The following is a 281,174-nucleotide window of genomic DNA, read 5'->3' on the forward strand; positions in this document are numbered from 1 at the left end:
GTTTACACTTCACTTATATCTTCTTTGGAGAATAAAAAATAAATATATTTTGTGATATTTAGACATGGTTTTATTATTTTTATTTTATTCCGAATTTTATTCCATTTTTCCGATTTTCTCAACAATTTGCACCAAGTGTATTTTTTTCTTTAGCAAATTTGATGAACATGACTTGCACCTGCTTCTGTTGCTGGTCGGACTTTTCGATGACAAATATCTCTGCGATGATCACATGGTTTCATGTCATTTCACAAGGTTTTGCTTTGTTTACGTGTAAGTACATTAAATATGCTTATTGGTCGTGAATGAAACCAAGAGTCATGAATCAGTTCTATTACTTGAATGGGCCCTGGGTCCATTTGTTCTGGGAAAGATGGGCCCCGAGATCAGAAAAGTGAAGAAGCCCTGCACTAGATCGCACGACTGGTCCAGTCCTGCTGAGGGTGGAGGTGGAGCTGGAGAATGCTGAAGGCCTCTGACTCTGCTGTGCCACACAGCCACCGCAGGCGAGGCATTAAAATGATGCTGCTTCAGAGTGAAAGTCTCCAGTCTCACCTGTTCCCTGTGGCTGTGATCCTGAGTCACCTCAGGTGAATCAGGACCTTCATCCACTGCATCCCTCCAAATCCCGTCCCTCCTTTCATTCTGTTTTTTTGTTTCCAGACTGCTTTTTCCTTGAGAGCTAAATCTACTTTAGGTTTTATTGTTTCTTATTATTTCTGGTCATTGGAAATCATAATCCCCTCACCTAATCCCCCCCCTCGCCCTCCCTCTCTTTCAGATCATATTCATGAAGATCATCCCTTCTGACAAGGCAAGAACCCGGCGCAGCGGCGAGGTCTAAAGGGATCCGCTCCCGGACAAGGGGTTTCTTCCAAATCAAATCAGGTTCCTGTGATGTAATCAAGACGAGACGCCAAAGACGATGACGATAATCCCGGGGAACACGCGCGCCTTGGCCTCGCGTTATTAAAAAACCCAGGAGGAACAAATCTTTAGATTGAAAGACTGGAAAATGGAATTATAATAAATCGGGGTAAACTGGGGCAAGGTTGGATCAAAGCCTTCAGACTGTGATGAGGGACAAATCTTCGCCACGGTTCGTGCGCGTGTTCTCGTGGGGGCGGGGCTACCTGCAAGTCACGCTGTTTGGCGGGCTGCAGTTTCTGACCTCACCTACCTGAACTGCGCCCACGTGGCAGCGTTCCCTCAGCGTCACCCAAACACCATCAATTTCCTTATTCGATTCGCCTCAACTTAACATGATATTGAAAATGAATGAGTACAAATATGCGGGGAGATCGATAGCAACGATGCATTTTCAAAAACTGATCACGAGAGGGCGCCATGGATCTAGTATTAACTGGTCAAAGACCAGAGCTTGTTTCCCTTTGACTTGCTTCATGGATATTTAGAATTTAATAGTGTTTGTCTCAATCTAGATGAAATCTTCATCAAAATTCTGACATTTATATTTTATTCTTAAAGGACATTGATTGAGATATTTCATTTTCGCCCCAGAAACCAGTGTTTGTCTAATAATATCAATAATCAGTTGGAGCCAGACGCCTTTTTTTTAATCCTATTTTACTCTTCCTTACATTACAAATCGTTTTTTTTTAAACCTAAGTTTGTGATGTTCTTCACTCCGCTCCTTTTCAATCTCTGTATCATTTAAGAAGCAGTATTGACAGACTTGTATCCGGTGTATCGATCAAGAAGCTCAGTGACGTTTTAAATCTCTGTAATTTATCTGTAATGTATGGGAGAATTGAAATAAACTTTCATTTTTTACGTCTTTATCTTGCGCTGACTTACAAACGTTTTCGTAAAACACTGCAAGGCCTTTTTAAAATACTGCGTTGTTGTAATTTTTGACATTTCTTTCCGATTGAAGAAATAAAATGGCAGAATCCTGTCTTGTTTTATTTCATCAGAGCTTGAATAATGTGCTATTTTGTTTTTTGCAGAGACAGCTATTATCTACTTTAACCACTAGAGGGAGCATTGTTGTAAAATATGGTCGTTGGCTGAGTTCACAGATTCACCGCTAGATGGGGCTATTTTTTACAAATTCGACATATATTTCATTATAAATAAATGAAAATAATTCGACATTTTGGAGTTTGAGTATATATATATATATATATATATATATATATATATATATATATATATATATATATATATATATATATATATATATAATTTAGGATTGGAAATCGATTTTAAAATGAATGATGATTACATTTTTGGAGTTGGAGTGCGAGTGCATTCACATAGTTTTATATTTCCGATGGAATCCCCGCAGAGCGAAGCTGAACGTCGCCATGGTTGTCAACGAAGTCTCCAGGAAGTGACCTGCAGGAACGAGGAAAGAGAGACCCAGTCGGGGGAGAGAGGGTGGGGGGGTTCGCACACCCCCCACCACCCATGTGTCCCGAATTATCACTTCGGAGTCGGGTCTTTTTGCGAGGAGGACACGATGACAGGCGGCATCGAGGGGATTGAGAGGTTCGACAGTCCGGGGAAAGGACGCGGTCTCCGGGTGACTCGCGGGTTTAAGGTGGGCGACCTGCTCTTCTCAAGTCCCGCGTACGCGTGCGTGCTGTCCGTCAAGGAGAGGGGCTACTTCTGCGACTTCTGCTTCGTCAGGTGAGCGGCCTTCCTCCGTCACAGAAGCCCCAACAAACTCCTATGAATCTTAGTGGGATGGAGACTGAATGAGGAGCGAAACGGTTCACGGGTCACTGTAAAGTGCTCGGGGTCATCCGTCAAGTCACTTTTCTCCAGTAAACTGAGGGCTTCAGAAGTCACCCTCGGCCACTTTCAGAGTGGCCAGATTGCGTGTGGGTTCCTTCTGATGCTGGAGGTCTGTGTGTGCTGCAGACAGCTGGTCCATCAGAAGGTCAGCTCTATTAATACCTCGGTTGCTATCAGTTACCGGAGGCCGCCAGCAACTGCTGCGGCTGGGGCGTGTTGATGTGTGGGGAAACAAGCTGATCCGCATCAGAAACGTCTCATCCTGCTGCTGGTTTCCTTGTGAAAAAGTGATTTTTGTTGTCAGGAAAAAGGGTTTGGCAAGATGTGGGAAGTGCAAGAAGGCCTTCTACTGCAACGCCACATGTCAGGTATGAAGCAGATGGTCCTGTTGAGAGAGTGTCTGGAGGTCATTTCTGAGTGTCTCTCTTGGTCCTAGAAAGGAGACTGGGCCATGCACAAACTGGAGTGTTCCGCCATGACGGCCTTCGGAGAGAAGTGGTGTCCGTCTGAGATGTCCAGACTGGTGGCCCGGATCATGGCCAGAAAGGTGGGAGGAGTCAGATCACAGCGTCCCTGATGCGGTTTCTAAATGTGTGTCTCTGTAGAAAACACAGAAGGGCCCATGTTTATCGGAGAGGATTCTTCGGGTAGATGAGATGCAGTCTCGTGAGTACGACACACCCTCGGGAGGCTTCGATGTTGGCCACTCGGTCACGTCCGGGTCGCTTCTCTCTTCACCTATCTGTGACATGACGCCACTGTTTTCCTCTCTAGTCGCACAACACATTTCAATAAATAGACAAAAACCAGTGAGAAACCTTTTCACCCGCATCTTGATGTCGATAAATTTCCATAAAAACCAACATCATTTTTGCCTTTCTGCAGATTTCATGTCTTGAACTGTTGTTTTGAGGAAAATGTATTATTATTTAAAATCGATATTTTTGCCCTCAATTCTGATGACTTTATTGCCTTATCAATGACTATTTTTTTATCATTTATTTTGGCTTATTTTTGCGCTCAAAAGTGCCGATCGGTTTCATGATTTCTACCTTATAAATATGTCAGTAATTATTTATTTATTTTTATTTCCCTTAATTTTTTTTTTTGGCCTTTGATATGAGATTCATCTGGGCGATTGATGTTTTCTTCTTCTACTTCTGACTTCAGTGTTTGATACATTTCCCACCTACAGACATGGTCACAGGAGCCTGAAACTTCATTTAACCTATGGTGTGTTTCTGGCTTGTGGGAGGAAACCAGAGTGCCTTAGAAACTGACTGAAGCACAGGGAGAACATGCAAACCTCATAAGGAAATGACAGTCTAATAACATTTTGTCATGGTCAAAGCCAATGACATTTTCCCACAGTGGTGTGCTGCAGGGCTCTGTCCTGGATCCCCTGCAATTCACCCATAAAATTAAAATAAGAAATGTCAACTGTTGCAGCTTTATTTGCTCCATGAAACCTTGATCTAAACTGTTGAATTATAAGTGTCCCCTTGCCTCTGGCCCCGGGTAGCTAGGACAGGCTCCACCCCTCTGTGAGGAATCAAGCCACTGAGGTTGGCTGAGTGCAGATGACGCTGAAGACAAACTTCAGTTTCATTTGGGCAAAGGCCTCTTCACATTAAAATCTGACACTGTCCAAACTTAGAGTGTGTTTCCGTCGCCATGGTTACACTGCCTCAAGGGTGTTCCTTCCCGGGACAGATGTGGAGGACGTGGACAATGAGAGGAGAGAGATGAGCGAGGCCAACATCGCTGGACTCTGCCAGTTCTACTCCAAAAACCTGGACCTTCCCGACCACAAGGACCTGCTCACTCTCTTCTCACAGGTGAGTCACTCCCTGTGGGGCGCCACCATCTGGTGACCAAACTCCCTGACGGCTGTATCTCCTGACAGGTCGCCTGTAACGGCTTCACAGTGGAGGACGAAGAGCTGTCCCACATAGGTACAGCTGTCTATCCAGAGTAAGAAGGAGGAGACACACACCACCATCATGCTAATGTTACATCCATGGAAGTGATTTAAAGTCATAGACGGAGACGCATGTCTCATGTAGCATGAATAGCCACCTGGGTGAGGGCTGTAAACACAAGCTCCCACTTTACATCTGTTGCGAGTATCTATAGCGCGCAGCGGTATGTCACCCCAGGAAGCGCTGCGTCAGCAGATTTAACTCCTCCTCTGTGTGTGTTCCGTCACAGCGTGGCACTGATCAACCACAGCTGCCTCCCCAGCGTCATCATCACGTACAAGGGCACGTGTGCCGAGGTGCGGGCCGTAAAAGACATGGAGCCTGGAGACGAGGTGAGCAGAGGGGACAGCTGTTGCCGGTGTCGGGGGCGCGGGACCTTTGAGTCTCCCGAACATTTGGTTCTAGCCTGAGGGGGGCCAACAGTGCAGACCCCCACCAAGCAGCTCATTTATTGTTATGAGAATGACATTTATTTTAGCTTTTTAAATAGATTTTTTTAGCATTTGAAATATCATTGATAGCAAAAAAAAAAACTCCATGGATACAGATGGTTATTATACCTCTCCACTCATTGATTCCACTGGAATCTGTCCATCAGTTTTTGAGCTACTTCACTGCCAGTGAAACACTAGTAACGGGAGCCCCTGCCTGCGTGTGCCTCAGGTTCTGATCAGCTACATCGACCTGCTGTACCCAACAGACGACCGCAACAACCGCCTGCGCGAGTCCTACTACTTCAGCTGCGACTGTCCCGAGTGTCACACCAAGTCCCAAGTGGGTGATCAGAAAAGCGTTTTCTGGGGGACACTGTCTGGAGTTTGACTGTTGGTCTGCAGGATAAAGTGAAGCTGAAGGAGCGCAAGCGGAGCGAAGCCTTCGAGTCAGATGTCGTCTCCAACATGATCCGCTACGCGCGCAAAACCATCCGAGAGTTCCGAGCCTCAAAAGATGTTAAAGATATCCTCCAACACTCCTAAAGCTGGTGTAGACTTCCAGTCTGTGAAGCGCTTCCTTGACTCGACAGCACCCCCTAGTGAGCTGCTGGAGATGTGCGAGCACAGTCTGGAGAAGATGGGGGCGGTGTTCGACGACGCCAATATTTACATGCTGCACATGATGTACCAGGCCATGGGGGTGTGTCTCTACCTGGACGACGACGATGGCGCCATCAGATACGGAGAGAAGATCATCAAACCCTACTGGTGAGCGTGTCTCTTTTCTGATCCGCCGTTTCATTATGACCGTTCTCGCGTTGAGTTTTTCCACCGACTCGCAGCCGTCTGTATCCCCCCTTCTCCCTCAACGTCTCGTCCATGTACCTGAAGCTTGGGAAGCTGTACATGAGAATGGAGAGACCCTCAGCAGCGGTCAGTGCTCTGAAGAAGGTAAGCAGCTGAGAGAGTGGAGAAGGCTGGTAACGCTACCACATCTGAAGAAGTGACTGGATTACTACATTACAAATTTCAAATTCGTATATAAACCAGAGTGTACATATTCCATTTCAGTGTCTTTAAATGGCTGTTACTTTTTATTTATTTATTTATTTTTATCATGAATATTTGCAGATTTTTTTTAAATTTGTGTGGCATATTTCTTTTTTTTTTTTTTACATGTATTTGACAGAACTACTTGGCTTGTTAAAAGTATGTAATTTAATTTAAAATAAAGATAAAGAATGAAGATAAAAAAAGAAAAAAACATTTATTTATATAATTATTTCTTTATTTATGCTTAATTATATACTTCTATCAAGTCATGTAGGTATGTGATGTATATTTATTCTATATATATTGTTTGGTAGTATGTGGTAATCTTGGTTTTTATATATATATATTTTTTTACATTTTAACATTTTGACTTTATTGTCAAATATATAAAACCCAATAGACTTTGAATAAACTTCCATTCATAAAATAATAAAATGAAAATAAAATGCTCACAGTTGGGACTTTTTTCTCATCACTTTCAGGCCCTGGCCATCATGGAGGTGGCTCACGGGAGAGACCACCAATATGTGAAAGAGCTGCGTCAGCACATCGCCGGAATATGAATGAAAACATCTCTGCGTATTTGTCGTTGACTGACATGAAAGCATCATCGTTGTTTTAGTATTTGTCTTCCCTTTTTTTGCTCTGATGTCCAGAGACAAGCGAGGTTTTGTTTAAGTTGAGGCAATAAAGTCAAAATGTTAAAGAAAATAAGGCTTTTATTGCATAATAAGCAAGTATGACAGTCTCATACACGTCCAGGGGAGAAGACAAAAAGAAGCATATACAAAAAGGTATGTACAAATATTCTGAAAGATATTTGGGAATTTTGTTCCGAAAAAGGTAAAAATTAAATATGAACAAATGGTGGAATGCTGTGATACAATACTGTCACAAAGTGGTTACATGATGGCAACACTGTTCATACACTGAGAGCGTACAGCTTATCTGAGCATATACTTATATACAGTGAAGTAAAACATGCATGCATAGTTTATTATGTTGCGGTATTTTGGGGTACCAAGTCAAAAACTATTGAAAAAAAACTATTAGTGTATGTACAACGTGACTTTGGACACGGCTGCTTTGCATCGAGGGTGAAATATAAACATGTTAAAGGATGAAATTTAGATCATCACTGTCTTAAAAATGGATCAGTTAAAGATCAAATATTAGAACCCAAAACAATACATGAGCTTCTCTTGTTACACATAAGGCACGATGATACAGTATTTACAGTTGGTAAAGATCCCAGCTTCGTTCAAGCTACAGCTCAAGTTGTTTCCTCCACATTGGATGTACAGGTAGTTTTTTTGGCAACTATTTCTGCGGAATTCAACGCAAGGACTGAGTTTTTATGTCTTCTGTGAGGCCCTTAAATACCTATTTCTGAGCTCAAACATTCAGAGAAAACACCACAGACGCATGTTCATTTTAGAAGTTTGAGATGTTGAGGACAAACCCTTTGAAGTTGGTGGAGCTGAAATGAGCACGGAAGCGACTTTAAGTTAAGACAATTGAAGAGGTCGACAAAACAAAGTTGCCGAGTCAGTCCTTGCAAAGCTGATGTGGAGATAAATAAATTAAAATCTAGAACGTTGAAGTAAATTTCTGTTTCGAAACAGGAGGAGTGATTTGAACACATTTCCTCTTGGCACACTGCCGCCCCCTACAGGGCTGGGGTCGAGTGTCAACGTTATAGGCTTCAAAACAGATCAGGAGGTGCCTGGTCGTGGATCCCAACATAAGCACCAGTCCAGACCAGGAAGGTCCCGGGAAACATTTGGACACTTTTGTGGCTGGTTTGACTTGTCGTTGCAGCTTCCTGTTTCACCACCTGATGCTGTGTCAGGCTCAGATGAGGCGCGAGTTCTTGAGGAACTGGATCAGGACCTGGTAGACAAACTTGTACTGGGAGATGGTCTGGACCATCAGCATCCTCTGCTGTCGCAGCGCCGACAACATGGCGGAGACTTCCACCGGCTGTGGAAGAGGAGAACGGTGTCAACCTTCCCACCGGGACACGACGGAATCACGATCACGACTGACCTGGTTGTGCTCCAGGCAGCTGATCATCAGCTCAGTGAGGATGACCACGCCCGTGCGCCCTACACCGGCGCTGCAGTGGACCACCACGGGGGGGTTGAGGCTCTTGGAGGTGTCCAGCATGGAGTTGGTGTGTCTCCTCACGGACTGGATCTCCTCCAGGTAGGCTGTCAGACACAAGCATGGAGAGTGAGACGGAGCAGACCCAGCTGGCAGGTCCCCTTCACTCACAGAGGAAACCCTGGACGTATTCAGGGCAGCCCTGCTCCGGCCAGTCCGTGTACTGCAGGTGCCACACGGTCCGCTCCTGACCCGACAGCAAGTGCTTGACCTTCAGTCCCGTGGTGGCGTACCACCCCGAGTCGGTGCGGAACTTGGTGGTGACCTTGAACTTTCCGTGAGTGGCCGAGTTGTGTTTGGAGCCCAGTTTGGGCCAGTAGCGGTGGCTCTTGGGTCGGCCGCCCTCCTGCAGGACAAAGAAGACGCCGTGTCACGCACGGAAGCCAGCGGCCGGGAAACGGGTCCACAGCTGCTTCAGTGTACCTCCTCGGCTGTCACCATGGCGATGACATTGACCCCCTGCTCCCAGACCATCTGCCAGAAGTCTGCGCAGGTGTTAGCTAACGGCCCCTGGGTGGCGATGTAGTGCCACTCCTCCCCCCGGATCATCACCTGGGAAAACGATGTTATGATTTTCAATGTTCACCCTGCAGATTGTACTCATTGTAGATGTTCTTTTCAAATGTATTCTCGATCTGAAGTCAGGCTTTCTATGATTTAAATGGAAAAATAGATATATGGAAAAATGTAGTTAACTTCTTCTGCCACTGGGAGGCAGTAGAAACACCATTAACGTTCTACTGCGTTTATTCCCGTTTCATGTCCTTCACCCCGAGTTTAGAATCTATTTCGCACATACTGTGACCTGGCTTTAGTGGGGTTTTTTTTTAGTGGTGGAGCATGTGGCACACGATTTCCAGCCTCCTCCTGGACCAGTCCTGCACCGCAGTGCAAACTAACTCTAAAAACTCATGCCTGAAGAGAAGCAAAAGTGTGTGAGAGCTGTTCAGGTTTTCTTAAGAGGTTTTAGAGTTTGGAACACATTCTTAGTGAATTCCTGCAGCTTAAATGCCCCAAGTGGCTTCAATAGCAGCCTTTCATCCTCTCCTCCGAGCAGCTTAGGACCGGCCCACAACAAAGACGAGCTGGAGCTGTTTTTAAGTTTTCAGCTCTGTGATGTGGCTGTTTGACTTTTTCATTAAACTCACATGAACACTTGGAGAGACACTCTGCTCAGGGTTTGAAACCTAAATGAGCAGTGAAAAGTGGAGCGTTGATGGACAGATTGAGATCAACAACATTGAGTCTCCACAACACAACATAAACAAAATCTTGTTAAATGAACCCTCAAAACACCTGCTTTGCCTTGATAATGTGCATTCAGGTGCCTTACTCCGCTTCCCCAGGTATCAATTATTATTATTTTAGTTTAAATGTTTAAGTACAATTACATGTCGTTTTAAAAATATTTCTGAAATGACAATATTTTTTCAAAACAATTATTTACATGTAATTTTAAAACAGTTACACTTACATTACATTTTTCTTCATAGTTTTTTTTTCAACAGAAAGTCTGAATATACAAATGTACCTCACGACAGGAAGAATTTCAATATTAAATTAAGAAATTAATTTTCTAATGGAAAAAAAATTATGAATGTTTTATTAATATATTGATTGATTAAGGATCCTAAATGAGGTGTTTCTGCAACACAATAACTATATTTCAAAATAAACATATTTATAACATTTAAGTTTCTGTGTCATATCATATTATCGTTATTTATCAATGTTTATTTTTCATTTTCCACAACAATAATGCTCATTTTCTCTGTCCATTCTGTCTTTCTACAAATAATGATCCACATAAACAACTTCTCTAAACTTCATCTATTGCCTTGATCATTAACCAATGGTTTATTTTAGCAGTGACTAGTAGTAATAGTTTAGTTTTCACCCTAGACAGTAAACGCCACTATGACAGTGTGTCCTGGCGACTTCAGCACACATTATATCTGTTGTACTATCCCATATTACGTCGGCAAAATTGTTTTGTTTTGTTATTTTTGCTTCAGTTAGATGTAACTTTTATTTCATTTTAATAAATGGTGTGATGTCGCGTCATGACTTCAGACCTTGATGTGCGAGGCATTGATGTATCCAGTGTTGTTCTCTTTGTTCGGCACCAGCTCGACCCGATTCTCCTCATACGGGACCACGTCACGGAAGCGGTTGCGCTCGGTGTTCTCGGGCAGTGTGGCCGTGGTGGGAACACAGTCGGGTCGCTTTTTGGGAACCTGCTCGTACTCTGTGAAAACCCGCTCCTCTTCCAGCTTCAGCTCCAGAGTCTTGCACTGGAGGAGACAGTGGGTCAGTGTGAGTCATCACCTCCTCCTGACAAAGTGGTTTCAGGCCACAGACGCTATTTACATTCCATCACATACGAATCCCATGATCATGTACGTCTGCATTTCTCAACCTTCGTCATCACTCGCAGCTGAACTTCTGCTTCTCTAAACATGGCAGTGTGTTTCCTGACTCCAGCCTTATAGGTCAGCCATGAATCCCTCCACTCTTTCTTCCTCCCTCCTTCCATCAATCACTTGGGCTCACTCTCTCTGCTCACATTCTTGACATAGCAGTGGGCCCACAGACGATAAGCACCATCATGCCACGCGTTCCAGAGCCCACTTAGCACTCGCTTCCTTAGCTTAGCAACGGCCAGGACAAAGGCTTGGCTTCACATTTACACACTTGATAGGCAATCCCGAGAGATTGAGAAATATTAGGGTTCACAAAAACATTTTGAAAACACAGAAGAAGCTTAAGGATAAGCAGATCACTAATAAGTTCTATATTGTGTTTTGTGATGCAGAGGCATTCAAAAATCTTTCAAAAGGAAATAAATATATGCAATAATTAAAGTCAAAATGTAAAATAATTTGAATAAATAACTAAAAATAAAAACAACTAATATATTGAAATTCAAATTGAAAAAAATAAAATAAAAAAGATGAGACACATTATATATCATAAAAACTTAGAAGTTTAGAAAGACATTGTTAGTAGTATTTTATTTTTTAAAAGTCAGGAAGCTAAATGTATGTTTAATACATTTGCATTCCACATTGACCTCATTAAATAATGCAGATTTTAATGTTTTTACATGACATTTACATGACAAACATCAAGCATTGCGTGTCCAAGTTTCTTCAACATCCAATGAGACTGGAACCATCTTACCCGCTCGTCAGTGGCAGCTTTGGCGCCGTCCTCTGCTGGACACTCTGGGACGGGCATCCGGGCCACGTAGAGCCCGTTGAGCGCTGCCATCATCAGGGGCCTCTTCATGGAGTCCACAGACATTTTCTGTCTTTCCAGCGTCTTCAAAAGAGAAGAAAATCCCGGCGTCATGATCGCGGCGAGCTGCGGTGTAAGAAGGCCACCTGACCTGCCATGAGCTCAGCGCCGGCTACAGAGGTGGGAGGAGGCACTGTGAGGTAAACACACGTGGGTGACGGTGCCCTGACTACAAGGCCTGGCTATCCCAGCCCAAGTATTGGGACAATAGTAGTAGATCCTTCCTACCTCAGCAGAGAACCTTCTGTCTGTCCGCCAGCATGGCCGCCCAACACTGACCCACATTTCAAGTTTCCTCCCTCATCCCTGGATTATTCCTGCTAATCTCTGATGCTATTAGAACCTCCAGGACAACCCCACCCTTCCCCTCTCCACCTCTTTGGTACAGTCACAACAACAGCATGGGGGTGACAGGGGGAACCCCGGGGGGATAATGAACCAGCACTGACGTTAAGCATTAAGTATTCAAGGACACAATCGTGACAAATTGTGGGGTTCACTCCACCGTCCCCTCCGAGGTTTACAGCTATGGCAGAAAATAAAAATGAATTTGTACCTGCTGCTGTGTGAAAAGCCGCGACACAGAACACACTGAATAATCTGGAGGATTTAAGGAGGTTTAGCAGGCCGGGGAGACCTGTGCTACCCTCTCAGGTGCTGAACCCCGGATTACCGTTAATCAGCAGTTAAGAAAACCAACCAGTAAACAAAGTGGTGCAAGCTGGTTTGTTTTGTTGTTCCTCGTGTTGTGGTGGCTCAGTCATCACCGAAGACTGGTGTTTATCTACTGACTACATTTCAACAAAAAGTTCACATACTTCAAGTATTAATTAAGTGATGTAACAGAAGGTCATGAATCTTAAGTTTCAAGAGGTTGCGCTTCTCATGTTGGATCAGAAACAGACATTTTGGGAAATAGCATTCAGCTGAGCTGTGACTCCAGCTGTGACTCACCCTCTGCGCGATCTCCCGCTCCACAATGCTGTCCTCCAGGGAGAACATCTCCGACACCGGCCTCTCTTTGACCGGCTCCTTCCTCACCCTCTCCTTCACGCTGGTCAGGTCTGGCTCAGAAATGGACGGTCCCAAAACCGCCCCGTTGACCTGGTCCGCTCGGGTTAACGTACCGCCAGAACCGCCAGCGCTCCCGGGTCCGACACTGCCCTGGCTCTGTCCGTGAGTGAGAGCGTGGTTCTGTTCTGGGGTCTGGTCTACGGGTCCCTGGTTGGATCCTGGTCCTTGATTGTGGTTGTGAGTGTGGTTGTGACCGTGACTGCGGATCTTCGTGTTGCTGGGAGGTCTCGGAGGACCGGGGTACTCCGGAGGAGGCTTGTTCGGCAGTTTGGCCAATGCTGCTTGGAGTTGAGCGCTAATGCTAATGTCCTCATTAAGGCTCGGGATTTGAACGTCGAGCTCGGGTCGCTCCTCCTCTTCCTCCTCTTCTTCGCTCTCGCTACTGTGGATCAGCATGGTGGCGTTGGAGAGGGTCTTCTGGTGCTGATAGCCCACCGGACCAGTCGTGGCAGGCTCCTGTACTTTTTGGACAGTCATCTGAACGGGCAGCTCTTTCGGCTGCTGAGGTGAAGGTTGAGAAGGCTGAGGTGGAGGTGGGGGGTGAGCGGGTGGCTGAGGGGTCTGGGCTTGAGGTGCACAAATGGCCTGAGGGGGAGGGGGCTTCACATGCTCTCTCAGAGTGTTCCGACGATGTAGTGGAGCGTTGATGCTCTTCATCACAAGCCCCTCCATTCCTCCTCCTCCGCCTCTCATGCTGCTGATCACCTCCATGCTGTGTCTCTTCCCGAGCGTCGAGCGGTGCTTGGCCGCAGTAGTCAGTGGCTCACTGACCTCCTGCAGGGACTGATGCACCACAGCTGAACTGTCTGGCTGGAAGGTCTTGACCGAGAGCTGTACCATGCGAGTCACCAGCTCCGGACTGCTGCCCCCGATGCAGCGATGACGGTGGCTGGCCAAGTCTGGCGTGCTGGTGGCGGGGCGGAAGGAGCTTGTGGGGTAAGGCGGCGGTGGACGTGACATGTGGTTACGCAGCATGTTGGCGGTAGCGGCGTAGTTTCCTGTGTTCGTCCCTTGTTGTTTGGTGTTCGCCAGCTCGGGCGTGCTGACAGTGTGAGAGATGGAGCTGCCGACACCTCCGCCTCCACTGCTGCCGCCGACTCCATTGACGAAGGGCGAGTGGCAGGGTCCGTGGCTGCTGGCTGGTCCTCCTTGGTGGGGGCCGTGGGACACTGGTTTACTGTAGCTGATCTGGAATGACAACAATAGAGGACAGTGAATGCAAAAGCATCAACATTGACACAGATCTAATTCATGTCTCAAGCATTCAAAACGTTATTTGCAGCATTGCTTCAATAAGAATAAAACATAGATGGCGCCATAAACATGACAAACTCAAGTCCCCCATTTCTATCTCTATCTTCCATCTCTTGCAGGCCACATTAAATGACACGGCAGGCCAGATTTGGCCCAGAGGCCTTGAGTTTGACACATATTCTAGACAGACTACACATCATCTTCCCATACCTGTGGAGTGTAAGGTCCAGGACTTTGACCCAGACCATGATACGGGCCCCTCTCCCTCATCTCAGGCTGGCTGTAGACCAGAGCTTCAGGTTGCCGGTATGCACAGGCGTTACTTATGTTGAGGCTGCGCAGCGATTGGCTGTGCAGGTCATGGTGAGCAGGGAGCATTCGCCGCTTCTGCCTCATCACAGCATCATACTCCGGCGTGGGCCGGTAGGACGGAGCGATAATGGCACTGTGGCGGTGGCTCGGGATGTAGTCTGGGCGCATAAGCTCACTGCCGGGGATGCTGAGGTTGGAGGACATGGGGGAAGGTGGGACAAACGTCTGGGAGTGATTGAGCGAGCTGAGGCTGGGGCTGCTGTACATGCTCCCATTGGGAACCGTCCCATTACGGTAGGGAAAGTCCAATTGGCAGCGATCCAGACTGGTCTGCGACTTGAAGTACGGGTCGTCGTGGAAGATGCTGTCTGCAGAGCAGAACAGGGAAAGAAAGACAAACACATTTACCCTTCTGCGAGAACCACATGTGCTCATTAAAGCTTCTGTTTGAGAAGCCCACAAACTTCCCCAAATTAAATTGTAGCGACCACAAAAGAAGCTTGAAATCACCCTCCGCATGGATCCCACACCCACATGGAAGCACACCCAGTGTTTTCGCTGCATGCCCTTAAACAGTTAAGCTGTTGTGACTCAAGTTTGTGTGAACGAGTCAAAGAAGGATGAAGTCACTCCTTAGTGCCCAAACTGTTCTTTCTTAATTGGCTGGGAGTTTGTAGAAATACAAAGCCCAGCTCTGAGTCACGCGCTGGAGGAGAACCGACCCAGTTCTCCTGTTAGTAGACTTTCTAAAATGTACCTACCTTGAGAGCTTTGTGTGTCTTGATAGTGGTCGCCATACTGGAAGTTACAGGACTGGGGGCGTGGCTAAGCAGAGAACAAACGTTAGGACGCATTGCTATCTTCATTGATCATTTTTACATCATCAGATCACAGACCCAAGACCAGATTGAAGGGCCACACCTCCACCTCTCAAAAGTTACTCACACAAAGGCCATAATAAATCAATTCATTTTCCTCACTAAACACCATAGAGTTAACCAAACTTCATGCCCCAGTGCAGCAGCACTGACCACTTTGCACATCCTATTAGTGGCGAAATGAATCTTCAATTCAGCAAAAGCACTTTAAAAGGCCTTCTAGCTTGCCAGGGGTCCTCCAAGCGGACATCTGAACATCTCACTGGACAGACAGGACGACCATTGTGCCGCTTTTAGCAGAGCCATTGTCTGGCCAGCAGCGTTGGGAGACGCACAAATCACTGCCTTCATTGTCGCACAGGAAATCAAACCAAGCAACACCCTTGTGAACTTTCCAGCAACACCCACGATAAAACCGAGACTTCGTGGCACAATTAAGAGCAGGAGAGTGGGAAAGTTGGGGAAAGACTCCAACCACAGCTGTTTCTGCGCTCCCTCGCGGTCATCTCAACTTCTGTATTTAGAAAAGTCAAAACTAAACAAACACATTTGGGCTATTTCAATAACAAGTACCAAGGAGAGCCGGTGGGTCCAGGTGGTCCGTCTTGGGATTGGTGCAGGTGAGTGGGTCGGCCTGCTAAAACAGAGACATATGATGGACTTAAACTTCAGAGCGAGATGAACGTCATTAAACGTTGAAAAGTGTGGAGATAAACGCTCCCTCACTCTGCACAGATCTTGTTTTGCTTGTAGAACTTGTGTCTGGCCGTGAAAAGACGGGCAATGTACTTGGCCATCTCCATGTCTTCCTGCACACCGGACACAAATGGATTTAATTTGTAGAGGATTCTCTGTTTGTGTCCTTCATCAGATGATACTTACCAAGTGAAAAATGATGGTGTCGTCCCTGCTCATGATCTCAACGGTGATGGCAGACTTGTTATGTGCAACGGTGCCAATGTCCTTCCACCTGCAAGAAAAACATGATCAATCTGAGAAAATAACAACATAAAACGGCTGGCTCCGGACTTGCCTGTGGAGCATGATAGATCTGCCATTTCTGTGTTTGACAAACACTCCGATGAAGGACACGCCGATGAAAATGTCATTGGTGTAGTTGTCCTGGACAAGAGGGGAACTTGTTAGATGCCGATTCTGGTTTGAACAAGAGGTGGGTTCATTCAATACCTTAGCAGGAAAACTCTCCTGCCCAAAACCGTCCAGTTTCTCAATCTCCTTGATGTACAAAAGCTCCGCCTCTGCAGCCTGCATTCGACTGAGAAGAGCCAGAGCCAGTTACTCATGAATAACGTTACTCAATGAATAACGTAGCAGACTTCATTTTCAGTACCAGTGACTCTTGTGCTCCTCTGCCACTTTCTGCGTCCACTCCTCCAGCACCTCATCTCCATTGGGCCAGTTCTGAAGAGTTAAATCGACAAAATTGAGCGAGCTGTGGGACTCAATACCGGGTTAAGGACTTGACACTCACCACGGGAAACAGAACGTATTCCCTGAGGAAGTCCTGAGACGTGAACTGAGTGAAGTCCCCAAAATCAGCTGTGAGACAGAATCACATTGGTTAGCTTATCCAACAAGAGTGGATTGATGTCTTGACAAAACCATATCGAGCGCAATGTAGCTGCCGATTTGTCTTGTTTGTGTTAATATGGTCCTAATGTGAGTCAGATAAAAAGAGGATCCTCACCTCCCGTCTGATAAGCTTCATCCTGATGCTGCCAAGGCCGACCTTGGAGCCGGAGATAAGCTAACTGTTTACATTTGCGGCAAGACAAAAACAGGACCCGGGAGGAGAAGGTGAGTGTGTGTGCAACGACTGATACCAGTGAAGTGTGCAGGACTCTCCCAGTGGTATGCAGCCATATTTGGTAGTGGAGTCAAGATGACCCGAGAAAGCGTGACTTTGTGTTCTCTCCTTCGCTCTTGTGCCGTCTGTCTCGCGCCGGTAGATTACTCGCATCAGTTGTTTGTTCAGCATGTGTTTTCCTGTCTCCTCACCTTGTACTGCTAGACCAGCTAGTCTGATTCCCTGCTCCACCGTGCAGTGCAGCCTCCCGTCCAATAATTCCTTCTTCACCTGCAGGTAATACTGATACCTGGGGAAAACAAGAGAACAGTTGTTAAACCAGTGCAGCTAGAGGGCAAAGACAAGAGAGTCATGAAATAATCAGTAAAGAACAGGAGAAAGGGTCATCATGTTGTTTTTAAAACGCTTATTATTATTATATTATACACACACACGATAATGTGTGTATAACTACACATATTATTATTATTAATATGGTGAATGAAAATTGAAGATTGAAAGAGATGAGGAAATGTCTGACATAAATAAGCAAAATAAAAAGCAATATTGAACACCAAATGTTCATGAGAAGCATTTTGCCCAGGTCGGATGTCAACCAAACATGGTTAAAAAAATGAGAAGCATTGCAATGGGAAACAGCTAAAGGATTTTTATAGGATTATTGTTGAGACCTATGATGTCGCATAACTACACACAAGTCTTGCACAACATCAGCTGAGACAGCGCAGAGTTTCTCACTCCAATTCTTGCAACAGCGAACTGGCTGAAATACCAGAGAACTCTACTGCAAGAAGTTTGGAATAAGTGAATCACCTCTCCTTAAAATTCCAGTGACTCATTTGAACTCAAGAAGGGGATTTTATATAGAATTTTCAGCAGACTGCAAAGCATTTTTATAGGAAACAACACTTTAAGTTGATGTGAATTAGACTGTATTCTATCTTTTTAAGAGGGAAAAGAAGAAGCAGAGCTGTACCCGGCCACAAAACAGGGCTGTGTTGTGGCTGTGGTCAGAGGTGGTTTTTGCCAACAGTAAGCTGATATGATGACACGCAGCTCAGATTGTAAAGGCTGACACAGACTTCACACAATGTGGTTAAAAGACTTGCAGCCGTGAGGCTGAAATACACACAGCTTGGTAACTTCTGATTTTCCACTTCGTATCATGGTCCAACTCTGTGTTTGTCTTCTGAAGAATGAAGTGGCCACACAGGAGGAGCAAGAGGAGCTGTCACAGTGACCAGGCTCAGCTGCAGCACCGTTTCCTGTTTGTTACCGTGGTTACCACAGGCTGATTATTTCCAATGCCGGCCGAAGACACCTTTCCAAAAAAAGTGGACGCACACGTGGCCGTGTTTCCTAATTGCTGTGTTCTCTTTGGAATACGAGCAATGTACTTTGGAGTCTTTTGGAATCTGGAAAGCTTGCTGACCCAGTTTGACAACACAACATGCAAATGCTTCATGGAAAACTTAATCCAGGTGGTGAAAGGATGATGTCAGTGGAGCATGTTGCTCCCTGATTAGATTCTTTTTTAACCAATTCCCTTTGGGCTTGACCTCAGTGATCTCATGTGACTACTCCACTTAGGTAAAGTCAGACAAACTACTCCATCAGATATACTGGACTTGTGTCAGTACGTGTTCGTAACACAGTGTTATGTACTATTAGATATTGGGCTTCACTCCAATGCCAAGTCATTCATTCACATTGCATTCTCCTTTGCTAAACTGTGTTCACTACACACCATTCTATTCTTCTTTTAAATCTTGCTTTTTTTCATATTCTCACCCATGCCTCTTCTTATTTCCTCTCAACTCACTGTCAGGTCTATAATCTATCCCTGCCCTACTCCCTCACTCTGTCATTACACCCCTTGGCTTAGCTGCCATTCCGTTCCCGTGGCAACCCTCTAATTAGCCAACCACTGCGGATACAGCAGGGGGCGGAGCTTGATGCGGTCCAGAGGGGAGGAGCCATGTGGGCCCACAAACTCTGAGTGATTGTAGACTTTGTTTTTACAATTGCAGCATGTTTTCCCAACATTCACGAATGGGTCATGGGGAAGCGCGGAGGTCAACAGAGGCTGGTTCTCATGCTGAGGTTCTCTGATAACAACCACCAGTGAACTGCTTAAAAGCAGGACACAGTGATGGCAGTAAGTTGGGCTCCCAAAAGCAGAAGAATCACGGCCACCTCTGACAAGGAGAAGGGGCTTTGCAACACTTTGACACACTACTTTTCAAAGTCCAGAAATTAGGCAAAGCTAACTGAAACTGTATCAAAAATATCAAACACACTTGGCTGAACAAATAAAGTAGTAAATAATTGATCAGATCCACATTTTCATTTTTACATAGAAAGGCTCCACTGTTGAGCTAAGTGCCCCATATTTGGGAGCAGATTTGTGTGCGTGCATATGGTTTGTTGTATGTTTATATTGAGGTTCAAATTATACTTTCAAGATGCTGCAGCTTCTTTAATGCTGTCTCACTCAAACCACTGATTTACATGGCCAGCACTTTCCTCAGTCATGATACATGACTGTATCATGACAATTAAACACTTAAAGATATGCTGACATTTTCTTTGTCAGCATCAAATACACAGAAATATCAGTGCAAGTTATGCTCCTCTTATCCTTGTTGTTATGCTTAAAAATGCATGTGGAGATAGACGTGAGTTTGGGCTTCACTTTATTTGCAGCTATTTGTGACTTGCACCATGGCAGGGCGCTCCACTGGTACTTTAAGCAGCCACACAAGCACAAAGGGCTCTTTATACAAGCGAGCATGTTCCAAGCTCGCTCGAGACTGCCAGATGTCCAGCCGACAACAATCCTGCGAGCATTTGTGCAGGCAGGCATGAATGTGTGTTTGTATGTACATATGCCCCTTCCACACCCAGCTTGGCCGCCACGGTCTGAACCTGACCACCCTCCTCAAGACTGACCCCGGAGCAGGCGGCCTGTGTGGGAGGCCGGAGGATTTCACTTTGAAATGTGTTGAATCAGCAAGGGGCAGAACAGAGTACAGCTGTGTGTGAGTGTGCGAGCGTGTGTGTCTGTTAGGGATAACTAGCCGAACAAAGCTAGGATTTCAAGGCTGTTGTTGCCGTTAGCCTGGGGGGCTAGTGAGGCCAGCTGGCATGACTCCTGTCAACAGGCTTTCTGTTTAGGTTTTTCACTTTCTCTCAGTGGGACACTTCAGCACGCTGTTCCATCAGCTCATCCATGAAGTTTGCAATATGCTGAGGTTTAGCGTAGCTGAGTATAGAATTACAGCCCTGTAATATATAACAGGTACTTTGGGATTAGAGAGGGGGAGAAGGTGAGGGGTCAAGTGCTCTGCTCTGAGTGGCACAAGGACTGAAATACCTTCACCCTACTTTACCCACACACAAAATCATTTAAGTCTGGTGATGGCTTTGTTGAGTTGACTGATCTGGAATGAATGAAGTTGTGCTTCAGGGTTGAAATCACAGCAGAGTCGATCCAAACTCTAGTCTAGGGGCTCCTGCCACCCAACTGTGCTGGCAGTAATCGAGACACAGTTTCTTGAGACGCATTGAAGAAAAGTCGGTAAACGCCGTGTAAACGTTACGAACTACCATGATCACTTCTGGAAAACATTGTCTTGCTATATTTCATGTTTTAAATGTGGACAAAAAGAAAAAGACACAAGTGGACGAGGTGGCCGAGTGGTTAAGGCGATGGACTGCTAATCCATTGTGCTCTGCACGCGTGGGTTCGAATCCCATCCTCGTCGTAATGAGCTTTTATTCTTAGAAGGAAAAGTGATATCATAAAAACGCTCGAAAGGATGGCGTTCCACTGCAATACACTGTGTGCCAGTGGGTACACTCCAATCTGTGTTTACTACACCGTCGTCATCACTGTTTCTCCGTTTAACTTTGAAGATAGTTATGATCACTTCTGGAAAACATTGCCTTGCTATATTTCCCGTTTTAAATGTGGACAAAAAAACCCAAAAATGGACGAGGTGGCCGAGTGGTTAAGGCGATGGACTGCTAATCCATTGTGCTCTGCACGCATGGGTTCGAATCCCATCCTCGTCGTACTGTGCTTTTGTATTGTATGAGGAAACAAAAGTGATATGATATAAGGCTCAAAAGGACCACGTTCCATTGCAATGCACTGTGGACTCATGGGTAAACTTCAATCAGTGTTTACGACTCCATCGTCGCCTCGGTGAACGTTGTGTAAACGTGCCGTGTTATTAACTGCCATGCTCACTTCTGGAAAACATTGCCTTGCTATATTTCCCGTTTTAAATGTGGACAAAAAAAGTACAATAACGGACGAGGTGGCCGAGTGGTTAAGGCGATGGACTGCTAATCCATTGTGCTCTGCACGCGTGGGTTCGAATCCCATCCTTGTCGTACTGTGCTTTTACATTGTATGAGGAAACAAAAGTGATATGATATAAGGCTCAAAAGGACCACGTTCCATTGCAATGCACTGTGGACTCGTGGGTAAACTTCAATCAGTGTTTACGACTCCATCGTCGCCTCGGTGAACGTTGTGTAAACGTGCCGTGTTATTAACTGCCATGCTCACTTCTGGCAAACATTGCCTTGCTATATTTCCCGTTTTAAATGTGGACAAAAAACATACAAAAACGGACGAGGTGGCCGAGTGGTTAAGGCGATGGACTGCTAATCCATTGTGCTCTGCACGCGTGGGTTCAAATCCCATCCTCGTCGTACTGTGCTTTTGTATTGTATGAGGAAACAAAAGTGATATGATATAAGGCTTGAAAGTATCCAGTTCCACCCTCGTCGTACTGTGCTTTTAAATTGTAAGAGTGAACAAAAGTGATACGATAAAAGGCTTGAAAGTATCCAGTTCCATCCTCGTCTTACTGTGCTCTTAAATTGTATGAGGAAACAAAAGTGATATGATATAAGCCTCGAAAGGACCGCGTTCCATTGCAATGCACTGTGGACTCGTGGGTAAACTTCAATCAGTGTTTACTACTCCATCATCGCCTCTGTGAACGTTGTGTAAACGTGCCGTGTTATTAACTGCCATGATCACTTCTGGAAAACATCGCCTTGCTATATTTCCTGTTTTAAATGTGGACAAATAAAAAGGCGAAAACGGACGAGGTGGCCGAGTGGTTAAGGCGATGGACTGCTAATCCATTGTGCTCTGCACGCGTGGGTTCGAATCCCATCCTCGTCGTAACGAGCTTTTATTCTTAGAAGGAAAAGTGATATCATGAAAACGCTCGAAAGGATGGCGTTCCACTGCAATACACTGTGTGCCAGTGGGTACACTCCAATCTGTGTTTACTACACCGTCGTCATCACTGTTTCTCCGTTTAACTTTGAAGATAGTTATGATCACTTCTGGAAAACATTGCCTTGCTATATTTCCCGTTTTAAATGTGGACAAAAAAAACCCAAAAACGGACGAGGTGGCCGAGTGGTTAAGGCGATGGACTGCTAATCCATTGTGCTCTGCACGCATGGGTTCGAATCCCATCCTCGTCGTACTGTGCTTTTGAATTGTATGAGGAAACAAAAGTGATATGATATAAGGCTCAAAAGGACCACGTTCCATTGCAATGCACTGTGGACTCATGGGTAAACTTCAATTAGTGTTTACGACTCCATCGTCGCCTCGGTGAACGTTGTGTAAACGTGCCGTGTTATTAACTGCCATGCTCACTTCTGGAAAACATTGCCTTGCTATATTTCCCGTTTTAAATGCGGACAAAAAAAGTACAACAACGGACGAGGTGGCCGAGTGGTTAAGGCGATGGACTGCTAATCCATTGTGCTCTGCACGCGTGGGTTCGAATCCCATCCTCGTCGTAACAAGCGTTTATTCTTAGAAGGAAAAGTGATATCATGAATACGCTCGAAAGGATGGCGTTCCACTGCAATACACTGTGTGCCAGTGGGTACACTCCGATCTGTGTTTACTACACCGTCGTCATCACTGTTTCTCCGTTTAACTTTGAAGATAGTTATGATCACTTCTGAAAAACATTGCCTTGCTATATTTCCCGTTTTAAATGTGGACAAAAAAAACCCAAAAACGGACGAGGTGGCCGAGTGGTTAAGGCGATGGACTGCTAATCCATTGTGCTCTGCACGCATGGGTTCGAATCCCATCCTCGTCGTACTGTGCTTTTGAATTGTATGAGGAAACAAAAGTGATATGATATAAGGCTCAAAAGGACCACGTTCCACTGCAATACACTGTGTGCCAGTGGGTACACTCCGATCTGTGTTTACTACACCGTCGTCATCACTGTTTCTCCGTTTAACTTTGAAGATAGTTTTATTAACTGCTATGATCACTTCTGGAAAACATTGCCTTGCTATATTTCCCATTTTAAATGTGGACAAAAAGAAGACAAAAATGGAAGAGGTGGCCAAGTGGTTAAGGCGATGGTCTGCTAATCCATTGTGCTCTGCACGCATGGATTCGAATCCCATCCTCGTCGTATTGTGCTTTTAAATTGTAAGAGTGAACAAAAGTGATATGATAAAAGGCTTGAAAATATCCAGTTCCATCCTCGTCTTACTGTGCTTTTAAATTGTATGAGGAAACAAAAGTGATATGATATAAGGCTCGAAAGGACTGCGTTCCATCGCAATGCACTGTGGACTCGTGGGTAAACTTCAATCAGTGTTTACGACTCCATTGTCGCCTCTGTGAACATTGTGTAAACGTGCCGTGTTATTAACTGCCATGCTCACTTCTGGAAAACATTGCCTTGCTATATTTCCCTTTTTAAATGTGGACAAACTTTTATTCTTAGAGAAGGAAAAGTGATATGATGAAAAGGCTTGTGCTTTTAAGGATGATGGTCCACTGCAATGCTCTGTGGACTAGTGAGTAAACTCAGATCTGTGTTTACCACCCTGTCGTCACCTCTGTTCGTCCGTTTGACTTTGAACGTTGTGTCAACTTTATTAACTGCCACAACCACTTCTGGGAAAAAAATCGACTTGCTATATTTCCTGTTTAAAATGTCTGCTCTGCACACATGGGTCTGAATCCCATCCTCGTCGTAGCAAGCTTTTAATTCTAAGAGAAGGAAAAGTGATATGCTGATAAGTACGAGCAAACACTGACTCCTTGGGTTAATGTTCTCAGCTGCATGAGGGGAAGAAGAAAAAGGAAGGACAGAGGGAGAATAAGAATATCAGGTGACACATCCATTGAAAAGTTAACTTCAAAGGCATTTGTTAGCTCTTCAGTTCAAACTAAATCTTCCTCTTTCTGTTATTATGATCAGTGGAACACATTTTTTAAGATTAATGGTTGAAATCCTTTGAACTAACTAAGTGAAAAGAAAAGACAAACGGTTGTATATTCCTGTGTGAACCAGTTAAAAAATGGTGCTACTAAATATTCTGATACTGATGACTTATGACTAATGAAACTACATGCTCAAATGAGAGAAGTCAAACTCACAGAAAGAGGGCTACTTTTGGCTACGGATTTCATTTTATTTGGCCTTTGAAGTCTTCAAAATCTCTCCCACCACTAATGCATAATGTGCAGCAGCTGATGTTCATATAACAGGAATGGCAACAACAGTATTGGTCATCAATTGACATACAGGTATCTTCTTGATGCTCGTAACTTTCAAAGACAAACCTCTATTTGGCCCCTTGAGTGTTTTTGTCTCACCCTGAAATCACTCCAAGGTTTTGCTGACAAACCTCTCCTCAGGTGCTGAGTGTGTATTCTACAGTAACAAGTATTGTGACTAACCCTTGCGCAGCTGGCTTCTGAGAGGATTCCTGTGAGAGTCAGAGAGGTGTGTGTGAGGTGAGTGTGTGCACATGTGTGCGTTGTAAACCAGACATCCCCCACGCACCCTTCTACCCCCAGCACTTCTGTTTGGAGGAATGTGTGGCCGGCCTCCTACGCAGGACGGCTGTGCCAACATTCCTAGCTAACACAGAAGGAGAGGGAGGTAGAGGGCGAATGAAAGAAGGCCGACGATACGCAGAGACAGCAAGTTAAATGTGAGTGATGTGAAGATTTGACCAAAGAGAAAAGGGATGGGTGACACTTGTATGCTGGGATCAAATAAAAAGGGAAGGGGCTTGAGAAAAAGAGGCATCGATTGTTCCCTAAATTGCCCCTAAGGCCCCATCATAACCTCATAACAAGACACACACACACACACACACGAGCACACCATAAAAGTCCAGATTCCTAGAATACCGTCCCTTTGCCAGAGCGGATCCTGCCTTAAATCTGCACACACACACAGTTTCGCCAACACTACAATGCTTACAGATGCATGGTAATGAAACAGGTTTATTTAAAGGTATAAAGTGCTTCTCAACTTCAGATAAACTGTGACCGAAAACAAGCAACATTTGTTTGGCTGAAAATTCACCACAAGTGCTACTGATGCGTGTGAGAATGCTGTGGTTTATAATCATCTTGTGTTCTTCAGCGAAACGTACAGAAATGTGGGGGAACATTTACACCGAGGCACGTTTGTCACACTGGCAGTTTATGTAAGCATAGTGGTAGAAACACATCATTTGTGAGCCACGGTGCATGGGTTCGAAAGCCTACATTCACACTCTGTTGGTTTAATTTCTAAACACCAAGTATTCAGGGTGTATACAAGAAAATGTGGAACCACATGGTCGCCCACGGACACTGGGCTTGTCTCAACAGGAAGTGGATCATGATCTAAAGCAGCTGACGGGAGGGTGATGCAGACAAGAACACTCTCCAACTGACAAGGTGGCCAAGTGGTTAATACGGCAAGATTGTGGAAATACTAAATAAAAAAGATGAAATAGCATTGACATTGACTTCCTACATTTCCCTTTTAGATGTGGACAAAAAAAACAATAGACACAGACGAGGTGGCCGAGTGGTTAAGGCGATGGATTGCTAATCCATTGTGCTCTGCACGCGTGGGTTCGAATCCCATCCTCGTCGTAGCAAGCTTTTAATTCTAAGTGAAGGAAAAGCGATCTGATGATACTGGTCGAAAGGATGACGTTCCTCTGAAATGCACTGTGGGCCAGTGGCTTAGCTCCAATCTTTGTTTACTACACCATTGTCATCTCTGTTCGTCCATTTAACTTTGAAGATAGTGTAAACATGCCATGTTATTAACTGCCATGACCACTTCCAGAAAACATTGACTTCCTACATTTACCTTTTAGATGTGGACAAAAAAATAACTAAAAACAGACGAGGTGGCCGAGTGGTTAAGGCGATGGACTGCTAATCCATTGTGCTCTGCACGCATGGGTTCGAATCCCATCCTCGTCGTACTGTGCTTTTACATTGTATGAGGGGAAACAAAAGTGGCTTGATAGGATCACCTTCCACCACAATGTACTGTGGGCTAGTGGGTAAACTTCAATCTGTGTTTACTACATCTTCGTCAGTTTAATGTTGAAGATAGTGTAAACGGGTCGTGTTATTAACTGCCATGATCACTTCCGGAAAACATTGATTTACTATATTTCCCTTTTAAATGTGACAAAAAAAGACAAAAACAGACGAGGTGGCCGAGTGGTTAAGGCAATGCACTGCAGGTTTAAATCCCATTCTCATCAAATTAGAAACAGCATGAAAGAAAATGGCATATTGTTACCACAGAAATTTAAAAGTTGCTGACAAATAATTAAAATTATCAAATGGAGAAATGAATTTCATCTAATTCTGTGATGGCCCCAATGGAAGTTTAAATAAATGTAAACTTATTAAATGCTGCCCCTCACGGAAGAGTTTCTTTAAATTCTATTGGTGAGGAACTAATAAAGGAATTAAAAAAGGCAAAGAATACTGAGGACTGGCAATTTTGGTGTTATTATGACATTAACAGCACCTGCTGTACTGTCCCTTATTCACTTAATGGCATCATAGAAAAATCAGTGATTTTCAGGAATGCGTTGTTGGGGAGTGCTACAAGTATGTTGCTTTAACTAACTAACTTTACCTTGTAGCTTCTTGCTCCAGACGAGACACACTTGGCACGTAGAACATCACCCCAAAGAAGAGCAGTGGTTCATTGCCAAACTTGTCCAACTGCTTCTTCAGTGGTTTCTCCAGCTCCACCCAGCGCTGGGCCGGGGTCTGGGTCTTCCCTTGGAACCACAGGCCAAAGTAATGAGTCTAGAGTGACAGCAGAGATGAAGGAAGGGTCAGACAGGCACACAAAATCAGGGGGTCACAGTCATGGCAGTGGAGCAAGAAGCCCATGAAAGAGTGACAATATATTTCGGTCGAACAAGGAAAACATTCAGGATATCATTAAGTAAATGAAGTACAACAAGCGTATATGTCCCCTTAATCTGTTAATAGCATCTGACATCTGAGGCACGATCTAAGTTAAACATGTTAACGTACATGTTTAACTTAGATCTTGGAGATGTCTCCAAGATCTAAGTTAAACATGTTAATGTAGATGTTTAACTTAGATCATGGAGATGTCTCCAAGAGGAAAGACCTGGAAAAGGAGCGCTTAGGTGAGACTGTTGACCCACTCAGCATGCTGCGTTACTAACTGGCACGTTATAAAAGGGGACAAACTCTACAGTAACAGACAAGGTGGCTGAGTGGTTAAGGCGATATCCATTGTGCTCTACACGCATGGGTTCGAGTCCCATCCTTGTCGTAGTGTCCTTTTAAATTCTAAAACAAGGTAAAGTGACAATCAGTCAATTAGGCTCAAAAGGGTGACATACCAACGCATTGTGGGCTGGTGTGTTCAATGCAATGTGTGTTTAGTACATCGATGTCTGTTTAGGCGTCAACATGCTGTGTTATTAACGGCCACTTTTGGAACAGTGGCGGAATATTTTTATCGTTTTAAAAGTAGATAGACAGTAGACAGTAATAGACGACGTGGCCTAGTGGTTAAGGCAATGGACTGCTAATCCATTGTGCTCTGCACGCGTGGGTTCGAATACCATCCTTGTCGAATGGTTGTTTTAACAATGCGTAACACAAAACAATAATTGAGGCGCTCATACCGCATTCAGTAAAACAAGGTAAGGAGGTGGCATACGAGACAGGGAGGGAGAAGGTGCAGTAGTGAATGGATTCAGGACACACAGACAGCAGAAAAAATAAAAAAAGAAAGACGCATGAATTTCATGTTCAGATGTTAAGTTTGCACTCTTGTTGTGAGGCAACATTGTTGACAACCAGACAAGGTGATGGATTCAGATAAACAAGAGTCCTCAGACTTCATGGTGAGCACAGAACAGACGGCACTAAAGTCGAGGCATCTTTTTATAACCTCTCTGACACCTGACAAATACCACAACATTGTGTGAGTGCGCACAACGACACCTCCCTCCATCCCCACCATGCACACAAATAAGAGAATGTCCGTCCAACGGCCCATTCAATTCTCAGGATGTGCTGTACAAAACAAACACCAATGTCATTAATAAGAAAAATGTTTTGACCCAGTTTTAACGTCCTTCATATGTCTAATTTTGGGATACTTAATTTATGTTGTGAAGTTAAAGTGTGTTTCCTCTACACCTTTCTTGAAGCGAGCAACCACAAATGTCAAACAAAAGATTCAAACACAAAACCAGCATTAAAACTCTGCACTGAAACTCAAATAAAACACAGATGAAAGAGAAAAGTCCAGACAGATGTCCCTGAAGCCATTTGGTTCCAAAAGAAGTTCTCAACAAATTGACAAATGGTTGTTCCTCACCTCCCGGAGCTCCAGCCTCTGGGCCACCGCCTCCAGACATTCCTGCCCTGTACTCTCCACCGACAGAGTGCACTCAATCACATTGTCGTCCAGCAGGCGAATCCGGGTCACAAAGTAGTTCTTGCTCAGGACATTGTAGCGCCGTGTGCGCCTCAGCTTCAGCCGGAAAGGCATAGCTGGCGGCTTGTCGTGGGTCACGGCTGAGTCAGAGGTCAAAAGTCACTTGGGAGCAAGCAAGCGAAAAGAGAGCGAGACAGGCGTGTGGGCCGGCTCTATGACCTGGCCGCTGCCCTCCTCACTCTCGCGCGACGCCAGCCACACCACTGGGTGGAGAGATGCACCCTGGCGAGGCGCAGGCCCATTCCCGAAGATGTTCGAAGAGGAAAACAGCGATCAACACGTGCTGTGGAGAGACACAAAAAACATTCATGAAGGATCGTAAAAAGCAAAGCAGAAGAAGATCAATAGGTATTTTGCTAGAATCACCAGAGCTAGGACGATGTAGTTGCTGTATCTGCACAAACAGGAATGGCCCGGTATCCAACAGTACTATCCTACAGTTGTGGCAGCTGTGCTACTTCTAGCCCCATGAGGCCGAGGCTGAGAGACACAGGAGATGTGAGGGCTACGGATGAACGAACATCAAACAGCACAGCGCAGACATCCATCTGAACCCAGCAGCTGGCTTTGAGGAACTGATGGAGCTTCTAAGACTTCTATCTGCCTGCGTGGGAGGCCTTTTCTTTTCAACCCCCACTTCCAACTCTTTGGTCGCTGACGTTATAGCGCACAGTTTAGCGCGGAACGGGACAGATACTTTTGAGCAGCTATTGCCAAAGTCAATAAGAAGTAAGTTCAAACAAAATAGAAATACTTGGGGAAGTCTTTGGGGACGATTTAACACATCACTGGGTAACTCTTCAAGCCTAAGCTTTTATGTCAATAATGAGGAGAGGGTTGTAAGTGGAGCGTGACACCTGCCGGCAGGTACATTCACACCTGTTTTCTGAATGAACACATTCCCAAAAGAGGTTTCATCTGCTTTTAAACCACACACCTGAGTAGCAAATGGAGCCCCCCGCAGCTGAAGTTACATACACACTGTTGACAACGATTCTTCTCATTGGGCTTCACAACTTTATAATCCAAGATGTCATCATTAGCTTCCACTGCTACTCAAATCAAAAGATTATGCTGAGCTGTTAGGTTGACGCCTTATTCAGGTGAAATGGTGATGACACAATATCATACACCTCCAGGTGTGCACCAGTCAAACCCCAAAGCAGGTGATGATATATCACGCAGCAACAGAAGAAACAACAATTTTGAAATGATAAGGCAGCAGGGGCGAGAAGGAGGAGCGGAGGAGATGGAGCGAATGTGTTGCTTCTTGTCCTGCTCTCCGGCAGTATGCTGTTGATAGTCAGCTTGGACTACGGCCCAGATTCCTCTCTCCTCAGACTGGAAAAACAGAGCACACCTGACTCAAGTATGCAATGCAAGGAAGGAGAGTGTGTGCATGTGTGTGCATGTGCAATAGACAGACCAGGCTAACAACCAAGACAGAGATCATTTAAAGTTGAATGAGAGACGCAGCACATTCTCACACTCATATTTGCTTGAGCAAACTATTTAAGACAGTTTTTTCTTAACAAATCAGCTTCTCCATGGACATGTGGCCACGGTGACCCCGGGCCTTTGCCCGACATGAACTGTGACCTCTCGGACCCCCATTTTTTGGCTTAAAATGTGTGTCAAACTCAGGCCTAGGGGCCAAATCTGGCCCACAATGTAGTTTTTTGCAGCCTGCCAGGCATATGATGCATAAAAAGTTTAGTACAATATCAGAGTGAAAAAAAGTGGTCCTTGTGTGTCTGCCGTCACTAAAATAACTGATCCATAAGTCAAAGGTTATACTCTATGTTATGATGACATCATGAAAGATATATGCAGATACAAACTCTTATTTTGTCCCGCAATTATTTGTAATCACTTTGATGTATATCCTATTCTTTAGACGTTGTTTTGCATCATTGTTCGTGCCAAAAAAGTAATTAAACTTCCATATGTTCATCTTCCTCCAGAATTGTTAATAGTAATATAATTGTCTTTAGCATTTCTCAGAAATACTTTTATATGCATTTCTTGTAGTGTAGTATAGACACATTGTTTTAATAATGGGCTTTTTCATCATCAACAATAAATAAATAAATGTTATTTCCATGACTGCCCCCTCAGGCACACATTTGTTTTTACACATGTATTGATTCATGTCTTTAAACACTTTGCATACACAGTGTGATCATGAAACAAACGAACAATCCTCCATTTCAGACTATATTTCTCGTGTTGTATGTTTTTGGGCTTTTTTCACCTGTTGACATATAACAAATAAAACAAACATTATGGTCTATTTTATACAGAAAGTAAATATAGAACTATATGCAACTAAAAATGTTAACATGAAATGGAAAATACAAGTTCTAACATGGACAATACAAGCACTTGATAATTATAAACAGGAATTAAATAAGGACTTGAGTGACATCACCACACACGAACCAGTAAAACAGCAACGGCCTGCAAAATCCCCCTCAACAAGTTTACGGCCGGAGACAAACAGCCAAATAAAGACGCATACTTTCACTGTGTCGTATACAAACATAGACATGCATGAACAGGTCACACCGCAAACACACACTGGAGCACAACACACCCACCAGCTTCTCCTGAGGTTGGTCAGAGGACCAGACAGCAGTCAGTGCGACTTTAAACTAGCAATCAGGGGAACAGTTGGGATTGTGTGGTTGAGACAAACACACAATACAATACAAACCCGAAGAAGAAAAAGAAAAACTACCACTCCGCAGTGACACTCTCTCCCAAGTTTATTTCCAGCCCGAAAAAGCAGTGTATGTTTATGACTTTGCACATTGTAATTTTGTGGTGCAGGAAAAAAGTGCGAGGGAACACTAAAGATAGAGTTGTTTTTCTGTCGACCTTTCTAAATATGTATAAATATATGAATACCGTTTGCGGCTGTTTCTTCAGCATTGAGGGGAAAAGGCGACAAAAATAAAGATATTCTGAGGTTTGACGATGACGTGAGTGACAGCTACAATCAAGTGGAGGTGGAGAGGTTCAATTTCCACTCCTACCAGGGGAATGTCTTAATTACACAGTCAGAACTAAGCAGAGGCAGGAACATTTTACAATGATGTAAAGCAAAAAGGTAAGAGCCTGAAAATGATGCAGTCAAACATTGTGTTAAAACCATTTCTATGTGTCTAATGTAACAATATAATGTACATTTAGAAACTTGTGTAATCACCCTCAGCACTCAGCTAGTGGTGTAACAGTTTTTGAGTGTGTCACATTTGTCATGTTTTTAACATGAAAACCCAGCGAAAACATACGTGTACGTCACTGCGTAGCGCTTGTGTTGGCAACTTTAAGTGAAGTTAACTTGAAAAGAAGTGTAAGTGACAGCTAAATTTTGTCATTGCACACATTTCAGCACATTTGAAACGCAAACGTTGACACTTATAGACAGCATGTGATTGAGTATATGTTAATGCTAGTTTCATTAACCAGCTGTTGGAACAGATGGCGGTCAAGTTAAAAATCAAATCGGAGATCAAATTCCTGCTTCCCCCGCTCAAGTTTGAAAACGAAAACAGCAGTGTTATTGTTGTAAACCGGATGTGAGCTGTGCGGGAACAGACGGCTCATCAGGTGAGACAACATAAACGCATGTGTTAACAGCTGCTGCAAGATATAAAACCTGCAACAAACTCAATGTTGACACAGGTTTCCCCCCTCAGGGTGCGATGTTTCGCATCATCAGGTGCCACCTGAGAATGAAGAGGACGTGCTGCGACACACTCCACAGGGCAAGTGAGAACACAATCGGACTACCTCAGTGAAACAAAAACAGTAAATCAATCAGTTATTATCCACTAACTTTGCTTGAAGTTGGAGACTAATCATCCAGTATGGTGACATCACAGCTGATCTCGAGACCGTTCCCTCTCTCTCTCTGAGCAGTCGGTCTGTCGCTCTGCTCCATTCACGTCCACACAATAGTGGGAACAAAACAGCACTTTGTCGCCCACTGCTAAGACCATTAGACACAGGCTGCCGAGGGCTGAGGACACAAGTGTAGCATGTGTAACTCAATCAATCTGATCTGTGTAGCTTGTCTCCGTCTCAAATACCAACACCCTCCCTTCCCTCCACCATCCCCTGCTGTTACACATGAGCGCTGGAGCAAAACAAACCCGTTAAGTGCTACAGAGTCTGGAACTGCTCTTCCACCAGCATCCTCCAAGACCCAAACCAAAAGCTTTGCAACTCCAGCCTAAATCTAACCTATGATCGCCTCACAATAATGTCTCATAATGAAGGTCAAGGACAGGCTTTTCATTATCTCACCTCAAGAAAACTGATGGCGGGCTCGAGACAGGCATTGCTAAGATCCCATTTCTAAAAATTGCATTTATGACAGAGTTTTCTAACATGGTAGGGTAAAAGAGTTATCATAAACAGAGTCTTATGTTCAGACAAAGAAGCCACACACGCTCGTACAGTCCAACTGTCAATCATCAGCAGCTGCAAACAGACGGTGGCGGCAGAAGGCCGGTCACAAGTGCATCTGCTCTTTCTCTCTGCGGCTCGCCATCCATCTCTTCTTACACAATCTCTCTACTGTGTGAGAACATGAGGACAGTGGCAAACTCACGGAGCTAAGTGCTCACATGGAGGTGACATCCAGACAGCTGAGGAGCACTGTCTATAGGGTGCACACACACACACACACACACACACACACACACACACACACACACACACACACACACACACACACACACACATCACAGCAGGGTGAAATGAACAGACGTTTTTTGTTATGTTAAGACAGAAGGAATCACAGACGGGGCAAATCTAGCATCAGCACAACACCTAAGCCATTTCTACTACCAGGCGTTCATCATGACACCAAAAATGTCAGCAAAATAAAAGATTGCTGGAGTCATCAGAACACGAAGGGAGGAATTGTGCATCTCCCCACATCATGTGCAATCATCATACACTATTACACAACAGTTAGCAATGATAAAAGAGATATAGATGTTTTTGGTCACAGGCTCTGGACATGATCTACGACTTTGATGAGTCAGTGATTGGATTGGTGCGCAAGTTGCCATGTTTTGTTCATCATTCCCAGAACCCGAGTGTGGAGACAGATAAGCCAGGATGAGGTGGGTGGAGGACAAAGCCAAGAAGAGACGTGTGACATCTGACTTTCTCAGGCTCTTATCATGTTGGTACAGTTGGTCAGGAGAGGGGGGAGCCAGGGAGAGAATGAGGGGAGGATGTGGGGAAAGAGTGGGCAAACATGGACAGTTGTACTGATAGTGAGAGCATTCCACGTCAACAACACACACGCGGGACAGTCAGCTACAAAGTCTGTTGCAACAAAAACCGCATCAGCGTTCACATTTTCCATGCCTTCCCACCCCCCTCTCCCTCCATCCTTATCCTGGGAACCAAATCACACAAGAATACAACACACACATGCTCCATCACTATAAAGCCACCGAGTGTTTTCTCACAACTCAACCCTGAGGCACAAACACACACTTCAGTAGCCCTCCGATTTACAAGCCCATGAAAGCAGCAACACATTGCTCTTCCTACTGTTTACATCCGGCAGCGTCTAACAACAGCCAGAGAGGATGAATTCACGTGTTTATACTTGACATCAATTAGAAAGTGTCTTGATCTGCTGTGGAAAAAAGGATCACAGACGTATATCCTTCCTCGCAAAATACCCTAAAATGAGTTTCTGGTGTGCGTTAGTCCCAGATGTGGGCCAGACAAGAACTCAGGATTTCAAAACATGGAGCCTAAACGGCATTAAAGAGGTTGTTTGCTTTGAAAAGTGATGCCAGGAGGCAATCATCTCCCTTTGGTGTTGACTTCTGATCACTCCTCTGTTTCTACGTATACTAAACATGCAACCTGTTTGTTTCAGAGTAGCGCAGCAGGGACGCAACAATTTCACAAGTGGAACCGGGGTTTTCCCAAATAACAGTTTACACAGTGTGGATGGTTGAGGATGTGTGTCATCCATCTATTTGACACAATGATTGGCTCATCATTTTTTAGGTTTGGGAAGATTTTCAGTTTGGTGACCTGAGTAATCACGGTTAAGGGTAGGGTTAGCGCCTCAAACCGGTGCAGAACGTCTAAGAATAGGATGCTGACTAGGAAAAGGGATGAGATTGTTTCCCCACCAACCCTTGTGTTACTACTTCTACAACCTCTAACTATAAATGCTACAAGGATGATCCTGTTGTAGCAACAGGTTTTATCATTAGCAGCTGCTAACAGACGGTGGCAGCAGAAGGCTGGTCACAAGTGCATCTGCTCTTTCTCTCTCCAGTTCACCATCCATGTGTTCTTACACAATCTCTCTACTGTGTGAGAACATGAGGACAGTGGCAAACTCACGGACTACTACCACAACCTCTGACCATAAATGCTACACGTATCACCCGGTTCCAGAAAACACATCCTAAATAGACACCTCTGAAGAGTCTATCCTTCCTTTGCTCACTGAGAGGAAGCATCTCTGCTCTGAAGACTGACTGAGATGCTGCAAATCAAATCATCAGCCACCCACCATCGGAAAATGACTCATTACTTTGCATCCATCGAATTACAGAGACCGGGCGTTAACGGCCAGAACGAATGAAAATGAATCGGAAAGTAACGTGATATCACCACAGCACATTATCACAGCAGCACTTTTATACGAGGGGCTGTCGAGTTAGTCATTGCAACCTACTACAATGAACTCATGGAATATTCTGACAAATCACATGAACACAAAAGTTTTTGCTCGTGAATTAATATTCAACCTTATTTCTTTGTAGTATCTGGCCAGAACAGCACTACCTGACAGCTCAGATGGAAGGTGGCTTGTGGGAAAACTGGGCAGGTTGTAGCATGATTCAGATTTGTTATTGTCTGCTGCTGCCAGAGAGCACGTCACAAATGAGGATCTAACCATGTCTAGTAGAGGAAAAACATCCTCAACAAAGAAATCATTTTCTGTGAAGGTTGAGTGAGGAAGCTGAAGTCAAAATCTCAAAATCCAAGAAGAATATTCCACAGCGGTCATGGAATTATGGATGAACTTTCTACCTCTGCTAATATCTCAGAGGAGGCGCATTTTGGATTAGCTGTACACCAGGGTTATGAAGGAAAAGTGATGGACATGAAGGCCAGGCAATAAAATTCCTTGAAAATCTGTGTTTAATTCAAGTACAGAAATCTTCATGACAGCTGTGCTGATCTTAATTTCGAACTTTATCTCCGACTGAGCTGAGGATGAGAAGTCAAATGTTTCTTCACTAACTTACTGTGCTACGACTAGAATCATTTATCTGCCGCAAAACCAAAATTTCCAGCCTACTTTATTCTCATCCTACAAATCAATTTAAACGTGAATTAATTGGCTCCTTGGTGGGTGAATGAAGTAAAACACAAGAATACATTCTGCACATAACTCTGCTATCTCTTTTAAGGGCAATTTAAAAAAGCTTGGCTAGATTTTTCGCTCTGTATGTCGCGACAAGCCTTCACGACCAAAATTACAGGCGTGGGTGAGCAACATAGCAATCTTAAGGCCTTTAGACTGAAATGACCAGTGGCAACACAAACAATAGATACTTATTTTCCATTTAAACGGAGACTATTATTATGCTGTAAACACCTATTATAGTCTAACCATGGTGACCTTTAGCTCAACTCAGTTGTTCTTCATTCTGGGGATGTTTTTTCTTGAAGCAGTAGATAAATGCTCCTCTGACCAGAAGATGCAGCACAGGACCTCCTACCGCTGACTTTTACATCTTCCACCAAAGCGTACTTCCAAGCCACTTGCTTTGCTAACATGTAATTTACACAGCATGCCATAAGCTTATAAGAACAGCCAGATGTGTGTGCGTGTGTTTGGCCCACGCCTCCTGTAACTATGCTATATTTGCCTTTCACAACTCTCCCTGCTTCTTTTTTACGGTTTTGGTGCATGCCCAAACACATCTTTTGGCACTGACACAAACATGTACGCAGAATGTCCCGGCAGGACAAACAGTTCTGCAGCACAGAGATGGTGGTGATTCAACCCAGGCCATGTAATCAAACAGACCCTCTGCTATCTGACCAGTGCATGACAAGACAGTCAGGGAAATGATATTTTGCCTGAGACTTGTTTGTCCTCCATTAAACGGACTTCGACATGTTACATTGCATTCCATAGCAAGGTTGGTCAGTAATTATTGAATCAGCAATAAGCACACGTACCATTCAGGTGGCTGACAAGAGGACTGCAGGAACTGGTCGAGCAGTCCGGAAATATAGAAGCATCCGAACCCACAAAAACAAGATGATTCAGCGGTTCGATATTCAGTTGTCAACCACACTCCAGTACTACAGGCTTAAAATAAATTAAAAAACAAACACATATTGTTGAGAACAAATATGAAATATAGAAAATACGGAAAATTGAATTTAATTGTTTCAATGAACAAATACATTAAGATCATTTAAATAATTCATTCAATTTAAAAAAAACATCTCTACATGCTAACTGACCTCATGAGGACCTCATAAATGCAAACAGCAGCAGCACCTTCTGCTTATTTAGTTATCATATACAGGCATCATAATGAAACCACGTCACGGGCCGTACACCAATACATTATGGCCAACATCCTGCCAGCAGACCTTCAGTTTCACATGTCCACTGTGAATAAGAGATTCATCAAACAAGTCAAAAAGCTGAAAATTCGTGTTTTAAATGCAAGATGCTTTTGATGACATTTTAATTGACAAAGTAATCAGACCAATTAATGATGCAATTACTCATTGTATATAACATCAAACAGTAATTACTTCAGTTTTTAATATTTGACATTGCGGTCATAAAAATGGTAAAACTGAAAAGTGAAATCTTGTGTACACCCTAGTAAACATGATGTATTGTTGTTGCGTTTCGGAGTAGGAGTTAATAAATATATCTCTATAAATTGAACTAAACTCATGTTGGGGTTCCTTTTTTGTGTAACACGCCGGCGTTCCAGGCGATGACCCCTGTGGAATTCCCTAACTGCACGGTCCTACCGGGGGTTACTTTGCGAGAAAGACGTTGAAACGTTCCCAACTATTCTTTTCACTGGCGAGTACAGTCGCCCAGCCTCACATTCTTTGCTAATGTTAGTCATTTCGGAGTTGGATTCGGGTGAACGCATGAGTTGGTGGGGGCTGTGCTTAAAAATATTTGGGATGCAGCCCAACATGTCTCAATTAATTCAAGACGGCTCCTGTGAATTCGGCATCTACGTTGTGTTGTGTGGTTGGCTTCGCTCTTCAGTTGGCGAATTCTTCAGAACAGACCCAAATCACGCTCGTGCAGCGACAGAGAGAAAACTTACCTCGGATTTTGCGCTACATGCCGAAGTCTTCGGGTTTCTGGCGAAAACTTTTGCCTGGCTCTCACCCAGGGACTTTTAGAGAAGAAACATAATCCACAAGGAGGTTTTGAACTCAGAAAATCCACAATATGATTCTGGAAAAAAAGACAAATCACATGAGCTGCGAAACTTTCGGGCGAAAAAGAACTTGGTGGAGTTTGGAAACTGCAGCCTCAAGAGCTCCTCTAGGTTCGTAGACACGCACAAACGCGTTCAAACTGGTTTTAAATAATTATCGAGTAGTTGGTGGGTAATAAGGACGTGGTCTTCTCTCTCTCTCTCTGGGGGGATCGGTATGTTGATAGTAGCGGTCCTTCTTGTCCGGAGGAGGCGTTCAGGACTGGGAAGGAGGAGGGGGTGCTGCCTTCACTGACAGCACAGAGCGTAGGAGATGGGACAACTCCATATCAGGATCAGATTTCACCATCTCAAAACCAAAACATAAGGTTTAACGTATAACGTCGCATTTGCCCATAAACACACACACATTTGTTAAATCTTAAAAGTTCAACACCCAGCTTTGTTCATTTCTATTCTAACGTATAGCAATACGTCGACGACCATATGCTATCATGGGAATGAAAATCCCTCTGAACAACAACTGTTTTAAGGGTTGGTGAATACAATCTAATGAACGATAATGCAATACATTTCAGAAAATAATATATTTTCAACACACAGATTACAAAATAACGCGCAGTAATACATAGCAATAGTGTCATTATTTTGCAAATGTTTTCCTAAACTTTCATTTGTATAATAATACAAATATAAAAGAGCTTAAGACCAGAATTTGTTTTATTTTTTAATCTTCATTTAAATTAATAAATTGCTGATTGTGAAAAAAATGTAAAATAACTAAGTAAATAAAAAATAACAACTTACATTTAGAGTATGTTGGGCAAAGTGCTGAGAAATATTATTCATATTATTATTGTCAACATTTTAACTGTTGTGTCTTTATCATTATCACACCCTCAAATCTATAGTGTCGGCCCGATGTACATGACCGTGAATGCATCAGTGGGTCCAGATGCCTGAGTATCCCCGCCCCCTCTCTGTGACATCAGAGGTAAGGAATGGGAGGAATGTTGGGCTCCTGGGAGCAGACCACCACCACCTCCTCCTCCTCGTTTAATGGTTTTCCAGGGGCCACAGAGGTGACTAAACGCCGAACAAAGAAGGTCCCCCCACATATTTATGTCCCCTTTTTATTTGCCTTTTGCTAGCTCTTGAGTTACAACGTCGGGGGCGGGTGGGGCATTTATTTGCATAACCTACATTTTTACAACATCACAGCGACACAGGGGCATGTGTAAGCAGTTTTCGTGTTTGCTTTATACTAAAAGCTGCTATAGAACCTGCAGTTTCACTTTATTTGTGTTTAATTTCCATAATTAAATATAAAAAAGTGAATTATATTCATATTATAACTCGGTATTTTATAATTAGTCTGTTCTTTATGCAGGAGAAGATGTGTTTTAAAACTAGAAATGCTCTATTACACTAACATTTTTGAGGCAACATTGGAAACAAGTAGTTTAAATATTTTTCTCCACATATTTTTAATAAGGTTCAGCTATTATTATTATATCGACGCATTAATGCGTTATTATTATTCATTTCTATATTAAATATATTAATTCGTTTTTATACTAAAAAAGTTTAAAATTACAGAAGGGCAAAGTTAAATAAATGCTAAGAGAACTATTTGGTGTACATTGTGATGGAAAATTATACATATATGTGTATATATATTTTTTTTTTATAATTTGGCAACGACGTAGGAGCATAAAGACAGATAAAACATTGTGGAAGCGATCATAAGCGTTATCAGGAAGTGAAGTTATAAAACATGGCATTATGTACATTTTACATTGTATTACCTAAACTATGCGCTAGATGGTGATGCCGGCATTAAAACGCGCTCAGCGATTTCTTTTTCAAAAACAGAAAAAACACTTGGCGAAGATTTCTTTGTACTCCCTTTCCTCCTGGATCCTCAGATTGTTGGGTTCGGGATGATAAAATATTACTGAAATACTGGATTACCATTAAAATCGATCAATGAAAACATCAGTCTGATATCGCAATTTGTGTGAACTACAGACCAACACCAAATGAGCCGACAAAAATGTAAACACCAGCCACAGCACAATACAGATGTGTTTACACCCTGGTTCCCCAGTTCCACTAGTTTATGGTCTGTTTCCTGTTTTATTGTCTCCAGATGATGCAGGAGGCCACATCCATCAGGAGTAAGTTCATTTGTACTAACACAGTACAGAAAAAAACAGAGTTTTGGTCGCTTGCCAGGCCAGTTGGTTTATTATTCAGCTGCGTATTATTCCAGCACGATGAGTCTTGACTTTATTTATGTTCTTTATTCACACATCAAGCAAGTACTTCTTTCACTACTTTATTGCCACTACTAAGATCTAATGCTACGCACTTCCTCCGACTGCAGAACCATAATCATCACTTATATCATGTCTAATTCAACATCTTAGCTTCGCTTCGCTGCTAACACAAGGACTACAACTACCAACCTGATCACTTCAACCATGTCATCTACCACAACCCCAACAAATACTAATACATAAACTATTTCTACAACGACTAGAAATATTTCGACCACTAATTCTAATAGTTCTTCCTCCTCCTCATACTACTACAACGATCACTACTACTACCACATGACTGTTGCTTCTTCATCTTCCTGCAAAATACAGCTTCTACCACCAGTACTCTGACAATCCACCACTTCTGCCGTGATTCTAATTCTTGATAGTGATGCAAGTATTTCTGCAACAACTGATATTTCTACCACAAATTCCCATGACCAAAACTATTACCCAAAAACATATTACACAAAAAACACATATAACTCCAACTCCAACTCCTGCTATTATGCAAATCAAATCACCTTGACTGTTATTACTACTTCAACTTCTACTATGACAGCAACTATATCAGTATACCAACAAAAGATATGAACATTTCTACTATTATTACCTCTACGCCTATTACTTCTATGACCACGATGAGTAATACTACTTCTACTATTTCCACAACCACCACCATAATTATAAGTACTACTGCTGCTAATACCTGACCAAAAACAATTGCATGTACTATCACCTCACTTGCTAGAACTATTTTTATTTCCAAGAGTAATGCTTCTACTACAACTTATTCACCTGGAATCATTACAAATATCTATGCTGCCACAACTACTAGTACTTCTCCTACCCAAAATATTTGCCATTACGACTGCTTTGGCACTACAGTTATTTCTACTATAACACTTCCATAAGCGCTACCAAGACCCCTATTACAAATATTGGACTACTTGCACGATGACGACGTAGTAACAGATGTACTCCAAACATCTGGATTTTTTGGTTGGCGTGAATTTCAAGCAACACCTTTTGCTACCTGCATTGAGTTGAGACTGTAAAAAAACAAGATCAGGAATGGAAAGGAAAAATGCCTTTCCTTTGCTGCTTGGTTTGCTCCCTCCGCCGATTACTTTTTAAAGAAAATAAAGAAAAAAGCCATTTTAATTGATATTATTAACACGTAAATCTTGTTATAGATCCTTGATTAAGTCACTGTTCTCAAACCTCACAATGAAGGTTCTTTGCACTGTACTGTTTCTGGACTGTCAAGATCTCTTTTTAATGAGAGGTGTGTCACAGATTACACAGACGGACGCTCACCCAGGAATCAAGAGCAGAAGTTTGGGCTCCCTCAGGGATCACTTTTACCTCCTCACTCTTCACTACTCAGGAATGTGACCAAGTGACAAATCATAATTTAACAGACACATCGTTTTTCGTTCCCCATATCTGACTTTAAAATTTTTCATCGTGAACAGACACAAGCACAGAGGGTTCAAATGAACTTGCCCAAGTAAACAAGTAAGAATCTGGGAGTCATTTTGACGCAGCTACGTATTTGAACTGAAGACACATTATTTTACCAAAGAAAAACATGTTTCATCACTTAAAGATCATAGCAGAAGGCAGTCCATTTGTCATTCTCACCGGCACTCAGAATCACTGCATGAATTCTTTTTTGCAGGACATCCTTCCTGCTGATTTACAAAAAATACAATTTATTTCAAATGTCACATCATTTTTCACCTTTGGACAATATGTCATGATCATACAGTGTATGGCATACATTTAAACTGCATTTATCACAGCACTGACTTGAAATGACTTAAATAAGTTCTACTGAATATCCACAAAGATCTTTTGTTTTGCAGAAAAAGCGGCTTACAACTCAAATCTTAGTTATTTTAAGTTATTTTTTTCAGTAGGAAAATAATAATTCTACATAACTTTATTCCATTAAAGGTTCTGGTAAACCATTGAACGTCATGCTGCATTTAAGATTCTGTGTAAGCCGATTTATTTTCAGGGAACGTCTATGGTAAGTTTGGTGGAAACGTATCCAGTACTTGTTGAACGTGTTCTGTAGGATCTGACTGAAAGTCAGTCATAACACTTTCAGTCTACAAGTTGTGGTCGAGTGGTCCATGGTGGCTCCAGGGGGGTAACTGCAACTGGCTTTTGCATTTACGTATAGTGAAATAGATAAACAATAATCCAGACCGAATTATTACAGGGGAATGACAATAAGGAAAGAAACCATTTTTTTAACGGAAAAACTAGTTCATGAATGTTAAATATTATGTGTTGCGAAACAAATTCTATGTAACAAATTTGTAAGGAAAGTACTTCAAACAGAACACAAATCAAAACTGGTGAACATTCAAAACAGAAGTGCAGATATTTAGAGAACAGACATAAAAACTAATGAAAAAGCAACATGGTGTCCATTAAGAAAAGAAAGAAAAAGGAAAGCAAACAAACAAAAACCATTTCAGTGGTTGAGAGATCATAATCAGATTTGTACTATCGGACTCAGTTATTCGTTTTCAATCACGACACCCATCTGCAATGATAAAGAAAGCTCACACAGAAAGTCAGAGAATAAATACGCAATAAAACGGCTGTGATTAAAAAAAAAAAATTAATCATTTGCTGCATTCATCGGACAAAAAGACATAAAAAAATATATTCCGACCTTGATAACTCAATTCTTGTTTTATTTTTATTAATATTATTATTATTTTAATAATTCGTGCACCAATAGAATAACATGTAAAAATGTAAATGGAGCAAAAGACATTACATTTTGTGTACATTTAAAGGAACCCATTCAAACAACATAATCTATGTCCCACAGTGATTTGACATCACAGACACACATGCGGCCTTGAGGTGGAACAGCAGCCTGAACAACCATATAAGGTGCGGAAGAGAGCACAAGGCCGGATGTGGAAGAAGCTTTTGATTTACAAGAATATTAACTCGATACGAAAAACAAAGCCATGTTTTTGTGGTTATGAAAGGATATAAAAACGAAAAATAAAATAAAATAGGTGTCCAAAAATGCAACAGGAGTAGTAAAGTGTGAACTCTCATTGTGAGATTTTTTATAACCTGCCTTGTGAAAGTGTGAAAGTTTGTGTGAAAGTTTGTTTCGATTCAAGTACTGAACGTGTCATCAGACTCGATGTCTATAAACCTAACCCAAAGAACATAAGATAGAAAGGATCTGGAAATGGTTATCCATTTGGGTTACTGCCACACAGTTCAGGAAGGCAGTGGGATTCATTTTCCACTTTTTAGATGATGTTTTCAGTTGCCCATGACTCAGAACGGCTTCTGGCACCATCATATAGCCGCCGCAACACACGTCCAACATTTGTGGCAAGAGAAATGCAGCCTGGAGTGCTGCTGGGTGTTGAAATAGACTCTCTTTCATATGAACATTTATTTTAAAAACATGTTATCCTGAACAGATGACAATCATGATCTTAAAGGATCGCAGGTGGCTGGCTTCTATCTGAACTACCCGCACACTGTCGGAGTGTCAGACAATAATTAATTAACCTCTTTATGCTTTTGGATTGTGGGAGGAAACCCCACGGAGTTCATGCTAGATTTGAGCCCAGAGCTTTCGTGCAGTGAAGCCGCAGAATTAAAAAGTATTTCTCCATGATAAAAACAAGTATAAAAAACTAAACAATGAAGATTGAAGTAGGGAGGACAGTCCACAAAGCGTACAAACAAGACGCATCCTCACTAGCTATTTCAAAAGGTGCTCCCCACATCTTCACACTATAAAAGCCCTTTAGATAACACCAACCCCACGAAACCCCCTACGAGCCTATGTACAGTACACAATGTAATGAGTCTGGGCTGCCACCTACTGATGATGTTGCTGTGCAGTTTCCCCTTGTAGTCTCACTATTTAAAGAACTTCAGTTTCATATTTTAAAAACAATGTGTCTGACACAGTGAACATTTATATATATCAAAAAAGAGTGAACAAATCCAGCCAGGAAAACATGTCGTCTGTGGATGACATCACATTACGCACGATGAAACATCTGTTCCATCGAATCAATGCAAAGTGTAAAATATGCTCACTTGAGTCTTTAATAAGAGCAACTTAATCCCTGCTCATTCCAGGTTCACAATTATATGTCAAACATGCCGACAGCGGTGGCGAGACTTGGTTGAATCAGGTCAACGCAGTACATCACAGGAGGATTTTGAAATCTGCAAATAATGAGGCTGTACTGACTTCACAAACGTATTCAAGCACTTGGACCATACTTTTCTCTCTCACTGAATTGTGATTTCATTCTGACCAAACGTGTACTTGAATAAACCTTAATTTCCCGTGAGATTCTTCATTGTCTTATATAACAGCCGTTCATGTTAAGAGTGCGTTGTTGTCACGTACAGATCAAAATGCTTGCCCTGCATTCCTCTTCTTCGTCTGCAGTGTAATGTGGGGCGGATGTAAAGCACAGTGAATCATGTGCACAAGAACCTTAGATGTTCAGTCAAGATGGGAACAAGCACAGAAGAGAGGCTTAATGACTGCAAGAAGAGATTTTTCCATGTCAACCAGCACATGTAACGGAATACTTTTAATAACCAGAAAAGTGCAAACAAAAAGGAGGGTCAACAACATAAATGTGATTTTCTCAGTCAGCAGGAACACGAAACTCAGAGAGTTAAAGGAAACTATTTTCAACAGGCGTCTGAGAACACAACTATTCAAACATGATGCAAACCATTTAAGTCTTAATGGTAGACAATAGTTCGGCCAGGCACTCGGCATGTGTTTTTGGATTTGAACATTCACCTCTCAGGAAATCCTGGGGAGAGACCACAGGGGCTTAGAAAAGCCTTCCTAATAGGAACCACATCTGACTGCAAGAGTCCACTCTGAGTTGCAGGTGACGCAAGGTATAGTCTGTAGGAATCAGCGTGGACTGGACTCTACATTTCCCTGTTGGCTTTATTAAGATGTCAGCTCTTGCCAGACCAAGAAGGCAGGGAGTGCGACATCCTAGTGCTCAAAAAGCAAATGCCCAGGTGTGGTTTTATTTCTCTGGGCAATGAATCATGAAGACAAAAATAAATCCCTTATTGGTGATGGACAACTGAACCAGTCACCATCGGTAAAGAATGTGCCTAAACCCTATGGTTCGCACTTCTGCCACTGAGACAAAAACAAATTGAAGAAGGAAATGAGTTACCGCCATCAAACATTCATACTACTCCTCATTAATCTCTTGAACATAGCTAAAGAACAGGTGACCCTCTACAGTGTTATGGTCGAACACGGTTTCATATCTTCATCTGCAACTCTGACGCTGACTGTCAGAGGGACTTTGGACACCACATTTCTGAAAGCTACTGAGGCTTTACAGAGCTTAACTCCAGCGGCTGTTACTTATCAGATAAACGAGATGAACTGTGCTTCCCATGATGTCACACATTCTCCTAATTTCATTCATGATTAATTTGAAACTTCAGTTTTAAAGAGAAATCCTCAATAATCCAAGCAGATGCAACATATTTATAATGACACAGAGCTCATCCAAGTAAAATAAAACTGTCAAGTTTTGAAGTTTATGCCAGCCCTGGAAATAACCACATAGATCCTGACCCGAGCTTAACAGTTGCCCTATCACGCATATAATCGCAGCGCATGACAAATAAGAACGTGACTGCAGATTCTAAGCAGATGACAAGACACATCATTTCTATATAACACAAACCAGACTCATTCATTGACCGCATGGTTGTATAGAGATACTATTTAACAAAACGGCATCCAGAATTAAAAGAGAAACGGCCTTGTCGGTGAGGATGATTTAGCATGTTCATGATGAAATGAACAGTGCTGGGTCACTGGCTGACCCTCATTTAGTTGATATGACAGGAAGTGCATGCCAAAAATTCTCCCCAGGGGCCAGTGTTCGTCCAGGGAAGGGCCCCACAAAGGTATCAATTCTTCAAAAAAGATTTTTTACCCGAGAAAAAAAATCATAAATCAAAGGAAACAAGAGGCGCAACAGTGAAGGTGTTGGTATATGACTGTCACTGCCAGGGACACAGCATGTTTTGGACATGTTTGGAGAAATGAGGCAGAGCGAGGAGAACAGCCTTTACTGATTCAAGATCTTGATCTAAATTTCTGGCCTAAATCATAATTACTTTACCAAGAAAAGCCAACATCTGAGAAATATCAGTGCATCTTTGTCAGGACGCAGACAGCGATGGATGTCTGTGGAGCGTTAGGGCAGATTAAATCAAATGTTGGATATTAAAGACTGGCCACAAAGCACATCAAAATGTCAAGACATTTACAGCTGGTCAAAATTTAAAAAGGTCGAAAACATGAAGATGATATCAAAATAATGATATAACTTATGTGCGTTGTAAACCTATCTCGACTTGGTAACGCAAATCAAGCAACCCTGAAAGACAGTCTCAGTAGTCAGGAATATATTTACTCCATAAGAGTCATGAATTAGAAACTGAAATCTCTTTGTTGCTTTGTATCGATACAGTGGCCCCTTTCATCTCCAGGCTGAGGCGCTGTATGGCCGCTGCCACGTTCTTCCACAATTATCACAATTATACATTTTGAAAAAATTTAACTTGAAACAAATGTAACTGCTCAGTGGCTCTGTGACCCCTACAACGCTGCGGAGGGATCATTTTCCTCTCCACAAAGGGGCAGTTTATCCCAGAATGTTATCACCTGTGGTTCAATTGTGATAAGTCGTGTGGGGGCGCCGAGGCATTCTCCATCAGGAGAAATTAATATATATGAAATCAAGTGTGATATTTAACAACAATTTGCCCAAATGTGCTAATTTTCAGAAAAAAAGTTACTCCTCGGTTTTACAGACACACTGTGAAGGCAGAGTCAAGTGAGATCGACCACAAAAGTACACGCCGAAACTGGACACATTACAAGCAACCACATGAAAACAAGAACAAAGCAACCTTGTTTCTGATTAAGGTTTGTCCATGGTTTGTCCAAGCATGGTTTGATAAGCTTCATTTTGGGACGACTCTTCTCTCGACCTCATCTTCTCATCACTTAAGTGAGTTTGGCATTCTGGGCCGGGCACATCCCCCTCAATATTCACCCATGCCACCGAGCCTGCCGACTGTGACTAAGACCGCTTTCATATTTTGTTTTGGAGATTGAAAAGTGTGCTCACACGAAGAAATATATCTGGTGATTAAAGAACAAGTGTCAGAGGGGAGTCTTAACGTCTTAGATGCAGCCTACTCAGCATTTCTTTGTTAACTAGATGACACTTTGGATCGGATTAAGGAACAAATTGGGGCATTCCTCAGTCAGCTGACTAATAATGAATCATTAGGGCAGACAGTTGGACTCTTATATGTGAAACACATGTATTGTAAACAAGGCTAGTGCACACTCAGACATTTACTTGGGCCCACCTGAGATGGAAGTCTCTGGCAGCCCAGTAATCCTGGAGGGTTTCGCCATCTCGCAGGTCTTTGGCAGCCGCTGCACTCCTGTGTGAATTCATTTCTGTTTCTAATACTAAGCATGACCAAACCACAACACAAAGCCGCTTCTATCTCTTTTCACAGGTCAATGCCAAAAAATGAATTCAAACAGTTACATGTCAGTGTTGGGTTTGGGAATTCACACAGCGCATGACGACCATGGCAACTTCAAAAACAACCACGTCGCCTTGTCTGGTGGGTCAAGATTCTGAGGCTTGAGGCGTGGTCCTCGCGCTATCTAAAAAGCTCTGACCCTTTGTGCGTCGCTGTTTGCAAGAACACAAAACGTCAAGACATTCAGACATCATCAAACAATTCCAACATCCCAGCTTGAAAACGTTTTTTTGACGGTTTTTGACAGATTGCCGTGGATCCAGGCAAGAATAAATATTTCCTTTTGCCTGTTGTTGACTGCGTGTTTTGACGTGTTTCATCCTCCATTTTTGTCTTAAGTGTTGTCAAGTCTTTAAGCTGAAATTCTTGACCTAGACCTCACAGTTATATAAGTGTTCCACGACGGAGACGTGTATTACGGTAATCCTGTTGTTTTGCTTTTGTAACTTTGTCTTGGAGCTCGTTGATTTCTTTAATCTCTTGTTCTGATTTTGCCTCCACTTTGTATTGTTTATCAATGAAGTGAATCAATCTATCCATCCATCCAAAATAATTCTTTGTAATGATGCATGATTAGCCAGCCAGAGTGTCTTAGCGGACTGAAGAACATTATTGAAACTCTACGTTCTTAGTCACGTATTTTAGGGGTCACACAGGGTCATAAACAGCTTTCATGATGACATCCTTTACATCCTTGCAGAAAGCTGAAGACAGATGGAAAGTGAAATGAAGACTTGACATTGTGCAATATTTCCTTTGGGCCATAAGACTTTGTAACGCCTTAATATTTCATCACTGAACAGTCACGGATTTCTTACTTCAATACAACTTGCGGCTCTTCGCTGTTGCTCGCATTCACATCTGGCCTTGGCAAAGTGTGACTAGAATGCATGTAATCGGAATGTTACTACCACCAGCTATCCCATCAATTCAAGCTGTCTATAATATTTAAAATGGGTGGTTTAATTGAGTGAAACTATCTTAAGATTTTCTAATATGATTCATTACCATTTATACCATTTATTTTAAAGTGGTCGCCTTGAGGTTGTTATCAATATCTGAAAACGATTGACGCCCTTGTTATCCAATAGATGTGATTTGGTCCACCTTGACATGACAATGAAATACAGATAATGAATAAGGAAATGCTTAAATGCGGTCCAAACTTCTGGCAATTATATCAACTCAAATCAGGCTCTGCAATATCGTATATAACATGCAATGACATGTTTCAGAAACCTGCAGTTCTGTCAAGCAGAGGCCAACATCTCAGCCTTTTCTTGTTCTTTCTTAAATAACAATGGACATTGTTAATTCATTAATTTCAAGACTTTATTTCATCAACTATCTGAAATGAGATGATGCAAAACAATTAAACATCCAGTCAAAGTCAAAGAAACCACTGATTTCGCCATACTTGGCAAACTGAAAGTAGTTAGTTTCCCACCGATCTTGAATGATTTGGCCCTTGTTCTGACTTGCTGAGTGGACATGTCTCCACTTCAAAGCTGTCAAAGCCATGTCATCCCACTGACAAAACAATTTCTGTCCCTGCGGTCAAGAATAACAGCCAGTGAACACAGTCATAATCACCTAAAATAACCCCCATGTGCATTCAGAAGCAGGGTCTTCAATTGGTACGAACTCCTCACACTGATAAGGAATCAGTGGCCTGCATCCTTCTCAGTAACAGAGTCAAGGTGACAGGTGAGCATAGCAACGGAAACATACTGACATTCAGAGACTCCATTTGACGTTTGTTTGTGGCCAAATATTTGCTTGATATTAATATGAAATTATGCTTGATATTAAGAAGAACCAAATGACAATTGGGCTCTTCTTAATATCAAGCAAAAGATGTGACACACAATGGTGCTATGGTCTTATTAGACCCACAATAATCCTGACTAAAGTCCTTAAAAAAAACTCCTTAAAATGAATTTATTCTACACCATATTAAAAACATTAACCACAATAACCACTAGAGGAACATGTGCAATGTTGGACACACTTTTTGTCACGCCAGTCACCAAGGTTGTGACAGGATGACAAATGCATGATACAAATAATAGCTGTGGCAAATGTAACAAAACAAAGAGAAGGATATCGTCAGATCAAATTGTAAGTGATTCTACAGTCAGTGATCATACTGCCTGTTCTGTTTCAAGTGACTTCTCTCATGTGGTTCTCCAACTGTGCCATTTCCGTTCCAGTTTTTCAAATCAGTAGTAGTCATGATTCCTTAAATTCCCCTGTCGGACCTGTCTTCAGTTTGTTGATGTTCATATCCCCTCCTCCTGGTTCTTTAACTCAGTCCATGTGTGGGTCGTTGCTTTCATGGTCACGCGCTGGTGTATATTCGAAATTAGAAGAATTTTCTGCATCTGTCCGACCCAACTGCTTCATTTTCTTAAGCGTGAGCCCAAGTGAAGTAAGTTCCAATGTCTGCATACTGTGGCCAACGTGCTGATTGTTAGCTTAAAGAATGCAAAGATTGAAGGCATCTATTTGAATTAATATAATTGGTTTTAAGATGCAGATTTTTCCTTCCAGACCATTAATGAGTCATAATGTCTTTAGAGTCAAAAAATAGGTTTTAACACTTCACATTCACATCCTCCTTAATAGCTCTTTCCTGTCTAGAAAGGTTGACCTAAATTAACTCTAAACAAGTCCTTGATAGTCTCAGTTTAAAAGAGAAAAGCACAGTTGTGTTTGCTGTAGACAGTAATGTCGCCAGTCCAAATCTGTTCATGCTGCTCTGGCTTGCTGTCATGGCCGATTACATTAGGCATATAAGACATCCAGACACTTATGGGGGACCAAAAGAACACGTGAGATGCCATGTGATGCTGGGTGGATTAGTTCAAGTCAATAGGACACAGTATCTAAAAGGGAGTTCAATGAGTACAGGTACTCGACAGAAAGCAATGTTTTGAAAAGCACTGAATGCTGATATGACCAGTAACCACACGTGAATATGCAGTTTGCTTTATCAGCAGATGTTCTGGATGATCAGCACACAAGTGCTGTTCGCTAACCAACACGATGCCATGTTGATTTAGCTTTTAAAGCACAAACCAACGAAGTGGCAGAATATTTGTTTTACTTACATGACAGATTTCTGGAACAACATAAATGAATAGGAGCACTCAATGTAGAGAGTCAAGAATCTGTCAACACCAACTTCCATCCCAGGCGAGTGAGTTTAGACAGCTGAGGTGTGAGCTTGCGTGTCACTCACTCGTGACAAATGAGTGTTATTACCTGCTTGTTATTACAATGTCCACCGGGACAGTTGCCAAGCCGTGGTGGTCCTTCACAAGCCGACCACAATGTACTCCATTTTTAGGAGCTTATCAGTCCAGTCACAGCTGTTTCTTATTTTTACTGAAACCATCACACCTTCACATTCAAAAGAAGCGTTAAACTCAAAAAGACACATGAAAGAGGAAATTCAAACAGCCTTCTGAGAAATATCAGGCAATAAAATCAACCAGTTTTACAAAAATCTACTAATACACATCTTCAACCTCACATTGCGGCTGCACGTGTCTTAGTAAGGTCAACGCTCCTCAGCCTCCTGGCCGTTGCTTTGACTGATATACTATATACTTAGCTCGCTGGGATACTTGCATAGACGGAGAATGGTTTAGTGTTCACGGATTCAGGTGATGGTTTTTCACAACAAAAAACGAAATTGGTCATTAGAGATTTAAAAATCAACAAATAAATAAGAAGCTGCGATCATGACAAAAACAAAAAATAAAAGCAGTCGATCCTGAGACAAGATCGAGACCTTTAAAACATGGTTTTGAGTTCGGTCTATAGATCAAGACCAGCCTCAAGTACTATACCAATAGGCTGGTTGTCAAGTGTGGTCTGAAAAAAACATGTTTTAAAGAAGTGCTGTGCAGTATCGATTTCCTTGATGATACGGTAGGTACACAAAACTTCTCTTTATCATCTTAAAACATGAAACTGAAGTGACATCTAATAATGCACCAAACCCCATGGTAAAGTCACGGTCACACTGTCACACCTAGCTACATACAATTTATTGCTCAAGCTCAAATGCTTCACTTACATCGCACAAAGTACAATGCTCATTTAAGTGGACTGTGAATTAATAACATACTGTTTGAAAAATGTATACAAACAAGTGTTAAAGAATAATAATATACTGAAATCGGCTGAATAATGAAGAATGTCGCAAAGGATGAAAATGAATGTGAAACCTATGTCAATAACTGTATTATTGCAGGTCCCTTTTTAAACAGATCCATCCATATCCAGGTCGACGAGTGTCAAGACTGAGCAACTTGGAGATTAAAACCAGGAGGAGAAGTAGTGGGTTCGAGGGTGTTGAAAAAAGTCTGGAAAATTTGAAGACCAAAAAATGGCCTGTAGACTATGGCAGTCAGGATCATACTTGTTGTTGATGTTGTTCCTTAGGGAATAAAAATGACCTGTAATAAGGATGTTTTAATAAAAATGCCAAAAATTAGTCTAATAAAATTTCTCTGTAAGAAATATCCAGTTTGTGGCTTGGAGGCATATTTATTTTAAATGAAACACCTGCCATGGATTAAATAAATAATGCACCTAAACCTCAGGAAATGCTCTTTGGCACATCACTCCTTGCATTCCATTCCAGCTCGGGTTTTCAATCAAAGTAGGAATTCTGACTCAAAAGGATTTCAGCAGTGACTCCGACAAGTCGAACTCAGAAAACAAAATGCATTATAGACGGAACATTTTACGTCAATAAACTAATAAAGTCTACAAAATCAGCGCACCAGATGACTACTATCGGAATAAAACGATTGGAAAGACACAGTCATCATTATTAAACACTGACTTCCATTTTTTTAAAGGGGTTAACTTCGCTGAATACATCAGCATTAGCTGGTTGATTGACATTTCACCTCCGAGTTTTGCCTGAGTTGCCTGAAGACCTGATGTCTGAGCAAGTAAAGTAATAAATGTAGTTGTGGTATTGACTGTGTCTCCATGAGAAGTCAAGGCCATCATAAATTTTCTCCAAAACAAGCACCCGCAGGCACATGCACACTTCTTCATGCCGAATCCGTGCCTGAGACGACAAAAATGTCAGATCTATTTAAAACTTGAAGCCTTTTTAGAGGGAGGGAAGTCTGGCAAGGACACTGCTTGAATCACCGGTCATATGAGAGTCAGTAATACAAGGGTAAACCTGGACAAGTTGCCAGGCCAACCAAGAACAAACAGTTACACTCAAATGCCAAGGAAAGATAAGTACGCATCAATTTTGATTTCCTCCTTGCTTTTGGCAGATCACAAGGAGACAGAAATGATCATGTTTTATGAGAGACAACAGGAACAGGAATCGTGTTTTCCATTGACACACACAAAGACTTTTTGGTTTAAACTCTTTCTTATTCCTTACAAGATGATTGTCAAAACGTCATTTATAATTTTTTTTGCCTAATTTGATTCCTTTTGTGTGAAAATATATGTCTTAATTTGTGTTTTTTTGACGCACGTTTCTTGTCCTAAAGGTGATTTTATGTTTCCATGCGTATTCCATACGTACTGCATAATGAAACAAAAACCTGATAAATATCGCTTCTTTGATCAGTATTTGTTGCATTTACATGTGAGAAATGTTTACTATGAATGTTTTATGTTTCAGCTTTGAGTAATGCCACAGAAATGTGGGAATTCCAGCTTTAATCGGTCATAAATTTGGAACAACGTTAGCATTATACGTGACTTAAATGAAGCCTCAGATAAGACAGTGATAGGTATCTCTTGACTGAATTTTTTATATTATGATGAACAAAGGTATCTTCTTTCAGATGGAGAGAAGGGAATCAAGCAGGAAGAGGCAGCTTCATGGTTCACATGATGGCAAATAAAACCACATTTTTATAATGTCTTTCAATAAAGATGCTTTGAAAGGGAGCAATTGAGCGCCACAGGCGCGGGTGAACAAGTAGGTTTTTACTTTTGAAAGAGTCTACACATGTCGTGTTATCTGCTTGGGGGAGTTCCAGTTGGTCTGCCCTGCGACACTGAATGCTCTGTCCACACAAGATCACAAGTTTGTGTGTTGATTGAAGACCGCAGTAATATCTGAGGACCACATAGTTCTGGGTGAAGGGTACGGAGGAGAGGTTAGCCTTGGTGTGCACAGAAGGATTTGGAGGGAGGGAATAAATCACTAGTTTAGCTGCGTGTTTAAGATGATGCTACTCATCACTCCTCCTTAGTGACTCATCTATTCTCAGACAGGGCAATGAAATAAGAGATCTTTAGGTCCAGCTTTTACTATTCTCTATAGCATTAAATGTATAGAACTGTCCAGACAGGTTTTACAGCATGATAAAATTGCATATATATATATATATATATATATATATATATATATATATATATATATATACATATACATATATATATATATATATGACAGTCCAGTCAAAGTGACATTAAAGATCATGTGTTGATCATCAGGCTGATCCAAATTTTATGCCTTTCCGGCCTTTATGTCTTCTGACCGTTGCCAACCAAGCAGTGCATCAAAGTCTCATCAACTACTAATAAAATTACTGAGAGATGCCTTGCCAGACATTTTCTGCAAACTGACCTCCGTCATCTGTGGTTTCTGTGGTTAGATTTGATTGGTCGTCAGGTGCATGTGGTTTCATATCAGACGCAAAGTAACTGACCATGTGTTGAGGGGTACAATCTGCCTTTTCTTTTTCCTGCTGCGGCCTTTGCACCAAATAAGGGCAGAGAAGAACAGAAACAGTTGGCACATAACTGTATATGACAAGCTAGACCTACCAACTAATGTATCTCTGAGATGCTGTTTGAAGCAAGGCCAACTTCCAGGCAGAGTAAGAAATGTTATTTCATTTATGGTGTTTTGGCACAAAAAGCCATATGAAAATGCCAAATGTTCGCACTATGTTGTACTTTCAAAAACCAACATTTTAGTATTATATACTAATACAATCATTCTTTTCTCAGATTAAATAAAAAAAACTACTCTTCATGTGAACTGGCACATGAAGGATGGCCGGAGAAACATCTCTTGTTGTGTAACGTAAGGTCATGGAAAGATCCTGGCGCTGTAACCTTCCAAGGTGTTTGAATTCAAAAGAGACTGTGTTCTCTTTGTTAAAAACTTCCGACTGTCTTTTCAGTAGAGTTAATTGCTTCTTTGTTGATTTGTTCGAACAAAAATGGACGACATGATGATGTCACAGACCTCCAGAACCGTCTTCTATACTGATCAGCCTTCGACCATACTGCTGTGTGTCCTTGGACACCTACACTTCGAAAAAAATCAATCAGTGACTACATGGCCAGATGTCTTCATAACCTGCATTGAATAGCTTCAATGAAAGAAATGTTCTTTTACGATCCATGTTTTGGCGCTGAACAAAAGCCATGGAAAAGTTATGGCTTGATGGCGACATTGTCACGCTTGATGTTTGAGACTCGGAGCAGATGACGTGCAACCGGTGAGTCAAGCCTGTGTTATTAGCTTTCCACCCCGGAAAGCAGCCGTATTGTCTGAAACCAATTTTCACAAACGGATTTCCACACTTGAGATTGCCTTTTGTTGAGGACACAAGTAATTAGGGCTGGCCTTCAGTAGGATTTAGAGCAGCCAACAATGCGGATGAGCCCATCCAGGTTGCTGGGGGGCTTTAGGATGAGACGGAGGCATCAGGAGGAGGGAGGCAAGCTAGCGTCATGTTCCCTCCTGACTGACTGAGTGGCTGATGACGTGTGACATTGGATTTAACATTAAAAAAAAAGTGAGTAGTTTGGAACATACGCCCCCATTAAGACAACCCAGTAGAATCTGTACTTTGATCACACCCAAAAGACCTTGAGACTCCAAACTCAGCACCTCACTCAACTATAAAAAGAGCTTTGCTCCTGGAGGACGCAACAGAAGACTGTTTCATCACAGAGAGAAAGCAGCAGAGGAGGAGGCGGATCATAATTGAGCGTCTGCAGGGACTGCAGCCATAAGGACGAGGGGAAAACAGGAAAAAAAAATCTTTTTGATCAGGTAAAACTTTTACATTTGACCAAAGATCTTCTATTTTCTTTCCTTTAACAAGATTGATCTGTCTTCATTCAGACACTGCAATATGTTTTCTGATTTCAGCTAGCATGGTTTTCCAAACAGTACTCTGTCTGTAGACAGCAGCTATCGATACTAAAGAGAAGAATCGTTGTAAAACACTGCTCAGAGAAGGCACTGCTAACGTACACATAGAACTCAGAACTGCTTTTAAAGTAATAAACTTACAGGGTAAAGAAGTTTGTAAATGTGTGGCAAGATATAAGTAAACTCATCATGACAAAATGGATAAATTATTAAATTCAAAAATACACTGAAAGCTGATTAAGCCTTGAGAGCTATAAATAAATTATGGTTTGCCAGTCATTAAAACACGATCTAAACAGGTACTAAAACATAGCATTTCAGTGTTTGATACATGGATACGTCTTATTAAAATGTATAACTTTTCCAATCAAATATTTATGGTTTTGTTCTTGTGTCATGTTCTTTACAACACACGTCTAGTTTTAGATTTGTGTATTTCATTAAAAGCTCAGACAGCAGACAAAACTACTATCAGCATCTTTATTTCTCCATAGCAATCGCATCAACACCGATTTCAAACCATGCTTGTAAATAGACACACAAATTAAGGTCACTTGACTAACAAAGGCACCTCTGTTGTCACCTGGTCTTCTTCTCAATCAGCCGACCTTTCGCTGGAAAAAAACTCACTTTGCAGTCATTTCATGACTCATTTTGAAGCTGATATACATAACAAACTGGAAGTCATAAACGTCCAAGCACATTAAGACCTCCGCTGATTTCTTTTATGTTTTCTGCTCACCATGATCCTCATTCATTCTTGTGCCGCACTTATTTATACTTCACAACACGCTTTAACTTGTTATGAACTGAGCGATCTCTGAGCCCAGTCAGCTAAATGACCAAATCTCCACACCATGTCAATCCATTCATTCTGCCTATTTTACAATGGATGTCAAAAGTTATATGTTTTACATTTAGCTCTTTTATGCTCGTGCCTAGAGTCTTTTTGTTTTATTGAGTTAGACATACTGCTGCCAACAGATGCAATGGAAAGATTTGGCGCTTGACTTCACTGATCACTTCTGCAGTAAGACTGTTGAATAATAAGAGCAATCTTTTGAACTCCAGAAAGCATGAAAGGGGTCACTTACAAACTGTAGGAACATTAAACCATGAATCTATAAAACTATCCTGGCTAAAATTGACTAACAGAACCATCCAAAGTAGCAAATAGAAAACTTGGCAGCTTAAAACTGGAATATCTTTGGGAAATATTCGTCTATATTGAGACAAGATGGAAATGAATTGAGCAGACCTCAACAGTGCAATATCTAACATCCCATAAAAACATCTATTGAGCGTTGAGTGAGTCTGCCAATATTTATTTTGGCTAAGTTTGGGCGGAATCAAAGCTATCTGAAGAGCGCTGCTTTGATTCTTTGTATTGGTGTTTCCAAATTTAATAACCAACAATCACCAAAATGTTAATGGCACACAAATCTGAATAATTAAGAAGGCAAATTTCCTGAATTTGGCAAATATTTTGGCACAAACATTTATACAGTAAATCTAATCTATAGATTAGATTTTTAAAGATAGTGATAGATATACCCATCTCACTTGTTCATCCCAATGGTTAATGTCATAATAATGTTTGTGAGAGAGCAAATCCATCTGAGTAAGAAGGTTAACAAATGAACCTCATATTTCCATGAGACAAAAAAAAACCAAAAAAAAATGTGTCCAATGCAACTACCGTCCAGGATACATGGAGTTTATCAAATGTTCACCATGAACCACAGCTGTCCAGGCACCTATCAGACAGGAGCGCCGTTTCCCTTCTAGCTTAAAAAAAAAAAAAAAGCAGCAGCAGTCAGAGATCCTTCCTTACCTTGGCCAGGCACTGAACGCCTTGTCCTTTTGGGAACTGGACATGATGCTAGAACTGCAGAACAGCAGGTTCCTAGTAGCTTCACACTTGATTCTTTCACCTTGTTTGGCACAATGTTCATCTTCATATATTTTTTCATCATCATCATCACTGTACAAATATCTTCAACCTTTCAAGTCCAAGCACATTTCTTCTGAGTTGATATTCAACTCGCTATGTTTTTTTTTTTTCATAACAGCGAGATAGAGAGAAGAGAAGGTAACGGTCCACGCAGTTCAGTTTGATAGAATTGTTTTTCTTGGACAAAGTTCTGACTACATTACTGTGAGATCAAAGGTCTGAGACATGTGTGTTATTATAGCGTTAATATAAAAATGATGTCCTTCTCAGACACATTTCAACAATGATAAGCGTATAACATTTACGTGGGAAGTTTTCAGATGATAAATACTATTTTCAGTGGGAGTGAATGCAGAAACTCTCACAGACACACACCAGCACACAACTACTGTACATTTATAAAAGAAGAGCCGGCATTAGTGTTCCCAAAAGCGCTGTGAAAGTTCTCTTCAAAATCATCTTGGCTGCTTTGAGGGCACATCAGACTAAAGCTTCTGCCCTGGAGGACTTCGAATATTTAGCTGTGTGGTTGGCAAAGGTGCTTCACACAAAGGGCATATACATGGATGGAGTTTTACTTTAGCATGAAGTCATTAAATACTGTGTAATGCTGTCAGCATTCTGTCCAGTGTCGATGTGATCACATAGATCACTTCAGCTAAACTGCTCCCACCACTTCATCTCCCAAATTCAAGACTTGAATCATTCTGCTCGATTTTGTATGTCATTGTTGACGTTAACTGTTCAAGCACACACAGTTTAGCCAAACAGATGTCAGCTGAAACACGTGAGACTGGCGATTGAACTCCTGAGATTGGTGGAAAGGTGTCCTCATGATCAGTTGGAACAAAAACCCTGCACCTACTGCAGCCCGTTCTGGAAGGCCCAAACCTGCGTTAGAACCAGTGCTAAAACCAGCGACAACTTTAACTCTGGAGGCCCGATCAATTGAACCATGGAAGTAGCAACCACTGGGATCCCAGAAAACCCAATCAAAGCGCTTTCTGAGGTGACTGTAGCCAAAATTCTCGCCTATGATCCTGATAGGATCTTAATAATTAAAGTACTTTCGAGAATAAAAAATGAGCTGATGATAGATGTTCTTGTCACTGACCCTGGCGTCTGGAGGTTCATATTTTCACAGACTCTTGCTCACACATTCAATGAAAAGAAAAAGACAAAACCACACATCCCACTGATGCGCTGCAGTAAAGTGTCTCGCTATACACTATGAAGCTGTTCCGGATTACGAAAAAGTGTGTGTTACACAAGACTTGAAAGCAGATTAGTTACCATTTTGTTTCAGTGCTGTGTTATGATGCAATTCAAAAACACACGTTTACAAATCATGTCCAAGTGAAATATGTTTTACTTACATAATGGCTGTGATAACAATCACAGCCTGTTCCATCTTGTTATGAAACCGCTCTCCTTCTTCTCTGCAGCTCTCCAATAAGCCAACGATGGTTTGCCGGTGTTGGCTGTGGGTGGTCGTGGTTGTGGCGTGTGGGTCTGTTCCGGGTTTGGGGTCCTCGTGTAGTGACAGCCCAGCCTGCAGTGACCTGAGCAGCAGACAGAGCATTGAAGTGAGTGTCTCTCTTGTGTTATTTATTTTCAAACAAATTTAGGACTGTTGTTACTAATGTTCAATGTTCCTAAATTTGCTTCGCGGTTTTCAAGCAGATGTTTAAATCTAAACGTTTGCACTCACACTAGTTCTCCTGACGCTTGGCATGAGTCCCAGATCAGTCTGTTAACTTTTCGAATGAAAACAATGCATGCATTTAAATGCTGATCAAGTTGGACAGGCGAATAATCTAAAATGACCATCGCCACGTCAGATAGTAAGTACGTTAGGAACATACAGCGGTGCCTTACTTTATATTCTGGCATGTCATCATGAGATAGATTGGATCTTCAAAACACAAATATTAACACAATTTTTCCAAAATGGCCACTTGGGCAATCATCTCAAATCTAGGGGCACGGACAGAATTCTAGTGGCCGAACGGTTGTCACAGAGAAGCAGTGTACTTCAAAGTTGAAAATAAAATTAAGAACGGATATTGCTACACAAAGCATCACAATGGCAGATGAGGAGCAGTTCCTTACACATATTCCCTTTAAGTCTGCAGAAAACAATCCCAGCTCAATCCCAGAATAGTGCTAAATAAATGCACGGAACCAAAAAAAAAAACCTAACCTGCTTAACCTTATTTTTTAATCCACCCAGGAATGTGTCCGCTCCTGTACATCTGGGAATCCAACTGACATCCCAGAAGTTAGCGAACCGCCCACGAAGACTGCTGACAACAGTGGTGATGACGATAACAGCAATAATGAAGATGAACTCTTGCTCAGCATCCTCATGAACATTCTGGCCTCGGAGGAGCAGATGCCAGACTCTGACCTGAGAGCCCACATCGACAGGCAGCGCTCATTCACCACGGAGAATTTCCGTTGGGGTAAACCCTCAGGGAGGATGGGCTCTAAAGGTGACAGGAGACGCTCCTATTCGATGGAGCATTTCCGTTGGGGCAAACCCCCAGGACGCAAGCGTAGGCCCGTGAAAATATCTGCCCCAAATTTAGATGGTGGCGAATCTACAGAGGGCAGTTTCCTCTCACAGTTCCGCAGACACCTGAGCAGCAAAGATGAAGGATCCAAAGAAATCAAGAATCAAGCCTCGAACAGAGGCAAATCACAGCGAAGAAAGGATGGGACCTATCGGATGAATCACTTCAGGTGGGGGAGCCCACACGTCTCTAAGCGGAATCGCAACTTTATGAGGGCGTGGGAGGAGAGACCTCGAGGACCGTTGACAAACCTCTTCAGGAACATTTTAATCAAGGAGGGGATAAGGGAATGAATAGCTTTTGGAAGAATGTGAGTCAAATTGCATGTTACATACATAAAGTGTGGTGTTCTCTGAAGCATGATGTTGAATGTATTTTCAAAGCCAAAGAAATATTAATAAACACAACTGCAACTTATAGCAATCTACTTATCATGTGACCTAAAGGAAGCTGCTTTGTTGAAAATATAAAGTATTCGTACAGTCAGTGTTCAAGTAAGAAAATACTATTCAAAAAATGTATGCACTATATTGTTCTTTTATATATATATATATATATATATATATATATATATATATATATATATATGTCAGTCTCATATTAAAGAATACTGTGTTCATGGCAGAGAGTTGCAATGTTGGTGTTCTTTAAGATCAAAAGGAATTCAGTAAAGTGTTATAATAATAAGAAGAAGAAATACTAAATTAAGAAACCAAAACTATGTCAAATAATTTAATTCATGAATATAAACCAATGCTCAGCTAAAATGAGAAGAACCACACGGGGAAAATGAAATGCCGCCCAGAGGGAGAAGTGTGAGCTTCACATGTATGAAGTCCTGGGTGTGATATCCAGCTTATACATGGGCTTATATATGAGACATTATCTGTATGTATAAGCAGTATGAATCATTTAGCTCATTTAGCTTAAAAGAAAGGCAGCAAAACATGATAGACCATTTACATGCAGTCACTCAAAGCCAGCTTGTTTTGGTAAAATTATTAAAACACTTTCAGTCAGGCTTTTATCACGCGCCTCATTGGCCTTTTCGGTTTCTTTAAAGAATTAGTAACTTTCATCTGTTTATTGGGGACAAAAAAAGTATCAAGCAGGAACATACAGTATATTTTGGCTCAAACCATTAAAGCTAAGTGGAGTTTCATTTCTAGTGCCTGTGCTGAATATTAATAATAGTCGAATTCTGATAAATTTCAAGAGGTGAATGAAGTTAAACTGTTGGTTAAACTGAGGTTAAATGTAAACTTTACTTTACATATAGACGGTATCACACTAAATACCACAACCTAATGATAGTCTGACCTTTTTTTTTTTACTGTAGAACATCATTTAAAAGCGCAATATCTTCATAATTTTCGTTCCAGACTGTAAAAATCTGACCCAATCTTGGCGCACCGAGCTGCATGCTAAGAGTTAGGCTAACATCGAGAAACCTAACCGCAGCCACTTGCTTGTTCTTGTATTAGAATTACGACATTTCATTTATATATTTTTACAATCAATCATTTCTTAAAGTACTTAACACTCGATACTGACCTTATAGTCATGCACTGGAAAATGGAAGTGAAGAATTCGAAGAGAAATATCAATTAGGCAGTTCATTCGTGACGTCATGTACTGGTTGACATTTGTAGCTCATTCATCTTCATAAGCAGACAAAACTAACGTACTGTATGAAATAATTCAAGATTCAACATTTTTATTGTCAATTTCAAGTAGGGTGATACTATAAATTGAAATTACGTTTCCCGCTCTCTTTACAGTGAAAGAATAAAATAAAAATAAATCTACGTATAGTAAAATATCAACATGAATATTGATAGTTATTATATTGACAATATATTAATATGCAATGTATTAATATAATATGTGTAATATAATATATGTGTAATATATGTTAATATATTGAGATGTCAGGAAAAAATGACTCATTTGATGTTACAGACAGATTTTATTGTACAACACAGCAACATCACGAGCATGCAAAGTCAGTTGGACACTCATAAGGCATGTTCTCTGAGTAAAAGCTGCCTTTCTCACTCATCATCCAAATTTAAAGTGCAAAGTTCACAGAGAGAGCAGATTTGACACAGCACTACACTGTAAACAGATTTATTAACCCGACATGTAATGAGAAAAGGAACATTTAGTCTGTTAAAAACACTACGCACAAAAAACTAGCAGACCAATTATACAAAAATGTATTTTTCAACTGGCAAAAAAAATATCATGGACCTAGAGTTCAGCTCTATTTGTCTTTTTTGTTGTCATCAGGTGGTGGGGGGGAAACAATACAAAACGTGTACGAAAAGTTTGGTCTTGAAAGAAGACGGCAATGACAGATAACAGACTACACAACAGGAAGGAGAGAACACAAAGATGAAATCTCACACGACACCCAGAGAAATGAAACGACACGACACAGGCACCACCGTCATCTTTGACACAACATGGCAGCAGCACACGCATCAACGGACGTGCAGGAGCAAAAGACGGTCTCTCACAGGGGGCACCAAACTGAACCAAGACAGCATCACAAGTAGCACTTCAAAACACCACACACCGGTTCGGCTACCTACAGATGTTGGCCAGGCTAGAGCCAGATTATTGCCATTATACATTTGTTTTTAAACTTCAATGGCTTGTTTTCTGCTGCTGTAAAAACAGCAGGATGCACCGCTGGCAGGCAGCAGAGAGAGGAGAGGAGTGCAAACTCATTGCAGCGTGACTCGGGATGGCATCAATACAGGAGTTAAAAAGTGAAATCATTACTTCGCTAAACAGATTGTTTCGGATGGACAATTGAACAGGGTGATTCTAAGTTCTCATGTTCTGCTGGTTACTCATGATTAAACACCTAAAATCATTAAAATCATCTGAGTTATAAATTAATATAAAACACATACACACACACACAGCCATATACTCTGTCCAATTAAAGATAAATATTTCTTTGTATATACAGGCAAAGAATAAAAATAAACATCCCTCTGCGAGTTTGATCTGATGAGCATCATGGTAAACACTTGAGAATGGTCGCGACATGGGTTCGTCTCTTCACTTGAGTCACCTGTAAGGCACACTCCGCTCAGAAGGACATTGATCCGTCTCTTTTGAAAATGCAGAGAAAATAACAACATCGATAAAACTGGAAAGGTAATCATGTCCAGGCTACTAATGCTTGTCACATAAAAGCACTTTTGGTTAACACTAAGAAGGCAGAACACCACAGAAAAGATGGACAGAAATGAGCTGAAGGAGTATCACTACAGCAGAGCAGCCACTAGTTTTACACATAGATAATGTTCTGAAATGAAGTATAATCATAAGAAATGATGTCTAATCAAGGCAGGTATTGCTGCGTGTAGTGGGACAAATATATAAAATTAACCGCCCTTTGTCAGGGACCTTCAGTGCTTTAGTAGTGTTGAGTAAATATAAGTCCAGCTAGGAAGTCTATCTAGAGGATTTCCTACCATTTTAATAAGACTAAAAGCTAAAATGCATTCTAGATACTGCTGTGTTGGTCATGTCAAGCTTGTTGTGGCAATGTTGTCAGTACATTTGGCTTCCTCTGGCTGCAGCGTGTCTGTTGTAACAGGAGGGTTCTGGTGACACTAGTAGACGCAGAGGTCGGGGAACTTCATCTCGTAGATGGGCACAGATCGACTCTGGGTCTGGCCGTAACCGGAGGAGATGGTTCCGGATGGGCTGGGTGGAGGTCTGGAGCGGACAAAACTTGATCAATTTCAGTTCCAGGTGAATCCACAACATCTAACCAAGACACGCACCTGATTGTAATCTCAAATATCTGATTCAGTTTGCTCTGCAGAAGTGACGCCTGAAAGGGACAAACAAGCGCATTAGATTGTGTAATGGCAAACCCAAATATATTTGAGGCAACTGCTTGTTTACCCTGGCACCGCAGTGGGCTGCAATCTCCTCGAAAGGGGCTTTCTGGAACTTCTCCACCACTTGCCGTCTCCTCTCTCTCTCCTGCTCTTCCATGCCCTCGCTGTCGACTGAAGGGAGACATAAAAGTGTTGAGGGTTTCAAGTTCATGGTGAGTTCCTCAACTAGCATGTCTCCTCAAAACATTAACATTATTTAGGAACAGGGAGACCATGTGGAGCAAACATTCACCGTTTACGGCTTGATTTATACATGGTCCTACAGCAGCACATTTAAACTGCCTGACTGAAAACAACTCTAGTAACATGGAGTCCTCTGTGAACTGTGAAGATACGCTGTAAATTACGTCATCATCACTGTAACTGAGGTTAAAAAAATGGGCTGAGCAGCAGCTTCACACGCCACAGATTAAAGATAGGTCAGACAGGTTCAAACGTGCTTGATTTTCACGCAAGGAACACATTAACAACAATAAGCTCCTTCAACATTTGGAGATGACAAACTTTTTATCGCTTGTCTTTCAGAGCACACGCACTAAAAAGCTCAGGGGCGATTCCTGGTGATGGTCTGGCGGCCACATGTGCCCCTTTGACATTTTCATTTTACAGTTTCTTTCTCACAACACCTTTTGCCCATCGTCTTCCCGTGATGTCTCAGTTTTATTTGTGTATTATATTTAATTCATACTGAAAAACTTTTATGGCTCTGTACTGCATGTCCATTTCCATTTCGGAAATGTATTGAGCAGGAAATGACTTGGAAAAAAAGAAAACTTTTTGATATTTCAAAGGACACTCATCAGAGGAATTAAATTTTAAAGAAAAAAAGAGATCAATAATACATAAATTATTAATCACATATTAAATACATACAAATTCTCAAGGTCAGTTTACGCTAGTCAAGTTCGCCATCTTCAAAGTTTAAATGTACAACTGGAAAAAACCAAAACAGATCTAAAACAATCACTACAAACACTAAAATATTACGGCTTCATATGATGCGCTGCATTTGTGCTGAGAAATAATGAGCTGACCAGCTACAAAACAATTGCACTTGCACAATGTTAAAAAAATTCCCTGTCTCTGCCTCTCCCCAAAGACAAGACCATAGCAGTGAATTAATGTATATACCAATGGCATTTTTCAGGGTCTCAAACGTGATCTCCTCAGCTGGGGTTCTCTGCATGACAGAAAAATATCATTAGCAGACATCCATGACTAAGAGAATAGCTCTCCGGTTTGATTTTACCTCCTCCTTCTCTGGACTGTTTCGAGACTCGACCTCCACCTGCAGTGAGATTGTCTCCCCAATGCTCTTCCTCTTCGACAAGCGGTCCTCGTCTAGTAAATGAAAAAAGGTCATCTAATGAGTACAAGCAGTGCTCACTAACCTGAACAACAGATATTTTGAGATACTGTATCTGCCTGGTGGATCAATAACCATTAAGCTAACACTATGAGGAACACATTACTAAAGGAAGGCCAAGTATCATTATGTTTTGAATCCTTTCAAAACATAATGGTTCTCAATGAGCGGATGCTTCAATCTTATAATAAATCCTTTGCACATCTTCATATTTTGTGTGTCAAAATAAATAAAACTTCACAGACATTGGCTCCATTCTATCCGGTGATGCACATTAGCAGAACACTGCCGTCATTTCTCCTCTTAGCTGTGCACTCTTACCGGTGAACTGAGGGATGTATGGTGTCGCTAGCCTCTCTGTGTTGTAGCCACTTCCACCAAGGACTTCAGTAATCTTTGACTGGAGGAACAACATGTCACCCTCGACCTTCTCGAGTGAAGACGGGAGCCTGAGAACAAAAGTGCTTTATTATACAGTCAGTTACTGCTTAGCAATAACTTCCAACAGAGCTCGGACATACTTGGGTCGATCAATGAAAATGTCCTCTGGCAAGAGATAGGGACTCTCCTTCTGCCTCACTTCAATGACCTGAGCAGGCCAGAGGTTAGGACAGGACAGGGGTCTCATGATCATCATCGTGTTACATAGCTAGCATACATACCTCGAGTATGTGCTGGCAGAAGGCGGGGACAGTGGTCAGTTGGCAAATGAGGTTGAGGTAGGCAGCAGCAAGAGCATGAACAGCACAACGGTTATAGATTGTTAGACCCTCATCTGTGGACAGAGCCAGGTCCTGTATGGGCAAAACATGAAAAACATGATCACGATTCAGGTAAAAGTTGTTACTCAAGCAACATTTTCACACTGAACTGTTCAGTTCAGTTGTAAAAGTCACTGATTCTTCTCACCCTAAAATTGAAGAAATTAAACATTGAAATATGCAAGGAACATTTTAAAAAGTACAACATAATTGTATAATAATTCAAAGAAAAAAATCCCTATGAGGAACAACAAACATGGGGAAGGAAAAGCATACCTGCAAGGCCAGAGCCAGGCGGATGAGGTCCACCACTACTTCTTCGTTGGCCAGCTCCACACTAAGAAGGCCCAACAAGGCGAAAAGATTCTCGTAGTGCGGCTGACCACTGCTCTGCTCTTTACAACCCAGGTAAATGTGACGATAGAGCTGCTGCCCATGCTGGAATACAGGTAAACACAGACAGAGTTTTATATATTACGACCACCACCACCTAAGCTTCATTTCAAACCACCATGAATTTACCTTTTTCATAAACAGGTTATCCTGCCTGGAACATTTGTCCACCTTGAGCTTGAGCAGAGAGATGTCTGTGATGATGCTGCAAAGAAAGTCGAGTTGGGATTCAAATTCAGCTGTATAAAAAAAAGGTTTTACATTGATGTCTACAGGCACCTTATGGTAGAGAATTTGGGTCTGTTTTCATGTCTGTCGATGAGACTGAGAAGGATTTGTAGCACCAGCAAGCGAACCTCCGGATCTTCAGTTAGAGAGAGGGACAACAGCGGCTCCAGGAAAGAGCTGGGCAGTGCAGTCAGCATGTTGGTTGTCTGGAAACCAGCCGTCACCTAAAGGAATAGAATAAGTTATTCGACTGATGTTTCTGAATAAAGGAGACAATTTTGCTGATGTTCATGAAGCACAAAGGTACCAGAAATAGAGAGCACAATGTTTTTTAGAACTAGCACATCCTAAAACCTTACCTGAACTAAAGACTTGAGGAGCATAACCTGGATCATTCTGGTTCCTTCAGGCCTGAAGACAAAAATTTAATTAATATTTAAATACTAACTCCACTGACGGTTATATTTAAATGTATATTCACCCAGAGCCAGAAGAGGGAAGAGCAAGATGAACGCCAGGAACCGGAATCTTTCCCATGATGAAAAGCATGACCTCTGACCTCTGGTAGGTTGGTAAAGTGTTGGCAAAGGAACCTGATAGAGATAGACAGATTACTCAGATGAATAGAGCAAGGGTGGTTTGAACACTAATGGACTGGGGAAGCACTAACAACACAAGCTACCCACCAATGGTCCTGATGACAGCCTCCTGCAGCTGTCTTTCCTCATGTGCCTTGATGATCTTGGTCCCGATGTTTGTGCTGCCATCATAAGTCCCGGTCAACTCGTAGTCCACACTCAGACGGAGCTGCCGCAGCAGAGTGTTGAACACCTCCAGCACGGTCGGTCCTGCACTCAATGGCCAAAATTCCTTAACAAAATCGTCCTCCTAACCGCAAGAGACAATATGGAGATGATCTCACCCACCTACAGAACCGCTGGCTGCAATAGCAGCTGCCTCCAGCAGAACCTCCACGATCCCAGCTCGCACCGTGGCTGAATTTTTACTGTTGGCATCAAGATGCCCTAGTAGCTGCTGGATGACTAGATGAGAGTGCTGGGACTGAAAGAGATTAACAAACCAGGCTTCACTTTCACTTTTAAATTCAGCAGAAATAAAGATCACATTCAGAGAGAATCATCCTCAGTCATCAGTCTAATAATATCAAACTATTTATATCTATCACTGGGTCACAAAGTCAACAGCTTCAAGTGACTCCTTGAAATCGGTTTCATCTCATGTGCATGACGGTGCACAGCGATGGGTGTGGACTATTTCTTTGCAGTGTAAGTGACTTAAACTGTATACAAGGGCTTATTCATCACTTCAGAGAAAAAAGTGAGAAAAATGGCCAGTAGATGGTGCTGTTGAGCTTTACTGAAGAGCAGCTGAGGGTACTTCAGATAAAACAGCGGAAAAGGTAACCTGCCAGGAGTAACACCACTTTTTCCTCATATTTCATATAATTTCAGGTTTCAAGATTAAGTCTATTAACAAGTTGTACCATGACTTATTGACAAAAGGAAAGGATAAGTGACACCACTTTACTCACCTGGATGGAGTACATGATGATTTTGAAGCAGCGCACTGCAAAGGTCTTTCCCTGCCATAGAGAGTGGTTATCTAAGTGCCTGCCGGAAAACAGCACCACGGAGAGTGTCAGAACACGTAATTACACAGGACAAGTGCTGAGTGAGCAGAAAAAGGAAACACTTGAGTGAAGGTAGAGTCTTGGCTCAGACTAAAAGGTTTTGACACGCTGAAGTCAAAAGATAGGGTCAGGGTGTCAGTGTGAAGTTGAAGAGTAACTCTTCCATTCAGTATTGTATCTGCAATATTTAAATTATTTTATTCCAGTGGTAGAATCAGCAACATATTTTTGCATTCTGAATCATTTGCTGAGTTTTGGGGAAAGCAGAGCAGACGGGTTACTTGATAACCACGGCAACGCCATCCGACTAATCCACTTAATAGAACAATAATTCATATTCTTGAACACATTAATCTTACTTAATACAAACAGGTAGTCAATATTAAGGTCTGCCAAATACCAGTGCCCACCAATCAATATTTGAACTTGATAATTACTATTGAACGGTTGTAGTAGCCTATGTGGAAGGAACAAATGGAGATAAATGACTGGTGCGTATAAGGGTTCCCAAAATATGGATGCGAATGCAGCTGCTCTCCAACGGAATTATTATGGGGAAACTGGTTAAGGTTGGTTTATAACTGATTTAAATGTTGAAGACATTTTACTAAGGGACAGTATTTTGACAGCAGCTTTGAAGGGTATTGTTTAAGTCAAATTCTGTCAACGGACATGGAGATACAAACTTGATTTCACTTTAAATTAATGAAATTACTTAAATCAGTGACGTGCAGACACTGACCGAAGCCTTGTCACTATAGAGCTGCTAGTATATTTTCTAGTGACCTTGTAAGGTTGCATCATGACATTCGAATGCTCGCATATGATCAATGAACAAGCATTGTTGGGATCACGTAAAGAGAATAACCAATCATGGACAGAGATGAGTCCCACACATGGAAAAGCTTTCGAGAAAATGTGAACAAGTGCATCAAATGACAATGAAATATATTAGAAGGCTTTCTCACATGAGTACAGGTGTGACAGCATTCTTGATGTTTCCGTAGGCAGCTCGTCCCAGCAGCTCCCTGAAACAGCGCTCCGTCAGTTCAATGGGGCTTTCTTTCTCCTTCTCCGACGCCTGCAGCGGTGACGGGGAGCGGCTGGAGGGGAAGCAATGCAGGTGAGGAGAGGCAGAAAAGTACGGGAGAGGAGGGAGGAGGTGACAGCAGAGAGAGGGAGTAGAGGGCACATGGGGAGGGTGGAGGAAGGGTGAGAACAGAGTCAATTTCATTGGCACAAATATTCCTACAAAAGGTCCATTTCAGGCACAAAAACGCTGCTGTGTCACTGCAGTCGTTCTCTAGAGACATTCTTGCTGCAGTTCCAGTGTTCTGCGTTTATCTCACATCTGCCCATAAGAAGGTTCCCAGGGGTCCAACAGCACACAGACCGGGTCTCCCTTTGTTCTCATGTATGTTTTAAACTAACTGCGCAACTCTATCCTGTGCACGAGTGGCCTTGGGTGGTCCGCCACTGATTTCATTATTTATTAAACGTGTGTTTCATCTTGACTGCTGTCGCAGCACAGAAGGATAAAGAGTGAATGTGACTTTTGGAAAGGACCTCTCAGTGAGCCTGCTGTAAGAAAGCTCCTAATGTATGGGCTGTGGGAAAAACAGTGAATGTAATACTCTCATTTCATCCACCAGACAGCAGACAAACATGAGCCGTCAGCAAATGCTTTGTGGTAATGGATAGTACTCAATTTCTATGAAAGCATATCTGGACCAGGCGAACGGGTTATGGGTTATTTCAATATTTCAAGTCACCATTCAATTCAACTCACTGCCTTACTGGGTCTGCACTAACCACTGCAGGCCAGAATCAGAGGATGAAGATGCTCTCACTGAGTCATCTACACCAAATGCAGGGAAGAGACACCATCTGTGACTTTAATTAGTCCCTACTAACTGCTGTGGATTTTATTGCAGCCAATGTGGGGAGTCCAGGCACTCACAGCAGGGAAGGTCTCGCGGTCCAGAAGGATGCTCTGTGCGTCTGCTCATCTTACCCGTCTAATGACTTAACCTTCACATCAGCCAAAGTCCATTTCAGTGCAGAATAACATGCATTTTGTCAATCACCCAAAAACCCATCCTGCATTCACAAAGAGCCAAAATCATGTATACGGACATCAGGAACCGTAAAACTTGCATCAACATTTAATTTGAGGATGGGCTGCAACAACTTGTCGACACTGTCATTAATAATGAACGACTAAATTGCAGGCAGTTGTTGTTCAAGTCCTAATGTCAGTGGACTGTTTTCCACCAACATGCAATTTAACTTTGGGAATCGGAACCCAATCGGAACGACTAAAGTATGGCAACATTTCACAACAGGCTGATCGAAGACTTAAGTGAAGTGCAACCATTCCCAAATGTACCTTTTGAAACACATTTTGAGCAATTAAAATGTGAAGTTTAAATACAAACTATTGCAATTTACAACACTACAACGAGACAATGAGCCATATTTGTCGACCCATAAGCATGTCTTATGGTGACAAGTTGACTAATTGTTAAGCTACTCTGTGATGACTATAAAAATCTGAATGAATGCATGCTAGTGCCTAGCAACACACAAGCAGAGAAGGACAAAAGGTAAATTAAAGAAGCCGATATGTTGAGGAAGTGACATTTGATATTGTGATTATATCATCTAGAAATAATCCAGGCAGCATCTAGTCTGTTAATGATATCTAATGACTGGTAAGTACACATCGGAGAACCTTAAGTGCAGCTCAATGCATTTACTACTTAAGATTGTGTGTTGAATGTCCAGAGAAATAGCATTACAAGGCAAATTACACCTACCTCTCTGTGCGCTCTCCACTTTGCAGGTTGAAGAGCAGCGAGGGCACGATCTTGTCCATGTGCTGAGGGTCCCAAATATTGGCCTGAAGCTCATCATTCACTGTCTTCCTCACTACCCCTTGGAGACCCTTGATACCTGCCATCCTGATCCTAGAGCAACAGACACAATTACATAACCGAATCTATAAATAGATGATTAAAGGCCGTCTGACTCTCTTCATCGTCTGCATCACCAACTGTCTGGATTATTTTTAAACAAGCCATTTTGTCTATTTTCAGCTGTTGATAAATGCAGGGAGGTTTAAGTTTTGATCAAGAGGATGAAAAGGTCAGTGGTGATCTTAAAATAAACAGAAGAAGCTGAGAATGAATATTCAGACATTCAACATTTGCCTCTATCCACTCACTTGGTGCGGACGTCTGGGTCTTCGTAGCCAGAGTGGCACATCTCACTGAAGCGTGACACAAAGAAGTCGTAGCTACGGTGGTACGAGGGCGTATCCTCCTCAATGTTGGCAAACTTCACAAACTGCAGGAGAAACAGACAGGGCAATGAATCTTATCAGGAGGACAGAAGTCTGTCCTCGAATGAAATCAGGCATCACACCGCAGGAAAAATGAACACTGCACTAATGCTGCTGCTCTTTACAGTTCTAGCACCTGCACCCTTTCACATCGGTCACATATTTTATTATGTTATATTCTACATTACTGTTATCCAACACAAAAAAAGAAATCCCTTTTCATTTTACAATAGAGGCAATAAACCTTTTTCGGACTCTGCAACATCCTTTATACAAAAACTAAAGGATTGATATAACTGGTGGTGCAATGGCACAGTGCATCTGAATAACTAATGTAAAATGTGTATCATTAATAGTCATTTAAAGTACTTTCAAAGTTCGAACACATTAATGAGAATTACACAAACACAGACCTTGTGGTGTTTTGCGAATTCATTTGGGCTAATTCTATTAAAAATCAAATTCTATGGTGCGTATCCTTTGATTAATGTCAAACTGCACTGTACAACTCATTAGGAGTGAAAGGCATAGAGCAGTCGGGGTGCCCTCCTACTGAGCCAGAAATGTCACCACTTAAACATCCTGACAGCTTGTTTCACCAACTGCCCAATTAATGCATTATAAATGGTTTTGTTTGGCAAGCCAGATTGAACCTGATGTAGTACCATGCTCTGCAGGTTTCCATACCAAAAGACAGAAGTAACTGATAATCAAAAAGGAGTGAAAAGTCGTGAAAAAATGCAATAAATGTAAGTGAAGTGCTCCATCAGCAAGTTAATTAAATGAATCCAGAACAGGGCCGGTGTGAAGGACGGTTAAGATTTCCTGGACAAGTGCCAGAGGGAGCAGCTCCAGGCCACAGCAGAGAACGAATAATCTTGTCCAAGTCATTAGGATCTACCTAGACTGATGCGGGACATCGATATTATGGAGTCTAAGAGGTACTTTAGTTCTTCTAGTCAATGTGTCTGGACTTCACAATGTTCTGTGAGAAAAAGTGAAATGTGACTTTCTCATCTGGAGTCATGAGGGCAGATTTTTGACTCTGTGGTGACAACAGCTATCTTCATTGGTGCAGCAGCCTCACAATCTCTGACAGGGTGTGACTGAAAAGACTGATTAAAAAGTTGTACTCTCGCTTAGCCCTGCAGGCGAGAACCAGAGAGGTGATACTGGAAATTTCATCGCAACTACTTCTTGAGACTTCCACACTGGAGGGCGGGTCGTGCACTTCAGCAGCAGAAACTCATTCCTTCTACACTCAAGTGTGGGTTCAATTTGCAGAAGTGCTATGCAGCTGTGCCCCAAACCTTTAGACCATAAACGCATCCAGAGAAGTAGTGGCATGTTGAGAGAAATACTTGTCTGTACAGTTGAGCTTAGAGGATGGCAGTGACAGTCTTGCAGTGATAAACTGTCTAATCCTCACCTTTCACCTCTCACTGTCACAGGTCAGCTTCAAAGTGGACCCACACTGAGCACATTAACAGGACAGACTCAAGAAAGAAAGTATACCTGAGGTGACGCTTGGACCAAGTGTTTCTCAAATAAGTGAACAATAAGAACAGCACTAATCAATTCCTCCAAATATTCCCAACAACATGCATTATCAACAGATTAGCAGCTACATCTGTTCAACATACACACCCATGTGCTTGAGAGACTGACAGCAGAAAGATTATGAGCAAGATGCGTGTCTTGACAATCTGTGTGGACGACAGCTGAGCTTTGCCAACGTGCTCTGCAGCTAATCTGATTCCCTTTATGCATCCCCTGCTGACCCTGCCGGCAGCACTGATAGCTGCTTTCCACATCAGTCACTCACTCTACTCCGACTAAGATTTTGGGCCTGTTTATTCTCTAAATATCTGCCTTCCTGGAGAAACTTAATTGAGCCATCAGTTTCGGGAATGCAAGAGAAGAATGGAAAAAGAAGATGGTAGTAGTCACCTTTGAAGACCCTAATGAACCTGTGTTTTAGAAAGCTCTCTTCTATTAGTACCCAAGTACACAATGGATGAAGTCTGAGGACCCAGAAAGACACCCATTGAATACAGAGCAGGTTACTTCTTTGCCTTTCACTAAGTTTCACCTTAGAATTTGTAGACATTGGTGCTATAAAAAGGAGTCTTTAATGACTACTCGAGATAGAAAACTCAAACTAATTATGCGAATAGAAAAGATTCAGACAGAAGTCTTTTGTTGAAGCTTCAGATACCCTGCCTCCAAATGAAAATGAAAATTAAATGTCAAAGGGCATGTTAACTCTTGTCTCTATTTTTGCCCAAATACTTCAAAAAAGGTTCAGGAGTAGTTGGGAGATAATGACTACTAATTCCAATTTTCAGTCAAATAATATTTCGGAGGCAAGAAATAGAAAATAAAACACTGCTACTTACCGAGTTGGTTCCAAGGATCTGCAAACTGGGTTTGTCCGACTCAAGCAACTTCCGCACCATCTTCAAAAAACTCTCCACAAAAAGGTTGATACTCTGACAGTGACAGGCCATCAGCAGCTGGTCCAGAGCTTCCATGGCGATGCACACATATCTGAGTGATGGGGAGAAGACAGAACAAAATCTGTCAATGTCACAAGACTAAACTGGTCTGTTTGTTAAATGCAGAATGCGTGAAGCAGCAGGAATCATATATCTGAATTAGGCAGACAGTTGTAGGGTAGAATATTAATTAGGATGTCTGTGGTTACCAAAGCGTCATGATATATTTATGAGAAAAATTTTAAGACACTTTTTTTGGCAAAAGCGAGACAGTCTATCATCACAGTTCAAAGAAGACGCACATATTGTTTTATAAATGGCAACCTGTGGGTCGTGCCTACCCATATCTGTGCCGAGCAACATCCCTTGACAACCTCTCAGACAGGTACGCTCCGATCCGGTCCAGTTTCTCTGGAGCTGACAGAGCGTAGAATGTCAGCTTCTCCATGTTGGCCTTCACCAGTCCATCCTGGCAGGTGACAGAGAGAGAAAAACATTGGACTGGTCAAATGACTAGAATTTAAATTCTGGATCCCTCAACCACTTTTTAGTGTGGAAGATACTCAGTAAATGAATGTTCATTTCAGTGTTCTTATACATTGCAAACTTACTTTAACTAAACTTAAATTAGAACGATAACCCACATTGGTAAAGCAAAATTAGATCAAAGACTACTCCTCCGCTTTTCCCCTTCCCGTGACCTGCTTCTCACATGTGTAGATTAGGTCTCACTCTTGACATTTATTGACAGAAAGGTTCTACATAAGGAAAAAGCAGAGAGATGCCTTTGTCATCTTGTTTTCTCATACATATATATGTTGAAGTTTAAATACTGTGAAACACCACATTAATTATGAAGTAACAGTTACACGATTCCCAAGACTCCACACCAATGTTAGTTACACTTCCAATGACAGTCGTTCAAGCAGAGAAATTCTTATTTTGGGAATTCAAAGTCAAAAAGAAGTACTTCAGATTTGGCAGAAGATCTGACGGCTAAAGTGGGTTACTGCAGTTGAACAGAAGCACAGATGAAAAGCTTCCGCAGCCAACTCTGTTCATGAGTCATCGGCATCAAATTCTAAAACATGAGAGCTCCAATATAACCTGCAGTTGGACATGAAGAGTGTGAAGGCAGATGACACGGAGGAGGTTCGAAATTCAACACACTACAAGTCAATTTCACTCATGTGTTTGAGGAAATTAAGCGTCAAAGCGTCGTAGACTCAGTGTGTTAGTGAAACTAATCTTTGATGCCCCATGTTTCGAAATTATCCAACAAGTTCCAGTGTTTACCAAACAATCTTCTGAGTATTGTGTCTTACCTCGGGATCTTCTGGGAAGATGTTGTCCACCAGCCTCTTATACCGAGGCCGGAGCGCCCCACAGCAGCCACAGACCCCTAAGGAATACAAAAGCAGTTGTCAGGAATAACTGTAAACTGAAAATATCAAATTCAACTTTTGTGTGTTAACCAGAAAATTCAATATAGATTCTCAGTTATGCTGTACAGAAAGAGAAGTCTCACAAATCGCTCCATTATTATGGTCTCCGAACAACTTCCCGACAACTACACTGTGATAATTCTGCTGAGAATAACAAAAAAATGTACCCATCTACCTCATGTCTTCACCAGACAAATTAATTCCTTACAAAAGGATTTGTTAAGCTTTAACTTTTCTCCTTTTAGGAATCAAGCCACAAATGAAAGCGGGAGAATGATTCTTCACTGTGCCTCCTGTCAAAACCAGCATAATGTGACAAAGCATATTCTGACAGTGATACTATTGTGTCTAGTCTGCGTTATAAACAGAAATGTTTGAGACGCAGAGAAATATTTGAGCACTCACAAATGTGTTTTCAGAGTCAATAAGAGTTGCAAGTAACTACAAATGCCAAACATATCACTTGGTTATGGAACAGTAGTTGCTTTATGCATCAAACATTAGCCACACAGCATGATTTGAGAGCCAACAAAGATTATTAAGAAAGTGAGCAAAACAAAAACATAGTTGACACAACAGAGTCCCACTGTGTTGTATAACATCAGCTCTGTCACATGACCTAACAGGAGCTATTGTGCAGAAGGCTGTTTGAAGTTGGAAAGATTACAGGAGGAATGTGGTCACAAGGAAAACAGGCCAAAACAATACCACCACACAAACACACACACGGATTGTCTCGGTTTCCATCAATGCACTCAAGAGAAGCCTTGAAGAGTTGTGAGGCAATAGCTGATTGCTTGGTTTTGATTGGCTGAGGACATTCAGCAGTGGTGAGTCATAAAGGGTCCCGGAGAGGATAAGGAAAAGAGGGTCACTATAAAATACCCAGAAATAGCTGCCTTTACATAAAGTCTTGTTGGAGCAGGAATTTGGGAGAACATAATACAAGAAAATTGAAACGCGGTCTGTTTGTTGAGACAGCAGGCTTTATGAACAACTCCAGAGGATGGTAAACAAAAATAGCCTTTGCTTCCCTTTTCTCCTCACATGAAGAAGCTTGGTATTTAAATCCAAACAAGTTACTGGGAGTAACCCACATGATTGTAAAGATGGCAAAAAGAAAACAGTCTCAGCTCGTCACAGAAAAACACTTATGTTTGAAGAGATAAAGACAAATTAAATGCATAAAAAACCTGTGACCTTATGGCTTCTGATGACAGAAAAAGGTCTTCACAGAGGAGGGAGGAATTTCTTAGTGATTGCTGTGTTTTAAGGGTGTATGATCTATCACTGAAAGCTATGGGTCTATTTATAGATCACCTATTCTTCACTCCATCACTTCAAACACTAATGAAGACTCTGCACTCATCCCTGCTATGCTGGCCTGGGGCCAGTGAGCTGGAGTCAAAGATGAAAATGAAAAAGCTTGTCCTTACGTGTGGACACCAGGAGAAATGGCCCCTTGAGCAAAAGGAAGGGATGTAAGTGTGATGGGGGAGGTTGTGAGTCACAAAGCTGAGAGGTTCTTCAGTATGGCCATCAATTCATCAGTCAAAATCCAATGGAAGATGACGATGCAAATATCATTTGAGTTAGATTAGAAAAGATTAGTTATCTGGCAATACATTTTTAATAACACGTTTTGTGTGTCACTAGGAATGTATGTTTTGAATCTGATTATTTTTAAGACATCATCATCTTCCTTAGAATGAGAGCCACCAATACTGGGACACAAAAAAATACAGGCCGGAAAATAGAGACCACAATTGTGGGTGTTGATGTAAGAAGTGACAAGGATAGGTAGGAGGATAAGTATTATGTTTGTGATGGAAAACACCTAACAAGGGGTCTCACGACATCCGCCCACACTGTGCTGCGAGCTGCCAGCATATTTAGGGGCTGCACACTGAAACTCAAGCACCGTTTTAATCACAAACCCACACACAAACACGGTGCCGCTGCATGCAAATGATAAACTAATACAGAACTAAATCATTCAATGGTGGATAATTTAATGGTAATAACTCTATGACTATTATCACCCAAGAAGCCATGAAGAATTTTCGAGTTTCCCAACTGTCAAAATCCATATGCCATTAAGCATCTTTGATATTGTCTATTCATATATAAATGCAACTGTTCCTGTTTTTAAGAGCGCCTGCAATATTATATATCTATATATTAATATATATATATAATGAAGTCACAAGGCAGTGATAAGAATATTGCTGCATAATGGTATCATGTCCTTAAGCCAACATCCAAGTCCCAAGGCTGGCAGGGGAGAGTAAATATAGTTTGGAAAGCCAGTCAAGTGAATATTTAACACATCCAGGATCTGTGTTTGCAGAGGCTTCTTCCTCAGTGAGGGACAACTGCTATGATGTGACCTCATGCAAAAAACAAAAAAAAACACATTAACTCACTCACTCATATAATTAGCGTAAACAAGATACCACCTGAGCAAAGTGCACTTCTCATGAAGCAAGTCAGGGGCTACATTACATAAGAGGAAGAGGGGGAACACCAACCAAAGTCTGCTATTTTTATATCTGCGCACAAAGCGGAGGGGAGACACAGATCGTGACGAATGATAATTGGAAAATTGATAGAGAATGCGGACAAGGTGTGAAATATGAATAACAAGCTGCTGTTTCAACAGCGCATGTAAACATGTTCATTTGTTTTGCAAAACACACATCCATAGAGGAGATGGTCGTATAATAGTGAGAGAGGTCCGAGGTGATCAGACTTAAATAAATACATGTTTGCTTCAACAGTATGGTGGGAGAATCAAAGCCATAACATTTGAGAGATTTATACCATAAATTATATTAAAAAGGAGTCATACTTATTATTCGTGCTATTCGAGCTCAAGATCAGATTCCATGATTGTCTTGGCTATATATGAAACCTCTGAATTGAAACACCTCAGTCGAGTTGACTGTTCTTCAAGCTCTAAATGTAGAAATCTGAAGCCATGGAGCCTTGGGCATCAGGCATAAATCTAATGTTACAGTCTGCAACATATCAATTCAGCACTATATGTAACAAAGTAGCTGTTCTCATCCATACACATCTGCACGTCTATCATCATTTAATCCTTGCACTTAAAAGTCAGCTTAGCAGCACATATTCAATGCTGTAAAGTGGCATACGACATGGCAGGAGTAACGTGACCGCCACGCTAATGTGCAGACAAAACAGCCACCAAATCCCTGTGCCATGAGCGATGCACCATGCTATGAATCACTATCAGATTGGAGCTTTGTTGTCAAGGGAAACAACAATTCATTACCTAACAACCTCGAATGTTTGCCCATCAATAGTCTCTAAACTCAGAGCCAAGCTTAGTGCATTTTTAATTAGAGTAAATCGACGTGCCATCAATCAATGTCCCAGTAAAACCATTGGCACTGTTAACGGCAGAATATTCCCCAGGGAATTCTCGACAGGGCAGGGAACCTGGCACTGCACTTTTGCACAATGAAGACGGCAATCATTTAGTCACCTACTGCCGTTTGTTTTCCGGTGGATAAGGGGAATTGGACGGTTTTAACATGCTCCTGCGTCAATACAAATCCCAGGTTGAGCCCTCCCCCTCTTGCTTAAAGAAGGCACCTGAAGCGACCATTGACACTGGTTTATCAGGAAAACTTGGCCTGGAGTAAAACATTATGTAAAGACAATTATTCTGTCGGTTGCTAGTAAACAAATGAAGCTGATGGATTGAAAACGTTGAAAACTACTTAACAATGCAAATTTGTTTAGAAATTCTGAGTGGCAATACCCCCAACAGTCCATCACAGAGCATATTGAGGCAACTTATATTGACAGCTTTGGGTATTTGAGAGACAACAATTGAATTGAAGGTTTTGGTTTATAGTAAGAATGCAAAAATATTTTGTCCATATTAATAAAAACAACTGTAAAAACATTATACATGATATTTAGCTATATTTTTAACCCTGACTGAAATATTTTTAACTGAATAGTGGAACTGTTGACAGGATTGGAATGCACACATAATGTCACATGGTTTTGTGTACAATTCACACAGTGGATGGCGCTATGATTTCAACACATTTAATAAAACAACAAAATGAAGTTGAAGCCATCAGGTCTCTGTATCTCATATAAGTAAATGGGAGTATCTAAGACATTTCTGGCAAGTGGCTATATTAACCTACTAGTCCAGAACACAACAAGCCTATTTACAAGAATCCTTTAAGAGCAGAGGAATTAATTCCCAAGATCGAGGAAAAGAAATATAAGAATGAGGCCTGAAAGACAAAAATTGCTCACTTTACCGAAAATAAACATTTCCAAATGGCTGTTCCGTTCCAAAATAGTGCTGAAGCCTCACCAGAGACAACACAGTCCTCTCACTAATGTGCTTCTACGGGAAGTGACCGCCTCTTTCTGAGGAAGCATGGTTGTAGAATGTAGCAAAACTGGCTCGGTACTGGATGCCTTAAACCACTCACATTCTTAAATTAGCCCAGAAAAAAATGTACACACAGACATGCTTAAAATCTGAAGACTGATTGTTGTCCTTACCGTACATCGATCGTGATGTTGGAGGCTCTCACTACAGATGCTTATGTTTCCCCTAAAGGCTCAGCCACTCATAGAGACATGCTGCTGTGCCAATAAGCACCGCAAACACACACTCTGCTCACACTGGAATAAATGCCTGCACGTGTGCTCGGAGCTGAAGGCAGATGAATGCGCACCGTGATTGGTGCAGAGGCTAGCTTGATGCAATGAATTACACACACACACACACACATACACTCTCACTCTCTCGCTCCCCCCACTGCGCAGACACACACACACACAGCAACATACACGCAAAGCGCAGCTGACAGGCAACGTCAGAGCGAGCGTGCCGTGATGACCTTGGATTTTGCCGTTTGTCTTGGTTTGTCCTCAAAGATGTAGTGAAGGTTTCACATGTAGCTGTGGTTACTGCACACGTTTTAATCACATTTCACAGTTGCAAGGAATCGAATGCTGAGAAAACGAGGATAGAGGAGGAAAGACCTTCGATCCAACCTTCTCTCTCTCAACCTTTACTTCACCATGAGCATCATCGAGACTTCTGCAGTGCATTTATGATACATCAGAAACACTTTCAGGGAGATTTGAAATAAATTATATACATGGCAATAAAGATAGTAGCTAAAAATTGCTTTCTTTTGTTTTTATTTTAAGATTAAAATATATTAATTGATGGAACATTTTAATAAAGTGAGATGGATTATGTACAACAACTTCTCAGAATAATTTCTCGTATCAAATGATTTCTAACCGAATATCTTCTGCAATAATAGTTAAATTATTTTCCAACGCTAACATTGATAATAAAAATGGTTTAAATGGTGATGACGCGTGTCCCAGGTATATGGGACAACAAAAGCACAATACACCAACACACAGCTCAATCCCGATTTAATAGGAATACATAATGCTGTTCCGAGTATTAAGAGAAAACTAAAGCAAATCTAACTTTACTGCATTTACAAATCACGCTGCAAAAACATTACTAAAACTGTGTCTCTTATTAGCACAACAATTAAGCTCATTGACAAGTGCCACAGGCTGAACAGAGGTTGTATTGTCACTTACCCTTGCCAACACGATGGTCCAACAGGGTGCGACAATCCAGTGCCAACCTCTGAGAGGCCGGGACATCGGGTGCAGGCAAGGGCATGACAAACACACTAAAAGCAACAACTACCAATCTTTAAAGCAACAAGCTACAGAACCACATAAATAAAAACCTACAGCAATTATCAGATACGTTGAAATAGAATCTAAACAAGCTCACATGAATATGTTTCAAACTGTTCCAACCTGCTCTACTTCACCATAGATGAGTCCCCAAAACAAAAAAAAACAGAATAAATAAAAAAAAACGTATGTCCCTTAAGTGCTGCTCCTCTGGAAAGTCAAAACCAGCGAATAATCCTTGCAGAGCAGTTGCACTTGAGGTTAGTAATTCATATTAGTACATAAGACAGGTTGACCGTATTATGTGGAGATTAGCGATGTGTCCTTCAATAGCTGAACTGGTCTCAGTGCGCGAACCTCTCACTCTCATTAATATCCATCCGACAACACAATGCATCCCTCTATCCACTCTGGGTCAAGAGGACACACAAAGAGGAGGGCAGAAGGAAGCAGGGAACAAGAGAATCACACGATAACCTTTCAGTTTGTGGGCTTGATATTCAAGGAATTTGGTGCAATAAAAAACCATGTTAGGATTTTTCCAGAACTGGTCGTGCATAACATTTTCAGGCAAAAATGTCTCCTTTTTCAGTTTAGAACAACACACAAATCGATTACTGCCTTAATATCCGACATTTCACTCCAGGGCGGAGAAAAAACGAACCAAACAAACATTATTAGGGCCACTCTCAGGCTCTTACGACCACAACGGAAATTGGATGTCTGCGAACTTTTTCACACCTACCCGTCATGTTGGATATCAGCCACTAGAGGGTGTAGTTTCATTCAGGTCCACAGAGTTTTAAGGCAGGGTGACGCGCGACCCTGAAACCTACACTCGTCAATCAGGAAAACCCCAGGATCATCTGCGGCCTGCGGAAGTCGAAACACAAATCAGCGTGTATCCCTCAGAATTTTGCTTATGAACGTCCCTACCACATCGATATCGTTCCAGTTTAATTGTACATGAGTAATTATTCCTTTAACATGATCAAAAGTTGAATATTTTAGCGTATGTTCCATCACTGTCAGCTTGTCAGAAGTCCGTGAACAAAACATGTGTTCACGGCGAATTATTAATTATCACCAACACAAAACAATGTTCATTCTCTATCATAACAGTACAGGCCGTGTTATTTCACGTAAAATTAAAGCAACACCATCCAGGCGACTAGCGGCTAAGCTAACAACATAGCAGCAGCACTTGGGGAAACCCTTCAGCTCCACTGCTTTAAAAGCGTTACTCACCATATAACGAAGAACACCCAGCCTCCCGACTGTCGAGCATGTACGTAGTTATTAATAACCATTAGGCACTCATAGAGATGAATTCATATCAACACGTTTGCGACAAAGCCACCGTTTCTTATTCTCAAGTCACCGGCTGTTTAAGTCCGACTCTATGAATCAGCCGCCAGGGATGCTTCACCATACGAGACTTGTCAGTGTCACAAGTTTTGGGAGGAACAGTAAATACGGAAATTATTATTATTATTATTATTATTATTATTATTATCGTCATTGCTGCTGTTGTTTTTATTTATTACATTAGTTAACATGATAATAATAATATCCAGACTTGTCTTTGACAAGATAATGTTTTTAATTTATCTTTCTTTTTTGTGGCGGTAATATTAGGAAGTGCTTGATATCATATTAAAAATCTCAAATGATGAGAAAACATAAACGGTAAATTACGTAGCTTCGGTAAAGTATATGATGTGTCTCATGTTCTCTTCACGCATTATAATTCTATAACCAACCTTATCCTGTTCTGTGTCTTTCCAGTTAATTCAATGGGACTATAATAGATTTCATACCAAAATACTAATAATAGATTATGTATACAAAATTAGCCCTCTGAATTTCAGTCAGGGAAGGACATATACAACATCAAATTGAAACAATTGAAGTGACAAGGGTGGGATTCGAACCCATCCATGGATGAGCGGTCCGGCACCTTAACCACTCACAAACTATTAAAAATGAAATAACTTTTTGTTGTTTGTTTTACCAAGATGAATGATGTCCACCTGCATCAGTATATATTAAAATTAGTTTATGGACCATTAAGCTTACATATGCATTCATATGTATGTATGTATGTATGCATTCAAGAAGGATGGGATTCAAACCCATGCATGCAGAGCCCAATGGATTAGCAGTCCATCGCCTTAACCACTCAGCCACCTTGTCTTTTTACACCGTGTTTCCAGTGTGATCCTGTGAATTCATATTATGGCTTGTAGCTTACAGTTCAACTAAAATTTTGTGATACACTCCTAGTGAATCTCTTTCTTAACAGAAACTTTCATGTGAAATGTTTCAACAGTTCATCGCCTTAACCGCTCGGACACCTTGTCTTTTTACACTGTGTTTCCAGTGTGATCCTGTGAATTCATATTATGGCTTGTAGCTTACAGTTCAACTAAACAAATTTTGTGATACACTCCTGGTGAATCTCTTTGTTAACAGAAACTTTCATGTGAAATGTTTTAGCAGTCCATCGCCTTAACCGCTCGGCCACCTTGTCATCTCATATCACAGTTTCAAATGTGATCCTTAGGAATTCACATTATAGTTGGTGGTATTTGTGATACATCAAAGCCCATGAAATTGGAATTGAATCATAGCAAAGATCGCTATAGATGAGTACTTGACTTGACTTTCTATTTATTCACCAGAATTCTTATTTTCAAAACTGTCCATATCATTAGCTCATATGATTTTGAACTGCGAAACGACATGACATGTTTTGGGGAAAATATAACAAAGTAGAACTATTCCTCACCGAGCACCCTATCCTTGCATTAGTCACCAGCCACTTTGTCCCAGAAGAATTGTATTTATTTTTCTTTGCTTGAGAGAATTTACCCTGGTCTTGTGCTTTGCTCACAATCACTGGTCACTGTCACACACACTTCAACTACACAAATAGATCCTCGTGTCCGGCATAAGTGAAACACTTGGCAGGCACGTAGCCGGAAGGGTCGGCGCCTTGTGCTGGTTTACTTTAAGAACATATAATAATCCTGTAATTACAGGATGGTCAACACAGGCGGCCCTAATACCAACAACCAGGACGATAGTGATGTATGCACAGACCTGCCATAAAAGAGGACTCAAACAGAAGGAACATCTAAACGCTACCTTTAACTTTCCAGTTCCATTTAATTAAAAACGGCTTTGGCACGTGCTGCTCATGTGATTGATCTCCGCTGGTGTGGTATCAGTTATGGCTGAGCTAATGGCCTTAAAGCTGGCTGCTATTTAAGGAAGCACAGTAATCAGCAGCCCAGGTCTGAGCGACTTGCTCAAGGTGGGACAGATGGGAACACATTAGATCAGCCGATGCAGCTTTGTGCAATGCCTGGACACAATTAGCAAAGCATGTCTGAAAAACTTTAACCAGCTTATGAGCACAGAGACCACAGTGTTAATGCAGCTATCGGCCAATGGAATCAGTTCTCCTCTAGTCTTTTATTCTATTATTAATATTAACCGCCATCATTTTTAGCAAGAGCAGAGTAAACCAAGAGTATGACCATTATTATATGCTGCCTTGCTATTTCAGTTGTTTATGAGACATTAATATGGACCTCATTTGACAACAGAAACGACAAGGTTATGGTTGTCTTATATATTCATATCCAAGTCATAAGCCCGCTAAGAGAAAACATAAAGCACAACCGCCTTAACAACTCGGTTATGGTTGTCTTATATATTCATATCCAAGTCATCAGCCGCTAGGAGAAAACATAAAGCACAACCTTGCACAAGGAAGAACCAGTAGGTTTGATTCCAGCCTGATGCAACTCTTGGACTAGAGCTTCTTCACTCTGGTTTCCTCCCACGGTTCACACACTAACAGAGCTAAATAACAATTTTAAATTGTCAGTGGTCATCTGTCTATATGAGACCTGTGAAAGAATAGAGTGCAGTCCAGGGTGGCCCCCGCCTCCTGCCCTCGGTAGCTTGGATTCAGTGGTGGGTGAATGGTGAATTTCACAACATAAATGAGGCCTGCTCACACAAAAAGTCGTGGATGTTTTATTATAACAGTAGAATTGCAAAACATGCCATATTTGTGACACCAATCTGTTATCTGCAACAAAGTTTACATCATTTACACATGAACTCCATCTTAACAATAGCATTAACTCCAAAAGGTGTGAATTAGGTTCCATTTTTTGTGTTCCAAACATCATTCATTGCATGCTTGTCGCACCAGAAGGTGTTTCCAGCTATCTGGAAGTGTTAAATACATCTGAGTGTTAATAAAATTCTCAGCGTCACTCTACCTCCACTGACTTGAGCCTAACAGGCTAGTAGGAGCGGCTGCTTACTAATAATCCTCTTTGCGCTCATCGCTGCTCCAGTTCAGCTCCGTGGCAATTATTGACTTCATTTCAAAAGAGTCCAGGTGGTGTCCTGAAATTCAGCCAAAACAACCCTCCTCCATCTTGGTTGGACTATACCTCAGGCTTTTTTTTTTTGGAGTTAACCTGGACGACTGCTTTTTATTATGTTCAAGGATCCCTCTCGTGGAGCCTTTTCTCACTTTTTTAAATGATGGAAGAATCAAGCATGGGGACAATTATGGAATATGAGGAATGGACAAAGAGTTTTCCAAAGATTACGGCTAACTCACGCGTCATAACAAAGCTTCTGATGGTTGAGGTATTCAATCCAGAGCTCAAGTCAAGGTAAATATCTGACAGTATATATCGCTACCCTCCAAAACAGCAGCCGCAAAAGCTCCTACTTCAAATGTTGTTGAGAAAAGCAGCAAAACAAAACTTGTTTTCTGAGAACTTCAGCTTGTTTTCATGTGAGTTCACCTCAATGTCCTTTGACTTTCAACGTTGACCGCATTATATTATTAGAGCATGAGATTATGTTTTTCATGAGTAGTGATTTTGAAGGTGGTGTTTGGCAGGAATATTAGACGGTGTGGACGGTGGGCGTGTGGAATAGCAGGAGCCCAAACCACCTGGAGGAGTTTAACTCCGGGCATTAACCAGCTCAGGTCTAAATCGGGCACACAGATAATTTGTTGGAAAGCTGCCTTTCTTCTGGCATACATTGTGTGTCAGCACGTGGGGCATGGCTCTTTGCCACAGGACACATTTTGTTCCCAATCTTTTCATTCCGTTTGTCAACACAGTCCATGATAACGTTGCAATCAGATGTTGGTGCTCAGTGACTGCTCTTCAGTGAAACCAGTTTAACCGACTGTCAAATGAAGAAGATCATTCTTCAAGCAAATACGTTGCATTCCTGCCCAATGAAGTGAATTGGAGATGCTCTTGGAGATGAAACAAATTCTGTTATGTGCGACCTCTTTCCTCAGTTTGGATCAGCAGGCTCAGGAAATCTTGTCTTCAACTGCTGAATCAGACTTGGGAAAGGTGCGGTTACCTGTCTGCTTTCACCATTAGCTTTTATTATTAGTTAATATATTTCTGTGTATTTCTTCAACGTTAAAAACATTTTATTAATGATCGCAAAATCATTTCTTTCTGGTTGTTTTTTTCACCTAATAATTAATGTTACATCACATTCATATAATGAATAATTAACCTTTTTATGATTTATATTCCCTCATATTCATTGATATTTTTTGAATAAAGATTGTATTTACCTTCCTTTATTGATCATATTAAATAGCAATTAAGTGTGCTTTTTTCTGAGATCATTTTTTTGGAAGAAGTAAAAAAGTACAAATTCATTTTCCACCTTACTCATTGATGTATGAATGATTTTTAATCATAACAGTTCTTTTAATTTGAAACATTTTGTCTCTTTCACTCCTGATTCATTTTATTTTCTATATATAATTTAATAATGCAACTACTAAAACAACTGCAATTGCCCACAACCGTGCTCAACTGTCAACGGCAAGATTAGTACATTTCATCTGGCTTCAATTGAGATGTTCACCAGAGATTTAACTACCCCACCTAATCCTTTTGCGCCCCCCACGTTCTCCTCCCTAACACTCTCTTTCAAACAAGAGGGATGTGAGATTCAGTTATGCAAGACGTTGTACAGTAGCAGTTGTTGGAACCACTTATGAACACTGGTGATTGAGTCTTCAAACTAACCACTCGCGCTGTGTTGGATCCAGCTGTTTCCTGGTCTGAGACGAACGTCTGAGCTCAGCTCATGTCGCCATCATGGTGACCTTTTCCGAGACGACGGAGATGTCTCCGATGGAGCTGCATGAACCAACCTGCCTGCCAGTGACGTTGTCGCCGGGACTTCGACGTAAAAAAATGCTGTGGCAAAACGCTGTGAAACACATTATCATCCAGCAGGAGTTAAACGCCCAGGTGAGTGATCATGAGACAATTCAGGAACATCCACCGAAAACAACTGCTGTGATGAATTTGACATCTACACAGGTCGGTGTGGAGCCCGCCAGCAAAATCTTTGTGACTGACGCGTACATGCAGGAGATCAACCGACAGATCAGAAGCAAGGCCTCAAGAGGAGTGACAAAACGGCGTTCCTCCTCATTTCGAATCCATCCATCTCACAGTCGTGGTTCCACCAGCACACGCAACAGTGTTGGGGGTTATTTTGCTGACTATGCCAGCGACGCTGACTTCTTCGTGCAGTGGGGCCGCACCATACGAGGCATTCACATCCCGACTCTAAGACACACCTTTAAATCCAAAGACCTGGAGAGACTCTACCAGCAGTACTCCTCGCACCAAAGGCGTAACTCCTTAGCCGTCACCAATGTGATCGACGCGGTGGCCAAGCTGCACATCCTGGTTCTGTACCTGGCCTTGGCTCCTGAGGAGGTCACGGATACCTACCGCTGCTCGATGACTGGGATTTTCATGGTTCTAGCCGTTGCTCTGTGCATCATTGTACTAACCTGTAAGGACTTAATGTCGCCAAGGTGGCTTCGTTATGCTGGCATGGTAAGCTGGATGTCCCAGACAGTGCAGGTGCTGGGTAGATTGGTGTACGGACTGGAAATAGACCCATCCTGGTACGTCCTCTTCACACTGTTTGCCACTTACACTTTGTTGCCGTTACCTCTGCTGTGGGCCATGTTTGCTGGATCGTTCACCACACTGTTGCACCTGCTGGTGGAAGTCACCTACTACTACAACGATGCTGTTTTTACAAGAAAGGTGAGTCCTGAGGTTCAAACCTTAATATTTCTTTCTTCGGATACTTAAGTGCTTTGTTTTTGGGATGCAGGTGGTTGCCAAAAGTCTGCTCTATCTGGGTATGAACACAGCTGGATTTTTCATTCACTACCTGACCGATCACGCTCAGAGGCAGGTGTTCCTGGAAACAAGGCGCTGCATTGAAGGGCGCCTCAAACTAGAACAAGAGAACCAGCGACAGGTGAGGAGCAAACCACCGAGTAGATTTGTAGACAAGAGAAAATGGACCTGAGATGCTAAACACAGTTAAATTCCAATTATGGAAACAGTCCTGACCAAAGCCTTGACTGGTCTTTTGAAGGTTTCACTCAAACTTTTGGAGGTACATGAGGCAGTACAAGAACAATCAGCAGTCATGTATTTATTTTCTACACACAACAAGAGGCTAAGTTTAGGATCATGCCCCTTGCGGGGAAATTTGTCAAGACGCATTGCAGGACATAGAGGAAACAAATCTATGACTTTTGGCTGTTGGTCAACACTTCACTCTTCATTTTCTTTGGGCATCTCCAACAAGGCTTTCCCACAGCATCCTTCTCCACCTTAACCTAGCTTGCACATCCCCCTAGACCTCATTTACTCAGTGTTTGTCACCGAAATTCTTTATCCAATACTGTCTATCTTCTCCACATGAATAAATACTGCATACATTAACTGTAATCCCAGAAAACATCCATTTATCTTTGCAGAAAAGGACACATCTAACAGTGGTGTCTGAACATTTTGGATACAATTTTCCTGACTAGCTAGTTTGACCCATTAAAAGTATCCAACTATACAGTGTAATGTAGTAATAATATGCATAAATAAGTCAGTCCAGACATACACAGAAGCTTTTCCTCTCTCCACCTAGGAGCGTCTGGTTCTCTCAATCCTGCCACGATTTGTTGCCTTGGAGATGATTGCAGACATGAGCTCAATGGAAGATGAACTCAATCCGCAAGAATTCCACAAGATTTATATTCATCAGTACAAAAATGTCAGGTAGGCGAGTAGAGGTTGCAGGTTTGATGCGAGTATTAGACGTGAGATTTACTTTAAAATTAAAGCTGATTCATATACTTCCTTTCACAGCATCCTGTTTGCAGACATCAAGGGCTTCACGCTCTTGTCCATGAACTTATCTGCTCAAGAATTGGTCCGAACCCTTAATGAGCTTTTTGGCCGCTTCGACCACCTGGCAGAGGTGAATGATCTCTTCATTTGAGTGTAGTCTGTGCTTAACTTCACATCTGTAAAACTATTTGTCCTTCTTCTATGGCAGGAACATCAATGCCTGCGGATTAAAATTTTAGGAGACTGCTACTATTGTGTTTCTGGAGTCCCTGAGCCTCAGCGCGCCCATGCTCGCCATTGTGTGGAGATGGGGTTAGCGATGATCAACACCATCAGGTAAGGCCTTTACTCCAGCTGTTATATATTCAAGTATTTTGGTAAGAGCTTCAACTGTGCAAAGTATGACTTTAAGGGACCCTCTTGCAATGGAGGCCCATTATGAAAAGACAATACCAACACATCCACTATTAACTTAAGTTTGACATGTCCGAAGCACAATTTGTGTCACACCATAATATGATACTTAAAAGTATCATATTGGGGCTCCACATCTCATATACTGAATAAAAATGAATTACTCACCGAGCCTTCAAATTTCTCTCAGGTGAATTTTTTTTCTTCCAATCTCAAAAAAAAAAAATGTTTTGAAAAACATTTCATTGGTTGCTTTATTTGTATTTATGTTGACCTTTCCACCTTAAGCGCCATTGATACTTGACATACAAATCTATTTAGGCAAAAAATTGAATAAATCTAGGACTTTAAAAATATTTATTGTTTTAATCTAGATTTTTACATGATTCATAATTAAAATTATTATACACATACAATAATATATAATCATGTATCTATTGAAAATGGAAAATAACTGAAATAGATGGGAAACTTACAGATTACAAAAAATGGTTTGAATCTTCATTCTCTTATTTGTTGGTGGATTTTTGGAGCTGCTTTATTTTTTAAGATTGTGGTTATCTCATCTTGCATATGTCTTCCCAAGTCATAGAGATGAAGATACCTAACGCTAGCTAAGTATCTAGACTGTAACCTCTTTAGTAAAGTCATCGTGTTATGTTCTGCACACCAGAGCTGTGAGGAAGCAGCTGAACTTTGACATGGACATGAGGATCGGCATCCACTCCGGTTCCGTGCTCTGTGGTGTGCTGGGCTTGCAGAAGTGGCAGTTTGATGTCTGGTCATGGGACGTGGGTATTGCTAACATGCTGGAAGCCGGAGGGATACCAGGGTGAGCGTTTTTGTCTTGTCAAAAAAAAAAATCAGTCGTTCAATAAACAAGGTTCATACTGTATATTCTCATATCTGCCCCGTTTTTTAAAAATACCAGGCGAATTCACATCTCAAAAGCTACTCTGAATTGTCTCGGTGGCATCTACAAGACTGAAGAGGGTCATGGAGGGGACCGCAACGAGTTCCTCAGGCGGCACAACATCGACACCTTCCTCATCTGTCCTGATGAGGAAATCAACAAAGACGACCACCCTGAAGCTCCGAAGCACAAGAAAACCAGCCACAGCTGGAGTCCAGAAATCCCCTTTGGAAATGCTATTGATATGAACAGTGTAGGTTTTGCAGTAGCGTCATCCATGCTCGAAAAACGGCTAAAAAAAATCTCTCACAATTATAGATACTGGCCTCCTTTACAAATGGCTCACTCCCAAACATATGGCAGTCTGCTTCCCGGGAAATAAACAAACGAATCAAACACGCTATTGAGGTGAGAAGCAGCGAGCGGATGCACCAGGAGCACATCACTCCACTGACACTGGTGTTCAAGGACAGGCACATCGAGGACAAGGTACTGACACGCTCAGGAGGCTCTTCACTGACATATTAAAGTGCTAAATCCTTTTGTTGTCAGTTTTCCCAGATGAGAGATGAAATGTTCAACTCCAACTTGTTCTGCTCCTTCATCCTGCTCCTCTTCCTCATGGCGGCCCAAGCGGTGATCCCCGCGCCCAGGTAGGGCAGCATGTCAGCCTCCATCTGCTCCTGAGATACCATTCCAACATTCTGTCCTTCGAGTTCCTCTTTAATTAGATGTCATCGGTTCGGCTGCTCTGGATTAGTGGGTGACCATCACAGATGGATGAGAGCAGCTAGGGTTGATTAAAAGTAGTGGAGAGTAGCGATTGACCAGCCAAGTCAACAGAGCTTTATCCACAACAACATCACTGGAGTTATTGAGATTAAAAAGAAGGTACAGAAGCGAGAAAAAACCTTGGCAGAACATGAATATAACGTCTAACATCCTCCCACAACTGGGAAATCGGCTAATAAAACTGCAATCTTTGGGATGTGGATGGATACATTCTCTCCATGACCAATCCTATTGCTGTAAATCCCCAATAAGAACAAGGCTTACTTTAGCTTGATGGCATCAAATGGACTCATGACACCATTTGTGTACTAGTCCTAGACTTTCATTCTTGGTTTTCAGACCAAACAAGCGTTTCATCTTCCAAGATATCATTAAAATAAGCTGGTTTAACTGAATAAAACATCTATATTGCAGGTTTTTCCCTGCAGTTTTCCAGTTTGCAGTCTTTCTCTTGGCCTACTTGTTGTTGCTGCTGCTGGCTCTGGCGGAGGAGTTCAAGTGGGCCCCTCTGGCCCTGCAGCAGTGCTGCTGCTGGATTCACGAGAACAACAGCGCACGCACCATGCTCACCCTCGCCGCCATAATCATCAACTTTGCATTGGCCTGCACGGACACGGTACGACATCATGCACTGAAATTGTTAGACGAGAACTCACAGCACTAAGAAGGCAAATAGAAAACATGGCTGGTGTCAAGTTAAAGACTGTCAAACCATGGGAGGTTAAACATTTAAAGGGAGGCTTCGGGGCGAGCACAGGCCGGGTGGGATGGGTCACAGGGCTGGAGTTAGTTTGAGAAGGAAGCTTTATAAGACAGCAGAGGTCACTGCTAAGATGTTTGGTCTCGAGTCAGGAGCTCAGTAGACAGAAAGTAGAGTTAGACGAGTCTTTGATGACGAGTCGTAGATGAAGATACTGAGGTTGTCTTGGGGAGTGACTTCAAAGGACGGAAGAATAAGGAGTACATCAGGGGGGAAAGTTTGGTCTCACCTCCTTTATCTGCTTGTTTATATTAGATAATACAACCCGGGGTTAATGGGAAATAAGGGAGTGTTTTGATGGTCAATTTCCTTTCTTGATTTCCTTCTTTTGTTATGCTCAGATTTGGTGCATAATCTCAGACTTGAACATGGATGCTGGAAAAGCCACGGCGGAGTCAACATCGAGGGCGCTGAGTGTCTGCTCCTACCCCGAGGTAAAGTCTGATGAGATCTAGATTTTAACCTGCACAGGATGCTGTTGAAGCTAGCTACATTTTAGACTGAACATTTGTCCATGAGCGCAGCAAGTAAACAGATGTGAAGAGCACTAAAGCAAGGATCCCTTCGAGAAGGGATTGATGAAAATGAAACTTTGCTCACTGTTGAAGAGCTCAGTCATACATGTTCTCTACCTGTGTTATTGTTGGTATATTGTCAGAAGTCATCATGTCTTCTTTGCTTATTCAACCGACCAGGTCTTCGTCCTGAGTGGTGTGATCGCCATGGTGACCTGTGCAGTGTTTCTCCGTCTGAACTCGCTGCTGAAGCTAGCGGTGTTGCTCCTGGCAGTACTGCTCTACACCTACCTCATCCACCTGTCCTTCCTGTCTCTGACGCAATACGATATGACGCAGAGGTCAGCAGCTACATTTTGTTCTGACGGCACAAACATTATATCATACATCTTCACTCCGGATTAGGTCGCACTACATCAGAAGGAAAGGAATCACCATCCTTCTCATGGGAATGTTTATAGTTTCAGTCTTCTACAACGGACGACAGGTACTGTGACTGTTTTAAAGTCGTTTTTTTTCTCTGTAAATTTGAGATCTGCTCTAACTGTGTCCTGAACATTGCAGTGGGAGGCCACTGCCAGACTGGACTTCCTGTGGCGTTTGCAGGCTCAGCAGGAAGTGGAAGACATGAGGGACCTACGAGAACATAATGAATGTCTGCTGCATAACATTTTGCCGGTGCATGTGGCTCGACACTTCCTGGAGCGCAGCAAGAATGATGAGGTTCTGAAGCATATTCATTTAGTATTTAATTCAACTGATCATCATTAGATTTTTTTTAACTACATTTTCCATTTTTATATATGTGTATACATTTTTTAAACTATTTATAAAGGAAGAATAACATTAAAGAAGAAAATGATTTTGATAAATATAAAAAAGTGATATCTTTGTGTTTTTAAATATGCTGTTCCAAAAAAATTAAGTTCCTAAATAAAAACTATGCCGAAAATAGTTGGTGTCAAAAACCTGAACAATATGATTAACCAATAATTTATTCAGGGTGATGAAACATCAGCAAGATTTACGATAATACATGGAAAAAACATTCACAGAACATGCCTAAACATTCATAAAAATGTGAACATATTGATAATAATAATGGAAATGATTATATTTCAAACTGAGCCGAAGTGAAATATTTATTCTGATCTTTCCAGGAGCTCTACTCTCAGTCCTACGATGAAGTGGGTGTGATGTTCGCATCCATTGCTGGGTTTGACGAATACTTCGAGCAGATGGAGATCAACCACGAAGGTGTTGACTGTCTACGACTGCTCAATGAGATTATCGCTGGATTTGATGAAGTAAGTTTTGCACATGCCAAATGAAAGTTAAGTGCAAACTAAACTATTATACTTGAATGAAAAATTGCACTTGAGGATTAACTCTATGTTTAAAATGTGATGAATTTCTAACAGCTACTGGAGGAGTCATATTTCCACTATGTGGAGAAGATCAAGACCATCGGGAGCTGTTACATGGCTGCATCTGGTTTAGCTCCGGACAAACAGGTGCTCTGACCAGTACTTGCTGGGTTCACTCTTGTGGAAGCTTATGTTTGTTCTAGCTACAACTAAATGGGAATGTGTATGTCAATTTTCTGTCTCTATATGGACCTGTTGCCTCCCTCTCACTACGTTCAGCTAGGACAGGCTGCAGTCACTTACGATCTCATTAAAGGAAAAACAATAAAATGAATAAACAAATATATGAATAAAAACAAAATGAATTATACTCATGCATTTCTTATTTTGGACCGCACACACGCAACATAGTATAGTTCTGAGGCACGTATGGGCTGTTAATGTTTCCATTAGGATAAATAAAATAATATATGAAGAGTCCTGCGAATATACACAAAAATATTTTTAAAGGAAGGAAAATCTGTTACAAAAAGCAAGCAAATGTAATGTGCCAAATAAATGGATGTTTTGTTGTTTTCCCAACATGTGTCTTGCTCTACCAGTCATCTATGGAAGAGTGGAACCACCTGAGCGAGCTGGTTCTGTTCGCACTGGCGATGCAAGAGACCTTGAGAGAGATTAACAGGCATTCAGCCAAGAACTTCCAGTTGCGTGTTGGTAGGTGACAAAGGGCATGACCTCTACACACCTGCATGTTACACTCAAACCATTTGGAGGACACAGTGGATTATCTTTAAGCAAAAATAGCAGCTCACCTCCCATCTCCACAGGCATCGCTCACGGGCCTGTGGTGGCCGGGGTCATCGGCGCCACCAAGCCACAGTACGACATCTGGGGGTCGACGGTGAACTTGGCCAGTCGTATGGACAGCACGGGTGTGAGTGGACGCATTCAAGTGCCGGAGGCCACGCGGAGGATCCTGGCGGAGTGGGGTTTTGTCTTAGAGCTGCGAGGAGAAATTTTCATCAAGGGGGTGCGTCAATCAATGACTAACAGTTTCAAAAATTTTATTTATTCCACCTGCAAGGCTATAATCACATCTGAAGTTCCTATTTCAGTTCAACGGAGTCACACCTGTTCGTCTTTGACAACAGTGATGGATTCCAGATGTCATTCTGTTTTTGCAGGTGAGCGAGAGTAAAGGGAAAGTGAGGACGTATTTCATCAGCACCATCCGCAGTAAAAGGGCAAACATTTCATCCAACGATGGACGTATGGGAGGAAGGACAGGAGGACGGATGACGCTGGCAGGAGTTGTTTTCGGTCTCGTCCAAGCAAGACAGAAGGAGAGAATGAGAGAGAATAACGGGGGGTTTGTTCTGACGCCGTGTTCCCTTCAGTGCTAATACCAAGGAGGACTGATCGTCACAGAGGATACACTCAAGCCATCCATGACTCTGTCCTTCTCCTACCTACTTCTATCTCAACATCTGCCATATTATTTTCTTAAGACTGTATAGTCTTGTTTTGTTCTTTTTTTACTCAAGTATTTTGCTGTACTCCAGCAAGACTTAGCCAAAACAGAATACCTCATCACAACCAGGTGAACCTCTGATAGATGTCCAATGGCCTGTATTGATAACCATTTTATGTTTTATATGACTGTATACTTCATTCTGTCAATGGTTTTCAACCCATGACTTGAGCTGATATAGAGTTTTCCTCAACATTTTTACAGATACTTTGTGTTTACTGTTTCACTCACTTGCTAAAATTAAGAAAACACCTGAGAATTTATTTATGAATTACTGATTAAAATTAACATTGTAAGGTCAACATGTTGAAGGATATTTTGATGTAGGCATTGTTATATTTGTCAACCTAAAACAGTTAGTCCTGACTAATAATGAGACAAAGAAATTGACATGAACGTGTGTTTAGAGAGACTAAATATGGCCATTACTTATGTGGTCTATCTATTAATATGATTAAAAAGTATTTCACGCTTTTAATGAGAATGAAGGTTAGATTGCAAAGCAAGAATTTGTATATCAGCAGCCAAAGTAGATTGCCAGTATTTTCCCAATAATTGAGGAAAAATGTATTCGTTTTAATTTACTTGAGCAGTTTTACTAAACTAGGGGGCAGCTACTTGTTACTGTATGAAACAGTATTATATCATAGTAATTCATTTTGAATTTCCATGCAACTGTTCAGTTGAAATAAACTTGCCAAAAACAACCTTGAAGTGTGTCGTTAAAAATAAAAATAAACATGTATTACCTTTGTGTACACATGTTAATTAATAAGGTATACATTTAAATGTTGAATAATTCACTGATTTACTCTCATTTTACAGATGTGATTAAACGACAAAAAAAACAAAAAACAGCAGACTGATTTTTCCAAGCATATGTATGTCCTTCTTGCCTGAAATTATGACGCTCCCATCTTAAAGTCGTGTTTATGACGATGCAAACAGCGCGTCAATGATTTCAGCGGTTACGCTGAAGAACCGAAGAACGAATTATCTGAACTCGATTATTTCTGGCTGCTTCAATCGCGGGTATTCTTCTAGACCTGCCCAGTGATCTTCAATGGTAAGGAAGATATATCACTCTGCATGACAAACGAAAACGGTCACATGTTCCATCACGCACAAAACCTCTCACGCACAACTTCTTCCTTAAAATATTGTATAAATTATAACAGTAGAGTCCTTACTGTGTTAAACATATTCGATTATCTTTTTTTAATCACAATATCTAGGTCAATAAACATACCTTTATGTTTGTTTGAGCAAATTAGAAGTCTTAGGTTCATGATGTTGTTTTATGTTGTCATTAATAAGAATAATAAGAGGAGCTAGTCCGTGCCATGCGGAGGTACAGTATGTTAGGTGAAGGCTAAGGGAGTAATAAATCAATCCATATTGATGCAGGGTTTGGGCAACGTGTTTATGTCATCATTTCCCCGCGTTTTACATGAAGAATGCTCTTTTAAGAAACACATCTAAATCTAATGTGTATTATTAAAGCTAATAACTCTGCAACCTATTATATGGTAATTACCACATAATAAACACTGGAAAATTAACTATAGGTCTTTTGTTGATGTGCTTTTTCTGACGTATAATCAACAAAAGTAACTTTCTTTCTGCGCAACATCCTGACTTATAGGAACACTGTCAGAGTGAGCGCTCTTCTCCAAGCTCTTCTCTTCGTGCCATGCGGACTGGCGGGCTTCGCTTCTCGGCCAGAGTGTGTTGGTTGTTGTGACTGCCTGTCATCCGGAGAAAGTTCTTTTTTCACCCCAAAATACTCTTCTTTTCGTCTCCGATATTCACCAGGCATGGCCGACTCTCAGAACGACCTGCTGTACCGGGCAGAATACGCCAAAAGCGGCCGAGCTTCGTGCAAGAAATGCAAAGAGAACATCGCCAAAGACTCGCTGAGGATGGCCATCATGGTGCAGGTAGGAGCGCAGCCTCCTGCTGCTCTGCAAAGCTGCTTACAATGATTGCACGCCGACGTTTCCGAGTTCGGCCTGCACACCCTTTTTTTCCAAAGATCTTCCAATGTTGGACGCTAAAAGATAGCGATGTAGCCTCATCTGAGCCTGTCCCCGGTGTCAGGCCCTCGTTAGCATTTAAATGGCTGGCATTGTTGAGTTCACAAAGAGCAGCTAGCTTTCCCGTCCTGCTCGACTTAAACTGCTTTTAAATATGGCTTCAAATGTGTCACCCGAATGTTTGTGTGAAATGGTGATGAGGAGGAAACGGCGTTTTGTGTTATTAGAAACCGAGTTTTGTGTGAGAGTGACTGAATCAGAACATGCCCAATCTGCTGCTGCTGCAAACAAACTGGATTTACTTTAGTTTGCCTCCATATTAAGTAAGCTATGTTTTCTTTGTGTGATGGTTTGCTTAAATGTAGCTTTTGTCCTCTCGTAAGTCTATCAATATCAGAATCAACTTTATTGCCATGGTCAGTGGGGATCCCACTAGCTAGAAAAGTGCTTTGGAATGAAGTGCTGTAAACAAAACAAAATAAAATAAAAAAACATCCACACAAATTGTAATCTGTATTGTTTACATAGCAGTTCACTGCTCCCACAATGTGTGTTGTAGTTGTTTTTTCCTCTTTAATGGTGCCTTGAATGTTATTGTGTCTTTAAATAACAGAAAAATGTGGTAACGGCAGTACTTTGTTATATTAAACTCTTCATGTTCTCCAAACAGTCCCCCATGTTTGATGGTAAGGTGCCACACTGGCATCACTTCTCCTGCTTCTGGCTGCGTGCCGCGGCCCAGTCTACCGCCGACATCGCCGGCTACTCAGACCTGCGTTGGGATGACCAGGAAAAGGTTAAAAAGGCAATTGAAAGTGGGGGAGCGGTTGCAGGTGAATACTTTTGTAGTAGTTGGCACACGATTGTTATTCAGTGAAATAAACATTATAGATTTCATTGTATGCTCACACTGCAATGTTGAATATGTTGTTTATTTCTAGGGAAAGGTGACCAAAAAGGTGGCGCTAAAGGAGAGAAGTCACTTACTGACTTTGCAGTGGAGTATGCCAAGTCAAACCGCAGCACATGCAAAGGCTGCGAGCAAAAAATAGAAAAGGTTTGTTGGCTCATTTGCATCTGTATTAGATGGTAAAGCTGAGGTTTAATGTTTTTGATTATGTGTCGAAACTGTTTAAATCTCCCCAAATAGTCCGGTTTTAAAATTATAGTTGTCATTCAGTTCTGTTTGCGAAGCCCCTGCTCTTGATTGTAGGCAGTAGATCTGCTTCAAATCATCTCTTGTGGTAGTATCAGCCATTTTTCTCTCTTCAGGATCAGATTCGTGTCTCCAAGAAAACAGTGGACCCAGAGAAGCCCCAGCTGGGTCTGATCGATCGCTGGTACCACACGGCATGTTTCGTGAGCCGCAGGGAGGAGCTGGCCTTCAAGCCTGAGTATAACGGCGCTCAACTCAAGGGTTTCAACTCTCTGCGCGCGGAGGACAAGGAAGAGCTGAAGAAGAGACTACCTGCTGTGAAGTCTGAGGGGTGAGAAGATAAACAATGCTTTTTTTTTTTGCCCCTTTAAAACATACATTATTGTAGTATAAAAGTAATGTAACAGTAGTAATATTGCTAATAATAATGATGTTGTGATACAGGTTCTTGTTTTTGCTGCTGCTTTATCATGTTTAGCATTTTCGTTTGTGGTTGTAGTAACCATCAATATTTTTATTACTTAAATCTGGAGTTACAGTTCAGTTTGGCTTCACTTTGTTGACTCATTCTGTAGTGTTGTTGACTGTTATTTTTTATGTTTTCTTGAGCTCTCATTCCACTATTTTAAGCCGTTTCAGCAGTGAATTCTTTGTCTTTTTTTCAACTACTAAAGCAGTTTATTCTTTTCTTTGCACAGAAAACGGAAATCTGATGAGATGGATAGTGTTGCAAAGAAAATGAAAAAGGAGGAGGAAGATGAAAAGAAGAAGTTGGAAGATGAGCTTAAAGTAATGTTTTTTCCATTGTCTTCAAACAGTTGTGAATGTCAAGATTTAGCTCTTATTCCATTCTTTCGTCTGCAGACCCAGAGCCAGCTGATTTGGGGTATCAAAGATAAAGTGAGGAAGTTTTGCTCTACCAATGACATGAAGGAGCTGCTGATCGCAAACAAACAGGAAGTCCCGTCTGGAGAGTCAAATGTGAGCAGATGTGTGATTGACTAGCTCACTGGGACACCATTTTCCTCACACTCTGATTCTTGGATCTTCAGGTGGTGGACTGTTTGGCGGACGGAATGGCGTTTGGTGCTCTGGAACCGTGTAAGGAGTGCACTGGCCAGCTGGTGTTCAAAGGCGATGCTTACTACTGCACCGGCGACATCTCAGCCTGGACCAAATGTGTGTACAAAACCAAAAATCCCTCGCGTAAAGACTGGGTCATACCCAAGGTAAGGTTTACACATTCAGGAAGAACAAAAGATTCAACCTTTTCCTATCAGATCACACACATTTCAATGACGTTCTTAAATCTCATCCTGTGCTGCAAGTCATATACCAGGGGTTCTTAACCTTTTTGATCTCGGGGCCCACCTTTCCCAGAACAAATGGGCCGAGGGCCCGTTCAAGTAGTACCACTGACTGATTACTCTTGATTTCATTTGTGATCAATAACCATATTTAATCTACTTACACGTAAGCAAACCAAAACCTTGTGAAATGACATGAAACCAAGTGAACGTTGCAAAGATACTTCGATCGAAAAGTCCAACAAGCAACAGAACCAGGTGCAAGTCATGTTCATCAAATTTGCTAAAGAAAAAATAATATACTTGATGCAAACTGTTGAGAAAATTGGAAAAACTTTAAAATTCTGAATGAAATAAGTATAAATATAATAAAATAAAAATAATACATCTTATTTAAACTCCAAAGATATTAGTAAAGTGTAATTAAAATATTACCATTAAATGTTCCAATTAATTTTCAAAACTACCTTGTGGTTGAGCGTCACCGTCATATTCCACATTCCACTATGGAAAAAAGGAATCCGTCTCCCTCTGCTGGCTGACTCGGGTAGTGTAACAATCATCTCTGCTGCCCATCCACACTGAATATTCGCTGTGCCTCCTGCAAAAATGCCCCTAAATTTTCCCATAAGTTTCTTTGAGCACCATAAGAATTCTTGTCCTTAGTGTTAAGGCATATTTGGAAGAAATGCTGGTTTTGTATTCTCAATAAAACCCTTAAGAGTCTCCCGATTACTGAAGGTTTTACCCAGCTTTTGTTGTGTCTTTGTGTTAGGAATTCCATGAAGTTCCCTTTTTGAAAAAATTCAAGTTCAAGCGCCAGGATCGGGTGTACCCCGTGTCAGCACCCACTCCAACTGTGACAGCACCCAAAACAGAACCAGCGCCAAGTGCGTCCACTGCTCATACAGAGCCAATGCCAGAGAGCGCCCCCTCAGGTGAGAGGATGCGTTCAGACTATTCAGTCTAGTGAAGATGAAGCAGTGACTCGGATTGATTCGGTTAATATTGCCTTCATATTTCCCTTTGTCAGACAAACCTCTGACTGGTATGAAGCTGCTGGCGGTGGGTAAACTCTCCAAAAACAAGGACGACATCAAGGCAGCGGTGGAGGAGCTCGGTGGGAAGATCACTGGCACCGTCAACAAGGCTTCTCTCATCCTCAGTAGCAAGAGTGAGGAGCAGTTATTATCACCTTTTTGTTTTTCTTAATAAACCGTTTTAATGTTTGAATATTGAATGGTTGCCACCCTCAGAGGAAGTGGAGAAGATGGGTAAGAAGATGGAGGAGGTTCGGGATGCGGGTGTGCGTGTGGTGGCTGAGGATTTCCTCACCGACATCAAGTCCTCAGGCAAAGCTCTGCAGGAGCTTGTTGCCTTGCACGCCATCTCACCCTGGGGGGCTGAGGTGAAAGTTGAGGCTACTGCTCAACCTGTGGCCTCCAAGTCAGGAGCAATGGCTGCCAAGAGCACCGGCAGAGTGAAGGAGGAGGAAGGTACGCTTGACTAGGAAGAAGCCTTAAAAAGATGTTGCTCTTGAGACTGCTTAGCCAATTCTGGTGACTCATTAACAGGTGGAAGTAAAGCCAAAAAGATGAAGCTCACAGTCAAAGGAGGAGCTGCCGTGGATCCAGATTCAGGTATTTTCTTTCCCGTCTTGCGTTGCTTTTACAATGTTAACATTTGTCATTTGAACATTCAGGCTTGGAGAACAGCGCTCACGTGCTGGAGCAAAGCGGGAAAATGTACAGTGCTACATTAGGTCTCGTGGACATCGTCAGAGGAACCAACTCCTACTACAAGCTGCAGCTTTTGGAAGACGATGTTCAGAAGAGGTCAGTGTTTGTCTCCCAACACAAGTTTGTATCTTTTAATGGAGGCCATCATTCTTCTGCTTTTAACTGAGAAAAACCTCCTTTTTTCACATTTTTTTTAAAATAACAAATGCTAGTATTAATTTTAGGATTTTGTATGAAAATAAATCATATATTCCTATAATACTTTGAATTGGTTGTGGTCTGTTGTTTCTAAATTGAAAATGTATTTTGTCCTTAAATACTTTGCAAAAAGAAAGCACAATAAAAAACATGTATATATATTATTTGTCATGTTTATCTTGTTATATTATCTTTAAACTTGTGTTCAGATTTATGGCAGTGTGAACTCGCTTGTAATTGTGGTGCTGGTTTTATTTCAGACTTACTCCTTTAAGTCTCAAGTTAACAGTTAGAATTACAAAAAGAAATATCTAACTAAAGTGAAGTTTGGTTTTTACAGTTCACTTAGCTGTCATGAATGCCAAATAGACGAATATACATTTAGAAAGAACCGAAAGTGACTCTAGTAACTGAATGAACTGCTTCTTTGAGTGACGTTTTTCCACCACCTGTTGTTGACAGATTGTTATTCCCCTCCTGTGCTTCAGACATGGGCCCTGATTTCTCTCTCCTTTTTTAAATCTGTATCTCCCAAGTATGAAAAGCTCCTGACATGTCACATTCTGTGCCCTGCGTGTAGGTACTGGGTGTTCAGATCATGGGGCAGAGTGGGTACGACAATCGGAGGAAACAAACTCGACAAGTTCCACGATAAAAACTCGGCCATGGACAACTTCCTCACTGTTTACAAGGAGAAGACAGGCAACAGCTGGGGCTGCACCAACTTCACCAAATACCCCAATAAGTTCTACCCGCTGGAGATAGACTACGGGCAGGTGGGCTGGATCGTCACACTGACCATCATGAAGCGGCATGTTACTGGAGGTGACCGTCTCTGTGTGATTTTGCTGAGCAGGAGGAGGAGGCGGTGAAGAAGCTGACAGCTCCTGCAGGCACAAAGTCCAAGCTGGACAAACCAGTCCAGGAGCTGATCAAAATGATTTTTGATGTGGAGAGCATGAAGAAGGCCATGGTGGAGTTTGAGGTGAGGACTTTGAGATATATACAGCTGACAGGAATTACGACTGTATTTCTGATTTACCTTTTGTTTTTTATGTTCACCAAAATGACATCATTCCGAATGTACTTTTCAACTTCACATTGTGCTGTAAATGTAAAAACTTATTTACTTCAATGGACACTTTTCCTGTACTTGACCCATGGCTATGTGACATACTTTGTCCTCAGATTGACCTTCAGAAGATGCCACTTGGAAAACTGAGCAAGCGTCAAATCCAAAGTGCTTATGCTCTTCTCACTGAGGTGCAACAGGTCAGTGAAGGGCTCTTCAGGAACATCAGCACCAAGTTTGATTGTTTAGTTGGGAAAAACAACGATGGAATTGTTTTTTTTTCAGGCTGTGTCCGATTGTCTGTCTGAGGCACAGATACTGGACCTCTCCAACCGCTTCTACACCTTGATACCTCATGACTTCGGCATGAAGAAACCGCCGCTGCTCGACAGCGTGGACTACATTCAAGTGAGGACACAGTACACAAGGAATCCTAATCTTATGAGATTTGGAATGCAGTGACCCAATTGTTTGATCTTCCAGGCTAAAGTTCAGATGTTGGATAACCTGTTGGATATCGAAGTGGCCTACAGTCTGCTGAGAGGTGGCGCTCAGGACGTCGACAGCGATCCCATCGACATCAACTATGAGAAGCTCAAAACGAAGATCGAGGTGCAGAGTCTTTCTAATTACAGTTTTCATTGTGCTGAGCGAGCATCCTGACATTTGAATACTATTTTTAGGTTGTGGACAAGAACTCGAAGGAAGCTGAGATCATCAATCAGTATGTCAAGAACACGCACGCCGCCACACACAACACATACACTCTTGAAATTCAAGAGGTGAGTTTTGTTTTCGAGGATCATCTGTGAAATGTAGATTAATTCTCGACTAGACAAGTATTTTTATTTATTTTTTGTTAGATCTTCAAAATTGCCCGTGAGGGCGAGCGTCAGCGTTACCGCCCCTTCGAGGAGCTACACAACCGGCAGCTGCTGTGGCACGGCTCACGCACCACCAACTATGCTGGTATCCTGTCTCAGGGTCTCCGTATCGCCCCTCCCGAAGCTCCAGTGGTGAGTTCTCTACCTTCTCCTCTAAACTCTGACGTGGTTCACTACAGTGATAGTTTCCCCACTTCCTCTCCAGACTGGTTACATGTTTGGCAAAGGTGTGTACTTTGCTGACATGGTATCCAAGAGTGCAAACTACTGTCACACCTCACAGTCTGACCCGACTGGTCTCTTGCTGCTGGCAGAGGTCGCCCTTGGAAACATGTAGGTGACCTTGTTTAATGTATTAGGCGCATGTTTTTATTCATGGATATGTTCTCTTGTTCTTACTTGAATCGCAGGCATGAGCTGAAGAAGGCTGCTCACATTACCAAGTTACCAAAGGGCAAACACAGTGTTAAAGGTGAGGAATGGCTTGACTTTCTGATGATAACACAATGCCTAATGTATTAAAATCATTTTGATGTTTTTGCTTGCTAAGGGATATGAAAAGATTTTTTTTCTTTTATTAATTATTGTATTTGCATCATGAGACAAAATTAAACCATGTGAAATAGAATTCTAACATTTTGTCCAAAACAGTTCATAATGAGTTATTATGAAGGATCTTTTCGTTTCCTTTTCCAGACTCTAGTCATAATTTAACCTTCAGTTTAATGCCAAATTATTTGGCTTATCGATGAAGAAACAAAAATGTCACAGTAGCTCACATAGACTTTTAAGTGAGAATGTCCAATGAGTTGGATCTACTTTGTTACTCATCTGGAACTTATGCTCAAACTTTGTTTCTATCAGAACTGGAATTGTTTTAAATGTTTCCCAAAAATAGCAGTTGTGGCTAAAAGGAATGCAATCAAATCTGCTCATATGACTGTTGTCTTTTTTGTCACAAAAACTGGGGCCTTCCATATATGCAAATGCACAAAGTCGTGTCACACGTGGTTGAATCTAACCCGTTTTTCAACATCATTTTATTTAGCTTCCTTAAGTTACACTAAAGTTGAGTTTACACTGAAAAAAAAATGTATTATCCATCACACTAACGGTTTATAATGCTGACATAAAATGACCTGTTTAGCCGTAATAACAGTGGTAATAACGGTTATATGAAATGGATTATCTAACTAGCGTTTTTGCTTTCCAGGTTTGGGCAGGAGCGCTCCAGACTCACAGGCCACTGTTGACTTAGATGGAGTTCAAGTGCCTCTCGGAAAAGGAGTGGACACAAACATCGATGACACAAGTCTACTGTACAACGAGTATCCTTTCACATGCGTCACTGCTTATATATGTATATATATAGATATATATATAGATATATAGATGACATAAATGATCACTTACTTTTATCGTTGAATCTGACGTTGGCTGTTTCTCTGTCTGTTCCGGCAAGTCCTTAACACCCTCTCCTCCAGATACATTGTGTACGATGTAGCTCAGATAAACATGAAGTATCTTCTGAAAATCAAGTTCAACTACCATTCGTCCTTGTGGTAAGAGCCCAGATGCTGCAGATAAAGAAAAGACGACTGTTACTTCCTGACACGTCTTCAGCAACCGTCAGCAACTCTTTAGTCACTTTATCGCTTTTGCTTGAGGTTAACTGGTTTACTGCCCTTCATTAGCGCAACAGTAAGTATCAGAAATACCTACTTCCGATAGAACCAGGTCCACAATCTACTCTTAACGGTTTTAGCTAACTATTTAGTGCTACACGTTGAGTAAATGTTGAAACTGACACGAGCGTTGATTCTGACATCTTTAAAAGTCGGTGCGGTATAGAGTAGCTGTGATCCCTCGTCCACAAGATGTTCCTGGGAGATTACCGTCATCACCTTCCCGTTTCAAAACACACAGTGTTCAGTTTGACATGTAAATATTTGCTATGTTGTCTGTCTTCAATGCTGATAAAAGAAAAAAAAAAACACTGAAGAAACGATGGGATGCAAGTGTTGAAGGAAACTGTCATGTATACAATATGCTTTTTCAGGAATAAAACATTGATGCTTTGACTGCCTGGTTCCCATATGTTCTTTTGTGTAGTGGACCTGAAGGATTTCGTTGTTTTCAGTCTTGGTTTGTCTTTTATCAACTCAAAATAAACAAAAAAAAAAAAAGAGGCGTAGTGCTGAAAGATCAGCTGCTGGAATGGTGTGTCATCTACTGTAATGAAGACCTCCGTGAAGAAGGAGCTGAGCCAAGACATGTTTTTCTTCTTGACTTCCATAGCTCTCTCATTCAGGATCAAGTGAGGTGCTCGAAGTAGACACTGCTCCTGAGCATCAAAACACACCTCTATTCCACCAGCAGAGCAGGAGGATGTTTCATGGGAAGTCTGGGTCTCTTCACCTTGACTGCTGCACCGGGACTAAACCTGGATGGATTTATAAAACCAATGTCATTGGTTGCTGTGACACGCCAGGTCTTCCCACTATGGTCAACAGTTGTGTCCCTTCGCTTTATCTAGTAGAATTCCCTGCATGAAAATAGTTGGCAATGAAGATGGTTCTCATTCGTCCGCAGTTGGTAATAAATCACCCGCTTCCGGTCTACAATGAACAAAGTGCGGTTGTAAAGAATGCACTGTTATCCGTTATTACAACGTCATATGTCACTATCAACGCATAGAAATGAGCGTTTGTCGTGTTACTCGGTGAAACGAGTGCATTCGGTCCGGTCGCCCTCCACAGACAGCGTCCCGACCCAGAATGCATTTTGACAACGTCTTTGAAAAGCGGCGCGGCTAATTCAAGATGGCGGAGATGGACCAGCTGTTAGACGAGAGTGAGTAACAACACCGATCCGATGAGTTGATATACGTCAATTTAACGAGCTATCAGTGGGATACACACGTCGTTTGCGTGAATAACTACCACTGCAGCTCAAATTATATATTTTTGGAGACTCTTTCCAAGTTATTAAAAGCTTTTTAGGCACTGCAGATACCGGTCTGCTATTAGCACTAGCGGCTAGCCACAGCTTTAGCACAACTGGGTAAACAAATAGCGACAGCTAGCTGCCGAGCTATATACGATTTCAGTGTTTGCTATTTGTTATGCTTTACTGTGCCCGACCATTAAAGTTGTGTTTTCTTATTTGGTCAGTCGTTTGATGATGGCACAGTCGTGCTGGGTTTTCTTATTGTCCCCCCTTTTGATCCGCTTTGTTTGACTGTAACACAGATTGTGATCGAGGTATCGAAAAGTGACAGACTTCCACATTGGTCTGATAGATGTCTTTTAGTTGATGTTCTTATAAGACAAGCCATCAATGGGCCAGTGCTTCGTTGGTCTGGCTGTCACCTGATATGTGATCTGAGATGTCATTCTCCTTTATAATTTGTAGCGAATGTGTTCTAGTATTTAACGTAGGTAGATAAGGTGTGTTTTGACTGACAAGAAATCACGCGAAATGTTTTTTACCATTCTGACTCGATAACAACATTCCAGTTACTTGTATCTTGATGTTCATCCATGTATCATAGCTTATTCTCTACACATTTCGTTCCATTCCCAACAGATTTGTTGTTTTTAGAACATCGGTTACAAGTCAGAAAAGATGGAAATTATTGATCTAGACTGTCCATGAGAGACATGTCACTGATCACAGTTACCTACAGGGGTTGGACAAAATAATGGAACCGCCTTAAAGCTTTTTTAGCTTTAATGTGTTTCCATTATTTTGTCCAACCCCTGTATGTGGCAATGGATTGCAAATCGAGAAGTGTCTTGCTGATTTTGAAGGATGTGAAACTAAAGTTGAATGTTCTCTCAGGCTCATCGGCGGAGGCTCTGGTCAGTCTGAAAGGTATGGAAGCATTCTTTTTTTGTCAATGTTTGTGAGATATAGCTCTGTTTTGCAAGTCAAACTCAAGTGTTATTGGTCACATCTTAATGAATATTGGTATTCATAATTTTGCTTGTCTGTTATGGCTCCTGCAGAAGGTAGTTTGTCAAACAGTCTGAATGAAAAGAACAACTTCCCCAGAGCTCACAACACCCGGGGTCGACAGTCCTCCCTCACAATGGACACAGTAAGCACTAATGAAACTGAATACATACACGTATTATTCCACTTGTCCAGAAATGTATTCATACTTATACTGTCTTATGAATTAGAACATCCCTGAAGTCTTGTGTTCCGTGTTCTGTAGCCCACGAGGAGCTCAAAAAGGAGTCGATCCCTGCGTGAGGAAGATGAACTACCACAACAGCGTCTCTCTTCAAGATCACCCCGGAGGAGCCAGAGGGTCAACACCACACCACAGGTTGACTGAAGTCTTATTTTAGACAGAAGTTGAGTTTAGTTAAAGAGATGAAAAATTCTTTAACCTCGCCAGCGAGGGCCAACCTGCCCCGAATAAACATAAAATTAATATAATTTATTACACTTTTTTTGCAAGGTATACATATTTGGACGGTAGTAGCAAGCAGATAGACTCGACAGATCACTGGACAGTGAAAGTGTCTCACTTGATAATCTCATCCCTGTTGTTTCTTCTAAAGCTTTGATTAGTCTCTTTAATATATGCTAATCGTGTCACAGATAAAACCTTGAAGGCTTTTCCACCGGGAATGATTGAAGAACCTCGCACAGTCTTCACTGCCTGAACTGTTTTTCCTTTGCAGAAATTTACTAGCGTTGTGACACCAGATAAGAAGGCATCACAAAAAATTGGACTGAGATTAAGAAATCTCCTTAAACTCCCGAAAGCCCATAAATGGTGCATCTATGAATGGTTCTATTCCAATATTGACAAGTAAGTCTCTTACTTTCATTTGCTGGATAGCTATTATCTCATAACTAAATGATCAATTTTGTTTAGTTTACGAACACGGAAGGAGAATGATTCTACACATTAAATAAGGAACAGGCTGTGATCACATCAGATCAGATGATAGTAGCTGAACATTGTTAGCAGATCAATGATTTACTTGTTTTTGTTGTCTCCTGCAGGCCTCTCTTTGAGGGCGACAATGAGTTCTGTCTGTGTCTGAAAGAGTCTTTCCCCAACCTAAAAACCAGAAAGTTGACAAGAGTTGAGTGGGGGACGATCAGGAGACTCATGGGGAAGCCCAGACGGTACGATAATTCATAATCATTATTTGTTGACATAGCCGAGCTGCATGGAGTTTAGCTTTATCATAGACTCGATGCCATTTTGGAAGAGCAACTGAATGATTAGTCACTCATGTATAATATCAGGGTGATATCTGTTTGACATGCCTTTTCTGCAGGTGTTCGTCAGCTTTCTTCGCAGAGGAGCGAACAGCTCTGAGACAGAAGAGACAGAAAATGCGCCTGCTGCAGCAAAGGAAGCTCTCGGACATGTCGACCTGCAAGGATCTGCCCGATGAAATCCCTCTTCCACTTATCATTGGGACCAAAGTCACAGGTACTGAAGCAACTTTAAACTGTTTTCTAAAGTGATTATGTTACTATGCAAGTTATACAACGTGTTGTATTACTGTAGCATGCTACAGTTTTGATGCATGTCCCCAAATCTTTCAATCTCCTTCAGCCAGAGCAAAGTGTAAATGCCAACCCACTGTTGTGTCATGATTAAGGTGTTGATTTTCCATCTCTCCCAGCTCGACTGCGTGGTGTCCATGATGGCTTGTTCACTGGGCAGATTGATGCTGTTGACACCAGTGCTGCGACCTATCGAGTCACCTTTGACCGTAATGGGCTGGGAACACACACCGTGCCTGACTACGAGGTCCTGGTAAGACCTGCAGATCCTGCTAATAACTGCGAGTCAAGCGACCAATAACCAATAAGTATATAAAATATTGTACTATACTATGTACCGTAATTTCCGGACTATAAGCCGCTACTTTTTTCTTGCGGTCTGAAACCTGAGGGTTGTACAACTGCATGGCTAATATGTCGATTTCTGCTGGCTGAAATCAGATCAGGCTTTATATTTATACTAAAAGCGCTCAAAATGCGCTGTTTTCGTTGAGATCGGCTGTGGTGTTGGAGCTTCGGGCATGCGGTCGAAAACAGCGCATTTTGAACGCTTTAATGTCAATAAAAGATGTGAGGAGTTCATGATTCAAGTTCAGAACATTGACCAGTTTGTTTCAAGAGTCAGTCCTCATGCCGAAGCCCAATGAAAAGCGTTTTTAAGCCGGGTGCACCGCTGACCTTTCTACGGCACAGACAGCACCACTGCATCCTCGGCTTATAGACCGCTGAGCCTTTTGTATGAACAAGATCTAGTTTCCTTCTGAAATTGAGTGGATGTGGCTAATATTCTGGTGTGCTCTGTAGTCCGGAAATTACGGTAATTGATTACCCTACTAGTAATAGTTCTTGCGCTCAGGTCATTCCTCCTGTTCATTTCTACTAAATATGCATCCGGTTGTGTTGAAATCGGTCGGTACTGCCACACGATGGCGCCATACGCAAAAAGTAGCGTCACTTCTGTTGGTGTCATTGCGAACTGTTTCCCCTCTCATATATCTGGCGCTTTCTCTTACTTGTTCCTTTTGCAGAGCAACGAACCCAACGAGACGATGCCCATTTCAGCCTTTGCGCAGAAGCACCGGACAATCACAGCACGATATGTTCAGAATCTTATGACTCCACCCAGGGGGCCGTACCCGACAGCCACCACTCCGGTTATCATGGTACCTGAAATCAAATGGAAACACAAATGTCTTTCCCTATAGAAATGGCTTTAACTTATTATTGTATTGTGGCTGTAGTTCAGACTACTAACTCAAATTCTTCTTCAGGATAATGACCATCTGCTCAACCAGTCGCCCTGGAGCAGCAAGCTGCCTGGCAGTGATGGAGAAACTCTGGGAGGATTTCCTGTCAAGTTCCTGGTCCAAGTGGTAATTGTGAAAGTGACAGGTTTTGCATTGAATATTCCATGGTTTGACTCTTTGTTTGTTTTTAGACTAGATTGTCCAAGATCCTCATGATCAAGAAGGAGCACATCAAGCACTTACGGGAAATGAACACAGAGGCAGAGAAGCTGGTATGATGGTCATTTAAGTGGCTCCTTTTCGTGTTTTTTGTATCTTTTCTGACTTGCTGTCTTCGTAGAAGTCGTACGCCATCCCAATAGATCGGGACTTGCAGAAGCGCTACGCCACCACGGTGCTCGACCTCGAGCAGCTCAACAAAGACCTCACTAAAGTCCTTCATGAGGTCCAGCAGTTCTGCTGTGAGGTAGGGCCACATTCTTTATTCAACGTGTTTCGTTGTTGTTGTTTTTTACCCAAAATGTGGCGCACATTTTCAGCTGGCTCCAGATCAGGGCATGGCTCCATGTGACCATCCAACAGAGCTGCGGCGGCACTGTGAAGAGGAGGCTCAGCAGATGGTGCAGATGACCAACTGCTTGAAGAACGGAGAACCAAGTGTGAAGAACCCTGAACTCACTCAACTCATCTCCCGCCTCACCGCTCTGCTGTTCCAGATCAAGGTGAGGTCGCAAACACTGAGGCCCTTTGGAAACACTCATTGAGGGTGTGGTCTTGATGTTCATCGGTTTATAGTCTTTTTTTCTGAATGGTGAAGTCATGCTCTTGCTTTTTCAGTGTTTGGCAGACGGAGGAGACCTGAATTCATTTGAGTTCAAATCGCTGACAGACTCACTCAATGACATCAAAGCATCAATCGACCCTTCCAATCTCAGGTACCGTTCAGGAGAATTGAATCTTTATTAATTTGGCAGGAGCAAAGGTCACCTTTGCTTGGGAAGATGTGGAAGAGCGAAGATTAAAAAAATAAACAGATCAATATATTCTCAACATGACTGCATAGCACTTGTTAAAGAAAGTTATTAAGTGAATTAGGATTGAAACGTGGAACAGAATTTGAAATTTCACAGGTCCATGTTAACATCGCCGTGGGTGTTTACAAGTCACAAGTGTTGTCTGAAAACGATCTCACCCTAGATAAGCAGTGTGCTTTAATAACACAGGATATTTCATGTGATCAAAGGATTTTAGAATCATTTTGGCCAGTGGTCAAACCAACCAGGGTCTCTTCTACGTGTACACAATTGTGGCACAGTGAGAGTTTGCATAGCCTCAGAATAAGGATTCCTTTCTTAAAGATGAAATCTCATGTGATCAAACGTGTTCAAACCAAGTGGAAACATTGAAACAAGCGGAAACACAACACATTGCGGAGGTGCACACGATTATTGAGCTTTCCAGAGAGAAGTGCCAGAAGTTTAATTCAAATTTTTAATTTCATTTAATCACTGTGAAGCTGAGTTAACTCTCTGAAATGAAGATTTTATCAGCACCCGAGTGGCCAACAATGTTTACAATGTTGAGCATGTGGTTGAGCCTCTTCAGTGCCTCTGAGGTTCTTCTAAAGAATGTCCTTGACAGTCACTGGTCTGTTGGGTTGTTGGAGTCAACAAATGTTGAGGATGAGGAAAGCATTGTCAGCCATTCTGGTGTTTTATAATACCTTCCTTTTAGTTGCATTTAGAATATGTGTGTTCCATTTGCTACTAATCGTGAGTTAACTCTTGAGATTAAAAACTAACGTATCGACAGCCCTAGTTTATGTTGCTACGGTTGAAACATTCTTGTCCTCATGCATTTGCTTCTCATGTTGTTTCGTGCTGAATAAACTTGCTCCATTTTCCTCCTTTAAAAAACTGTGGTCGGCTTTATGGTTTTCCTTGCTTCTAGTTTCTGCCTAGTCAGACACTAAAATTGCTTTGAACACACCAAGAAAACTCACTTCACTTTGGTTAGAATTTGTTTGGTTTGGTTTGCATCCGCCAATTTGTTTCGCAGGTGGTTTCAAGAGCAACGTATTTGTCTATTAAAACCACGCTCAAACCACTTGTGTCCCTCCAGCTGCTTCCAGAACAATGTGGAGATCCACGTGGGTCACATCCAGAGTGGGCTCAGCCAGCTGGGGAACCTGCACGCCTTCGCTGCCAACAACACCAATGCAGTCTAAGTACCTGCATCCTCACATACACACACAAGTAGACAAACATGCAGCACTGTTTATCAATATCCAACTGGTGCTTTGTTGTGAACTGTTAAAAAAGATTTGAGGCTGGGGTCCCACCAGGGTCCCAAGTTATCGGCTGATTGTTCCGTTCGTGCACCCAGTTTGTTCCACGTGCCAAACATCGACCTGCAGCTTTTATAGAACGTATTTATTTATTTTTTCGAGTAGTTGTTTATGGTTGTGTGACAGTGTTTTGCTTTTTCTGTCCAAGGTCGTGTTGTTCCACTGAAGGTTCCGCCGAGTGTTTTATAAAAGTCTTTATTGTTGATAATTGTACAATATCTCCGATTGTGGCGGCATTTCTTCGTGTGTCCAGAAGTGTCTTTTGTAATTTTGTGTGCACTGAAAAAGAGATTTTGGTATTTTTATAACTCTGGTTGTTTTAAATCATCCCGGTCAGAACCAGAACATTTGGCATCGCTGCGTCCCCCTCATGAGTCATACACACAAGTGTTTCCCTCAAGAATGTGCTTTTCCAGTTTTGTAAAGTTGTACATGGATGCGCCGCCAGGTCGCTGTATATATGTGTTTGACTTTTTATATTAAACATAATATTGAAAAGCTTCATTTTATTTTGTCTTTATTCTTGATAGTTATTCACAATTTTTACAATAAATAGAGAAATATTTTCCACTCGCAAATCACATGAAACCATTAAAGCCCGCCATGGCCTCGTTCTCCCAGTCCGAATCCGAGTCGGTGAAGTCCTGCGCCTCAGTGCCGGGGGCCGGAGAGAAGGGGTCGAACCGCACTTGTGGGAACTGGATTTGACAGCTGCTGTCTTTCGGCGACGACCTGCTGAAGCTGTTCTGCGTCGGGATGGGAGGGATCACCACCTTCATCTCAGGTCCGATGGTCTTGTTGGGAGGGAAGTTGTCGTACTCCACCAGAACCTTTGAGCTCTGGTTCCCAGCACTCACGTTGGCCTGGACCTTTGGGTGAGGCTCGTTCTGCCTCGGGTAGAGGTGGACGTTGCAGCAGGGGACGTTGACGCTGAGCTCCCGGCACTGGATCTGCTCGGGCTTCATGTCTTTGTCGTACAGGCAGGAGACGGGAGCGAAGCTGGTGGCTTTGGCCGCCACGCCGGTCCTGTGGTGATCGTCTGCGCTCGGAAGTGCTGGCGCTCTGAAACCGTCTTCACGTCCAAAACCTCCGATCTGGTGGGGCTCTGGAGCATGGCTCTTGTCGTAGACTGCTGAACACAAGAGAAACAAATGTTCAATGACTTTTTTTTTACCGTCATCTCAGCAACCTCCCCATAGCAAATACAGTTCCTAACACAAGCTTGAGGCTCATAATATCTCAATGGTTCCTGCAGGACAGAGTGACCAGCAACAATCACCTTTCTCTGGGCCCATCCTGCTCTGGAGAGGATTGAAGGAGGCAGACTGTGACCCAGAGACCTTCAGGGACACGGATGATCCAACCTGCCGACGAGACTTGGCCCTTCTGTTCTGGAACCAGACCTGGAAAACACAGAAAATCAGTTGCAAGATCCTGCAGTCTGCGCAGGTATTTTGACATGATAATGGTTCCCTCTGCTTAAAAAACTGATGACTTTTAGCAAGATGGTTGTCGAAGTTCAAACATATATAAAATATAATTATTATACATATGTATAAAAGCGATTTCAGTTGTATAAAAACGCCAGCTCAATGTAACTTTCTCACAATAGTTCCGTTCCAAATAGACGTCATGTGCGTGACGTGGCAAAGGTTTGGGTCTGACCTGGATTCTGGACTCGGGCAGGCCGGTCAGAGCCTCCAGCCGCTCCCTCAGGTAGATGTCCGGATACTTGGTGTCCGAGTAAACCTTCTCCAGAACTTCGATCTGCTGCTGGGTGAAGTTGGTCCGCTTCCTCCGGTGCGTCAGGATCGCCACGCACTTGTCCACACTCGGCACCGAGTTGGAGCTGAAGTAGTTGGCCACCTCCGCAGCTCGGAAATCTTGAAATGAAAACGGCACCGTTAGTTTCCCTGCGTGGACCGGACGCATGCGCCGTTGCCGTCACCCACCTGCGGTCGCCATGTTGCTCATCTGTGCGGGTCCCTCGTGGAAGAGTTGGAAGTGGTTCAGATCCCCGACTGGAAGATTCCCATGGACCGCAGACATGTTGGTGTAAGTCCCGGAGAGCGAGTGAGCAGCGAGTGATCCATCCCCGGCGCTGCCACCAGGTTAAATAGTCCAGGATCAAAGGTGGAGGTGTGAATGGCGCAGCCATCAGCGGCGGCTGGCACTGCCGCGACCTTCCAGCAACTTCAGACGCCGGAGGTGTGAGGAGCGTTTAATGGAATCTGCGAGTTCAATACACATCGACAGGCAAAACATTTACCTGCTTTGGAATGAATGAAGCTGCGGTAATGGACGTGTTGCCTTCAAAGGCCGTCGGAAGCTTCCATTTCCTCAATGACCCGCTTCAACAACATCCTGTAGCTGCTGAGCATCAATATTCACTTTCCCATCGAAAATATTATCTCCTGCTAGAGCTTTATTAATATAGAAGTCGCTTACAATGAACATACTTTGTAGAAACTGAGCTACTTTTAGGAAATGTAATCATTCAAAATCTGATATTTTCAATTTTAAAAAGTGAACTTGATGGAGACCATACTCACGTGAAGTAACGGTTGAATGTGTGTATATATATATATATATATATATATATATATATATATATATATATATATATATATATATATGTGTGTGTGTGTACGTATAAAGGTAACATTAGCGTAAACACATTTTAAAGCTAAGTGGTATATATATATATATATATATATATATATATATATATATATATATATATATATATATATATAAATTGTGTTTTTGTAATTCTGTTTTACAGAATTAAGACTTACTGTTTGATCTTACATACATATGATCAAATAGTCTTATTTGTGGAAATATTTGGGTTATGTAAGCTATATTTATTAAAAAAAAAAGATTTAAGAAATGTATAAAAGAAAAAATAGCGATTCAACTTTCTGTTTCATAGCAGTAAATGGTCACAAGAAAACATCAACAATATGTGTCGCATTTTGCATTTGCATCCTGTTTGTTGTTGTTTATGATTCAACTGCCACATGTCTGCTGTTGTGATGGAATCAAGACCTTTATTTTCAAGTGTTCAGTTGTATGTTTTGGCTGCCCGTGTTTCCTGTCCTCCTCCACTGACAACACACTCTCCTCTCAATACACAAAGTTCAAACGTGCTTGTTATTGAACACTCACCTTTATTTCAATGTCAACAGCCACAGGTGAGACTTCAAACACACTCATTTGTTCTCCCTCACGAGGACCTGAGCTTGACAAGATCCTCCACTGCAGCTTTTCTTTTTAATCTTCAGAACAGAGGGACTGATGATAAAAGAGGTTTGAAGAAAATCATCTCATCTTTTTTAAAATTCAATGTATTATTTTAAGAGTCTTCATAAATGCATTTAATTGATTTTATAATTGTTTGTCTTGATAGTTACTTAATATGTCTTTATGAGAACAAACTTATGTTGCAAATTAATTATGTACACAATTATTATTTTACCAGATAATTCTTCTCCTGTCGATCAAGTGAGATTATTTTTAAATATTTAAAGAAAAATACAGAAATAAAAAAAAAACAATAAACTGTCAAGTGAAATAAGTTAAATAATACCCATGATGCTAGAAATAGCGAAATGTCCGCTGATCTAGATGAACTCAATGTTCTATTTATTTGTTTCGACTAAAACATCTGTAAAAGGTCCTGAGCTCTAGTTTGAGCTCTGCACTCCAACACACATCCCACTCCAGGTTCTTCATAAGCAGTCAAAACACTTAGCACCTCTGCCAGTGGAGATAAGAGGGATGGGGAGCTGTCACACATCAAACGCTTGTCTCGGACGTGGAAACACCTCGACATGATGACCAGAGCTGAGGTCAACACATTTAACAGACAGACAGATAAACTCTCTCTGATGTTCAAGGCGATCCGTTCCACTCCAGCTGCTCTCCTTGTTTATTTGGGTGGACCATTGATGTCGCGCTCTGAACCCTCTACCCAGGCTCAAACTCAATAGTGGGACTAACTGAGTTATAAGAAGAAATAAGAGCTACATCTGAGCCAAGTTCCACGACTTGAATAAATGAATTTCGTACCTTGCTTTAGACACCTAAACACTTGAAACAAAAACACAAACTTCAATGTCCATTCAATTTCCTCCTTTATTAGAGACGAAGCTAAAGCTCATGGTCTTCAGGGTGGTAGAGTTCACTCATCAGTCGGTAGATGTAGGAAGGGGCGTGTCCTCCGATGTTGGAGATGAACAGCGTGATGAGCTCCGGTGGGACGTAGTCAAACACGGGACAGTGGACGTTCACCTTGGACAGGATCTCGCCTGAATCAGAGAGAGTTGCTTTGATCTCTGAGATGTTGAAGTTCAACACACAAGATGAATGAGTTACCTTCGGTGAAAGGAAGCACCTCGTGTGGAGACACAAACTTGTGGAAAGTGTCCTCTTCATTGGGAAACTACCATGAGGGGGGGAAAAAACAGAGACCGTCTGTCTCAGGTTTGTGAAGCATTGTCGCCACCTCGACTTGAATGCAGCCTCACCTGAGGCGACAGCTTGAACATGGGTGCGCATACGATGAGGGGTGTGGAGTGGTGCTTGGCGGCCAGGGCCAACGTGTGCGTCCCGTTCACCGCCCTCAGGCCTCCGTTCGCTAGGACCGTCTGTGTTCCAATGATAACCTGAAGAGACATGACCAGTAGAACGACAGCCTGAATGAGTGAGTGAGTTACGGTGATCCTCAGGGGTCATTACCTGGCCCCCAACTTGAACAACATAACTTTTATTTGCTGCGTAACCTGAGAGACGTGAAAAATACCTTGTTGACACGAGACATGACGGCAAATATGGCGGCATCCGTGATCACTGTGGTTTCAATTCCAGCGGTGGAAAGACTGGTGGCCATCTCATGTCCCTGCAGAGGGGTCAGGCAGGGGTTATGATGTTGTTGATGCTGACAAAGGAGAGAAGGCGACCACCGCTACCTGGCAGAAGGGGGCGCACTCCGCCACAATGACGTGAAACTTGCGTTGTTTGCGTGCGGCATCTTTAAGAAAAGCTTCCACGGTGCGAGAGCGGCCGATTGTCATGATGACCTCATTGGAGTGGATGTGCTCCAGAGCCTGCATGGCAATGTTGTCGGTGGTTCCCTCTGCAGCAGAAAAAAAGCGACTCACTTCAACCTGCAGTTTAAGAGACTGCATTCATAACTCTACATGGAGTGAGACCTTTCATACATACCCAGCTCTGTCAACAGCTCATTGATCGCTTCGATCACGTTTGACTTCAGAGGGGCAAAGTGTTGTCGGAAATTCTCCTCGCTGAGTCCTCCAGAGGTCAGCAGCTTGTGTAGAGACTCCTGCTGGTCGGTTTCCTCGCTGCTGCCTCGTGACCTGCGTCCCAAAGTCTTAGCGGATACCGTGACACCGTAGATGCTGCTGCTGCTGTCTCACCTCGCATACTCTTCTCTGATGATCTTCAACACCCGCCTGATCATGTTCCCGACCGTGGTCTCTGACGGCTGAGCGGTGGCCATCCTCCTGCCTTCTTTTCGGATGATTTCCATCAGATCACCTGAACGATATTGGTCGGATTAGAACACATATCATTGCTTTTTATCACTGACAATGCAGGTTCATGTTTAGTTATGGAATTTCTTTGTCAAATTTCCATCACATTTCATCTATTCTTCTTTTTTGGTTCAATAAAACTTGTACATCTTAAACCATGCAGTTTGACATTAGGTCGATAGTTGGTCCTTTATTTGTCCCAGAGTGGAGGAATTCAAAAATATATGACAACATCGAAACGAACCAGCAGACAGTATTTTATGTCTATCTATTACCACCGAGTGGATAGATATTCCACACTTGAAATTTGGGCAATAAATGAATAAAAAGAAAAGCAAACTATTCATGAAACAAACAATTAGATTTTAAAAATGTAATGTTTTGGTCTTTCTATAGTATTAAGTTTATTCAAATGTAGTTTTAAACACCACATTCAGGGCGAATGTAACTGTTACTGAACTGGTGTCGGATAATAATAGTTTGAGGTGACGGAACCTGCGCTGCTCCACCGGGCCTGTGAAATGATTCTGCGGAGAAGGGACGTCGTTTCCCGGGCAGTCTCTGCCGACCCCCGCAGAGGTCCGGTTCCGCTGCCACCGCGCTTCAGGTCCGACAAAAACGCTTCGATTCTCTCCGTCAGCTCCGTTTCTCGGTCTGAGCCCGGCATGTTTGCGATCACGGCTGGGAAAAGCTGTGGAACTGTCAACCGTGGGACTGTTTACCACCGGAAGAAGTACTGCAGCACTTCCGGGTGACGGAGCTTGCGTCATTAGCTAGGCCCGCCGAATAGAAAAAAAACGGTTATTTGGTTCTTTTTATTTGAGTCATTTTTTTCAGTTTGTTTGTATTAAATATTCAGGAAACTATTCGATGCCTACAAAGAACCGGCAGGATTCGTGAGTATTTAGTAGTAGTTATTCATTACTATATTATTAATTCACCCAGAGACTGTCAATATATATATATATATATATATATATATATATATATATATATATATATATATATATATATATATATATATATATATATATATATATATATATAAATTGTTTGAAATAATATGTTACATCACCCGAAACTTGGCCATTTCATGCCATTTCTCCGAAGTCGTTGGATCAAATCATGTTTTTATCGATCTTTTCTTGAAAACCATGGTGATACAACCGCTTTGTTTTGGGGTGAATTCCGTCGTCTTTAACTAATTCCCTTTCCGGGGTCCAGGGAGTGAAACCTATCCCAGCTAAGAGACGGGGGACACCCTGGACAGGATGCCCCTCCTTTACCCACGAAGACAAACGCTCACTCGCGTGCGTTTAAGTTGAATGGACCTCGGCCATTTCCACATCCCAAACATTTCGTTGACTTCCCTCACACGAACTTAAACGTCGAAATAGAAGTAGCTGTATAAAAGAACTAGCAGAGGATGGTTTCGATCCATCGACCTCTGGGTTATGGGCCCAGCACGCTTCCGCTGCGCCACTCTGCTGACGGAGAACAGTCTCCATGAGACTCTTCATTGCGCAAATATGAAATAAATGTTCCCTCGATTCGGTCTCTTTGATGAGCAGCAGTGACACCCACTGGATATTAGATTGTCCTGCGGCTCGATATTGATGCTTTTTCTCCATATATTCCTGCGATGACCGAAAAAGTAGATACTATTACTACCGATGTAAGTGACAAAATAGAACATGCTATTGTTTTTGATAACCATTTTTAGATGAATAGGAGACGGTGGTTTCAGCAAAGAAAAGGCAGTAGCAGAGGATGGTTTCGATCCATCGACCTCTGGGTTATGGGCCCAGCACGCTTCCGCTGCGCCACTCTGCTTGGCGAAACGCTGAGTAGCCAGAAACAAGAGATGCGAGTTCCGGGCGCTTCAGTTTCTGTGGTGTTCTTATTTCCGAGTCAAAATGTTACGTCATAATATGAATCCATCTTGCGCTGCGGTCTGGAAATCTCACGCGCGCTGGTTCAGATGTGCGTAGCGCAATGAGGTTACTGGAGAGAACTCACGCCTGTGTCAGCAGAGTGGCGCAGCGGAAGCGTGCTGGGCCCATAACCCAGAGGTCGATGGATCGAAACCATCCTCTGCTACTGCCTTTTTCTTCCGTCTTAACCTGTGATATCACAGGCACTGTACAGGAACAAAGTCTATGTATTGATCTCATCTATTCTTAAGAATTCTAAATGAGCTTTTTTTTTTCAATTTCCATCCAGAACAAAGTCGCACATTTGAATGTAAATCCATCCAATACTTTATTGAATAAAAGCCCAACACAACTTTACAAAATTTATCAGTCAAAATAAAAATTACGGATTGCGACCAATGCGCAAATTCATCGCTAAAAATGTACCCATGACATCAGGCCCCGAATCGATCATTAGAAACTGAATTTAAATTTGGTAATTGTCTGACTGATGGATCATAGTGAAGGAGACTGAGCCCCCGGGGGGAGTGATTGTATCAAAACATTCTTTTAATACACCAAATTCTGGCTGAAAGGAGGCGACAAATGACGTTTCGTGACACACTTCCAGTCTCGCAAGAGCCGGCCCCGCTCACATTTATCCAATCACAAGCCCGGTGGCTTCACTTAAGAAGAAATGACAACATGAATTTTGGTTCTGGGCAAATAGAACTGTTCTGGTGTTTCAAACAATATCGTGCAGGATCTGATAGAAGTGACCTAATTTAGTACGAAGCAATATATTTGACAGCCCCAACCAGAAAACATACACAGAGAAGCAACTAAGTAGCATTTACAATAGGGAAACAAACTAAAGACAAACATGGCTACCGAACATGTATGCAAATTAGGCGACTTAACCAAAGTTCAGTGGTTGCCAATCTTAAAGTAACAATCAAACCACCATTTGAAAAAACAGCCTTCACTTAAAAACGGGTGCCAGAGATGGAGTTGACTTGGCAAAGCATGTGGACGTCAACAGAAGGGCGGCATGACAGTCTCCCATGGCACATCCCATCAAACCGAGCTCAAAAAAAACAAAAACCCTACTGTTCATTTTAGACTTAAAAGTTCTTACTCGTTGAAAACTGTGGAGACAAAGAGGCGGATTTCGTTTCACCCCACAATTCTCACATTTTCTCGTTGTCGACTTTTAAACAAGCAGGTGATGCATTCATCCGGAGAACCTTTGTTACTCGCACGTCTGTGGAAAATGACAATTTGAGCTCCTGAGCCGCACTCGCCGTCGTCACATGAAGCTAGTCCAGGGAGGGCAGTAGTTGGGATGTGTTGGTCGACCACAAGATTCCCGCCTGGGCCAGGAGCCAAAGGGCACCTCTACTCAATAAGCTTCTTTGCCTTGAAGAAGCGTCGCAGGTAGAAGACCTGCCACGTGGCCAGTCCGATCAGACAGCACATGGAGAATATGCTGAAGTACAGCACGCGTGTGTTGGTGGACTCTGGAAAGGACAAGATTGTAAATGAGCCGGCGTTTTTTTTTCCTCTATCACAATTCCACAAAGGACTGCGGCCAGTTTACCGTTGGTGTCTCGCATCTCCTCCTCTCGTTTCTTCATGTACGCAAAGTCATTGACGATGGATTCTGAGAGGTCCTCCAGCCGCCTCAGTTCAACCTCCAGTGGTTTCAGCTTCTCCACCTTGGCGATCTGAAGACACAAATGTCACAAGAAATTCCATCAAAGTAGACCTCAGACACTTTAACTGTAACAATAGCTATTATGTACTTTCCATTTTTCATGTTGAAATATGTCTAGTCTCCATCTTACTTTTACTATGACATGATTTATTATTTCATATGAAACAAGTCTAACACAAGTCAAAACTTCGAATTCATCATGACAAAATAGAAGCCATTGCGCCTATCGACCAGCAGGTGTCCCACCTGGTCTGTGTAACTGAGCACAGGCACTGGGACTTTGACAGACGGGGAGGTTGTGCGTGTTCAGACACCGTGGGTGTGAAGTGAGCAGCTGCCAGCGAGGGCGTGCATCGACCTTGAACCAACTGCTGTTGGTTTTGAACGTAGTAATGATAAGGTTATGTTCGTAAGCGCTTCCAACGTCGAGATAATAGCCGCGTACAATTCCACAGAATCTCCTCTGAAACCTCCCACTCACTTACTCAGCTGGTGAATGAGAGAGCTCTGTTTGTGTGCCAAGCGTAGGACGCCGTGGGATTCTCAGTCGTATCACTACTCTCAAGTGTTTCACTGAGTCAACAATTAAGTCATAACGCTCGCCCAGATCAACCCTGACCACGATTTCTACACTTTCATCGGGTGGCGTCACTTGGAGGATGTCGGGTAGAACATTGGGTCACTCTGGGTTTGACAGCTTGCACGTGGAAAAATCCCACAAAACTCACAAGGGAAAATAATTTCGATCGAAGATGTGAGACAGATGAACCTGAACCTTGTGTCACAATTCGTTGTGTAACACAATGAGCTGATGGAGTGTAGAAAGCCTTTAGAAGAGGAATAAGGGTCCAGGACAACAAGGTCACTCACCTCTTCATAGTTTTTGGCCTCCACACCATGTTTCATATCCAGGTTGATCAACTGGTCAGGCACTCGTCCACTTCCTGTAATACAAATTAGATCTCCATCTAATATGCTGTCACATGCTTTGCATCATAGAGCTTATTAATTCTGAATACAATATAAGACCAACACTTACAACCAGCACTTAAGAGGCCAACATGTTAAGAACATACTTCTGAATATACAAAAATCCGAATATCATATTTACAACCTCTAGTTCAGTGACAGTTTACGAATATCTCTACCTAAAATGACATGGTGGATGATGCACATTTTCAACATCAACAAACCAAAGCCAGAAATATTCTAATGTCATGACTAATTTAATGAAGCCTTTATAAGTGACACAATCCTGAATAACGTTATTTTTTAAATGAACAAAGAACAGTACTAGAGAACAGCAAAAACCAGATGCAGCATTCTTTCACCACCATGCAAGTGGTATTCTACACAGACGAAGATGCCAGTCGGGTTGAGTCAACAATACACCAAAAGGATTGTGCTATATGATGCACATACATTACAGCAATATTTCATGAAAGTACTTTTCTTTCTAGCACAAACATTTCTAAAGAGACTTCAAGTATGTTTCATGTATGCCATTGCATTGTGTACATCTTTGGTGTTTGGTTTGTCCCTTTGATGTTGCTAATGTGGCGTCTGAAATAAAGGAGATCAAATCTATCTACAAATCACAAACACCTGTCAGACCAGGTCAAAGCAAACTCAAAAAGCATGTGCATCGGAGGAAAAATACACACTGTAACCCAGTCAGTCTGAGAAACATGAATATGACTGATGAATGAATGACAAACTCCGCCAACGTACCCATGGGGGACTTGCTCTCGAAGCAGACCTCAAACATATCGTAGTCCTCTGTGGTGAAGGCAAACTTTCCTTTCGTTGCATCTTCCTTGGAGTAGAGAGTGTGGCTGGAGGAATCTGTGATCTGCAGAGACGGACAAATGCTGAGTTCCAAAAACATCACGTGCCGCAAATGCCAGAAGATAAGGAAGGGAAACGGAATATCCCAGTGAATTCTCTGAAAACCTTCACTGGTTCCTAATGTTTACTAGCAAAACGTAGTGTGCGACTAGTGAACAATTTGTAATACCTGCAGTAATTACAGGTGTATACTCCACTGGGTTTTGTTTATTTAGACTTGAACATTGTTTAGATTGAACATTTAATAGCTGCGATGTTGTAATCTTGTGTTAATCATTTCATTTTGCATTAAAGGCAGAATATCCTATGGAAAATATTTATTTAGTGGTAGCAAGTCCAGGCATCAGTGACCTTGCTGGGTCAGAAGTTCGAGGAGTGATAATAAAACTAAAGGTCTAAGTTAACATGTATGTAATATTTCGCTTTCAGTTACAACTGAAGTGGGCTCCCCACTGACCATGGCAATAAATTTGATTCTGATTCTGATTCTGAACTATTTGAGCAGGGTGTTAGTTATACTATTTGCTCTGCTACTTAAGCCCGTCACAATTACACTCAAGTCATCTGCAGAACAAAAAGCTATGCAGTAAACCGCCAGGGCTGTTGTTATATTTGTTAAAATATATTCCAAAGGTGGGAGGTTCAAAGTTTTACAGGGCAGAAAATGTGAATTATTTAAGCATAACCTGCACTTCCTACTCGTTATTTCAAAAGCACCATTAAGACGTATACTGTTTGGGCGATAAAGTCGTGGAACTGAAGCGTTTTATTGCTCAGAAATGTCCAAATGTGTAACGTCAACGTGAGTCTCACAGATGTTGCGGTTGACGTGCAGGTATTGGAGATGCTAACGTGCTAATGCTAATGGCCGGTAAGACTGACGTGTAACAGCGGCGGGGCTTCGACTGGTGACATACTGCGATGCTTTCCGAGACAATCATTTACACCTCATGAAAGTGATTCAAATAAACGAACGATGCGGTATACGCATTAAAAGGGTATAAACCGAGATGTCAACTTGAATAAATTTGTCGATATGACTCGCTAACGCTCATTAGCATGGAACCAGGAAACGGTGGCCTTTGAGAGCTCCGGAGCTAATGCTAACGCCTAAATAGATACTACACGCGCTAAACCACAGCAGACACGCAGCTTCCCTCAGAGTTCACGGATGGTTCAGAGCCTCATGTTTCGAGGAGGCATTTTGATCCTGGCACCATAGTAAAGAGCTGCGCTCACCTTCAGGTTAGTTTTGGTGTTGGGCTGTTCGCCTATGTCGTATTCCCCAGTGACGAGGACGTCTTTGTGGATTTCTTCTCGTAGACACTTCCTGGAATTTACCGGTAAAAAGAAAGAAATAGAAAAGGCCGATTCAATAAGAACCGGTAACAACAGTAGCGCAGCGAGCCGAGCCATGGCTACACACACACAACCGACCAACCAGCCTGGGACAGCGAAGCAGCTTAAGCTCCTGCTCGCTGGGCCGGCCACAGCGCCGCTAGCAGCAAGGAGGGGGCACTGCAGTCTGGAGACTCGCGAAAAACACATCTTAGACTTAGACATAGACTTTCTTTATTTTTTTTATTATTTCATTACATATAATATTTTATCAATAGCAGTAGTACTAGTTGTACTAGTAGTACTTGTGACCTTGAATTCAGGGCTGAATTGTCCAGGAGGACCAGCTCCCGTCAGCACAACTGTGTTGTGAATACTGACTAGATTTCACTTCATTTACCTTTTTAAAAAGCTTGGTATGAGTTGTGAGAGCATGGTGTAGGATTCAGAGCACAGGTGGGCAAAGTGTGGCCCGGGGGCCACCTGAGGCCCTTCATCTGTAACTTACACAATACATGTTACTTCTTCTCATCCTCATTACTTATTATTTGCTCCTGATGTTCTGTTTAAATGCCATTCTTTAAACGAGTAATGCTCATTTTAATTGTAATCTCTGGCCTCTGTCAGCTGAGTACCTGGATATACTGAATGACCAGGTTATTCCACCAATGGATTTCTTTCTTCCCTGATGGCATGGGCATATTCCAAGATGACAATGCCAGGATTCATCGGGCTTAAATTGTGACAGACTGGTTCAGGGAGCATGAGACATCCTTTTCACACATGGATTGTCCACCACAGAGTCCAGACCCCATTGAGAATCTTTGGGATGTGCTGGAGAAGGCTTTACGCAGCGGTCAGACATCATCAATGCAAGATCTTGGTGAAAAATTAATGCAACACTGGATGGAAATAAATCTTGTGACATTGCAGACGCTTATCGAAACAATGCCACAGCAAATGCGTGCTGTAATCAAAGCTAAAGGCGGTCCAACGAAATATTAGAGTGTATGACCCTTGTTTTTGGTGGCAACTTTTTTTTTGGCCAGGCAGTGTATTAAGCTGTTTATCCATGGGTCTGTTAGCAAGGTATTCACCACTTTAAAAGCTCCTCCAATATATATAATTTATACTGAGAATAAACTGAATAGTCTGCCCTATAATATATAAAGAAACACACACAATTTAAGCACATCATGTCATGGAATAGTTACACTTCATATTTTTTTAATATTATTAAATAAATGTTTATTTTCTTCTGTCTCTTGGCTTGCCTTAGTCACAGTGCTCAATTGCCCACCTCTTGTGTGTAGGGAGACTGAGAGGGATGCGGAAAGACAAGATCAGATTGTGTGTCAGAAGGAGATTGGATGCAAAGTTGTTTGGTGTGGGAACGTGGAGAGTGTGGACCCATGTTGGGGATGGAGATACTAGAGGACAGCCAGTAGTGTGAGGATGATCTAGACTGGAGAAGTTAGAAGGCTCTTACTCAGAACATCCTAAACTTGACAAGGTCACACAGATGTGCTTCGTGCCAGTTAATGACTAAACGACACACGCTGTAGCTCCAACAGAATTCTCTCCCACACAGAGAGTACGACCTGGCCTTGTGTTTACTTTAGCACAAGTCCAATATGCCAATTCAAACAAGCTGCTCCATAAAAGTTGTGCTTGACTAAGCCTTCAGTGTTTCTAGCTCACCTCTTGTTGCGACTTAAGTGCTGTTCTCTGAACTGCCCGAGCAGGTCGGGTGAGATGGTTCACACACAGCAGTGATGTTGCTCCGCCTGCTGGTGAGCTGTGTGAGCACCAGTCAGCAGCAGAAAAGAGGAATGAAGCTGCTGAGGTTGAGCATTATTTGAGGTGTTTAAAACCAAGCAAGACTGATTTTCAGCATAAATGACGCACTTGCATATAAAGTACGTCATTTATGCATGTGATTTTTTTTTTAAATAATGCACCTCAGTAGCTGTAACAGCATAATGACTGTCCTCTCGTGGGTTTGTGGGAAACAGGATTATGAAACGTGCTTGCTCAGTGCTTTCAGAAATGGCAAAAGCGATTATTTTTCTGTCAGCATCGCAGGGATTACCCAATTACACACAAGGCTTGTCCAGTTTCCAGGGAAACCTCTCTGTTCCGAGCAGACAAGAGGACACACTGCTCACTGGAGAGTCTGGCTCTTCCTGAGCGATAGAAAACTCCCCACAGTATCGACGCTGAGTGCGTCAAAACCACCTCCCAGAATAGCCGCGCTCCTGCTGCTGTAAGGAAATCAAACCCCGTCATTAGCGTCAAAAAACTTCACGGCTCTTTTGTGTTCAACTCGCGAGTTTCATTTAAGGGAAGCGAGGCATTGTGTGGTTTGGTAAAGCAACACCGTTGATTTGAATTTTCTGTTCTCTGTCAGCACCATGTCACGGTAACACTCCTTCTTTTCACTTAAGAAAGAACTTCCGCAGATGTGCACACGCGCTGTCGTCAGTGTCTGCACGCCCTCTGACCTACTGATGTCATGTCAGCCTTTGCGTGTCACTGAAGTGAAAAACTTCCACATCCAAGTGATCACAAAGGTCTTGACACACTTTGTCTTTGGAAAAGTACTTTTCCACTTGACGTACACGGATGGGAATTTCACATCAACACATTCCATCAAAATAAACACATTTTGTCATTTTCTAAAAGCACATATTGCGTGCATGCTTTCCTCCGTGCTGTGGAAACATTGGTGACTTTATCTTTCAAATGTTTTAAGTGACTTATCTAACTGCCTTTGTTGCAAGCTCTTGAAAGTTCACCACACGTTTTAGGTTCATCCTAGTAGCTTTCCTCTCATCCATCTGGCATGTTTGCCAAGTGGATATCCAAATACCAATTGCTTCACTCCTGGGTTTCCTGAGAACAGAGGGTGCTGAGCTGTTTCATCACTGCTGTGCTCACAATTACGCCCAGGCAGTGTTCTCTTGTCTCCCTCTACCTCACGCTCATCATCATCATCTTGCCTCCTCCGTCTCACCTCGCTCTCACTTTCTTCCTCTCTTTGTACCAGGCGTACGCTGCCTGGCTTTTCCCCTGGGTTGCAGCACCGACGCAGGTTGGCGTCATCCTGGTCTAATTTTACTGCTGTTGATGCTGATGTTAAAAGAAGCAATAGGCACCTGCTATTTCTGCTGCTTAGACCTTCTCCCTGGGGCTGGCAGCGAGATATTAATAGACTAAAGAGTTATTAGCTGCTGCATGGCCGCACATCACAGCTCTGCTGAGGGAAAAGGAGGCTCTTCGCAGGAAAACACGCCGAAAATTGAGCTGTTATACAACAAGGCTGGGATGGAAATGAGGCTTTACGTCACGAGAAGCCAGAAAGAACAAATAGGCTGAACAACACTTCTGCTGTTTTAACTCTCATCCAACCGGAGGGGTGGTGGTGATGATGCTGGAAAGATCAACAGTCTATTTTGGAGTTGAATGCATGGAGTTGGTGGGGAAAAAGTGAGATTTTTATTTTGTTGGAGAAGCAAGATCTACAGCCACTGCTGTGTATATATGTCACATGACATTAAGTAAAAATATGTATGAAGAAACCTAATACATTAATGGATGAGGATCAGCTTCTCTAACTCTGAGGCCTCGGTTCTCTTTGACACAAATCCATTTCCCGACACGTTATCACTTGGAATTTCATTTGAAGTTTGTAAAGGTGACCGACAAGAATTTTATTTACTTTGAGTTGATAAGATCGAGGTTGTAGCGTTCTCAAATGTTGCTCACGCCGAGTGGGTGTCCATGCTGCCGCTCCCACCCCGGCCCACACCCACCTCTACATTTCCTCTTTTCTTTTCTTTTTGCAGATGATTCAACGGCTGAACGTGATGAAATGCTGCGAACCTTACGGTTGGGAACAGGAAGTTGTTGAGAAAACATGATGAGTTAAAAGTCTTGAATGGTGAACTTTAAACTCTAGACCCAGATATTCCTTTGAATTCCCCTGCAAAGTTTGTCATGGTTATTGGGACCTGACCCATGTCTGAAGGGTCCTCACTTTCCTTTAAAAACCACCACTGTGTAGTGACCTGCTCTTATTGTTTAAACTGCTATGGCTGATTCATGAAACTAGTCACCATCCTACCCAGCAAATACCAATGCAAAATGCAATAATAAACAAAAGTTTTTCAGGTTTACCTGAGATGGTCCTGATATACCATTTCATAGTTTTTAAAAATCGTTCAAGTCTGATGTGAATATGGGCCCCTGTTAACATTACTATCCAGTTTTTAGTCTTGTGAAACTCATATACCAAAAATTGGTTTCACGAAAATCATACTTTTTTTTCGTATTTCAGTTGCATAACTCGGTCGTCATAAATCTCAGACCAGACACGGATCATCCGTGAGGCGATTAGTCCTAATTTCCATCTCAGACGTGAGGACCCCGAATTTAGAAGTGTCAATCCGCTCATTGTCGCTGATGTCTGAAGAAAGTGTCACCCCCGCCCCCCTACTCTCAGACGCGCAGCGGATTCGGAGCATGCGTCTAAATAAGGGCACGGAAGTGCAACGTCACCGCGTTGCGCTCGGCAAGAAAAAAATGGAAAGAACGCACTGACGTCAGACATTTGACGTACTGCTAACCCTGGCAACAGACGGAACAATAAATAGAGCCAGTGGAGGAGCAGGGAAAGCTGCACTCCAGGATAGTGGTTAATTTTAGACCTCAATGGCACATTAATTCACGTTCGAGGATGCCTTAATATAACTAAACGTCTGAGTGAAAAGAAGTAAGAGCAACAGCATTCGCTTCATTTAAAAATCACTATATTTTATTTACACACTTTGCAAACAACAATAGTCCTTACTCTCTGTGTAAAAAAAATAAATTTCATAAATTAAATAAGCTCATGTTTTCACAGAAAACCTTGTACTAAGAGATAGACCACTCAGACCATGGTTAAGACAAACTGTCAGTTTCACAAGCAGTTCCAAAAAAATATAGATATAATTTCACATTGCATTAACCGGAAAACAAACTGGGTCAATTGTAGCTATTGCTGGAAAACACACATCAACACCAAAACATTTTTTTTGTCATAGCACCGTACAATCATAAATGACCTTGGATATGAAATAATAGGTGGAATTATTTGAAACATGCTTTAACTTGCTACATAGGTGTAAATGGCAAGTGTAGATAAAGGCAGAAATGACTTCAGAGATGATATAGTTGGGGTACATGTCTGTTCCATAGCCCTGTGATCTGCACGTCTACCTCATACACGTGTGCAGGATAGGTGAAGAGTCTTTAAAGGGCCAGCAGGGTTGGTGAGCTGAGTGAGTCAGAAGACTGGTCGTTGCTGTTGCTTCCTCTCCTGTGAGCAATCCCGCACGTGGGGAAAGTCTCGGCTTCAGGGAAGGTAAACACAAACGAAGACGTGTAGGTGGTGCAGGCGGGCGTGCAGGTCACCACTGGCGTGCACAGGGGCTCCAAGTCGTTGCTACCGGCCGAGGGGTGGAGAGCCTCCCAGTCCTGAGTGGTGTAGACCGAGCTGGACAGGTCGACCTCCGGCACCGACCTCACCGTCTCCATCTCCGTCTTTGCCAGCAGATCCAGGGACTCGTCCAGGACGGAGGAGTCCAGGTCGGTCATCTTCACCCCGCTGCTGGAGACGGTGGACAAGGCGGCGCTGCTGGAGAAGATGGAGTTGGAGGTTGAGGTGAAAGTTGGCTGACTGGATGGGAGCGAGGAGACCACTGCGACGTTGGGCTGTGGCTGTGAGCTGGAGAGGCAAGAGTGGACTGGGGAGATGGATGCCACGGAGAAGTCTGTGTCCAGCTCAGTTGGGATCTTGCAGATGGGTTGGTGGGCTGCCAGGATGAACTCCAGGCGCTCCTTCTCTTTCAAAAGACTGGATATATCAGTTTGCAGACTTGTCTTTTCATCTTCCAGCTTGTCCGTTTCCTAGAGATCCACGAGAGGTCGAGTTAGTTTGAGTCTTGTGCGACCACTTTTGTGCTGAGTGAGTCAAATAATCTGTGGGATACTTACAGCTTGAAGAGTGTCTGTGAGCTCTCGCCTTCTGTTGCGGCACTTTGCGGCTGCCTGCTTGTTCCTCTCTCTGCGAATTCTCCTCTTCTCTTCCTCCTCAGCTGAAATCTGCAAAAGGAAAAGTTGAGTCTCCGGCGCTGTGGCGGCGTGACAGAAGGGAGCTACGGTGAGTGATCATTACCTGTTCGCCTCGGCTCCTCCGCATGGAGACATGAGACTTGGATGCAGCCGACCTCATGCCGGGTCTTGTGTAAGCCGGACTGGAGGTGTAGGGGTGGGCTCTGTGAGACGGGGCCACTGAGGAGATCAGAGGTTGGACCAGCCACTGCAAGTCCGGGCTGGTGGATATGGCTGTTACAGTTGGGATGAATGAGGCACTTGCTGCTGTCAGGTCAGTGAAATCCTGAATGGAGTGAAGAAGGAGGAAGGATCAGTGAAGTTTCAAAGGGGGAGAGCGACAGTGCAGGATGAAGCTGGCTCTATAATAAGCGGGATGGTTTAAAAATATCCTCATGATGTCAACAGTGACGTTACAGTCTCTCTATGGAGTGTCCAGGTAGACGAATGAGATCTGAGGGCTTATTGCAATAACACTGAAGTCCAGAGTGCAGCAACAGCAAGACAAAATTCAAATATTTTTCAGAGGAAACATACCTGAGACTGAGGAGATCCGATGCTGGAGAAGGACTCTGCTGGTGATGGATAGTAGCCCAAGTTGTCAGCGGTGGGAGACGCGGTGCTGCAGCGGGAGGACGAGTCGCAGTCCGCGTTGAAACCGGTAAACATCATCGTTCCCAGAAAGAAAACTATCGAAGATCCAGATAAACTCCTCCGAAAGAGAGTCGAAAAGTTGGAAATTCCCTTAAAAGGTTTCTGGATAAGTTTCGTTCCTTGACGATTGTCTGCTACTGTTAGTTTTGAGTGCACTGCCAACTCGGAGAGCCGGCGCGCTTATATAGACCAAAGTGGGCCGTCCCACTGAGGAGGGGGGGGCGGGCTTCGTTACGCTCGGAGCAGGAAGACTGCAGAACTGGCACAAACACCACGTCTATAACAACACTTATGAGAGTTTTATACTTATGAAAGCGAATATGTTTACTTTGACACCGATTTACGACTATTTAAACGTTGAACACGGGTTTTGAATTAGCTTCGTCCGTCGCGCTGAGTGAGATGGAAGATTCCAGAACGGGATTCCCGCTACGTCATTTTCCAAATATGGTTCATCCTGTAAGAGGGCGGTGCCTGCTGGGAAGTAGAGCAGCTCGCCATCGACGTGAGGTTACGTAAGACAACAAACCCAGAAACCCTTGAGAACAGCGAACAACTGGGACAATGGTCAGCCAAACATGCCTCAACAAAGGACGTCTAACACACTTGTGAATATTTTGCCACTCTGAGAAAGCAGTTTCCGCGGAAAGTGAGTCTCAAGTGAAGCAAAAAGAGACTAAACTATGAGCTACCAAAAAGGACATTTTTGGAAGAACTGTTGAAGAAGTTATTTTGGTTACAACTACAAATTATTTGCGCCATTTAATTCCAACCTCTTATAGTACATTGTAAATAATTTGAACCATCAAAACAACCCACCACATGAGGTGAAAATTTAAAAAAATTAATTCTTCCAGAGCATCACGAATATGTGAGAATATTTTAGCAAAACATGTTAAAACAAAAACGATTATCTACTGTGCACCTCATGTACAAAGAGTAGCATAAATGACTTTTTGCCAATGGTTTTTTCTTTTCTTCATGACAGTATGCATCATTTTCAGATGAATTGTTTTTAGCCACTTGCCAGAGTCATGTGGCCTGGTCTGCTTTCCTCATTGCAGTTAAAAAAGTCTGTTGACGTGCAAAAGCACATGAAGCAAACAAACCGCTGGAAACTCATGTCACGTCTCCTCTTGTTACGCACGTCCCAAGCCCATCGGCGCTGCTTGTACCCATGTGAGGGCGTGTTCAGGTGCTGATCGAGATGCCTCATAACTGGTTTGCTGTGTACTCTTCCACACCTGAGGCGCTCTTTGCGCACGCTTGCCTGAATTCTTTCAGGGAGGTTTCCCCTGTGGCATTCCTGGAGACGTTCCCATTCTGTTTGACACGAGGGCTCCATGACAAGTCCTGGAGCCAACTGGGTGTCACATGTGACATGGAATACTCAAATATTATTATTGAGGGGAGGACAGGTGTCTAAATGAACGGGTTTCTGTATCGGTTTATTGTAAAGCAGCTAATGACTACAGTATTATTATTAATGTAAATATATGTATTTTATTATAGTGTATTTTAATAACTTTGAATTCCTAATTCATATGTGATTGTCTGCTTTTGAAATGTAATACATCCGCGACCAAAGTAACACAAAGTATTAGTGTTATTGTGTCAAAGTTCATCCGTCTCGGTTACAGCTTGAGAGCTGTTTCCCGCGCCTGTGTTATGCCGAACATTACTGGTAACCATAGCGACACCACACCCCTTCGTGTTAGTGACGTACTGTTTTGCATAGCAACAGAGATTGTTTATAAAAATGCAGAGAGCTCACTCAGCGCCGTCCTCTGAAAACGTGTGACTTCCGCCTGAGGGGCCAGAACCGGTTTACTGGTGCGTCTGAGCGCGTGACGTCACGGCGTCTGTTTGTGAAAGACAAACAGAGTGAGAGCTCTGTGTGCGCACGCGATGCTCTCTGGATTTACGGAGTGAAACAGGATCCCCAACACAGTAGCATGTTTTAGTGGCGCTGTTTGACTGGTTGTCAAGTCAGAGTTTTGATAGACAGTAAGGGAAAGTTATTACTGCTCCAAATAAACAAACACGAACTTCAAAAGCAATAAATACTAGTTTTGATATCAAGACAAAATTAGAGATCCATCAATCATATTCACATTTATTATCAGCAAATTGATTTGTCTTACCTTTTTAAAACTATACTATACTATACTATACTATAATATACTAATTTGAGAAGCTGTGGCACCTAATAAAATCACATTATTCTGAATTATTACACATTTCACCATTAACATTAATTGTTAATGTTTTCACTATCTTAGAGGAACTTTGGTATACAGATTTGAAATTGAAATTACGGCTATTTAATTAGAGGTTGTTTAAAGTTTTACCTACACCATCATGTTCAGTGTCATGTGATCTTCCTCCACTCTGTAGGAAAACTGTGATGAGTAATCACTTGGAAACTATTTTGAGCCACCATGGAAAATAAAGAAATTCCCATACTACCGAACCAGTTTTAATTCACTCGCTGCATCAATTATTCTGATCTCATCGCGTCTGCAGGATATTTTTAACTCCGCTTCATTCATTCAACACACTTAAACAGAGCTCTTCTGCCGCCTTGAACTTTCAACAATGATGTCACGATGAGACTAAAAATAGCTCTTGCATTGTGGTTCATGCTGGAAACAAGTCTTTGGCGGTCTCTGAAGTTGTGCCCAACCTTTGAACTCATTCAATTTGCAGCCGCTGGCAGTTGAATGGGCCTGTGAGGACCACCTAGCTTAGTGCCAGTAAATAGGCCTATAGGTGGGGGAGGGAGGGGGGTGTCTGCCGGGAAGCAGACGGGAGCGCGGCCCCTCTGAGCAGTCAGAGCCCCCTCTATTCATCTGCCATCACTTTCACTCCAGTAGCTCTCAGGTCATCTGGAGTGTATATACTGAATTTGAATTGTGATTCTTCATAAGAATATCAACATACGAGAAGTTACTCATCGCATACATGGGTAGTGAAATTAAAATGAAATATAGAGTGATTATACTTAACAACTTGCAACAAGTGTGTGTCTGTCAGTCATGTTTGCATGTTTATGGTTTCTTTATTTTGCTCATTGATATATTTATTCATTTAGTAACATGTGCTATTACTCACTGTTATCAATGTATCATTTGAAACTTGAAAATACAGCATGAAATATTCTTCATTTTATTGACTTTGGGAACGCTGTGCGCATGATAAAATACTCGGCTGGACAGCTATTGGAAAGCAGTACTTTAGTTCGGACTCTGCATCAATAAGACGTGGGCAGCGAAGGTCAGATAAGCGCGTGTTCAGAAAGGTGGGCTCCAGCTCGCCCCCCCACTGCGCTCGCGCAGATAATGACGCCGTTTGCGGACACAATGCTGCATAATTGCTGAGTCTTCCAGCGCCTCTTTTCACTTTGTTCTGTAACTGTGAGTGAGTGGGCCACACAGAAAGCTCCTCGTCCTTCTGCGCGCTCCCCGTGGACCGAGGCGCGCTCAGGCCAGCCGGAAGCTCCTTATATGGATGGGAACGGTCCAGGCTGTGATTGGCTGCTCGTCTCTGTTGCTGGTGCTCTATTCATGTCCACAGACAGGTGAACGGACCTGGTGATAGGTGTGTGTGGCGCTTCATTTAGAGGCTCGTTATGCTTCTCAGAGGTTCGTTTTCAAATGCAATATTTCCAGTTATGACGTCAGCTTTCGAGGCAAGATGTATTTTTACTCCCCTGCAATCGCTCCTTTGTCAGGGACATATGAACATAAATGAATGTTTTCGTGGTCATAAACATTGGCGTGTTTTGCTCATGTTCTTCCAGGAACGTGCGGACACAAAGGGAACACGATGTATAGATGAAGCTGCTGCATACATGACGTGACGTCACGTTCATTCATCGCGACGGCCACCTCAAGCAGGCGGGGGTGATCTCATTTTCAATCACGTCTGTTTTTCAAATGATCACTTTACTAGGCAGCGGGAATTAAATCGCGTAGTTGCCTTGTTGTTGTCATTGTTTTTTGCGCTCGTGCACGGCACCGTTATTGCTCCCGGGAGTTTCACGCCACCTTTCCTGCCGCTGAATGGTTCGGTCTCACCACACAGATTTCATTCATAAAATTCCAGCTCACTATAAAAGGCGGGTCTCTCCACTGTCGACACATTGATGGACCTGACCAATGGGACATAATTAGACATCCACCTTCGACGTGTTTTTTTTTTAGTCTTTACTTGTATGCAATGACTTCCGATGAGAACATGCGTCCAGATTGCAGTGGTGACTTTGACTCATCATCGTCCAGCTGCAGTACAGCATCTCCTGGTGGGGACACCCCGGGGTGCAGCCCGAATCCGCCTGGATCCCTCTCACCGGTGCCAAAGGTAGGCGACATGCCACTTCACACTCATACCACTCTCAAGGATCTCTTCAAAATAAATACCCAGCGGTTACAGTAGCATTTTACTTGGTAAATGAAATGGCAACCGTAATCGCGAAAACATCTGTCTGCACCATTGATTTATTTTCATTTTATCCTTGCACTAAATGTGCCTAGAAAGGTCACAAAGACTGTGTGTTTCTGCAGGATGCTGACACCAGCGCGCCGGGCTCTTTTGTCCCCACGGTCACCGCAATCTCCAGCTCGCCAGATCTGAGCTGGATGGTGCAGCCGACTGTGATCACATCTGTATCGCCGTCCTCCAGTCGGGCAAAGCCCAAAAATAAAGCTCAAAGTCTCTCGTCTTCCGCAGTTCCTGCAAAAAAGACAAAGACCAACAACCGGAAAGGGCATAAAGAACAGGTACATCGCAATTTAAAGACATCGATATTGATATTTTTTAAGCCGTTATCTGATGGCCATTGAAGTGTCGCGATATTTAAACGGGATTTGCATAACGGCGTGATGAGGTGTCAGATAAATTAATATATCGGTTGTTACGTGGCAAATTTACCGTAGCGACATATTGGTATGTGTTCGCGCGTGCCGTGAATTTAACGGTGAATTTCATGGAATGCGCGTCCATGTTGCTGACGAGAGCGTGCGTTCGGTGCAGCATTCTGAACGGACTGTACCGCCCAGCGCTGACGCGCGTTTGGATTCGAGCGCTTATGAGGAGCTAATGAGGATTAAGATTGTGTGTTTTTTTTTAAATAATTCCAGCCTTCCAAAGAGGAGGAGGAGAGGAGGAGAATCAGGAGGGAGAGGAACAAGATCGCTGCAGCAAAATGTCGCAACAGGAGACGGGAGCTGATAGACACGCTGCAAGCCGTGAGTATCCGAGACTTTTCTGGATCATAAATAACTTGCATGGCTCCCAGATGATTTATTCCCTGTCATGTTTGGTCAGGAGACAGACCAGCTTGAAGATGAGAAGTGTGCCCTGCAGTCCGAGGTGGCGGATCTGATGAAGGAGAAGGAAAACCTGGAGCAGATCCTGGCCTCACACAGGCCATCGTGCAAACTGGCTCCAGAGAGTGGAGATGAGGAGAGCAAAGATTCCAACATGCCGCCCAGTCCCCCGGAGAAGTGCGACAGTGCCATGACCCCGGACGGCAACACGGCTGCCAACAGCCAGGACATGGACGCCGACCCTTGCATCCCTGCCGCAGCCATACTGGGGAACTCTGACATCCTTCTCTGCTCCAGTGCTCAGGAGGACGCGATGGAGGACTTGAAAGGAGATGACCTGGATGACTTGGTTCCCAGTCTGGAGATGGCGGTCATGACGGAGACGGCCGCATCCGTCCCCGACATAGACCTGAGCAGCCCCTTCTGCCTCTCAGACTGGGAGACGCTGTACAAGTCTGTGGCTAATGACCTTGAATCGCTGAACACGCCGATCATGTCTTCCAGTCCAACATGTAGCAATTACCGATCCGTGTTCTCCTTTAATTACGCCGAGATCGACTGCTTATCCGAGGGCTGTGAGGGTCTTAAATCCGATTCATCCGACCACTTGAAAGATAATCTCAATTCTCCAACACTTCTGGCCTTGTGAATGCAAATGTTATGCAATGATTGTGTAGTTCTCTTCTTACCAGCTACGGAGCTACGGTCTCACATAATCTATTGTAGTGTAAGTTTTGCTGTTGTGTTGACATTTACAGGACATGTAGATGATATGTTTTCTCGTGACAGGGTCAGTCTCTTCCAACTGCTGGGGTAATTGCTTGTACGGACTCAAAAGATGCATGCAAAAAAATCAGAGAAAACCTCATGTGTTTTTAAAAAAAATCCCTTAATGTGATGTGGAGTCAGGTCAAAACTGTATGTGTACTATTGTAGACCAAGTTGTGTTGTAGTAACACGTGACTATAGCAGGGTTATAACTGTAGCATTTAGGTGTAACATCTTGCTGTAAGGTGTCCCCTAACTTGACATTTCCATGAACAAGGTTGTGCCATGTATTTTATCCAGATGTATTTTATGACACAGTTTATTTTTTTACTTATGAGAATATCAGATGCAAAAAAGAGCGTATATGATGCTGGAAATAAAAACAAACAAATGAGCTGTTGGCTTTTACTTCACGAACCTGCAGGGACATGAAGCGATCTGTCAGTTCAGAGTACAAATGAGTGTCAAAAGTAATGAGTGGAGACGTCACTGCAAAGTTATTCTGTTCTCTATATTCCCTCTAGAGGGAAGCTGAAGTTATTGAGGCTGCCAACCTTTTCTTAGATAATATCAATGTGTTGAAAGATGCAACCACATTACAAGTTGGTAACTTGTCCGTGCTAAATGGAACGTATCGCTGAGCCCACAGTGTTGCAGGTGAACTCATAACAACATGCTGTCGCTGAGTTGGTAATTCAGGCGGCACAATGTGTGAACTGGCAACAAATGAAAATGAGAATGGAAGTGCTCTAAGGAGCGAGATTTACTGCCATATAATAGCTGAAAGAAAGGAATAAAAGGCACATAGAACTTAAGCCTTGATAGGCATCCAGGTAAATAAACCCGACTTAGTAAAGAAGCTTTCAATACAGCAACAATGAGAAGTGTTACGCCTGCTACACTTGTTTTTCACCTCATGTTCGCAGGAATGCTACGTTATATATTTCCCAAGCGTTACGTCTATTTCACTGAGTACGTTGCAGCATCAACAACTAAGCTGTTGACTATCTGAGCTTGAAAGTTTCATCATCTAGTGAGGCTCGTGTGGAGCTTGGCATGAGTGCGGCCACACTTAGTTGGTTGACGCGGGGATTCCCGGGGGGCAGGAATGGCTTTAAGAAACACGGCTGTCTCCCTTGGATTTTGGCAGTGACAACAAAGCTCTGAATGGAATTCCAGTTTCTGCAAGTTCCCCCACACCATCATTCGTGGTTACGTGGTTATCAGGCGGTCAGTTTTACACCTTCATTATAACCACACAAAGCCAATAAACTAACTCTAACTCCTTCCATATGAACATGTGGCCATGAATGGAGTTTTTTTTTCTTTGTATATACTGTGCAATTTACTCATGTGGACTACAATTCTTGGTTTTCTCTACATATACAGTACATATTTTTTTTAATCATTGTAAAATTGTCTCAGCATGACAGCACTTTGTCAAACTGGAAAAAAAAAAAAGATATGAAGTAAAGAAAAGTTGTTTGGTATAAATTCTAACAAAACGCATTAAAACATTCTAAACACGACTATTGTATTATATTAACGGTTAAAAATCCACTATTTTCAATATAATGTAAACATTCATTGCGAAAAATTAAACACTGTACGAGGACTTTTGGTCTTTTTATCATAACAATAATGACCAAAAAGTACACATCAAGTAAACGCAGTATGTTCTGCAATATTTGTAAACGTGCAGTTTCAATGTTATTATTCGTCATAGTGATGTCTCAATGACTAAACTGTAAGACCCCGAGGATTCAAAGACGTAATGAAAAGAATATACTGGCAGATGTCAGGGTAATTATTTTCGGAACAGGGCTTATATAAAGCTGGATCAGCGAGTGGGAGCCGCAGAAAACGCCGAGTGAAAATTATTTATTCATGGCTGCAGCTTCACTACTCACTGAAGAGACGTCGCTGCTCCTCACCGACGCTGTGCGTGCTCCGGTGACGTCACCACGCGCCGCACTGCACGCAAACACTTCCTTTGTCCATATTTGGAAGTGTGCAGCTGTTTTGCTGCCATGGTGACGGTGTCAAGTGGCAAAGCGGGAGGGTTTTACTGGGAAAAAGGGAAACAGGAGTGTTGTTGTTGTCCATAAACCATTGTTCCCAAACATCACGTGATGGGCGATATCAGCCATTTCCCGATAATAATTTGCGTGAAGCTAATTTAACCAACACAGAGAATACAATTGTCGAAGGTTCGAGGCTTGGAATTTAGCCTTACAATCCTAAATGTTTAGGTAACAATAGCATCCAAAGTCAGTGCGTCACAATTTTTTCCCAATTTCCTATTAGTTCGTATTGTTTTCAATGACCGTTCTGTGGTGCATTTAGTTTTAAGAACAGTAGAGGTCGCCACAGAGCCAAAAAATAAAAGAAAACTGACCGCATTTTTGCTGCTCAGGAATGTGCCTGGCATATTTACTGTGTATTTTTAGGGCTGATGGATGGAAGTGTCAGCAGCTCTGGTGTCCTCTAACTCGCACCCTGTTCACATCCACACGTTCCCACAAACTCTGTTGGCACAATATAATATATGGTTTCATCAGAACATAAAGGGAAAGAAAACGTAAAGTACTTTTCGATGCTTCAGTTCAGTGTAACTAAAGGTCATGAATTTACATATTACAAATTAAAACAATTATAACTGTAAAAATAAAAAATTAAAGCACAAATGTCAATGTATAGTTTTGAACACATATTACTACAAAATGTTGATATAATCATTTCAATACTACAGTCATAAGTAAAGAGAGAACTACGTCAGTCCAAATAGATGCTGTTGACACGTCAATTTTAAGAATGTGAAAGGACTTTAAATAATCTCTAAATAAATAAACACTCAGCAACATAAACAAGATACTGAGTACAATAAACAATACCAAGCGTGTTCAAGCAATAATATTTACAGAGAAACTAACAGTGTCCTACGGCAGTTTTGATGGTCGAGTCACCAGACGTCATTAGGAATGACAACAGTAGGGAATAATAACAAAGGACACGTGAGCATCTTTCTGGATCCCAACCGGTTTTTTGTGTGATGTAATGTGAGAAAATGTCTCCAGACCACACGCTTCAGATCGAGTTCCTGTTGTTCAGTAGTCAAACTTGCAGCTGCTACGCAGGATAAACAGCCATAACTATTCAAGTTCCTTTGTCACAGGTTATGAGATCTCGACATATCATGCTACAGATAGCAAATAACATAGTCTTCATCAGGGCAGACACCGACGACCATATTATCCTTATATTCATATCTGTAATGTGAATTTATTTTGTGGGAAAAAAGGATTCAAGAATCGTTGGTGGACAATTGAGACCAGTGATTCAAACTTTGAGACTCACCATCACCTGAACTTGACATTACTCTAATTTAACGAAACAAAAGCTGAATATTTTTGCCCAGGATAAAGAACTTCTACCACTAGTTGACATAATAGATCTTTCACACCACAGTCTAAGAAATAAAAATTCAAATATAACATTTCAATACAGCACTTTACACTGTGTTTACTATTATTTACATATATTTTCTGTCTTTTTTAAATGGTTATTTACCGGCACAGTGGTGCAATGGTTTACATTACTGCCGCCCAGAGAGGTTGAATCCAGACAGAGCTGGATTCAACCTCTCTGGGCACTCCGGTTTCCTCCCACAGCCCAAAGACATGCTCACTAGGTAAATTGGACACTCTACAGTTGGATCCAGGGTGTATTTCCGCCTCTCGCCCGATGACCGTTGGGATAGGCTCCAGCACTCCCCGCAACCCTGTGAGGATGAATTTCCCATAGAAGCTCTGACTCATGCAGATATGGAAGCAACTATACTGTTCTTATTTCTGTAGTTCTGCATTAAGTAATGCAGCTGTTTCATGTATGTGTGTTGAGTACAGCTCTTCTGTGTGGAGTTCGTAGCTCTTTCTACCAGTGCTCTGACAATGCAGTGATGGTTAACAGCTATGAGGCATTTAAAAATCCACAAGATTAAAATTGTCTTCTGTGGGTTTACATGCACCCCTCCCCTTACTTGTGATATCAACCACAGCTACCGCTGAATTACAAGAGTCATGCTTGATAAGAGTGTTCCAGTAACAGATGTCTAGAAGTCTATATTCACTGTTTCCACCGCTGTTATCTCACCCCGATTCACCTCCTCTCCACTGGGTTTCCTGCATGCTGTTAAATTCCCAAGGAAGTGTTATATTTACTCAGATAAATCATTGTCACTTGGAAGGGCAGGTCACTTGACTGACATGAGTCACGCAGAAGGGTACGAATCTTGGCATCGCAGCCAAAGACATGTAAAAATGTACACATCACATCAGACAATAAAAGTGATCCACTCGATGGACATCAAAGATGCCTCTGGACTTATTTGTTTATCTTGACGACGAGCTCCCTGAACCAGGATCGGCATGTGTCAAACCTCGCACACAAATAAAGAGCTTTTTATAAACCGTGATGCTCCATGAGATACGCTGGATCAAAACTGTCAGCACTGACATACTAACACCGCCAGCTATGGCTGAAATGGAAAGATGCTCAGCTGAATTTTAGCACGATGAAACAGACGCCGGGCAGCGGCACACAACTGTGTGTGGGCTGTTCCCACCAACACAAGTGTGGTGTTAGAAGTGGGATGAGACCCTTGTATGCATAATCGCAGAGTGACCATATCGCTCGATGCTGCAGTACACAAGAAAACATTATAAATATTGCTGTTTATAAATATATCCTGTTGTATATGGTATAGTTTAAGACTCTCTGTACTGTTATCGCTTTGTACTGAGTCAGCAGAATATTCTTAGCCTGGGAAAAACACCACATTTCTATTTACATTTGGAAAATTTGAGACATCTTATAGTTTCTGAAATCCCCTCCACAACTCTAGACGAACACACACGTGATCCACGGGTGTCTGAAATAATTCCGAGCTCAGGAAAAAAAAAGGAAGTAAAGCAGTTTGATAAACCGTTTTGAAAAACCCGTCTGCAGTATAGCTGCATGAGTCAGGACCACGTCTGGTGGATGGGTATTTCCAACAGATATTGGATTTAATGGACTCTCTGATGGTGGTAAACAACAGATTCATGCAGACCACATCACTTTTGGTGTTTATGTTTTGACACCAGACGCCCACACAACCTACTCTCACTCTCAGGAGATGACCCCCTGGGAAAATTGCATGCTATAAAAATCTCAGTTTTTCATCCCGTTTTGCATCGACCAGCACAATTATTAGCCTTAAATTCATGTATAAGCTAATGTAACTATTCTAACTTCCTTGCTCTCTCTTCTGTCCAACATTAGAGGTGGCAGTGAACTCAGTAAGCTACAAGCAGCAAATATTTTGTGGATAAAATCAATGATAATAAGAACAGTAGATGGTTGGTTCCGCATCTGCATGAGTCAAAGCTTCTATTGGAAATTCACCATCACTGCTCCCACCTGAAGACCTTCTCTCCACCAATAAATCTCAACTAAATTTGAGTGTGGTTACAGCTACAAAATTGACAGACGGGAATGAATATGAACGTCAGCCACATCAGCACTTCAGTTCTGCTTTACCAACCAAAGATTCCAAATCTAAAAATGTGTCATCAGACTGGCTGTGACGCACCGTCCCCTGTTGAAGGCCCCGTCAGATGCAAGACAATAAATCACCGCAGCACTAAATTAGAATCTAAATAAAGACCCGAGTGGGGTATTTTGGTGAAGCGGCTGCAGGCTGACGGTGGAACAGCTGAGATAACCGAGCCGCAGACGCACTAAGTTCTGATGAGTAAATAAATAAAACCGTACTTACGCTATTCTTAATGTGCAATGCTAAAAATCCGCCACGCTTAGTTCAACTTTATTTGTTAGCAACATACGATAAATAGACCAAAATAATCCAAATGCTGTCAGTATTAGAGCGAAAATATACAATTCTCCATTAGGACTGGAGATTTAAGTCTAAAGAATAATGTGAAATATACGAACATGCAGGAAGAAAAATATATTTTATATCGAATATTCACGATGTCGAGATGTGCGGTTACCACATCTGACGCAAGAGGGCGTCAGCACAAAGACCCGCAAGACATTTAGTTTTTTAGTCCTTTATTCACTGTTTATATCCTGTTCTTATGAAACAATATGCCACAACTAACGGAATAAAGCTGCTAAAGAACGCTCAAGTATCGATAATACCAAGTAAACAAGTGAAATGTCCTGCGGGATTTAGAACACAACTTACAGGTGAAACTTCCTTCACCAGCTGGAATGACACAGTTCGAGACTACAACTGTTGAAGACATATTGTCTGGAAAATGAGACAGAATTGTACATACAATATCGATTGGTGACAAAATCAGAATGTCACAAGAGGAAACACTTCTTCTCCGTATTGTGTAATGAGCACAGAATATTTGCCTACTCAGCCATTTTCAAATAAATGTTATGACATCTTTTTTTATATTTTATGGAAAAGATCTTATGATTAGTCCTGACACACTGTGATATCAACTTTTATCTCATGACATAAGTTATTAGTGAATTGATTATTTTTGATAAAAATGTAAGTATTTTAGATGATGCTTTGGGAGTTTTAGTACTTTGAGTACTTTTTAATTTAACATGTTTTTTTATTTGTTTTCATTTTATTCTGAATTTCAGGATATATATATATATATTAATCGACTGACAGCACACACACACACACACATATATATATATATATATATATATATATATATATATATATATATATATATATATATATATATATATATATATATATATATATATATATATATATATATGTGCTGTCAGTCGATTAAAAAAAATCTTATCAATTACAGGATTTTGTAATTTGATTTTGTTTGAGTTCTAGGATATTAAAACTTTTTAGTGCATGACTCATCAATTGAATACAGTAAGAAGAGAAGATTTTAAATCCAATTTTTTATTGGTGAACTGTGCTTCATGAATGAAATCCAAAAGTAAAGGTCAAGCACATCCGCAAACCAGTGAGGCCAGATGCATTATTCAAAAATGTCAAACAAATACAGCAATAGTGTTAAATAAATAAAATAAAGCTGTCTTCAAAAATGTAATACAAATACAGCGATTCAGTTAAATAAATAAAATTCTGAAATAAAATAAGGCTGTCTCAAATAGGCACTAAAGTTCAGTATAGCAATTCAAAAATGAATCATAGAAATATAACACGCCTCTAAATGAGGCATTTTTTTTTTCTCCTACAGCCCAAACTCTATTTGACTCTTATTTGGCCTGGATTGTGTTTTTAATGTCGATGCCTCTGACCATGCTGCAGGACAATAAAAGGTCTTCTGCTGGTGAACTCCAGTTCCAGTCATCTCTCCATCCACTTATGTTACGACACGCTGGTCCACTTCCCAGGGATTTTCTCACTAACTAGGGCAACTCATTTGCTTTTCAACAGTCATAACAACAATGACGCAATCTATTCCAAACTACTCCAGAAAGCCTCCTATGAGAACCTGTATTCGAGATAGTTACACAACACAGGTCAAGAGTGGTTGTGACTTTGGATTTGAATGAAAATAACAAGTATATTTCGTCTCGTTAAATGATGGCTTTGTCTCCGTTGATGGGGTAAATACGATCAGCCTTATCTGTCCGTCATCTGGAAGTTTCCTGAGCGCCGTGTGTGTTTTCTGGTTGCCAGGGCGGAGCGGACAAACACTGGCCCCTCCTCTTACATGACTTTAACCACGCTTACGTCTGGGACCGCACTTCCGCATTCCCCAGCTCGCAGACCTGCTCCGTACTTAAGCGGGCTGATGCAACGACTCCTGTTAGTCCCAAACCCCACATCCTCGTCCATCTCCCGCCCGCACGCTGCCCACCTCTTTACTGCCGGAGGATTTTTGGGCGCACGGCAGGTGAGTGCGCCATTTTGGCCTCATCCTTGTTTTGATCGGCTTCTGTTATCAACACATATATCGGTCATTTTACAAGAATTACGAGTGTTTTATCACTGTTATTTAGAAGAATATAACAGTTTAAATAATACGTTATTTAAACATTCTATTCTGATGTAGTTAAAAAGTGACGCGTTATAAAGTTTCCAAGTGACTTTTCAGTAAACAGTGAGCCGCGTTGTTGTTACTACTGTTGTGGCAACGAGGTTTGTCTATTAACAGACTGGGCAGCTAAATTTAACCTTGGCTCGAAGACGTGTTTTCAGCTGTTTACATCAATATATTTTCATTGTCGCTAAACATGAGTTTGGGTGAGTGTGCGAGTTCGCCCGCGGTCGGTGGCGGTTATGTAACCCAGCCGGGCTGTTACTCCAGTTAGCAGGCGAGGCTAACCCGCAGCGCCGAACTACGTCCACGTTTCTACGGCTTTTGAGGTCACCGTCGAAATGTGACGTCGCATGTGTTTGATATTCATGCGCCGTCAATGCAGACAGTCAAAAGCATGGTGACGCTTATATCGGCGGCTCACTGGTCTTGAATTTTATGGCAAATCTAGTTCCTCATTCATGTCAACATTACAACCGCTGTAGTGAAAGGGGGGGTGACATAATGCGTTTGATGAATCTGATCCGTATCTAATAATTGGGTAACACGTTTTGTAATCGACTTCACGCTCTATTTAACAGCTAAATCGTCTAATGCACTACATGTTATTTGACATTTCTGCAGAACTTAGTGCAATTGAATCATGACCCTTCATCTAAATGCATCATGAATGGTGAAACGCTTTCATTCAGGATCTTCCGTTTATTGCTCCAGTGGGGTCACAGTTGGCTGGATCCTGTCCCAGCTACATAGAGCAAGAGGTCAGGGACAGGTTCACATAAAGACAGACAGCCGCTCTCTCATCACAATCGCTTAAACTCAGGGTTGTGTTATCTTGTGTGTTGTTGTGCTCCCTCTTATAATGAGAGTATAAACTGATATCAAACACATCTTTTACACACGTTTTATGTTTCTACAGCGTCCAAACACTGCTGCATCATTGACAGAAGACGCCTGTCAAGTTTCCTCTAAGTAAGTCAAAAAACATCCTGTAGTATGTTGCGTGGGATTGGTTTGCACTTAATGATGACAATACATGATAAATTTAAGGCTATTTAGCTGCAATATTAAACATGTTCTATAGTTAGTTCCACTTTTATTTTGTTTATTTGTTGGTAGTTGTTTCATGCTGTGAGTCTAGGTTGTATAATTATGTAATGGTAGTGAAATAAGAAGACAGGATTGCATATAGTAGGACTAGGGCTGGACTAGTCACGGCCTTGGTTTACCATACTCACATGCTTGCTTCTAAATGTTAGGGGTCAATCATGAGAGTGGAGATATGGCAGACTTGTGTGGATCAGGTGTTGGGGTTAAAGGTTCAGCAGTTCAGTGTTTTCCAGTGTTTCGAGTGCATGCTGCTTTAGTGCCTGCATACGTACGAAGCCATGTCAGGCAGCGCAGGCACTTGTGTGATCTCCCCGCCTGTTTCCTGCGCCGTATTCATCAGAATGAACTTGCATGTTTTGCAATGGGTTTAAATGTCCTAGTGCCTGCCCGGGCACATCCACAGGATGGTTTCTGCATAAATGGAATGCTGCAGTGGATTAATGGGGAAGGGCTGACAAGCAGCGCTGGGCCGCCGGGGCCGCGAGGCTGGACGTAGGCGCATTGGGTTTATTTTAAGTCCAAATGCCTTCCAGTGTGTCTCTGGAGAGGCGGGATTGCCAAGCTGCACCTCTGTGAACTGAATAGACAGCAGACGCATTGCAGGCGAGCAAGACTAATGCTGGAGAAGCACTTATTCACTGCTGTGGGTATCACATTATCAGTCTGACATTGTAGTGCCAATAAGCCTTTCCACATGCTTTGTAAAAACAACCCGGACCACACTGCGAATGCAACATTTGAGATGCCCAACGTTGCTTTTCTTTTTAAATCATATTAAAGGATCTTTTACTTCATTGCAGCCAGTTTCTCTGTCTGCACAAAAGCATTCCTGTCAGCCTTTAGGTTGACCTTTAGCTGACAGCCCTCTATAGCAACAAAAGAGCCGAACACACTGTACGGCACAGACGCAGTCCTTGTTTAATCAGAGCTCCAGTCTGCTTGACGTGAGCCAGTGAGGAAATTTCAGAGGACAAAGTATGAAACAGCATTGAAGTGACAACCGCACGTTACATAACCATGGTGATTGCTTCAACAGGCTGCATTATATCTCATTTTCTGGCCTGAGGTTGGCCAATATTTTAATGTGAAAGATTGCATTTAAATTGCTCCGGATTTATGAACTCCTCACATCTTTATTGACATCTGTCTACGGCATTTAATCCACGTCTGAGCCCCGCAGAAGCCGTGCCACACAAAGTCTTAATCCAGACTTAAAATGTCGAGGTAAAAAAATAAAAAGAATGTTGTAGTAATTCATAGAGGACCACCCAGAGGTAAATATAGATGTGTGACCGGAGGCAGGATTCCAGCCAATAACCGCAGAGCACCATTTGAATAAAAGCAACTGGCAACCCTCATGTGCTGAATAAATCTGCAGGTGCTTTGTCTTCGGATTTGTCTGAAGAAAGTCAGTTGTTACACTGCAGCCTGTAATTAATTCAGGAGTTCACCGCTGTGATCCTCGGCGTGCACTGCACTCCAGCTCACTCACTGCCAAGATATTCAAACTGCAACCGAAGCAGAAGAGCTCCAGGAACAACTGTCGGATGGGATCTCACTGATGTGAATGATCAATGAAGTTGGTGGGGGGGGGGACTTCTACACCACATCGGAATGTGATGCTACTTATGGCTTTCTTAATGAATTCTTAATGATTCAGTAAGAACAGAGCAACATTTGAGTCATGTCGACACTGTGTTATACTGGGGAGAAAAAAAATCAATGTTTCTTACACCAATAAATCATATTTTAATGGAACTAGTTCACTTATTTAACATAGAATATAGAATTAGTTACCAATATGTTTTCATAAATTCAACTTAAAATATGTAGCTGCAGGTTTTCGCCAGTGCAGTTGAGCACCCACATGCTGGGATATGGATTCTCCGCACTCAGTTTTTATCAGCATTGGGAGTCTTAGCTTTTACTCTTGTAGCTAAGTATGACACGTCCTGACAGGCCAATCTGTCTAACTTCTTCTTGCTTTCTGTCTTCTTCTTTTTAGATAGAACTCCACATTTAACATGATGGTCTGTCAATTTAAGAGACAAAGTGCAAGAAATGGTCATACATTTCAAGAATTTTGATGGTGAGGATGCGAAGCTAGCTTCAGATAAAACTGTCTTGTGCCAACGCTTCTGTATTTGTAATTGTATACTTCTTTTTATTGTTGCGTATATAGCTCTTTGGTCAGCACATGCTGTGGATATGTGCTATATAAATGAAATTGACCTTGACCTCACCTGTTCACGCTTGTGCTGCTATTTAATGTCAACGTGGTGTGTGAGATATCACATTTACGGACACTCAGAAAAGTCAAAAACAGATACACACTGTGGTTTAGAGAGGTATTCACTTAATGTGCATTTTTACACCATCAAAAACGAAAAAAATGTCATTCATTCATACATCACATTACAGACGGTGCATAACGTATTATGAATCCAAGAACAACCTGAATTGCAAAACATCTGTCTTGCATTCTGAGCCTTAGGCAAAGCAACAGAGAAGTCTTTGTTCTTTATTTTCTGACCTGTCAGATGAAGTTGTAGACCTGAATTGAATCAAACAATTAAGAGCAATGTCGTTTTTCTGCTTCAGCAGTGAACAGGAATTGTTCCATGAACACTGAAGATTTCTTAAGCAAAGACTTAGCCTGCACACTTAAAGGAGAAATGAAAGCTGAAATGAAAAAAGACTTCTGTTCTTTCACTCCCACACCAACAATCACAGCGAGGTTATTGACCAGATATGACCGCTGCCTGATCACAACAGCACTCATTATTTCGGCTCTCCACCCACGTCTGTGTCTTGTCGCTCCGCTGGAAATATAATGAGAGTTGGAGGAGTGCTGATACTGTATATTTGGACATTCGTGTCCTCGAGACAGACGCTGCCAAATTCCCTGGTTTCCTCCGAGGATTGCGAAAGGCTGAAACTCGACACAGAGCAGCGTCTGAGTGCAGGCTGTAATGATGATTGCCGAGACCTTGGCCGGAGATCGGCAGAGCGTGCCTTGGCCCAAACCCCCGCACTCATTGTTCATTCTCGGCGAGGAACATAGAAGCTGGAGTTTTTCGTGAAATTCTTTGGTCGCACGATTAGTCACAAATTACACTCACGTAAAGTACAAAGACTTGGGTATAGCCCGTGGCTCCTCAGCAATGCCACTATCCAGTGATGTTGGCAGCACTTAAAAGCAAGCGTTGTCTCGTGCGACCATAAATCTGTTGGAAAACACGCTGGCCTCTAGCTTTCACTCGTGTTGAGTGGGTATGAACTTAATAATTGGCGTCCGAAACCCCCCCCCCCAACCCCGGACAACACCCTGCTCTCCTCTTTCACCGTCTCTATAGGGGACGAGGATAATAGGGCCTCAAGTCTTTCTCCTGGCGGTCGGTATGGAGCTGAATTCCTGAGAACTGCAAATTGTCCTCAGGAATGACTCCGGAAATGGATACATTTGGACATGGAAAAAAAAAAAAGAACCCAGTGCAGAGTTGATACATAGGATGTTCTGTCTTCACCTCAAGGAAGCGTACCCACACTATGGCTCCTTATAGCTCTGGATTACTCTTGGGCTTGGGCCAAGAAGGGGTTCTGTATTTTTTAACTAATACATGACATTTCCTTTCCACACCCTTGGCTCGTGCTCCTCTCCCCACAGAGAGGTCCGAAAGGCAGCGGTGCCCGCACCACCGCTGGCCTGAGTCAGTGTCTTTGTTTGAGACTGAAAGTTGTGGAACTGGCTTCCCTGCTCGGCTGCTGGAGCCCAGTGACGCCGTTGCATCATCACACACTGACCACTAATCCTCCGCTTCTGGCCGCCTGACGAGAAAAGCAGAGAAAAACACCCAAATTTTGGCAATTCTCTTCAAGCGATGGAGGTTTCATGCTGTAAAAATATCTGAGTTGTTGCACGCAGGCTTATACGAGTTTCCTCCTGGAAGTTTTCACACAGTTTGTTTTATGGTTTTGTTAGTATGATCATGCCAAACATAGTTGTTGTCTGAGTGCATCACTGCTGAGGTGTGGGATGCTGTGTTTGGAGGTGGAGGAGAAGCCAGGGAGAAGAGGATTAGGGCAAGTCGGTGTGTGTGTGTGTGTGTGTGAATGAGAAGAATTTAGGAGTCAGTCATTGAGAACAACGATAGATGAAAGGAGGTGAGGAGGAGAGTGCAGTCGTGGGGGAACAGATGGAGATGACTGGAAGGCGAGAGGGTTTTCTGCAGAAAATCTGTTAGTCAAGGTGGTGTAGAACCTTGCTGTGCTTGTCTCACACTGAGTTCTTTCTGTTTTATTTTGGGGTTAAATGGTATGGCTGTGTGAGACGGTGAGTGAGAGACGTTTGCAGCTTTGTGTTTGCTCCTGAAAGAGGCGTTGAAAGTCTTGTGTTGAGAGCTCCTTCGTCTTGGTCCTATTTCCAATAAGATCAACATCTGGTTCCGTTGTTGCGTTGTGACTTTTTATTTTTTTCTTTTTCTCCAAGCAGATTTTCTGTTAACGTTAAGTGCCACGGGAAACCGGAGGCAGGATCTGTGATGGGAGGGAGAGTCAGTTAAGGTTGAAGAGGAGGACTTGCTCTGGCAACCCCTGATGCTGCAAGAAGAAGACTACAGAGTCTTCTCATCTACAATTTCCTCACAATTTACTGGCTTAAAGAAAACCCCACTAGTACTTTCACAAGTCCTCGACCTCACATTATCCGAGTCTGATCTTTTCATTGTCATTATGTGAGTCGGGTCAAAACGTCATGACAAGTCATCAGAGACTCATTTTGGCTTTGTCTTCTCCTTTTGCTGGCGTTCTTACGAGTCACTCTGACATGTCACAGCTAAAGAACTCGAAGAGGAAGCAGACTGCTCTCTTCTTCATCTTCATCAGAGTCGTATAATGAGTTTGAATGTTTATTGCTTTCGTCTCCTACAGTGGAGCATTAGGTTTCCCTCCTGAGGCTTCCACGCGGGTTTCGTGCCCCGCAGCCCGACTGGGGAATTCTCAGACGGGAGACGATCAGACTTTTGTCAAGGGATCCACTCACGTCTGTGGTGTAGTTTACTTGAGCAGCCGAGGTCGTCTGGAATGACGTGCGACTCATCGCCGTGTCTCGTGGTCGACAGGTATCTCATCTGAGATTCCACCTTTTGTCTTGTCAAAGGCCTCCAGCAGTGTTTTCTGTTTCCAAACGTGACGTGATGTCATGCAGACCTATACGAGGGCGGTGTGTCAGCGTGTTCGTCTGTGTGTTCTGGCAGCAGCATGTTTGGACTGGCCGTGCCGAGGAATTAGGGGTTTTCCTCCCTATACCGCCCCACAGAACCAACGGATTCCGGGTCGCTTTCATACACCGAGTCAAGTCATCACAATTGGAAATGTTTTATACATCCTCTTAAGGAAGTAAAACGTTATATTTTGGTGGAGTGGGAGGGGAAACCAGCAAACTTTTTGGTTTCCTGTTGAGCACATGCTGGAAGAACCAAGTCATGACTTTTGGAAACACTTTTTTTTTTGGCGTGAAATTGTTGAAAAGGCCAACTTTTTGTGTAAAATCTTGTCATTTTGATTGTTTCTGTTAAAGGGTGTATTAAGAGTCATTGTAATTCTATATCTATCTGAAAAAAAATGTTCCTTGGATTTCTTCATAAGATATTAAAGATTTCCTGTCATCTAAATGTAGCTTACAACTGCAGAAACTTAGAAATTCAATCTGTATTTCATATATCTTGAACTGACATGGCAACTTTCTATTCATTTCTCGTGTCCATCACATCTATATATGGCTGTTTTGTCGGGCACTCTCCTCCGTGTGTAGCAGCTGGATCGGCTGCTGCGCTCCTCCACTCTGCAGCACCTTCCATTCCTCTCCAGAGAGTTGAGTGAGAGGGAATTTTGTCTGAGCGAGATTTTGACCAGAGCTGTCTTGTTCTTTTCCTCTCCAGCAAAAACAACAGGCCGCTGCCAAGCGCAGTGTAAATGGGCGCATACATGCAGCGGCGGAGAGGGAGGAGGCGAGAGGGGAATTAAATAATAAAATGCCTCGTTGGACACTAGCTCCACACACCAACTTGTCCTTGGTTCGAATAAATCACGCAGGTTAGCAGTCATATGGAATTGGTTTCAAGGGGTGCAGGTATGCCGTGTCAGGCAAACATGTGCTCTGTGATAAAGTGAGAGGGACAGGCTCGCACTGCTGAGCGAAATTAAACTCACATTTAAGTGTTTATGTGATATTTGGGTTGTTAAATTGAGCAGCCAGACAAGACAATCCTGACTTTTACGGCAATGTCTTATCTGGTTTGATGGTGTTTCACCTGCTGGCAATTTTTGGTACATTCAGAAGATGGTGTTTACCTGGATGTAACTCCAGTTCTAAGAGTACATGCAGAGTCCTCTGAGTTGACTGTTAAGTTCCTCAAAGGAGTCCATTCGCCGCATGCTACGATTTCGTAGTGATTCTTAGCGCACATTCCAACGAAGACAAGAAGCCGCAATGACAGAAGGAGTTCTACTGCAGCGACCAGACAGAAATCTGAAACGGTCCTCATCAATTTTCAGAATGAAGCCTGTCTATTTGTGGTATCTTGAGATGATATTGTATGAAGAGGCAGTTGAGTTGCGTAGCATGAAGGAATAAATCATTACACATTAAATTACCTAAAGGGCCACATTATCAACTGTGACTGTTGCGAGGGGCCAACATGCCAAAAGAAAGGCGACAAGACTATGAAAAGCGACGGAAAAAAATCTTGTGTAACAAGGACAAAATTAACCAGGTTCAATGGAATATTAAGAAGTTGATATTAAGAAGTCTAAATATGACATGAAACCTATAAAAAATCATTTTGCATGCATCTTATTTGGTCCATAATTTTATTATGATTTCTATACATACATCGAAGATGAAAAGGTAATTTATGTCAAAATGTGTTTTGCATTTTCTTTCTATTAATTTTGAGGAACGTACTAAAATGACAATAACAAAAAGAAGAAACAAAAATTTAGTCATGTGTTGTGTTTACTGTTGAACCAGTACTGGCTAAAATGGAAACGGGATAAAAAAATGACAGAAAAATGACTACTTATCAGTCATATAGTTTAAGTCTGACCTCATGAGGGCCGCAAAAACACAGGCAAGGGGCCACATATGGCCCCCGGGCCGTACTTAGCCCAGGTTTGTGCTACATTGTCATAGTGCCCACCTGAGGACTTGTGAAAAAGTGAAGGTGAGCCGTCCAATTGACACAAAATGTTGGTTTGTTCCCTTCTTTTGTTTTACCTGCCGTAACATTATGACCTCCCATTTCCCTCATCCAGCCGCGAGCCGACAGTGAACATTAAGCAAAGTGATTCATTGGAGCAGATCTCTCATTGTCTGGTGATATTGTGCTCACACGCTGGTTTCCGTAACTGACCGCACACGTCAGTGAGGTGGCAGGTTCCCCTCTTGGTACTGACCGTTAGAGATGTGGGAACACACCACCAAGTGTTGCATGTTCTCATCGGTGTAAACTGTGTCCAGTGTTAGTTCTTTGCAACCTGCTGTTGCAGTTATTGGCAACTCACTTACTGAAGTCTCTCGTGACTTTTGGTTTCATTGTGATGTTTACTTCCACTCGAACACACTTTTGCAATGTCATTATTGTACACATTGTTATCATGCAGGAAGTGTAAGTGCTGCAATATGAAAAAAAAGTTTCTCCACACTTTGACCTTTACCAGTTCTCCATCACTTCGCCGAACTGATCTCCTCTTGACTCGCTGTGTTTTGATGTGGCTGTCTTCATGCTCGGCAGTAAACTCTGCTCCAACTGTAAAAACACGAACCAGCCCATAAGCAGGGTGGAGCACATTAGAATAGTTACATAACGTTTCATTACCTCTTCTGCTGCTTTTGTAAAAGCTTTTTTTTCCTTTTCTTTTTGTCTCCCTGGCAAGAACAAGTGGGAGAGAAATGAAAACGTATTCTAAGTTATGGTAGAGTCTCGGCTGTCAGCGAGTCAGCCACCAGCGGAGTCAGCTGTTTCTGAGCGCAGCACAATGCACATCTTTGTTGCCTCGGTGTGAGAGGAGCTTTGTTCGGTCCGCGCCCAAACCTGTGGAGGTTCAGCTGCGGCTCAGCACACTCCAGGGACAAGTGTGAATTTAGCCGTTGATGATGAAGTCACACTGATATCATCAATCCTGTTCAGACTTCTCATGTCCCGGGTGTGGCTGCTAATCCTCGCCGTCATACAGCTGCAGGATTTCACTGAGGCCTGCGAAATATTTTTGATTATTTCAGCAGAAAGTGTCTCTTTTTGTCGCACCGCGAACGCATATGTAAAGTAGGTGTGCGAGTACATGGGGTGTCAGAAGCGCTAGAATCGGACCTCACATCATGAAGAAGTATCAGCAACCATAAAGACGGGTCATCTGAATTTTCTGTGTATCTCAACTGACGGGTTTGATAAAGAACATGTGTGTCCCTGACGCCAGAGACATCCAGCTCTTCTGCTAAGTCGGAGGTTTGAAACAAATGCCCTCGAACAAAATTGGCGTCTCATGAATCACACCAGGAAATGTCATGAAAATATTGGCTGCAACCCCAACATCAATTTATCCCATCAGAACTGGACAAGTTGTTCGCCTCATTCAGTTTCCAAGATGAACTAGACATTCACAGAAAAACCAATGCTTTGTTTCGACACATGTCAAAGTGCAAGGCAGGTTTCCAAAACGCACTCTTTCCATCTATAACATTTGTTCTTTGTTATGCCATCCGATGTTTATTCAGCTCTACTTTACAGTCATTAGAGAAGCTTCTTGGTTCTCCAGTCACTTCCTTTAGGTCTGCACAAGTTCTCCTTTTTCTCCTCTCGCTCCCTCATTCCACTCTCATTACGTGAAAAAAAAAAAAAAACCTGCGGTCAGGAACTCTCCAAACTACCCATAATTGTTGAAGAAGGGTGGTGGTGTAATCTGAGGCTCCCCTGCTCCGTTCTTGATGTTTTTTTTTTTTTTGAATGATCCGAATCAAGTGACTGGGGATCAGTGTGTTCAGTGAGCTCATTTAACTATCAGAGCAAACCATGTTGAGGTTCTGATTGTCCCTGTGTGACCCTAGTTGTGAAACCAAAATCCAGCATCCAAGTTTTCGCCATCATATTATTTTTTCTTTTGCTTTTTCTCTTTAGCTTATTGGTTAACTCTTTATGCTTTTATTTTTCCACGGAATATTCCAAGTTTTTTGAAAGCTCATATTATCGAACCAGAAATTTTGCTATTTAATTCATTTTAAATTAAACAGTTTAAAATAATTTTACATTATTTTGTGTAATAAGTTGTTGGATAACTTTGGGTGTGATGATTGGTTGAATCGCAGATTATTGTTGGATTTGACTTTGAGTGGCTGGTTCTCCCTGTTTCTGAAGTAGAGAGATGAGTTTGTGAATGACAGCTGAGTATTTGGTTTTCCTTCCCGTCTGACACGTTGGTCGAAGTTTCCCTGAAACACCCGTGTGTTTTTAGTTGAGTACACATTCTGTGGTTAGAAGTTGGTAATGTATTCAAGTGCAGAGGTCACATGACTGCAACTCTGTTCTTGCGCTGCTCATGTGATCTATTGTCACTGGCAGTTTCGGTTTGTATCAAAGACTTGTCAAAACCTGTCGCTCAAATGGTCTGTGATTCTTCTCCCTCCACAGCGGTGGTGGTGGCCGGGTCGGACATGATGCCTGGACAGATACCTGACCCTTCGCTGGCGGCGGGTTCCCTGCCCAGCTTGGGCCCACTGGCGGGCATCTCGGCCACCACGCTCACTGACCAACTGAAGCTGGCCGACTTCCGCCAGCTGGGCTCCATGCTGTCGCCGCTGCACTTCCTGGGGAGGCTTGGAAAGAGACCGCTGTCCATCAAGACGGAGGTGAGATTTAACCCTCATCGACAGGAAACAAGCTCCAAATATTCTCTCAGGAAGTATGCGCATTTATTACACAAAAAAAAGGAAAACATGAGGTAGATAATAAAAGGGAGAAAAGATGGCAACTGATGCAACTAAAATGAAATTCATGATTATATAATCACACTTTTCTTTTACAATAGAAATGAATGTTCGCTAAACAAACACTGGATTTCTCTTTTTATTGCCTTATTAAGCTTCATGTTCTTGGGTTGTGATCTTTGGGATTGATGTGCCATTGTGAGTCTTCACGGCCAGTAAAATGCAGTAAGACAGAGGGCTGAATGTGCTTCTTGTCCAGGTCAATAAAATGAATGGGAACATAAGAAAATGCTTCCTGACAGTCACAGGAAATGTTTGACTTAACAGCACAGGAAAAACGTGTTGTACGTGGTTGGAGACAACGTGGCCTCCGCTTGAACGTGGCGGTTTACTTGGCTCCATCTAGTGGCTGACTAAATTATGACTTTAGTTGATTTTATATCAATGTACTCTTTGTGGAATTTTGAATCAAATAATTACACTCTATCATTATATTTAAGATTCAGTGTTTTTCAAATTGTGTTTTGTGTTTGCAGATGGATGAAGACGAAGAAAGGAGGAAAAGGAGAAGAGAGAAAAACAAAGTGGCGGCAGCAAGATGCCGAAACAAGAAGAAGGAGCGCACAGACTTTCTCCAAAGGGTGAGTTGATGACACAGCTCCACACGCCGATGAGTTTACAACAGTCACACGACCTCAGCTCACCCGACAACTGCTGCTCAAGCTGTTTGACAAATGTCAGAAGTTACATAGTCATGTTGACGCAAGCTCGGGTTTGACCTGCACCGTAACTCGATTCTGTTGCTTATTATGGCCAGCGTCGCTTCAACAGGATGCATTTCTTCAGGGGATATTATCTTTACTCAAAATGTTATTTTATCGATAACGAAAGCTCGCTTTCATGTTCTCCCGCACGTTTTGTCTTGCCTTATATGGAAACCTGGTTGGTCAGCGACTCATGTTGTGGTGGTGTTCATGTAGGAATCGGAGCGTCTGGAGATGGTGAACTCGGAGCTGAAGGCTCAGATCGAGGAGCTCCGCCTTGAGAGGCAGCAGCTCATGGTGATGCTCAACCTGCACCGGCCCACCTGCATCGTGAGGACCGACAGCGTCAAAACACCAGAGAACGAGGGCAACCCTCTTTTGGAGCAGCTTTCCTCGGAAAACAAATGAAACTAGGATTTGGTTTTCCCGGATCGCCGAACTTTCTCCATGCTGGCAGCCATTTAAATGAACACAAAGCTGGCAAACACATTTCTAAGTAAGCACTTGAGCTCCGAGCTGGAGACCTTTGGAGACTCCGCCCCGAGATGGGGGCTTCCTCAGTACTGCTACAGGAGCTGGCTCTGGCTAGTGGAAGAGTGGAGACATCTCTGCGTCCCGCGTCGCTGCTGAAACCCGCCGTGCCTCCTGACTTCAGCCAGCTCTACGACAGGGACCAACACAGACAGTAGAGCGGGAGTGACGCGGAGAAAACCCCAATATCCACATGGTGCTCTGTTACAAAAGCCCTGAGTAGATAGCGTGGCATTGGTCTGCAGTTTTCTTTGTACGCTAGCATACAGATGTAGAGTTCCTAAAGGGTAGAATACTCAAAGCCGAGTATGTTTTTTTTTTTTTTTAATGATTTCTAAACTCTGCCTCGACTATGGCAGGTCCGGTTGATCCGACTCGTGGTGACGCTGGCGTCATGAAAAAGCACATATACACAAAAAATGTTTACACCCTTGTTGACTGTCCATTATTGTACTTGTTTTATACTGCTTTGTATACATAAAAAAACGTATATGAAATGCTTGTCAATCACTTGATGTGATTTTTCTCTTCAGTTATTACGGTCTTGTCGTGTCACGCTGTCAAACAGCTGCCAGAACAAGCACATCTTTCTCCAGCTGAGCAGTATTGGACCTGTATCTGCTAAGTATCTCTGTTATCACTAGATTAAAATCTATTTTCTAACTACTATACTGAGCACGATTTCTTTCATTCTTAAAATGAAAAAAAGGTTCCATGGAATAGACCTCACCTCCTGTTGATACGGGATCATCAAAGCACAAACAAAAGCAACTCCCCGTAGTTATGTTGGGTTCTATTGTGGTTAGAATGTAAACTCTAAGGTCCAAAAATACACCTACAAGATGACGCAGTGTTTTGAAGTGACGTCAGTAAAACCAGCCGGACAAGTTCAGAGCACAAGTGGAATGTAAACAAGGGAATTGTTGTCAGTTGTTGCTGCACCAAATAAACAAGAGAGAAGTTTAATCATGGGAAATAAATGTTTATTTGCTTCTGGTTTTGGAGCGAGAGCTACTGCAGGCCGTGGGCCGCTGGCCCCTCCCCCAAGGCTAGGAACCTCTTCAGCTTGTATTCAAAGTCAATCGGCCGTTCGTTGGTGAGTTTATAGCCAGGCTTCATGGCGGAGCTCAGGTAGGGGATCAGCTCACACGTCTCCTCAAACACGGCCAGCTTCTTCTTGTACTTCTGACGAACGTGGTCTTTGCTCTTGTGGTTGAAGGCTGCACAGTGATTTGGATGACAGAATTACACGTTTAATTACCATCACAAAAGTAGCACACATTTTAATCACACAAAAGGAGGTGAGTTAGTGTTCAACACAAAATGCCTTATTTATATCAAACAACTTGTCTGTTTAAGAGTAGTGTCCCTCAATTCTTGGCCCCATTTCTTGTTTGTTTTTAAACCAGTTTACTAAAATGTTTTGGCTTCCACAAATGGCTCACAAAACATGTCTCCAGATGTTGTGGAGAGTGTGTGAAACAATCCCACCTTTCAGATAGAAGGCCACATAGATGAGCGCCGAGCGCTGCACGTTGAGAAACGGATACTTGGGTTTGAGGCATCCAACCGCCGTCATGGCCTTGGTAGCAGCAACTGCGATTCCCTGAAAAATGTCATTCAGACGATGAGGAAAAAGTTCCGGACTCAGTCCGCGGTGCTTCAGCTCGGACCTGCTCCAGGTAGCCCAGTATAGGAAGTGAAGTGAGGGGCACGGGCTCAGTCAGGGGCGGGACTTTACACGGGAGTGTATGGTTGGCGTAATCATGAGGAGACCTTGGGAAAAAAAATGACATTATTAACATTGAAACGCTCTGATCAATACACTTCTATTGTTTCAGACCTTAAAAACTTGTACTGCTTTTCCATGGACTGGCAAATGTAGATTCGACCGAGGTATTCCACGGCGTACTTGATGCTTCCTGGGGTTAAAGCTTCATATCTACAGTGAATAGAAAGTTAGGGAGCCAGCGGTGGATCGCGGTCGATCTGCCTGACCTTTTGTGGCCGTCGAGATAAGTGACTGGACAGAATCCCTTCAGCTCAACCTGCTGTGGGAATCTCTCCTTCACGTCTGCCTCAGTCAGTTTTTTGGGAAGCAGGTGGTCCTCAGGAAGTTGATACGGACAGTTGGGAGGGATGAATTCGTCCGGAGAGGTCAGGAACATCTGAGAAAGAACAGGTTCCTCAGCAACTTTCAGCCTCATTTTTCTGCAGTATCTTAACACACCGACCTCCAAGTGATCTCTGTCGCACATCTTGTAGTACTTCGCCCTGTATTCAGCCGCGTTCTTCAGGTACTCGTTTTCAGAACCGTCCTTGAGATGGTAGTGCAGGGCCAGACACACGGGACAGTAGAGCTTGAACTCCCCCAGGCGAGCGTACAGCTCGACAGGTTTCACACACAGTCTGTGGATGCATGCGGCTTGACCTTCAGGGAGAGGAACTCAGCTCAACACGGATCCTCAGCTTCACATCCGTGTTAAACTACTCACCGTTATTGATTCTCTCCACGAAGGTGTGGATGTACTTCATGCTGACGCTGGTCTCTTTCACGATGCTTTCCCAGATGCACCACTTGCTCTTCAAGCCGTTCAGCCGGATCCAGTTTCGGTACTGGAGTTGGTAGTGTTGCCTCAGACAATGCAGTTCCTGTTTGTAGCAGGCGTTCCGAGTGTGCAGGTTCTCTGGGCTGTCCTGCATCAGGTGAGGCCTGATTCATGCAGAAGAGTCTCATATCTGAACACTTCCACTGATTTTATTCACAAACATACGGACAGTCAATCAAAAACCTAGAGTAGAGCCCAAAATCCAAATAAAATAAGATTAATAAAAATGCTCCCTGTTTGTATGCAGTAAATATCTTTTTATTTTTGTAGTAATGATTTCACATTTATTGTTTCTTAATGTTTTATTCATGCTGTTTAATGGAGATTTTACTGTAGTTGAGTGTTATTTTGTCTTAATATTTACTGCTACTTCATCTTTTAAGTGAGTTTAATTTGCATATTAATCATCATAGACATTTCTTTACTTTTATTGACAATTTATACAAATTTATGCTTTTTTGTATAATTTGTATTAATAACATGGCATTTACCGTTAAGTAATCCTTACGATGTATGTGCTTTAAAAACCCTGCTTTGACAATTTAACTCTTATTTATTGATTATTCTTATTTATTTATTTACCAGAGTTAAAGACAAAACACTGTATTTATTTTTTATACAGCTATAACTTGGACAGGTCTTTATCTTCTGTATATACAACAGAAAAATAAAAAAAAAAGAAAATTACGTTTGTGGATGTAAAAATTAAAATTAAATAAATTCAAATTAAAAATATTTAATCTAAATATTTAATCTAATCTTTTATACGCTGCTGGCTAAGGGAAAAATGCAGTGACCATACAGTAAAATAAGTGATCGAACTTGGCGTAGTTCAAGCCTTTGTATGCTATATTAGGTCATTATAGATATTATTATTATAACGATTGAATTTATACACAGTGTAACCATCGAATCTACCTATACATTAATAATTCTAACTATAGTGAAGTCTTACTTGTTCGGGTTCTCCTTGTCCACCTTGCCCCTCCTCAACATCTCCACCGTGTCCAGCTCAATTTCTATCACCAACATGGGGATGATGCTCAGGGACGCCATCATCTCTGCCTGCTTGACAGTTTTTGGATACCCATCTAAAATATATCTGCAAACAGAGCACAGGAATCTCCTTCATTCTCTGTCCTCCACCAGTTCAGTTTCAGGGTCAGCGGGGAGTTGGAGCCTATAGAGGCATGAGAAGTGAGGGACACCCAGGACACTCCCACCTGCCACATCATAACTCCCATAATGCACTGCAAGTGTCGCCACCTCTACTGTACAGGACTCGGAATAAATATAGAGCAATATAGAAATGGATTTCCGTTGTACCCTTTAGTGCAGCAGACTAGACTCATGAGAGCCACCTGCAGACACTCGATGGCCAGTTCATCCGGCACCACCAGGCCCAAGTGCAGGTGCTTCTTCATCTGGACGGCCAGGTAGCTGTTCTCCTGAGCGTTGAGCACCATGCGCATGACGCTGCCGATGGAGAGTCGAGCCAAACCGTACTTCTGAGCAAACACCTTGGCGACTGCAGGTGAGACAAGAGAACCAGATAACATGTAAAGACCTGTGATAGCACCCATATGTGTGTGGGGTACCTGTGGTTTTCCCAGATTTGGGTGGTCCCACAATAGCTAATCTGACAGGAAGGGATGGGTATGGTTTCCTCTGCCGAAGATATTTCAGCGGATTGAGAGAAAATGCGTCTCGGTTTTCTCTATTGGCGAAGAAATAGATATACTGGTGGAAGAGGAGCGGGTAGGTGGTGTCGAGGGGCCACTGCAGAGGCTGGATCACATCTCCTTCGTTGTATCTCTGCAGCAGCAAAACATGGAGAATTGCACAATGTTTTCACACCTCTCTTCATCTGGAGCGTCTAACTTACTTTGACGGGGTCCAAGCAGCCGAAGCCGCTGTGGAACTTGAAGGAAGACGCCAGGAGTTTGTGCGCCAGGATGTACTGGATGGGTTGGCATCGTTGGAAGAGTGACTCTCTGTTCGACAGCAGTGGCTTGATTCTCTGCAGCAGCTGATGTCGCACGATGTTCAGTTTGCGGAACGCATTTATGGAGACGATGGGGATGTTCTGTTCGCTCAGCAGGTCCTGGTGAGAAAGATACAAATACTGAATAAAGTAAAGTCCCAGGGTATCAACCCAAAAAGTTTATTGATTTTCCAAGCTTTTATTTTGAAGGAGCTGCTCATAAAAGTAAAATCAGATCTAAAAAAGCTATATATATATATATATAAATATATACAGTATATATATATATACAGTATATAAGTATATATACTGTATATATTTATAGTGGAGAGTGTGACCTACTGTAGAGGCATTAATGCTTCATTACACTTTAGTTCTAATCTAAAATTGAGCTTCCCAACAGGTGGGTAGTGCTGCTCCCACAGGGGTTATCTGAGGTCACCACTCATTCACAATAGAGAAACAGGCATGTTTGAATGGACGCCTTCTTTCAGGGAAACAATGTGCAGGACACAGACACGCGCTCACGCAGACTTGGCATTTGCTTTTCTTTCATTGTTGTTACCGTCACAGTCAAAAGGATGTTTTCATCTGCCACAAAGCGCTTCTCTATCGCCATCTCCAGCCGCTCGGTAGCAGTGGCCTCCGACTCCTCGGCATCGTTCTCCTCGTTCTCCTCATCGGAGGGGAACTCCTCCTCCAGCAGGGCTTGCACCTCCTCCTCAGTGTTGGCCGGCTGCTCTTCCTCCTCAAAATAGTCCGACTTCTTGACCTCCACTCTCTCCGACAGCAGTTCAGCCCGTCTCTGAGCAATGCTCTCCTCCTACACCGAGGCCAGCGACACACACTGATGTGACTTCCAAGAGAGTTTCGGGAAGGAAACCTGTGGTGTTGTAATACCCGGGCTTTCTTCCGCAGCTCGTGCAAAATTCTCTGCTGCGATCGGATGAAGCTGCGATATTCTCGCCATCTCTGCATGTACCCGGGCAGCAGGCGCCTCTGCACGTCGATCACCGCCATCGTCATCACCACCACCACGTCTGGGAAGAGCTGCCTCTGCAGCATGTACTGCACCTCCTCAGGGTTCTGGAGGAAGCCCTCCAGGATGAAACCTGTTGACCTGAGAACGCAGAGGGCAACTTCAGTGCAGCTCAGGTCATGAATCAAGATATGAAGCTGGTGTTTATGACTACATGTAGGGTTCTTTGGTCCAGAACGGTGCAACAACTGTGTCCAGTAGCTTTGGTGGCAGAGGAGCTCCTTCAGACAGGTAGGTCATGATATGTTTCTCATCCTCATCGAGTCCCATCTCCTGCCAAGAGAAAATAAAAGGACTTAAATATGTATTGTAAAACACATTTTACAATGAAGCAGTAACAATGGGGAATAATTAGAGTTGAAAGAACTGTAAGGAATATTAGGGAACATACTTTAATAAATAAGAAAATACTAAAACCTTAACAAATAACATTATAAATACATTATAAAAAGTTGTACCTTTACAGTAGAAAAATGAGGCAAATAACATATTTACGAAAAACTTGTGTTTTTTATTTTAATGTTCCACCCAATACTATTTCCATACATGGATCTAATCTTCATAATTGTATGTTTATTGGTATTTTTTACAGTATGTATGGTATTCGGCGTGCAACTGGTTCAATCGGACAGCAGATGCGTCACGTAGCGTCTGCAACACACACGCAGGAGACTCGATGAAGAGGACGTGACAGAGAAAACCTTCAAAACGTTGGTAGGGCCACATTTAAAATCACCTTCATCACTTGAAAGCTGTTTTATTTCACTGATTCATTTGTGTATTGTGATTTATTCGGTCAAACCGGAGCAGATCATGTGACCGGAGGTGATTGAAAGTGAGTTTTTTTTCAACGTTTCTTAATCCAAATGAACCTATGAAACCACCAAAATCCAGCTATAGCCATTTTACAACCAACCCTGAAAATGAATTGGGATACTGGCGTTTTTCTGTTTACAAAACAAATAGATCCTAAACATAACCAATGTGGATCCATATGTTTTTTTTTAAACAAAACAGAAACTGGCTTTTCATAATGTATTTCACATAAATGTATATTAAAGACTTAAAACCCTCAGTGAATGAAAGGAAATGTTTGTGACACAACTCAGCACTTTTTTGTTTTGTGATAGTGTTTTAAAAGCTTCTGACCTCTGCGTCATCTGAAGCGCTGACCGCCTCCACGATCTCCTCCCCCTTGGCCTTCTTGATCAGTATCTCCAAATTGTCCGCCTCCTCCGTGTCCTCCACCTCATCCATCCGAGGAATCTCCTGCCGTGTCTTGGCCATGATGAGCGCCTGCAGCTGCTCCCGAAACTGGATGTAAAAAAGCCCAAAGTGCTCTGCCAGCCACTTGCCCTGAGTGGTCTTCCCAGACCCTCGTGTCCCCAGCAGGATGACCCGAAGAGCAGGAGGCTGGAAGGGAACAACAAACATGTTCAGGCTGAGTTCATCTTCAAACTGACGTTTTACCTTCAGAGGTTCATGCTTGGCCACAAACTGGTCAGGACTTTTCAAAAAGGTCTCCATGGCCTCGATACTGGAGAAGTAGTAGGTTTTCTCCCTGTACTTGGCAGCGATGTCGTCCGTGCAGGCCACCACGACGTTGTGTTGCTTCAGGGACACTGGGCAGAAGTGAAGCGTGTCACCCAGAAGTCTTTTCTCCTCCACGTCGCCTCGCTTTGGATCATGGGCAGAAGAATGATAGGAAGAAACGGCAGCATTATAGAGACTCTGATTTCCAACAGGAACAACTATAATAATGTAATATTTATGAATAGCAAACAATAGAAATTTAAAAAATAAAGATAGTCTTAAACATTGAATTTAGATTACACAAAAAAACATGTCTTTGCTGACCTCATTGTCGCCCTCTCTGTTATTCTGCTGTGCTTTCACTGCTCGTTCCAGCTCTTCCAGAGCATCGTTGTCCTCCCTCTCTTCATCCAGGTCCACGGTGGACAGCTCCCACGGTGTGTACTTGAAATCATCTGCACCACGTGAGGGGAATGAGTCGTCTGATCTGAGGGTCTGGGTTAAAGCAACAACTTACTCTCCAGCTGCCTGACTATCTCGTTCTTGTGGTGGTTGGGTGTCCGTCCAGCGATGTCCAGAAACGTGTGGTCCACCTTCAGAGTGGACGTGACTTTTTTCCAGTCGGATATAAAATTGTGATAGCGCTTTTTGAAATCCTTGGGGTTGAACTCTGTAGAAAACAGCGAGTAAGTCAAAGCCGGATGGGTTTTTTTTCCACCGGCAGCCGTTACCTTCTGGTTCGTCATCGACCGGTGGGATGTCTTCAGACTCTGGCTCTGGCTCGTCTCTGACACAGAAGAGGACTTTAGCGGACTGAATGATTTCAAATGTAGCCATGAGCACTTACAGACCCTCCTCTTGCTTTTGCAGTCGCATTTCTCTTATCTTCTTTCTCTTGTTATATCGACGTATAACTGAAGATACGTTGAAATGAAGATGCCATTGTTGGGGAGGAAATAAGAGTTTATAAAAAGAAATAAAGTTGTCGCTTACTCTCATCACCGTTGTCCCTGAGGCAGAAGATGGTGTCAATTTTGACGTCTGACTGAGTGAATGTGTCCACTTGTGAGATGTTGTAGGGGAAGTTATCGAGCACCCAGCCGGTCCAGGCTCTGGAGTCACAAGTGGCCTCTTCAATCTACTGAGACCAAGCGCCATTTGTCACTCAACATTCAGGGCACTAGCTGCTGTACTGCGGTGGATCAATGCCGAGTCACGGCTTTACAGGATCTCACGCCAAATCCTGGCTTCATTGAGAGCTCATGTTAAATCGTGCTTTACCGCTTTAATGTGCTTCAACGCGACCTCCACGTAGACGTCTGAGGGAGATCTCTTCCTATGTCTGGCCTCCTCCAGGGTGCTGGCGATGACTTCCACCACTTCTGGATGGTCCTCCATCACTGAGAACAAACATGAAGAAGTATTACAATCACCATCTCAAACAGTGAGAGGAGAGGTGAGGAGGAAAAAGGAGAGGAAGAGGAAGGAAAGGAGAGGAGAGGAGAGGAGAGGAGAGGAGAGGAGAGGAGAGGAGAGGAGAGGAGAGGAGAGGAGAAGTGTGGAGAGGAGAGGAGAGGAGAGGAGAGGAGAGGAGAGGAGAGGAGAGGAGAGGAGAGGAGAGGAGAGGAGAGGAGAGGACAGGAGAGGAGAGGACATGAGAAGAGAAGAGAAGAGAAGAGAAGAGAAGAGAAGAGAAGAGAAGAGAAGAGAAGAGAAGAGAAGAGAAGAAGAGGGAGGGAATGAGAGGGGAGCAGAGAAGAGGAGAGGAGAGGAGAGGAGAGGAGAGGAGAGGAGAGGAGAGGAGAGGAGGGGAGAGCACATGAGAAGAGAAGAGAAGAGAAGAGAAGAGAAGAGAAGAGAAGAGAAGAAGAGGGAGGGAATGAGAGGGGAGGAGAGAAGAGGTCAGGAGAGGGGAGGAGAGGAGAGGAGAGGAGAGGAGAGGAGAGGAGAGGAGAGGAGAGGAGAGGAGAGGAGAGGAGAGGACAAGAGAGGAGAGGAGAGCACATGGGAAGAGAAGAGAAGAAGAGGGAGGGAATGGGAGTGGAGGAGAGAAGAGGTCAGGAGAGGGGAGGAGAGGAGAGGAGAGGAGAAGAGAGGAGAGGAGAGGAGAGGACAGGAGAGGAGAGGACATGAGAAGAGAAGAGAAGAGAAGAAGAGGGAGGGAATGAGAGGAGAGGAGAGAAGAGGTCAGGAGAGGGGAGGAGAGGTGAGGAGAGGACATGAAAGGAGAAGAGAAGAGGAGGGAGGAAATGAGAGGGGAGGAGAGAAGAGGTTAAGATATGAGATAATTTTGTGATCAACTGATTTGTTGCATCAATGCACACCTTAGAAATAGACATTTCAACATGCCCCTCCTCACCTGTGATGTCCTGCCCCTCGTACTTCCTCTTGACCTTCTCTATGGCCAACTGTATAGTCTCCTCTCGAATCTTCTCCAGCCTCTCCTCCTCCGACTGCTGCAGAATGGGCCGAGCCAGTTCCACCACATCCAGGACCACCGCCTCATAGTGCTCTGCCAGCAGTTTACACAGGGTGGACTTCCCCGACATGGGGGGTCCGATGATGGCAATCCTGCAGGGCTTTCTGGGCATCGGAGGGAGCAGATATCTACGGGGGTTTGCGAGGAACTTTTGATAAGCTTCTTGACATGAGAGGATGTAGAGTTTGTCGTGGAAGCTGAGGAGAGAGCTGACAGTCAGAAGGAACCCCATTGAGATGACTCGTTTGTTTGGAAAGAGGAGCGCTCACCCGACTGGGAACTCGGGTTTGCCTTGAACAACTTTGCCCTCTCTCAGAGCAACCGGACATATCCGACCCCAGCGGCTTCTCCTCCATCTGAAGCCAGGAACCAGCGTTCTGGAGGACATGATTCTGTACAGGTCCTCCTGGAGAAGACAGCCAAAGGGTCAACATCACGTGGAAATATGTGGACAAAATCAAGTCATGGCTGACGGTGGTGATGTCCTCCGGGAGCTCCTCATCGTCCTGCTGCAGAAGCATTGGGACAGGAACTCTCTGTATGGCCATGGACTCCAGCCGGGACATGACATACTGTGGGAACCATCAGACAGCTGAGTTGAGCAACAGTTTTTCAATTCTCCAAGGTGCTTCCTCTCTCACCGACTGTAGCTGTTCTGGTGAGGTTTTTCCGTCCAGCTCCAGCAGGAACAGAGGGTTGTGGTTGATCATGTAGTCCTGAGTCACAGTTTTACAGTTTCAAATGTTTAAAAAATGTTTTTTGTTTAACTTTATATCAAGCTTTGATCCCACCTCCAACGGTCGGAGCATGGAGTCCTTGTACTGCTTGATCCTCTGAGAAGCGCTTGCTGTCAAGTGTTCCGGCACCCAAACCATCTGGTCGATGGTGCTTTTCTCCAGTAGCGGTTCTGCAGGCTGCATGACGCAAGTCAGTGATGCACGTGGGAGTGAATGTTTTCAATAATAATCATATTATCGTTCACGTAGGATTAAACCTAGTGAGAAGTATTACTGCACTCTGCTGAAGAGCCTGGTCCCTGAAGGACTGAATATTATTATTTTTTAAATGTTTTTTAATCCGTATTTTAAACATCAGTTTGAACTTGATTTGCATGTCCCAGGTCCATGAGAGGTGTCTTATTCATTTCTCTCATCTTCTTTTGTTATCCTGATTCTCTCAGATATATATTAAGGGCCCATGAGATTTTTCAGTGCATCTCCCCACCAAAGTCCCCCAAATCCACCTCTTCCATCTTCTCCTCTTCTTCCTCGTCGTCTCCATCTTCATTTTCCGTTTGACAAAACACGTCTTCGTACTTCCACTGCTCCCTGGTGTAGAGCAGCCCAGTTCTGGGGTCCTGCTTCAGACCTGACAGCCTGTCTACCAGATCCTGGTCATCACACTGGAGACAAAGATACGGAGGTGAAGATGACAGACATGAAGCACGGCGCTTGAGTTAAAAAGCAGACCTTGATATTGATGATAAAATCTGGGATCAGCTTGAGATTCATGACCAGATCGATCTGCTCCTGAATGGTCATGATGTCCTCTGACATGAAGGGCAGGCAGCTCAGAACATAGCCTGCATTAAATCACATTCTTAGTGACGCCTTTGAATGTAGTATGGATGAGAGAGGCTGCAGGTTTCACCGTAGTGGTCGATATCAGTGCACTTCAGTCGGGCTATGATGAGCTGCAGCACCATCTCGTCCGGAACACTTCTGCCGTCAGAGAGGACGTCCAAGAGCTGGGAAAAGGTTAAGTTTAACCCTCTCAGAAGTTGAACTAAGACGTTGACGAAGAAGGAAACAGCGATAAATGAACAACATGAAATGTTTTCCGGAAACTCACAGCAATCCCTTCGTTTGTAGTACTTTTCATGTGTGTGTCGATGAGTTCAGTGTCTGAAATAAATATTCACAATTCAATATTGGCAGTTAATACTCGCATTAGACACGCAGCTCATCTGAACATTTGCATTAAGAACACATCCCTATGATAATAAAATGAATGTTATTGTTCTCAAAACAAATTCAAGCATCAGTAAAAAACAAAATAATAGTATGGGAATAACATCCAATAATGAAAGCGAAATGAACCGTAACAAAACAAACATCACAGCAACATAGTACATAAATAACAGATGTTATACACAAGTGCAATAAAAAAGACTGAATAATTCAAAAGAAACTTAAAAAGACTTACAAACCAGTCCTACTTCTTTTTAAGTTCATAAAATTTAAGTGATACAATTTTACATGACAAAATTTAGATAAATCATATAAGTGAACAAAAAAACCAACAACAAATAAAAAACACATTTAAAGAAAAAAATGTAGTGCTAATAATAAAAATAAATAACTATATAAATTAACAACAATAAAATGCATAAGAAAAAGGCTTTAATTACAATTACATTTAATTTAATTACAAAAACAAACATGTAAAATTAATTTTAACTGAGTTTTAAATTAAACTATGGAGCAAATTGCTATAAATTTCTCACTCAAAATGTAAGAAACGTTTTGAAAATAAGGCTGCTCAGTAAGTCAGTTGGGTATTTATTCGGAGAACATGGTTAAAGAACTATTTAATCATCGAATGTGTGACAGCTCAGATACACTTGGAGTAGATAGATAGATAGATAGATAGATACTTTATTGATCTCTGAAGAGAAATTCCCAAAAGGTTAAAAAAAGTTGAGTGACCTCAACCTTTTAAGTAATGTCATTTACAGAAAACTACTGATGTTAATATACTTGTCCTGAATTATATATATTTGTCCCGATTTAAATGGCATTAACTTCATGTACAACATGTTGTGTTGGAATAATAATGAACTTTTCTTTGAAGCAGTAATGTTACTTTACTGAACTCACCATCGATCAAAATACAATTCCAGGACTCGGCTATCTTCCTGGCCAGTGTAGATTTGCCCACGCCCTGGAACAGACAACGCATTTGCCAGTATAAGTAACACAAAATAAGCATATGCTATGTGACTAAATTTGCTTACCGGCTTTCCAATGACAATAAAACATATAGGTTTGGTGAAGCTTTTTCTTTCAGCTTCATCTTCGATCAGGTTGTCCACAAAAGACACCGGAGTCTCTTTCCAGTCTGAATGCAAGAAAAATATGAATTATTACCAATGTTTTGTTCCAAATTAACTTCAGAGGTCATCAGATTTCTCACCTTTACATTGAGGTATGTCTATCTCCACAGTCAGGTCCATTTTAAAACCTCTTCACGCACAATAATAATAATAAAGGACAGACATTAAAATAAATGGCTGTATTTCATGCTGAGAAAATACTCAGCTGGAGTCCATCACTTCCTGTTGTGGAATGAATTTAAAATTCCCACAACAGCTATTTAGTCGCCTCCTCCTCAGAACATCATCAAAGTCGTGTTGACTCGGGTCAGAACTCAGTCAAAGTCCCACCAGAACCCTATCACTGCAGCATCAAAGTCAGACATGATAGACATAAGCATTACATGACGGTTTAATTAATCCAAAAGCAAATGATCCCAGAGCAAAATACCTGCAAGTTAAGGCGCCTGCACTTCCAAACCACCAGGATTATGTCACGTATCCAAACGGCGCATAAACAACCACAAAAAAAAAAAGCAAAAAACAGAAGTGAACATCACAACTTCTTTCCTGCGGCGCCAGGGTCAGGAGTCGTCATGGCAACAAGCACAACAACACAACAGGTCCTGCATGGTGCGTTCAAGGCCTCTTCAGAAGTTCGAAAATTTGAAGAATCCGGGGGAAAAAAAAGCAGTTAGAAACCTAGTTGTGTACAATAATTACTTGTTTCCGATCCTTATTTTTGGTCCTATATTTGCTTACATTTCTGTCATTTCAAATTTAACTCATTCATCTTTTTAGTTAATATTGTTCATGTTATTTTGTAATAAATATTTGTTTCACATTATTTTTGACAATTTGATATTCACAAAAGATATTTCATTGATTGTTATAAGTCGTATCTTGAATTAGTTACACGGTAGTACCGTAAGTGTTAAATTATCGATTTTGCAATGTTAACACTGTATTTCTACTCCTTGCTCAAGTTATGTCTTCTTTTTTTAACGGATAACAAGTGATGCATTTTTCAAGAATATGTTCTTAATGCTCACCTCAAGTACACAATTCACAGTTAATGCGTTGTGACGTTTCCGAGTGTGTTCGATTGTACGGGAATGCAAAATCACTTTCCTTCCCAAACGTGAGTAGACTTGTCCTCATAATGTACCGACGATGTTAAAGCAACGGCTTGGACAAACGTATGTTTCCCCGATTTGCTGCCCAATATTTTTGGTTTGGTTTCTTCTTGTAGTTTGGCCTCAACAAGCCACCGTAGCAGCTGACGTCGTGACAGTCGTGAGAGTCACCTGACTAAAACAAATTCATATGCTGGACAATGCTTCTTGCTAGCTTTTTAAGATCCTCGCCTGCTCGTTATTCCAACTAGCAATGTAAAATGTCATAAAACAATTTAATCTCAATGGGGCTCAAGACACTGCTCAGTTTCTGGTGAGTAACTAGTCGTGAACGTTGAGCTGATGTTCATTCAATGGCGGCACCAACATGATGTGGCTAACAAACTGAATCGCCTCTGCAGATCTTCCTGTTTTTAGTGTTCTGTGGTCCAAAAATACAAACAGAAATGCCTCACACAGCGGCTGTGATCAGTGGAATCCAGAGGTTGGTTCTGTATGAAACCAGAGCTGTAAGTTTATTTTCATTCATTTCATTCGTTTATTTTGCTGATATTATGTAACGTGTGAACTACAATTGGTTTACTCACTACATATATTTAACCAGCAATATGCACAATAGATGGTCTCTTATGATTTGATTATTATTATTAGTTGTTTCGAAGTTAGTTGTTGAGAATAAGAATCGAGATCTAAGAAATAAATATAATGCTGTCCAAAACGAACGCAAATGTATTACTAAATGAACAGAACGTCGTTGTTTGTCGTGAGTTTTTGCAAACATACAAACTATTATGGAGCCAATCCCGGTTAGGGGGTCAAATCCTTGCACAGTCTCTGACTTAGTCTCTCTAGATTGTATCAAGTTAAAGTAAATACCGATGAATTCAGGAGCCCCTCCTCCTCAGACACAGTCTAGTAAGAGTCTAGGATCAAACCTTGTTGATGCCACTCCTATTAAATAAATTCTGAAGGTAAAGTAACTAACTAGACAAACGTCTGCTTATTCAAATAACTGCTTTAGTCTTGTGTGGTTTTATAGGTCTCCAAGATGAATGAAGTCCGGATTTCACATCAGAAATTAAGTTATTTATTAAGTTATTGCTTAATAAATAACTTAAGTTATCACTTAATAATTTTTTTTATATATATTTGGAGGGTGGCCAGCTCCAAGAATCACTCGTTGGTTTGTATCAACACGAGAATGTAGGGCTATGATAGATGTTTTCAACAAGATAAAGGACACATAACCTCGTCCAAGATTTGTATTTGTTTGCTTAAAAGTTGAATACTCAAAAACCTAATAGTGAAGTTTCTGTGCAGTTCCGCATGTGAACACTTGATGTCGCCACAGGAGCACATTTGCAAGTCAGGACAGGTTTACTTCTGTTTTGTTTTTGCAAATCTACTCTGTGGTTCTTTAAGTAGAGCGATTAGTCATGAATAATATCTTTCCTAATAATTTTCTACCCCTAATAGTGAGATGTTTAACAGTATTGATTATGGACCTTCTGGAGTCTCGTTCAACTCGCTCTATATACCCATCCCTTCTTCACCAGATGAACAATCAAAGTGTAGTTTTTGGCAAATTATATGGTGAGGAGAGAAAGATAGAAAAGGGCAGACTGTTTTATTTTTCTTTTCTCGGCTTTGATTTGAAACCTGTCCTGGTTTGCACCATTTTACACCCCCTGAACACGTTGTCTTCCTTCGCTGGACAAAGGGTCGTCCGTCACGTACTGGGAAGTGTGGAACAGAACAAACTAGCTCCAATGGTTTTGGCGGCACTTACGGCTGATACAAGGTGTTCTCCTCTCAAAGGTCTAAAGCGAACAGAAAATCTTTAGTCTTCTTACAGGGCGGTGGAAAAAAAAAAAATAATGACACGGAGCGAAGGAAAAGATGATGCTCAAGGGTGTGGATGGGACTGTGAACAGGTTCTCTGTGTACATGGACTGGTTGCACTGCAACTATAATTGTATATTATGGTTATGAGAGTATGGTTTGACCCATATTCAATGTGAGTATAGGAACGGATTGAGCTTTCTCAGTGGTTTTGGGGTCATAAAGCAAGGCAATCAATGTGTATAGTACATATATTTTTGTGGGAGTTGGAAAATACTATTTAAAATAAATAAAATTCTCAAAATAAATACATGTACAAATGAATCTGATGAATCTTAAGTGTTTTGGATTACAAATAGTTAGTTTGTTAGTTATTGTTAGCATTTTTATAGGTTTCATCATCATCAAAACCCAAGGTATATCAATGTAACCACCAACAAAGTTATAAATACCAAAGTCATGAGACCAAAAAGGCCTTTATTGAACATGTTATGCAGGTTGTTTGTGTTTTTTTCATGTCCCACAGTCATCTTATGTTACCTCTATAATCTACTCTTTGATTCCAAGCTACCTATTGGGGTCCCCTGCTGTGAAGGACCCATTGATCTGTGCATTGTGGTGTTACATTAAAACATGCTGCTGCACGTTATAGCATACCACTGAGCATTTTGGTTGATTTGAAACATCAGAAGTGTTTAAACATCAGAAGTGTTTAGTCACTAAACAGAAGTGTTTAGTGACTAAAACAATGAGCAGATGTTTCTTCAGTGATTCTTGTAAACAAAGATGTACATATGTATAGATTGCACATCGACTAGTCCTGTTGTTGACATAGTTTTTCTGTATCCACTCAATATGACTTTCTCTCTTCTTAGCTCATTCTTCAGTGTCACACGTGTAGCTTATTGGTTTTTATTCTGTTTTTCCCCAGAGATATTTTTTGGTGGGAAGCAATCAGGCGCAAACCAAACACAGAGTCCTGAAAATCGACCGCACGGAACCCAAGGACCTGGTTGTAATTGACGACAAGGTGAGTTCTCCCTCGAGTTTGCGCTGCTCATGCAAATGCTTATGTAACAGTGTGTGCCGGGCCCTGGGGTACCAGCACTCCATCGCTCAGGCTTTCCCCAGAGCAGAGGGGACGGCGCCTAAGCTGATGAGTTCACCCCCTTTTTCTGCTTGTTACCAGCAGCTCTGAGCAGGAGGATGCTGGAGATGTGATGATGATGATGTGTTTAGTAATATCAAGCACCATTGACTAGCTATACATCTCTCACCGCTCCAGTTCCTGCTCATATGACTGTCTCCATGTTTCCCTTTTTATTATTATTAGCTTGCTTTTTTTGAAAACATCTCGGAGTGAAATATGGAAAAGTAAAAGCTTCAGTGTTGTAGGAATTGTTGAAATGAACTCCATCAGATTTAGTCTGATGTGGAGAGACACCGGCAGACGTGTGAGATAACTAGTTTATCACTCACTCACAGGTGACTAATGAAAGCTTGGAAATCAAACAGCGGACCTCAAAGATGGAGCCCGACCATCTGACGCTGCTTTTGGATTAAATTTGTGAGGGAAGCAGCGTCACATGCTGAAAATATGCCGTAGATTTTTTTGTTCAGAAGGTTTGAGGACAGAAAAAAGTGAAATTCAATGTGATCAATCAAACTTTATTGAAGATCCGCTGCATTCAGGAGAGACAAGTCTGGGCCTCTTCACTGCGATCTAAGATAAGCGGACCCTTTTAACCCACTATTTTAACCCACTATTAAAGTTGTACCTAATGAATCAAACAAACATTATTCATAACTGTAGACTGGACATCAATATCATCATTATTTCAAGTCTATCAAAGTTAAAAATGTGATTTGTTCATGAGGCTAATGGTCCCAAAGTGGATACCAATGTTCGACCTGCGGCAGCACTGGAACCTCCTTGTATGTGTGATTGTATGTTTTGACTTGTTGCTAGCATGTGTACACTCAACAAGAAGTGCGGGAGCTACTGGGTCGCCTGGACTTGGGGAACCGCACCAAGATTGGCCAGAAGGGGTCTTCAGGCCTGTCCAGGGCGGTCACAGCCTGCGGCATCGTTGGTAAGAGACTCCGACCTTGTCTGCTTGACAAACCACTTGTTTCGAGTCTGTCCTCAAGCTTTGTCTCCTGTCCTGGATTTGGATCCGCCGCCGTGCAATAAGGACTTTTAAATAAAAGACCCACCTGCTGTGATAACGCACAAGAAATAGAACAGCTTTGTCCGCCCCCGCGTTTTCCCGAAGCTCACATGTTCACCAGCAGCGTATTGAAATTCAGTTCACTACTCTATCGCCGCTGAATTATTCTGAGAAAATAATGATTACAATAATAACCCAAAAACATTTGAACAATGAACGTTTAAAAGAATGATTAGTTATAAATAATAATTTTCAACTTTTTGTCAATTTTTTTTTTCAGCTGACCCACTTACTAAATGTGATTTGGATGTTGCTCCACTAACATTTTATCTATGTTGCTCGTGCCCAATATGTTCCGTGTGCAATGTGCACAGTCACACAGCAGGTGGCAGTAGCGTTAGAGAGCGTCAGCATGGATGAATAAGCCTAAGCAAATCCATATATTGTCTTTGTAGACACATGAAAACTGATTCAGTTGAGTGGTTCATGAAGCCAGGTTATCCTACTCATGCTCGTTTTTAACCAGAGCTTGTCTCACGACCTAAAATAACCACATTGAAAGGAAATTCCAGTACGTTTATTAATACAAATGAACTTACTAAACACCACGTAAATCTCGCCCATGTATGAATAACCATGACAGTTTCAGTGTATTAGCGATACATTTGTTCTTTCTGCAGTTAGTCTGCTTACAAGTAAACAAACTAACTTAACTCTATTACTATAACCTCAGTAATGACATTGTAATGCAGAACAATACAATACACCTTTAATAATGACTTTGAAATGTCCATCGAAGTTTTTTTTCTAAATGCCACTGTTCCCATGTAGATACCGTATGACTAAAGTAGCTAATGCCGTTCCACGCTCATCTTCAAGGACACTAGCGTTCAGTATGGCATTCAACATTTATCATGTCTTACTCACTTTTCCCACAGTGATTTAAATTTTGTCTCACCTATAGTCAGTATCTGGGTCAGTTACACAGGCGGAGACAAATTTTCTTTGTGCCTGTCCGTGGATGAAAGGCGCCTATGAAGCTAAATCAGCGTGTTACATAAAAGAAGTCGACTCTAAGGGTACAGTGTATTCCGGGAGCTTCTTCCTCAGGCAGACGCCTTTCTCCTTACAGTATATAATGATAGTCATTCTTGTAAATGTTTGTATTCCCTTTGATCAGCCGGGTTGGTCAGTCTGACCTAGCGCTGCTCAAAAGAACCTTGCAGCAGCTTGAAAGATTCAAATACATTGCATAAGAAGCTAATAATATGTTATTTAGTTATAAAGAGAAATAGTGTCTGCACATTGTTACTTGAAGCATCACCAACTGTTTGGACAGGTGAAGTCTTTCTTTGTTGTGATTTGAGGAAAAGGACGTCACATAACCTGTTAACATGTTAATGCAACATATCATCTAAGGCATGATTTAACATACTCAACGCATTTGATTCAGAAAATGGATCAAGGACATTATGCTGTTTCGCTGGGTTATGTAATGTCAGCAGCATGCATTTGCTGAAAAACATTTACCTCCTATTGTTCTTTCCCTATTTTGATACTATGATATAATATAAACACTGAAGCTTCCTAGTGATGCAAGATAAAGCCACGTTTCTCCTGATAAAAGTTGGCAGCTCTTTGCTTGTCTTTTAGAACTAGACAAAAATAATCTCAATAATCTATTACTGTCAACATGAAAAAAGTGAAGTGGAAAAATTTAAATTCACTCATAGGGAAAACAGCATTTTGTCCACTGAGATCATTGTTTGTAGTCAAGTGTGAAATTGATATTTTTTATTTAGACACAGTATGTTATAAAGTAATAACATGCTCGCTATGGTCGAGTCCAAACTTTCCACAATTGCGCATCATTTGCTCAAGTTTGTTACGTCATTTCTGTTGAGGATTATAACGTCTTAAAAATGTGCATTTTATCTTCATATGTTTGGCCTTCTGCCTGGATCATTTCTTCATATTTTCCACCAATATTAGCAACAATCTTTTTCTGAGTAACCACTGACTTCCTCCCAGGGATGAGTTTGTACAGTCAGGAGCAGGATCTTAAGTGCAGTGCAGTAGAGCGAATGCTGCTCAAATGTTGGACAAATGTGTTTAAATGTGATGCTTCTCTCGTCCACAGGGTTCGTGCGTTTCCTGGAAGGTTACTACATAGTGCTGATCACCAAACAGAGGAAGATGGCAGACATCGGTGGCCATTCCATTTACAAGATTGAAGACACCAATATGATCTACATTCCCAATGACTCAGTCAGAGTCACGCACCCTGATGAAGCACGGTATGAAATAACCAAATTACTGAGTAAACAGAGGTGGCGCTAGTTAGATGTCCACTGAATGAACATGTATAACTAGTTTAAAGTCTGGCTGACTTGAGAGCAGTGCAACAGCAGTTAACCAAAAAGACTGTAATGACAACAAGGTGAGTTCTCCCTCATGATTGTGAAGTGATTCTCATGTCTTTTCTGCTCTAGATACGTCAGAATATTTCAAAATGTGGACCTGTCCAGCAACTTCTATTTCAGGTGAGACAAACGTCCCTCGAGACAGTCATTCATAAATGTATCACGATGAAAAGCTTGTAAGAAAATATGCCAGTTGTCCCTGTTTCAAGTGATCACTGCTCTGATACTTTCACTATTTGGCCCAGTAACATTTCAGCAGGTGAGCCTGACCTGCATGTGTCGATTCTGATGAGCTTGCCCTTTGATAATCATCACAACAAGCCGGGCCCCCCTCACTCTCTCTTTTTAAATATTTGACACTAATTATAAAATAAACCTGTTTATCAGTGCTGTAAAAGTCACAGAAAAATTCTACCAATGAGGCGTCTAAATGTTGAATCACTATAATGTTGGTAAAACCAAAAAGTATCATTTAAAAAAATTTATGAAAACTGTTTCTTATTGTGGATTTTTTATTGAATGTGTGGATATTTGTGTGCTATTTTTATTATTATTGTTATTTATTCATTTGTCTGATACATTTGCAAACCTGAATTGTTTTGACTGGTTGGTTGCAGCTACAGCTACGACCTGAGCCACTCGCTTCAGTACAACCTGACTCTGCTTCAGAGGCCGTACGAACTCTGGTCTTCATCCGTTGTTTCTACTGAAGAAGAGGTGCACACGCAGAACAAACAGGACTCGTTTGACATCTTTGAGGACGAGGGATTGCCCACACAAGGTCAGCGGATGTACAATTACATCATGGTCTTCAGACCCTGTTTCTGGGTGGCTGTAGGTTAAGGTTCAATGAGCCACTCTTTACCTTCTGATTCTGAGGTCTCCTCAATCCATGCCGCTTGGCTTCATGCTGCAGAACTTGAGGTATTATTTGCAGACTGTCCTTAGGGTCTTGTCAAAGTGAGTCGGTTGAACTAAAGTGACCAGCTGGCATTTTCCTAGATTCCCCCTCAGCTGGATCACATCAGCTGCAGAGCTCTTCATCTTGTCTCTGAGGCCATTTCACCTGGCTTCACCTGAAGTTTATTTTTCTTCCTCTCACTCTTTAAAGCTTGCGACAATGGGTGAGGTTAGGATCCTGGAGCAACCAGTTGATCAGCAGATTATGGAATAATGATCATGTATATATGCTGTATATATACATATACAACAAAAATTAAATAAAATTAAATTTTTGCTTTTGTTCAGGGATGTTTTCCACTACTCTGAATGTACTTGAAATTATTAAATTATAAAATTGAAATACTTGTACAAATATTTTCAAGACATTAAAAGAGCTTTAGTTTAAATAAGGTGACATAAAAACTTGAATACAGCCACCATCCTGATTTATTGTGTCAAACTGATGCAAAATAAACAATATTTTGTTGTTTAAACACATGTACGGGTCCGTCATTCGATTCAGGAATAAACCGAATTCATTCAAATTGAAAAATTTGGCTTCTTCTGGCAAATATTCTTATACCGTTAAACTGCAATTAATTGAGATTATTTAATCACAAATTCTCAAATGAACTACATTCATTTTTATAATCGAATCCCATCCCTAGTATTTATTATTATACTTTATGAACTTGTAATCCAACTTGTTCACTCCCTTGTTTTCTTCTTTCCTTCTTTTCAGTTGTCTTTTTCAGAAATGAGGGCGATGCATTAAGAATCTTTGAAAATAATGGATATACATTGACTTAAACCAGCTATTTTTTTTTCTTTATTAATGTCACTGTATGAAGTAAAACCCTTACAGACACCATTTGTTTTTTCGACCAGTCATATCAAGGATTACTTCTCTATCTCTCCTCTTCTCTTTCGGCTTCTCAGACCCTCATATTAGTCACAGTAATGTGGTCTCTAATAGAGTTGAATTTCTCACTGCAGCTGACCATACCTGTGTGAACAAGTTGTTGGGTTTTCTTCCCCTCTTCTGGCCATCTCACTAAGGGCCTTGTAGTTAGTGATGAACGCATGTTTTCCACAGATAATGCCGTTCTTTGACAAAACATGGAGCCTGCCACTTCAGCTTCCGTGCACTAATCCCGAGGCTGTCTGTGTGTCCTGTGCCCTCCCACAGTTGTGTACGGCCTCCGGAATGAACCCTACTACAAGTACGTTTGGAACAGGAGGTTGCTGGATCAGGTCAAGGATGTCGTGCATCAGGACTGGCTCATGTATATAATCCATGGCTTCTGTGGCCAGTCTAGTATCCTTCTGAGCGAGACTGTGTGTGTGTGTGTGTGTGTGTGTGTGTGTGTGTGTGTGTGTGTGTGTGTGTGTGTGTGTGTGTGTGTGTGTGTGTGTGTGTGTGTGTGTGTGTGTGTGTGTGTGTGTGTGTGTGTGTGTGTGTGTGTGTGTGTGTGTGTGTGTGTGTGTGTGTGTGTGTGTGTGTGTGTGTGCGCACCTGCTAAATGACACGTTGAGAGTCTCTGTGCGAGTGAGTGACCATATATTTCCTGCAGCTTTCTCCTGTGTCACTCAGCGTCAGGAAACTTGTCGAACTGCACGTGGACGACCATGTCCAAAAGAGTCTTGTGCCTGGAGTAATTGTCAAAATCGGCTTGCTAATTGAACTACAGAGATGTCTGTTTTTAATTCGAAACCGTAATTGTTCAGGCATAATGCTGATGGAATATTGCGAGGCTTAAACTCCTGACGCACAAAAGAACGTCTGCCGCCGGCCCTCATACGACTTTAAAAAAGTCTGTTCTTTTGTTTGCTTGATGCTGTTTGCAAAGTTAATGTGGCGACTCTTCATCCAGCAGTGATGTGTCAGGTAGCACATAAATCAGTCTCTCTTTAAAAATGTGCCGCTGTGCTGAAGCATTCGTTGGCGCCGCTTCAGGCGGGAGCAGAGCCGCACGAGCGGTTTGATGGATTATGAGGAGAAATCACCGCAGGTTACTCAAACTTGAGTCCTGAGTAATTAACTAATCTGGGTGATGAGCGCCGACACTTTTACGGCAGCAGCAATAACCGCCACGTTGCTTGTGTTATACAGCTGCGTGCTGCAGTAGAGACGTCGAGTGGGCGCGCGGACAGTTCTTGGAAGCCGTTTGGCTTCTTGGAGAGTGTGAAAGAGCAGTTGAGTTCAGGACCTAAAGGGGTCGGCAGGATGGGGGCGGGGTTAGATACGTCAGCGTAGATATTTGTGGATGCCCAGGTCAGATAAATATAATATTCTCTTTCAAGGAGAAGGACATGTTAATGCAATGAATTGGTCTTCATACATTCATTTTTCTTTTTCTTTGTGGTTCATTATTTAACACTTTCTTCTGTGGAATTTCTAATATTTCTCTCAGAATCAGATTTAATGCCATGGTCAGTGGGGATCCCACCAACCAGGGAAGTGCTTTGGAAAATGTGCAGTCAAAAACATAATAACAGTAATAATCATAATACAATAAAAAGTCTTTCGTTTTGTGTACGAGTTGACAAACTTGACTAACAGTTTTATGACTAGGATTAAACTTTTTCTTGGGACTAAATTTGTCCAATTATTTAAAATTCACTTTTCCTAAAGGAAATATGAAAAAAAGCAAACAGTGGAAAGAAACAATGGTTTGAACACTGGCAATGTCTCTATTCAGCCATTTTCTTTCACCTGCAAACGGTCAGATCGCAGGGGCAGCTGTTTATATAAAGACGCCCAGCATTCCATGGAGTAAAAAAAAGACAAATTCTTTTTCGGGTGGGGGAGGAGGGTTGTCATCCAATAGGTTTTGAAAGGGTGCTGTGTGTTGGAGAAAAAAAAATCATCCTTCCCACACTGGAACCAAGACTGAAGTCCCTCATTCGTCACACATGGCTCTGAAACAATTATCACAAAATAGCGAAACCCTCTCCATTTCCCTTTAATACTCGTGCCGGGAACAAACGCCTGAAGAATGGCAATTACGCCAGGGGTTAAGTGCAAGGTGGGTTTCTGCTTCTCTGTCGAGTGAGAAAATGAATCATTATTTTGTCGTTACTTTAACGGTATCATTTTCCAAATCCGAAATTCTCTGCTGCACTACTTCTCCTTCACCCACGAACTGCAGAGCTCCTGATCTACGGCCGACCCGTCCACATCACCCTCATCGCCAGACGATCCAGTAAATTCGCCGGGACCCGCTTCCTGAAAAGAGGAGCAAACTGTGAGGTAAAGCGGTTGCTGGGGGAACGCTGGAAGAATAGATGTGGATGCAGGTCCACCAAAATGATGGAGATGACTCATGGTGATCGGGGGAGGGGGGTTAATTTGACCTGCTGTGTTGAGTATTCATGAGCGCGTGAGTGGGCGAGTGGTGGGAGAAGGTCCTGGGGAAGAAAAGAAAATGTGCTCTTCCATTAAGACTGTGTTTGTAAGAAAAGTGTTGAGCATTATTCTGTATTGATCAAGCTTTAAGACGTATAAAAACACCCATTTCCATCCCTGACTAGGACAAATAAGAATCAAGTAACTTTACACAATTTTATAAAGTCTAATAATGAATCTTCTTGTGTGTGATGCTTATGAAACTGATGTTTTCAGGGAGACGTTGCCAATGAGGTGGAGACGGAGCAGATCGTCCATGACGCCTCAGTCATGTCCTTCACGACAGGAAGTTACTCCTCCTATGTTCAAGTGCGCGGTTCAGTTCCTCTTTACTGGTCCCAGGACATTTCAACCATGATGCCGAAACCTCCCATAAGACGTAAGCCGTGTCTTTATTCAGCTATGACACCGTAGGATGAAGCTGTACTTTACTAGAGAAGCACAGACCTCTGCCTTGCCGCCTATTTACACCCTTTTTTTTATTTCATCCCAACATTATTATACCACATCAGTTTTATCTGCATAATTTGACAGGATTTGGAAGCATTCATTGCACTATCAAATTTGAATGTCTCAATGGGTCAGCAGGTGGCGCTAGCGACAGACCGACAAATGTTGTCAAGAACATAAACTCATTGGCGGAGGTAGTAGAGGTCATGGTGAAGGTCAGAAATCCATCTTTCACGACTGGATCTTGTTCCAGGATGTCTCCCACCTCTTGCTCTTCCGCCGCACCATCAGTCTGTAGATTAAGTCCACATGAAACATGAAGCCGTGCGACAAGTCTCTGTAAGACTGCAACAATGGAACTGTGTTTCCATCCGTCGTTGGATTATTGCTATCAAGGTGTTAAAATGAAATAAAATTCCGCACTCGCCTAATGGATTCTAATCCTCCAATCACGCTCCCAGATGAAACGCTGTTCGCCTGAAGTTATAAATAATCAATGATGCTCTGCAGGTTGCTACTCAAGTGTTTTGAGTCATATTGAGTTATTTTATTGTTGTCACAATTAAGAATAAGTCACGCTTTAGTGATGATTAGTACAAGCTTCTTAGTGTGACTGCCACCTGCTGACCGATTGAACGCATTGCACTCGGTACATGTTTAACATGAATTATATATATATATATAGCGTATGGCGTAACAGAGGTATGCGCTGTCCCAGTGCCTTTCTAGTTTTCAAAATGTTTATAATATTTAGCTAGACAGCTATTGTGATCGTCCTCACTGACCTCTTCAATGAACGTCATTTATATAAGTAATCTTGAATTAATACACTTCATGCTTTGCTGTGACTTATATCACTGTAACCTTTTGTTGTGTACACATTACCTTGAAAACTCATTGCGATGAAACGTGAGCTCGACTCACCCGTGTATTACTGAAACATCTCACCATCACACATGCCTCATGATGTTGCCTTCAAGCTTTTTAAGGACAAGCTCAGCGTCATCTGTGACATCTGAATGAACACCATACTGTGGATTGTTATAATGTATAGTGAACTTTTCGAGATAAAAATGACCTTGTATTAAGGGAATATAATAATGGAATATATTCCAGAACGGACAAGTGGTTTCCGTGAAGAGCTGTTCTCCTCAACCAAAGATACATGGATAAAAAAAAAAAAATTGCAGGTGAAGACAGGACACCCCCCGCCTTGCCCTTAATCTTTTTATCCATTCCCCCATCTCATTATGAGCAGGATACAAACACAAAGCCCCGGTCAGAGGGAGGTGAGCGGGTCCATGAAACCGATGACATTGTTGGCGGCTGTGTGTGTGTGTGTGTGTGTGTGTGTGTGTGTGTGTGTGTGTGTGTGAACGCTGTGCGACTTTGGTGCCGGCATGAGTACAATACCCACATTAAACCTTCTCCACCCTGTGTGCCCTTTAATTCATCCTTAGATGACATTTCCCAGAGAGAGATGCAGATGCGAGTGCGTCCCTGAGATCCGGTCTTACACTCACTGACCTCTACTTCTTTGACAGTCTCATGCTGATATTTTCATTATTGTTCCTTCACTCCACAGTTTTTATCTCAGAACTAACTGAAGTCATTGAGAAAAACACGGATGATAATAAATACTTTCCCACAACTGCAATCGTAAATTAGAAAGTAGACTGAATCCATCCATCCATCCATCCATCCATCCATCCATCCATCCATCCATCTATCCATCTATCCATCTATCCGTCCGTCCGTCCATCCATCCATCCATCCATCCATCCATCCATCCATCCATCCATCCAGCATTGCCATGTGGTGTAAAGTTTCCGAAGTGTTTTATATATTTCAGAGCTTCTTATAATAGTGTTACATCATTTCAAGCAGTTAAATGTCAAGAGCCGTGTTCAGACACGTCGTCACTTTCTTTTATAGCCTGTACGCAATAACTGAAGTCGGCACTATATAAAGACTTTTTTTCACTCTCTTTAGTGAGTCACTAAAGAAATTGATCATGTGTATTGTCGAATGAGTCCATTCAGTGTCTTTTCGAGTGATTTATGATGCGTATAGGTCCATGTTTCCTCGTCTGAGGTGCGTCAGTTATAGAAAAGGTTTATGTTTGCAGTGATAATGAAGCACTAGCAACAGAAAATGAATTCAGCGGCAGCCCAGCCCACTTGATGCTTCTGTTGACCTGTGTGTTCAGAACCTGCAAACCAGCCATTTTAAATTTGCTTCTAAGGTGAATGCGGATGATAATGGAAAACCGTCGGGACACAGCGCATCACAGTGTGTTGTATTGGGTCCCGTGGAGCTGCAGACCCATCAGGGCGTCCATCCATCATTTGCTGCAGAACTTGACAATGTTGCGCCAACACACGTGTGTCAGTAATATTCCCTTTGAATAACATCAGCACATTTTCGATCTCCAAGAAAAGCTTCATTTCGTTCTGTAAAAGTTTGGCCAAGAACCTTAGAGAAGAGTGTTGTGTGTTGGTTGTTGTTGCTCTGCATTGTTGTTATCCCTGATGGTAGACAGTTAAAAAATTGGCCATTATATTAATCTAGGTCTTATTCATAATGTGCCATCTCTTGCTTAGTCTTTCGCAAACTAATAAGAAAAGCAATGCTTCAGCGAGGGCTGTGCTTTCATTTGTAGGGACCATTACACTCTCCAACAGGTGGCTATTGTGCCTTGACCTTTCTGTAAACCGATGTAGGTCACTGGTCTGCTGTCACATGGACAGATGGAAGCATGACATTTTTTTTTTAATTGTGGTATGGGGTGCAATTATGACTCTCGTGAAGAGCGAAAATGGCTTGGTTGTGCAGGAGTCTGTCGTAACAGGCGATTCATTTTTTGCCATTATCATGGCACGGTAAGAATGCTGCTGTGCGTTATCTCTGCTCGGAGACATAAACTCCCCCAATACACAGTTTAAAGGGCAATCGAGGAAGTGGTGGTGATGAAACGGCCGTGCCAGTTTGGAGCTGCGACCGGCCGAGAGCATGTCATTATTGTTGCTCAGTAAATACCAGCGAGTGACTGAACTGTGTCGAGGTCTGACCTATATCTTCTCATCAATCCTCCGACAGCCTGACTGCTCCGGTCTTGGCGGCAGGTGCGGGGTTCTGTTTGGGTGGTTTCAAGATAAAGAACGAAAATGAAAGCACTCGTGGGAAATGATGAATAACCAGCCGACACTTCCTTCTCACGCTGTTTTATATTCCAAAAGCATTAGTTTGTCTCGCCTTTGGTCTTTGACCCCATTTAGAATTGCAGCTCATGTTTCTACTGCAGATCATCACAAAGACCAAAGCTCAATGAGCGGCCGCAGCAGGCTCCCTGTCGTTAATATCACTTTCGCTGTGACAAGTTGCTTGAATGGTCCCTTGATGTGGACTTGAATCTGTCTTCCAGTGGACCAGGCTGACCCATACGCGCATGTGGCGGGGCTCCACTTTGACCAGATGCTGCAGAGGTTTGGATCACCAATAATCATCCTCAACCTTGTCAAGGTAGAGTTGACCCTCACATGCACCGCATTTAAACGGGACTAGCGTTCACACCACGCGTGTATGAACCCAAACGTCATGTAAAATCACAATGATCTCAATTCCAAGTAACTTGTCTGAAAATACAGATACATATTTTGCATCCAAACAGACTCACTCAACCATGTATTGCAATTACACCACACATTCCGAGACTGAATATTCATCATACACGTCTTAAATAGAAACAATACTGTATGTGCCAACGCAGTGTTTTTCCTCCGCAGTACCTTCACCAATGTACACCCGTAAAAAACAACCTAGAAACACTAGAGCACAGGTGGGCAGTTAAATTTCTTAAAGGGCCACATTATAAACTGCGACTGTTGTGAGGGGCCATCATGCCAATAGAAAGGTGGCGATGACTACGAAACGTGACGGAAAAAAATCGACGAGGACAAAATGAACCACTAAATATTCAATGGAAGCAAGGTTATTAAGAAGTGTCATGCATCGTATTTGAATATAAATCATAATAAAACTATGGACCAAACTCCTAAGATAAAAAGGCTATTCATTTTGAATTTCCTTTCAACACATTTTTGAGGAAAATACTAAAATGACAAAAGAAGAAATAAATTTTAGTCATGAATGTGAGTACTGTTGAACCAGTACAGTAAAACGGAAGCAGGATAAAAAAAAAGACAGAAAAATGACGACTTATCAGATGTATAGTTTTAGTCTGAGGGCCTCATGAGGTCCACAAAAACACAGGCAAAGGGCCACATATGGCCCCCGGCCCGCACTTTGCCCAGGTCTGTACTAGAGCCTTTGGTCAGAGGGAGCGTGAGATGTTGGATCTGAGGTTAAAGATATCGGAAAGTGTGTGCTGACTCAGCAGGTTATGATCATTCTTTTTTTTTTTTTTAATGAACAACTTCTGAGGCTCTTTAAGTATGAAACTGAACATGGATTCATATTTGCTCCTGAACAAGCTGCTTTTAGACTCTTAAATCACATGTATGTTTTGCTTAAAGAACATTTTCATGATGTCATGCTGCTGCCTTTTAGTTAATGGTATTTCAGTACTTATTGAATACTGTACTTTGTGTAGGGAATTATTAACCTTAACATGAGTTTGAGGTAATAAAATCAACCCACCTGTTGAATCTAGCCGGTTTTAAAAACAAGTTTCGTTATCCAGTATTGTTATTATATTAGTCCTTCAGCCACAGTTCGGGTTATTTTTCTTCTGTGTAGAATATGTTGACTTCTCAAATAATCCACTTCTGTCTCATAAAAATCCACCTCTTCACCTTGTAAAAATGACTTTCCTCACTTGAATTAAGTACAGTTAAATATTTAATCAGAAATTTGCTATACATAGCTCAGATGTTCATGAAAAGTAATAACTGCCTGGCAATGGTCGGTGCTTTTGCAACGCACACGTTGGGCCACACAGCTGTCATCTCCAGCTTCTGGCTTCATGATCACGTTGTGAGCAGCGAGGGGAACCGTGAGTTGAGGGACCAATCACAGCGCTCTGAGTTTCACACAAGCTGCATCCATGTGAGTAAGAGGGGGGACCCCCTACTCACACTGAGTACCCCCTCCCTATTCCTGGGGAGAAAGAGACAAGCAGGAATGTGCGGTTGACTGTGAAATTTCCAGGATGATGGTGACCACTGGAGTGGACCCATAGTGGTTCTGAGCTCAGTCACTGGTAGTTTGCACCGACTTTAATGTCCACATGCTCCAACATGTGACAGTGTACCTGCTTTGTCTACTCAGGTCGATGCATGTTAACAGAGAGCTCAAGCAGATCACCTTTGACAATCGTCTTCCCATTAACGCTCTCAGAATGTGAAGGAGCACAAAAGAGACTCTGCACAAAACTGCTAATTCGGCTAATTGCCGCCATTACGACGTCCGTCACAGCCGCCGCGCTTGTTTGTTTGACCACGTGGAGGCGGGTCCGGTGCAGAGATTACGGCTGGATTTGGTGCAGGTGTGGCACATGTGGCTGCTGTTGCATAGCAGGTTTATTTTAGGCGCTTCCGTGTGCGTGAGGGGGCCATGTTGGACGAATAGGGTACGTGGGGAGATGTGCTGATCATGACTGGTCGCTATGTTGCCTAATGGAGGTGTGAGCTGCCAAATGATGCAGCCAAGCCGATTATCTTCCAGGGTGATCGCAGGAAAAAACACCGACAGGCAGCAAACAAACAGGGCGCCTGGGTGAAGTATTGATTTTTAAAATAGAATGAGTCGTATCCACGATTGATCAGAGTAAAGCGGCCTCAAATGCAGTGGTAATATCAGGTTAAGCGATCTTTATATCCATTAAATAAATCCATTGAACAGTAACAGAATTAAATGGTGCATCATAAACATAAATAATATTTAGCTATAAACATGGTATCAATCTGAAGATCTCTGCTCATCTGTCTGTGGATCATCTCAACTGTCCTGCTGAGATCAGAATCTTCTTTTGGTGCGACATGACATTTCTATTTCGTCTCCACATTCTCGCCTCCTAGCAGAGCTTTTGTGTGGCACGCCTGAACATGCCTGCCTGTTGTGTTGCAGAAGCGGGAGAAGAGAAAACATGAAAAGATCCTGAGCGAAGAGCTGTACCCTGCTGTGACCAACCTCAATCAGTTTCTCCCTCCTCAGCACTGGATCGACTACATCGCCTGGGACATGGCTCGCTACACCAAAAGGTTGCCGCCTCATTTTACCTCTCATTTTCATGTCAAGCCCATGTAAAGAGTGAAATCACCATTGTAAACTTTGGCGAGAAAAAGCTTTAAATTCTCTAGTCTGAGAGAAGCTTGGTCGCCAGTTGGAGACTCAGGTAGAGCGCCTTGAAGAGCAGAAAGAATCTAAAGATTTCACCTGTGCTACTTTCACGGCACATGTTTGGTTATGACATCAAAGTTTTTTTTTTCCTCCCTCCAGCAAGTTGTGCAACGTGTTGGACCGTCTGAGCATGATCGCAGAGAACGTGGTGAAGCGGACCGGCTTCTTCATAAACCGAGCCGACTTCTACTGTCACAACCTCAGACCGGACGACAGGTCAGACTCCTCCGCTCTCTCTCCCTCTCACACACCTCCTCATACTCATCAATAGATCACTCATCAATAAATGACACCCAGTTCTCCGGGCCACTCTGTCTTCAGCCATATTCATACATAAATCGACGCTGCTTAATTTCGGGACCCTCTGGATATGAATTGTTAATGGCAATTACGCCTGATTGCCGCCAGTGAGAGTTAAGTACATTGCCGTCCATGGACTTAATGCATGGCCCGTCTCTTGTCTGCGTACGTTAATTCCTTTCTCTGCGCATTACCATTCTGTTACATAACACCAGTTTGCCGCCGCAAAGATTTATGAGCCTTGATTTTTCTTATAGCCGACGCAGGCGCCTTCACTTTCCTGTACAACGTGAATGCTCAAGTGCATCAACTCGCTCCCAGACACAGTTTGCTTGGCTTCTCATTGATCCGACTTTGTTGTCAGGCATTGAGAGCCCAAACTGTTGTCATTTTTTCCCCACCTCGTTCATGTCCCTTCCTCAGTAGACGCGTTTGAGTTCATGGTTCTTTGCTATAGAAAAATGATTTGGTTTCAGGCAAGCTTCTGAGTAATTCTCTGCTTTTTGTTGCACATGGATAGAAACTTACTGTATTACCTTCGACTGTACTTTCACGGTCAATACGTAAGGCTCATCAAAAGTTTCTGACATAGCTGCTGTTTATTATTAGCACTGGCACTTTACCAAAAGGCCTCATCTGTAGTGCATTATTACACATTCATAAGAAGTTATAATGCACTTAGAAAGCATTAAAGACTACATTCTGAAGGATGGTTATCATGCTTGGTAACTATAACTGTAATTTGATGGCCTTCATGTACTCATTATGCCTAATATTACTATGTTTTTTGTGGTTGCTTAGCTCAATATACTGTGCAATGGTGGAAAAAAAGGTTTTCCAATACCCCTGGAATTTGCCATATTTGCAATATTATTATGAAAACTCTTTGAGCCCCAAAAGGTGAGGTTGCATCATACGGACACAAACCTTTCTTGTTGTTTTCCTTGACAGCTTTAGTGTGTCAGTTCTCAACATCGATATCAAAGTCAGCAAATAACAGAGAATGTGTGCAAGACAGAACAAAAAACTTAACAAGCCTTCACATCATCAAATTAATATTTAGTAGTCCTGCTTCTAGCACAGAGTAAAATGTATGGGGTGTCGTTTTCCACCACTGCACCATTACTTTGTCATAATAAAGCTATGACTTCTAATTACACCGCATACTGTTGTTATAATAAACACTTTCCGCTCATTAATAATGCATTTAGTTCACGGCATGTACTGAATAAACCCTGCCATAAATTTTAATATTATAAACATTCAGAGGATCTTCCGTAAAGCCTTTTTTAGTTTGGTTATCATGCCATATGAAAGTATGAATAATGCATTAAAGTTGACAACTCCAGCTACAGAGTCACTTCCTGTTATGTTCTTAGTTAAATTACATTATTTGAATGACATTTTTGAAGAAATCAATATTGAAAAAGTGAGAATAAAATATTGCAATGAATACAATCTTAGCATATTAATTAATACCGAGAATGTTTAAACAAATATACGGAGTATGATATGGCATATTGCCAAATGACCCGTGCTCAGCTTAAGTGTGTGTCGTCATGAGAGCTTCTTTGGTTTTTATTACAGCAGTGGGTCGTTTGTTCTTTATTCCTCAGTCGCCATTTAAGTTTCCCCCTCACATTAAGGATTCATATTTGCCCCTTCTGACTTCTGGTTTGACAGTGCCACTTGTACTTGGTATATATGTTGCTACTTTGCTTTAGATGATGGTTCATCTACCAAGGTTTATAACATTTTGGTCCTTCAGCCTGTGTCCTTCAACATAGACATTTCTTCCAACATCCACATTGAATCAGCTTCATCATCACTCTGCTGACTTCTCCAAAAAAGTCTCTTGGTGCCCACAGAAATCCTGTGACGATGTTTTTTAATAATACTGCACTTCCTGTTGTAAATGCTGCTTTGTCCAAAGAGAGTTCAACAGGTTTGAGTCAGCTGTATGTTTCCATCTCTAGAGTGTGATCATCTCACCTCTCGTGGTGAGAGTCGATAAGCAGACACAGGCGTTTGATGATAGCTGTACTCTTTGCCCTGCAGATGGGGAGACGTGAGAGGTCAGCACACCGACGGCGGACGGTTGCAGGTATGACACCATGAGCACGTCGCCACGGTCGATGACATACTTCAGCGGGATGGAATGACCTACCTTTTGACATTTGCTGCCGCCGTCATAAATGATGCTCAGAGCAGTGAGCGATATGAACTCCAGTGACACACCATCTCCTGATGCTGTGTCGGAGATCCCTGACATAGATTCAGTGAATTCCTTGACACATTTTCAGGGACGAATGATTTTATAATCCAACTTCTTTGTCTTTGCAGACTGGTGTGCTGCGGACCAACTGTGTGGACTGTCTGGACCGGACCAATACTGCTCAGTTTATGGTGGGAAAGTGTGCGCTGGCCTATCAGCTTTATGCACTGGGGATGATTGATAAACCCAAACTACAGTTCGACACCGACTGCGTCAGGTATATGCACCACTGGCTTTTTTAAAATGGGTCTGACCCACGAAGGCCAACTTGGTTTGTCTTCTCTCAGATTGTTTGAGGAGCTGTACGAGGACCACGGGGACACCCTGTCTCTCCAGTACGGGGGCTCCCAGCTGGTCCATAGAGTCAAGACCTACAGGAAGATAGCTCCCTGGACCCAGCACTCCAAGGACATCATGCAGACGCTCTCTCGCTACTATAGCAATGCCTTTTCAGGTAAATGACTCTTCATTTGCATCAAAGGCTGATTTAAAAAAAAAAAAAAGTCCATCTGAAAACACAAAAGTGCGCTGCGCTACAGGTGCAGAAAACTATTATTTAGAATATCATTCTGTCCAAAAGAGGTGGCCTGGATTTCCTCTATTGTCCGACATAATGGTCCAGATATTATACGTTGCTTGACATGTAATGAAAGCATCAATACTTGACCCAGTAGTTTTGTCTCTTTCCTGTTGACTTTCGCTTTATAGAATTAGGTCATCGGTCAGACGCTGCGCCAGAGTGCGCGGCTTGTTTGCAAAGACTAATGAGAGAAGAGTCTCTTCTGGCGCAGGGTACGCAACCGTCGATGAACAGGTCAATGAACTTGTTTGATCAAAGTCAGCTCATCTGTTTTCAATTCGCAGAACATGTTTGGTACGGCTAGATATGGAGAGTTTACTGCTTGTGGCTGTAACTGTCCCTCTGCCAGAGCTGCGTCCCCAGTGTAACAACCTGACGTTGCAGTCAAGTCAGTTATGTTTCAGTTACAATAATAATAATAATAAAATACATTTTTTTATGCAGCACATTTCAGGCTCACAAGAGTTACACAGTGCTTCACATTAACAACTGTAAGATGCAGCCAAAGCCTAGTTCAGAAAACATGAAGCACGTGAAGTGAAGTATTAAACAGACTGACCTCACAGTGTGTTTCTGTTAAAGTTAAGCCATGGTGTGGTCATCTGTTGGCCGTGCTGTCTATGGCTGCAAGCACTGTAGGAACCTCACTCCTCCACGGCTTGTGAAAACTTACACCAATTGCAGTGTGAAAAACTGTTGATGTGGCTGTGTATTGCGATACGTTGGCTTTTACTGGTGATGTAGTATTGATATTCCATCTCCTAATATTGAATTTATTTATTTATTTTTACCGGAGTTGGAAGTAAAGTATGACTCACTCATTTTTGTACTGTCACTACTAAAAGCACTCTGTGTTATTGTTGCTTTCAATGGCAATAAGCTTCACTGCAAGGCAGTTTGTTGTTAGAGGAAGAACAAGACTAATGTAATACACTTACTGTAATGTTATGTAATGCTAAGTTTGACTCTCAGTATTGAAAAATTTAAGACAATCGAGTAGCTTTGACTACATTTTGAGTAGTGTTTTGTGATTCTTGTTAGTATAGAATATTCTATCAGAATATTATGATACTATTGTTTTGTGACCTGAATATTATGATGCGTATTGTGATGTTCTTATATTCACCCCTTGTTTTTCATGTGTTTTTAGTATATGAAAGTACAATAGAGTTAGTTGGTTCGATTGAGCTGCGCAGATGTGCAGTTTCAGATGGGGTTGTCTGACCTCGATCAGATCAGCGATGAACGCGTGATGCCATGATCTAAACTGAACTTGAGCGTTTATGTATATGACAAGCTCATGATCATGTTGACTACATCTAGAAAGGAGGAAGCACTTGAAGGAGCTTGGACTGTCTGCAACAGTTTCCCAGTCTGCTTAGAAGTGGTTGGATTTTTGGAGATGTGCGCCGAGTTGCTTTTAAGATTGAAATTCACATTTTCTGTTGCTAGCAAGAGCTTGATAGAAGTTTCACATGTTTGCATTATTCACACAGATGCCGACAGACAAGACTCCATCAACTTATTTCTCCAGGTGTACCAGCCTTCTGAGTCCGGCCCTCACCTGTGGGAGCTGCCCACCGACTTCTACCTCCACCAGCGGAGCACCATGACGCTCCCTCTGGACCGGCGCAGGTAATCTCGCCCAGACAGATCTCACCAAACCACCTACATGCATGTTTCCATCCCCACACATGTGACACCTTTTCGAGCCCGAACAAAGCCCATCTGTCACCATGAAGATGACACATGAGTCTACGCTAAAAAGCACTCACACACAGTGGAAGTGTAAAGTGCTGTCAGTTGCCTGATATTTTTCTTTTCCTTTGTGGTTTATGGTGAAAAGCTCAGGGGGGTGCCTCCGACAATAACGGGCTTCTGTGATTCAACAGAACTGACTGAGCAATTTCCAAGCCTTTCTTTCATTTCCATGTGAATTTTTACATGACTTGTTTGGTCTGTGCTTTTGTGAGTCTGTCAGCCACTGATGTGTTGTTTACCAAACCTATGTACTGTGGCGTAAACACCAGCTGCAACCTGGATGTGTTTTAGAAAATCTGACTTATGTCTTCCCAAAAATATTAGCTTGGGTTGTTACGTAACTGGGAATACTTGTTCAGGCTCAGTACCTCTTACAAATCTTAACTGATCATCTTGTGGATTCTCAGTGTCGTAGGCCGTCTACAGCCTATGACCACATATATGGCTATTCTGAGCGGGACCTGCAAATTTCCACACATAAGCTTAGAACTCTGGTCTGAAGTGCTCCAGTGGTGAGCAAATGTTTGTTTGTTTTTGGTGTTTCTTTCCTTTTCTTTCTTTTTTTTTATCCCCAAATGATGCACCGCTGCACTCGCATGAGGACAAGGACTATTTTTGACATATTTTTTAGGTCCTATTGGACTCCATTACGCTCTCAGTGTAATTGCAGGTTGCTTTCCAAATCGCCAGGTTTTGAAAGAAAAGCAAACCTGATAATTTACTGCCATTAGCATCAGAGAAACGATAAAATCAAATGACCTTGTTTATTTCATTTCAACTGTCGTGTTTCAGCAGACATTTGAAGTTTCCACAGTGCCTTCCTCTGTCATAAAACGGATTAAAAAGATGGATATGATTTCTTAGGACAGCTGAAAGGTGTTTTCTGTCTGCCGATAGTGAGCGTGTTTATCCTGGGACGCCGCCGAGGTTTCGCTATATTGTCCTTTGGTGACTCATTTTAACCCGGAAACCCTCATTTTGTTTCATATTTTAAATGAGCTTCATTTATTATCTGCATGTTTTTGCTACTTTTTTCATTGTGGTGCCGTCCCGCTGATATGAAACCGTTGACCCAGTTTTCTTACTTAGCACCTGTGAGATCGGCTCAGAAAGCCATTGTTCCAGGGAATTAGTCCAAATCGTACTGTGCATACGTGCTGGCAATTTTGCTCTCAACTCAGCTCATTTGACTCCAAATAATAATCACTACTTCCCCACAGATGGTGCACAGTGAGTCAAAGGCTGCTGAGGGGGGGGTGCACGCTGTGGTTCCCTAAACCCAATTTTCACTTGTTGGTTATTTGTAGTAGGGTGTGTGTGGAGGATTTGGGAAGGTGCTCTCATAATGTGCTCTCCTCTCCTCTGCCCTCAGCTACACTCTGTGGTGGTCAGAAGGAATCCTGTCGTTTCTCCCTGTGCCCTACGATGAAGGTATTGTTGATGGTTCATAAGTTTGACCTTAATCCATTTTGTCAATGTAAAATACTATTATAGTAAATAAATCCGGAAGCTACCTGTTGTAGGCTGTAGTGTCGTTTCAGTCAGTCCATTTGGAAGTGGTCATGTGAGGTCACGCTACAGTCGCATTGTGTCTAAGGCTCCGTGAAGTATGAACATTTCTGCAGCAATTCAGTTGCACCCCTCTCTAACCTGCATGTTTTACTTATTATTACATTTGTGTTTTATTGATTGTTTAGTCTGTTATTGCTATGGTATTGGCAAATTCAAATTTCTCACAAGTTGAAAATGCAAACATTTATTTTAATTTTTATTTCTTTTTTAACTTGCAAAAAGGAAAACATCTGTTTGTTATTTACAAACAAAAACAAGTGAACGAGAAACAATAAATTAAGTGCATCTATCCCATGATAATGATCAATTAAATAATGACTAAAATTCCAAACACCAGGGAAAAAATTAATTTGTGACCATATTAAACATTGATATTTTTCACCACAATTCCCAGAAAAAAAAAAGTATAGTATATTCCAGATGTTGCATAATAGCTAAACAACATTAAAAGAAAGATTAAAATATATACGTCAACAGTTGAGTATTTTTAATAGCTTTACTCGAAAACGTCAAAAAGACTATTATGTTTTTGAAATATTGCATGTAATTCCAGAGACGCTCGAGTTCAAATCTAGACCAGCGGAACAGTGGTCAACCTAAGGGATTTTTCACAATATCAATATCTATGTACACACACCCACATTCAATATGCGTCATTTTCAAGAAGCCTTTATTTTGAAATGACACATAAGATTGAGTTCAAATGTCCTTGGTGACTTCTAGAGATGCTCTTGTTCAAATCTAGACCAGTTTTCACAATGTGATATATATAGCAAATATGTACACATCCACATTCAATGAGCAGGATTTTCAAAAGACCTTTACTTTGAAATGACACTTGAAATTGAGTTCTAACTTCCTGGGTGTCTTTCACGGGACCATTGAGTTGGATTTTCTAAAACAGTAATGTATATTTCTGTGCCTTTTACTTTCAAATCAGCTTCGTTTTGGCATTACCGTAATACTCTCATTATTCGAGCACTGTGGAATTGCGAAGTTTCGTTTTGGTGCGGGCTTGACTCCGGTGGTCTGATGAAGCCCCGCTGGTTGTGACGCGTCCGCTCCTCCCTAATCGCTGCTCACTCAGCAGCAGCCGTGAGGATTCTTTTAATCTGTCATTTAAAGTTTGCACATGTTGTGCTGCAAGCGGGAAGCGCGTTGAAATTTAATATGCCATTTAAAGCTCCAGCCCTTGACGGAGTTTTCCAGGCTCATGAAAGTGAGAGCGCTGGTTCCTTAGCAGCAGGCTGTTAACGCAGCTGACGCTTAGCAACACCCGCCGGTCCGAGCGTGACATTGGGAACGCGAAGCTAATTGCCCAAGATATAATCATTCATTTCATCGAGATGAGCAGCCTTTCTGAGGTGTCGTTTATGCGGAGACAGAAATGACTGGATCCGTCGCCGTATTGGAGTAGGTGCAGCATTCGTCAGCCGCCTGATTCTGAAAGTTTTAAAGACGTCCGGAGTGGAAACTTTCATCAATGCAGTGCTCTCTGTCGGAGTGCAAGTAGAAGCGGCCTGTATGTGAATATTTCACGGACATAGCAGAATCTCAAGAGACTCACCAACCTGCGACGTTTCGCAACAAATTAAATTTTTTTCAGTTGTCCTTTTGACAAGTTTTTTTTTTCTATTTTTGGCCTTCTTGAAGAGGTATATTAAAATGAATTAAATGAATGAATTAAAAAGATTTTAAGTTCCTTTTTTCCACATCATGTGCACAGAAGGTCTTTATTCAAGGTAGGGTAATACATGTTCCCTAGTCTAAAGTGTGGCCCACTGTTGTTACATCACTACCAGATGGTGGAAGTAGTGTCCCCAGTGTGGCTGGTTGGTCAAAGTCAAAAAGGAAATGAAGGCTTTGGGTGGTGTTTTTCATTTGGAAATACTCAATTTAAAATGCTAATCCATGCGTGACTTTTCTGCAGTTCCTTGTCAGGAAACCATGAAGAAGGTGACGGTGAAGAGAGTGAACAGATACGATGAGAGCATCGACATCTACACAGAGTTCTTCAAACCTTACGAGCTCACATTGTTCGACGACACCTTCTGCATCGAGATGACCAACTCGGCGCGGTGAGGAGCTCGTCTGTGCCGACGCTGGTGCTGCTCCGTGTATTAATGCGTCGTGTCTTCTGCTCATGAAGAGAATTCATGCCAAAAACGCTGGGAGTGGATCCGAGCCCCTTCACCGTTCGCAAGCCGGAGGAAACCGGGAAATCAGTGCTGGGGTCAGTGGCTTGTTTATGCTCTAATATGTCCTGATGTCAGCGTGTCCTCAGATTTATGTGACACAGTGTTCTCAGGTAGCTGAAAACAAGCCTTTTCCATTTCCCCCCGTCATTTTATTACAATGTTCCGAGATGCTCTTGGAGTCTGATTATTACAGACGGCACACGTATATTGTTCTAAATTAGATTAATAGTCAATATTTCAGGGTCAATGACCTGGTGTTTTTCCAGCCTTCTAATTGAATCGACGTTATTATTTCCTGGCAGCTTAGTTGTTTTTATAAACATGGTTCTCTTGGAAGGATTTCATGTCAACATGTAAACATTGTGGTTATTATAACAATATCACCCTGCCCAGTGTGACCTTCACCTCTCACCCCTGATGACTGGGATGGCCTCATTTGTCACCAATTTTTTTTTTGCCTTTATGTTGTTATTTTGTTACCAGTTCAAACCTCTCTGTCCGCAGCAACAAAAGCAGCAAGGAGGAGACACTACTGCAGAGGAAGACTGCGGCCAGCGCGCCGCCTCCTCCCAGCGAGGAGGCCATCTCCAGCACGTCCGAGGACGACTCTGAAGAGGACCGCGACGACGACGGCTCCGTGTCTCAGCGCTCAACGCCGGTGAAGGTTCTGACCGAGTCCGGGGAGAGCAACCGCACACAGGAGGTACCAAACACTGTGGAGTCATTCTAACCACCTGGATGCTCGATTCCCTCCTATTGTATGACGTCTGGTTCAGCGGGGTGATTTGTGGTTTACGTTTCTTTAGAGCCGAACACTTTTGAGTTTTTGTGGTTTGAGAGTGTACTTAAAGCCTTGACTGACCCTTTTTTGTGTCCAGAGGCACTTAAGGTGACACAAGTGAGACGTCACAGACGTCACCCTAGTTGACTTGCCTCAAGAAGCCTGACACTAAGCCAACTTAATAATAAACTCTGACGCTGCTGAAGGCAGCCTCTTGCAATTTTTCCCCCCAAGTCGAGGCGAGAATCCTTTTTTCCCTTTAGTTCTAAAGAACCTGCAGGTCAAGTCGAGGCTCTTGCTCGAGTCCAGTCTTGGATCCACACGTTAGCCTGCCTGAAGACTGGCAGCTAAAAGAGTCCTGGATCCAGACAGTGATCCACATCACTCCCGAAATGTAATATTTAGTTTTACGTCCTATTTCACACTTGGGGTGTAAGAAGATATTGATGCGCTCAAACATTGCGATACTTGATTCTGCGATATATCAATATTTTTGCTGAAATATTGCAGTAATTGTGCGACATTGTCTTGATATTTTAAGTTGACTATATTGATATTGAATGCATACATACTTGGATATGCTGTTGCATTTGTGACGTCTTTAATACTCACATGTTCTTTTTGTACACTGGAGGGATTTTGTTGATGAAGGGAGCGAGTCGTTGTTTTCGTGATATTGTACTGCATTATCTGATTTTCCCCTTTGAAATGATGGTTGAATTACAATGTATTGCGAACTTACTACATCGCAATGTATTGTATCACCACTCCTCCATCGGGATATGCATCGGATCACAAGATACCTGTCCATAATCTGCCCTTTTTCAAGTATGTTTATGTGGCGTCTGTCATTTCCCGAGCTGTCGCTCCATCTTGTTCCTCTCCACACCTGGAATATATTTGGGAAGAAAGCCAGCCATCAACAATGAATGGTTTCATTATCTCCGTTAATAATGAATGCAGGCGTCGTCTTTGCATGTTTTATCAGTCAACGTTGCCGCTTGACAGCCGGAATTAATCTCAAAAACGGCGGTGTTTGAGTGGACGCTGCAGCAAAGTCTTTCTGATCCGTCTCAGGTAGAAGGTAGCCGCCCCCTTCGTGATTCATTGGTCTCACCATGTGACTGATTTATGACACGCCGCCGTCCGTCTTACCGAGTCATGAATATTTGGGTCTAGGTGGACGGCTCACGTGTTGAAGGCACACCGACGGCTGAAAGCGCTCCTCCAGAAGGAATGGCTTCCTGCTGAACATGAAACTCTTTAAATATTAAAATCACAGATCTTTACTACGCCTGCCATGTAATTACACATGCTCATTTAATATTTTGCTTTTCACGCTGACACACGCCTGGGCAGCTATAGATTGTGTGGGTGTGTGGACTGTGATCACTGTGTGCATAGCTGTGTAAATCTTTCCTCCCTGCAGCTTGGATCAATGCAGATACAGTGTAAATTGAATGCATTATGTCTGGTGCCAGAAACCAGTGTAACTGCTTGGATGGCGGTTTAATGGTCGCGTTACATAACAAGTGCGCTCGTACTTGAACTCTCTGCACCGCAGGAGCAACACAAACATCTTAGGCTCCTATGATGATACACAGCATGTGGTCATTCAAATAGAAGAAAGCATATAGCAGCCGTGGAAGAATACATAACACTAGAAAAAGCATCGATAAATAAATGTAAATAAAAATACAAAATGTCACTGCACATTATTTATCATTCTATATCCATGTTGTAATGTTGTTGTATTTTTTATTGTTCTACTGTATTCAGATTCTTTTAAATTGTGCATTGCAAACTCACTGCGAAAACTAACTTTGGTTTCCACTTTCAACCAAAACTGTTTTTCTTGCAATTGTTGAGAAAGTTGCATTCTATTATTAGGTTTCTTCTCATTATTCCTTTGGATGAAGCGACCTCACCGCCCCACATCTGACCTTTAACCCTGCCTTCTCAGGAGGCCCACCAGCAGGGGCTGAAGGAGCCGTATGGCCTTCATCTGGACGTGCCTCCTGCGGATGAAGACGTCCTCACCTACGAGAGGTGAGCTGCACCACTGACTCACACGGGCAGTTAGTTCTGTTAGTTCAGTTCTGTGGAGCAATAGTGGAGACAGTGTGGTTCAGTTGTATCACAGAGTGTGTATGGAGTGCCATGGGTGACATCTGAAATTTCCATCAGTGTGTGTGGCACCATTATCATAACTGGGTTTTGATGTGATTTAGCTTTGATTCAGTGGTTGATTCATGTGGTTTGCCACTCTGGGATTGACTCATTGGTCACCATATGCTGCTCACCTCACTAAATACAGTAGCTCAATAGGTGATGATACGCTCACTACTTTGGTCACAATGTGATCTGTACCGATACATTAGTGACAAGCATGGATACATTCAGCACGCCCTCATACGTTGATCATGTAAGGGATCCTAATACATTGGTTGGGATTTCATATGTACCTCAGTACACACGTGTATGGAAGGCGCCTCGATACCTTGGTCATAAACCTGCTCATATCCTCTGAGATGTTTTCATCACTGAGCAACTCCCTCTTTGGCAGCGCTGTTCCACCTGCTGTATGTGTGTGTTCTTGTACTTCTGTCCTTGTGAGGGCCCAAAGGAGTTTACGGGACTATTTGCCCTCACTTCTCCAACCCTGAGTTTGAGGTATTGAGTTATTATAATTTGTTTTGTTAGTTAGGTTGAGAGTGATGGTTACACATTTGTTTTGGATGATTGAGTTTAGGGCAGTTATTTCCCCCAGGAACAAGTAAACGTTTGCACCCCCCCAACTTTCCGCCACCTCTGTAAAAAGTATCGTTTGTCTCTAAAATTATTATAAGTACTCATCTGCATCACATTGTATCCTTGTTAAGACTAAGCAAAAGAAAAAATTAAGTATAGATAGACCAACTTCCAATAAAGAATAACTTTATTAACATGGTTTTTGTCTGTAGCAGAAGAAACTTAAAGCGCATCAATTTGCCTGAAATAAAGAATCTGGATGTGCAATTACACTTTATTCTAGTATGGCAAAAAAATATGGTCCCCGAGGTCACATGCATCCCCCCTGGCATCGCTCCATGCGCCCTGGTTTAGGGTGGGAGTGCAAGGATTTGCAAGGAGTGCAAGGAGATGTGTGTGTGCTGCAACTTTGGTCACTTTATTTTAAGCTTATTTTATGTGTTTTGGGGCTTTTGTAAACTACTAATACCTCACTTGTGAGACTAGTAAAGGTTTACTTTCCCTCATCTCAATCCCCTCTCAGAGGAGGATCATCTGGGAACAATATGTTTGGAGGTTCAGGTGGGCACCATGTGATCCTGATGGATTGGTGTTCATCTTGAAACATTGTGCAAGTTAGTAAGTGAGTAATCTAATGGCCACAGATCTTGATTTTTGTCTGTGTTAAAGTTTAAGCAACTTTCCACAAAAACAGACTCCATTTTGCCTCCACAAGTCAGTTGTTTATTCCTCAAACAATCGGATGAATTTGAAATCATTGCGAGGTGTTACTGGTGCATCACATGCACTGTGTTGTGTAACTGTTGCAACAGTTAGCCTTTTTGTTCACCCAGAATTAGGCAGCCGCTAACATCAGAAATAGCGCGGCGGGCCAGTCATCAGCATCGTGGAGTGTGAGAAATTACAGCTCCAACAAACATGACGTACCGTTTGCATCCAAGGAACAGACAGTCAGGTCTTGTATTCTCAGGATGATGCGAGGCAGAGATGAGGCTGAATCTCCAAGTGAAATGGAAAATGAGACCACGGAGAAGTGGACAATGAGCGGCAGGTGTAACTGACTCCATTTCCTCCTCTAGGAATCATGTGAGCCAAAAGACAAATAGAGTGTTTTACACCTCAAAGTAAAAACTGTAAAAATATACAGTCGAATGTTTGCAATTGTGATCAGTGTTTCATAGTCAGAAGCCTTGACGTATGTCTCACAGCTCCATCCAGAATGTGTCACACCGCCTCATTTCTCGTCCCAAAATCTCCTGTCTTCATTTCCACTTCTGTAGTTCAGTCCTGATTGAAGCTCTCAAGTTGCTGCATTCTCCTCGGACCACAGTCCGACTGCTCCCTTCCAACACGACGGGTCATTATTACAGCGTTCAACATTTTTATTTTTGCTATCCTCCAACTGCCTTCTGATCCTGTCATTGGGCCTTTATCATGTTGTGTATCATATTATTTAAGGAACATTGAAATGCTATTAAGGATTTAGCATTTTTACCATTTGTAACTTAACAATAATATTAAAACACGAATATTTTTGCTCAAGTGAATGTATTATATTGATGATATGTGTCTGTTGAAGCTGTGCAGCTCTCTGAAACGGTAAAACTTGTAGTCATACTTCTGTAAAGACTGACTTAGCCCACTGGGTATTTGCTGCTGGATTCACTCGTTCTTATGTGAACTTCTGTTGAGGCTGGTGTCACAGCAAGCTGCTCTGATTCCCCTGCATTACTGTTAGATAAGGAGCTCAGTCATCCTGCAGAGGCTTGGTGTAGAGCAGCAGAGATGGTTGAGCAACTAGCTCACTGTTAGCCTCACTCACTACTTGGCACCATGAGGTGTGAGGTCTAGGGTCGGGTCGGGCACCGAGAACTAGTTCCAACTGAGAGTCAGTCAGTCTCCCTGAAAAACAACAACGGCATCAGATGTTGATGTGACCGAGCCAAAATGTTGTGCACAGATTGTTGGCCATCGCTTCTGTGAGCTGACAAAAGGCTCCAATTCACTCCAACTCACTCTCTCACACAGCCACAGTGTTAGCTAGTTAAATCAGTTTAACAGGGACAGAACACCGTTTGTGATGTTACCAACACGACAAGGTGCCACACCCCGACACCCTGCGCCTTCCCCGAAATTCCTGTCTCTTATCAGATTTATTTTGGGTTGAAATTATGGCTGTACTGGGATTTGAGAAGTGCCGTTTTGAGTCAGCTAGCTTAAGAGAGGGGGACATGATGTGCTCATATTTCAAGCTGGAAAAGCACTAAGAGAGCGCAGACCTCCACCAAGCAGCTTCATGACCACGTGGGACTGGTCCTGTCCCCAATGTCAAAGACTCCTTTAAAGAACTCCTGGATCCAGACGGTGATCCCAATCACTTCCAAAATGGAATCATTTATTCCTTGTGCCATGTCACATATTCCCTGAATATTTCATTCAAATCCGTCCATAACATTTCAAGTTTGAACACAGACAAACCAACACTTTCCTTGGTGGAGGTAATAACAGTCTGCTCCTGTCATGCCAGCCTCACTGGCACACGATGACAGGTACTGACCGCTGCTGTTTTTCAATCAGGATGTTGCTGCAGATCTCTCTCAATCTTTGCGACCAACATTTGTCAGGCTTCTACCAGAGACGTGAAACATTGAATTTCTCATCTCTACACTTAGTTGACTATTATATTTAAACATAAACAAATCATGACGTTGGAGACAAACTCCACTCATAAGTTTCATCATAAAACAAGAGAGACTGTAGAGTCCAACACATGGAGTAGAATGAAGACGTATTAACTTTGGTCCATATCGCCCATCCCTAAATAACATGCAGATGAACGTTTTGTTGAAGCTAATAATGATCTGGATTTCACTAACCAAACATGCAAAGATGTTTAATGAGGTAATGGATGTTGCTCCCTTGATAACGCTGGTCGTGAGACGTAATGAGCATTAAAGTCGAGTCATTATTCAGAGTAAAAGTTGGAGCGGCTCCAGAGATGTTAGCTGCTGCCTACTAATCATCTCTTTCATATTTGAGACTCGCAGGCAGCAGCCTCCGTCCGTGTGTTTGCGGGAGATGAAAGCGCGTCCCTCTGTCGAGCAAAAGTTTTGATCCCTTTGTTTCCGCAGGTTCGCTCGACTGGGCCACAGCCAGCAGCAGGTGGACAGAAGCGGACACATAAACCTGGCAAACATCGTCTGCTTGTGAGTAAAACATGTGACAGTAATCTGAAAAACATACGCTGCTGAACGGGGGGAAGCAATGTGAGCGAAGGCAGGAAGCCTCGGTCACGTGCGTCGCAGGGCTACATTACTCACAAAGCTGTGGAAGGTCGCCTCACGTCTCAGGCAGGTATAGACTCCAGTGCTGCGTTGCTCTGTGGTGTTGAGGGACGCGTCTCGCCGCCAGCTGTTTATCCAGACCTCGGTCGGTGACGACTGGCCTGACTGTTCTGAGCGTCCCGCCACACGTGGGACCACAATGTGCCGCCACGACGCTGCGTGCGTCCTTCAGTTGTACGAACCCACGTCGGCAGGAATGCAGTACTTATTGCCATTATGTCTCTGAATAGCGAGTTAGACCCACCTGACGCGACCTTTTAAAGTCGCGGATGATTCAGCTACACATGACAGAGCAGCAGGTTTCAAGCCAAGAGTCGACTCACGTGCCGACGCTTTTCTCAAGTAAATTCATTGTTAAGCCGCCTGCTGACCTCCTGAAGGTCACGTCAAGTGAGGCGAGTACGTGCGAGTGCTGGGTTAGAGAGTGTGTTCCATATGATGAAGGCTGACAGTCGGCTTTTCTCTGTGGAGGTTGAGAGCGGCTGTTGGAGGACGTGACCTGTGACGCGTCGGTTTCTCAGGTTTAGCCCAGGGGTTCATCACCTTTTTCACCTCGGGGCCCACATTTCCCAGAACAAATGGACCTGGGCCCCATTCAAGTAACAGAACTGATTCATGACTGTTGATTTCATTTGTGATCAATAACCATATCTAATCTACTTACATGTAAACAAACCAAAACCTTGTGAAATGGCATGAAACCATGTGATCATTACAAAGATATTTGTCATTGAAAAGTCCAACCAGCAGCAGAACCATTTGCAAGTCATGTTCATCAAATTTACTGAAGAAAAATGGACAAAAATACACAAACTGTGGAGAAAATTGGAAAAAACTGAATACAATTCTAAATAAAATAAATACAATAAAACCATGTACAAATATAAAATAAAAACAATATACTTTATTTAAACTCAAAAGAAGATATAAGTGAAGTGTAAATAAAAGTGTCACCATTTCAAAACTGCTTCAACAGGTGCTTTCATGAACAGTTTGTACTGTTGGGGGCAACATCACTTTCTTTATCATCTCATGTATTAATACTGAGCGTCTCGCAGGCCTCAAGGCCCAAAGGTGTAAAACAAAAAAAACTTCTAGCGGCCCTCTAGGAGGTGCTCGCGGCCCAACCATGGCCCAGCCAGAAGCTGCTGCTTGGTACTTGCCTTTTCTTTGGCAAGTTGTCTTTAACTTCCCGCCGGGGTCAAGCCCTGTCACCCTCCCTCCACACTCTGGGGTGTGTCACTGTCCAAGGCCACTCTCACAGGTGGATGCTTACACCCTGTCGCCTCCGGGAAGAACGTTGATCCGATCCTCAGTCCAAACACGGCTCTGACACAACAAATCGTCCGGCCAAATGAAGGGCGAGAGACGCTCTTGAAATAAAACTTCTTTTTAGCCTGCAATCATTTGGGAACATAATTGTGTTCCAGAGGAGGTGAATTCAGTCTTTGGGGGAGTCAGACAGAGGGACCAAAATAGAACACAACACAGCCGAGGCTATAACAAGTCCCTCATTAGTCTGTCTGGCAAATAGGACTTTTATCGTCGGCAGATTCCTGCTGCGCTGGTTTGAGAGTGTTGAGTAACGGATGTGCTGACGTCGGTGCGCTCACTTTAGGGTGGGAGCCTTGTGGTGGAGCTGCAGGCTTCTGTGAGGGACTCAGACTACAGCTTCTGTCAGTCACTGCAGGGATGAGGCGAGTCTGGGACAGAGCGTGACTTGGTTTATGACTTTGTCACAGCCAAACTGCACAGAAGCGCACATTCAGAGCTGGACACGCACCGGGCACCTCTTCACTTCTGGAGAGACGTCACTCACTCGGCAACCCCTCCCACATGCAGCGGCCACACACATAGAGGAACAGCCACCTGCAGCAGACACTCGACATTCACTCCTACAAAAGACTATTTTAAGGCTTGGAACGCATTATTTCTTTTTCCATTCATTGTAATGGGAAAAATCGGTTCAGACTTCGAACAAATCGCTTCTTGAACGGCCGTCTGGAACAGATTGTGGTCGAGAACCGAGGTACTTTGATCAGATTTTTTTCTTCTAATCCAATGGTGAGGAATTTTATTTTATTCTATTATATATATTTTACCCATCTGTGTACCTCTGTCTGCTTTTTTTAAATCATTTTTTTTTCTTAACTTTGTCTTTGTTTTTTCTTTGACTTTCTTTTCCTGTGGATTGTTGTCATTTTCTGTCTTTAATCTTGTATTATGTGTTTTCTATGCTCTGTGATGTCATGACCAAAACATTCTGCTGATGGATGGAAATGAAACATTTTTCTCTGGTCACTGGGGGTGGAGCACTTCCACCTCGATGTTTCAGCTTGTATGCATGGATTCAACTTCAGTTTGATCATTGCGGTGTCAAATATTAAATGCGATTAATCGCGATTAATCATGATAAAACCTTTTTTTAATCTATTCCCTCTTGTAAAAACCTTTCCTTAGTCGCACACTGTGCAGCGTTGTGTCCTAGTTTGGAAGACGTTTTGAATGTTAGCAGTGATTGAATTACGTCTTTGGAGATGTTCTCTTGCCATCCACCGTTTCCGATCGCTCACCTGAACGTCTGAGTCGCTCCTTTCTTGGACTGTTTTTTTTACGCGTGAAATTTTCCCGCTTGTGTCAGTGGCCACTTCAGGAAGGCCAGAGGCGACTCCAGGGCACTGACCCCGTGCTCTACTCTGTCATTCCTGACGCTCCACACGTTGGAACGCCTCACGTGTGCGAGCCTCTCCTGTCCCGAGTTCACATGCTGGATAATTGCAGCTCAAGATGATGACACATGCTCGGACGGTGAAAACGTTTCTGCAGATCAAACTCATCTGTTCCTTCCATTAAGAGGCCTCTTAATGGCTGGAGACGTTCTCTCTTCTACGCTGTATTTTTAGCCTCAAACTGAAACACCATTTCTGTGTTTGGAAACAGAGAGCCGGTCTCCTGCTTCCCGGAGGACAGCGTCTACGGCGTCTCTCTGCCGCAGGTCAACCGCAGCAGCCGCGATGTGTTCGAGACCCATGTGATGACGGGGCGGGGCCAGGTGAGGGCGCTGTGCAGGGAGGACATGCTGATGTACCGCGAGTACGTCAAGAACCGGTACATGTGAGAGCCCACCGCCCGACATGTTTTACTCCTCTGTTCAGGAAAACTGGATTTTATTTCTTTATCTATTTTATTTTAAACAGTTTTTAGATCTCCATCATCAAATGGTGCCTCAATTTAAATTATTTTAAATGCTGTTCTTTTTGTATTTCTAATCTTTAAAATCATGCTGAATATCGCCATACTTTTGTAAAATAATGTTTTCTGTTCCTCAGACTTCGTTTTTACATTTTAATTGTATTATACGAGTCCTAAAATGTCATTTTGCTCGTATGATATATCATAAATTAAAGCATACAAAGCAAACCCGGTGTCTTGATGGTCTTTGAAACTTGTGTAGATAAATATTACAAATTCTAAACATTCATTCTTTTTTCACAAATGTATAAAAGAAATAAAATGCATTTTATTCTATGTTTTCTTTTCTCCATGATTGCTATAAATATATATATATATATATATATATATATATATTTTTTTTTTTTCATCTTATGTCTCATCTTCAGTTAATATTTTTTTTAAATAATTTTTATGATCTTGATTTGATCATTTCTTTGTTTTAGACTTCATTCCTTCATCAAACTTTCAATAAACTATTATGAAAAACAAGTTTTATTTTTATTTAATTGATTAAATGAAAAATAATTGATTTAGTATATACAATATATGTTTTATTCTATTTTTTTCTAGTTATTTTCTAGTTCTAATTTTATAAATTATTTTATTTATTTACATTTTAAATTATATACTTCTACAGTATTTTTCCTTTTTCTGTGAATGACAAGATAAAAAAATAATTATAAGCATGTCTAACGCTGCATTTTTTAAATGATTTTTTAAAATTATTTTTTCAAATGCATAGATTTGTTTCCTTGATAAAACCTTAAACAGGATCACAAAGCCCGATGTTTTCTTCGTCATATTGAGCTATTGTAGATGCTGTATTCCTCATGTCCAATCACCTGTGTGTTCTCAAGGCTATTTTCCCATAATGCTTTTTTCTTCATCACTCATGTCCATCACTGCACTTTCCCCCTCTCAGGCTCTTTCAATCGCTGCCGTCAGAAATGTGAAGTGTGGCTCAGACACACAGTGGTGGATACAGCCACTGACCAGCGGGCGCTGCCTCGTGAGGCTGCGGCACGGGAGGGGCGGCGTTTAGCTCCAGCATGTGATGGAGGCGGCAAAAATCTGAATGATGTTCTCGTGTTGTTGAAATCGCAGTCAGGAAGATGAGAGGCTCCCGGGAATAGAACACACGAGACGTTCAGGAGGAACAATTACGGCGCCGTTTCAAAGACAAAAGCTGTTCGCCCAATCATGTCTCTACATTTAGCTGCTTCTCCATTTACGTAGCAGCTAAAGTCGCTAAAAATATTACGCCGGAAAATATGGACTAGAGAACTAGCGTCAAAAATACATTTTCAAATCTTGTTTAGCCACATGCTAGGCTAGCTAGCATAACTCACCCAGCGTCTTTGTTACATTTTAACTCTTTCAGCAAGTCTCAAAAAACGTCTTCATCGTTTACGCTAGCTGACCTGCATTCAACACTTTTCTGTATCAAACAGTTTCAAGAACACGAATAAACACTTTAGAACACTCCTCACATGCGTGTCAGCAGACTCTAAACCGGAAAAACGCCGAGTCGTCCATTATTTTTCGCTCACTTATGATGAATATCGGTCACTCCAGTTGGCGCTGGGCTACATTAACCTGCGTTAACGTCCGTTATGTCATTTACTGATATGATTCACTGACTGCCATTCTAAAAATGAAGGTCAAGCAGAGACGAAAACAGCGATTTGTTCATTTTCATCCTCTCTGTTTGTCTGCAGGCTTTTTATTCAATTATAATTTAAATAGCTAAAGAGCGCTTTGGATCGTTCACCCTGACGTGCACTCATTAAAACAGCGTTTCGTTGTCATCACAGAAATCTAGTTCAGTGTGAAAATGTTGTGTTTTTCAAGGTTTAATGGCGTTTTTATTGTCGCTAATGTGCGAGTGGGCAACTTGTCTTCCAAACCCAGTGGTGACAAAAATGGAACCCTCCTCTCACATGTCAAGTTCACTTCCTTCTGTGGTCTGTGAGTGCGGTGGGCGTGTCCTGGACTGGTCACCTGACCAGTGAGGACACACATACTCACTCATACCTATGAACCGGGGTTTGATTTGGGGCTGTGGGAGGAAACCTGAGCACTAACTAACACTCACTCAGGTTTGCTCAGTCGCCTCAAGTTGAAGTTGAACCTTCGAGCCTGAATGCTGTGAGGGTTGGCATGTGCCTCTCCTTTAAAGGTGCAGGTGAAGTACCAGGAGGAGCCTGCAGGGGGCTTGTTCTGAGTAAAAGAGCAAAGCTGATCATTTGTACTGAGAGAATATTTAAGTTAAGTTCAGGGCTCATTGAACCCAACTTGACTGTTTTTCTAAGGGGCTTTTCTTCAGCCGTCCCATCTTCAACTCTTCTTTTTTGTGTCCTGCCCTCCTCCTGCATTGAACTGACTGTAGGTAGGGTGGAGGGAGCGTTTGCACCGTGGCAGAGGGTTTTTCTCTAGCGAGCGATGAGTCAGTGACAGCAGCACGTGAGTCTTTGTTTCCTAAAAGACCTCCTGTTTTGATCCGCGGGTGCTTCACTGGTGTCAGCCTTCACCTTTGCCTGCGTGAATGAATGAAAGGGTCCAGCTATCAGCGTCTGCGGTCGGATCCCAAACGCTCCTGTTTGTGCTCCCGATTCATGTGTCGGCGTATTCCTGGTTTTCACATGAGTCACTAGGCACTTCATGTGACCACTTAGCTAATGTATGAAGACGCCCTCCTCCTCCCCTCGCGCTCAGCCCTCCTGCCTTGAAAGCTGCAGTTGCCTGGAGACCGCTAACTAGTTACCGTATTTCTGTGATGCATTTACTCACCAGTTTATATCAAGTGTTTTTTAAAAAGCCGAGCACGTGAAGCGTTTAGACGGCGACTTGTTTACCGTTTGATTTTGGATGTACAGTTGCACTTGTTTTCAAGCTCATTGTTCATTCACTTGCTCTCACCTGGACCGTGTGATCCTGTGTGTTCAAGCCGGGGTGGCATTGTTGATCCCGTTTTACTGGACGGGCCTGTTCGGCGGAGGCTTGTTTCGGAAACTCCCCTTTCGTACGTTCATCCTGTCCAACATGGAGTCAGAAGTTATTGAAGCTCCTTCACTCGCTGCCTTTGGGAGGAAACCAGAGAGCCCCACCTACTGAACCACCTGAGGCTGACGCACCACCGTGCTGCTGTGGAGGCTGCTCCTGCAACTGAACCAAGATGGCGTCTGGTGACGGCTGCTTTCTAGCTAGCAAGGGAAAACAGTGAAAACATTGCCCAAAAAAATCCGATTTTTTTTTTTTTTTGGCCGCTTCCAACCTACAGAGACACAGAGAGACACAGATAGTGTTTTAACACGACTCAAGCACAGGTGTCCAATTCAAGGTACCGGTGCCAAATTTGGCCGCCTGCTCATTTCATGTGGCCTCTAGTCTCCGAATGAGATTAAATTTTAAGCGCACTGAAACCGTCTGGTCTCAGATAAGATGGAATATTCCTATGATCAAAAGGGATGCAGATGGACGGGAGTTTGATGGAAGAAGGGGCAGCAGTTTGTACTTCTAGAAGAAAAAACTTCTTGTGTTGTGAGGTTGAGTCGGTGGTGATGGTTTAGCACTGGCACTGACCACTGTTGAGACTGAAGTCACATGACTCTTGTGCCAGCTGTAGCCCCTGCCACAAAGAGAAATTTGCTCGGCTCATCGCCTGTGATAACCTGAAGTGGTTGGAGGCACTCATGCTACCCATAATGCACTGCAACTATCATAACAGTTCTATGAGCCAACTTGTGTTTAGTTTCAGACTTGCAACCCTAAGTGTTGCTTATGAGCTCAAGAAGAAGCTCAACCTTTGAGTCTTCAGTCAGCCTTCCTCTGCCAGGTGACCATCATGAATCACCATTCCACACCTGTGGACCATCACAACACACGACAGTTGAGGGTAACCGTCGCCACTCCTCCACCACTGTGTCGCCAGACTTCTGCAGCTGCAAATGTGGATTAAAATAACCTCTTTGAAAATGTCACTCGACCTGCGCAAACTTTGATCACAACGTGACACCGGCTCACTGTGAGACAGTCATGTGACTCCAAGCACTTAAATTCAGCTGCAGCAGCAGAGTTCGCCCAGGCTTCCGTGTCCTCCTCATCCTGAAATCTGTAGGCGGAACAATGTCAGTTCAGGCAACACTGCTCCCCGTGTGGCAGGTCACCACGGCAACCCGGTGTTTATCAGGCGGCAGCTCGGCCTGGTCTCTACCGCTGCCTTGTTTTGTGAGGAATGCAAATAAAGGTCGTCCAAGACAAGCCAGGTTGTCAGTCTATACCGACCCACTTCAATTGTGTGCAGATGTGGGAAAGAGTGTAGTAGAAGGCTGTAGTTCCGAAGTCTGAGACCACGAATCTGTGTTTCCAGAGCTGTCACCATCACCATCTTCTTCACCTCAACAGTGTGTGTTGTGTGAGCAAGTTCTGAGACTCTACTGCCACCTGCTGCCCCGCTGAGCTCACTGGCACCAAGGCTTTTCCTCTTGCTAAAGAAGCTAAAGAACACAATGGAGGTCTGCAATCTCGTCTTCACACAGCTTCATGTGGACCCTGGCAAATGCAGTCACCTTCTCAAAGACGGCAGGGACAAACCCAACACATGCTCATACATAAACACTGGCTTATTGTTTGACTTACACGCAACACTTCATAGATTGAAGACTCACACGCGCAGTGACCATGTGACACGCACACCACTCTAATGCTTCAGTTGCTCATGAAGGTTAAACACACTTTATTGCTGATGGAAATAACAAATGCTTCTCCACAACAAAGCTGTCTTGATAAAAAAGTGGAGACCGTGTTCCCCCTCTGACTGGCGAGAACCTCGAGCTTGTCTCCTCTGAGGTACAGAGAGAAGCCCCTTCCCTTTAATATCTCCTCATCTCTCTCTCTCTCTTTCGCTCTGTGTCTGACGTCACTGGAGTATAAATCCCTCCGTGTGTGTTTGCGCTCTCTCCTCCTCCTCCTCCTTCTCCTCCTCCTCCCCTCCTCTTCCTCCTTCATCATCATCAGCCCCTCTCTGAGCCGCTCGCTGGTCACTGCTCCACAGCAGCCGAGCCTGGGAGTCTGACCCATGACTGGACCGGACCGCAGGATCAGGGGCTTCGCCTGAGAAGGTCTGGAACTGGCGGGCGAATCCCAGGACGAGGCTGGAACTTCTCCGAAAAACACAACGCGACTCAGTCCGGTTTCCACGGAGGTGAGAAGCTTCCACTTTTTTCAGTGTCTGTGTGCGATGTTTTGGTGTTATTCAAGTATGAAATGGGCGCTTTCCTGTCGCCACATCCTTCAGAAACCGTTCAGATGCGGTCCGACTTTCAGCACCGCGGACAGCTCCAAGCGCGCTACTCACTTTTTCAAAGTTCAGAACCCTCTTAAACATGTACGCGTCTTTTAGCCACTCTTTGTCCACGCACTCGCAGCAGCTAAATGAATAAGTAGTGTTTGCAACTTGTGACTGTTTTTATGTGTAGAATGAACAACTCTGTAGCCTGTATATTGTGTTGCTTTTTATTGTCTTTTTGTGGTCTTGCTTTTCATGAACCCCTTTTTGTCTGTTTTGTTTCAGATTTTTCTTTCTTTCTTTTTTCTTTTTCTTCATGTCTTGTCTTATCTTTCCTAATAGTTGTATTTCATGCTTTTTCCTTTGTTTTGTTGTTCCCTCTCATTGACTCCATGTCGTTTCTTATCCCCACATTCTTTTCTCTCGCCACTTCTTTTCTTCAACTTTTTTTCCCACTGACTTTGGTGTCCATTCTTCTCCTTGCTTTCCCCTCCTGTTTTCCTACTGTGTCTCCTTCAGCCACACAGGTATCTTGTGTCTTGTTTTCTCTTTATTTCCAGTCTGTGTCCTTGATATATCTTTCTATTTCATCCTTGTTCTTGCATCTAGTCTCACGTTCCTCCGCTCCACACCTGTAGACCTTGGCTCGAGAACGTGTGCATGATGACTAAGCTGCTTTCCGTCTCTGCAGGAGAAAGACAGAGTGGAGCAATGAATCTGTCCATGGGGATGAACGACTCCTCCATGACTCCTCTGCCCGGAGACTTGCTCCCGTGGATGGAGTCTCCAGAGCAAAACGGCAGCGTGGCGTTCTCCACCGCTGCTGGCGACGTTCCCATGAACCCCTGGGACATCATGCTGTGCATGTCCGGCACCGTCATCGCCTGTGAGAACGCCATCGTGGTGGCCATCATCTTCTACACGCCCACGCTGCGGGCACCCATGTTTGTCCTGATCGGGAGCCTGGCCACGGCAGACCTGCTGGCCGGGATGGGACTGATCCTGAACTTCGTGTTCCAGTATGTGATCTCCTCGGAGACCATCAGCCTCATCACTGTGGGCTTCCTGGTGGCGTCCTTCACGGCGTCCATCAGCAGCCTCCTGTCCATCACCGTCGACCGCTACTTCTCCCTCTACAACGCCCTCACCTACTTCTCGGAAAAGACGCTGCAGTACGTGCACCTGATGCTGCTGGGCACCTGGGGGGTGTCTCTGTTCCTGGGCCTGCTCCCGGTGCTCGGCTGGAACTGCCTTAGCGAGCCGGCCTCTTGCAGCATTGTCAAGCCCTTGACCCGAAGCAACCTGGCGCTGCTGGCGACCTCCTTCTTCGCCATCTTTGTGCTGATGCTAACCCTCTACTTCAAGATCTGCAAGATCGTGTGCCGCCACGCCCACCAGATCGCCCTCCAGCAGCACTTTTTCGCCACTTCTCACTACGTCGCCACCAAGAAAGGGGTGTCCACGCTGGCTATCATTCTGGGAACCTTTGGCGCCAGCTGGCTTCCCTTCGCCATCTACTGCCTGGTGGGCGAGCGGGATTATCCGCCGGTGTACACGTACGCCACGCTGCTGCCGGCCACCTACAACTCCATGATCAACCCCATCATCTACGCCTACAGGAACGCCGAGATCCAGCGCTCCATCTACATGCTCCTGTGCGGCTGTTTTCACGCCAAGGGCTCGTATCGGTCCAGGTCGCCCAGCGAGGTCTGAACCGCCTCGGCCTTCTGACAATCTGCCGAGAGAAGCGAATGTCGTACGAACAGTCTCTGCACTTTAGGGGAAATGCTGTGAACACCGCGCGACAAAAGACTCTGCTCACCTGTGAATGTAAATTTTAATGGGAAGAAATGGAAAACTTGCACTTTATTTATTTATTTTTCTTATGTTGGGAAATGCCAAAGCAGTATTGTAACATTCCAGATTGTGTATTCAACGTGAACTAGTAAGTACTGTGTGCAACATTTCTATTTTGTATCGTGTTTGTCATTGTCGCCCATTTTCTACACAGAGAATAAAGTGTTTCAATTCATGCTTTCCTCCCTTTATTGTGTCTCTGTGTTAATGTCTGATCTTATGTGTGTTTGTGTGTCAGTGCTTTTATTTGGAACTCCACAAGGAATCAGAAAATCACATTTCTGCCTTTTATTGGATGAGTGTTCGTCGAAGCAACACGTATGGTGCGTGTAGGCATTATATCACCACACACATGTTGGTTGCCATGCATGGCGTGCGTGTCCGTGTGCGCCAGTGAGTATCTCAATGTTTGTCGGCCTGTGCTCCCATCAGTGCTTCACTTTGTCAGATGGTCACATGTTTGTCCACATTTCAGCGGTCAACGTTGGTGGTTGGTCAACATGCTTGTGTGTCTGTGTCAGGTGTGTGTGTTAGCAGCGTGTACTTGTACCTCTCGATGTGAGGGACGTGAGTGTTTAGATTTTTGCGTTGCTTTGTTTTATTTTAAGCACTTGAAGATATGTGCGTGTGTGCGTGTCTGAGAGAGAGAGAGAGACTGGCAGGAGGGTATCAGTCAAGATGTTCCCTGACAGCCACCAGCGTTTATAGCTAACTGCCTGTCCACATGTGTGCAGGCAAGTGTGTGTGTCTAAGTCATGTTTTATTCAAGTCTCTCTTTAGTTGAACCCTGGAAAGCAGGTGTGTGTGTGTGTGTGTGTGTGTGTGTGTGTGTGTGTGTGTGCATGTTTTGCCATACTTGTGAGTCCCAAGTCTTGACAAGCCACCATCTTGTGAGGACATTTTCCAGCGTCAGTAAAAGTAGTTTATTATAATAAGGTGTAAGTGTGCTTCAGAGCCCTGGTTAAGGTCAGCCATGTGTTTTGGATGGTGAAGTTAAGGGTGATAGGTCCTCAAAAAAAACAACGGAACATAGGGTGAGAGGCTGGGGAAAGGGTTATGGCAATGAGAAACATTTGTGTGTGTGTGTGTGTGTTTAGCCTTATCTGTCCTAGTGAGGGAAAACACCACCTTTTGGGGCCCTAATGTCTTCTCGGGACCCTTTTCCTGGACCCCATAAGGCAGGCCTGGCCAACCCGTGGCTCCCGAGCCACATGCAGCTCTTTTCCCAGTTTCATGCGGCTCTTCACCAAACTTTGTCATTCCCTAAACTAAACATATGGCATGTGTTTCACCTGTTATTCATTGTCCTTACATATTTGTAGGATGTGGCTCTTTTCAGCAACAAAGTAAAACAATGTGGCTCTTAGCCTCTGACTGGTTGGCCACCCCTGCCATAAGGTCAAGCCACAATTTGAGGATAAAGTCATCAAAATAACTAGGCCAGGTTGAAGTGCTGTTCAGAGTCCTGGTTCAGTTTAGCCATTTGTTTCAGGTGGTTGAGTTAAGGAGAGGGACAGCCGGTCCCCACAAGGTTAGGTCTCACAAGCTTCAAAATAACTTGGTCATAATGACTGATCCATTGTGTTTTGGGTGGCTCAGTTTAGGGTGAGAGGCTGGGGAGAGACACGTGTGTTGGGAGTTGTGAGAATAGGAGGGAAATAAAGGAGTCCGTCACAAACAGATGAATGGAAGTGGTTGCTGCATTGATAAGATAATGGCAGCAGAGAAAATGAGCATCTCCCATCAGTTATTATGATCCAGCTGCTGGCACGTGTGCACGTGTGTGTGCGCGCGGACACGCGTACGCGTGCGACCCAGAGACGATAACAAGTCTGTCAGCCGAGTAGTAAAGTCTGTGAATGAAGCGGGCGGCAAACACAGCCGTTTATCTGCCCACTGTTTAAACAGCAGCCGCCCAGAGGCGTCAAAGTAACTTTCACTCCGAGCTGCGGCATCATCTCTCGCTGGCAACATGATGATGTAACCTGAGCAAACACCAGTGGAGCCGTGGAAGTTGTGCCACAGTCTACCTGCCGAGGAGAGTCTGCCATCCTTCCCTCTGGAGAGGCTCCATCTGATGGCTCCTTTGTTGCCTCCTGTTACCTAACCTTAACTTGGTCTCACTCGGAACATCTTGAACTGGAAGGAAACCTTGTGAGCTGCCTGTGGAAACCTGTAAGCAGAGTCCTATCGAAGAGAGCAGTCAGTGCCGCTGTGTTCCCTGAATGTTCTGAGCAAAAGAGACGAGTTTGAGGTTCATTCTGCCATCCCCACCGATGTGAGACCATGGACCACAAGAGCGTGTTCTTCCTCCTCCTGGAGAAGTCAAGCGTCCCTTCAAGCATCAGTCGGTCTGGCTGGAGCGTACACTGGGGCAAAGGTGAGGAGGCGGCTGCTGACAGCTAATGGACCGCTGTTTGTTCTTCTTGTTTTCGTCCAGCGCCTCAACAGATGTTGCTTTCAGGCGACACGTTTGAGTGAAATGTGCCCAAACAGAAGAAAAGTTCTGGGACAAACTGCAGCCGACTGCTTAGCTTAGCTTATCTTAGTTTAGCTTATCTTAGTTTAGCTTATCTTAGTTTAGCTTATTTTAGCTTATCTTAGTTTAGCTTTGTTTATCTTAGCTAATCTTAGTTTAGCATAGTTTTTCTTAGCTTAGTTTATCTTAGTTTAGCTTAGTTTATCTTAGCTTAGTTTAGCTTAGTTTAGCTTAGTTTATCTTAGCTTAGTTTAGCTTAGCTTAGCTTAGCTTAGTTTAGCTTATTTTAGCTTAGCTTATCTTAGTTTATCTTAGCTAATCTTAGTTTAGCATAGTTTTTCTTATCTTATTTTATCTTATCTTAGTTTAGCTTAGTTTATTTTAGCTAATCTTAGTTTAGCATAGTTTTTCTTAGCTTATTTTATCTTATCTTAGTTTAGCTTAGTTTATCTTAGCTTAGCTTACCTTAGTTTAGCATAGTTTTTCTTAGCTTATTTTATCTTATCTTAGTTTATCTTATCTTAGATTATCTTAGTTTAGATTAGTTTATTTTAGCTTAGCTTATCTTAGTTTAACTTAGTTTATCTTAGCGTATCTTATTTAATCTTAGCTTATTTTAGCTTACCTTAGTTTAGCTTAGTTTATCATAGCTTATTTTAGCTTACCTTAGTTTAGCTTAGTTTATCTTAGCTTAGCTTATCTTAGTTTAGCTTAGTTTATTGTAGCTTATATTAGCTTAGCGTTTTTGCTAAGTTCAGCCATTTCCGTTTCCCCAACAGAAACAATATAATAAACATCTTCTCTATAACGTTGTTTTCACCTTCTAATCTATTATATTTTAACATCAGCTACTGTTAGACTGAGATTTAGTGAATATGGATGTGTTTCAAGCACGTTGTTTAGAACTTTTATTGACTGTGTGCTGCCCTTTATCGCAATGAAAACATACATTGTTCATTGATTTTCTCCTCATTCCTTTCATGTGGCCTCGGAGCTTCATTATTAATTCAACAAAATGGTTCATTGTGCCGCATAATTCATCGCTGGTTGTTGACTCATTCATGTGTTCAGTTGTCAGTGTTGGCGTCAGGCTCATCATCAGCTCATTTGGTTTCTTCACCCAGAGATTTCCTGTTTGCAGACCTGGTTATTAAAACGCCTCTCACCGCTCCACACTTCCACAAATCTGCTCTGGATGCAACCGAGCGCTGACATGTGTTTCCCGCTGGTCTCAGGGGCTCAGGGTGACATTTCACTGTGGCCAACAAGAACAGGGGAGGAATTGACTGTGATAGAACCAGAGAAGGCGGCCGCTGCATTACGTAACGTTTGATCGCTGCGGAGCGGAGCGGCTCCTCGGAAATGATCGAAGTACACAGGCCGCCGATTCCTCATTAATACTATTAGTCACGGCGCCAACTGCTGTCCATGGCAGCATCATCATAACTGACTTATGCACAAAGATCATGCTCCATCACTCGCACGAGGAGTCCAGCATATGTGCTGTACTGCACCATTGTACACCATACTATACTGTACTGTGTGGTATGTCTTTGTACTGCGCTGCACTCAACAATACACGATACTCCACTGTATGTCCTACGCTACACTATAGCATCATACTATGATATAGTCTACTGTAAAATGTATAAAAAGTACACTGTATTACACTATGCTGTTGTTTACTATATTGAACTGAACTAAATTGTGCTATTACTGAGTCAAAGTGAAACTAGTTAGCATTGGTGTTTTAGCACTAGTGTGTTAGCACAGGTGTGTTAGCATTGGTGTGTTAGCACTGGTGTGTTACCATTGGTGTGTTGGCACCGGTGTGTTAACATTGGTGTGTTGGCACTGGTGTGTTAGCATTGGTGTGTTAGGATTTTTGTGTTAGCATTGGTGTGGTAACACTGGTGTGTTAGCACTGGTGTGTTAGCATTGGTGTGTTAGCACTCATGTGCTAGCATTAGTGTGTTAGCACTGGTGTGTTAGCATATATGTGTTAGCATTGTGTGTTAGCACTGGTGTGTTATTATTATCTCTCATCATTATTATGTCTCTCTCTCTCTCGCTCTCTCTCTCTCTCTATATATATATATATATATATTTTTTTTTTTTTTTTTTTTTTTTTTTTTTTTTTTTGCTTTGGTGTTTTCATTGTTTTTTGGTTGTTTCATTTTGTATATTTTGTCATTTGTATTGTACTCTTTGTTTCCCATTTTATTTATTTAAAAAAATTGCGATTATAAAATAAAATAATGAAAAAGCAGAGAAAATACCAAAAATAATTGAAACCAGAAAGAGGGATCAGGCAAGTGTTCATCCATCCAGCTTCCAGTGATCATGACTTTTGATGTCATGAGGGAAATAATCCCAATCCTGTTGATGCTTCTTCACATAGCCAGATATCGAGAATCTGATCTCCCCCAAATAAAATCAAGAAATCCAATCATCATCTAAGCCAGAGGTCTCGAACTGGTCCTCCAGGGGCCAGTGCAGGATTTTGTCCAACCGGTCGGGCACACGTGGGTCAGGTGTCAGCTGGGACAAGCCGCACCAGGCTGCCGGTCAACTGACTGAAGACTTCTGACTGGTGGAAAAAAACAAGTATCCTGCCCTTTGTGGATGAGTGTGACACCCTGGATTGAAGAGGACTGAACCTCCTGTGTCACCTTCAGCCACAGCCACAGGGTGAAGTCACCTGCTATGCTCACAGCCCTGGTCACTCTGATCTCCCTGATCACATCTGCGTCTACAGTTACATTTGGAATTGTCACTTTGCTCATCATGAGCAGCTTCACACAGAAGCAAAAGTAGTCCAACAGTTGTGAATGGATGTGGAACTGTGGCCCCCTGAAACTGTCCACCGTCCAACTCCTCCTTATGAAGCACTCACAAGTCTGATCTGATCTGTCCAGGTGGACATGGGACTGGCCTCCTGATTGAACGACCTGCCGCCTGCTGAGAGCTGAAGGTGCTTGTCGATCCCCACGTCTCCTCCTTCATCAGTGTCATCTTTGATGTGAGCGAACCTCGCTCCATCAAGGACCCCGCCCTCACATGCCGCGCGCTGGTGGCAATCTTGCACCTTGTGAATCCTTGTGTTCGCGAGGCTCATAGCCAGACTCTTCCAGCCCAGACTGTGGGTAGGTGGGTGTGAACGCATGTGCTGCCTGCCTGCTGAAATGTGTTGCTGTGAGGATCCTCAAGTTTCTGCACGTGACACAGACAGTGGGCCGCAGCCAGCCGCAGGGAAGTCCACCACCAGAGAGCTTCTGTTTTCCTAGGACCTCGAAACCATCTCAAACCTGTGGCACATTGAAATTTAGGCCAGTTAAAGGCTTGGTTTATTAGATGCTGAGAACTCGGTGCGAGACCAATGCAGCATGAGCGAAAACTGTATTTTTGTTAAGACATTTTTTAATAGGACAGATAATGATCAATATCATTATTCAGTTCAATATCATGGAATCATTTGTTGGACTAAAAAGTTATCTATAGAGAAAGCTAATTTATTTAAAAAAAATAAAGAAGAAAGAAGTTAAAATATGCTAAATAAGTCCATAATAATGTGGTAAAAAAATAAATTAATTAATTAAAAAAAAAAAAAAAAAAAAAAAATATATATATATATATATATATATTTTTTTTTATTTTATTTTTTTTTATTTTATTTTTTTTTTTAACAAAAGCAAACAAAAGCATCTGTTTGCTCAGGGATGTTTTTCACTACACAATGGCCAGGGTTTCCACTACTCTGAATGAACTTGAAATTCTTATAGAATTGAAATTCTTATGCAAATATTTTCAAGACATTAAAAGAGCCTTAGTTTAAATAAGGTGATATAAAAACTTGAATATAGCCACCATCGTAATTTACTGTGCTATTGTCAACTGATGCAACATAAATAATATTTTGTTGTTGAAAAAATAAATAAATAAATAATATATATATATATATATATATATATATATATAGTGCAATAAAAATGTGAGCTAAAATTAGGGCAAGTCTCTCATTGACTTCCAACATCTGGTTCATCAGGTCAAAGAAGGTCAAGGAAAATTAAAAAGTGTTCCAGTCAGGCGTTGACCCTCTGCAGTTTGACTTTTTCATCCTTGACATGAGCTGTCACCGAGACGTGGAAGGGTGGCAACGCAGAGTATCCATCATGTCTGACCTTTGATTTTGATCTAGACTCTGATGCTTCCTCCGACAGAGAGGCGGGTGTCCGTTGATGGGTGACATGGCGTGGACATCTGACAGTCACCTCGAGGTGAGAGGACGAGGGTGGAGCTCCAGCAGATGAAGTGTCAGCCTGGGAAATCCCACCCCCCTCCACACTGATGGCTCTGATTCACTCCTGGCAACAGATCCATCCTCGCTGCCGCCATCATTCTGAACCCATACGCATGTATGTTCATTGCAAACCTTTGAACACAGACGTTGAAACACGTTAAAGTGTCGATCCAACAACTCATAATTCAACAGCAACTCTTCTCAAGACGATCAACGTTTCACGGCCGTCCTGAGAACAAAACCTGGGCTGAAACAAACACTGACCTTCTCCGTCACTGAGTTATGAAACACCAGACTTATGTAAAGCCCAAATAAGTTTCAAGAAATTGATCCTTCTGGGCACCAAAATACCAAGATGTCAGGACCCATTACATAGCACAAAAGGCAGATGTGAGTTCAGCTACTGTCCTCAGTGAAATGCTACTTTGTCCTTTTAATGACCACTGATGCAAAATATAGATTTTTATTACATGAAATTGTGGATTGTTTTATACTTTATATATGTTTTTATTCACTTTTCTCAGTTCAAGTGAGAGGGAAAACAGAAAACATATCCTTTGAAGTATATATTATAAATATCATATTTCCATATATATATATATATATTTTCATCTCTTTCAACATTAATTTTGATCTTAAACTTTATTTAACAAACTTCTTGTGAACTTTATTAATAATAAGCCAACTGTAGCTTATGACAATGTAAGTCATGTATGTCAAATTTACTAAAGAAAAATGGACAAAAATACCCTTCATGCAAACTATTGAGAAAAATGGAAAAACAGAATGAAATAAACATAATAACACCATGACTAAATATCATAAACTAAAAATAATATATTTTATTTAAACTCCAAACAAGATGTGAGTAAATTACATTTATTTTCAAAACTGCTTCAACAGGTGCTTTCATGAACAGTTTTTACTGTTGGCGGGGACGGCATTACTTTCTTCTCCGTAGTTGGTAACTCAACGCTGTCAAGTCAATTCAGTGACAATTCTACTGCCACCATATGTGGCTAATGTATTAAAACTGAGCGTTTCGCGGCCGTAAAACAAAAAAAAATTGCGGCCCTCTAGGGGGCGGTCGTGACCCAACCATGGTTAAGAATCGCTGGCTTATGGAGAGCCAGTTATTGCTTATTTATTACAATAAAGCCACATTTGAAGAGAGTTAAAAGCAAAATAAACAACTGTACGCTTGTATTATGAAGCCTATCTCAGCATATGTGTTGCTATGCTAATTCGCTAACATGAAGATGCTAATGCAGAAAGAGCAAATGTATAAAACTTTTAAATACATTCAAGCCCAAAAATAATCCTTCCAGTAGCAGCAGGAATAACTTCGGGAAAAAAGAGTGAATTGAATAGCGTCATATTCTTTGTGAATCGGCGGAGAGAGAGATCAGCGTTTACTATCAAACAGATTGACACTTGACACTTGCAAAGCTGATGATTTCATTTCCATCTTGACCTGGCTGTTGTCTTCCAGGTCAAATTGACAAAAGGCGTGTCATTCGGGGCAGAGTTCTCTCAGCTGCGTCGTCACGACGGGGCCGATTTAGGCATAGCTGAGCTGCCACGTGTCAATAATGGTGTCATACTGACCCGCGGGAAGAGATGGGGGTTAAATGGCCGCCAGGCTTGACGCTGGCTTGTGTTCAAGGTAGAAGTTTCCCGCGGTGACGCTCCTCCTGAGCTGTAGCTTTCTGAATTGTGATGTTCAGGGAGCAGTAGCTCAGAGAGAGGTGGACCGCGGCTCCCACCCAGACATGAGTGTTGACAGTGGTCAGGCCTCCGTTGGGTTGCATAATTGTCTGTTGGTACATGTGTTAGCGTGGCTGGGCGGGTGAGTGAGTGAGTGAGCGAGTGTGTGTGTGGGTGAGCCGAGGCCTGTGTTTCTGGTAAACCAGTGTGTAGGAGGAGGCGCACACAAACAGTTATTCACAGGTCCGTCATGTCACACACGTCTTTCTCCCCTCAGAAATGTGCGCTGTTGTTTCTACGACAAAAACATGTCGCCGTTTCTGCGCTGCTTTCTCATTGTGGCCGTGTGCCGATCTAAATGGCTTTGGGAGCAGAGGGACAGCCTGACATGTTCCTTCACTTTAATGACTTCAATGATGCCGCAGACACCAGCCGCTGGTGATCAATCAATTAAGGGAGGCGCGAAAACACTGGCTTCTTTCGTGTGACTCTGGAGCACAGAGTCGTGTCGTCTCGTGGTTTAAACTTGAAACATTTGCATCCGCACATTTTTCTCCTCTTTTATTATTGTTTTTGTCTTTTTAAGATTAACTACTATTTATGGAGTTAATTCATTCAAGCTCGTATGTGTTGACCTTAACTGCATGATTTATTTCCCATTTATATTACTGCGAACAGATTGTTGCTCTGCTGTGAGCAGGCGTTTTCATGATATATATATATATATATATATATATATATATATATATATATATATATATATATATATACATACCCCATATCGGGGGAAAACTGACACAAACCAGACGTTTTGACTGCAAAAAACAACAACAAAAACACAATATACAATCGAATCACTGTCACAAATTCACTTTCATAAGACGCCAAAATATTTACTTACCTGCGTTTATAGGTTTAGTGGCCTCCAGAGCGCCCTCTTCTTAGGAACTACATTGTGCTACTGCCATCTGCTGACCGTTGGAGCTCATAAGACTCGGAATATTCAAAAGAATTATACTGTATTTGTTACGATTTTATATATATATATATATATAACATGCATGCAATTGTAATAATGACATAAACAATGAGGAGCATTCTTATGCCATCATTGGAAAGAAAATGTCCTGTGCAAAAAGTAAAACAACCTAATCTAAATGAATATAAATACACTCAATGGTCAATATTTTAGAGTCATATTCATGAATTGAAATATAACTGAAGATGGGCCGATGATTTAAAGGCAAAGAAACAAGGCCATACACGAAATGATGTTAGCATAAAAGCAAAACGTATGTTATTTACAGTGACATACGGCACGACAGCGTTCACCCTCTAAGAGATGAAATTAATCCCACAATAGTCAAACGATGACACATCTCGTTATGACACAGAAAATCTGAGTCATCAAATGAACTCGGCAGAAATTGGAAAAAATAAAAAAAACAGTAATGCGGTGCAGATAATGATCCAATGAATTCAGAGAGCCAAAATAATTTTCCAAAAGGGACACTGAGAAACCATTAAGGTGGATTGAGGAGCTAAAACGCGCTGCCATGTGACTCTGGCGGCTCAGAGGAGGGTGCTTCACTGGAGCCCACCTTGTGATGCGAAATGCCAAGAAAAAGATCATCGGAGAAGTTTCAGCAGCTTCTGTTCCTCTTCTGTCGCCATCCCACTCGTCACTCAAGGCGAAGGGATAAAAATAGCTTTTTTTTGTTCTGATATATTCAATGATTTGTTCACTCATCACTGGAGAAAATGCCAGATGCTGAGAGTTCTCCAACACCTGGAGGCACATAGTGTAATCCATCACCAGGTAACAACACATCTGAGAAGGCTGTTACCGGAGCGAGGGGTCTCCTGGCCACTGCCAACACTTGGCCGCGGTGAGCCCAAGTTACCTCACTGAAGCTCTGTCGAGGTTAAACCCTGTGTTTCCACACCCACATATAAGCAGATCCTGATTCACATCCTCTTTTGGTTAATTCCAAGACAATATTAACCAATAGATGGTGCTGTTGAGTCACGTGTGAATCACTTCCACTTCAAGCATAAAATGTACCAAACTGCACGGCACATTTTCTTTTACTGAAGCAGAATATTTGGCAACGTTTTACATATATCAAATAAAAACAAACACTTGGCATTAAGAAAAAGTACATTCGTCTGCCTCCTGTTCCCATTTAAACCACATTCACTTCAGGCTCACCAAAGTAAGGATGCAAAACAGAGGTTGTAAAAGCAGCGCTGCATTGCAACATTTCGGCACTGGATAACACAAATGACAAACGTGCCACCAAGGGACCGAACTGAGGTACTTCTTCTGGCGGGTGAGCACTTCTCTCGTGTGCAGCAGTCCAGTAAGAGTAAGAAGATGAGATCATTAGTCTTCATTGTAGAAAAAGGCGTAGTAGAAAAGTGCACTGACAGCCAGCAGGGCGACTGAGAGCAGCATGTTCCTCCGGTTCTCTCCTCGTAAAATCTGGAGCTCCTTATCTGGAGGAAGAAATGACACATGCTTGTAACTACAAAGTCTCATGCTGGGAAATATGATATTGTAAGGTCATGAAATCACAGTTTTTGATTTGTAGACACTTCTGTCACTATAGAGGGCTTGCATGGCGCATCATCACCGCGTCATCCAACCTGGAAGCCACCATGTTGGAGATACATTTGTAAACACCCCCATAGGCTGTGAATGGAGTGTGATGGAAAAACGCAAAATAAAACTGAAAGGCTCGTCGAAACGAGTTGGGAGTGACAGGACATAGGTAGATGGACTTAATGCGTACACGACACTTGGAAGAGTTGAGCTGTATTGGTGGTGCAGACCCGTGTGAGTTGGCTCCTTCGTCGTGGGTGAACGACGACCCGGACACTCTGCCGTCGGTGATGTTTACTGATATCGTCAATTACCTGTTTTTCACCTATTCCATCCACCGCCGAAGACCTGTAATGTCGCCGGAGTTTGGAGCCGTGTAACCAGATCGTGTGCAGATGGGTCGGGAAACTGTTATACGAAGTCATTGACGACATTTGCACCTCATATGAGAATGTGACGTAGTTAAATATTTGTGTGCTATTTTAGTTTGTGCTCAAGTATTTTTTTTGTGTGTGTGTGAGATAGCTTTTTAAGGGAACGTCCTGAAAACTGTGTGTTGGCATCAATAAATATGCTCTGATAAAAGTTCTCTGTATTCTCTTCCACAGCAATATAATGCAAATGAATATTCATTTTGGCATTTTTTTTTTTTACAAAATACAGTGGTACCTCGGTTCCAACCACAATCCGTTCTAGACGGCCGCTCGAGAAGCGAATTGTTTGAAATCTGAATGGATTTTTCCCATGACAATAAATGGAAAAAGAAATAATGCGTTCCAAGCCTTAAAACAGTCTTTTGTAGGAGTGAATGTAGAGTGTCTGCTGCAGGTGCGCTGTTCCTCTATGTGTGCGGCCGCTGCATGTGGGAGGGGTTGCCGAGTGAGTGACGTCTCTCCAGAAGTGAAGAGGTGCCCGGTGCGTGTCCAGCTCTGAATGTGCGCTTCTGTGCAGTTTGGCTGTGACAAAGTCATAAACCAAGTCACGCTCTGTCCCAGACTCGCCTCATCCCTGTCCCAGCTCCAGCCCACAACAGGACATCAAACCCTGGAGTGGAGGTGTGGAGAGCGAGCACCTCCCCAGTGACACTCGACCACGGTCCAGTAACAGGACACATCTGCGTTATACACAATAACAAAGCTCGTCGTGGGCCGTTTTTTCCGGCTTATTTTGGGGCCGTTTGAGTTCTGGATATCTCCAACATGGCGGCTTCCGGGTTTGATGATGCGCCGTGAAAACCCAATCCATTTCATCAACAATACATTTGGCTCATACTTCAAAAATGAAAACGGCATACTCACCTAACTTCTGCACCCTTTCATTCATAATGGCCAGTTCATCTTCTAGATCTTGTCTGTTGAGTTGATAACGGGAGGCAACAGGTTAGTTGACAGTTCAGTCTCAAGTTCCTTTAACTCATTAAACGCAACTCATACATTTGTTATTGAGGCCAAATGTCCCACAAACAACTCAAATGCTCCATAAGAACCTCAAGATTCCGGAGCGGTTTGAGGAACACAGCAGGAATATAAGCAAAAGTGACGGGTTGTATCATCACAGCATCTATGAAACATCCCCCAGTGCACCTTCTCCTCACCTGTCCTTCTCAGACAGCTGCTCCTTCCTGGTCCTCAGAGCCGCTCTCTCGATGTTGTCCTGACAACGCGCGCGCCTCTCCTCCAGCCGGTCAATCTCACATGGAATAACAGTCATGGCACTTAGCGATGCGCAGACATGACAGAAACCTCGCGCAACGCACACATTAAACACTGACTTAATACCAACCTCAGTCGCGACGCTTATATTCTCACGTCGCTTGTCTTTGTTTTTCGTCATTTTCTTCTTAGAAGCGAGAAAAAAAACGCCGGATCTTGAGCGGAGTGGTGAGTTTGCGGAAGCGTTGCTCTTGTGTCTTCTTCGTTTCTCCCTTCGAGCACTCTGCTGCCCCCTGTTGCCGCGTCCTCCACTGGATTACAGGTGATCTGGGCGGAGAAGTTGGTTTTCTAATCGGATTAGGTGGTTCCTCGGGGCAGGTTGTCTTTGTAGAGTCGGGGAGTCTTTCTTTTCCAGCCGAAATGCCTCTATTCGTAAACAAGGATCAGATATTTGCCCATCAGGTGCACCTGCTGGAGCACAAACTCAGGGTGAGTGTTTCTCATCCGCTGCGTTTGTGCAGCAATTGCGCACTTAAAAAAAATAATCAAATAAATAGTTCAAAATTTAAACAGATTTTTGTTTTTCAGAGTAAGGAGGAGAAAATTCTTGAATTGGAGACAGAAAATGCAATTCTGCACTTGAGACTTGCAGAGGTATGAACTGTTTATATCTTGTTTTAGATGTACTACTTATGAATTATCATTATAAATTTGTTTCATAAATAGAAGAAGAAATATTTTGTCTCAAATATTAAGGGTGTACTTTCTCATTTTTTAAACATCTTATTATTGGTATTTTCAAAAATAAGTACAAAAAACATTCAGACGAAAACCACACCCGAAAAACAAAAACAAAAAACGCAAAACACTCACTTTGTTCTTTCACAATTAACACACTTATTCATGTAGTCCACTGTAGGTACTGTCCTTGTTCTGACTCCTGGTGTAGGTCTGACAAGTGATTTATTTTAAGATAGTGCAAATAAGGGCCCCATATTTTGTCAAAAATATTTTTTATATGCCCGTGAAAGTCAATTAAAAAGCCCTTGAGTTGTTTATTATCACTTTCCGTCTAAGATTTTATCTGCATTTATATAAAGTGGAAGATGATTTACAAGTAATCTAATACTACTGAGTATATTATTTAAGTACATAGAACTAATGTATGAAGCAGAAAGTGAGACTCACTGTCAGTGTCCACCGCAGAGTTTGGGGAAACAGCGTCAGGACAGTGAGGAGGTGAAGACCATTGGTCACCTTCATTACCACCGAAAGGACAAAACATCTCAAGTGGTCGTAACCAAGCTACTTTCTCAAGTTCAGGTGAGTGGAGAAGTTTGCTTGCTCTCACAAAGAGCCTCTGAAAAACCTGGTGGTGTTGTGTTGCAGGAGGTGAAGCAGTGCCTGAGTGAGATATTTGCTGTATATGTGAGCTTTGCCACAGAGTTGGAGGAGCAGAGTCGAAAGCTGCTGGAGAAGGTGGAACAAGCGTCGCGGAACAGTCGTCATGGAGACGAAATTCAAAGTGAGTCCTCTAGATGATCCATCTTTATGTGTCTTGTAGCAGTGATACTAGCAGCAGTTTTTCAGCTGCCTTGCTGATCTGTAACACAAACCTGGATCGCATTAAGAAGTGCTTCTCTCTGTATTTGACCTACTCTGGTTAGAGCCTGGGAAAAAACTGCGTCCACGTAGTGACATAAGTCACGGCTGCTTTACGTCATGGCCTTCCATGTGTCGGATGCTCGCTGCGCATTGGCCTTCCCTGTTGCGTGTCTCACGTGTGTCTGAGAGGGTTGGCCATAATCTTCTCACCATGCTCCTCCCTCCATCCCGCCTTTTCTCTGGTCCAAAGTTAGTGCCCCTCAAGTGTTCGGCGGTCAGCTGATCACTGAACAGAAGGCAGTGAATGCTCATGTAACCTGTTGGCATCAAGCTGTGTGTGTTTACAAAGCCTTTTTTCAGTTTGAATTATTATGGGGTTTTGTAAACATAAAGAGTGGTTGGTGCACAGTATAACATATGACTGGTCAGAAGTATTTTATTATTAAAAAATAATAAAGTCTTCCTTTACTGAAGTTAAGTAGTATTTCACTGTAAATATTGCCGTGATGTTCTGCTCTGAATCTTTTTACTGTTGCCCCAGGCCTGCAGGAGCGTGTTGCAGCTCTGGAGTCCTCCCTAGAGGAGGAGCGTGAGCGGTGCAGGGCGGAGAGGGAGCGGAGAAAAGAGCTTCACAACACTGTCGTGGTGAGAGAAGTACACTCTCAAACACTTCCATGTATCAGACTTCATTCGCCGCCATTGTTTCTCTTAGGAGTTAAGAGGGAACATCAGGGTTCACTGCCGGGTCCGTCCAGTTTTACCCTTTGACCACGTCCAGGCTGGAGCTGGGTGGGTCACTGAGCCAAACTTCAATGGGAAATCAGAGGCAAAAGTACTAATATGTGATATGTTTTTATCTTAGAGCATCAGAGGAGGTGATCCATGCAGTCAGTGATGTGAGTGTCATGCTATTTCCATGATATGGTGTTTATTTTGAGTGAAATTACAATTTGAAAAGGGAAGTAAACAGATACAAATAAAATATACTTTTGACTTTTTCATCTGTGTTTCATTTAAGGACACTTTGCTTGTCAACCCACTGAAGGCTGGTCCACTGGGACAAACCAAGTTGTTTGAGTTTGAGAGGTGAAACCCAGCATCTGTCGCTCTTGTCTCCTTGTCTTTAATAATTCACCACTGGAAATATTTCAAGGGTTCATGGGCCAGACGACTCTCAGGAGCTGGTGTTTGAGGAAGTGCGGCCTCTCCTCACGTCTCTCTTAGATGGGTGAGCATGGAGTGTCCTCAGGTAGAGACAGCAGAATCGCTAAAGTCATGTGTCCTATGTTTAGATATAACGTGTGCATCATGGCGTACGGGCAGACGGGCAGCGGAAAGACTCACACCATGTTGGGATCTCAGCAGGAGCTGCAAAAGAAGCAGCAGGGAATCATCCCTCAGGTTGCTGAAGAACTCTTCAGGTCCTTATTTTGGAGTTCAAGTATAAAACTATGAGCTCCTCATGAGTCACCAAGTCTTCAATTTATTATCGCTTCCATTCTATTTGCTTAACCTGTAATAAACAAGTATTTGATGGAATTGTTGACAACCATTACATTTGAATACATTTGTTCGTTGTCAGAATACTGTTTTGAATGGTCACATTTTAGCTTTTCTTGCTTAACAAAACAACATTTTAGGGAATCCTGATCCCACTTTTAATTCTACAAAATGAATTTCACATTCATCAACACAGAGAAGGAAAAGCAGAGCTGCATATTACATTTAACTTTAATGGCCTAATGTTTCTATTTGAACTAAGTTGGAGTTTTTGTGACTCAGGTTGATATCGGAGAAGCCGTCCGAGAACCACACGGTGGAGGTTTCTGTTGTGGAAGTGTACAACAACGAAGTGTTTGACCTGCTGGCGAAAGGCGAGCAGGGAACTGTGTCGAGTCACCACCGAGACGTCATCACGACCTCAGCTGGCCACAGTGAGGTCACGTCACTCACCAACCAGTGAGTATTACACTGTAGGTTCAAGTCAATCCACGTTCCATATTGAAATTTGTATACACAGGTACTAGCTTAGCTCATGCTAAAGCTTATGAGCAATATTTCCGAACTTATGAAAATACAAAAAAGAATTTGTACCACTATGGTCCTTCAATTCAACTTTGAAATGACATTTTGTATTTTTTACTTTATTAATTGTGTGTGTGTGTGTGTGTGTGTGTGTGTGTGTGTGTGTGTGTGTATATATATATATATATATATATATATAAATCTTTCAAAATTCATTATTTTCCCTGCTATATAATATATTTGTAAAAAAAAGTTAATAAAACAGAGTAGAAGTAGTTTATCCTCCAATTTCAGTGAATTGGTTATCAATTATTAATATCATTATAATATATATTCATTGCTTCAGTTGCTTTAGGGTGTGTTTCTTTTCCCTCCTCAGGTCTGTCTCAAACGCCAGCGAAGTGATGCAGATCATCCACAGTGTTCTGAAGCTGCGGGCTCACTGTCCCACTCTCATCCACACCGACTCATCCCGCTCCCACCTCATCGTCACCCTCACCATCTCCTCTAAGAGCCCCAATGCTCTTGCTCTAGGTGAGTTAGCGGTCATAGGTCAATCTTTCTCTGAATGCCTAAGATGTCATCGTTCTTCAGCACGGAGGCTCCAGAGAGCCAAGAAGGACATGCAGCGTTCCCGCCAGAAGGAGTGGTGGAGTCCGCGCTGTGGCCGTGCCAACCCTGCTGACCACTCAGATGAGCACCTCTTGGCCAGCTCGGCCTCCTCCCCAAGTCCTTCTCCATCACACTCCCCCTGTCCCTCCCCGAGACCCAGCGTTCTGCAGGCGCCCTTCAAGACCCAGCTACAGCTGGTGGATCTGGCTGGAAGCGAATGCGTCGGTGAGTTTCTACCGAATACTGAATGCAGGAGGCAGAACGTCACGTTTGTCAACACGTGTTTCAGGGATGTCTGGAGCGTCAGGTGCGGCTCTGTGGGAGGTCTCCTGCATCAATCGAAGCCTTTCAGCTCTGTCTGATGTCCTGGCTGCTCTGGCGGAGCAGAGACCTCATGTGCCCTACAGGAACAGCAGACTCACTCACTTGCTGCAGAACGCTATTGGTGAGGACCACATGCATAAATACACTCTCTCAAATTGCACTAAATATATCTTTTTTGAGATGAGTCATTTTAATTTGATCTGTTCTTGTGTCACTTCCATATTTTGTTTTTGAAGTAATACATTTGACTTTATTCTTATTTTCCAACTAACTCTCTGACATTTTACAAGATACATTTTTTTTAAATAATATTTGTTAAAAATATAGTATTATATTATTTAATATGAATGTCAGACAACAGGGAACCTTTGTAAGTGCAGCAGTTCCTGGTCCACTGATCACACTGATGCACAAGACACGCGGCAACTAGGATGATAACAACAACAACAAACATGGAGGAATCCCTGAACCAAAGCAAACAAAAGCATCTGTTTGCTTTTGTTCAGGGGTGTTTTTCACTACACAATGACCAGGGTTTCCACTACTCTGAATGTACTTGAAATTGTTATAACATTGAAATTCGTATACACATATTTTCAAGACATTAAAAGAGCTTAAGTTTAAATAAGGTTATTTAAAAACTTGAATATAGCCACCATCCTGATTTATTGTGCTATTGTCAAACTGATGCAAAAATAAAATAAACAATATTTTGTTGTTTAAATGTATGTATGGGTCCATCATTTGATTCAGTAATATACCAAATTCATTCACATTGAAAACTGTGGCTTCTTGTGGCAAATATTCTTATACGATTAAACTGCGATTCATTGAGATTATTTCATCACAAATTCTAATTAATGAGATATTTTTAATCGAATCCCACCCCTACTTTTAGATGAAATGTGTTTATTATTTTTAAACTCATATTTTCCAGACTTTTGAGAGGAGTATTTGACTTGCAAAAATTTAAAAGTCTTAATATTGATATAATATGTTTGTTTCTGTTTTTTATTTTATTTTATTTTAACGGTAGTTGGACGTAAATCAAACTACGGTATGAAAAAAAATCTCTCTCTACCTTTCTTGATCTTGTCCACTAGGTGGAGACGCAAAGCTGCTGGTGATGCTGTGCGTCTCTCCGACCCAGCGTTTCCTGACCGAGTCCCTGCAGTCCCTGAGCTTCGGTGCCCGCGCCCGTCAGGTGCAGCGGGATCAGCCTCGCAAGAAAAGCCACACCCTCAGAGCTAAGTGAGGAAGCACCAACATTGTAGTTGCTTTGTTTGTGAGCATCCAGAGCAGCCTTAAACTTCCTCTGCAGTCATCACACTTCATTCATTTGTTTGTCTTCATCAGTTTAACAGGAGTTGGGGCCAATAATGTTCAGATTTATTACTGCAATTTGAATCATATTGATTGGAATTTCACATGAAGTTCTCCTCTTTGCTGAAGAAACAAGATTTATGTGTTGTTCAATACATTGTATCATAGTGATGTTTCAGTTTTTGCTTTCATTCATTGATCACTGTCATATTTAACAGTTGGTCTGCAGTTATGTTTCAATATTATTGCACACTAACATATGGTCTTTTTTTGTGTTGAGGTAGCATCTTTGTTCATATTTCTTGTGTCGCTCCAAGGCCTTGTCAGAGCTGTAGAACTCAGAACAATAAACATGTCGACCAGCAGTGTTTGTTTTTGTGCTCTTGATGGAGTCGACCGAGTGAAGGGACAAAAGCCACAGGAGCTGCAGGTGGGTGGTCGTGATGATAATAATGAAGTCAGTATAGAGAGAGATTTTTTTCTCTTACTGACAGTCACTGAAAGTAAAGGATCATAAACAGAAGTCTCGGGTGAAATGTAACATTAGATTTTTATTAATTCTCCAGGCAAACTGTAACATTTAACAGTTACATAACTTACATGTTATACAGTATTGATCTTTTTTTTTTCTTTCCAAACCTGGGTGTCTGTCCCGCCCAGTCCCCCGCACCCTCCCCCCAAACATATAAACAGCAAATCCATACAAGCGCAGGCAAGTAAGTAGTAACAGCACGATACATTCATCAACTCAACGACACGTTTGTACGAACAATAAGGCAAGTAGAAGAACGGACGAACAAACAGAACAGATGCCAGACGTTGACTTTCACCCAGACCCACCCCAAAAAAAGGAACCTTTCCCTTTTTGACAGGACTTTAGAAAAGGCAGTTTCACACAGAGAATGGGTTCTGTCGATCAGGAGTTACTGCTGTAGAACCGGTGGAGGTAAGGCGTCTCGAAAGTTGCTACGCAGTGACGTCGGAGGGGAAAGCTGCCTAGTTGGGTAGTAAAGGGAACTTATTCTCTGAATCCTGAAAACTCAACGGCAAGTTCTGACACTTGAAGCAGCCCTGCATCTGTCGTCACTTGTTCTCAGGGAGACCTAAACAAGGTATGGCTCAGTGTTACCTTCCTGACGTCTTCAGATGATCATCTGATGGCAGAGGTTTTCCCTGGAGTGTAGGTTAGATATGGATGGATGTTCCCCACACAGGAGTGAAGCGGAGGCTCGTGCTTCTTCACCCACACAACAATCTTTGTGCGACGCAGCGACACAATCTTATGCTTGTTCTGACGGAGTAACGATGAGCACGCGGTCAGCAGCCACTCGTCTGCTAAAACTGCAAACATCCTCAGCAGGTAGAGTAAATAAAGACAGGAAAGCAAAACGACATTTATTCGACGGGGGAGCGAGACTGCAGTTGAGAACTGAAGATGCGACATGCTTTTCTGGATGGAATCGCATTCACCTGAGGAGATAAATCCTTTGTGACTGAGATGTTTTCTCTAAATTAACTGAATCAATTTTATTTTTGTTTTTAAATGAGCATACACAAACGCTTCTTTTCTAAACGGTAAAAAATAATCTTTTCTTGGCTATGAACTAATTCGGAATTCCATCCCACTCTCAGAATTAACCTAAGTTTTCTTTATTTTTTTAATGAAAAACATTTGCTAATGTTTTACTGAAGATAAAATTTGAATTTATTTAAATTTTAAATATTTAGTTCTGCTTTCCAAATAAAGAATTAATGAGCTCTATTGTACTAGAATAAAAAATAAAACAGGCAGAGGTGCCCCTCATTATCCAACCTCTATCCAAGTGGTGGGTTTGTATGACTTAAGTGTGGCTGCCTCCATGTTGATGGTCACCTTACCCCATGACTAACATGACTTCTTCAGTTAATTCAGAAGGTCTCAGCCTTATCTTCCCTCTGGTGAATGCGAGTTGTTCTGTACCCTCCTGTGCTCCTTTTCTTAGAGAACATTAACACACAGATATAAAATAAAAACATCTCTTCAAAAAAAGGTCTTCTGCACGTTGAATAACAGTAAACATATTGGAGCTCACGGCAGGAAGTCCTCCTCAAAAGTGTGTATGTAGTGCAGCAAAAGAAGAAAAATGCAAAAAAAAAAATCTTTTTGGGACACTAGTAGGACAGCGGAGGAGAAGAAGCCTCCACATGACAAACCACGACCAGACGGAGATAAAGGGTTGACAGAGGAAAATGGTGATGTTTCCCTTTCTTCCCTCGATGAGAAAGTTCTTGTTGAGGCCGGCACGACTGTCCTCACTCCATCCAGTCTCCTTCGTCAAACTCTGACTCGTCCTCTGAGTCTGAATACTCCACGGCGATGCGGCGAGACAGGATGGTGGCCACGTCGTTGCCCACTCGCTCGTGCTTAGCCTCCTGCTCGCGCTGCTCCTCCACTTTCCTCAGCTGGATGCCTGAAGTGGAGAAAAGAGGCAGCATAACATCAGTGTGTTTTCTCAGGTATGACAAGTTCAAAGGAAACAAAGAGCGGACCTTTCCTGATGGCTTCCAGCAGGACGCTGCGTGCGTCGCTGATGGGCGGCAGGTTGGCAGGATGATGCCTCTTGCTCGCCATTTCGTGGACGTGTGGCGGCGGGGAGGCCATGGCTCCGGCTGGCGGGAAGGCAGACGGTAGGCCCGACGGACATGGCGAGGAGGTGCGCGCTCCAGGAAGTGGCAGCGGGGGAGGTGGAGGAGGAGGAGGCAGTATCCCGCCGTCTGCCTGGGTACCAAGCGGAGGGTCTTTGTCCAGGAAGCGTGCCGGAGAGTTGTGCATCGGCGGGGCCACCGGCGGAGGAGCTGGGTGCAGGACCCCTGGGGCGATCTGAAGAGGAGCAGGGGGGGGGGGGATGGCTGGAGGCTGCTGCTGAACTGGGAGCGGAGGAACCGGGGGAGGAGGCGTCCCTCGCAGACCCGAGGAGGGTAGCGGTGGAGGCGGGGGAGGCAGGGGCGGCGGCGGAGGGGGCGGAGTGTTGGAGTTCATGCCGGCCGTCCGGGCCGGAGATTGAGGTCTGCTGTCGGAAAAACCCGAGCCGGAACTGCGAAGGGAGGAAAACAAGGTCAAGAGGGCCCGTAAGGACTCAGGGATCTTTTTCAGAGACATCAAAGGCGAGAATTCGGACAGTCATTCTCCCACTTGATGCACCCGACAGAGCTCACCCACTTCAGAGCCATTTGAAGAGGAGGCGCTGTAAGCGATTTGAGAGCAAATGCGATGCCAAAGTGAGCTAAATGTCACGTTCACAGAAATGAGCTGTTATTATAATTAACTCCCAGCAGAGGATCCACAAACAAAATGTCCAGCGAAAAGTGTGTCTCGCATGAAAGCCTCTGGAGCGGAACATTAAAAACAGACGGTAGCAACTTGGCAGCAGCATCGTCGCTGACAATGAATCCTGGCCACAAATCAACCTCATATTAAAGAGCTTCCTTTTCAGTTCATCCCAGCGCTGCAGTAACTGCCGCCAGACATCTGCAGCCATCGATTTGACAATGTTTTGGTTCCGTCACACACCAACATGTTTGCGTCAAGTTACATTTGTGCAGCAGGAAAAAGTGGATCAGAGCGAGCAATTAAAAGCGATGGCTTCAGGAAGCTGCCGCTCACAGCTTTTAATTGACTTTACGCATTATTTTCTCGCGTCTTCAACCACCGATCTGTTGACAGGTCTCTGAGGGTTTCTGCAGGAAGTGGCAGACTTCTCCTTTCTAAGCCTCTTCAGTCTGTGCTGAATCAGGGATCAGACGTGTTGAGCTGCCCAACTGGCCAAGCGTTCATTCCCACGGCTCAGTTGGACAACAACTCCTCTGGTTGTCGACATCTTCGCAACTTTATTTTCACATTATTACCTTGTTTCCTATTGTGTTTTCTAATCAGACAGTCCTTGATTTTACATCACAGGTTGTGTCTCTAAACAGCAGGCTGAATAAAAGCCAACAAAATTCTTCCTCAACTCTTATTTTAAAAAAGGGAATCAATGGCGTGCGTCTCGGCTGCATCTCCATCATTACCCCTCGCCCTGCCGTCCTGTCTGACACTGACATATGCAGCAGACAAACAACCAGCGATTTTCCCTGCGATTCTTCATCGATCCCGCCTCCTTTCTCCTCACACTTTGTCCCCTATCTCTTCATCTGTCCCCCTCTCTCTACTCCGACGGAGCAGAAAATCCTCATTTTCTCATGAGAATGTACTGGGCTGGAGCAATATAACAATCTGATATTAGATAGTCACATCTTATCATATCTGATACAAGACGTGAGCGACAACTTGGATCTCCCACCTGATCACAGACGGAGGCTTGATCTCCCCGAGTGGGTGCATGGGGGGCGGAGGTGGTGGGGGGTCGTTTGGCCTGGAATACATTCTGTCCCCGCTGCGGCTCAGCAACTCGTTCATCTGGCTGTAGGGCAGCGCCGCCAGCGAGAAGGGCCCATCCAAATGCTCCATGTATGGTGGGCCCCTGAGCAGAGAAACAGTTGCACATTATTATTATTATTATTCCCAACAAAGAAGATGCTGGAACCATCTACTTATACTTACTTGTGAAGTTTTACTGAACCTCTTGCTGTTAGACTAAACCTATCACAGCTTAATATTGTTGGTACTGAAGTCTCAAACTTTGACAGACCATGGATTTATTTCATTTGAAATTCATGACAACAAGTCTTTCTTTCTTTCAAGCAAAAACAAACTGTAGTTTAAACTCAGTTTTGTCATTTGTCTGTCGCTTCACGAGGGGCCATGTGATTCCCGAGCCCCACCCACATTGGGCTCTTATTCGCTAGAGCCCTCACGCTCTTGTTGCTTATTGGATGGCTTAGCTGCCAATCAACCTCAGGCTCGTATTTACGCTTCAGTCTTGGCTTCAGCTGCAGCAGCGGTCACCAAAGGAAAAGGTTTGTTGACAATACGTGACAGCATCATGTGTTAAGAGACAGCACGTGTCCTGAAGCAAATAAGGTTTCACTCAGTACTACACGTCTGAGTCTTATATTTAGCATGGTTAGCTTTCGTCACTGAACATGCCCAACAAGTTTGCTAACAAAGAAATGCTAACAATAACTTTAGGAAAGTCAAATGTCATGTTCAGAACTAGTGACTAGGGGGTCTTTGCGTTGCAATCTAGTTTGTTTATAACCAAGTTTGATGGTTCATAAATTTACACTTAATTGGAATTAATATTAAAGAATGTCCATATTTTTGTAGTAGTGCCATTAGCAGCCTTTTACAGAACTTGCAGGCATTATTGTATTATGTCAAATTATTATTGGAAATTGGAATTAAAGAGATGGGGAACTATGCCGGATTTAAAATATAATAATTCATGTGGAATATTTGTGGATATCATTTGGTTATGTTATGTTGAGGAAGACTTCCTTCACCAAAACAAGTGATTTTTCAGCTCTAAGTTTTTTATGTTATCATGCTATAATGTGATGTGATCATAATTAGTAAAACAAATCTTTTTTCTCAGGAGAAATGAAGATTTCCTTCACTGACCTGCACTCCAGTGAGTACAAACTATCTTTACTTTCGTAGTTCACTCGCCGAGCATGTTCTTCCGGCTTTCAACTAACTTCATGTCACGTATTCACGGCGCAGACAAAAGAGAAACATTCACATTCATTTGCATAAAATCTTTTCTGTCGCTCATCTCAGTGAATGGCAGCGCCGTTATTGAAAAGAATGGCATTACGAGTGCGCGGCGGAATATGAGGAACGGCAGCTACGAGAAGCACTAATTATCTTTGTTGTACCAGTCATTGCTGGATCTCGAAGGAGCCATGATTAAATCCAGCAGAAAATTCATTTTCTTTTCATGAACCATTTGATCGTTGGATAGTTTTAAACGGGCATTTTTATCATCTGCTGTATTAGCTGTGTTTTGTTGCTGATTTAACAAACAACAGAAAGAAACAGAGGTACAAGATGAAGTATCATACTAGCTGTTCTTCTACTGTGTTTGGGCAACTTTGGAATACATTAGCTGGAGATTGACCACTGCAGAGCTGGCGTTAACCACATGGAGAGCGGCTTTGGCAGGCAGAGACGCATCTAGATAGTACCGGGCAGATGGTCATAATGTTACACCTGCATGGTCAGACTTGCTCTGGAAAAACCCTGCTCCGAGTAGAAGCTTCATTGATTTTGGCTCCAAACACAACAGACAGGTAAACAGCTTGGAAGTTCACAAGGTCATCGCCACGCACCTGTTGTCGTGGTAACCAGCAGAGCCGTTGGCTTCTCTGTGTTTGTCGTCGTGCGGGTCCTGAGCCAACTCGGCGCCCAGTGCCAGTTTCTGCCACTCCTTCTTGCGGTCGTGTGGCGCCCGAGGGACCTTGTCCGGCTCCTGTGGTCGTTCTATTGCCTTCAGCTTTGGCAGCGTCGGCGGCAGACGGCGAGGAAGAGAGGAAGTGGGTTGAGGGAGAGCGGATGGAAGTGGGGGATTAACAACCAGAAATAATGAGAGATGAGCAGAGAAAGGGACAGGAGAGAAGGCAACAAGTTAGCTAGTGGCTTTGACCAGTGACTTTTGACTAGTGACTTTTATAATTATATCATAATAAGCAGTACTTCACTTTTATTTTAAAAAAAGCGATTAAATGTTCACAATTTATTAAAATGGAAATTGTCACGATGTTCCCGACTATCAAATCATCCCAGTCTATCGATTGGACACGCCCCCCCACTGATTCCACATAAAGCATTTAAAAAAATATAGGAAATAATAGACATCGAACAACCTTAAAAAAAGCCTCTAGTCCCAAGAAGAAAAGGTGAATTTTACAAAGATAAAATCACACTCAAATGCTAAGCATAAACCATTTTATCCATCGCAAGCACGAAGTCTGGACTGCTGAACAGTGATTTTATGACTAAAATGTTTCCAGAATGACGCTCTGAAGGAAGAAGTGTAAGAACAGGTCATGCTGATATTTTATATCCCCGATGAGCTCTAGTCATAAACAGACACAGCCAAAACAAACAGGACGGGAAGGAACAGAGGGAGGCATGAAATACGCATCACTTTTCAAAAATAATGTTATTATATTTTCACATACCTGCCCTGGAAGGTCTAAGTACCTATAGACCTGATCATACATGCGGGGGTCCTGCAACTACAAAAAACAAAAACCACAAGAGAAGCACCGGGGGTCAGGGGAGGCGGGTCAAAAAAATCAACATGGCACAGGATTGAGCACAACACGGCTGCACACAGTCAACGCAGAGTGGGCGGTGGCAGACAAAAGACAGAGGGGGAAAGGAAAGTGCTGTTAAACAGAAAATGACAAGCTCGGGGACCTCACAGTTCAAGTGCGGAACAATATCACACACACTCACAAACAACCCACACACACACACACACATGAAACAGCAAAGCAGTGGCTCAAATAAAAGTGGAAACAGTGAGATGTGACTGGAATAGAGCTAAAAGAGACACAAAGGAGGAACATGTAGGAGAAGTTGTGCAAAATAAATACAAAACTCGACTTCAAAAAAGATCTTTAATGGAATCCTGTTGCATTAGCTTGTGAATAATGTTTTTCAATTCTTATTAGTGTTAATAAAGCTATTTTGTAATTGCAGTAAGTTGAAAAATGATTTATTAATTTGCATTTCAAATGCATCTATGATAATAACATTCTAACAAAACCACAGGGATGTTGATTGAACATAAAATTGAGCACAGTTCTTCTCAAATCAATGCAACAAGTTTCACAAAACACTAAATAACACATGTACAAACAACTTGAAAACTGAAATTGACACAAAAACATGCATCGCTTATCATAACAGGACAACAATGTGTACATGTGTGCAGTCAAATAATACTTTCCCTTCTCACTATTTTTGGACGTACATCCACACTGATGTCTCAGTTAGTTAACTGGTTAATGATACTCACCATGGAAAAAAAGTATTTGGTCAACAAATCTCAGAAATAAAAAGCCCTTGATAACTATTATTAGTACATTAGTAATTTTTAATAAGAAAGCTATAGATCAGCAGCATGGCAGGTTCTATGTGAGCGTGGTTTCTGTGGAACATAAGTGATAAATATTTCACAGACCCCAGGTACTTCATGTCTGCCCACAGGCTCCACGAGGAATCATAAATTCCTAATACCACCGCACATATCTCGAAAAAGTGTTTCAGTTAAAACCATATATTAGCTGACACCGACGTCCTCCATATTTATACCAGACTAATGACAGTCACGTGTGCCACGTCAGTCATGTGCCAGCAGTTTTGTAAATTTACATAGACGAGCTGATATTGTAGTTTAAAATGATCTTATTGGAGTCGGTGACGTGTGCGAATGGAAAATCTGGGAGGGAGGGAGAACAGATACGCTGAATGTGTGGCAGCAGAAAACCTCGAAAGGAAATGATGTTCAAGATAGTGTACGATACTTAGGCTCAATCTTGTCAAGGTTAGGAGGTCAAAATATGCAAGACAGTTTATAGTCAGGTTTCTGTTTTTTTCTTTCTAAACTCACTGCTTCTTCCTAAAAGCACATTGTACTTCATGGTTATTGGCTAGCTGTGAATGAGCAGTGGTTCTTGAAGGTTCTTACCGAGGGTGTCCACACAACTCATACTAAAGCTCTTTGTTACTAGCTCTCAAAAGACAAAGTAATTCCAGTAAATGTTTATTTTTACTCACAAATTTTTTTTAAAAAGGGATTTAAAGGTGCAGTAGGCAAGATTTTTTTTTTGTGGCGTCCTTGAGCAATATTTTGATAATAATTTCCCATAAAATAGATTTTCAAATAATCTGAGAAATATATATATTATATGTGAGGGAGCGTGGTTACATTAGAACATGCAGGGCACCACCCATGGAGATGAGAGCTGTAGCCAGTGAACTGTTTTTACGCCGACTCTTAAGTTCTCTACGATACTGTGGCGCTCGTCGTACAATTGCACGGGCATTAAAGCGCATGGATTTTCACAGTCTCCAGTTAGCACTGTTAATTTTGTCGATGGCGCTGTTGAGAGTGAGCCGGGATATGGATCTGATGCTAATGGACCTGATTTATCACGCTTCATTAACTTCTGATGATGCAGCAGCCGAGGGCACCCGACCACACTGAACCCAGACGACCCGCAGCCACTCTGGACCGTCCCGGTTCAAAACCTGAAGCCAGGAAATAGACATGAATCACTCCGAAAGCCAATTGCCGTGTTCGCCGTGCCAGAGATGGGCCACCTGATCATTAGCAAAGACTTTAATTTAGCACCAAGAGCGAGGAGGGTAAACAAAAGGACTGTGTTTAGGTTGGAGGGACAGAGAGTCTCTCTGTTGGTCGCAGCTCGTATAAATGAAGCTCATTTCAAAGCACTGTGTTCTTCCACTGGGCGGCATCAGTCATCTAAATGGACCCGTGCTGGCACAGAGTGGCGCTGTGTAAGCAATGTGTGTATGTTCCTGGAGATTTATGTCATATGCAGAAAGCAATCTCATGTGTGGGCCGGTGCCAGAGTTTGCATACATCCTTGATGTAGCTTTGCGTGTCGAGCCTTGGTTGTGACGAAGTCAGCAGAACTGCAGTTACCGAGTAAATCGCCCCCACCGGGGTGTCCACTGCGCCTCAGGGCCACCCGGCTGCAGACGGTCACGCACACCTCCATCACTAGCAGGCATTCATCATTTTGACAGGAGCTGTCAATTCATCAGTTTTGAACTGAAAGCTGCTCAATAGTGAATCATATTTGAATAAAGTGTATGAACTGTATTTGCACTTTGATCGTCTACAATAGTAATTCTTCAGCATACGGCCGAGGCTATTGGTTGGACGCCCCCTTTTTCTTTTATATCTCTGGGCCCTGAGGGTCATGAGACGCTGAGTTTTTTGCTACATATGGCGGCAGTAGTTTATCAATCAATCAATCAATTGGAAGCTGCAGACTTGTGATAGTTAACAACAATGGAGGAGTTCTTCAAAAGAAAAATGATAGAAAAGTGATGCTTCCCCCAACAGTAAAAACTGTTCATGAAAGCACCTGTTGAAGCGGTTCTTAAAATTATTAAGTCAATGGCGATGCTTTTATTTAGACTTTACTTGTATCTTTTTCTTATTCTTGTCTTTTGAAAATAAAATATATTCTACTTACATATATACATCCCTTTATTTATTTTACTTTGAATTTTACTCATAACATATTCATGTTTTTTTCACTTTTTTCTCCACAGTTTGTATCAAGTGTATTTTTATTTTATTTTATGAACATGACTTGCACCTGGTTTTGCTGCTGGTCAGTCTTTTCAATGACAAATAAATATACTTGTGCCGATCACATGGTTTTATGTCATTGGCCAAGGTTTTGGTTTGCTTACGTGTAAGTAGATTAAATATAGTTATTGATCAGTCAGTTCTTGAATGGGCCCTGGGCCCATTTGTTCTGGAAAGGGTTCGCTCCGAGATCAAAAAGTTTAAGAACCCCTGATCTACAACATATGAAGTGTGTTATCTGCAAGGCTACGCCTAAATATTTACGCTGTGCTCATGTCTGCCGCTGATCGCTCGCATGCTCTGCTGTCATATAAATGGTGATTAAGGTTTGAGGGTCAGTCAGCAATTGGCCTTAATTAAAGGGAGGTCTTGTGTCAACCTGGGCTCATTTATTATGATCTACCGCTGACAGCTTCTTAGCATTTTTCTCTGGCACATTAGTTCAGTACAGTAGTTGTATTTATTGTAAATTAGGAGCCATGTTTGGGAGCGCCAAATATTCCTCCGATTAGAAAGCGATGAGTTAGTTTTGTGAACGATTATTGAAAGTTTGGAACTTATCTGTGGTTTCCTCCTGTCATCGGCGTCAGACATCCCATCAATAGCAGCGCGCTTCCATGACGCGAGTGGCGCAAGACTACGGCGGTAAACAAATATGGCGACTGTGATGGCCAAAATACGGTTGCGGAAGATTTGAGAATCTGTGAATTTGGATCATACTCGGCGAAATTACCGGGCGGAAACACAATTTCATATAAACCAGTGAGATGACACTACGAGTTGGGCATTATACAGGCACTAATAATACATTTAGGGCGTCCTGCTGAGGAAACAGGGCGTCTGGAGTGCTGGAGGTTGTCCATTTTTTCATGTTTTGCAGTGTAAAGCCACCCTCTAGCTAAAAGCCTGGGTCTCATCTTCAACTGAGGAGGAGGGGAGCATCAACTATATCCCCCCATAACGCTTCCAAGTATTCCAGATGTGTGCTCTGAAAAAGTAGTTCAGTAGTTCATTTCTTCAGACTGTTCAAGCATAGTCTGCTGAGCATGAAACGCTCAGGCGAGGTGGGAGCAACTGCGTGTGACCTTACTTATTGGTCCGTGGTTTATGTCCAGTGAGATCAAAATGTGTTGCGGTTGTTATGAAGTGATGATTTTTTTGTGTGTGTACGAGGACTTTTGCGTCCTATACTGACGCCAATGGCAGCCTTCACCATTGCATGTTGATGCATAGGCATTTCAATGGAGTAAAGACGGTTCCCGTAGCGTTCCAGGTGGGGGGGGCGTTGATCGTGCTTTCGTTTGGAAGCTCTCTTCACTGAATACACTGGACGTCACTTGCTACATATAACCCAGTATGTTGCTGTCCACCGACAGGAAGTCACTGTGACTGAAATGCACTGGGGCTTTAAATAACCTCTTGCAGCTACATGTCGAATGAAAGGAGCGCCATCGCATGGCTTACCTATCCATCATTAAAAAATATACTTGGCCATTTTTTGTCATCGCCTCATTTAAAAAACCCTTTTGAGACCCTGCCACACTTATGTATACAATAATGCAAACATGAGTGAACGTTCAGATGCTCTCATGCATGCAGTGTCGTTACTCACACAAACAAAAATACACCCCAGCATCAATTTGTACTTCGCACCAAATACTCAAACAGAACCTCAATCAACACCATGGTGAGTCAGACAGCAGAGTGTGAAAACTGTTAATGAACTGTAAAACATTCCCAAGTAGTTCACTGCAACTTCAATGCAATCCCATTGTTAGTAATATCCTCCACATGGCTGTGTCCCGACCTCAGATGAAGTCTGTTAGTCGACTAAAGTGAAATATAATGCTACTTTTCTCAGAGTTTATTAGCGTAATGAGCATTTATTAGCAGTAACAGCATCATTTCCTCTATAAAGTCTGCGTTATGTTGGCTGTTCTGTCACATAAGCAATGTTTTATTTTCTTAAATAAGTTCTGAATACCCCCGAACGAAATAACATTACTGAAAGTCGCACTAGTGGCCTGCAGCAGTTTTCCAGTGCTTTATCATTCTGCTGCCAATGCTTATATCCACTTTAGTGCAAATGCAATTGCAGAAAAAAATCTATATAATTAAAAGCGAGCTTTAATAACTGCTTCTGCACCATGAAAGTTGATCAAGGAAACAGATTTCTGTTGTAAATAAAAGCAGCCAAACACATTGACTGTAATGAATTGGCTATAACTGCAATAGTAATGGGGAAAATAACCAACATCCGCGCTACCGTCTCTGCAGCCAGCATTTTTCTCAGAAAGTGCCCAGACATATGAATCATGGGAAATCATTAAACACTAAATTTAGAAGTCCAGTCTGGCTACGCTTTGTTAGCTCTGATGCGTCCAGCGGCTATGACTCCCTGCCTCTAAATAATAGTGGGATGCAGTCAGGGCAGGTAGATTCCTGGCAGGGTTGTTAGTAGCAGGGTGTTGAGGAGGGAGGGGGGAACTCAGTGGTCCAGACAGGAGAGGAGAGGAAGGGCTGCAGGCTCCTGCATGAGGAGCAGATGCGCTGGCTGAGGGATGGATCTTACCTCTGGGGGGGTGAGGAAGGGAGGAGGGGTTTCAGAGAGCACTCTTATGAGGCCCTCAGGACACACAAGATAAGGTACTTCCAGCTGTGTGGAGTTAGACAGAGTTAGACCGAGTGGAACAGAGAGTCGAAAACAATAGCTGACTGACTCGCTCAGCCTAAGTACTATTCAACGCACAGTTGTAAAGTGCCTCAGATACCTTCCTCCACAAATGTGAATAAGGTCACCTGGCTGAGTCAGACAACATCGGTGTTGTTCTCAACACAACACTTCTTTAGCGCTTACTCCATCTAAATCGTATTTATTGGCAGCCTGGATGTCAATAACTCACAATTTCCATTTGCACAAAAAGTGCTGACAGGGCAGAATTTGCTGTGTCCAATGAATTGCTGACTAAAGCGGTTTAACAAGTACATTGTTTGGAGATGTGTAACCGCTTCAGTTTGTGGTGGTTGTTGTATCCCAGAGCCTGACATCATTGCTGTGACACATTTCCTCATATTCTTAATGCCCTCTGCTTCTCATCTCTCAAGCTCTCTCATCGTCTTCCCTGATTCATTCTGTCTTTATCTCATCTTCAACTTTCTGAAACCTTCATTCTCATTTCCCTGTTCTATTAACTCACTGCGCTCACTCTTCACTTCATCTGGTGACCACAACACCATTTTAGATCATAATCGTCGCTGCCAAAACCCACTTAAAATGCCATTTGTAAAGGGAAACTGTGATCTCAGAGCACAGATGGATTTGATATCAGCGACGGAGAGAAACCTTTTTCCTTATCTAATGAACTTCCCAGTCTTCTTCTGCTGCTCCGCGCTCCAGTCGCGGCGCAGACTGAAATGCTAATCCACAGAAGCCAAGGCGAACACAGAAGCTAATACGATTAGAGGACCGCAGGACTCTGCTTCCTCGGCTGCTTTTCATTCATCAACGTCTGCTTATCCTCCTCTACACGAGTATTTGATTATATAAATGAGGTTAATTCTAAATTTAATGATGCTACAGTTTTTTTTTTCTTAAAAGTCCTTTAGCTAAAGGGAAAAAAACTACATTGTTATATTACAGGTAATAATTTAAATCTTTGCTAAGCTAGCTGACTGTGAAATTTATAGTTTTACAGATGCTTTATGATTGAGACTGTGCACGATAAAGTGTATTCCGCTGCAAGTCCATGGTGGTGACGCTCTTATAACCCGCTGCCAAGTCATTCATTCTGCTCCCTCAACACTTGGAGCTAATAATGTTGGAAACTCTCTATGGTCATTTAAGCTCGAACTAGTTATACAGCTTGTTCGAGTTACTTCCTAAGAAAATATGGTGGTGGTTTTATCCTATTAATATCAGTAAACTAAAGGTGCGGTATTAATAAAAGCAATGAATGCTACAGTATTAGCAAGAATACAATTGAAATAATCTCTTTTAATATTACTTTAAACTCTGCAATATTTAGGTGTAGTAAATATTAGTAATTTATCTTAAGAGGCGTAGCTAGACACCACCTTGAATCAAATTAGCAGTAGCAGTGTTAGCTAAGATGCTAATATAGATTAAGTACTAGCACATGCTAGATGTACTGACTCAGTTTTCTTGCTCCCAAAGGGAAGGCACATGATCATGCTAGATCTCACTGGAATATTACAACTCATTTATCCAGTGTCCTTTTTATACACGGTGCTTTTCTGATATTAACCTGCTCAATCACAACACGCGGTGTCCATGATGGAAGCCTGCTGAGGGATTTTATGATGTCATAAACATGCATGTACCTGCCAGTATGTCGTGCCACATTAGCATGGAAATAGCTTATTACCTTCTGTTGCCGGGTAATCACTTAAAAAAGGCCAGAAATGACTCTTGCTGGAGTGAAAATAAGTGAAAGGCGGAGACGCTGTCAGTCACTGTAGCAAATGTGTCAACGGCCAATCTCATCAGGCGCCGGCGTGACTGGCAGGTGTCGGGGCTTGTCAAGATCTCGACGCGGTGGCGGCGGCACGCAACGCCACCCTCGCTTTGGCTCTAAATGGAGTCGTGTACGTCGCGGCTAGTGTGTGGTTGGACGCGGATTTCACTTGTTTCTAACCAGATCATGCTGGTGTAAATAGGTCACACCATATCCACAGATCTTGTTGTTCTTTTGTGTCTGTTGTTCAATGGAAACATTCTGAAAACTCAAGTTGTAATGTTATTATATTAAGTGTTTTTGTTATTAATAGCTGTTGTTTAACCTGTTGGCCTTCTATCACTTACCAGTGATGCAGGATGAGGCTTTATTTAAAGGAAAAGCTTGAGATTGAGAAGTGTAATTTCCGCCTTGCTGCTTCACTGTCATTTACCATCCATTTACAATATGCTACGGTATATGTCATGAAAGGGTTTCACCTTGTTTCCTGTCAGTGACGTGTGAGTACGAAGACAAAATAAACAGCATCTGTACATTGACCTGTGAGTCACAAGTAAAAAGACTATCTTGAGGACTAGTTGGGTTGTTGACTTATAGATCCTGGGAATTTAGCAAACTTATTGGGTGTTTTACTCAATAGCTAGAATTGACTCACTCAGCATACCTGAGCTGCTCTGAGCACTAATACTTACTCTCAAACACATACATCAAGTACATTACTTCTAATACGCTTTAGTTTCTATATTTGCATCACCTTATTAAGCTGACCCATAAGATCCATTTGAGTCATCCATGCCACTGAAGTTATATACTGAGGTACCAGTGAGACCTTTAAGAATCATGTCCTACATTCGCTATACATCCCAGAATAGCAGGAGCAAGACAAGGTGACACTGTTCTTTCCAGTTCTGTCCTATTTTGCTGAGGAACCTTTTAGAATATAGAATACAAGTGAATCTTGGGCTTCCTTTCACAATCCCTTACCTTAGGAAGTTAATTCAGATTACAAAGTGATGATGGCTATATTGAAATCAGATGTTGGTTGTTTAAGTTTCATCAACTCCCATTTTTTATTTGTAAAATTCACGTCATTTATTTACATTTCAGCCAAATAAAGCAGCTGACTCGCTACACCTGGACTTGTTACTCACGCAACCTACAATAGAAGAAATTGTTCAGAGATTCATCTTGCGAGTTTAACAGCAGCTTGGATTCATTTATATGCATCGCCATCTGCTTCTGATTTCCTCTACTTTCTGGCTCAAAATCATCACTAAACATAAATCCATTAGCATCACGTCAACAGTTAACAGGCACCTATTCCACATCCAAGTTCTTGAAATTTAGGAAATGATCCCTGACTCATAACCCCATTAATTAATCTGAACCTCGCTCATAACTGATCTGAAAAAAAAACCCTGCCCCTCAGGTGATATAAACCCACAAACGTGTGCATAATTCCTCTTGTTCATCCCTCTCCCTGTGAGGGTCTCCCAGGCCTGTCCATGGGGTCCTTCTGCCTGCCAGACCAGTGAGGAGTGAAATGAAAGAAGCTTTACAGGCCTCCACAAGGATGACATCAGAGGAATAAACTCCAGCTCTGCTCGGAAAAGGCTTTGTAAACCTGTGAAGCCACTGAAGCCAGGATGATGTCATGAGGACCTTCAAAAATGAATATCACGGATTTTATCTCCAACTTTCAACCACCTTCCCAATAACTGCAAACCCGTCCTCTGCAAAATAATGACATGGATCTATGTCATTTTTAAACACGCTTATTCCTCTCGTAAGAAGCTGGGATGCAGAAGTGGATCCTGTTTTCAAGGCTAGTTTTCCATTGAGGGGATAAAATTGGATGAGCCGAGTATCAGTGGTGCCATGAGTTTGTGGCCAGCTAAAAAAGTGATATGACGTGAGCAGTAAAATTCCCTGTCCATTTCATGATGTAACCACAATGGAAGGTGTGAAAATATAAAGACAAAGATGAGTAAAAAATAAACAAAAAAGACATACCTTCTGTTTCCGCCGCTCCTTCCGCTTGTCCTCTGTGTCCTGCAGCATCTTCTCTCTCCACAAGTCAAAAAAGTAGGATGGGTTGGTGTAGAACTTGAGCCCCTCCTTGCCATCATCCCTACCAAAGAAAAAATAAATAAATAAATAAAACGTGTTTTAAATAATTAAGCATTAAATAAAATGGTCACTATATAAATCGCGACATCAATATTAAAATATAAAAATATAAACTACATTAAAAAAATAAAAACAATACAAATGACATAAAAATGTTAATAATAAATAAGAATTGCAAAATTTTAAAACAAGGCGAGAAATCAAATATATGTTCATAAATGTATGAAATCAATTACATCAATAAATTAAGTTGACAAAAATGATTTGTCATAAATAATAGACTGAAAGTAAAGACAATTAAAACCATAGAAATATAGTAAATATTAAATGGTTCATTTTAGATAACCTACAGAGAAAGTGACAGAGTGACATACATAAAAAAGAGAAAGAAATATCTATCAAGAATGTGATTGGGTTCAACATGGAAACCTTGTTGAGTTCAATTCCTGAATCAAGTTTTTATATTGGTTCAATTTCATGCTGCTTTGTTGTGAAGTTATGCGGAATAAGGAATCTGCTGTCACAGTGCTTTTCAACTTATTGTAGCTTTTTCTTGTCAGACAGTGTAAGAACTCACTTGATGTTGAATTGAAGAATAGAGAAAAATATTGCATGCAGTCAATTGTAAATCAAACAATAGATGCACAAAAAAACTGTAATGATTAACAGAACAGATGAGTTTTGCTTTAATAATAAAAAAGCAAGCAAACAAACAAAAACTCCCATTGATCTCCTCCCCCCATTAGTGAATAATCTTAAGCTTCACTCCGAAATAAATATGACTTCATCAGATAAGCTTTTAAAACAGTGACACAAAATCCCACCAGATTCAATTTAATTGCCTTTTAAGCCATTTTATAGCTTGAGATGTTAAAGTTGCTCCCGGAAGACTGCAGGAGGGTGAGCGTATTAGATCAGTCGCCGCGTATCTTCAGGCCTTTTAAAGTAAGAAGTGTGTTTACAGAGAAAAGTCTGCCATTTCTGAACTATTATTCTGTTCTCAAGCTTCAACACAGGGACCACCTCCGCCTCCTCCAGTCTACTCTGAATGCTATCTGACTTCCTTATCTGGTGCTTGATCTTCTTTAAATAGCTATGATCTACTTTGAGATGTGGTGACGGTGACGATGTACTCATTCCTCCTAAAGAGAATCCCCAGCCATTTCTCGATTCTTAAAAGCAAATGCGTCAAACTCAAGCAGAATGTTTCATCATATGCAAAACAACAGAGAGGAGAAACATCATGGCAACAGTTGAAGAGAGACACAGAGAGAGGTGGGATTGTGTGCGTGGTTTTGGGGAAATCATTATGCGTGATTGTAGCTGCAAATCTGGCGTGTTTACTTGTGTATGAGAGAGGGGTGAGGAGAGGAGAGCAGCTGGGTCTGGATCAGAGGAATCACAGCCCGAGGAGGAGCTGCTGCCTCCTGGTGCGGTGTGATGATGAAGAGGAGAGCAAACAAGAGGGGAGGAGAGAAGCAAATGAGGGGAGAAGAGGGAGGGATCCCGCCGAGAGGCTGAGAGGGAATAAAGGAAGGTTGAAGGGAAAATTCTGGGGTTCAAAGTAGTGGAAATTAGATCCACACGTCATGTAAACTGTGCTCACTAAGCCCAGCAGTAACAAACTCTAGAAGTTGCCGACCTGTAGGGCGTGAGGATGTTGAGCGGCGGCGGCTGCTCGCAGGCCTCGAAGGTCTCCTGCATGGGGATGGGCAGTGACGTGCGGTCGAACAGCTGCTGGTCCTGGATCGTGGAGCTTCTGAACGCTTTTCTCATGGTGATGTCCTGAAGAGACACTGCAGGAGAGGACGAGAAGACAACACACTGATGCTCACAATTGGTCTTTGCTCACGAGAACAATTACAATTCGCCTCCATCTCAGAATATTCAAAACAGGCACAAATTCAGTCACACACTGAACACATTAGAGCTGTAAATCATTCTTTGAAGGGCCGACGCCGTCTCCAAGCATTTTCCCCAAAGAAGAAATAGCAGATCAGTCGAGATAAAAGTGGCTGACCTTTTTCTAGTCTGGTATCGCTGACATTTTCCAAAGCGGACAAATTATCGAACCATCGATGCTCCGAGAAGCAAGTGGGAGAAAATGTTTGTGGGAAAGAACTAAGAGGCAGATTCTAAAACCACAGACTTGGACACAAATCCAGAGCGAGCTGAATTATACATGAGAGGGCGACAAATGGAATCACTTTACTGTTGCCGTGGGGATAAATACACTTAAAACACCACTCGGAATGTGGCATATAAATCTTGCACAATAAGATGAAAATGTACTGCGAAAGGACAAAACAATAAAAGAAGGAAAACTTTTTACTGGCGCTTCGTAAAGTCACACTCGGTTAGGCACAGCAGACGCTACTGAGGGAGGAACAAAGAAGTGTATCTGTAAAAGAAACTGACAGAAAGTGTGAAAGGAAGTGAGAGAAAGATAGAAAGTTCCAACAGCGCTTGGGGTAACAAAATATTTAATGTGCTCAAATATTGCAATACTTGATTATTGCGTGATATTTTTGTAGAAATATTGCAGTACTTTATTTTGTGATATTGCCTTGATATTTTAAATGGGTTACATCAATACTCAATACTCATATACTCATTTTGACGTGTTTGATATGAATAACATTTTCTATCTGCTTCTATTTTGTTGAGTAAGGGAGCTGTTCATTCCTTGTTGGACTGCAAACTTGTTTGTTTGTTTGTTTGTTAGATAAAAAGTCTAACTGGACTGAGTTCATTACAATAAACTTGTGTTCATGCACATAATATCGGCATAGTATCATAGTATCGGCACTCCTGTATTGGGATACGTAAGATACCTGCCGATACACAGGCCTACTGTAGACAGCACAGATCACTGCTGAACTCAATGAAACAGCATGCACTTGATTTAATAAAACAACTTCCATGAGTCAGGAATTTATTCCGGCTCATGATTCGGATTTTGAACCAGTGATAGATGTAGATGCCAGCCGGAGAGTTAACATGTGCACTCTGGCTCGAGAGTGTGACCCAGTAAATTTGGCTTCTTTGCCTCTGTAACTGAACATTTTGGATGCCATGTGCCGTTCCCACCTGGTCGAGAGGGAAATCTGATGTTTCCTCTCATGTTGAGAAGATATTCACTTTAATCTGATGCTTGCAGACGCATCCTGCAGGGCATTTCCTGTGAAGTCACTTGAGTTAAGGTAGCTTCTACAAACTTTCTCAGAGACTCGCAGGAATCCTCGGCACAGACGCTGCTACTCTTTAAGCTGCGGTAATGATAAATTATATTTTAGCATGAAAATGTAATGGTAATTCCATGAACATCATGAAGAAAAGGGGCTCAAGGGCTGAGCAGTGTCCTGGATCACTACATGAGGTGGAGAGCAAGCGCACCGAGGCATTGAGGGAGAGCAGGATCTGCTGTCAGAGGCTGCGACAAGCCGGCGTAAGAGATGAAGGAAGCGGCACAGAAGTGTGTGTCAGCATGAGTTAGATGTAAAGGACGCAGCCAGAAATCTCATTGAGCATCATGACAGGATCAAGAAACTGGCGGCTCGTAGACGGCAGGAGAACACGACACATGCACTGCTGGCTTTCCACAGCATCTGAAATAAGTTTTGACAGGTCTTACGCTGTTTATTTATGGATGAACGGAGCGTGCTGCTGTGTGCGCGTGAAATCACCAGGCCAGTTTGTGATCAGTCCAGTTTTGATCTTTGAGATCTTTGCTTTTATTCCCTGCGATAATGGCCTGAGTGTTGTCTAAAGAAGCTAAAGACTAAAGAGAGCATCACAAATGACACGTCATTCAGATGTTTCCTGTGTCACCCATAAGCACTAGAAATTATACTTCTCTTTTAAAACCACTTTACACAGGAAGCTCTTTCACCTCTCATCCACTCTTTGTGCATTTTACTCGTTTCATCACTTGTCTCCCTCGCTGTCCTCCCACTGTCCTTGAAAGTAGCTGAATGGACAAACCTTGTAAACGTTCTGTCTCGTGCACGGGGTGAGCAAACAACTAAATCCTTGTGTCGTGGTTAAAAAGACGTTAAATAGACAGAGCATGTCCTCGGTCTGAATACTGAGAGGGAGAGTAACAGGCACCAGGCAACCGAGGAATTTGGAGGCTCAAGTCGACCTAAGCAGCAACACTCAACACCACTGTGTGTGGAAAGGTCTATAGGAACCATGTGCTGTGTGTAGGGGATGGTTTTTTTTTGGGGTTGATGGAAAAAGTTATAAGTGTTCAGGTGTCAGGAGGAGCCTAGACGAAGGCTGCTTAACAATCATCATCACCACGGCAATGAAGCAGCCTTTCAGACCGGGCTGTAGCCACCACCACCACCAAGTTCATAAAAGTTCGCCGCTGTGTGTTAACTGCTGCAGACGTGACAGCATACTTCGCTGTGCAAAAACCAAGGGGTAGAAAGTTATGCTGATGATGCGCAATATGAAATCCCGTTGCGCATCACTACAGAGGGATGATCGAGTTTTCATGTGTGGATGAACTATCCGGGGATCCTCTGAAGTGCTCAGTAAAGATGGGGGGGGGTGCGAATCATTTGGGGGCGCACGCAAAATATTTGAGAAGTACTGTGTTAATGGATCATTTACCATGACGAAGGACTTCTCTGTTTATGGACAATATAATCTTCCTTTAAACTGAAATTACAGTTGGAAGCTTTTTTTGTTTTGCTTCTTTAGTTCCTAGCATTTGTCTCTTTGAGTAAGTGCGCATTTTTGTGTGATTCATTCTGTGTTTGGCATGTTTAAGTGATTGCATGTACATGTACAGTTGACTATGTTGTGTATTTGTCATTGTGTTCTCTGTATTTGATTGGACTGCATGAGGTTTTGTTTGAATTTCACTAGTTTACTTCTGTTTCATGTGGGGTTTTGCATATTTTGTTAACAGTAGTTCTGTGTGTGGTCTAATAGTGGCATTTGTGTCCTGGTTTTTGATATTTGAAAGTGTGCCGTTTTGTGTGTCTGTGTTTATGATTGTTCTTGAGTTTGTGTGTTCATGTTGTATCTACATCGGTGTGTATCCAATTTTTTGCACTTAAAATCATTGTGCATTTTTATCATGTGTAACATAACAAGATTAACTTAAATCAAATTTAAGAATCTATACGAAAATCTTGACATTATTTGTTGTGTTAGATGATTTAGTATTACTGTGTGGAGTAATGCTCCTCAGCTGTGGTCTGGTTTCAACAGAAAGCAAACACCACTCGGGTTGTAGTTGTATTATATTGCATCCATTACAAGACTCTTCTCTTGCGGTAAGATATGAGCTGGGGATTGTCAGTGTCACCAGGAGGAGGAGGAGGAGGAAAACAACAAAAGGGAAATGGAACATCTAATATAAAGAAAGCATCTAAAAATAGACATATACAAGGACAAATATAAAAACGGGACAGTGAAGTACATAAGACAGAGTCCCAGCCAGAGGGGGTGGTATATTCGTGGCCCAGTCCAGCAGCCGACTCTGATATAACGCTGCCATTAAATGAGAGCTACAGGCCATTAGTTTGGGCGGCTGGAATGATGAGGAAGGAGATCCTGACAGCACACAAATAGGATTCATGCAAGACGGAGGGGGAGCAGAGATCAATGATAGAGATGAGCGTGGGCCAGGAAGGACGACAAAGACAGAGGTGGACACGGGCGGCTGGTGAGCCAAGCCTCGAGGACGAGTGGGGGTGGAAGGAGTGGAGGGTGGGGGGGTTACGGTGTGTGCGCAAGGTGAGCAAGTCAAAGCGCGAGAATTAATGCGATTAAGCGCTTTCAGGCTCTGAACCGGGTCGGATCTGAAATGGATCACTGTAACCGACAAGCAGCGTCCGAAGCTGTCGAATCAGCCAGACTGGGATATTCAGTTGATCATTTGAATCGCCTTTTAACTGGCTCATTTGGTGCAATTCATAAACCTTATTTGTGCGTTTCATTTGGCATATTTTAACACTGTTCTCTCGGCTCTCTTTATTTCCAGTGATTATAGGACATGGATTATATAGGACAATATGACAGGATTTGGAAGAGGTTCCGATCTTGAACATGTTTCACCTTTCAGTTCCAAAAGCCACTATAGCTCTTAAGTTCATTTACTTTCTGTACTCTTCCGTCCTCTGTTCTGCAAAACAGCCAATTCTTCTGTCCGCACGCCTGATTTATGGTCCACCCCTGCCTCCTCTTATAAAGAAGGACGAAGCCATCCTCACTAACACACAACACGTGAGCTAAAAGCACTCAGGTTCAAATGTGTGTGCGCCGGCTTGAGTGTGTGATGTTCGAGAGGCTGAGCGCAGGCTTTTCTTTATCTTCCGTTTAAAGCGCATATGTCACTTGATTTAACAAAGCTGGAGGAAAAGGGAGAGAAATTCATTCAGCACAACGAGCGTGGAGGAGTTGAAGCAAGTGTTGAATCGGCGCAGAAGCAGATGAAGCTATTCAGAACCGGCCCTGAGAATCCTGCAGTCCCATTCTTTCACACATCAGTGGGTTTGCTGCAGTGCCCCGTATTACACATCCATCCTTCTATCCTTCAATCTTTCTTCGCGTCCTTCCCAGCCCCTTCCCCCAACCACAAAAGTGCAACAGAGATGCTCCACGGTCTCCTCATCAGGACTCCACACCACGCGGGGGCCAGACGAAAGCACTCAGAAACACACGCACGGATGAAGATGTCAGGAATAAATAAATAGCACGCCTCTGGACATCATTACACACTGACTGATTCCATAGATCAGCTGGTGCATTTAGCAAGCTAAACAGTGTGCGCAAGGTTCTTTCACTGGGGGGGGGTGAACGACACTTAAATGTCAGTAGGTATTGGTTAAACAACAAATATTGATCTGTGAGCCGTACATTCGCCTACTTATTGCTCCTTTTTTGCAGTTCATAAGCTCCTCATCTCAAGCTACAGCAGATGTGCAGCTGGAGTTTACAGCCCACCTCCACTCCAGCTCCTCTGGAATAATATAGCTTAAATCATTGTATTAGTACTGTCAGCGTTAACAGGGTTTTTTCATGCTATTGTGCATTTGTTAGCTCTACAATTTCTGCACAAATTTGAGAGATGAAATGAAATAGTTGGCCTAATTCATCTTCCCAAGCACAAACTCAGATGCCAATTTGATTTAAATCTTTGGATCTTATATTGTTTCTCTCATAGTTATGGAGTTTATAATATGGCAAGGGATACTTCTTTTACTCAGTGGCCATTGATAATAACTGTGTAACATCATTATTGTTTGGCTACCAGGCCACTCATGTTGATGATCATTTTGAGATCTGATAGTTTTCTGTTGCTGCTATTGATCGGTGACGTGGCGAAAATATCTTGGGTCAGCGGTCTCACTTGGCATTGCTAAACCATAAGCCTTATATTTAACAGTTCCTCCATGCTCTTTTGAGATGTTGCTGTCAGTTTTGTTTTACACTAGAGCTACTCTACATTAAGGCCACCTGATACTAGGGGTGTAAGAAAATATAGCTACGCTTAAATATCACGATACTGGATTGTGTGCTATTGTCTATCTAGATTTTTTTTTCTCGGCTATATCAGTATTTAATACATACATACTTGGATATTCTGCGGCATTTTTGACACGTGTTTAATAATAACATTTTTCTTCTGTGCACTGGAGATTCATTATCAGATGCATGATCAGATGTTCCCTGATAAAATGATGGTTCTTATTACAATATACTCTTGAACTTACAGTATGGCAATATATCAATGTATTGTATCATTACTCTTGTATCTGAATACGTATCATAACGCAAGATACCTGCCAGTACACATCCCTACCTGACACTCATTTTGGTGTTTTTATGTTACTTAATTTGCTGTGTTACATGCCGGATTTTGAAACATTTATATTGTTATTATCTACTTTGGCTCATTCCAAATATAGCGTTGTTAAATGGTTTCCCAATACAAGTCAAATGACATGAATCTTGCATAAATTGGTGATGCTATTACACTTCAACTTCTACCATGCTTTTGACCCAATGTTCAAATTTTTCTACATCTCCAATACATAGAAAGCTTCAATTGTTGACTGGACTTTCACCAACTCAAAACTGGAAAACTTTCAATTAGGTTTTAGACATTTAAACAAAGAAAAATAAAGTTTCATGGCGGTTTCATCACTTGAACCTGCCGATGGCTACGGCATTTTGGACATGGCTGGTTCGAATGGTTTAAAGAGTTAATAAAACAGTGAGCGGCTTCCAGATTGAGATCGAGTATGTGGTAAAGCACAGGTTGCCTTTGGGTCCTCTAAAAAAAAAAAAAATAATGGGTCTGAAGACGAAACTGGAGTTGGACGGATGAAAGCGAGGCAGGAAATTAAAATGTACAGTGGAGTACAGTTGAGAGAGAGAGAGAGAGGAAAGACGGAGCGGAGATCTGGCTCCGTACAAATGTGTTCCCACAGCGTGTTTTAAACAAAAACGGTTGATTACATAACCATAGAGCATTTGGCTGTCTTGTAAAAGCTTGTGATGGCAACCATAAGTATTTTACCGTCTCTGTCTCAGCGACAAGGAGGCATGAAGCAGCATACTAAATGAACTGCTGACCCATGGGAATGGGTCTGGTATTTACTGCCTCCACTTTCCCAGGTGGCACAGGTTATGATTCTAATGCCATAAGAAGCCTGATCACAGATTCAACATTTCGCACCAGAGAAAGGCTTTAAGGGGGATGAAAGTGCATCATATCAGAGCAAAAGTTTGGCAGGAGGTTTTCTAATCGGGCGTGTTTCCCACTATCAGGAAGAAAATTACCCAGTGTGGGAGCTTCTCTAATAGCAGCGGTGGAAGCTGTGGGAGGTGAGACAGGAAGAGTTTCATCACACTACACACCGGAGCAGGAACACATCCAATTTTGTGTAGGCGACAACTGCAGAGATGAAGGATTGGCTGGGAAGGTTTTTTTAAAAAAAAAAAGGCTTGAACTCTAAACACTCACATTCTTCCTCTTTCGGGTCCAGCTGAGTGACGCTGATGGAGAGGCGGTCCACTCGCTCCTGCAGTGAGTTGACCCGGAAAGAGAAGGAGTGGGCTTCGTTGAACAGCTCTCCGAACAGGTCCTCTGCATATTTACCTGCAACAGCAAAGAGCGCTCACTCATGTTTGTGAAGCACCATCACATTCCACATGTGCTCCGGCAGGAAGTGGTCTGAGGGGTTATTAAGAAGAAGAAGTGTTTTTCTGAAGGAGATGCAAATTTGTTGGGGATCGTAAGGAGTGGATCAACTGTATGCATTTGAATACACGGCACCTTTAATACTAGGGATGTCCGTTATCCAGTATCTGTATCTTTCATATCTATCCTAATGCCTGGGTTTTTTCGTCAAATGCTAGTGGAGTCCTGACATATGTGCTGTTGTGATTGATGACCTCATAAAACTGCGCCAGGAGGCACAGTGTGTCTAGTAGTGGCTAACAAGCTTGTGTGCTTTACTACATGAATGGAATGTTTTCAAAATAGTAAGCTGCGATACATATTACTTTTATTCTTTTTTTTTAATGTTGTACAAAGTTGTACATGACAGATTCATTGTTGTGTAGAAGTCAGTTTTTGTCTAGTTGTAATGAGCATTGTCGGTATGATCTGAGGAAGGATATGATCCAATCTGTCGCCTGAGACAAATTGTTTGACATAAATATGCCAAGTTTTCATAACGCAGCTGAGAAACTGTTTGTAGAATGCTTCTACTGGAGCATCGCAATGAAAGTAGGGCATGTGTCATGTGGTTGATAAGGAGAAAAAAGGAGAAAAACTACAAATATCAGTATTGGTCACAATAAAAGGAGTACCAGATTTGGGCATATCTTAACTTTCCGTATCAGTGTAATCTTGACAAATGCCACGCATCTTCAGTAATGCGAAAAATTGTTACGTGTCCCACTGTAAATGCCTCCATGAGGTTGTTAAATCTTTCATGGCGAAAGAATTGTAATGAATGAGCTCGACTAGCTTTCTGACGTGAAGTTTTGTGACGGAGATTGACTCATAAATGACCCTAGTATAAGTACAGCAAAGTTGTGTATGGGTTTGTTTTTCCAACATCTTAAATGACTTTTCTTCAAAAGCAATGACTTAACTATTTATTGTCTTGTGTTTAAATTCTAAAAGCCATTTTCCATCACATTTTATAAACTTCATTCCTCTAAGTGAGCAGATCTTACATTGCTGTTGTAAACAGTTTGCCTCTGCTCACCGCTTTATGGTTTTTGTAAATCTGCAATCCATCAATTGCAACTCTCCGGCGGCTTGGACACCCCGAAGGTACGATTAACAGGATTTCTGCAATCACTGGATATTTTCATCTCAACTGACTTCCATCAGAGCTCGTATTGCGAAGCAAATATTTCCACCACATATTGTCTCCTCAGTCAGTCACCTCACTTTAGCGCAATCTGTAAAGATTAGCCACGTAGACAGTTAACATCAAGCAACTGTGTGTGGGGAAAAGTGTGTTCCTGCTACTGACTGAGGCTGCTGAGCTGGCGGATGACGTTGGCCAAGGAGATGTTAGTCACACACTCCAGCTCGTTCTTGATGTTCCTTGGCAGCACTGTGTGGCACAGATGCCGGGGCTCAATGGTGCGCTTTACCAACGGCATCCTGCTGCTGCTGCTGCTGCTGCTGCGCCGCTACCTGAGAGAGGAGACGAGAAAATGTTACTTTGGAATCACGTCTGGTGACAGACTTAAAGTCTTGCGCAAGGAGAAAACAGAACGCTCCAGTGGAGCGCGCATAAAGGCACTGAAGAGAGGGACGACAGAAGATATGTGATGAAGGGTAAAAAGGGCACGAGGAGAGGGGAAGAGTGTGTGAAACAGGATATGTGCGTCTCACCCGGCCAGCAGACTTTAGCACTTTGTCAACGCACTCATCCGTGCTAATGGCATTTCTGCTAATGTGTGAGGATCTAAAATCTCCTCTTCTCACACTGACATCTCAAGACAAAAGGAAAAGCTGCAGTTGCTGCAGTGTCGCCGAGACTAAACTCTAATTTGTCATCACAAGACTACTTTCTTAGCCTGGCCACTGACAAAATCCATGATTTTCACGACTTATTTGAGCCTTAGTGAAGTACTACTTGTGCATGTAGCATAGCATTAGACTCAACTTTTGGGGGTATGTGGCAGTAATTTAACTTCCTTTACAGCGAGATAAAGTGCTGTCTTTCTTGTCACACATCACACATTTCCAACTCTCTCAGCTTAAGGTGGTCTCGCCTAGTGCTTTTATCCGAAGTGGATAGAAGCATTTTAACAGTGGAAATATAATTAATATATATGGAAGTGTAAGTCATTCACACCAAGCCGTGAGGGCATTTCACCATTCAGTTTAATGGCACACAAACACAAGCAACTAAAGTATAATAGAATGTTCCTAGATACAAAGAGACCTCTTGTTTAGGGTCATACAATACAATATTAGCTGTTAGCCTAGCTAACAAAGCCTAGCTAACAAAGTGCTTTTAATGTCTTGAAAAGAGTGTAAGCTAACAGCTAATACAATATTAGCTGTTAGCCCAGCTAACAAAGCCTAGCTAACAAAGCGCTTTTAATGTCTTGAAAAGAGTGTAAGCTAACAGCTAATACAATATTAGCTGTTAGCCTAGCAATAGCTGGCTGTCACTAAACATGAAGCACCACGTGCGACAAGTCTGAGGTGCTGTGTATGACAATATGTAGACAAAAAAACAGATTGAATCGCAGTATCTTGAACAGATTCGACACGGTGAAGATGTGGCTATACAAAGTAAACAACAAAAACCATCTAGCTGCGTGTCTGCCTGCACGACAACATCACTTAAGCACACTAACTACAGCATGTCTCATCACCATGTTTAATTAGAGTGAGTGAGAGCAGTCAAGTGGAGATCAGGTGGCTGGAAAGACGCCGTGACTGTCGGAGCCTAACACTGATCCGTCTCATTAAAAAGCTGAATAGACTTTAATTGCGCCGTGTCCGGTGATTCCCAACCTTCACTCACTTTGTGTTTCTGCTACATGCTACAAACAAACACCTTCAAAGGAAAGAGACAAGAGGTCTTCAAAGCATGGCGCGCACAGGTGTCCATGAAAGGTCAGAAGTCAGTCGGCATCACTTTGAGTTTGCTGTGTGTTTGACTGTAGAATCCTGCTGAAGTGACTGCCACACACCGGCTCTAAAACAGGAAGTTATCCTTCACCTCATACCTCACACTGAGCCTGGTGAACCAAAGTACTCTGGACACTGTGAATACTGGATTCACATTCATTCACAATGCTGCAGTCAAACAGAGATATTTACTTTCTTCAATAGCCTCGAGTTGGACTTGTTTTCCCGGATATGTAGCCTTGTTCAGACAGAAACCTACAGCACACACTTTTTAACAGCCTTATTTCGTTTTATGTTTAGTTTCCCGTTGAAACCAAAACAGAGAAAGAGCGCAACTTTAGCGTTCCACTGCTAATACGGAGAAGCTTTCACTGAAGCTAAAAGTGTTTTGATGTATTTTTAAGAATTGCAGACAGATTCAAGTGACAACATTTCTGACTGTATCTGGTTGTTGTGTAACAGAGAAACTGAGAGCAGAGCGCAGTATTAAGCTGCACTTAGCTCAGGTGCTTTAAGACCACAGAAGCGCTGCATTTACAACAAGTGAAGCGACTCCAACCAGGAAGACCTTTGGCACCGACAGTGACCATTAACTTCTTGTTCTAAGTGCTCACAATTAGCTTCTCAGTACTGGACACAACAATGGCTGAATGAATCAGTGAGGAACCAAATATTACCAGCAAGGACTCTGTTTTTAGCATGTATAGAAGACCTGAGCTTTTTTCAATGTATTATTTATATGAAATGTTAACTGGATATGTGACGGCTGTCAGTGCATGATGAGACCTTTTGAACAACGCACACAGCTTGTCCACCCACGTATTCCTACACCACAATGACATCACGTTGACATTCCCACAGGAGCGGCGCTGTCGTCTCCAGTGTTCACAAACCTCTCCTGAGGCTAAATGTAACAGGCATCGGATAAGATGCTAAAAACCTACAAATCCTGAACTAAATATTGGATTGTTAAACTGAGTTTCAACCATTTATATCTGATGCTACATCTGTGTCTGCTTAGCATATTCCAAAATTGTCATGGATCTGCATGATTACGGAATTATTTATGCTGCAAAATTAAAGCTGAGGCTGTGTTCTCTAGTTCTTAACCAACGAGCACGCGAGTATAGAACATAATTCTACACAAACAGGGATTCATGCTTCTTAATTGAGTTCAATATATATATATTAGGGGGGCATACATACATTTAAACAACAAAATATTGTTTATTTTGCATCAGTTTGACAATAGCACAATAAATCATGATGGTGGCTATATTCCTATATTCAAGTTTTTATATCACCTTATTTAAACTAAAGCTCTTGTAATGTCTTGAAAATATTTGTATAAGAATTTCTAATTTAAAAGAATTTAAAAGAAATACATTCAGAGCAGTGTTAGTGTAAATTACATTAAAATGAGTCAAATAAAAAAAGCGTTTGTGTATATATATATATATATATATATATATATATATATATATATATATATATATATACACAGTTTAGTTATGCATCTAGTCAACATGCCAGTCAATGTTATCCTCTGCCACGCCCCCGTTCCCCCATCCTCCAATTTTTATGGTCCATTCATCTTGGGTGCTGCATCCAGCTGCCACCCATCACCATGGCAACGGCTGGAGTGGGATGTCACTGGTCACACTGAGTACATGTGTAGGAAAATGTAACCTAAAATCTGTTGCCAGGTCAAGTAAGTGAAGCGAAAAAAAGGGGGGCGATTTTGCGAGAAACGAAAACCAAGTGTGAATTTGAGGCGATGAGGTGGAGAACAACAGTCTTCTCTCGACACAGCTCATTGCTCGTGGATCAATATGTCCATCAAGGAGTGTAATGAAACCTAATAGAGTGTCTTTGTTCTTCTTTTTTTTTCACAGTAGAGCTAGATGATAGAACCAGATTCATCACAGGCTTTTTGTTTTCATTTTACAATGTGGTTCAGCTGAGAAGCACAAGTACCGGGAAGTTACAGTTCAGAGCTGGGGAATCATCGAGGGCATCACAAGAAGGATGAGATGCTAAAGTGATCTGAATATTGATAAGATAAATATCATGTCTTCCTCTCCTTCCTTTGCCTGCTCAGTCCAACATTGTCCCTGCTTTCTCCGCCAGCTGCCCTCTGATCTTGATCATTCCAGTCGCTCCTATTGAAAACCTCTTTGCTAGTAGCTAGACAAGGGACAAGTAGAAGAAGATAATGCTCCCGTTTCTTCATTTGTGAATAGAATATTCTCTCAACAGAGTCTTGTTTGTGTATTAATCGGTGGGGATAAACAAACACCCACTGTCCATCGCGTGCACGCTCTAATTAATGATAGTTATCCAGGACGAGGGCTCGCACGCTGCACTTTGTCTCACAAAGCGATGTGACTACTCAGTGCCGCAAACATTTCAATGTTCACAACCAAGTATTTATTGACATCTGTGCGATTCACAGAACAGAAGCCGACGGATATGAATAATGGAAGTCTCTTCAATTATACATACATGTCTGTGTGCTTGTTTATTTGGACAGCGGCGGGAATTTCATTACGCCAAGCCTCTTTATGTCTACTGTCGCAACCGAATACACCAGGCAACACCAAAGAGTATCACAAGGGTGCGATCTAAGGGTGGCAACGTGACTATTAGTCCAGCAAAACACTTGTAAAGCCAAGCCAGCTTGACTAACTGAGAGACTTGAATTCACTCTTCCTGTTCTTTTTGTCACTTTTAATTGGAGCAATGTCCTTGCAAGAATATAAAGCATAAAGGAAAATTGAAACAGCCTTTTTCTAATTGTGTTTAACATCAAGGAATGTATGACAAAAGCATTAATATTGTGAAGTTTAGTTTTGATTGTCACGGTTCTGTTCCGTCTTGTTTTCAACATGGACAAACGTGTGGGATCATTCTGCCTTTCTCACTCCTTCAGAACTGCTTTTCTTTCTCTCAGTTTTGAGTTTCTGTGTCGAGAGGAGCTTCAGCAGAACACGGCAGAGGTCACCTAGACTTCTCTTTATTGGCCACAGCCGCCGGTTCGGCTTCAGCAGAAGTGAAGGAGGCTATTTTAAGTCAGGGCAAACATTCCAGGTGGATGCTGTACAAACCCTTAAGGACCTGAAGTCTGCCAGGAACTGTTTGAGATGCAAACACAGAGAAAGGGAGCCGCTGGATGGGGAGGCATAAACTTTGGGAAAAAAAAAAAAAGCAGCGTGGGTGGCATCAGGGGACGGAGAGAGCTCATCGTCTTTCAATGAAATCAATGCTGCAGTCCACACCAGGAGTTCCTATTTCTGCTCAGAATGCTGGCAAGGTACACTTCTCCTCTGAAGAGAGAGACGGAGGTGAAGCCACCATGATCCAATAATGTAGAATTTCATATGAACATCTGACTGCTGTAAACATCCCAGCGGGGAACGTGTCATTCTGAATTACACACTTGCTCAGAAGCATAAATTACAGGACGTGGCAGGCGACTTCGGCACAGCTGAGCTGCCGCAGCCACCTTGCCGTTACACATCCGTCTCCGTGGTCCACACCAAATATTAATCACTAGAACAATGCGGCGGGATTTCTCTTTCATCTAGAAACGATTTCACAGACGGCAAATGAGCAGCAATGTTTGAGGTCTGGTTTTACAGCTCTGAGAGTTTCAGTCTCTTCACACCCCCCCACTCTTTGGAAAGAAGGAACTTGTGTAGGCAGACGTAGTATTCCACATTTAGGTGACTGAACAGGAACTCATCTTTAGACGACTTCATGTCCTGTTTTCTTTTTGCATTGGACAAGTTTTAATGCGCATGATACTGTTAGTTCTCTAGACAAGATTTTCTTATCCTTAAAATTAAGGATGCACAGTTCCAACTTTTATGTTCCCGATACTGATTCCTGGGCTTTGGGTATCTACCGATACCGATCTGATACCACTGGTTAAGTATTAACCACCGTTCCATTCCATGTTGTGGGATAATGTGCTAAAGTAAAAAGGCAAAAATGACCTTTCATGGAATTGCAAACTTGCTATTTATTGAAACAACGCGCTTTCCAAATGTTGCCTGCGCTACTTCACCAATTATATTTCTTGTGGAGCTACGTGCAGTGGAGAAGAACAAACTGATAAGTCCTGGGAATTCGGGAAAATTTCATAATAAAACACTATGAGCTGACATTATTTGCATTTTACTGTGACAGCAAATGTGAAATCCCAGCTTTTTCCACCGATACCCAATCCCACTTTACAAGGCTGGATCAGGTCGATACCCGATACCAGGATTGGCATCGGTGCATCCCGACTTAAAATAATAATTCTTGTTAACAAATATAATATAATATAATGTAATATATATATAATATAATATATCGCAATATATGGTATTGACACACCCATATCTGGATACGTATCACATAGTCAGGTTCTCGCCAATGAACAGTCGTAGATAAACAGTGAAAAAAGCAGTGGAAACACTGGCAAAATTAACCAGGCGACTTGTAAATAACTGTGCTAGGTAAGGGGTGAAATATCTTCAATTTAAACCTCATCATGATTGATGATTAGTTTGTACAAGTTAATCCGACCAATCGATCCTCACACACTCTAAACCCCCTTCAGTCGCAAGCCCACAAGCCTTTAAAACATCACTGCTGATAAGGTCAATTACTCTGCTCAAACAGATTTAACGGTCGGCTCGGAACCTCGGCCTGAACTAAGCAGAAGTTGGCAGCACTTGATGGATGTGGCTGAGGGCGAGTGCAGACCGAGCCCCGAGTCGCCATGCAGAGCTCCTCTTTGGAGTGTGTGCGGTGTCAGAGGCAACTCTTGTGCGTTGGAGATAATATGGAGAACAAAATGCAGAGGGAGCAGGAGAGTCGTACTAAGCGATGCCCGAGGCCGCACTGGCGGAAACTGCAGGTCGGACAATTGGGGTGAAACAAAACATCAGTTTGTCTTGATCCATTTGTTGCAGATGATGGGAGAAATGTTAGAATTAAAATGATGAAAACTGCTCCTTTTATTCCAGTGTTCGCCAGCCACAGTGGACGAAAGGTCTTGAATTCAAGTTTTCAAACAATTTTTGACTGGATTTGTCGTACTGTCTGCTCTGCGACTGCGTGATTCTTGTTTACAAGCCTCAACAGAGCAGCCGTCGAAGCCGTTTAAGGAAAAACAACAAATAGATTTCACAGTCTAAAATAGCATCAGCTCTCTTGGAGATGTTTGTGCGTCAGTGGAGCAGGAAGTGGCTGGTCACCGTCCTGGAGGCCTTATTCCGTCCGTAGGAGCGGAATGTTTGCGAGAGGCCAAGAGGTCGGCTGCCGGCGTCATGTGACCCAAGTCTGGTTACATCACCGCAGCCCCCACACCAACCGTGGTTGTGACAGCAGTGGTGGAAATGCCAGTGTGGGGCATGAGAGTTGTACATGAGAACATGTACGGGTGACTGTTCTCAGGAAAGACTGAAGACGAATTACAAATGCTGTTGTCGAGCAACTTGGTTAGAGGTCGGAGCATCGCCTTACGCTATCGTTGGACAGGAAGTAACGATTAAGATATGAGCTTGGATGTGCACAAGACGACAGTCTAGGAAGATGGTTAGATTATGGTCGAGTGTTTTACGGGTCCGGATGATTCAATTTGCTGCCTTGTAAATGGAGACCGTGGTGCGTAATGACTGGACACAATACGTCTCAGGTCCCAGCTCGTATTTGCCCATTTGAGGAAGTTCACAGTCTCGACTGAGGAGTAGGAGACACAAGGAGGACAGAGGCGATTCAGACAAAAAGCAGCAGGCGGTCCCATTTTCCCTGTCGCCTTTGTGCTGCTCGTCTCTGCCTTCGACATATCTCGAAGGAAAATACAATCCTTGCCACAGGTACAATTCCTTCTCAATTGTTGGTGCTATTCTCGTCGTCTTATCAGCAGAAACGTTTCATGATCTGGTGAGATACGGTGCATTACAGTGGAGCTGGTCGGATCAAACGGGACAGTTACTACAGCTTCTGCTCAATTTCCTTTCTTCAGCTCATTCTTCAGGTTATTCGGAACAGAGTATGTATCCAGGTTACAAACGCCTTTCCTCTGTTGTCTCATAGAAGAAAGTCTTCACTGCAGCAGCAGGTTGCCCTGCATATTATTTTTTGCTCAACACTTTTGAGTCTGATACTTTCAACGTTGTGTTTCTCTGGTTTTTGGGGTTGTATTTACCAAACGATGCTGCTTACTTATAGCTCACTGAAGGTGAGGGGGAAGGTATCTATTTCTGGTGGATTTTTTTATCCCTTCAATGTTCAGAGTTTCATACGAATGGAGCCTTCTGTCTGCTCTGCGTTCGTTTCATCTGTATTTTTGCACGTTACCACAAAGAAACTGCGGGGGCAGTAAAGGTAGCACAAAAGGGGTCTTAAGTCTGAGCCAATAACAGGAACATCCAAGGTTTCATGCAGCCCTTTCTGGGGAAACCCAGCCACATTGACAGCAACTGCCTGCTGGCTTTGACCATGCTACAACATCAGAGGTTGTGTCTCCCTGCTGCACCTAAATAATTTAATTTAGCTGTTTCACAGGGCCAAACAAAGACCTTATGAACTGAAGTGGGCTTTTGACTTCCAAGGATCTCTTGCACACAGATTGCTCAAACTAGTATCTCAGTTCAACGAATAAGAAAATGTCCACATGCTGGAATACTTGTTGACTTGTTTGATATTGATTTGTGCTGGTGAACAGGGAAAAAAATGGTTGCACAGTCAAACCCATACACAGACTTCGGCTTCAAGTTGTCTGATGACATTTACAGTGACACGAAAATAATGACTTTTGCACAAATCCTGCAACACATGACGCAGTCATGCGGGTTTGTACGTCGGCTGGAGGAAGATGGTTTTCCCCGCACGGAGCATTAAATCTGACTGGTTGTTAGTCATTCAAACTTTGGGCTGAAAGTATATTCTGTACAAGAAAAGTCAAGAAACAACAGAGGAGAACAGACGTGTCACTGTGTGCTAGTTCAGCTACCAAGAAAGCAACACAAGAATCGACAAACAATATTCCTCCAGTGAACAAGACAGCTTGTCAAACAGGAGCGTGTTCATCACCGAGTTCCATGTTTTGTTGGCAGCAGTGTTTATGAGCTGTTTTCACACAGTTGTGTGCACTTGTATCAGGATTTCATTCTGTCCTCACATCTGTAGAAACAAAGATCCGCTTTCTCTGTTTTCAATTCTTTATCCTGCAATATTCCAGTGAGCTACAGTATCAACATGTTCTGAAAGAGGCTGACGTAGTTGTGCAGATGCTATACACAACTGTAGGTTACCATCCTCATTTCAGGGATTTGGTGGTTTTACACCCTGAATGAAAGCTCTGGACCAGGCCAACCAGACAGGTACATAGTAAAATTGCCTACATGTCTTGGTCCAGTGGCTTTAATGGACAGGCATCACTGCAGCTAACTTTTGAAAGAAAATAAGAAATTTAATAAGAATTATAATGTATCTGAAGCTATCCTTGAGGAATTTACTTTGTCAATGTTTCCTAACAAACTCACATTGGACAAAAAGCGGTCGCACTCATGATGCAGTTGGACAGCAAGTGTGGATGCATGGAGCTGCATCCTGTGGGCCACAAATGGCCCATGAGCCATGGGTTTGAGACCCCTGCTTTTGGTGGAAACTTTTTTTTCTTTCAATCTTTAATTTTCATTCCTATATTTTTAATATAGGAATGAATATAGAAAACTTGTTAAATCCAAATAATTTTCTCCTGATCCTGTTTTTTCAAATTTAGTGCCATGAGACTTTTATGTCTCATAAGAACACTGTCCTCAAAGTTACATTTTGTAGCTGACCTTTTTCCTTGAATTCCATCAATGACATCTTACATAATTTGTTACCACTTTTTACACTTATTATTCGTTTTCTTCAGCCTCTGATAAAGGCAACACCTTGAGTAATATCATTATGCGATGGATGCAGAAAAAATAAATAGCATGGAATACGGACAAACTTTTAACCAAGATAAAAAAAAACACAAATATTTTCAGTGCTCAGATTTTGAATTCTCCATCTTCCAGATTCCACATCTTCATGCCTTGATTCTATTTCAGAGAGTGTCTATGACCAAGAGTGTGTTATTTATCAAGCAGGTGCAGGAGCAGAAGCACCCCCAAGAGCATCTGAGTGCTCTCTGCTTCTGCACCAATGCACTAAGGAGAGCGCAAATAACCGGGGGAAAAGAAAGAGCAGTGGATCTACTGCCACTTGGATTCTTGACCAGATGAAAACCTGCAATTGCATCGCTCGTATAACTACTCTGCGATGTTGTCTGGGAGCTTCTAGTGCTAGCTGAACGGCTTCTCTCAGACCTACTGGCCCATGAATCACACATACTGTGAGGAGGAGAAGCACGAGGCGTTCACAAATGACTTCATTGATGCAACCTCGGCCGCGTTCGCGGCGGAACAAGGACGTTTTATTGACACCTGAAGACAAAGCAGCTGTTTCACAAATGAAAGCAGATTTAAGATTGACTCCAGTGTTTCCCTTTGTTACGTAACAGACGCCGCACTCACACTCCACAGCTGTAGGCTTGTATCTATAAATGAACGGTTATATAAGGAGCTGCGTCCTCCCACGTTCCCTAAGATACTATATGAACGCTGCCTCATTAGCATATTGCAACAAAACGACACTTGGTATAAGACAGTAGCAGCAATAGCTCTGTGTTGAAAAATACAAAGTGTAGTTCGTGGATGTAACTACTATGTAACAAGCCTCTAACCTGCGTGATCTGAAGTCGTCTTTGGCACATTAGGAAAGTGTTGTGCATCTTAACTGATCTGACCATGAAACTTGTGGCATTGTGCTCCCAAGGCAGCGGTTTTAAACTCGGGTTTCCTTATTTCTGCCACAACTATTTTCCTGTTAAGTGACTAGCAATAACCGCAGTGATTTTCACTGAGACTTTTCTGGTGATCTCAGCCAATTTGGCAAGACCATCTTAGCAAAGGAGACAAAATAAAAAGAGCGTCTACATCCCCTTCCGATCTTCTCATCTAAGCTTGAGTTGCAGCCGGCTCTCTGACTCGGCTGAGTTTCTGTCTGGCACAAATGAGCGCTTTGAGTCGGGCCGCATGCAAATCAAAGACCTGAGCCTGATCCTCGCTGTGAGCTGTAAATGCACAGTCAAATATTGGCTTCTAATTGAAGGGAGCAGTCGTCTGCGTGCAGTCGGATCCCCGCTGCGAGGACCGGGTGGAGAGCACCATGACACTGAGGGATTACTTTCACAAGACTCAAATATTTGTATTGCCTTCTTCTTGGCTTCGTTTCCCTGAGATTGAGTGGAATCGTTAAAAACCCCACCAAGTGATCTTCAGTGCACATTTAAGTGAACAGTGGTGAACAGTGCTCTCTTCTAAACCTATTGACTTTTCAGCGGGTGGACAAATAATGCACTGTTTGTTATTGAAGCAATATCAATGAGGTGGTGGTGAATAGATGAGCACATTACTCTTCAGGAAGTGGTTTGTATTCACAAACTTAAAAGGAAATAAGTTGTTAGCAAGTCTTGTGAACGGCATATGTGAGTAATGATGACTGAGGTTGCTACTCATAAAGTGGTAGAGAGACTGTTAGTATAGTTTGGACAGTGTGTTTAAGGCTGTCAAAAATATCGGTATATACAGCGATAGTGTGCAGTATACAGCGCTAATAACCGAATAATTCAGCTTAGGTGAAGTGAGTCAAAAGCATGGCAGGCTTTTCGCTAGGATTTTGAAGCAGGGTGTCCAAAGCCACACCCCCAGCCAGGTGAATGACTGACTTTACTACCAGTAACACTAACGTCAAATCCGACTTACGACCGGTTGGTCGGAACCGATCCCGGTCGTAAGTCGGATTTGATGTTAGTCAAAATAGGTGCTACTGTAGTGGTAGATCGCTGTGTGATGCTGGGATACTGTGCTGCCGTAACTGTCGTACGCAATACCAGGCTGCTACGTGCTGCGATGCCAGACATTGAATTTGAAAAAAATCAGCATCTGCTGCCTGTGGTTGTAAATACGGGAGGACGTAAGTCTAGCTGGTCATAAGTCGGATGTTACTTGTACTTGCGTTGTAAAAAACAAGCTGTAAACATCTATATGTACAAAAATAACTTTGTTTTAAAACAAACATCAGTGCAGACGCCCTCTTAGCTAAAAGCCTGAAGCACAGCCGAACAGTCTTGCCATGCTATTGTCATTAGCATAGTGCCATAGTCCAAGCTAGCTCTGTTTAGCTTGCTACTCAATGAATGTTGGTTGTTTTGTCATCAGCTGTTAGCCGCGGCTAGCAGCCTCTAGCCAGCTCAAGTGAAATGTCTTGTGTTCTATTAAAGGTGCTGAAACTGAGAGAAGTCGACCGGCAACTGAACCTGCAGTAAGAAAATATGTCCAACTCTACAACCACTGTTTGAAGGAAAAATAATGAAATATGAGTCTCCTGAAGCTTTGAACATCAACGGAGCTGTCGCATCTGTCAAGATCAAGTACACATCACTTATATTTGCATTATTTATATTTCAAATAATATTCAATTATTATTGTTATTATTGTTATTATTATACTGCATTATAAACGTCATTGTAGAGTTCCTGCAAGATTTTAATGATCGTGCAGCACCGCCAAGGGATGAAGGTTTTTTTAAAGAAAAAATACAGAAAGAATCATCATGATAACTTAATGATAAGAATATGTCTGATGTTCGCGGAAGTAAATTCACACATCCAGCCAGACCTATGAAAAGATGGACTAGGTGCAGAGGCTACAGGTTGGAGAGTCTTTTTTTATCCCTGTGGCATCGAAAATGGTATCAAGTATCGAATATCTTCCTTTGTATCAACATCCAGTTTTCAGTTTACATATTGTGAACCTAGTAGTTTTCAACCTCCTTGAGCAGCTACTCGCAACAGACCACAATGTGGGAAAAAAAATGCATTTCTTCAGTGCCACTAAAGCCATGAAATAAACAACCTTAGGAGCAACAATCAATTACATAAACACTTAAAATCGATCCCTTTGTCTTCATGTTTCCCAACTGTGATTGTCCTGACATACGTTCTAATTATTGTTATCAGGAAATTGCAGAAACAGCTCTGTTGCCACGCATGAAGAACTCAAGCGTTATCCACGCCTGTCTCTCATCCTTTCCAAACTCCCTTCCTCCTGCATCGGCAGGTACCTGGAAGAAGAATGAGAGCTTATGTAAATCCTAATGAAAATGCCACGCTAGTAATTGAATATGGCCGTCAGAGTCCTGGCGAGAGGGATTCAAGCTGCGAACAGGGAAATCGGGGCGGCACTTCTCGATTCTCTCACTTCCATCAGTCACCACGAATCACAGTGACAAGTGAATCCGACAGACCCACCGTCTTCAGAACGTTCTGACCACAAAGACGAGCCACGTAGATTGTGCTGGTGTTAAGTGCTTTGTTTAATTTGGACTATTCTAATCCTGTCAAACAGGGCTGTGAGGATTAAATGAATCCCACAGCAAAACCATTTCATGGAAAATATATTTATACATGTTTCTAAATACACAACAAGAAAAGTGGTCTGACATTTCTTCCTGCAAACTGATGCTTCAGAGAAATTACTGAAGTTACTTCCATGAGTCATTTCGAACTTCTCTCAATATTAATATAAGTCTTACTCGGGTGCATGAGTCAGAGTTTCCAAGGATACGATGCAGAAGATGCTGAAGTCAAATGATGCTTGTTCAATTTGTCCTTCTTCAAGAGTAGAAAAGCAAGATTTGTTACTCACAGGTTAATTTGAAAACCCTTTTTAACCAGTTCTGTAATGAGTTTGAACCGAGGTATTTGTCAGTAATTATTTTCCTTTTCCGCGTTATCGCATGCAATTATCTCTCAACCACATTTAGACAATTAAACGAACACCAGAAGGTCTTCGACTCAAATCAAAGAGACCTTTAACGGCTGCTTAAACAGCAGAATCTGCCCTTTGAAAAGCAGTGAGCAAACATTAAATACCAGCAGGCATCAGAAAGACGAGTCATATCTTCTGTAACATTTAAAACGAGCCTGCAGAGATGTGACAAGTGGGAGAACTTGCTCCAGGCTCGCAGTAGTTGTCGGCAGAGGTGGTACAATGGCTGGGCGGGCAATAGTGACAACCCCAGCAAGGCCTTTCCAGAGACCCCCTCGGTCATGGACGTTTGAGTCGGTCATGACTTAAGCCTACAAACATTTCCAGGCCAGTGCACTTGTGCAGACAGAGCTTACATATTTCACCGGTAACATGGGAGATCAGAGGTCAGCGTCTTGGTAGTATTTTGGTCTTGGCCTCATGAACTAGATCTTGACGACAGAACAGTCCCGAGATTGACATTATGAAACCAGAGCTGATTCGCAACAGTCTTGCTATGTCACTACCATGACCTCATATTAATCAGTTACATGCTTTATCATGGTTTCGGCCAGGATTTTTTTTTGAAACTGTGATGAATTACCCCAAGCATCCCCATAAAAAACAAACAAACAAAAAAAAACAGAACCGAACTCAGCCAAACAGGGGTTGGCGTTTTGTCTTTTACTGTATTGGTGACAGTAAAAATGCTAGCTTTTAATGATGAGTAGTAAATCTTCCCATCCAAAGCGTCCTCACACAGTCCGTCTCTTCATATGTTCAGCCGGAATGTGCGACTGGTTTCTTTCGTGATTTTTCTGTGAATAAGACCGCCACGATCATGTCCACCTCCACCTCCACGATGTGTCATGTGTTATCTGTTTGTTTCAATGTTTCCACTTCGTTGTAATAATTGATCATGTGAGACGTCATCTTCTGAAATTTTTTTTCTGATTGCGGGCTGGCTGTCATTTAAACCATGTGTCACTGCCCTATTTGCTTCTTCATCCCGTTTTGCTTCCAGGGCTCAGGCCTATGACGCCATTTCCTGTCCGCACGCGCACATTGGTATTTCAAGACGTCATTTCCTGAGTATATACTAATATTAACTGAGACCTTGTGGCAAGATAGAAAACTGCATGCAAATTGCACAGAAAGATCCAATTACTTCATCTGAAACCTTGTTAAAATATCCGAAATGTTGAATACTAGTCAAATATAGTCATATATATATATATATAATAAGGTTAAAATACAGTTAATACGTCGGCGTAGTACTTTAGTAATTCAAATTCTGCTTCTCTTGATGAAACCGGGCGTAAGGCAGATTGGACAATCAAAATTTGACACAGCACTGCCCCACCCCCCATCGGCGACCTCCCGTATGCGGAGAAAAAATTCCTGAAAACCTGGTGGTTTAAGCATAGTGCGACTAAGAAAACTCCCATTGTCATTGAAAGTCCGATCGTAGCCGAACTAAAGACTATAATTCCGCCTCCGAGGCCCTCACATAACCAGAGGCTCACAACAACTGACTTCTTTACCATAGCTACTAGATGTAGCACTTTGAATGGTAACAAACAAAGATATAAAGAGGACATTGAGTTGATTTTAATCGCTGTGCTTTAAGAACTTTAGAAAGAGCATTTCCAAAAGAGTATAATCGAGGTAGAGTTGTAATATAGTAGGTACTGATATAGCATTCAACATTATTTGCAGAAGAGATTTATCCTCCCGGCTGGTGTTTTAGTGCGACACTGGCAGAGGCACTGATGTGGTCGGACAGGTTTATTTCAAAGACATCCAGTGACTGAATGAGACACCACTGATACACCCCGACCTGCCCGGAGTGACAATAAAATAGAGCTGGAAGCAGAAGCGCAACTCCAGCAGGAAGACTGAAAATAATACAGCGGAAGGCAAAAAGAAGATGTGGGAGAATCACTTTAGACTTTACAGATAATGTAAGACGATTGTATTCAGTTATGGGAGCAGAACTTGACACGTTAACTGTGAAATTCCACTGTAAACGGTTTCAGTCATTATTGTAACGTTGCCAGAAGAAGTCGCTGGAGATATAGAGACACAGAGCGAGGCAGGGGAAGGACACAAGGAGCTCCAGTCAGTCAACCTAAACTGGTATCCCACAGTCACTCCAGTTAAGACCAGAGACAGAAGTTTTATTATAGAGCGCCGGGTCAGGCCGAGAGGAATAACAATAGCTGCAGTGTGTGGAAGCCTGTGGAGCATCCCAACAGCTGGGAGATAGCAGCAATGTCGTTGGCTCCTCTAAACACCACGCTCGCTCATCCACTCCCGGAATACCTCACCCACCTTTATCTCACCTCGCCACTGATGCCAGGAACCAAGACTCACTTTCATCTTTTCCATCCTTCATTAAACCCTCAGTAATTCATGGTGTCCTCTTATCACCCCCTTCTAGCCCAAATAATGAGAGAACCGGAGATATTGTTCTTGCTCACACTACTAAGCCAGCGACTGGCAGAAGATCAGAGCAATGTCAACGAATAAGAGGGGTCTGCGGAATGTGTGCCAAAGGTTTTTTTTTCCTGACTAACTTCAGAGGAACTGGGAGAACATGAGAACTGGAGTAGAGCGTCAGAGCTAAGAGTTCACACACAACGTCGGGACATCACAAGCGTGACATGTTTTATTCTGGTAGAGACCCTCACAGAGGGTACAATATTGAATGTTAAAAAAAGCAACAGGAAGTAGAACTGGATCAAAGGTATGAGTGGCGGTTTTCTCACAGATCCCCCTTTTGATGCGCAGGGGTTAATTCCCAGTAACGTATGTTTGTATTTCAAATCGATTCGACATGGTATGTAGGCCTGATGAGAAGGTACTACTTCACTAGTAATCTACAAAAATGACAGAAAGCACCCTTCATGCTTCAAGCAGATCAAAATCTTAGAATAGGGGCTCCCTACGGTGCTATTACTGTGATTATTATGAATGAAGTCGACATTGTTTGCCCTTGATTTAAATTTAAAATCCAGCCTTCTGACATTTATGCATTGTTTATTGAACTTACAAGGATGTCGGTTCGCAACTTGAGGGCTCAAAAGCAACTCAAGATTCACATTGATGACAGCAAAGACAACACAACATATTAGGGAACTACCATAGGGGTCACTTAAGGTCAAGTCTGGCACGTATCAAAATGAAAAGAAATGACAAAAGGCAGCGAGACATAATTACACTCCAGCATTTCGACACAGCAATTCGATCAGCTTGTGTAAATGTCAGTGCAGGAGGAGACGCTTGAATATATCTCCAAGCAAATTTGAAATTCAAAACGGCAAATGCGTTGTGTACAAAAGCCATCCCACCACAGCTCCCACTCTGCCATCTGATATGCTGCGTGTCCCTGAGAGCTTGCTGCTGAATTCAACAGCTGCAAAGAAAGACTCGGTCTGACCGCGGCCGACACTGTTTGCACCATGCTACGCATTTTGTTCACCATTAACAAAGATAACACTCATCCAAGGGCTCGGTTGTACACGTATTTCTATCAGTTGAGTTGGCTTAAGAAGATCTGTTTTCATCATTTTGTCTATCAGCTAGATGTCAGCACATTAGTGACGGTGTTGCCGAGTCTTCTATACTGTGCAATGTTAGGGTTAAAGAAATGAGTTTGCGAAACATAAAGGTTCTGAAACATTCAAACCTTTGTCTCCTTCACCTTGGAACAGTGAAAATGGATTTCTCATCCTACCGTGTTTACTTGTCAGCAGCAGTACAAAGGCCAACCGTTACAAGACTTAACTCTGAATGAATCAATATAAGTTCAAAACAGATCGACAACAATGCTCACAGTCATATTGAATGACCAACATGCTCGATGTATAAGGCTGAGAAATGACGCGGAGCAAATCTCTCATGGAAAACCTGGCTATACTTGAGGGGGTGAGCCACTAGTTCTGTAGCACAACATGCAAAGGACCCCATGCAAAGTGTTCCATTGAAAATCAGGTGTACTTGAGCTGAAAT

General features: G+C 42.4%; 19 protein-coding genes and 15 non-coding genes across 42 annotated transcripts in view; 23 read left to right on the forward strand and 11 right to left on the reverse strand.

Annotated features, from left to right (window-relative positions):
• The first annotated feature begins 2,380 nt into the window (after positions 1-2,380).
• smyd2b (SET and MYND domain containing 2b) lies at positions 2,381-6,919 on the forward strand. Of its 2 annotated transcripts, XM_053881637.1 has the most exons (12): positions 2,381-2,655; positions 3,068-3,131; positions 3,200-3,310; positions 3,369-3,429; positions 4,477-4,601; positions 4,670-4,737; positions 4,975-5,077; positions 5,409-5,519; positions 5,582-5,702; positions 5,773-5,947; positions 6,022-6,130; positions 6,715-6,919. In XM_053881637.1, the coding sequence occupies exons 1-12, from the start codon at positions 2,486-2,488 to the stop codon at positions 6,793-6,795; spliced, it is 1,299 nt and encodes a 432-aa protein (XP_053737612.1). In that variant the 5' UTR covers positions 2,381-2,485; the 3' UTR covers positions 6,796-6,919. The 2 variants fall into 2 exon arrangements, with proteins under 2 accessions (XP_053737612.1, XP_053737613.1); XM_053881638.1 differs by lacking the exon at positions 6,022-6,130.
• A 14-nt stretch (positions 6,920-6,933) lies between these two features.
• LOC128768635 (tyrosine-protein phosphatase non-receptor type 14-like) lies at positions 6,934-62,687 on the reverse strand. Of its 3 annotated transcripts, XM_053881632.1 has the most exons (21): positions 62,601-62,687; positions 59,847-60,032; positions 28,750-29,152; positions 27,013-27,188; positions 17,236-17,333; positions 16,709-16,776; positions 16,568-16,638; positions 16,405-16,492; positions 16,250-16,338; positions 16,099-16,186; positions 15,943-16,025; positions 15,790-15,853; positions 15,100-15,163; positions 14,237-14,706; positions 12,653-13,960; positions 11,582-11,722; positions 10,474-10,692; positions 8,822-8,950; positions 8,510-8,744; positions 8,282-8,445; positions 6,934-8,215 (listed from the first exon to the last, which is right to left on the reverse strand). In XM_053881632.1, exons 3-21 carry the CDS (start codon positions 28,921-28,923, stop codon positions 8,087-8,089), a joined length of 3,858 nt encoding a protein of 1,285 aa, XP_053737607.1. In that variant the 5' UTR covers positions 28,924-29,152; positions 59,847-60,032; positions 62,601-62,687; the 3' UTR covers positions 6,934-8,086. The 3 variants fall into 3 exon arrangements, with proteins under 3 accessions (XP_053737607.1, XP_053737608.1, XP_053737606.1); XM_053881633.1 differs by lacking the exons at positions 59,847-60,032; positions 62,601-62,687 and adding an exon at positions 38,253-38,681 and having other exon boundaries at positions 15,790-15,850; XM_053881631.1 differs by lacking the exons at positions 59,847-60,032; positions 62,601-62,687 and adding an exon at positions 38,253-38,676.
• On the forward strand, positions 20,730-20,811 carry trnas-gcu (transfer RNA serine (anticodon GCU)). Its single transcript has one exon. It is a non-coding gene; the product is annotated as a tRNA-Ser (tRNA).
• trnas-gcu (transfer RNA serine (anticodon GCU)) lies at positions 21,040-21,121 on the forward strand. Its single transcript has one exon. It is a non-coding gene; the product is annotated as a tRNA-Ser (tRNA).
• On the forward strand, positions 21,364-21,445 carry trnas-gcu (transfer RNA serine (anticodon GCU)). The gene has a single exon. It is a non-coding gene; the product is annotated as a tRNA-Ser (tRNA).
• trnas-gcu (transfer RNA serine (anticodon GCU)) lies at positions 21,688-21,769 on the forward strand. Its single transcript has one exon. It is a non-coding gene; the product is annotated as a tRNA-Ser (tRNA).
• Positions 22,169-22,250, forward strand: trnas-gcu (transfer RNA serine (anticodon GCU)). The gene has a single exon. It is a non-coding gene; the product is annotated as a tRNA-Ser (tRNA).
• trnas-gcu (transfer RNA serine (anticodon GCU)) lies at positions 22,480-22,561 on the forward strand. The gene has a single exon. It is a non-coding gene; the product is annotated as a tRNA-Ser (tRNA).
• On the forward strand, positions 22,804-22,885 carry trnas-gcu (transfer RNA serine (anticodon GCU)). Its single transcript has one exon. It is a non-coding gene; the product is annotated as a tRNA-Ser (tRNA).
• trnas-gcu (transfer RNA serine (anticodon GCU)) lies at positions 23,115-23,196 on the forward strand. The gene has a single exon. It is a non-coding gene; the product is annotated as a tRNA-Ser (tRNA).
• Positions 23,442-23,523, forward strand: trnas-gcu (transfer RNA serine (anticodon GCU)). Its single transcript has one exon. It is a non-coding gene; the product is annotated as a tRNA-Ser (tRNA).
• trnas-gcu (transfer RNA serine (anticodon GCU)) lies at positions 25,919-26,000 on the forward strand. Its single transcript has one exon. It is a non-coding gene; the product is annotated as a tRNA-Ser (tRNA).
• trnas-gcu (transfer RNA serine (anticodon GCU)) lies at positions 26,258-26,339 on the forward strand. Its single transcript has one exon. It is a non-coding gene; the product is annotated as a tRNA-Ser (tRNA).
• On the forward strand, positions 27,915-27,996 carry trnas-gcu (transfer RNA serine (anticodon GCU)). Its single transcript has one exon. It is a non-coding gene; the product is annotated as a tRNA-Ser (tRNA).
• Positions 56,254-61,589, forward strand: LOC128768641 (pro-opiomelanocortin-like). Its single transcript, XM_053881639.1, has 3 exons — positions 56,254-56,414; positions 59,916-60,056; positions 60,704-61,589. Exons 2-3 carry the CDS (start codon positions 59,934-59,936, stop codon positions 61,337-61,339), a joined length of 759 nt encoding a protein of 252 aa, XP_053737614.1. The 5' UTR covers positions 56,254-56,414; positions 59,916-59,933; the 3' UTR covers positions 61,340-61,589.
• A 326-nt stretch (positions 62,688-63,013) lies between the features above and the next one.
• On the reverse strand, positions 63,014-82,843 carry LOC128768638 (protein EFR3 homolog B). Its single transcript, XM_053881636.1, has 23 exons — positions 82,292-82,843; positions 76,541-76,617; positions 75,557-75,684; positions 75,117-75,267; positions 72,601-72,722; positions 72,194-72,343; positions 70,343-70,477; positions 69,276-69,354; positions 68,650-68,785; positions 68,410-68,571; positions 68,205-68,316; positions 68,083-68,134; positions 67,775-67,947; positions 67,625-67,700; positions 67,379-67,540; positions 67,004-67,135; positions 66,863-66,930; positions 66,663-66,790; positions 66,225-66,316; positions 66,107-66,155; positions 64,980-65,086; positions 64,856-64,905; positions 63,014-64,787 (listed from the first exon to the last, which is right to left on the reverse strand). Exons 1-23 carry the CDS (start codon positions 82,374-82,376, stop codon positions 64,682-64,684), a joined length of 2,532 nt encoding a protein of 843 aa, XP_053737611.1. The 5' UTR covers positions 82,377-82,843; the 3' UTR covers positions 63,014-64,681.
• Positions 82,844-86,755: 3,912 nt separating this feature from the next.
• On the forward strand, positions 86,756-97,741 carry si:dkey-206f10.1 (adenylate cyclase type 8). The gene is made up of 21 exons (XM_053881634.1): positions 86,756-87,102; positions 88,527-88,731; positions 88,804-89,547; positions 89,618-89,767; positions 90,440-90,570; positions 90,661-90,772; positions 90,851-90,978; positions 91,730-91,888; positions 91,988-92,222; positions 92,288-92,458; positions 92,522-92,622; positions 93,176-93,377; positions 93,863-93,955; positions 94,217-94,377; positions 94,442-94,523; positions 94,601-94,759; positions 95,197-95,343; positions 95,458-95,550; positions 96,006-96,120; positions 96,234-96,436; positions 96,591-97,741. Exons 2-21 carry the CDS (start codon positions 88,576-88,578, stop codon positions 96,807-96,809), a joined length of 3,561 nt encoding a protein of 1,186 aa, XP_053737609.1. The 5' UTR covers positions 86,756-87,102; positions 88,527-88,575; the 3' UTR covers positions 96,810-97,741.
• A 906-nt stretch (positions 97,742-98,647) lies between these two features.
• On the forward strand, positions 98,648-107,410 carry parp1 (poly (ADP-ribose) polymerase 1). Its single transcript, XM_053881635.1, has 23 exons — positions 98,648-98,877; positions 99,644-99,806; positions 99,915-100,030; positions 100,246-100,460; positions 100,828-100,918; positions 100,994-101,110; positions 101,182-101,358; positions 102,212-102,374; positions 102,470-102,610; positions 102,693-102,932; positions 103,011-103,076; positions 103,139-103,271; positions 103,954-104,149; positions 104,230-104,358; positions 104,562-104,645; positions 104,731-104,853; positions 104,929-105,057; positions 105,129-105,227; positions 105,309-105,461; positions 105,535-105,662; positions 105,740-105,801; positions 106,543-106,657; positions 106,814-107,410. Exons 1-23 carry the CDS (start codon positions 98,755-98,757, stop codon positions 106,893-106,895), a joined length of 3,045 nt encoding a protein of 1,014 aa, XP_053737610.1. The 5' UTR covers positions 98,648-98,754; the 3' UTR covers positions 106,896-107,410.
• Positions 107,411-108,099: 689 nt separating this feature from the next.
• On the forward strand, positions 108,100-114,962 carry lin9 (lin-9 DREAM MuvB core complex component). The gene is made up of 15 exons (XM_053880903.1): positions 108,100-108,182; positions 109,173-109,205; positions 109,340-109,431; positions 109,552-109,665; positions 110,027-110,157; positions 110,355-110,480; positions 110,636-110,793; positions 110,990-111,123; positions 111,899-112,033; positions 112,142-112,243; positions 112,309-112,389; positions 112,458-112,583; positions 112,657-112,839; positions 112,955-113,052; positions 114,239-114,962. Exons 1-15 carry the CDS (start codon positions 108,152-108,154, stop codon positions 114,342-114,344), a joined length of 1,650 nt encoding a protein of 549 aa, XP_053736878.1. The 5' UTR covers positions 108,100-108,151; the 3' UTR covers positions 114,345-114,962.
• Positions 114,963-114,986: 24 nt separating this feature from the next.
• mixl1 (Mix paired-like homeobox) lies at positions 114,987-116,743 on the reverse strand. 2 transcript variants are annotated; one of them, XM_053880905.1, is made up of 4 exons: positions 116,417-116,743; positions 116,130-116,347; positions 115,744-115,867; positions 114,987-115,593 (listed from the first exon to the last, which is right to left on the reverse strand). In XM_053880905.1, exons 1-4 carry the CDS (start codon positions 116,511-116,513, stop codon positions 115,043-115,045), a joined length of 990 nt encoding a protein of 329 aa, XP_053736880.1. In that variant the 5' UTR covers positions 116,514-116,743; the 3' UTR covers positions 114,987-115,042. The 2 variants fall into 2 exon arrangements, with proteins under 2 accessions (XP_053736880.1, XP_053736879.1); XM_053880904.1 differs by having other exon boundaries at positions 114,987-115,596.
• Positions 116,744-118,591: 1,848 nt separating this feature from the next.
• On the reverse strand, positions 118,592-120,754 carry eif2b2 (eukaryotic translation initiation factor 2B, subunit 2 beta). The gene is made up of 8 exons (XM_053881377.1): positions 120,518-120,754; positions 119,906-120,026; positions 119,694-119,845; positions 119,438-119,604; positions 119,272-119,367; positions 118,997-119,134; positions 118,845-118,911; positions 118,592-118,777 (listed from the first exon to the last, which is right to left on the reverse strand). The coding sequence occupies exons 1-8, from the start codon at positions 120,687-120,689 to the stop codon at positions 118,620-118,622; spliced, it is 1,071 nt and encodes a 356-aa protein (XP_053737352.1). The 5' UTR covers positions 120,690-120,754; the 3' UTR covers positions 118,592-118,619.
• A 685-nt stretch (positions 120,755-121,439) lies between these two features.
• Positions 121,440-121,511, reverse strand: trnam-cau (transfer RNA methionine (anticodon CAU)). The gene has a single exon. It is a non-coding gene; the product is annotated as a tRNA-Met (tRNA).
• A 272-nt stretch (positions 121,512-121,783) lies between these two features.
• On the reverse strand, positions 121,784-121,855 carry trnam-cau (transfer RNA methionine (anticodon CAU)). The gene has a single exon. It is a non-coding gene; the product is annotated as a tRNA-Met (tRNA).
• Positions 121,856-122,050: 195 nt separating this feature from the next.
• trnam-cau (transfer RNA methionine (anticodon CAU)) lies at positions 122,051-122,122 on the forward strand. The gene has a single exon. It is a non-coding gene; the product is annotated as a tRNA-Met (tRNA).
• A 149-nt stretch (positions 122,123-122,271) lies between these two features.
• tmed10 (transmembrane p24 trafficking protein 10) lies at positions 122,272-126,958 on the reverse strand. The gene is made up of 5 exons (XM_053881021.1): positions 126,740-126,958; positions 125,384-125,504; positions 124,523-124,596; positions 123,536-123,662; positions 122,272-123,455 (listed from the first exon to the last, which is right to left on the reverse strand). The coding sequence occupies exons 1-5, from the start codon at positions 126,914-126,916 to the stop codon at positions 123,334-123,336; spliced, it is 621 nt and encodes a 206-aa protein (XP_053736996.1). The 5' UTR covers positions 126,917-126,958; the 3' UTR covers positions 122,272-123,333.
• A 4,674-nt stretch (positions 126,959-131,632) lies between these two features.
• On the reverse strand, positions 131,633-133,796 carry fosab (v-fos FBJ murine osteosarcoma viral oncogene homolog Ab). The gene is made up of 4 exons (XM_053880880.1): positions 133,532-133,796; positions 133,059-133,280; positions 132,878-132,985; positions 131,633-132,790 (listed from the first exon to the last, which is right to left on the reverse strand). The coding sequence occupies exons 1-4, from the start codon at positions 133,664-133,666 to the stop codon at positions 132,134-132,136; spliced, it is 1,122 nt and encodes a 373-aa protein (XP_053736855.1). The 5' UTR covers positions 133,667-133,796; the 3' UTR covers positions 131,633-132,133.
• A 4,007-nt stretch (positions 133,797-137,803) lies between these two features.
• On the forward strand, positions 137,804-140,133 carry LOC128768434 (protein c-Fos-like). The gene is made up of 4 exons (XM_053881316.1): positions 137,804-138,010; positions 138,214-138,429; positions 138,790-138,897; positions 138,977-140,133. Exons 1-4 carry the CDS (start codon positions 137,870-137,872, stop codon positions 139,625-139,627), a joined length of 1,116 nt encoding a protein of 371 aa, XP_053737291.1. The 5' UTR covers positions 137,804-137,869; the 3' UTR covers positions 139,628-140,133.
• Positions 140,134-147,524: 7,391 nt separating this feature from the next.
• jdp2b (Jun dimerization protein 2b) lies at positions 147,525-161,362 on the forward strand. Its single transcript, XM_053880956.1, has 5 exons — positions 147,525-147,668; positions 148,732-148,784; positions 158,606-158,823; positions 159,438-159,542; positions 159,882-161,362. Exons 3-5 carry the CDS (start codon positions 158,629-158,631, stop codon positions 160,071-160,073), a joined length of 492 nt encoding a protein of 163 aa, XP_053736931.1. The 5' UTR covers positions 147,525-147,668; positions 148,732-148,784; positions 158,606-158,628; the 3' UTR covers positions 160,074-161,362.
• Positions 161,172-174,169, reverse strand: ak9 (adenylate kinase 9). Of its 3 annotated transcripts, none has more exons than XM_053880953.1 (36): positions 173,987-174,169; positions 173,386-173,401; positions 173,036-173,298; positions 172,857-172,960; positions 172,720-172,783; positions 171,692-171,744; positions 171,491-171,587; positions 171,310-171,422; positions 171,084-171,242; positions 170,632-170,754; positions 170,482-170,556; positions 170,314-170,412; positions 170,110-170,246; positions 169,721-170,037; positions 168,643-168,761; positions 168,355-168,499; positions 168,209-168,275; positions 168,093-168,148; positions 167,879-168,031; positions 167,686-167,816; positions 167,299-167,505; positions 166,978-167,241; positions 165,983-166,101; positions 165,690-165,909; positions 165,355-165,612; positions 164,691-164,909; positions 164,404-164,620; positions 164,132-164,333; positions 163,761-163,907; positions 162,692-162,909; positions 162,431-162,627; positions 162,195-162,364; positions 162,040-162,138; positions 161,870-161,972; positions 161,688-161,802; positions 161,172-161,416 (listed from the first exon to the last, which is right to left on the reverse strand). In XM_053880953.1, the coding sequence occupies exons 3-36, from the start codon at positions 173,073-173,075 to the stop codon at positions 161,208-161,210; spliced, it is 5,016 nt and encodes a 1,671-aa protein (XP_053736928.1). In that variant the 5' UTR covers positions 173,076-173,298; positions 173,386-173,401; positions 173,987-174,169; the 3' UTR covers positions 161,172-161,207. The 3 variants fall into 3 exon arrangements, with proteins under 3 accessions (XP_053736928.1, XP_053736929.1, XP_053736927.1); XM_053880954.1 differs by having other exon boundaries at positions 173,386-173,406; XM_053880952.1 differs by having other exon boundaries at positions 173,386-173,582.
• A 59-nt stretch (positions 174,170-174,228) lies between these two features.
• On the forward strand, positions 174,229-210,758 carry fig4a (FIG4 phosphoinositide 5-phosphatase a). Its single transcript, XM_053881587.1, has 24 exons — positions 174,229-174,383; positions 174,472-174,579; positions 176,844-176,942; positions 177,882-178,005; positions 180,224-180,380; positions 180,576-180,626; positions 181,124-181,287; positions 182,638-182,766; positions 184,601-184,701; positions 185,074-185,236; positions 188,732-188,829; positions 191,395-191,528; positions 191,767-191,883; positions 194,026-194,071; positions 194,311-194,459; positions 194,530-194,696; positions 196,319-196,457; positions 197,956-198,014; positions 200,086-200,233; positions 200,305-200,388; positions 200,858-201,056; positions 203,098-203,183; positions 207,017-207,091; positions 210,170-210,758. The coding sequence occupies exons 2-24, from the start codon at positions 174,517-174,519 to the stop codon at positions 210,345-210,347; spliced, it is 2,730 nt and encodes a 909-aa protein (XP_053737562.1). The 5' UTR covers positions 174,229-174,383; positions 174,472-174,516; the 3' UTR covers positions 210,348-210,758.
• A 3,207-nt stretch (positions 210,759-213,965) lies between these two features.
• On the forward strand, positions 213,966-217,666 carry LOC128768455 (G-protein coupled receptor 6). The gene is made up of 2 exons (XM_053881345.1): positions 213,966-215,666; positions 216,442-217,666. Exon 2 carries the CDS (start codon positions 216,462-216,464, stop codon positions 217,461-217,463), a length of 1,002 nt encoding a protein of 333 aa, XP_053737320.1. The 5' UTR covers positions 213,966-215,666; positions 216,442-216,461; the 3' UTR covers positions 217,464-217,666.
• Positions 217,667-227,376: 9,710 nt separating this feature from the next.
• On the reverse strand, positions 227,377-230,616 carry ccdc167 (coiled-coil domain containing 167). The gene is made up of 4 exons (XM_053881469.1): positions 230,481-230,616; positions 230,293-230,387; positions 229,997-230,049; positions 227,377-228,592 (listed from the first exon to the last, which is right to left on the reverse strand). Exons 1-4 carry the CDS (start codon positions 230,529-230,531, stop codon positions 228,480-228,482), a joined length of 312 nt encoding a protein of 103 aa, XP_053737444.1. The 5' UTR covers positions 230,532-230,616; the 3' UTR covers positions 227,377-228,479.
• A 100-nt stretch (positions 230,617-230,716) lies between these two features.
• Positions 230,717-236,578, forward strand: kif25 (kinesin family member 25). The gene is made up of 15 exons (XM_053881470.1): positions 230,717-230,839; positions 230,939-231,004; positions 231,557-231,673; positions 231,740-231,875; positions 232,497-232,600; positions 232,668-232,744; positions 232,818-232,851; positions 232,974-233,041; positions 233,109-233,183; positions 233,248-233,376; positions 233,738-233,914; positions 234,360-234,514; positions 234,575-234,817; positions 234,882-235,037; positions 236,020-236,578. The coding sequence occupies exons 1-15, from the start codon at positions 230,771-230,773 to the stop codon at positions 236,169-236,171; spliced, it is 1,758 nt and encodes a 585-aa protein (XP_053737445.1). The 5' UTR covers positions 230,717-230,770; the 3' UTR covers positions 236,172-236,578.
• Positions 236,579-236,877: 299 nt separating this feature from the next.
• wasf1 (WASP family member 1) overlaps positions 236,878-281,174 on the reverse strand; it is a 46,331-nt gene continuing 2,034 nt past the window's right edge. Inside the window, exons 1-10 of one of the 3 annotated variants that reach the window (XM_053880736.1) lie at positions 264,007-264,120; positions 263,639-263,805; positions 262,111-262,245; positions 254,764-254,917; positions 253,005-253,122; positions 243,341-243,397; positions 242,489-242,652; positions 240,559-240,738; positions 238,769-239,313; positions 236,878-238,689 (exon numbers count right to left, since the gene is read on the reverse strand). In XM_053880736.1, coding sequence (XP_053736711.1) covers positions 238,532-238,689; positions 238,769-239,313; positions 240,559-240,738; positions 242,489-242,652; positions 243,341-243,397; positions 253,005-253,122; positions 254,764-254,917; positions 262,111-262,245; positions 263,639-263,771 — 1,644 coding nt within the window. In that variant the 5' untranslated portion in view covers positions 263,772-263,805; positions 264,007-264,120 and the 3' untranslated portion in view covers positions 236,878-238,531. Of the gene's footprint in view, positions 238,690-238,768; positions 239,314-240,558; positions 240,739-242,488; positions 242,653-243,340; positions 243,398-253,004; positions 253,123-254,763; positions 254,918-262,110; positions 262,246-263,638; positions 263,806-264,006; positions 264,121-281,174 lie in introns of those variants that run through there. The other 2 variants (XM_053880735.1, XM_053880737.1) reach the window with 2 other exon arrangements.

This window comes from Synchiropus splendidus, chromosome 12, assembly GCF_027744825.2.
Source record: "Synchiropus splendidus isolate RoL2022-P1 chromosome 12, RoL_Sspl_1.0, whole genome shotgun sequence".
NCBI classification, from domain to species: Eukaryota; Metazoa; Chordata; class Actinopteri; order Syngnathiformes; family Callionymidae; genus Synchiropus; species Synchiropus splendidus.

Bases quoted from the DNA above. Each gene is read 5' to 3' on its own strand.
- smyd2b (XM_053881637.1), top strand. From the start codon at position 2,486: ATGACAGGCGGCATCGAGGGGATTGAGAGGTTCGACAGTCCGGGGAAA. The intron at 2,656-3,067 runs GTGAGCGGCCTT...TTTTGTTGTCAG, and splicing joins TGCGACTTCTGCTTCGTCAG to GAAAAAGGGTTTGGCAAGAT. The intron at 5,703-5,772 runs ATATCCTCCAAC...ACTCGACAGCAC, and splicing joins AGCCTCAAAAGATGTTAAAG to CCCCTAGTGAGCTGCTGGAG.
- LOC128768635 (XM_053881632.1), bottom strand. From the start codon at position 28,923: ATGCCTTTCCGGCTGAAGCTGAGGCGCACACGGCGCTACAATGTCCTG. The intron at 27,189-28,749 runs GTGAGGAACAAC...CTGTCACTCTAG, and splicing joins AGAGGCTGGAGCTCCGGGAG to ACTCATTACTTTGGCCTGTG. The intron at 14,707-15,099 runs GTAGGTACATTT...TCTGCTCTGCAG, and splicing joins AGACACACAAAGCTCTCAAG to ACAGCATCTTCCACGACGAC.
- LOC128768641 (XM_053881639.1), top strand. From the start codon at position 59,934: ATGGTTTGCCGGTGTTGGCTGTGGGTGGTCGTGGTTGTGGCGTGTGGG. The intron at 60,057-60,703 runs GTGAGTGTCTCT...TAATCCACCCAG, and splicing joins GCAGCAGACAGAGCATTGAA to GAATGTGTCCGCTCCTGTAC.
- LOC128768638 (XM_053881636.1), bottom strand. From the start codon at position 82,376: ATGCCCTTGCCTGCACCCGATGTCCCGGCCTCTCAGAGGTTGGCACTG. The intron at 76,618-82,291 runs GTAAGTGACAAT...TGTATTCCTTAG, and splicing joins GGACCATCGTGTTGGCAAGG to GGGTCTGTGGCTGCTGTGGG. The intron at 72,344-72,600 runs GTGAGTGGATAG...CTGTTGCTCTAG, and splicing joins GACCCAGACGTCCGCACCAA to GATCAGGATGGCAGGTATCA.
- si:dkey-206f10.1 (XM_053881634.1), top strand. From the start codon at position 88,576: ATGGTGACCTTTTCCGAGACGACGGAGATGTCTCCGATGGAGCTGCAT. The intron at 92,623-93,175 runs GTAGGGCAGCAT...TCTATATTGCAG, and splicing joins GCGGTGATCCCCGCGCCCAG to GTTTTTCCCTGCAGTTTTCC. The intron at 94,760-95,196 runs GTTCTGAAGCAT...TGATCTTTCCAG, and splicing joins AGCGCAGCAAGAATGATGAG to GAGCTCTACTCTCAGTCCTA.
- parp1 (XM_053881635.1), top strand. From the start codon at position 98,755: ATGGCCGACTCTCAGAACGACCTGCTGTACCGGGCAGAATACGCCAAA. The intron at 102,375-102,469 runs GTGAGAGGATGC...TCCCTTTGTCAG, and splicing joins GCCAGAGAGCGCCCCCTCAG to ACAAACCTCTGACTGGTATG. The intron at 102,933-103,010 runs GTACGCTTGACT...ACTCATTAACAG, and splicing joins CAGAGTGAAGGAGGAGGAAG to GTGGAAGTAAAGCCAAAAAG.
- lin9 (XM_053880903.1), top strand. From the start codon at position 108,152: ATGGCGGAGATGGACCAGCTGTTAGACGAGA. The intron at 109,432-109,551 runs GTAAGCACTAAT...CGTGTTCTGTAG, and splicing joins CCTCCCTCACAATGGACACA to CCCACGAGGAGCTCAAAAAG. The intron at 112,244-112,308 runs GTAATTGTGAAA...GTTTGTTTTTAG, and splicing joins TCAAGTTCCTGGTCCAAGTG to ACTAGATTGTCCAAGATCCT.
- mixl1 (XM_053880904.1), bottom strand. From the start codon at position 116,513: ATGTCTGCGGTCCATGGGAATCTTCCAGTCGGGGATCTGAACCACTTC. The intron at 115,868-116,129 runs GTCAGACCCAAA...TGTGTTTTCCAG, and splicing joins TGCCCGAGTCCAGAATCCAG to GTCTGGTTCCAGAACAGAAG. The intron at 115,597-115,743 runs GTGATTGTTGCT...TCTTGTGTTCAG, and splicing joins CAGGATGGGCCCAGAGAAAG to CAGTCTACGACAAGAGCCAT.
- eif2b2 (XM_053881377.1), bottom strand. From the start codon at position 120,689: ATGCCGGGCTCAGACCGAGAAACGGAGCTGACGGAGAGAATCGAAGCG. The intron at 120,027-120,517 runs GTTCCGTCACCT...AATATCGTTCAG, and splicing joins GGCCCGGTGGAGCAGCGCAG to GTGATCTGATGGAAATCATC. The intron at 119,368-119,437 runs GTAGCGGTGGTC...ACCCCTCTGCAG, and splicing joins AGTGCGCCCCCTTCTGCCAG to GGACATGAGATGGCCACCAG.
- tmed10 (XM_053881021.1), bottom strand. From the start codon at position 126,916: ATGGCTCGGCTCGCTGCGCTACTGTTGTTACCGGTTCTTATTGAATCG. The intron at 125,505-126,739 runs GTGAGCGCAGCT...CCGTCTCTGCAG, and splicing joins ACACCAAAACTAACCTGAAG to ATCACAGATTCCTCCAGCCA. The intron at 124,597-125,383 runs GTACGTTGGCGG...TTTGTATTACAG, and splicing joins CGAGAGCAAGTCCCCCATGG to GAAGTGGACGAGTGCCTGAC.
- fosab (XM_053880880.1), bottom strand. From the start codon at position 133,666: ATGATGTTTACCGGTTTCAACGCGGACTGCGACTCGTCCTCCCGCTGC. The intron at 132,986-133,058 runs GTAATGATCACT...TTCCTTTTGCAG, and splicing joins GGAGGAGCCGAGGCGAACAG to ATTTCAGCTGAGGAGGAAGA. The intron at 132,791-132,877 runs GTAAGTATCCCA...GTGGATCTCTAG, and splicing joins TCACAGACACTCTTCAAGCT to GAAACGGACAAGCTGGAAGA.
- LOC128768434 (XM_053881316.1), top strand. From the start codon at position 137,870: ATGACTTCCGATGAGAACATGCGTCCAGATTGCAGTGGTGACTTTGAC. The intron at 138,011-138,213 runs GTAGGCGACATG...GTGTTTCTGCAG, and splicing joins CCCTCTCACCGGTGCCAAAG to GATGCTGACACCAGCGCGCC. The intron at 138,430-138,789 runs GTACATCGCAAT...AAATAATTCCAG, and splicing joins GGAAAGGGCATAAAGAACAG to CCTTCCAAAGAGGAGGAGGA.
- jdp2b (XM_053880956.1), top strand. From the start codon at position 158,629: ATGATGCCTGGACAGATACCTGACCCTTCGCTGGCGGCGGGTTCCCTG. The intron at 158,824-159,437 runs GTGAGATTTAAC...TTGTGTTTGCAG, and splicing joins CGCTGTCCATCAAGACGGAG to ATGGATGAAGACGAAGAAAG. The intron at 159,543-159,881 runs GTGAGTTGATGA...GTGTTCATGTAG, and splicing joins GCACAGACTTTCTCCAAAGG to GAATCGGAGCGTCTGGAGAT.
- ak9 (XM_053880953.1), bottom strand. From the start codon at position 173,075: ATGGACCTGACTGTGGAGATAGACATACCTCAATGTAAAG. The intron at 171,745-172,719 runs GTGAGTTCAGTA...TATTTATTTCAG, and splicing joins GAATTGTATTTTGATCGATG to ACACTGAACTCATCGACACA. The intron at 170,755-171,083 runs GTGGATTTGGGG...TGCGTCATGCAG, and splicing joins AAGAGGAGAAGATGGAAGAG to CCTGCAGAACCGCTACTGGA.
- fig4a (XM_053881587.1), top strand. From the start codon at position 174,517: ATGCCTCACACAGCGGCTGTGATCAGTGGAATCCAGAGGTTGGTTCTG. The intron at 194,072-194,310 runs GTATGACACCAT...TTGTCTTTGCAG, and splicing joins CCGACGGCGGACGGTTGCAG to ACTGGTGTGCTGCGGACCAA. The intron at 198,015-200,085 runs GTATTGTTGATG...ACTTTTCTGCAG, and splicing joins CCCTGTGCCCTACGATGAAG to TTCCTTGTCAGGAAACCATG.
- LOC128768455 (XM_053881345.1), top strand. From the start codon at position 216,462: ATGAATCTGTCCATGGGGATGAACGACTCCTCCATGACTCCTCTGCCC.
- ccdc167 (XM_053881469.1), bottom strand. From the start codon at position 230,531: ATGACGAAAAACAAAGACAAGCGACGTGAGAATATAAGCGTCGCGACT. The intron at 230,388-230,480 runs GTTGGTATTAAG...ATTCCATGTGAG, and splicing joins ATATAAGCGTCGCGACTGAG to ATTGACCGGCTGGAGGAGAG. The intron at 230,050-230,292 runs GTGAGGAGAAGG...TCAACTCAACAG, and splicing joins CAGCTGTCTGAGAAGGACAG to ACAAGATCTAGAAGATGAAC.
- kif25 (XM_053881470.1), top strand. From the start codon at position 230,771: ATGCCTCTATTCGTAAACAAGGATCAGATATTTGCCCATCAGGTGCAC. The intron at 231,876-232,496 runs GTGAGTCCTCTA...CTGTTGCCCCAG, and splicing joins TCATGGAGACGAAATTCAAA to GCCTGCAGGAGCGTGTTGCA. The intron at 235,038-236,019 runs GTGAGGACCACA...CTTGTCCACTAG, and splicing joins CTTGCTGCAGAACGCTATTG to GTGGAGACGCAAAGCTGCTG.